Source organism: Misgurnus anguillicaudatus, chromosome 13, assembly GCF_027580225.2.
Source record: "Misgurnus anguillicaudatus chromosome 13, ASM2758022v2, whole genome shotgun sequence".
NCBI classification, from domain to species: domain Eukaryota; kingdom Metazoa; phylum Chordata; class Actinopteri; order Cypriniformes; family Cobitidae; genus Misgurnus; species Misgurnus anguillicaudatus.
Window position 1 is genome coordinate 29,851,877 of NC_073349.2, and position 288,358 is coordinate 30,140,234.

The 288,358-nt window shown below is 37.4% G+C and overlaps 9 protein-coding genes and 2 long non-coding RNA genes across 13 annotated transcripts; 8 read left to right on the forward strand and 3 right to left on the reverse strand.

Annotated features, from left to right (window-relative positions):
* Positions 1 to 2,917: 2,917 nt before the first annotated feature.
* Positions 2,918 to 52,552, forward strand: ctnnbl1 (catenin, beta like 1). Its single transcript, XM_055188531.2, has 16 exons — positions 2,918 to 3,081; positions 4,838 to 5,023; positions 5,189 to 5,295; positions 5,381 to 5,520; positions 5,788 to 5,885; positions 7,516 to 7,609; positions 10,622 to 10,713; positions 12,354 to 12,426; positions 16,074 to 16,132; positions 17,183 to 17,331; positions 18,116 to 18,297; positions 29,830 to 29,927; positions 32,903 to 32,983; positions 41,750 to 41,887; positions 41,967 to 42,039; positions 52,164 to 52,552. Exons 1-16 carry the CDS (start codon positions 3,052 to 3,054, stop codon positions 52,250 to 52,252), a joined length of 1,689 nt encoding a protein of 562 aa, XP_055044506.1. The 5' UTR covers positions 2,918 to 3,051; the 3' UTR covers positions 52,253 to 52,552.
* Positions 52,553 to 59,633: 7,081 nt separating this feature from the next.
* On the forward strand, positions 59,634 to 104,506 carry vstm2la (V-set and transmembrane domain containing 2 like a). The gene is made up of 4 exons (XM_055187971.2): positions 59,634 to 59,929; positions 92,125 to 92,294; positions 99,108 to 99,152; positions 102,801 to 104,506. The coding sequence occupies exons 1-4, from the start codon at positions 59,812 to 59,814 to the stop codon at positions 103,134 to 103,136; spliced, it is 669 nt and encodes a 222-aa protein (XP_055043946.2). The 5' UTR covers positions 59,634 to 59,811; the 3' UTR covers positions 103,137 to 104,506.
* Positions 104,507 to 107,134: 2,628 nt separating this feature from the next.
* On the reverse strand, positions 107,135 to 123,103 carry tti1 (TELO2 interacting protein 1). Its single transcript, XM_055187972.2, has 8 exons — positions 122,964 to 123,103; positions 119,363 to 121,658; positions 119,097 to 119,249; positions 116,208 to 116,356; positions 115,931 to 116,071; positions 115,649 to 115,853; positions 108,214 to 108,301; positions 107,135 to 107,650 (listed from the first exon to the last, which is right to left on the reverse strand). Exons 2-8 carry the CDS (start codon positions 121,632 to 121,634, stop codon positions 107,449 to 107,451), a joined length of 3,210 nt encoding a protein of 1,069 aa, XP_055043947.2. The 5' UTR covers positions 121,635 to 121,658; positions 122,964 to 123,103; the 3' UTR covers positions 107,135 to 107,448.
* A 71-nt stretch (positions 123,104 to 123,174) lies between these two features.
* On the forward strand, positions 123,175 to 129,129 carry rprd1b (regulation of nuclear pre-mRNA domain containing 1B). The gene is made up of 8 exons (XM_055187973.2): positions 123,175 to 123,404; positions 124,525 to 124,688; positions 124,863 to 124,992; positions 125,075 to 125,214; positions 125,443 to 125,567; positions 126,373 to 126,499; positions 128,336 to 128,511; positions 128,597 to 129,129. The coding sequence occupies exons 2-8, from the start codon at positions 124,538 to 124,540 to the stop codon at positions 128,744 to 128,746; spliced, it is 999 nt and encodes a 332-aa protein (XP_055043948.2). The 5' UTR covers positions 123,175 to 123,404; positions 124,525 to 124,537; the 3' UTR covers positions 128,747 to 129,129.
* Positions 129,130 to 181,846: 52,717 nt separating this feature from the next.
* On the reverse strand, positions 181,847 to 205,830 carry LOC141369340 (CD48 antigen). Its single transcript, XM_073875564.1, has 4 exons — positions 205,714 to 205,830; positions 182,798 to 183,115; positions 182,597 to 182,653; positions 181,847 to 182,332 (listed from the first exon to the last, which is right to left on the reverse strand). Exons 1-4 carry the CDS (start codon positions 205,760 to 205,762, stop codon positions 181,965 to 181,967), a joined length of 792 nt encoding a protein of 263 aa, XP_073731665.1. The 5' UTR covers positions 205,763 to 205,830; the 3' UTR covers positions 181,847 to 181,964.
* On the reverse strand, positions 194,992 to 197,663 carry LOC141369342 (uncharacterized). Its single transcript, XR_012372997.1, has 5 exons — positions 197,526 to 197,663; positions 197,059 to 197,101; positions 196,103 to 196,173; positions 195,939 to 196,037; positions 194,992 to 195,147 (listed from the first exon to the last, which is right to left on the reverse strand). It is a non-coding gene; the product is annotated as an uncharacterized lncRNA (long non-coding RNA).
* LOC129441465 (uncharacterized) lies at positions 200,090 to 202,046 on the forward strand. Its single transcript, XR_012372998.1, has 3 exons — positions 200,090 to 200,175; positions 200,753 to 200,891; positions 201,563 to 202,046. It is a non-coding gene; the product is annotated as an uncharacterized lncRNA (long non-coding RNA).
* Positions 205,831 to 206,984: 1,154 nt separating the features above from the next.
* Positions 206,985 to 225,635, forward strand: LOC129435372 (interferon-induced very large GTPase 1-like). Its single transcript, XM_073874842.1, has 5 exons — positions 206,985 to 207,189; positions 210,666 to 210,704; positions 211,130 to 211,744; positions 217,507 to 219,107; positions 219,508 to 225,635. The coding sequence occupies exons 1-5, from the start codon at positions 207,174 to 207,176 to the stop codon at positions 224,140 to 224,142; spliced, it is 6,906 nt and encodes a 2,301-aa protein (XP_073730943.1). The 5' UTR covers positions 206,985 to 207,173; the 3' UTR covers positions 224,143 to 225,635.
* A 3,452-nt stretch (positions 225,636 to 229,087) lies between these two features.
* On the forward strand, positions 229,088 to 242,515 carry LOC129435373 (uncharacterized). Its single transcript, XM_055193697.2, has 4 exons — positions 229,088 to 229,356; positions 234,961 to 235,332; positions 237,173 to 237,267; positions 239,218 to 242,515. The coding sequence occupies exons 1-4, from the start codon at positions 229,308 to 229,310 to the stop codon at positions 239,308 to 239,310; spliced, it is 609 nt and encodes a 202-aa protein (XP_055049672.2). The 5' UTR covers positions 229,088 to 229,307; the 3' UTR covers positions 239,311 to 242,515.
* Positions 242,516 to 245,956: 3,441 nt separating this feature from the next.
* Positions 245,957 to 269,657, forward strand: LOC129430549 (interferon-induced very large GTPase 1-like). Of its 2 annotated transcripts, none has more exons than XR_012372996.1 (3): positions 245,957 to 246,049; positions 249,369 to 249,449; positions 249,605 to 249,681. XR_012372996.1 is itself a non-coding variant. In XM_055187862.2 (3 exons), the coding sequence occupies exons 1-3, from the start codon at positions 246,034 to 246,036 to the stop codon at positions 269,650 to 269,652; spliced, it is 6,732 nt and encodes a 2,243-aa protein (XP_055043837.2). In that variant the 5' UTR covers positions 245,975 to 246,033; the 3' UTR covers positions 269,653 to 269,657. The 2 variants fall into 2 exon arrangements, 1 of the variants encoding a protein (XP_055043837.2); XM_055187862.2 differs by lacking the exons at positions 249,369 to 249,449; positions 249,605 to 249,681 and adding exons at positions 259,252 to 261,320; positions 265,006 to 269,657 and having other exon boundaries at positions 245,975 to 246,049.
* A 3,920-nt stretch (positions 269,658 to 273,577) lies between these two features.
* LOC141369339 (uncharacterized) lies at positions 273,578 to 277,322 on the forward strand. 2 transcript variants are annotated; one of them, XM_073875561.1, is made up of 8 exons: positions 273,581 to 274,090; positions 274,262 to 274,418; positions 275,060 to 275,161; positions 275,270 to 275,347; positions 275,454 to 275,810; positions 275,975 to 276,036; positions 276,897 to 276,940; positions 277,217 to 277,322. In XM_073875561.1, exons 1-8 carry the CDS (start codon positions 273,887 to 273,889, stop codon positions 277,263 to 277,265), a joined length of 1,053 nt encoding a protein of 350 aa, XP_073731662.1. In that variant the 5' UTR covers positions 273,581 to 273,886; the 3' UTR covers positions 277,266 to 277,322. The 2 variants fall into 2 exon arrangements, with proteins under 2 accessions (XP_073731663.1, XP_073731662.1); XM_073875562.1 differs by lacking the exon at positions 275,975 to 276,036 and having other exon boundaries at positions 273,578 to 274,090.
* Positions 277,323 to 288,358: the final 11,036 nt, after the last annotated feature.

Consider the following 288,358-nt stretch of genomic DNA (forward strand, 5'->3'; position numbering starts at 1 on the left):
GCTATGACAAACTCGTGCATGCAACCTCAGGTCATGACTGTGTTACTTGTAGCTAGTATCACGGCTATTCAGTTTAGTATAGTGAAGAAACAGTTGTATGACCATTGGGCTCACTCAATGTCAAAGATTTTGTTCAATTATGACGCCAACTAGTGGTGCAGGCATACAATTTTTTTTGTATTGCCTCAGACTCTGCTCAGACATCACCGTATCAAATTTGGTGAAAAAATGTTATTTCGTTGCAGACTTATAACCATTTATGTGTAAAAAACACCAAATTTGGAGGTAATTTTTCGTTTTTTGCAATTTTCGGCCATTTCTGATGAAAATTTTAACATAACGCCAATAGAGTTTTTTGTTCAGAAGGTAAAGTTAATTTCTTCCTATGGTTGTTTCGAGTCGATCGGAATAACCCTCGCAGAGTTATTCGCGCATGTTTTTTAAGCGCTATTTTGCTGTGCAGGGCTAACCGTTTGGCAAAAACTGACATGTTTGGTATCGTTGGACTCGGCAACAATTCAAAACTCTAAGGAAAAAAGTCCCATGAAAATACGTTAAACTCAGCCTTAGTTATAAGCATTATTAGATTCGTCTGACCACTAGGTGGCGCTGTGACGAAACGATGCATGAAACCTCAGGCTGTGACTCTCATCACGAGTACCAAGTGTCGTGTTGATACTTCATTCCTGTTCCCAGTTATAGCCAATAAAGTCCAAATGGCTGCGCACACTACAGACGTTTGGGCGTGGCATGTTGACCGTGAGTCGAAAGTTCAACTTTTTTTTAATAATTATTGATATTCAAACTCCAAGGAACATTTTAGCACTGGAATGATTCCGATCGGGCGAAAAACCTAGGACTAGTTCGTTTTTATTTTTTTAGACAAAATCGAAAATAGCGGAAAATTTTTCATGACGGAAATGAAATCGGAGATATACATTTTGTTCGTCTTGATGCAAGGAATCCAGGGATATAGGACACTTGACATTTGGACAAGAATTGTGGGAGTTATGAGCATAAACGTGTTTGCCATCGCTGTAGCGCCCCCCATAGGCCGATTGGGTTCATACTCTGTCAAGTTCGCGCACGAGTGAGACCTATCATTTGGCCAAGTCTCAAGTCTCTAGGCCTTACGGTTTGGTCTGCACGATCCGTTTTACGGCAGAAGAAAAATAATAAAAAGAATAAAAATCCATACAAATACAATAGGGTTTCAGCCCTTCGGGCTTGAACCCCTAATAAAACAGACAAATACAATAGGTTTTCAGCACTTCGTGCTCGAAACCCTAATTAACATATTTAATGAGAATTTACATATTTATATGCACACATACATATTTATGTGGCACATTTAAAATCTTTTGCAATTCTGTACGGATATAACCGCAGTGCATGGTGCCCAAAATATTGTATTGTCTTCAATGTATGATTATTTGTACTAGTTAGATACTTCTGTAAGATGATCTAGACGTGCTTGCGTGAGATTCACTTAAATTTATATATCATAATGTACAAATATTATGCATTATAACAGCAGACTAATCAATAATTGATAACTGAGCTGGTTTGAGAGGGCTTTAGCAGATTGAAATATGAGTAGATCGAGGTGATGTACTCAAACACATCACTGATCTGCCCTTCAGCATACATTCATAACACAATGAATATTCCATACAGGTCAGCTGGCGAGGCAGGCGGAAAATCACCTGTTCACACAGCAACATTCTGGATTTATGAGTGCTGTCCCCATTCAACTTGTCTTGTCAAGTCTCAACAGACCCAGTCAAGTGTGACTCGCAAAACAGACGACAGGACAGAGGAGGCCAACGCTGAGTGACAGAAAGAGAGAGAGCGAGAGAAAGAGAGACAGAGAGAGAGAGAGAGAGAGAGAGAGAGGATGTCAAAGGTGTAGATCATTTGCCTTAAAAATGTAATTTATTTTATTAAAAGAGAAACATTTATATCTGATATGGAAGCTGAATTCCAGTCACTAAACATGAACATAGTAAGATCATAGCATATTGCATACTTTTTTTATATTCTCATATTTATTTTGCATTTATATTATATATAAATACTACACGTATTTAAAAAAAAATATATATATATATATATTTATATTTTGTGTAGTGCATGTATTCCATTTTAAACACTAGTTTTATATTCTAATACAGAATGGGAAAAATAGTATGCATATAAAGAGAAATGGAAAGAAATGGTGCTGGTGCTTTAATCTCTAGCTGTCTGAATAATTAAAGCTGTCTTCTTTTTCTTATCTTGTAGAGTAACAGATAAAAAACCTGCAGTGAGTTCTGCATAAGGCAAACAGGTCAGGACAGAATGACAGAACAGACAACTGATACAGCTGTAGATTAAGAGTACGGGTGATAGTGGACTCAAGGTAGCAGATTTAAAAAAATATGAGAAAAGTCTGCTTCCAATAAATGCAACATTGCTTTACATTTTTAAATCCCAGAAGGCATTTTAGCTATTACTTATTCAATCTTTCTCTCCTTATTTTATGCTCAGAGGCAGGTATATCTTTCTTTAAAGCTCTCTCTATTCTCCAAGTCTCTTTGGAAACAAGTGTTAAGTAAATGAAAAAAAGCTCAAATACTGTGGTTTTATTGTCTTTTGTTTATCTGACCAATGGCAGACATTGAGAGGTTTGGGAAAACTTGGTTTAAATGGGTTTACAGTCTGCAATCACTCCGAAATGCAAAGAGGTCTTGACAATAACAATGTAAGATACCATGACAATGGGATCTATACGTGTTCTCAAGAGCTTTACAGATAAAAAAAACAAATTACCGTTTCCTTCCGATGTGGATCCTTAACTGTAGTTTTTAGCAGTGAATAAACCGAGAAGAGAAACCCATTATCACGTCCTCCGCAGCTGCAGGTGTCGCTGTCGTGTCTCTGTGAGCAGCGTGATGCGCGCGAGACGAGCGCGTGAAGAACAGAGCGGAAGTCCTCGCAAGCGTGTTTTTTGTTTACACGCTTTATTAGAATAATTTAGTTTTTAAGGATTAAACACACACACGAATCATAATGGACGTGGGAGAGCTGCTGAGTTATCAGGTACTGCTGGATGTTAATGTGTCTGTGTGCTACTGCCGCTTTATTTCAGTGTTATAAATGATTCAATAATGCATTTGTTTTTAACTAACTTATTCAGATCATTTACTTGCCATTAACTTAGCTTTATTTTTAAGAGAGTAGCGTGTTTAATGCATGTTTTACTGAAATGAATGATTGCTAAGTCTTTTTTTGTTTTGTATAAAGGTAAGTATGCTTTATTTTGAAATATGCAAAGTTTATGTATCTCAATGTAAATGCTTAAATTCTCGTGCGTATTTTACGAAAGAGTACAGTGATGACATTTGATGGTAACACTGTGATACTTTCATACATAGCATGGTATTTACATAGCATAATAGAAGTGGTGGATGCCTAAAAAGTCATTGTATATAGTACCATGTCCAAATACCACGGTGCTGTTAGTTTACCATTGACTTTTGAATTGGCGAAAGCTTTGCTTATAAAAGCATATTGGCAAATATTGTATTGTAGAAGACAAAATCGCACTATAAATATATGACTAATAGGGCCGCGAGATATACAGGGATACCGAGGAAACCGACGCGTGCATCGCGATACACATAAGCTTACCACGATAGTTTACGGTAACTTGATGTCACACTTAGGTCAATGCAGATAGTAGAGAGACTGGGGAAACAGTTTTACGTTAAATATATTTTTATTTTATAGCATCATTGTATTGCATATTAGTCCAGTTTGATTCACTTTTTTCTGATGTGAACAATACAGTCAACATAAAATGTATATCAAATTAAATTGTATTTAAAAATGATACTCTATATACATAGATATGTAAATGCTAGATGTCTTACGGTGGAGTCTCTAACGTCATCACCTGGCGGCCATCTTACCACAGGCAGCTCGCTCACTCGTAGCATTGAGTTTTAATGGTGCAGGTACTTTTAAATGACCATAACTTGCTCAATTTTCAAACAGTTTGGTTTCTTACAAACGTTATTAACGCGGCTATAATTCTGGATGCTTTAACATGTTTCATGAAAAATTTTTTTGTATAAGTATGCAGTGTCATTGGCACATCTCTGACGTTTATAACAAACCAAACCGTTGGAAAATCGGTAGAAAATTAAGCAATTTATGGTCATTTAAAAGTACCTGCACCATTAAAACTCAATGCTACGAGTGAGCGAGCGCCCTGTGGTAAGATGGCCGCCAAATGCAGACGTTCCACTCAATTGGCCAGCAGCGCTTGCGAGACATTTAGCCTTTTTAAATATCTATGACTATATACACATGCAAGCTAAAAATTTAGGGAAACACTGCATGTGAGAATATCTAGAGGAATCTAGTCTTACATAGCTAAGCCTTTAAACTGACGGCAGAAGATCTTGATTTCATTGGCCATTGATCGGCCAAGAGACCATCTGACTGATATGTGAATCAACCGATTACAGCTCATGTTCATTTGTTCAGCGTGATGTTTAGGGTCATGAAAATGTAAATTCAATGTCCATATGTCTTCTGGCTATAATTTAGCCACAAATGAGGTTGAGATTAAGAGTAGTCTAGATCAGAACGGCTAACTTTATGTCATGTAGTGTACAAACACTAGGGCTGTGCAAAGAATCACAGGTGATTTTTGCACAGCCCTAACAAACACACAAACTTCAAACCATTACCCTAACGAAAACTTACAAAATCGAGTCTGGTACTGTCTAACTCACAGCTGACCAGATGACATGCAGATTTGTCTCACATGTGGTCTCTTCCCTTTTAGCCCGATAAGGGTGCAAAGAGAGCCAGAGATGAAGACAGCAAAGATGAGTCCAGAGCCAAACAGAAGATGGCACGAGACGCTGGACGATTTTCAGTCAAGGGAGAATTTGACAGTGAAGAGCAGGGAGGAGGAGACCGGGAGAAGATTCTGGAGAACCTGATGGATCAGGATGGCGAAGATCCTGAGGTGAGATCATACGGACGCTGGCTTAATTCACTCACATGTGGTGAGGTGTTTAAAGCCCTATGCGTTTAGGGAGAAACATAGCCCAAAGATAGTCAACATAAATGTGGTTGATATCACTCTGATAAAACTCAACTTTGACCCTTATGTCCTGCCATGTGTTGACAGGGAGAGCCAGTGGATGAGAGCACAGTGAAGAAAATGATCTTGACTTTTGAGAAAAGATCATACAAAAACCAAGAGCTGAGGATCAAGTTTCCAGACAACCCAGAGAAGTAAGTAATATCACCTTAACAATTTAACAATCAATGTGCCCTCGTACTGAGTCCATATATGTCACTCACTTCCTGTCATTGGCAGGTTCATGGAGGCGGAGCTTGATCTGAATGACATCATCCAAGAGATGCACGTCATCGCCACAATACCAGAGCTGTATCATCTGCTGGTGGAGCTGAATGCGGTGAATTCACTGCTGGGTCTCCTCAGTCACGACAACACTGATATCCTAAGCGGCAGATTAAAGAAATAATTTCAGTGATTTTACCGTGGATAAGAGCATGACATTTACTATGGTAAAATCACTGTAATGCATGCTTTTTGTGGCTTATAAATTTATTTGAAGATAAGTCAGATTTTTTTTTTATAAAGGACACTAATAGTTTCTTCAGCTATTAGTAGTCTTGTTGTTTTTTACTATCTGGATTTATGTTTATTATTATATATTTAACTCTCTTCCATTCGGTCAGTAAGACCTTAACATAAGTCACATATCAGTATTGCCGTAGTGGATCTTCTGCAAGAACTGACCGACATCGACACACTTCATGAGAGCGAGGAAAGCGCAGAGACCCTCATCGATGCTCTGGTGCGTATTTATATGGAAGATATTTTTCATAATTGGAGAATAAACATCATAATCTGTGATGTTGGAGAAGCTACAGGCTGATTCACAAGTGTTAGCGGGTCACACATCAGCAGCAGCATTATGAGTAAATGATATGATTCACAGTGTGTGAGATTCAGCGGTTTATTAGTTTGACATTTTCAGATTGGAGAGAGAGAAACGATGTAACATCAGACTCTTATTAGACTGCTTATGGATTCAGACGGTTTGTGTCAGACGGAAAGAGAAAGAGGTTGATTGAGAATTGTGCGTCTGATTGCTGCCGGCTTCACTTCCTGTGCATTCACTTCTCAAATGCAGAATTATGGGTAACCGAGAGACATATTGCAATACAAATGAATGCTGAACAAGTCTGCTTCATTGTGGCAAACATTCATCGATTTATGTCTGCGCTCCAAAGTTTTCCCAAATGCTCCTTTGTGGCATTTGAGAGTTTTTTTATTTTGTTTATATAACTGTTTTTTGTGTTTGCTGTTTATCAATGTTTTTTTATATCAAAATGTTTTGACAGTCAAAAGATCAGCAATGTGGGCTGTAGGGCTGCATGATGTTGAAAAAATGTGCGATATGCAATTCTATTCTGTATTTCTTAAGAAATGCTATTTTTATTAGCTTTTATCATTTAGATTTGTAATTATCATACTGAAATTTAGATATGTAATTATTAAACTGAAATAAACAGGTAATACATATTCTTTTGATTTATTTAAATATAATTCTGGCTTAAAAAATACTTTCAGACGTAAAGTTCTTGTTAGGCACAAGTTCGTAGCTGTAGTTTTCCTCGCTTGTCTCTTCTTATGCCGTATTTTTTTTCCGCGCTCTGCTTTGCGCCTGTGGTCTAGCCAATAGTATAACAGTATAAGACTGCTTGGTGGGAATTTAGTAAGGCCTCTTCTGATTGGTCTAATTTGGACAATCTATGCATGCAACACACAAATGATAGACATGAAAAATGTATTTAAGTTATCCCAACTCGATAAGGATAACCCAGGGTTCCCACGGGTCCTTGAAGTTTGTGAATCTGGAGGGGGGATTCAAGGCCCTGGGAAGTGTTTGAAAATATACATACATAGATACAGATCATTGAAAGTGCTTGAATCTATTTTATGCAAGTTTTCTGGGAAAAATTAATATTATTTGCTGTGTAGTGTAGGATAATATCATAAAATTCGAGACTTTTTATGCACACGTGCTAAACTGTTTGCTTTAAATGCTTATATCTTCTGTATGTGAATGTTGATTCATACCAAAATGCTTTTTTGCATAGTTGTGTTTGACAAATAAAAATGTCTCGGGTTACGTATGTAACAAATGTTCCCTGAGAAGGGAACCAGACGCTGTGTTGAAATGTGTCCCCACATTTAGTCCTTGAATTTGAGGGTATTGGACCTGGAAAGTCCTTGAAAGGTCCTTGAATTTAAAGTTAACTAAGGTGTTAAACCCTGTATACTGTTATCACGAGAACGATCATTGGTGCAGCCCTAGTGGACAGAATCATTACAGAGATACAAAAAACAATTTTCAAAGAACAATACATTGAAATGTAAGAAGTGAACGTGTTTTTTATGTGTTTGTTTGTGTGTTATAGTTGGAGGGTCAGGTCGTAGCTCTCATGGTACAGAACATGGAGCGTCTGGATGAGACGGTAAAGGAGGAGGCTGATGGAGTTTACAACACTTTAGGTAATACACACATATCACAGGCTTGTGTCTTTACAGAATCATGTCATTAAATGTCAAACTTATTTCTAATGGACTGTTGCCGTGCACATTTTGTGCACTGGTTGAACTGAGTTTGCTGTTGTTTTTGTTCTGGAGAGATTCGGCTCTGCTGCAGTGAGAGATAAACGCTCCTCTCTGAGGAAAAGTGTCACTTAAATCCGTTCAGTCAAAGTCGTCTTCTGTGTGTCTCATTCTCTGATTCATCTATAAACACTTAAACATCACATTGCAGTGCAGTGCTGTTTGAAGACTGTGCATAACATTAGGAAGCAATTCTTAAAAGGGGTACACAGATACCAAATTTTCCATTACAGATCTGATTTTGATTCTTGAATATTTTTGCTCTGCAATGGAAAGTAAAGCATAAAGAGAATAAATATTTTATATGTATTGCATCCTTCCAATGGTCGTTTTTTTTATCAGATGCTTAAAATTTAGTTTGCTTCTCCAGTGTGTGAGTCCCACATTATTCAGAGTTTTCGTGAACTTCAATATCTTTACGTATGCGTTTGTTCTTCACATAAAGCTATTTGTATCAATCCCGTTAATCCAACACCCAGAGTTGGGAAGCTACTTTGAAACTGTACTTAGATAAGCCACAAGCTACTTATCAGTAAAAGTAGTTCAACTACAGTCAAGCTAACCATCTGAAAAAGTAGTTAGCTACACTACAAGTACCTATTAAAAAGTAGCTATCTACGTTAAAACTACTTAGATTTTTTTTACAATGACATTATATTAAAAATAAGTGGAAATCGGATACTTCATTACGATGCGATACAATGTCGATTTTTCCTCTGCCAGCGATGCGATTTTTGCAGATACGTTAAACGCTTCTTAGATGCGATTGCAATTCAATCTGATTACTTTATCAATATTTTTATATTATGTGCAATCTTTGTCCTAATTAGAACATTTACAAAAACAAACGACCAAAAGTACACTTTTTAAAATAAAGAAAAATGTATTATGAGGGGCAAAATGTCACATAAAATCAAGCTTATGATGGCAACAGTTAAAGACTTTCAGTATTTTATACCAAAATGTGCAATAGTGACAATCACTGAGGTAGTTTTAGAAAAAAATATTTAAATAAAAAATTAATTAATATAAAAAATAAAGCTGTTAAAGGAACAGTATGTAAGAATTTATATCAATTAATCATAAAATGGCCCTGATATGTCCCTAGACATTAAGAAATCATTTTCATTTCAAATACTTATATCACTGACAACAGTGGTCTGGCCAGAATATTGTCATTTAAAAAGTGGAGTTGCAGCCCTCAACTGATGTTTATGTTGTCATTTTGTATTGGCCACCAGTTTTGTGATTGCAGTACCAGTTTTGGCCACAATCCTACATACTGTTCCTTTAAACGTATGGATTTGATTTGTCACACAAGATAAATAGCAGATGAAAAAAAAATGCTCGCTTTGGCGGAAATGCTTAGATGGACGCTATGCATCGATGCATCGGATCGTTAGAAATAAAATCCATGTCAATGTATTGTTACACCCCTATAAATAACTGAAAATAATTTTTAATGAAGAATGTTTCAAGAAAAGTATTTGGAAGTTTGTGAACTACACAATACACAAATATTTATCGCAAACTGCAGTCTTTAAAATTGACAATGAATGGGCATAAAAAAATAAAAGAGCATAATTTTTTTTTAAATGACTTAGAAATTATTATTTTTTACATTTATCTTTATGATAAAAATCATAATCATGATTTGTTAATAATAATTATTATAAACAAACTAGGTATTTATTTGACGGGGACATTTCACAAGACTTTTTTAAAGATGTCAAATAAATCGTTGTGTCCCCAGAGTATGTATGTGAAGATCTATCTCAAAATACCCCACAGATAATTTATGATAGCATGTTAAAATTGCCACATTGTATGTGTTAGCAAAAATGTGCTGTTTTTGGGTTTGTCCCTTTAAATGCAAATGAGTTGATCTCGGCACTAAACGGCAGTGCTGTGGTTGGATAATGCAGATTAAGGGGTGGTATTATCCTCTTATGACATCACAAAGGGAGCCAAATTTCAATTACCTATTTTTTTTTACATGCTTGCAGAGAATGGTTCACCAAAACTAAGTTACTTTGTTGATCTTTTTCTCATTTTCTGGACCCAATTATACCATTTAAACATGGAAAAAGTCATATTTTCATGATATGAAGAGTTTCGTTGCAAAACGAGATAAATCCATTTTTTTACATTTTTGTCAAAAAATGTTTATTATTATTTTATAATTTTATTATTTTGTTTTATGGTGCTACTTATCTGTATTTTTTAAGTTATGAAGGTTTAAATCAAAACAAACCAACTGCAGTTGCATTGAAATGAATTTGAATGCAGAACCAAAAAACGCGATTTCTGAACAATTAACAAAACTGTGGTTATCTCGTTTTGCAACAAAACTCTTCATATGTGTTCTTTAAATCACGTGGTTGGATAAATGCACTTCTGTAAGTATTTAAGTATAATATAAGTTATATCTTTTTCTGTTTGATTGTCAGATACTAAAACGGTGGCATTTCTATGCTAATATGTATAACTGTAGTACTGTGCTGGTAAAAACTCCAGTATGCACCCTGTGTTCATGTCCTCCGTTTTTTCCTGTTTGCTTGCATGTACACATCCGCTCACTGAACTAATGGCATAAATGCAACGCTGGCACGAACCGTTAGACCATCAGATGACCTTTGTTATTGTGACGGCAACATCAAACCTCTCACAAGACCGAATTGCACGCAGATCTGTGCTTTCTGTCTTCACACATTAATGTGTTGAGTTAGACATGATGTGGATGTTTTCTGAGGTCTGATCTCACTGCAGTTTGTCTGCATCAGTTATCATGGCAACTAGGTGAAGCAGACATTTCAAAAACTGGGTCACAGTGCAGCACAATTCATATGACAAGCATGGTGTAAACTCTCGCTCTCTCTCCCTCCCTGCCAGCGATGATCGAGAACATGGCCGAGTTTCGCCCCGGTCTATGCACAGAAGCGGCCCAGCAGGGTTTAATGCAGTGGCTGTTAAAGAGAATCAAGGTAAGACGTCCATCACACCTGCTCAGGTCAAATATGTTAAAGGCACACACACACGCTTTAAAATATCCAAAAACTACAAGCACACACAAATATTTTTACTTGGATCATCTCAGATGTTTTCAACATTGTTTTAAACCAAAGAAGCACTTTTGAAGCACTCCGAAGAAGCTTGATTTACACTAAACAGTCTTCCCACGGGTCCTTGAAAGTTTGTAAATCAGGGGAAAAATTGCAAGGCCCTTGGAAGTTTTTGATAATATACATAGATACAGGGCATTGAAAGTGCTTGAATCTATTTTATGCAATAAGTTTGCTAAAAAAAAAATCCATATTATTCCCTGTGTAGTGTAGGATAATATCATAAAACTTCTAGACATTTTAAGCACATGTGCTAAACTTTAAATGCTTATATCTTCTGTATGCAAATGTTGATTCATACCAAAATGCTTTTTTGCATAGTTGTGTTTGACACATGCAAACGTCTAGGGTTATGTATGTAATTGTTGTTCTCTGAGAAGGGAACGAGACGCTGCGTCTGCCTTGCCATACTTCCTGCGTCCCTGTAACGCCGTTTTCAGATAGCGATATATTTCCTGGCTCCTGTGTCACCCTGTCTTTGTCGTGAAGCCTCACCATTGGTTGAATTTGATATACACATTCAGACGCACTTACCCCTGGAGGGCGTCCCCAAAGTGTCACCGCAGTGACGCAGCGCAAGTTCTCTCAAAAGAGAACTTTAACAATGTATCTTAAAATGTAACACGATGTAACTTAAAATGTGTGCCCAGATTTAGTCCTTGAATTTGAGGGTATTGGACCTGGAAAGTCCTTGAAAGGTCCTTGAATTTGAATTTAACTATTCAGGAACCCTGAATAAAACACGGCTATGACGGCTGCACCCAATGAGTCTTTGTCAATGAAAGTCAAACAATTTGAGTGGGAACCCTGGCATATTTTAATGTTCCGGTAAGATTTCTGTCAAAGGTTTAATAGACAGAAGAGTCGTATAAGTTAGGAATGAGATTGTGCGTGTGCTTGATTCGTGATCGTGATCTTTTTATGATTAATCGTGCAGCCCTATTGTGTGGTAACCATTTTATAAAATCAATATTGTGCTCAAGTCTTGTGCTGTATCGTGAATAAGTCATGGCTGAAGGGGTTGCATTGATTCCTCTTCACGTTGTGCCTAACAACACCTTTCAGCCGTGACTTATTCATGATACAGCGTAGCCCTCGTACCTTATTCCTTACAAGGGTCATCTTTTCAGTGTCTAACGTATGTAGGTGCTTTAAATTCAGTGAAGTAGAGTTTTAGCTTGCAGTGTACAGACATTAACGTCGGCTTGTGTGAGGTTGGGTGTACGTTATGACGGGTTTAATTCGATCAGTTGAATATGAGATTTTATAAGAGCTGTAGGCATGCTGCCATAATTCTCAGTTTTGCTCTACGTGAGGTGAAATTCTCCTCGGATTTAAACTTTAGCTGCTGGATTAAGAGCTTCACGCTGTTGTGCTTTGAGTCTTAATGTTCCCTGAAGACCTTATGAATCCAGCGCCCCAACAATAGAAACACAGCACACAGATTGAATGGGACACTGCTGCCAAACCAATTGAAATCATCTTATTGTTTTTCCAAACAGGCAAAGATGCCTTTTGATGCCAATAAGCTTTACTGCAGTGAAATACTGGCCATCCTGCTGCAAAACAATGAAAGTAAGTGTAAAACATTTGAAGAGCTCTGATGCAAAACCGTCTTAAGTGTGTCTGACATCTTTTAGATTGAAATTTTAATGGATTTTGCCAACAAACCGGTATTTCTGAATGACCCGAGGCCGGGATTAAGCAGATTTGAAATGAAAAAATTAACGTGTAATACGAGCATTTGGTTAATATCACCATCTCATTTTTGACGGAGGTGGCATTTAGCGGCTTTTGCATCTGAGCTTCTCTTTTAATAAATACAGGCTTCATTAACTGGGTTTCCTTCGAAACGTGAAGTAAATCTTTTCGAAATTCGCAAAAACAAGAAAAACAATCAAATGCTAATTAGGTGCGTCTCCAAGTTGTTTGAGTGAATAATGGTGGTATTGGTAACCTATTAACCAGTAGTAAATAAAACAAGGCATGCTTGGAAAATGGAGACAGGACTGCTTTTAGTTACAATTAGGCAAGTTATAAATTTACTAGCAGTGCAGCTTGTAATTGCCAAACTGAATGCTGTGTACAGAAGAAGGAATGCAGCATTATTGATGCAGGCACTAGCAGCAAGGGCATTACAATGACGTTTAGCCCCATATATGGTAAAGATAAAGTCGGATGATACAGCTTGACAATCAGTCACGTGGGTTTAATGTTCGCTACGTCAGAATTTATTCACCAAATGCATTTTCAACACCATTATTCACATTTACTAAAAAAATGGCAAAAAACCTTTTTTTATTCGAAATTTGGCATTTCCATCACTTGTTTCTTATGCGATACATCAAAATGCACATAAAATCAGTGTGATGGAAACCCAGCTGATGTTTTTTGTGCGTATTTATTAAAAACTGCATTAATTTCTTTAAAATATTACAAATTACATGTTGAGTTACAAGCTTTTTACACCAACTGTGAATCTTTTTAGCATTAACAAGACTCGCACACTGCAGTTAACATCTTTATGGGTCTGTATGAAGTTATTTGTGACCCTGGACCACAGAACCAGTCATAAGGGACTATTTTTTTGAAATTAAGATTTATACACAAAGATGTTTCCAGCAACACATACAGTATTACTAATGATAATACATTTTTGATATATTTACCGTAGGAATTTTACCAAATATTTTCATGGAACATGATCTTTACTTAATATCCTAATGATTTTTGAAAAATGGCTAATTTTGACCCATGCAATATATTGTTGGCTATTGCTACAAATGAAGAGTTTGGTTCCAAAACGCATAAATCCATTTAGACTAATTTCGGTAAAAATGTGTTTTTAATACCATGAACGTGACGAGATGAAAACCAATATTTTCTGTAACAAACGTTCACATAGCATCTTTAGGTTATAATAACATTAAAAATTCAAATCCATCATTTGATTTTCAAAGATGTATTATAAAAACTGATTATTTTTTTGCGGGAACAAAAAAGTTCTATAAATCTTTTGAATCAATATAAATACGCATTCATCTTTGCCATGTTATATTCATTTAGTTGACTAGTAGGGATGCACGATATATCGGCTGACATATCGTTATCGGCCGATAACTGCTTATTTCTAATATTATCAGTTATCGGTCTGATAGCAAAATTAGGCCGATAAATGAAAGCCGATAAATGATGGATTATTTTGGTTTGTTGAACCACTTCACTTGCTCATTGCTGGCCATGTGGAGTTTTGATTGGTGCTTTCTATGACATAGCACGAAGATGACACGTGTTGTGGGCTTAAGAAGAGTATGCTAGTCTAGCGCAAAGACAAGATGTCCGCGGTCTGCGAGTTTTTCATTGTGAAAATAATATGAATATTTATCGGCCTATAGATATTGGTTATCGGCCCCCAAATATAAAGAGTTATCGGTATCGGCCAAAATTTCCGTATCGGTGCATACCTATTGACTAGTGGTATACACTGATTAAAACAATAAACATTCGTGGCTTTAATCAAAACACTTTTTCATATTAAGAATACTGTCATTGCGGCTGTCATCCTTGTATTGTTGCTGAACTTTTTTGACAGCGATCAGCTGCAAAATGTTTTGGTCCTGCTCAATTTTAGTTGACTTTGCATAAAAAAAGTAAAGTTTTTCATAAGATCCTCTGGGGTCAATGTGTTAGCATGACAGAAGCTTGATGCTGTCGTGTGAAAATAACCAACAGCCAGCATTTTTCCTTCCCCCGAGTGCCTCTCACGTAAATTATTTGATTTTGATGGCTTACGTTTTTCCCCGTCACAGAAAACCACCACAGGTTTATCAATGCCATCAAAATTAGGGATGCACCGAAATGAAATTATTAGTACAATTGCATTTATGGCTATCACTGTGTACTGACTTTGCTAGGGGTGTGTGACGGATAAAAAACTCACAGTTCGGATCACATTACAGTTTTTGAGGCACAGATCAGATTATTTTTCGGATCAGCAAAAAGCAGGTGGGAAAAATCTAATAAACAATAAAGAAATTGCAAACATTTATAAAAGAGAACAAAGTTGTACATTAATAAGGTCTGAAATTAGCATTAGGTACAGAAATCAAATGTAATGAATCATAACACAATAAATTAAATATATTATTATTTTTTAGAGCTATTTGTCTCTTTGTCATGGGTTGTTTTATCAACATTAATGACACAGACTTAAGTAGGTTAATCTGACTGTAATCTATACATAGACTTAAGACATAAACAAATGTTTTTATTAGAAAAATAATACTGTGGAGAGAATTTTGTTTATATGTGCCCTGTCAATAACAAAGAGTTTTTATGTTTGCTTGTTTTTTTAAACGCGTTTCTCTCGTATGTGCACTACCGAGGGCACTTAAACGCGTGCACATACAGAGACCGAGGGTGAATTCCAAACAGCGCAACAGTCGCTCCACATAAAAACGTAACGATGTTTTTCATTGCTTTATACACCAAATGTATGTCAATGGATTACAGTATGAGACACATTAGCACGACTCTCTCTAAAGTTTACACATCAAGACATGCTTAATCTTTGCAGACGCGTGCAAACAGCTCGACCGTGAGTGAAACCTGCTTGAGCACGGAGGGGAGGGGTGGGAGACGACTGATCACCATGAGTGAAACCCAAGCGCTAGCGCACAGATGGGAGGGGCGCGGTTGAAATTTCGGTGCACCCCTAATCAAAATTACTAAAGTACAAAGTAGATGAGGAAAACTAGGATTCTGTGTGTATTCCGCGCCGCCATTGTTGCATGGAATTGTGTGCTGTGATTTGTTTAGCGGATTTATTGCATTCTGCAGAGAAGGAGGACTGGCGTCGCGTTTTAAGAAAAAATAATATGGCGGATATCGGATTTGGAACCAAATTCTTCAAATATACCTGTGTGTAGTGTGACATTTGTCCAATGACAGACATTTTTTTTATCTATGGAAAAAGTCTTCACTGGGTTTTGGTGCTCTGGTCTCAAAAGTAGATTTTTTTCCTTTTTCTCTCTCTGTCTCTCTTTCTCCCATTATTAGCACACTGAGCTCTAACATTTGTTTTCTCTCTCTTCTGTCTGTCTCTCTCTCTCTCTCTCTCTCTCTCTCTCTCTCTCTCTCTCTCTCTCTCGTGCTCTTCCCCCATTATTAGTGCACCAAGCTCACACATTTATCATTTTTCTCTCTCTCTGTCTCTCTCACAGAAACCAGGGAGCTGTTGGGAGAAATGGACGGTATTGACGTTCTACTGCAGCAGCTTTCAGTAAGACGTTGTCTCCGTTTTACACTCAAACTGTCTTAGGGCTCCCTCACATTAACCCAACCAAACCACGCTCGAACACGTTTGACCACCAAAGCCTTGTTTGCTTGACTAGTGTGATCGCTCCCGTGCCTGGGTGAGGTGTGGTTAATCTCCCCCGGTCAGCTTGCAAAGGTGGTCTCGGGCACGGTTTACTTGGGCTTTAGGCGCAGTGTGATCGCAAATCGTGCCAGAGCGGTTCAAAAGGAGAAACGTCAATTATGCGACCACTCACCTTCATCTAACTTTGTAAAAACCTTCTGACGCGTGCAGCAGGGTTACGTGAATGTCTGAGCTGCACACACTACAGATCAACTGGGCAATATGATAGGCACGTGAGAGGGCTGTGTGTCATCGTGCACCAAACGACTTAAACTAAATTTGATCAGTTTTTAGTGATGTTAAACAACTTTTATCCATACTTTTCATATATGGGTATTTAATTAAATATTTAGTATTTCGAAAGCCTTGGTATACTCAACTTTTAAGGCATACGCTATGGTCAGAATACAGTGAATGCGATGCACATTTCATCAAATTTTGCATTTCAAAGCGATATGCATCTTATCATTAAGTGTGCACCTCTGGAGCTCAGTTTTTATTGGAGCTTTGACCTGAGAGATGAGAAAAGGGAGTCAGACTTACCTGTCCAGTAATATAAAAAATTGAGGTTGCACACATAATGTGCGTACAGTAATATATCGGACAGGAAAGGTATTGCAGTTTATCACAATGCACATTTTTTTAAATGCTACTAGTGTATGCATATGAGACAAATGTAGTATACTTTGCAAGGCTATGCGTTTGACTGTGCGGGTATGCATAAAAACGAAACATACTAGGGCCTTAAGCTTGTTGGAATGCATTCTGGGATTGCAGTCAAAATACATGTAAAGCAGCCTTATAATATGGTCTTAATAGATTCGATTGATGCAGTATGATTTTGCTGACTACCTTTTGGTGCAATCAGTATTCATTTCATGAGATTTGACTTTAATGACATTTTCATCGCAGGTGTTTAAACGTCATAATCCATCCACACCGGAAGAGCAGGAAATGATGGAGAACTTGTTTGATGCCCTCTGTTCCTGTCTCATGCTTCCAGCCAATCGCGATCGTTTCCTGAAGGGAGAGGGGCTTCAGCTTATGAACCTCATGCTCAGGTTTGTCTCTGATTGGTGAAGGGAGTTGTTGTTAGTTTTTGGGCATTCACGTGCATGTAGTGTAAAACATGTTTCAGTGTGATGTCATGGCACACGATTGCAGCGCTAATCATGGTGCTAAAGGCTAAATCAATATCTCATTACAGACATGTAAAAGCCTCTTGTAAGTCCTGAATAACCAAACAAAATCTTGCACACCTCAGGTGGACCTTAATTCTTCATTTTAAAGATGCACAAGGAAGATTGATCATATCAATGTAGTGTAAAACAATGTTTTTTGGGGGGGTTTCAGTGTTCGGTGTGTATAAGATTGAATCATTTAACTTTATGATATAATAGTCTGTTCTGAAGAGAGTCTTCTCAAAAAGTTACATTTAAACCTTTATTGTATTTACCCCATCTCTCTTTTCTATCTTCTTTTAGTTTACACATAAACAGTGTTGTTGTTTTTGATGAGTCTGTCATTGTGACGGACGGATGTGTTTTTTCTGAGTGTGTTTATGATCGTCACCTGCTGTCTGTGTGCCATTCTCTCGAGAAACTCTTTTTACTATAAACTTGTGTATACAGCAGAAAACAGAAGTTTATTTATTGTAACACCTCATAGACTTCAGGCTAAATCCATTTTATGTGTCTAAGAAAAAGAAAAATGGAGGCTTTGTGTGTGATTATTGGTTTGAACTGTATGTGAATTGAGAATAAAAACAAAGGGTCATGAATTGTTGTGCTAAATCGTTTCAGTGATATTTTCCACGTTTGATTGGTTATCATTGTCTCTTACCAGGGAGAAGAAGATGTCTCGGGTCAGCGCGTTAAAGGTTCTGGACTATGGAATGATCGGTCCAGAAGGTGCTGATAACTGTCACAAATTTGTGGATATCCTGGGTCTCAGAACCATATTCCCTTTGTTTATGAAGACACCCAAGAAAATGAAAAAAGTCGGAGTATCGGACAAGGAGCATGAAGGTTTGCGTTAACCTATTAACTTAATTATTAACTTAAATATTCACTTTCTGCATATCATTATACTAGCCCTATGTGCATCTTTGTTCGCCACCTGCACATTTTGTGTACCCCACATTTAAACTTTATTGAATTCCGCAAGCGCATGTCATGTGACAAGAACCAACAGACGGTCGCGTTTTCCGCGCAGATTTAGACACGAAATGTCAACCGTCTCTTACACATATTTTTTATTAACTCTGTGCATTTTTTTGGTAATGATCTACTCATCTTTGTTAACCTTTTGTGCAGCTTTGTTAACTATCTTCGCATTAATTTTGTTGGCCGTCTGCGCATCTTTACATTAACCCTCGGCGCACCTTTACATTAACCTTTAATTACATTTAGCCCTCAGCGAACCTTTACATTAACCCTCGACACACCTTTACATTAACCCTTCATTACATTAACCGTAATTGCACCTTTTTTTTTCTTTCTGAAATCTCGTTTTTTGGTTGTGCATTCCAATTAATATCAATTCAACTGCAGTTGGTTTGTTTTGATTTAAACCTTCATAACTTAAAAAATACAGCTAAGTAGCACCATAAGTAAGGGATAATGTAGAGGCAGCCGGTAGTTATTGGGAAATAAGCCCCGACAGTGTGATCAGGACCCGACGTGAAGCGGAGGGTCTTGTATCACACTGAAGGGGCTTATTTCCCAATAACTACCGGCTGCCTCTACATTATCCCGCTTATTACACGGCTACTTGCCACATAAGAAAAAAAACTGGACATGAATATGAATTTGAAACATTTTATTGGCATATTTGTTTTAAATTAACATTTTTATCCTTCCGCGAAACTTTGCACAGATGCATAAAATGATCGCAATACCTTATTAAGATCCTCTGCTTCATACTTGTCTCCATTTTTTCTCTTTTAGCCACTCTTTGAGAAGTTTTAATGCCCATTCTGTATTTTTTTGTGTGTCAAGTAGTCTCAGTAAGCTGTCTGTGTCTTGTCGTGGTTGTCCATAGTGTTTGTCACAAGATGGCGCCAAACAAACAGTAATCTTTATTGATCTTTATTGGCGCGGAGCGATTTTACTCGTGCAAGTAGTACCGGCTATGCGTTATTATTTTGGAGCGGTTATTATTCGAAAAGAACGAACCTGCAAATGTCTCAACTGACCAATCAGAATCAAGCATTCCAGAGAGCCGTGTAATAAAACAAAATAATAACATGATAACATAATAATAAACATGTTTTGACAAAAATGTTAAAAACGGAGTTATCTCGTTTTGCAACAAAACTCTTCATTTATTTAGCACATCCAGTTTCAGTTTGCCAGCAAGAAGTTACATTTTGGTGAAATATTTCTTTACAATAAAATCCATTTAATGAGTTTCGCACAATAAGACCAGAGAGATTTTATGAATGCAGTGAATATGGTGAAATTAAATAAAAATTTTATGTTAACGGTCTGTGCATCTCTTTTGCTAAGCCTCTGCACATCTTTGTTAACCTTTGTGCAGTTTTATTAACTATCTGCGCATTCATTTTGTTAACCCTCAGCGCACCTTTGCAGTAATCCTCCATTACATTAACCCTCAGCGCACCTTTGCAGTAACCCTTGACACACCTTTGCATTAACCCTCCATTACACTAACTCTCGGCGCACCTTTACATTAACCCTCAGCGCACCTTTACATTAACCCTCCATTACATTAACACTCCTTTACATTAACCCTCGGCCCTCCTTTACATTAACCCTCCTTTACATTAACCCTCCATTACATTAACTCTCCTTTACATTAACCCTCGGCGCACCTTTACATTAACCCTCCATTACATGAACCCTCCTTTACACTAACCCTCGGCACACCTTTACATTAACCCTCGGCGCACCTTTACATTAACCCTCCATTACATGAACCCTCCTTTACACTAACCCTCGGCACACCTTTACATTAACCCTCGGCGCACCTTTACATTAACCCTCCATTACATTTAACTCTCCTTTGAAAGTGTTAAAATATATTTGTTTAGCACATGCAGTCTCAATTTGCCAGCAAAAAGTTACATTTTGGTGAAAGATTTCTTTAAAATAAAGTCCATTTAATGAGTTTTGCACAATAAGACCAGAGAGATTTTATGAGTGCAGTAAATATGGTGAAATTTAATTTCATGTTGCCTTTAATCTTAGATGAAGTGCTTTTTTCTCGAGAAACCAGCAGCTTTTATGGCCAACACAAACATTTTGTTCGGTTTCAGGCACATCCAGAAATTTCGCTGCAATTTACTGTTTTCCCAGCACTTTTATTCTCTTCAAAATGGCTTTAGTTTGACAGAGTTGCTCAATTAGCAGGAAATAAACACACATACACACACAGGCCTTGTAATATCACCGCAATATCTTTCTCTCAACCATTATTTACGGTTTATTCCACAGTGAGAAAAAATCTCAGCTGCTGGTGTTGTATTGCCACTACGTCTCCTCACACCATCCTTAATTCTTAATGGTCGAGAGAGAAAGAGAAATGGAGAGAGAGAGAGGCTGAATCCTAGTTTATTTCTTCTGCACATTAGGCCTCTTATACACAGCTGGGACTGCTTTCATACATTCATTTTTATACAGCATGCATACTGGTGTATTGTTTGTATAATGTTATAGAGAGAGAGAAAGATGCTGTGGTGTCAGTTCACCTGTGCTGTGGTTTTGTGTTCAGCACAGACTGTTGAACGCTCAGATGTCACTGTTCAGTCAAGTGTGGGAAAATGGGATGTGACATCTGTACGTTCATCTGGGAGGCAGAATTAATTAACCCGCTGTCTCACACTGGAGATATAAAAATCAGTCTCATAAAGTACTTACAGACAGACTTTTATGAATAAAAGTGTGAAAAAGCCTGTCATTGTATTATATTATCTGTTAAACTTTGCAAAGGTAGTGCATTTGTTCAACTTCAGCAAATTGATCCTCCACAGCAACTATTAAATACAAAAAGTTCCTATTTGTTTTTTTATACAGGATTGTTTGTCGTCTTAAAAAGTCTCAAGATTATGCAAGCGTACCCTCTTTGTTATTGTTTTCAGCTTCTTAATTCTGGAGTAAATGGTCTTTATGAAGATGTCATTAAAGAGATTAATTCATTATCAGCTTTTACAACATAGAGTTTGAGTAATTAAACCGATCGGCTCTTATGGACCATTGTAAAAATTCATTTGATCACGTTAAATCCCCTCTGAAATTTACTCGACTGCATCACGGGCGACCGCACGCTTACATTTGCATTTGTAATGAGTTCATTAGGTAAAGCTCTTTCTGTTTACAGACCTAACACAGAAGATTTACCGAGCTAAGAGATAGTGTGTTTGTCTTTGTATTGTGCTCAGAGTCTTTTGTTGAGGATTAATAGCTACAAAAGCAGCGAAGAACAAAAGAAAACTTTGTTAGTACTTATGAAAGAGTTCTGCGAGCAAATACACAACACACTCCACATTTATTGCATTTTAGTTTGTGTGACGCAGACGTGTTTTAAACTTGAGCACCACAACAGTGTTGTTTTAACCCCCCCCCCCCCAAAAAAAGTATAGTTAGTTAGAGAATCTCCTGTGGTGTATCTGAAGGTTTTGGTCCAGCTGAAGGCATCAAGGTCTTGGTTAAAAGCTCCTGGTTCTGGTGTTCCTCAGGCTAGAGGAGATGAATGTCCTCAGGACCAAATATATTCTGATGGAGACCTAACAGGGTCTGTCATGCTTTTTCCCTGGCTGCATATTTCCATATTTCATCTTTTCCTTTTTATAGAAACTTTAAGAAACAGTTCACCCAAAAACAAAATGCATTTGTCTCATTGCTCACATCTGTGACACATGTCAAACTTGTCAGCACATGACAATTAATGCAATTTGAAATATTATCTGCAGATGCTTGTATTCAAAAAATGTAATCATTGATTTACTACTAATTAGTTAAGCACTATGTATAGTTAACATTTTTAATAAAGGTTGTGCCCAAGGAAGTGGCAGGATTTTGGGTGCACGATCAACAAATGCAGACCGCCTCCGCCTGTGCTATTGCTCGTATACTGGATAAGTGCTCCGGCGGTGACTGCCTACGCTGCAAAAACTAAATTTTTTACTTAGCATTTTTGTCTTGTTTTCAGTAAAAATATCAAAAAATTCTTAAAATAAGATGTATTTTTTTGATGAGCAAAATGATCTAAGAAAATAAGTTTAGTTTTTAGACAAAATATACAAAATTTAAGTGAATTTGTGCTTAAAACAAGCAAAAATATCTGCCAATGGCGTGAGAAAAAAAATCTAAAAAAAGCTTAATTCAAGAAAAAAAAAATGCTCACCCCATTGGCAAATGTTTTTGCTTGTTTTAAGCACAAATTCACTTAAATTGTATGTTTTTTTTTTGTCTAAAAACTAGACTTATATTCTTAGGTCATTTTGCTCATCAAGAAAAGGCACCTTGGTTTGAGAATTTTTGGATATTTTTTACTGAAAACAAGACAAAAATACTAAGAATTTTTTTTCTTGAAAATCATTTTTTGCAGTGTATAAAAAGACTTTGCAATGTTTTATTTTCAATCGATTATTCTTGATAAACTTTACAACTGTAAAAACGAAACAAATTACAGCTTTTGCTGGCTTATATTGGCATCAGCTATTGGCTAAAATTTGTTGAAAATTATCAGCATATTTAATACTGAGAAAAATATTGTACACTGCAAAAAATGGCTTTCTTATCTAGTATTTTTGTCTTGTTTTCAGTACAAATATCTAAAAATTCTTAAATTAAGATATTTTTTCTTGATGAGCAAAATGACCTAAGAAAATAAGTCTAGTTTTTAGACAAAATGTATCAAATTTAAGTGAATTTGTGGATTAACCTAGCAAAAAATCTGCCAATGGGGTAAGCAAAAAAAAATGCATTTTTTTTTTAAATAAATACTTAATTCAAGAAAAATTTGCTTACACCATTGGCAGACTTTTTTCCTAGTTTTATCCACAAATTCACTTAAATTTGATAAATTTTATCAAAAAACTGGACTTATTTTATACGGTCATTTTGCTCATCAAGAAAAAACATCTTGATTTAAGAATTTTTTGATATTTTTACTAAAAACAAGACAAAAATACTAAGTTAGAAAGTCATTTTTTGTTAATGTTTGTGATATTAATAATATATAAAAAGACTTTGCAATGTTTTATTTTCAATATATTATTCTTGTTTAGTTTTTACAGTTGTAAAATGTATCAAGTTACAGTTGTTGCTGGCTTATATTGGCATCAACTATTGGCTAAAATTAGTTAATGGCAATCTAATACTGAGAAAAAATATTGTACACTCCAAAAAGTGACTTTCTTAGTTATTATTTTTGTCTTGTTTTAAGCACAAATATCTAAAAATTGTCAAGTCAAGATGCATTTTCTTGATGAGCAAAATAACCTAAGAAAATAAGTCTAGTTTTAAGATAAAAAATTATACTAATAATTTAAGTAAATTTGTGGATTAAACAAGCAAAAAAATGTGCCAATAGGGTAAGCAAAAAATCTTGAACTTTTTTCTTAAACACTTAATTCAAGAAAAAATTACTTGCCCCATTGGCAGATTTTTTGCTAGTTTTATCCACAAATTCACTTAAATTTGATATATTTTGTTTCTATGAATTAAAAAAGATGCTTGTATTCAATTAATTATTCATAATTGATGTACTACTGATTAGTTAAGCGTTATTTTAGGTTAAAATTAGTTATAAAGTGTTACCACAAGAGTCTTTATACTCCGTTGTGGATATTGGCACAGATGTCAGTTAAACGTCTGTCGTTCTGTTTGGCTGATCTCTGATCAGTCAGCACAGGGGATTCTGGGCTGTTTTAGACTAAATGACTCCTGTGGTTTAACCAAATGTCTTCTGTAACAAAAGCTAATATAAGTTTTGTCGAGGGATGGGCGTCTATCGAGACTATTTGCGTTGTCGTCTCGATCGGCAAAATGTGATTTGAAGCGACCGCGGAGGGGAGCGCAGAGGTTCATTTATTTCTAATGATTGTCTTTAAACCGCTTTTTAATCTTTACCGGACACGTAATAATTGCGTTAAGTGCTTCAATTGCTTTGTTAAATTGGATCAGAAGCACTGGCGTAATTGCGCTGATCTCCAGAGCTCTGTTCGAAATGAAACTTGGAATCGGGTCATTGTTCTCCTTGTCTCAACGGTTTTGCTAATGGATTCATTATTGAAAATTAGCACTTCCTGTTCTGTAGATTTTGTGTTGATAATATAATAATCCGCTTTTCTTAAACAATTTGTAACAGAAATCCTTCGTCACTGCGGATGAACTAGTGCACATGCATCCCTGCAAAAATTCAGACTCCTAGCTAATACCACAGAGATTACACACACCCCCCCAATCGGCAGCCCAGCTGCATTTACGGCCCGCAGCCGATGGACTTTCTTCCCGTTGCCTTGGCGACCTGGAGTAATGGTGTCGGATAGTCGACTCTTTTCTGCGTATAATGATGACAAAAGCTTTCCTGGGGCAGAGCTGGGAGATAAGGCACTTATCTCAGACCTCTAGCCTCTTCCCTCTCTTCTGTCCCTGCGGCTGTATTCCTCACCTTAGACAGTTTATACCGCCGCTAATAACGTTTCACTTTTCTTCTGCTAGTGGCCGTGCTCCCCGGAGTCGCCTTGAAGACCCGCGATGTGCCTGTGCTGACCGAGCTCTTCCTGTTGGAGCGTGTTGATTAATGCGCCCCGCCGCACTGCTGCTGAATTAGAATGCCTAATGTGTTTGTTAAGAGATGTGAGCGTGTACGTGCGTGGACCGATGTTTAAACTCAAGGCGTCTCATTGATATTCAGTGCCGGCGAGAGCCAAGGCCAAATTAAATTGTTTTATCAAGGCCGACTGATTATAGCGTGTGAGAGCTTGTATGAGATAGAGCAGTTAAATATTTATTTATCGCTGCGTATGGATGTGCAGTTATAGGTGTCACGTACTTAAGTACAGAAGAGACCGTCTTAAACACTCGCAATTCAGTGATTAGCAATGATTTTGAAGTGTGTTCAGACTTACAGTATAAGTGTGTTCGCTTGTAGACTGGAATGGAAACAGGTGAAGGAGTTCAGTCGACAGGTTATGCAAATGCTATTTTATCAAGTCAGAGGAGTGATTGTCAACTAAAGTTAACTTATTTAAATAATACTCTTCTACTAAAGTTTTCTGTATGTTTTTCAATCACTTTTTTTGACTCTATTCATTTTTTTCTTGTTTTACACTGTAAAAAGTTGAATCAACTTAAAAAATGACTTCAATTGGTAACGCCTAAAACATTTTTTTTTTTTTTACTTTAACTTATTTGTTTTCTTAGGTGTTACTAATTAAAGTAAGTTGTTAAATGTACGCAGTATGTAAGTCCCCTTGCGCAATTCAAAATTGAATGTTGTATATATGTGATGGTTTCCTGTACAAGCCTTAAGCCCAGGCTAAAAAGCATGTTGTAACTGATATCGTCAATGTATTGACCTTGCGGATCTAGGGGTGGGCGATATGGGGTAAATATCATATCACGATTGGTTTTATCGAGGTTCTTTTCATGTTGTTTTTAAAGACTATTTTGCCATTACTGAGCCTTAATACAGCCATACTAATGCCCCCATTTAAAAATGCAGTCCTGCAAGGTAACAAATATATGCACGGAAAGTGCACGGACAGTATGTGTACAACAGCGCATGCACGAGAAAATATTGAGACAGCATTTGCACAAACATCGTTTTCTCTTCTTTTATTTTCAATTCTTCCAAGAACAGAAAGCTGTGGAGCACTTTCGTCACCATAATGTTTGATTCCTGTTCTTGGTTTTCTTGATGTTTGTTCAAATTTTTTTGCAATGGTGGATCAGCTACTTTTCTTTACTTATCGTAAATTTTTTATGTACTGTAAATGTTGCAAATCAGTGCTGCCCTGACAGCCTGGTAAAGTAATAATTTGAATAAGAAATCATTTGTATTGCGTATGTGTCGGTACACGGCCATCCGCGCGTAGTCGCGGTCAGTATACTTTGAAAGCTCAGTCTTGAGCTGGTGTAATTGAGTGGATTTGGGGAGTAATTTGCATATTCATGTTTCCACATATATTTAATGAAGCAAGTGCTTTGTTAGATTCAAAATATTTTAAGGCATGAAGAAATAATTTTCTCAAGAAAATACGTATAGGCATGGGCATTTTTTTGTAATATAATATTAAAATATTAAGGGCCAGATTTACTAAACGGGGCAATTTAGCATGAGAGCGCAATTCCAAAAAAGCGCAGAGCAGAGTGGTAATATCTGCGGGTTATTTACAAAAAAAGTGCAAATAAAATAACACGGGCGCAACAGCTGATTTTCCAAATGACCAACACAATATACTAAGAGCAGCGCAAATTAGTTCAGAGTCACAAATAAGCAAAGCTGATTTTGAGTTCAGCACCACGGACATCGCAGGGGAAAATTCGGGCTGTGTAATCCCAGCTAACGAAACCATAGTACACTGAAAAGTTGTACACATAAAGTTGGCTATTTTACAGGAAGCTAACAAATCACTCATGATGCGCTAATGTGTTGGAGATAAAACGTGACGGTGTTAAAACTCTAAATACTTAAATTAGTCTGAGATCTAAATTGCCTAAACAATCAGAAATGCATACAAATTCATTTTCATATAAATTTTACATTTAAAGTCTATAAAAGACAATACAGGTGAAGTGAAAAAGCATTAAAAACAAACATTTGAATAGCATTTTGTCAATTCGAGATTATTATTATTATTATTGCAGATCTAATATTCAACCATTTATGCATATCCCTATTAAATATATGCCATATGGTTTCAAAGACAGTTTAAATGTATGAAATGATTAATTTTAATATAATAAATTATTTTGAGCACCCAGCACTGCACATTTTAGTTTTACTTGTCTCCCTTATTAAACACACCATTCAGGTTTTTATGAGTAAGATGATGAGTTGAATCAGATATGTTTGATTAGGCCTGTCGTGATAATTACTATATTGACTTATCGCACACAGTTTTTGGAGAGGCAAAATATTTCCATAGTATTTACTTGTGTGTTTGTTTGCATATAAATGAATGTCATCAGCATTTAGTCGATCATGATTGCTTCTGTCATTTCCAGTGTTGGGGGTAACGCATTAAAAGTAACGTGCATTACGTAATTATATTACTTTTCTGAAGTAACAAGTAAAGTAACGCATTACTTTTTAAATGAACAAATTAATATTTGAATACTTTTTTAAAAAGTAATGAAAGTTACCTTTTTTGTTTAATTAATTACATTTAAAAAAATGTAGTGAATTAAACTAAAGTAGTCACATTATGCACTTTATGTGTACACGCCTGTGTGGGAACAGTTTGAGTCAGAAACTGAGATGACAGGCCAGGGCTCGACAGTTTTGTGATAAAATATGCAATTTCTGAATGCAGAACTTTTCAGTCATAAAAAACAAAAAATAGATCAAGCCTCAGCCAAGAAAAAGTAACTAAAAGGTAACGTAAGCATTACTTTCCATGAAAAGTAACTAAGTAATGCGATTAGTTACTTTTTTGAAGAGCAACTTTATATTGTAATGCATTACTTTTAAAAGTAACTTTCCCCAACACTGGTCATTTCTGTTTTGTCTGTCTTGGTAGTGTGGCATGCACCAGCGTTGCAACTGTTTTCAATGGAAAGTAGCTAAAGCTTGCTTGGAAAGTCGCTAAATGTTGCTAGATTGCGTAATGGCACATACAGATGCGTTCAAAGTAACACTCATCTAAAGCAATAAGCCCGTGAAGCTGGGAATTACACTAAAATATGAATATTAGCTGTTTAAAATTGAACTGCATATTTTATTATATTTATTTGTTTGAACTATTAAGACATTTTTTATTATATTAAATTTCATATAAATATTTCATATTTTTTGAGAGATGCCCACTATTAGGGCTGGGCAAAAAATCGTTTTTTCGATTAATCTTTTTTTTGGCTATCGATTCTCAAAGGCCACTAATCGTTTTTTTTTTTTCATATTTTTTTCCGCAAACATTGAACGTAAGATTAACGTTAATCTAATTACTAGTCTTCTCCACAAGATGTTACCCTCTTTTTTTTGCCTTGCGCGATGTTACCAAGGAGCGAAAGGCAAGCCTGTTATTCATCCAGTGCTTAAAATAGCTGTTTCAGGTGCTTTGTCAAGATTGATGCTGGAAGCATTTTAGATTTCGCAAGCAAGACGACGACGATAGTGTTGTGGCTTTTAATTTCTTTTTTTTAATTACCTACTTGTAAACTTCTGTTCACTGTTCTTTTTTATAAATATTTATTATTTATTATTTATTTATTGCCAAAGATTTATTCCTTGGAATATTTGTATTAAATCTAAATGAGTTGAATCGAGTATAAAAATCGAGTCGAGATTCGGAATTCAACCGAGAATCGAATCGAAAAGCTTGTGAATGGAAATTGAATCGATCTGAAACATCTGAATCGATACCCAGCCCTATACACTATACTTGGCTATTTATAATAAACCCACAATCAAATTGTACAGACATGGGACAATTCCAACAGGTATACATTTCTTAACCTTCTCGGATGCATTTTAACATTTTTCTCATACCTGTGTGGAAAGCAAAGTCGTGAGATTTCCAGTTCATGGTTATTGTGTGTTCTGCTCTAATGCTTCTTCATTAATGTGTTTGTGTAGCAGACGAATACTTTCATGCACTCCACATTCATTAAAGCTTTCAGAACGACAGCACATTTTCCATCTCAAGCGCTTATCTAACACAATCACAGCCTTTCAGCTGCTTCTCTGCACATTTAACTTCTTTTTGTGTTTAATCTTTTAGTGAATTATCAGTTTTTCTCTTTCTTGACGTTCTTTTAATTCAGTTTTGAATTCTGATCAGACGAGCTGTCTGCTTTGACTTTTTTATAGTATGCATTAGCAGGTAAAGCCAATGTTCTTGATAAATAATATTTTAGGATTGCAATGATTTATTAATATAGTTATTTTTTAAACATTGGTATTTTTATTAAATTCTGTTGCGTTACAAAAGCGATAATCTACTTGTAATCTTGTTACAGTGTTTTTACAATAACTTCTTGTCTATATTGGTCACTTTAAGATGCATTACAATAACTGTCAGACTTATTCTGATGTTTTTGCACTCGTTCAAAGTCTCTGAGGCATTTAAACGCAGGATTCTGCCATCGCTGTGGCAAGTTTTGATCAAGAGTGACAAAAATCTCTCTGACAGCTACAAGTTTGAAATTGTTTCGAGGAACGAGGGAGAACTTGAACAAGGGCAGACGTGTAATCTCGAAGGTGTCTGCTTTCAGACTTCATTGTTTTGCGCGTTTGGTCTAGAAAATCGCATCGCTGTTTCTTTGTCACCTCCCACTCAGAGCTGCAGTTTTTCCTTAATTTAACGTGAACGGGGAACACGAGGGTGTAAAATGAGGTCACTAAACCCTTTGTGTTGTTTCTTTCAGAGCATGTTTGTTCCATCATCGCCTCGATGCTGAGGAACCTCAAAGGGCAGCAGAGAAGTCGTCTTCTGAGCAAGTTCACAGAGAACGACTGTGAGAAGGTAAAATAAAGACGGCTGACGCGGTACTTCATTATTCTGTGCTGTTAAAAACATGAAGTCGGCTGACAGAAGAGCATTGAGAGAGTCTGGAGGTTAATGGGTTTAATAGAGAGTTATTATAAAGATCATAGCTTCTCTTCACAGTGTTAGTTTTTATTATTACTGAGCATGAAGTCATTGTGTTTTACAGACAGTGACGGTTCTGGATAAAATGAATTATTGTTTATGTTTAAAGCTGTTTGCATATCCAATATGATGCTCTATTATAATAAAGTATTCCTGCTTTGTTTAGTGACACATGTTATCTACATTATTTTCAGCAAATTAAACTTATTTGGAAAGAACGCTCGCCTCTTTCTATTACTCTTTCTATCTCTGTTACTCACCTTTTTCTTTCCCTCCCTACTTCCTTCCTTCTTTCTTTCTTTGTTACTTTCGTTCATTCCTTCCCTCCGTTCATCCTTGCCTCCCTCCTCTTGTCCTTCATTCCTTTTTTACTTCCTTCCTTCCATTCCTTCCTTCCACCCTCCCTCCTTTCTTTCTTCCTTTTATCATTTCTTCCTCTTCTCATTTTCTTCCTTGATTCTTTATTTCTTTCTTCTGTAAATCTCTCCCTTTATCTCTGACTCCATCCTCTTGGCCTTTCATTTTTCCTTCAACCTTCCTTCCTTCACTTCTCCCTCCTTTCTTCATTCTGACCTTTCTTCCTCTTCTCTTTTTCTTCCTTCCTTCTTTCGTCCTCTTTTTTGCCCTTCCCGCCATTTTTGCCTCGCTGTCCATCTTTCCTTCTCTCCCTTCCTTCATCTCTGCCTCCTTCCTCTTGGGCTTTCTCCCTCCCTCCTTCATTTCTTACTCTTCTCCTTCCTTACTTTCCTTCTTCCTTCCTTCATCTCTGCCTCCCTGGCCTTTCTGTCCTTTCATCCATCCTTCCTTCCTTCTTTCATTCTTTCTTTCTTCCTTTAATCCTTCCTTCCTTACATTTTTCCTCTTCTCCTTACCTTCCTTTCTTCTTTTATTCATTTGTTCCTTTCTTTCTTTCTTCATTCCTTCCTCCATCTTTACTTTCTTCTTCTTTCCTTCTTCTTTTTGTCCTTTCTTTCTCTTCTCTTTTCCTTCCTTCCTATTTCCCTTCCCTTCATCTCTACCTCCCTGGCTTTCTGTCCTTTCATTCTTTATTAATTTCTTCCTTCATTCCTCCCCCTCCTTATTTCTTCCTCTTCTTCCTCCTTTCCTTTCCTCCTCCCTTCATTTCTGCTTCCCTTCTCTTGGCCTTCCTTTCTTCCTTTTCCTCTTTCATCTCTGCCTTCCTGTCCTTTCATTTCTCCTTCTTTCCTTCCTCCTTCCCTCCTTGCATTCTTCCATTTCTCCTTACCTTTCTTTCTTTCTCTCTCCCTCCTTCTTTCCCTCACTCCTTTCTTTCATCCTTTCTTCCAACTTTCCTCTTTCCTTCCTCTCTTCGTTTCCTTCCTTCCCTCCTTTCTTTCTTCCCTTTGTCCTTTCTTCCTCTTCTCTTTTCTATCCTTTCTTCTTTCGTCCTTCCTTTTTCCTCCCCTTCATCTCTACATCTCTGGCTTCCTGTCCTTTTATTCTTCAATCATTTCTTCCTTCATTCCTCCCACCTCCTTATTTTTTCCTCTTCTTCCTTCTTTCCTTCCCTCCCTCTCTTCATGTCTGCCTCCCTCCTCTTGGCCTTCCTTTATTCCTCTTCTCCTTTCTTCCTTTCCTCCTTCATCTCTGCTTCCCTGTCCTTTCATTTTCCCTTCTTTCCTCCCTCCCTATCTCCTTACATTCTTCCTTTTCTCCTTACCTTTCTTTCTTCCTCTTTCCTTCCTTCCTCTCCCTCCCTCCTTTCTTTCTCTTCTCCTTTCTTCCTTCCTTCCACCTTCCCTCTTTCCATCCTTCCTTTCCTTCTCTTCTTTCATCCCTCCCTCTTTTCTTTTCTTTCCTTTCTTACTTCCTTCTGTCCTGCTTTCCTTCTTTCCTCTCTCTTCCTTCTCATCATCAGTAATTAGTATTATAGTTAGACATTTAGTTTTATAACGCCTTTCAGCTGTTTTGTCGTGTAGGTTTCTCCATCTGTTTTGATGCCGTACGCACCGTGTCTTATGTTCAATGTCTCCTTTGGTCTCTGTTAGGGTTCTCCATACATCACCTGAATGAACACGCATGTCGTTCTTCAGCGCTGCTATCGCTCAGCAGTCACTACTCTTAAAATAACTCTCACAGTCCTGCTGGGCCTTGTTTTATCACTCTGACAGGAGCTGTGCATTATGGGTAGTTTTATGAACTGAAGGATATCGGCCATATGGCCATCATACGACACTTCTGCGTATCTTTAGATAGAAGTGTTAGAAAGATGACACATGTTTCTGTTCATCTTTAAATAACACAAACCCTTTATTGTGTGAAACATAAAAGAGACGATTTTTTCAGGTATATGTGAAAAATTGTAGGGGTATTAATGAATTACTGATTTATAGAATAATTCATTCCATTAAATGCATGTAAATCAACACTTTCCATTTTAAAGAGTATTTTCCAATTAAATACCATTTCTAGACGTGGGTTTGTAAAGTCGACTCATGAAGTCATTTACTGTGATCCGGCCTTAAGGATGTGCTCTTGCATTCTGCGATTTATAGTTTTAATAGTCAGTGCGCATGCAGATGGATGTTTGGCTCTTGCATCACGTCAGACTTTTTTCATCTTTCAGCACCGACGCAGTGTTTTTAAGACAGGTGTGAAAGTAAATGTGTGTTGCGTTTAGTAACAGATGGGTCGTGCTGACTGCGTGTTAAATTGAAAACCTCTGGAAAATAATCTGAATTAGTGTCCTAGAGCACAACCGTGTGTGTGTATTTGCGTGTTATCCGTGTGTGGCATGTGTAGTGTTTGTATGTGTGGCGTGTATCTACGTGGAGTTCTCATTGCATGTGTAAGACACTCATCCACTTTCGTTCTCTCTCCCGCTGCAGGTCGACAGACTCATGGAGCTGCATTTTAAGTACCTGGAAGCTGTGCAGCACGCAGACAAGAGAATCGAGGGGGAGAAACACGTAAGACCCCACACTTGCATGCACATGAGTGTATTTGATTGACAGTATCTCCTCTTAGGGCAGATGTGTGTAAAAAGATTAAACCTCACCATGAAACCCGCAGGTTTATTGTTGGCCAGCTCACCTTTAACAGTTAAATACACTGGAGATGTCAATGATGTCCGTATCCCATCAACCCTGGCAAACACTGCAGTTCGTGACTCTGTAACCCAACAGAACCTCAACACCATATGATTAATCCAAGTCATCGTGACAGTTTTTTGTGCATCGGGCGATACATTTTATCTGTTCAGCCTTCTGTTAGCCTGGAGGTCTCGCGGCGCGAATTAGGCGTTTGGCGCGGAAGACGCGATTCAGCCTCATTCGCTCGTCTTGCGCGAAAGACGCGATTCAGCCTCATTCGCTCGTCTTGCGCGAATTGAGCTCCTGGCGCGGTACATGCGAATTGTGCTTTTTGTGCATTTTTTGTTTGACGCGAATTTGCGGCTGACGCCCGAGTTGAAAAATTTTAACTTTGACGGAATTTCGCGCCGTGTTAACCAATCAGCAGCCTGCTTGTTGCTGTGGCGGCAGCCCCGCCCGGAGTCACTAATTCAACGTGGAGGAGCGCTTGATATTGTCGTAAGCAGTCACCCAGATCTATACGACACAAGTTGTTATTTCTATAGAGACAGGAATAAAAAGGACCTCGCTTGGGAGAGTGTCAGTGAAGACATTGGGCAACCTGGTAAGTTGTAATACACATTTCACTTTTGAGTCAAGTGAGGTTTATCGACCCGCGGCGTTTATTTTGCCCCTTTAGTAAGGTGACCAAATACAAACTGGTCACTCTCTCAATAAATGCACAATCAACATCAGCCATCTTGCAAACAAACAACCGCATAGCACTTGCCCCTCCCACAAGAAGCGGATTTTGCCTCTGAAGCGCGTCAAATGCTTGCTTTTTCCGCGCATCTACTTCGCTCTAGACGTGCGAATGCATTCAAACTGTTCAAGCGGCAAACTAGGCGCGGTAGACACGATTTTGACACCTCAAACGCGGTTGGTGTAAACGCAGCATAAGAATATGGCTGGGTGATTCTCACGAAAACTTGGTTTTAAAAATGTCAAGCATGAAAATGTAAAAATTGCTTAAATTTACTTTTTTTCCCACCAGACATTGAAAAACAAAGTCTGGAGTAAATGGGAACATTAATTTAAAAACTTTTACTTATCATTTAACACTTTTTGTAACATAATTTAAAAAATTAGTCCTAAAAAAATCTCATTACCGCAACAGTCAGAAAACATCAACACTGACATATTTTCAAAATGACATGACAAACCTGAAAGAACATAATTTGGAGATTCTGCACATGCATTTAAAATCAAAGTATTATGCTTCTATTAATTAAATTAACATTTAATAAGCATCTGTTGCGGTAATGATAATCAAAATGTCGTGTAAGCATTCTGACAAGACAATATTTCAAATTAACTGTAAAAAAAAATGATCTTACCTGGTAGCCATCTTGAAGTAACTGGTCCATGTGCTTGGTCACTCAAAATCAAACTTTGTTAAAATTTTGTATGTGTGCTTAAACTGTTCTCAAAAAGTGTTGCAGAGGATGAGAACATCAGGCATGGACACATCATTTTCAAAATTTTTCTTCATTATTATTATACATGAATATTCAGTAAATATTTTTTCTGTCATCTAAAGTATTCTAGCAAAACATCCATTTATTTTTTTTTTCTTAATATTTTTGTGTTAATTTGATTAAATTACAACATAACGCATGTTCTAAAACAGCCGGACACATTGCGGTAATGAGAATTTCAGCAGAAAAGGAGATAAAATTTCCAATTATAAATTCTTATGTTGAAATCACACATTGTGCAAGGTAGAACACAGTATTGTGTTAATTCTGATGCTTTTTAATGTTACTATATTACACATTTTAAAGCTAAAATCATTAGTGCCGTGGTGTTTCAATGGTTTTGTGAGAATCACCCGGCTATGCTCGACCCTACGTAGCGCCACACATTTACTCCTGTTTTGACATGACGTTGCATTGTGCATTAACTCTTTCCCCACCCTTGACAAGTATTTCCGTCAGTCCGCAATACCGCTATTATCCACCGGGTGCTCTTCCGCAACTTATAAAACCCAGATGTATCGCCCTAGGGCAAACATTTGTATGTCCGTTTATGTTTTGATGATCGCTCTGAATCTCTTTGAAGAAACCTACCCATATTTGAGAGGTGATAAAAAGAGAACTAATGAAGGTAGGATAAAACTTTTTTTTTTTTTTAAACAGAGGGTCTGTTCCTTTATTTTCTGGATTTTCTGGGATGCATTAAACTTTTGTGAAAATCATGAAAAATGCTGGCGGTGAAAGAGTTAACACTCTATGCAGCAAATTCTGCAGCTCATCGGTAACTTCAAATATAATTTAAACAATACCAAACTAAAAACGTGACGTTATGATATGGTCCTCAGGAAACTTAATGGCCTAACTAAAAAGTCGCAATATAAACTAATTTTAGATCGTCAACAGTTCTCAACAGTTCTGCATTTGTACCATTTTTCCTCAGTTTTATGTGTCTCTATGCGCACATCCACCCAATCGTGTTTTTGTGTCTTGTGCGGTCTGTAAATCTTTTCTCAGAAGCAGTGACGGGATTATGAGTCGGGAAATGTCTCCTCTTGTTTGCAGGCCGCCAGCTGAACGCACCAGCGCTCCCAGTACCGAGCCTTCTGCGCGCGCGTGTGTACTATAAAACTATATCACCCGTAGCGGCGCCCTCGGAGTGCGCGTGCAAACCCATCCAGACTGATTTTACCAGTTAACAACAGCTACAAATCCTCACCGAATTGCATTTCCCAAACACAGACCCCCATAAAACCCCCATCACATTGAGTCACTGGTCTGTGCTTTATTTTTTTTTCAGTTTTTCTGTAGCACACGTGCACACTTCGTGACATCTTGTGCTGGAAGCGTTGGCAGGGCGCACTCGGATTAATTTACCTCCGTGCGTCCCATGAGACTGAATCACAGGTCTCGCTCTGCTTTCTTCTGGCTGTCATATTAGCACCTGTGCCAGACTGCAGTTTTCCAACAGGAAGTGACAAAAAAATCACTGTGTGTCCCGCAGGTGAATTCGCGTGTTATTTGCACTGATGTAATTGACTCGCCGACGGCTGTTCCTTTGTTTTGAGAATGAAATGATGTGTGCATAAGATTGAAGCGTCCTCATCTGACATCTTGATTTTATGTTGTCAGGATTAAAGTGTGCAAAAGATAAAAATCTAAGTGCAATCCTAATCAACATTTAAATTCACTGTGACCTGAATATACAGAGTCTAATTTATATAAATAAGAAAAATGGTTTGTGAATAATGTTTTATGTAGACTGTATACATGCTTTGACAATGAATCTCAAAGTAAGCATCTGTCAGCCTGCTTTTTCTGCACATCTCTTTGTGTTGGACTCTATTGTGCACAGAGCTCACACATGTGTGCTTGGCAATGTTTTACGCTTGAAAAGATTCAGATCCCCGGAGAGATTCGACTGTCAATGACTGCAATTATAGTGCACAACAAATGTCGAGCTTCGCCATCCCTTTTGATTTGGCACAAAAAAGCTGAAAGCTCTGGGTACAACTTACTACCCTTTTACCACCCTTTCATACTGATCTCAGATCAGCTTAACAGATGAGGATTAGCTTGTTATTAAGTGTAGGTTAAGGGTCAGTGTATGAGCTGGTGTGTGCATATCGGTGTTGGGCGATTGTGTGCCCCATTGTGAGAGAGTCTTATCGTCAGCCTGTGAAATTGCCGATACCCGATAGTATTGGTGAGCGGTGCAATAGTTTACTCTATTTATTTATTTTTACTCATTTATGACAAGTCACATGATTGGTGGACATTAAAGAAGCTGGTTTACTTTAAAGCCAACACTGTCACGACCGCAACCTTCTTAAACCTGATGCCATTAATCCTGTGTGAAATTTCATGCATGCCAGGGAGCGGAAACAACACACTTGCTACTTTTAAACCCCTACATGCCTAACAACCTCTCTAGTGCAAGAAAATGACAGGGCCCCACGTATTAAAAGCACATGTGTAAGGAGGAGTTCATGCCTCGCCGGTTCATTTAAATTCCAGGTGCGCGCGAGGAATCTGCGCACATTATCTTGCGCAAAGTGAAGCCCACAAACCCTCTCATGCAAGGAAAAGTACAGAATAATGTGCATGTTAAAGTCGCCATAAAATAAAAAGCTGTCACTTGTTTTGTAATATTGTGGTATTTTTACAAATGATTTATCTGTGAGCTTCATTATTATTTTAATTTTTTGTCTGCCCTCATAATCTTTAATCAAAAATGCAAATCTCCTCCCCTCCTCGAAACGATCTCTCTGTACTTCTGGTCATATGTTATTGAAGGTGGGTGTGTCCGGGAGAAGATTGCTGCGATTAGCAATTAGCAACGCGACCCAACTTCAAACGATCCAATCAGTTATCGATGGACAAATTTAAATCCAGCCCTGCCTTATTTCCAGTGGTGGACAGTAACGAAGTAAATGTAATTCGTTACTGTACTTAAGTAGTTTTTCCGCGTATCTGTACTTTACTCAAGTACTTTTATTTTGGGAGACTTTTACTTTTACTTTACTACATTTTAAAGTCAAATATCTTACTTTTTACTCCACTACATTTAAAAAAATCGGTCGTTCCTTTTTATTTATCAGTGGATAAAAAACGTAACTGGGCAAACTTAAAGCTGCACAAAAAAAACTAAGATGCACACGTGATGCGTCAAACCACCAATCAGGGTACAGCATGCGCTTAGTTTCGAACTTGTTTTGGTTGCCGCGCTGTTTCACGTAAGCTACGCGAGTCACGCGAGTGCAGCAGACAGCCGATGCATCGTTTGGAGAATGAAACTGCATTCAAAAACAACGGAGGAGATAGCTGACCCGTCACAACAACAATGGCCTTATTTACGCGCGTTTTTTTAAGTCCTTGAATAAAAGAACGAGTCCTTCGTGTCTTCTCTGCCTGCCTTGAAACTGTGCTATTTCGTTTTAAAAGAATACTCTTTCAAAACGCGTAGAGGTAAGCCATTTTTATTCTGGTTATATTTTTAAATGAGCAATCTTAACAGTAGCTTGCAGAAAACTGTTAATTGTGTTGCTAAAATATATCCGACGTTATCATGAATGAACTTTAAGCTATGCAGGCTGAAGCTATTTTTAGCCGTATAGTTAGCTGTTTCACTTAAGTTCATTGTATTTGAAGCTCAGTGCTCTGTTATTTTGAAATGACAATTAATCACTATCAACACTGTTGTAAAATATAAATGACATTTTGACTAGCCATGCAGTGTATGATGCCTAAACAGGCAGGTGGATTGGAGTGCTCCCTATTAACTGAGATTGTTATTAATATTTTCAAAAGTTTTGCTTCCAAAATATATAAATACATTTAATTATGTATTACAATATACATATGACATGCTAAAGCACATGAAACATTTCTGAAATTATATTCTGTAAGGCTTGTTTTATTTGTCAAAGAAAGGGAGACTGATTTCTAGATAACGTTATGTATTTAATGTTTTGAAAACTATTGTGAACCTGTGCTTAAGTCAAGTTTTTATTACACTTAAACTGTTAAATTATTTAACACATAAATCTTGAAATGAGACTTACTGCTCTCAAATCCTGTTATTTCATTTGATGCTAAAGGAAATTTTTTGTTTTTAAAGTTTTAGGATTATGATAATTTTAATAGACATCAGTGTCTGATTTATTAATGTCCTTCTATTAATTCATTGGTTAGCCAAGAGAGTTATTTCACATAATTTGAGTTTTGTGACAAAAATGATACGGCCAAAATAAATCACAGTACTTTTGTACTTAAGTACATTTTGAGGCAGATACTTTTGTACTTTTACTCAAGTAAACATTTTAAGCAAGTACTTCTACTTTCACTTGAGTAATATTTTACCCTGGGTATCTTTACTTTTACTCAAGTACAGGATTTGTGTAATTCGTCCACCACTGCTTATTTCATTTCAGAAGCTGGTTTTACTCGGATATTCATTACCAGAAGGACAATTGGGCAATCGATACTTCTGTTTCATGGCAACTTTAAAGGGATAGTTCGGCCAAAAATGATACCAAACCCATGATTTACTCACCCCCAAGCTGTCCGAGATGCATATGTCCATCTTTTTTCAGACAAACACATTTTCAGTTATTTTAGAAAATGTTTTAGATCTTTCAGTTAATTAAATGTGAAGTTACGGGGTCAATGACCTTCAAGTCCAAAAAATGTGCATCCATCCTTCACAAAATAAATCCAAACGGCTCCAGGATGATAAATAAAGGTCTTCTGAGGGATTTTGTTGTTGTAGAAAATCCATATTTAAAACTTTAAAAACGAAAATAACTTCCGGTAGCGCCGCCATCTTAGACTCCTCTGTATTCAGGAGAGACTATTAGCGTAGTGTACGCAGTTTTCTTAGTGACGTATGACAAATTCGGAGGGCGGGGAGAGCAGCAGCAGAGTAACCTCTGTACGCTGCGTAAAGCTCTGATCTTGAATGCGGATGCGACTAAAGGGCGATTTATAGTCGTGTGTAGGTTCGTAGCCTATTCGTAGCCTATTCGCAGCCTGTGCGTAGCTCTGCGTAGCCTGACGCGCACCTCGCAAAAAAAAGCGCGTCAGATCTACGCGTACCGCAAGCGCTGTGATTGGTCCACCAGAACCCCTCCTGTCACGTAAAAAAACTGTGTCATAGGTATTTCCGTTTGTGACGGTGAAAACAAAGATGAGCCAAGTTGAGGAGTGATTTAACTCAAACTGCATCTCAAGTCGCTGTTTATTTACTTCCATCATTGCTGGTCTTCTCAAATAATACACAACAAGTTGCTGTTTCTTCTTCGTTTGTGGGTTAACTTGCCAAACTTCTTCTTTGACGGTCGTGCTGCTACTGTGGTTACACGCGTGGATACTGCCCACCAGCGGTCGCGCGTGTGTTTGCACGTCGACGCAAAAGTATAAATGAAAACCGGCGCGGAACCTACGCCGTTGCTGCTACGCCGTAGGACCTACGCACGACTATAACGAGCCCTTAAGATGGCAGCATTACCGGATGCGAGTTATTTTCTTTTATGAAGTTTTAAATGTGGATATTTCTACAACGAAACTGCGTGGATTACCCTTAGAAGGCCTTTGTTTGTCATCGTGGAGCCGTGTGGATTTGTTTTGTGATGGATTGATTCACAATTTTTTGACTTGAAGGTCTCGGACCCCATAACTTCACATTTAATTAACTGAAAGATCTAAAACATTTTCTAAAATAACTGAAAATGTCATTGTCTGAAATATGATGGACATATGCATCTCGGATGGCTTCGGGGTGAGTAAGTCATGGGTTTAGTGTCATTTTTGGACGAACTATCCCTTTAATGTGAAACTAAAAATAACTATCGCCAGCTATTATCATGAAAGCCCGCTATCAGCCACATGTCTTACAATTGGCATTACATGATACTATTGTCTATCGCTACAACCCTATATCGCTCGGTGTTTACGTTTACAGTGCTTTTGAATGTGACTCGTAAAAAATATAAAAATAGAAATTGTATAAAAATAGTCATAATCACATGGGTATATTTGTAGCAGTAACCAACAATAAATTGTATGGGTCAAAATTATTGTTTTTTTTTTTAATGCCTAGGATATTAAGTAATGATCATGTTACATTAATATATTTTGTCAGTTTCCGGAACTATATCATAAATGGATTGATCATTAGTAATATGTGTTGCTACGGACTTCATTTGGACAACTTTTAAAGCGATTTTCTTTTGCGTCCTTAAATTCCAGATTTTCTAATAGTTGTATCTCGGCCAAATATTGTCCAATCCTAACAAACCATACCTTAATGGAAAGCTCATTTGTTGAATAAATGTACAAATCTCAATTTAAAAAATTTTTACCATATTATAACCATTATTTTTGACTCCAATGGTATATAAAATGATGCTGCTTGTCTACTGATGCCAGAAAATAATACATTTATAATAATATCAACATTAGGTTTGCAAAAAAAAACGCATAAAAAGAGATTTAATAAAGTAACTTTTACATTACAACATGTCTATTTAACATATAAACAAAGTATCGTATGAAAAGCCTTTTTTTTTGTCATTTCAAAGAAGCTTAAAACCAGCATTCTCATCCCCTCCTTTGGCAAAATCTGCTCCACGTTACAGTTTTTCTGGTAAAGAACTGTGTATTTGTACAAAGTCTGATGTAAAATGTTCAATTCTTTGCCAGGTGAATTTTAAATGACAGGCCTGTGTGTGGTGATTCTGATGTCACACTTCAAATAGTCTGGGTTGTGAATCATCGCTGGTCCCACAATTCGCTTAGTTTTACGATTATGTCGTCATAACCCGTTTTCGATCTGTTTACGATTCGATCCAGTATCTCGATGCTTCCTTAATTTTTTATAACTGCAGTGTTAAGTCCGTCTCCTCACACTTTTACTGTTGCAGCTCCAAATTTAAACTCTGCTCAAGACGTGCAGAGGTGCATTTCGCTTTAAGATGGGCTTCTTAATAATTGGTTATTTGTTTTATGCATCGATGCAGTAGTTGTTTACATTAGCATTGCGATTTAAGAGCCCTATATACAACTGAATGTACTTGAGTTATTTGCCTAATGATCACTATGTTTATTATAACCTTTCTCTACTGTGTTTCAGGATATGGTGCGTCGGGGTGAGATTATCGATGATGCTATGGATGATGAGTTTTATCTCCGCAGGCTGGACGCTGGACTCTTTGTTCTTCAGCTCCTCTGTTACATCATGGTGGAGATCTGCAGCGCGGGCATTCCTCAGGTAAATACACGGCCTTCACACAAATACACTTGTGATTAAAAATGAAACATGCTGAATGATGTGAATGTTTACTCCTCAGTTACACCAGAGAATTCATCAGATTCTTAATCTAAGAGGAGGATCTGTCAAAGCAGTCCGTCATATTATGAGAGGTGAGATAAACAGACACCGAGAGACACGCCTACTCAATAACTCTGTGTGTGTGTGTGTGTGTGTGTGTGTGTGTGTGTGTGTGTGTGTGTGTGTGTGTATGAAGAGTTTGGTTCCAAAATGCGATAAACACCATTTAAAAAAAATTGTTACGGCCGAAATCAGTGTTGTATTTGGTCAGTATTAAAGTGTCAATTGTTCATTTTATGCAAAATCCAATATCCCCGTGTTATTCTGTCATCTTTTCTCCTTTTTTTTCCAAATCGTGACAAACGCCAGTCCTTCTTCTCTGCAGAATGCAATGAATCTGCCCAACAAATCACAGCGCACCATTCCACGCACTGTAAACAATAATGGTGGCGCATTGAATAGACGCCTAGTTTTTCTCATCTACTTTGTACTTCGTGATCCACAAACAAAAACAAAATAGTAATTTTGATGGCATTGATAAACCTGTTGTGGTTTTCTGTGACGGGCAAGAAACAAATAATTTACGTGAGAGGCACCCGGGAGACGGAAAAATGCCGGCTGTTGCTTGTTCTCAAAAAACAGCATCACTTCTGTCTGTCATGCTAACACATTGACCTCAGGGGATCTTATGAAAAACTTTCCATTATTTTACTCAAAGTCAATGAAAATCGTGCAGGACCAAAACATTTTACAGCTGATCGCTGTCAAAAAAGTTCAGCCACGACGTCTCAAGGATGACCGCAGCAATGACAGTGTTGTTAATATGACAAAGTAGTGTTTTGATTAATGCCATTAATGTTTATTTTTTTATCAGTTTATACCACTAGTCAACTAAATGAATATAATATGGCAAAGATGAATGCACATTTATACATTGATTGAATAGATATATAACATTTTGGAAAAAAACTTGTAATGGATTTATAGCATTTTGCGGGGAAAAAAGTTTTTATAATAAAAAAACGAAAATCAAAATTTTGAATTTGATTTTTTTATGTTATTATAACCTAAAGATGCTATGTGAAAGTTTGTAACAGAAAAAAGTGGTTTTTATTTTGTCACTTTCTTGGTATAGAAAACACGGTTTTACCGAAATTAGTCAAAATGGATTTATTGCGTTTTGGAACCAAACTTCATATATTCACTATGGGGTATTTATACATTCATCCTGAATATATTTCATATTTAGACAGTACCGCTTTGAAAACGCTCATTCTTTATATTTTTCCAGCAAACTAACTAGAACTATGGAATAACGCAAATGTAACTATAGGAAATATCTTAATTAAAAGCATCCAAACTAAATTAAAACTCTGAAGTGTTTGCATTATCTTAAGTCTATATTTTATCGTCAGAAATGTAGTCACCCTTTGCCTAGAATTTGCTAAACTGTGGCATTTTATTACTTAGCTTCTTCAGGTTTTACCCTAAGATGCATTTGAAACGATATTGAAGGAGTTCACATCTATTCTAAGCTCTCATTGGCTGTTTTTCTTTAATATTTAGTCATCTATCTCAAAAATATTTTTTAAAATAAAATTATAGTATACTTATAAAATAAATGTATATGTTTGGCACAGCTATATTTTGTCTTTTAGAAGTAAATTTAAACATTTGAACATACACTGGATTATTTTCAACCCAGCGCTGCGTCAAAAAGAGACAAACCCAGCCATTGGTTTACATTAAAAAAGAAAATGTTTATATTTGACCCAACAATGGGTTAAAACAACCCAGCATTAGTTAAATTACAACCCAATGTGTTGGGTTTACTCGTTTTTGACCCAATGCTGGGTTGAAAATAACCCATCTTTTTTTTTAGATTAAACGATTTTTACATTGTGGAAACTAAATTTTTGTCCTAACATTTGACCGGCACCGTGTGTGCTCAGGATTTATAAATATAGATACACAAAAAATGCTGAATAAATGTATTATAGACTCAAAATTTACTCAAACATTCAGGCACAAAAATGCTGATGCCAATTTCTCTGGACGATTGATCGGTCTGTCAATAATAACAAACCACAGTTCTTTTATTTTCTGTCTTTAGAAGTTGAAATATTTACTAACCGTTTCCCTGACAGCACAATCTAAAGCTAAAAACATTACAGGCCAGATAAACATCACGACAGTATCAGGTGATCAGGTGTAAAGCTGTTCCTCACACATCTCATACACCACTGAGCTTGGAGGCAGATTCACTCGTCCTGTGTTTTCTGTGTGCCGGCAGAATTATTCACTCTTTCCTTCATCCATCCATTCTCTCTCCTGACCAATATTGCCTGTTCGGCTTCACCCGCTCTTCTGCCCGGAGCACTTTGATTAAGTCTTGACAGCTCTTTCTCTCCTCTCTGGTTTACGCAGACTTTCCTCTCATTCTTTCATACTTCAGCCCATATTTCTCACGGGAAGAACGCTGTTGATCATTTTTATTAAAGTCTAGTGAACAGTGTGCTATGTGGAGGGAGTTTTCGAGCGGTCTCATCCTCTTTATGAGTGGACCGATGGTAAGACTGACCCATGTATGTTATATTTAACAAATAATCATAATGAATGGGATATGAGCCAATGTAATCATGTTTTAAGTGTAATTTTTCTAATAAAATTAACCTCTCCAGGCTGCGGTTATCCCTATTGCTTGTACACTTTTTTCTACCACATCTTTTCCTTCCCTTCGCCTCTCTATTTATGTGCTTGGACACAGAGCCCTGTGAACAGCAAGTCTCTTTTGCAATGATCTTTTGTGTCTTGCCCTCCTTGTGTCTATCAAAATTAAAGAAATAAACATTATGCAATATACAAGTTTCACTTTTTGAATGGAATTAGTGAAATAAATCAACTTTTTGATGATATTCTATTATATAATATGACCAGCGCATGTATGTGCTGATCCTGTCTGGGTTTATTTTTTGATAGTGTAGCTATATCATCCATAACTATGTACTGTTTTGTGGAGCAAGTAAATTATACTGATTAAATATTTTTTATTATATAAATTTATATGAAAGCAATTGATTATTTATTTAACCAATTTTACCTATTGGCCAGTTTAGTTGAAATAATGCAGTACCATAGAGCAAATTCATAATAATAATTCAAGACAAGATATACTTGATTTTTAGCTGTGTTGTCCAGCTGTAGTTTCAACGAGATGCCATCTGATTGGTGAAGGTTTCGTGCTGCGTGTGTCCTTTCTTTCCTAGACATCTTATGGAAAACACAAAAGGCTGTTCTTTCAGGTCTTTGTCCTCACAAATGGCCGGCTTGTTAAATGTTTCGCCCGCTCAATTGTGTTCAGTGATCATAAATGATTCATAAGCAGGAGGATGTTCTCCTGAACTGTGCTGTCGCCGCTGTTGGAGATGAAAACGGTGGGCTGGAAAGGTTAAGAACGCTCGCGGTGTTGCTCATTTTGAGAGGTCGACCGAGGGTGTTGAAAGACGCAAGCCTTGCTCTTTACAAGAGCGTTATTAACGTAAGATAATAGTGGCTTAGGACGAAGTGCTATGCATGAGATTTCTGTTTCATTTTTGTTCGATGTACATCAGACCCCAGATGCTACTGAAGTGCTTGCTGGCTTGGTTGCTTGTTTGCTTGCTTTTTAAATTAAACAAAACTTCAGATCAAATGTTAAAATCTATTATGTAGTATTTTGTTATATGCAAAGGTCCACAGACTTTTTAAATAGCTGCTTTCGTCTGCACAAACTACATGTATTCTAGTGTAAGCAGTATCTGATGTGGTTTTAGAGCGTTAGTGTGTGTTAGGTGTTTATATAGCTTCTGTCAAGTGCATCATAGTTTGTGGCAAAATGACTTTAATTGGACGCACAGCTTTTAGTTTCAACAACAAAAGGTGTGGAAAGATTTTTCTTCTTTTAAAAGCTGATTGATTGAGTATTATGTTTTACTTCAATGTTCTTGACTCAATCAGAACAAACCTGAGATGTTTGTTTGATTTTTGGATCTTGACTCACCAGTATATAATCTGGTTGAACATCTGTCAACGTTTAGTCTTCCAGATTACTCAGATTTATTCTAAATCCTGTTCTAATAAGTGATTTAAAAAATGTGAAAATAACATCAAATGATCATCAATTTATTTTGTTGGAAACAGCTGCTTCCCATGAAATCAAAAATATTTTTTTATGGAATATTGCAGTGTTCGTTATGAACAATTGATCCAAGTTGGACATTTTTTGTATTAATTTGCACTCATAACCTTTAATCAAAATCAGAAAATGTACTTCTGCCCTCTTTTCATGATCCTCCTCTGATGATGTCAGCTAGAAGGCTTGGGCCAGAGTCGTATAATAATAGAGTTACGGCACTCACATAGACGTCCGTTGTAAGAATGGAATGCGGAAGTAACAGCGTTTCATGTAGTGACCGGTAGTGACGCATAGTTCCAAACGCAGCACTGAAGCCCATTCATTTCAATGGCACCTGCTGGTAAATCGATGAAATTACCGTTTCTCTTTAGATTTTCGGACATTTCATTAATATAGTCAACAGTGATATTTTATGAACTCTGCTAGGTAATGATTATCATTAATAATAACTAGTAAAATTTTTATATTTTAATGAGTTGTGTATAATGTGTGAATAATATAGATTTAATGGTTTAATATTTTATTACTGGTGGCCATCTACTTTATACTTATCTTTTTTTTATATATATTACGAGTAACACTATAGGGGGCAACAGCGACAAGCTAAATGCCTTATAAGAAAGTCCCACTGCTTCACAATGCTGCTATGTGTTTCATTGTGTTTGGTAAGTAATACAAGTGATGTATCCTCGAAAATCATGTATGATTATATTAACATTTAATGTGTACTATAAATACAAATAAATATGAATTTAGTGTGTTTCTGTTATGCTTCACTGTTACAAATAACCGCGTTGGCGATCTTTTTTGTGATTTTAATATAGTAAAAGTGTAGGAATTATGTTTTTAGCAGATTGATAGCCATTTATATAGCCATATTTTGCTACAAAAATAAAAGATAAACTGTGTTGCTGTAGTTGGTATAGATAACCACAGTTATCTTTGGGTCACAATTAACTGTTTATCTTTATTAACTGATTTACTGTATTTCCATCACTCCCTAGTAAAAATAAACGCTATAAACATAGTAAGTATAGTGATCAATTCCCATTACAAAGTAATATTTACCTAAAATAGCTGAAAACCTATGCAAACAGATTGACAGCCCTGCTTGGTTTGGAACTGTAGAACGTTACATGAATCACGTGACCGCGCAGCGGCGAGATCAAAGCGTTTCGTAACTCTGTTATTATACGACTCTGGCTTGGGCGGGAGCATCCCTTAACCCCACCCCCTCCAACTGTCAGTATGTTGCGAGTTCCATTTCTGAATGAAACACCTACTTTTATATATACAATCAATTCACTGTGTAAAACACAAGCCACGCCCAGGAATTCTCTTGTGTGATATTCTGTTTAACTCGGAAATATGTTAGAATACGGAGGTATATCGTGACTTCCTGTTCATGTGGACTTTCATGTTTTTATAACTTTTTTTGGTTCCAGGATCAAAAGTCTTTTTAGGGCCCTTTTATTTTGTAGATTAATTTGCAGTTGAAAGTGGGCCTGCGCGGTATTTACTTGGAGTGATATTGCGATATTTTTTCCCCTTGTTTGGCTGGTTATTTCACCAGTGCATATTGCGATATTATAAATGCTGGATGGCTTTCCCACATCTGCTTTGTCTGAGAGGAATTTTCTTCTGCCTGCATTTCTTGTGTAGCTCTGGCAACTTGAGGACGCTAGTTACATGATGGTTTTACATGCAACTTATCAAGTGACGAGGCCGTAGTAAAAACACCTCCTTTGGAACTGTATTCATTGTTAGCACCATGTCTTTCACAAGGTGAAATGTTCCTGAATCTGTGATTTTTCTCTTTTGAAACCGTTCTCATACAGTGTAACACTGACAAAGGCTTCTGAAATAGTTTTCTATTTGAAAAAATGCTTGCATGATCTGCAGTGAGACTATAGCAGTTCTGCACATTGCAAAGTTGATGCCGTAACTATATATTTCACGGCCAAAGTTGAAAGCACTTGATGAGAAGAAGGTGCGAATTGATTAGACAACACTGTAGACATGTCAAACATAATTTTAGGGAAATATTATTAAAGGGGACATATCATGAAAATCTGATGTTTAACTCTTTCGCCGCCAGCGTTTTTTTTTTTAAGTTGCCAGCCAGCGCCAGCGTTTTTCATGATTATCACAAAAGTTTAATGCCTTCCAGAAAATGTTCTTCTTCAAATATATAAACATGCAATATACCAAATAAAAGGACAGACCCTCTGCTTTCAAAAAAAAAAAAAAACCGTTTCATCCTACCTTCAGTAGTTCTTTTGTAATCAGCTTTTGAAAATGGTTAGGTTTCTGCAAAAACACCACATTTTGAGCAATAAGCTAGATAATTAAATTTTTGTGATGGACTTTTCATAGAGATCCTATTCAGAGCGATCTTTAAAACAGACACGGACATGCAGCCGCCTGCCATAAGGCAATACTTCCGGGTTTAAAAACCTAGTGGATAATAGCGGTATTGCGGAAAGCCGGAAATACTCGTCATTGGCAGGGAAGCGTTTTCTCTTGATTGACGAGATATCTCGTCAATGGCGGCGAAAGAGTTAAGTGCTATAGTTGGGTCCCCATTGCTTGTATCAACCTAGACAATGGGACAAAGATCAACCCAGTAACTTAGTTTTGGTAAACCATTCCCTGCAAGCATGCGAAACAATAGCTCATTGAAATTTGCCTCCCCTTGTGATGTCAGAAGGGTATAATAACACCCCTAATGTGCTCTATCCAACCACGGCACTGCCATTTAGTGCAGAGATCAGCTCATTTGCATTTTAAAGGACACACCCAAATATGACACCTACAAAGTGATAATTTTAACATGTTATAATAAATTATTTATATGGTATTTTGAGCTAAAACTTCACATATGTACTCTGGGACACCAAAGATTTATTTGAAATCTTGAAAAAAATCTTGTGAAATGTCCCCTTTAAATTATTTAAAATTTGTCTCTTCCTCTGGTGTAGATGGCCCAGACACATAGCGTTTAGAGGACATGTGATTTGATCTAATGTGAGCTTTAGAGCCGCCAGATCTGTCTGTTGTTGTTTTGTAAGATCTCACTTCCAGCAGCTGGTATGTGGAAGACCTCTACCTCCTGCAGCGCCATGGCGACTCGGGTGAGAAATTGAAATTTTCACCTGGCCTCAGCAGCAGCTGTGACCGCGCCGTTGTGCCCGCAAGTCTCACACACGTCTGTAAATGTGCTGGCGCAGTAGAACATGCAATCATAGGAAAGATGAACGTAAACGTTGCATAAGAAATGAAGAAGTTTGCTGCTTGGTTTGACCGTTGGAATTCATTTATTGTATTTTCTTCTGCTTACAAAACAGTTTATGGATTGTGTGTGCATCCAGTCAAAGTAACCAGAACATCTAAAAAGTGTGACAAACTTCTTTAAAAAAAAAAAAAAAAAAATCAAAAGCTGCATATTTTTGTTCCCCACTGTTTTGTCTTCATGTTGGGAAAGCAACTGTGATGGTAGACAGCTTTCTATGTTTTGAAACAAAGCTAATGCCTCGCACTGAAATCACCACCGAAACAAGGATTCGGTTGCTGTGTTTGGTAGTGGTGATATTTCACTGCAGAAATTCAGAAATAAAACGCCTACAGAACCCTCGGCGCTCCAAGGCTTCGGTCTGTGAGTCACACGTACAATAGCGTGTCATTCTGTTATGTGTGTGACCTTGAGCTCTGTGTACTCGGAGCAGTGGGAAGTTTTTAGCATCTTGGAGCTCATAACGGATAATCTCTTTCAAATTACCCAGCATGCCAACACCCACAATTCCTCCTGTGTCACCACAGTCACTTTTCCAGCCCGCAGGCTTGTGTTTCGATGTGGCGCTTTGGTTCTTTTTCTTAACCATCTTATTGATTTATTTATTTATTTGCCGTTGGGTTTGATCCTCAGTCCCTGGGCTTCAGCGGGGCTTAGAAAGTAATCCGAGGCCGTGTTCACCTTTCTACGCCTGCCACATGCTGGCACACTTGTATGCACACAATCTTAAAATGTACCGTACACAAACAAAACAAAACGGATTTCCTTCTCAAAGAAAATATGCAATACTGTTGCAAGTACTTCAGTGGCATTTTTTTTTTTTGTGGTGGTGTTTATTGTTTCTGCTTTTTGTGATGATCTGTTTAGGCTCAATTTGCATGCAGTGCACATTCGGGCTAACATTGCAGCTTCACACTTTGCTTTTTATGTGAAATCATAGTCTTAGACTTAGAAAGTTATTGTAACAATTAAAATGTTGACTGTTGTAACATGCCGAAATATCTTGCAACAATATATCCGGCTCATTTTGCCTTAAATGCCTGATGTTATGAGTACATTTAATCCATGCTTGTCTTATTTAGGATTATGTTATCTGTATTGCAAAAGCCTGTAGCTCTGAGTATTACTTGAGGTTACTGGAAACCAAAGTGTCCTCCCCAGACCTCAATCAAAATGACCAATCTGATCTGAGTCAGGGACGAGATCTCAAAGGCACACATCACACACAAACTGCTTAACCCTAATAAGAGCCTTGGGGTCAATCCTACTCCCAAGCCACTTTTCTTTAGTTTAAAAACATGGATTCCTTCATCACAGTGGAATAAGATTTTGTGACTTTTCCAAATTATCTGTCAAGATTCATATAAAAAACTTGATTTGGTCGTTCTCAAGAGGGGTAATAATTGCTACTTAATTAGTCCCTTTGGGGGTAAAAATGACCCCAATTGAAATGAATGGGAAATGCAAAAAAAAAAAATTTGTCAAAAAATCAATGCATCCAGAAAAAATCTAAAAATTTCAACACAGAAAGGTAGGCCTGGTACTAGAGCACACATTTTACTTTGAAAAGACATGCTCAATTACACACACACACACACACACACACACAAACAGACACACACAAACACACAAAGGTGTGACTGTCACAGAGAGCATTTCTTACAGAATTTGGCAAAAAACAGCCACAGATGCAAAACAAAGATGTAAAATACTCACACAGGTGTGCGCACACACATACACGCACACATGCGTGCACATACACACACGCACAAACACACACAGACTCGCACACAAAGACACCGTAAAACTTACACACACATAAAGACACACACACACAGAGAAAGACAAAGTCTCACACAAACACACAAATGGACACACACATTGTAAAAAATTTTGTGGCATTTTGTAAAAACAAACATTTCAAAATGCATCAAAAACTACAAAAAGTTTACTATTTGAAATAATATTTATTTTAATGTCCTTTCTAATGTTTATATAAACATAAATTCACAAAATGTTTCACTAAAGTAGTGATGTTGAGCAGTTGGACACATCCAGTGAAATGAATGGTTCTCTATGGGCCTCAACATCAAATGGCTGAATTCAACACATAACATCTAGATCAATATCTAAAAACAATTTAAATCAAATTTGGATCATCATTTATGTGAATTTTTCATAAAAAAATGATATTTTTTAGGCACGCTAATGGTTTAGTTGAGGAGTTGAGTGGTAAACGGGTATAAAAGTACTTCATATCTCCCAAAACAAAGCATTATGTATAGATGGGAAGTAAATGAAAAAGAATTATATAGTATTTGTATCATTAAAAATTTATATATTTTTTGTAATCACTCTTTAAATCTTTGGGGTAATTTTTACCCCCGCAGGACTATAACGTATACAAGAAAATTGGGTCTTATGAGGGTTAAAAAGCTTTTTAGGCTGTTTAAGGGAATGTTCTTCTTAAATTCCAGTACCTCAACCCAAACCGTTTCAACTGCAGACTGTAGCTTTTTTCTGAATCAGGCCAGCTTATACATGAAGAAGGGATTGAAAATAAACTCTGGTGGGCAGTCCAGGGATGTGTGACTAATTTTTTAAATACTTTCAGGAATACAAATTCTCACTTTGATTTTTTTTCTTTGGGATTAAAGTTTGCTTGCTGTCCGTTGAGATGGCATTAGGAAGGTTTTTTGGCAGGGCTTCTGGTGCACGTGAAATTCATTTAAATTACTCTCGTTTTTCAGAGTATGCTGAAAATATTGGTGATGGCAAGAGTGAAGAATTTAAAGAAAGTGAGCAGAAGAGGATTATGGAACTGCTGGAGAACTTCTGAACATCCAGCTGGAGCTCAGGGAAACATCTACCACAATGTCCTCTGTAAATAGAGTTTGTGATTCATTTGATGTCTAGGTGATCCTGCATGGACTTTGATCTTCCTGCTGTCTGAAGAAAGAAAAAAATCTGATATTTAACTACAATATTTGTCTGACTGGTTATCTCCCAACAGATGAAGAATGAACTTGGATATTCGATCCAGATATTGTATTTGGAGAAAAAAATTATTTTGTATTGTGTTTTTTTTTGATAGATACTTTGTTGTCAGAACAACTCCTATTAAAGATTTGTGCTTTTATTTTGGTTGTGGTCTACTTCATTAATAATATCTTTCATATTGCACCAATGTCTTATTATATACTTCTATTCTAAAACATAATTTTTCTCCTCTCCAGCTTTTCTCAGACAGCTCCTAGTGTGTGTAGTTCCTCATTCAGGTTCCTTTATGTGCATTGAGGGTGAGTTAAGGAAACGTACCGTGAAACTGTACTTTAAGCTTTAAAATATATTTATCATTTTTGACAGCTGTTTCCCCCTTAGATTTTTTGTGCCAGTGGCAATTTTTGTTTCGTACATCAGCCCTTTGCTTGGTAAAAGGTAACCTGGCCATAAAAACATCAAGACAGATCATAATGTTTTCTTTATTATATTTTAGTTTTTATATCTTAAAGGTGCCATAGAATGTAAAACTGTATAGCATAGATAAATAAATAAGTCTACTGAGAAACAGGCCAATCTCAACAATAAGAGAATTATTTTTTGTTTGTGCTTTTTTGTTGGCTGTTAAATAAGTGTAATGTGTTAAAATTAAATACAAATATAATAGGTCTATTCTATATTTGTTGTTTTTAACATGTGCAACCTTAATAAATATGGCACCTAAGATTAATATAATGACATTATTTACGTCCCAACCAATGTCAAAATCAAAGTTACACCCTTTGTGACATTACAGTCGAGATGTACTCCCAAAACATTATATTACACATTAAATGAATTACAATGTTGTTAAGTTGTGACTGCAAGGTTAGCGCTATATGCTAGTTAATGCTATATGCTAGCATTTACTATTAATGTTAAGGTTACGTTTTTAAGTCCATACTGAAAAAACACAAACTTACCACTGAGAAACGTCCATTAACGATCTCCAAACAATTGTTTATAAAATGATCTTTGTCTGATACTGGCTCAAACATACACTCACCTAAAGGATTATTAGGAACACCATACTAATACTGTGTTTGACCCCCTTTCGCCTTCAGAACTGCCTCAATTCAACGTGGCATTGATTCAACAAGGTGCTGAAAGCATTCTTTAGAAATGTTGGCCCATATTGATAGGATAGCATCTTGCAGTTGATGGAGATTTGTGGGATGCACATCCAGGGCACGAAGCTCCTGATCCACCACATCCCAAAGATGCTCTATTGGGTTGAGATCTGGTGAGTGTGGGGGCCATTTTAGTACAGTGAACTTATTGTCATGTTCAAGAAATCAATTTGAAATGATTTGAGCTTGGTGACATGGTGCATTATCCTGCTGGAAGTAGCCATCAGAGGATGGGTACATGGTGGTCATAAAGGGATGGACATGGTCAGAAACAATGCTCAGGTAGGCTGTGGCATTTAAACGATGCCCAATTGGCACTAAGGGGCCTAAAGTGTGCCAAGAAAACATCCCCCACACCATTACACCACCAGCAGCAGCCTGCACAGTGGTAACAAGGCATGATAGATCCATGTACTCATTCTGTTTACGCCAAATTCTGACTCTACCATCTGAATGTCTCAACAGAAATCAAGACTCTTTAGACCAGGCAACATTTTTCCAGTCTTCAACTGTCCAATTTTGGTGAGATCATGCAAATTGTAGCCTCTTTTTCCTATTTGTAGTGGAGATGAGTGGTACCCGCTGGGGTCTTCTGCTGTTGTATCCCATCCTCCTCAAGGTTGTGCGTGTTGTGGCTTCACAAATGCTTTGCTGCATACCTCGGTTGTAAGAGTGGTTATTTCAGTCAAAGTTGCTCTTCTATCAGCTTGAATCAGTGGACCCATTCTCCTCTGACCTCTAGTATCAACAAGACATTTTTGCCCACAGGACTGCCGCATACTGGATCTTTTTCCCTTTTCACACCATTCTTTGTAAACCCTAGAAATGGATGTGCATGAAAATCCCAGTAACTGAGCAGATTGTGAAATACTCAGCCTGGCCTGCCTGGCACCAACAACCATCCCACCCTAAAAATTGCTTAAATCACCTTTCTTTCCCATTTTGGCATTCAGTTTGGGGTTCAGGAGATTGTCTTGACCAGGACCACACCCCTAAATGCATTGAAGCAACTGCCATGTGATTGGTTGATTAGATGATTGCATTAATGAGAAATTGAACAGGTGTTTCTAATAATCCTTTAGGTGAGTGTATAAGGTCTGTTTGTTTTGAGAGCTACCAGCTACTTAGTGACTGACAGCCAAATAAGGTAATAATAGACCATTTTATTCTGAAGAGTAAATTAACATGTAAAACCGTTTTAATATTATTTTTGCACTTAATAAAGCCACCTTCTATGTAGATATCAGAGAACTATTTAACATTTTTTCATCGCATTCTTTGGCACCTTTAAATATCCATAAAGTGTAAATGGAGCCCATGCGCTGTAATACATATGCCTGGTCTTATTGTGCAAAATGTGCATTGCATTGTTTCCGCCAAATAAAAAGTGTTGCCTAGTGTTAATCTTTTATCCAAATGTTTTGAAAGCGCCTTCACGTTGATTGTAATTACACTGATGAACGTCACTGCACTGTTGGTTGCTTTAGATTACATTCTATATTTGTTTACTCACCAAAGGCAATTTCTTGTATTTGGAGCTTGCCGCGTGTTAATTTTAAACTCGCTCTATTTCTTTAAATTGCCATATCTGCTGTGGTTCTAATTTCCATTAATTCGATGTTTGTCCATTGTCAATGAGCCAGAGATATGCAATTCCTTTCTAATGGCAGACCTGCTGAGCTACGCTACAGCTCTCTCCGTCTCCTCTCTCTACATTTCTGCACTCTTTCCCCATCTCCGACCGTTTCTCTCTCCCATGGGCTTAGCGCATATATCGGCACAGCCATGGAACGATCTGGTGTATAGATAGACAGTTTGCTTACTAAGCTCTCTTTCCTTATGTACTTTAAGCTGAAGTCTTTAGCTGAAGGTGAGAATGATTTTTTTTAAAGCTCTAGAGCCAAATTGAATCAATCCAGTGGAATTCTTCAGCAGGGGCAGCCGGGTCATTACGGGGGATTTATACTCACTGGAGGGCCATAGCTTTAAAAACGGACATTATGTAAGGAAATTATTATTGTAACAAAAACATCGCTGTGTGGCTCCCGGTCTTGATGAAGTGACTTGGTTTGACGAGAAGAGAAAGGCGGTTTCACAAACTAATTAAGTGCTGCAGTCTCATTACGGCTGGCACTTTATCACACATTGACAGCTCATGGCCCCTGTGGTCATTGTGTGCTTTCGAGCGGCCCGTAGTCCTGGCCTCCGACAGCACAATAGTTGACTGGCTGCAGTAAAGTTGCTCACCATCATACTGCACTCAATAGTGACTATGAGAGTCGCCAGTTTTTAATGTGGTCATGAGGATTTGTGAACAGGTTAATTTGACAAGTGACTCGTGTAAAAGGGGTCATATAATAAGATTTAAAAAATATATAAAATAAGACTACGTTTACACGTGGGCGGCTATTTTCACAAACGAACATTTCAACCTCCCCGGTTTCAAAAATAACTTTGTGTACACATGTCAGTTTTCAGAAAAGTGTTCATTGACATGTACCTGTGAATATATGCCATCAAGAGCATGCCAAACCTCTAGGTGGCGGTGTAACGAGAAGCTCAAGCCCACGTAAGCCAATCAGAATCCCGAAAACAGCAACGCATCACTTCCTGTTCCTCTTTTGAACAAGGTGAGCTCTGTCGCATACTGTGACGTTGGCTGCCTAAACATGTTTGTCTCAGTTTACATGCAACCAAAGATTTTTACAATCTCCACTTTGGCTGGAGTTTTTAGAAAGAATCGGTTTCAGAGGCCAGTTCTCTGTTTGCATGTAAACGAAGGGAAATGTCTCAGTTTTTCGAAATAAACATGTACGTGTAAACAGGGCCTAAGTCTTTGGTGTCCCCAGAGTGCGTATGTGAAGTTTTAGCTCAAAATACCCACAGATAATTTATTATAGCATGGAAAATTTCCACTTTGTTGGTGAAAGAAGTGCCATTTTTGGGTGTCCTTTAAACTGCAAATGAGCGAATTAAATGCAAACACTGATCGCCATAATGGTGGTTTGTTGAAAATGAAACTCAATTGTTCCGTCAATTATTCTCTCTCTCGTATTTGAATGTGTATATCAAATTCAACCAATGGGTGAGGCTTAACGACAAAGACAGGGTGACGCAGGAGCCATGAAGTATATCGCTATCTGAAATATTGCCAAAGACGGCGTTACAGGGACGCAAGAAGTATGGAAAGAGAGACGCAGCGTCTTGTTCCGTTCTCAGGGAACAACAGTTACATACGTAACCCGAGACGTTTTCATGTGTCAAACACAACTATGCAAAAAAGCATTTTGGTATGAATCAACATTCACATACAGAAGATATAAGCATTTAAAGCGAACAGTTTAGCATGTGTGCTTAAAAAGTCTAGAATTTTAATATTATCCTAATAATTAAAATTTTAATTTTTTTCCCTGAAAACGTTTTGCATAAAATAGATTCAAGCACATTCAATGACCTGTATGTATGTACATTTTCAAAAACTTCCCAGGGCCTTAAATTTTCGAGGACCCGTGGGAACCCTGTAAATGGCAGTGCCATGGTTGGATAGTTGCAGATTAAGGGGCGTAATTGTTATAATAAGACCCCCTTCTGACATCACAAGGGGAGACAAATTTTTTCGCATGCTTGCAGAGTAAGGTTTACCAAAACTAAGTTACTGTTTTTCTTTCATATTTTCTAGGTTGATAGAAGCCATTATAGCACTTAAACATGAAAAAAGTCAGATTTTCATGATATGTCCCCTTTAATGTGGTCATCTGGGTTTGTGAACAGGTGTTAAATGTCATTTGAAAATGTTTCTAAGGTTAATTTGACCAGTGACTCGTGTTAACTATTATTTTAGACCATTGACACAGCTGATACTACGGGATAATAGTATTGATGTGACTATTATAACATAATGACTGGGGTTTAGTTTCCCGGACACCGCAGGTTGGCTCGCTGTATATGTGACTTTTACAGACAGGGTTTTTTCCTTACTTGTGATACAGTGATCCCTTCTGAGAAATAACTAATCAATAGATTTGATTTGAGTTTTTATTCTGGCTGACTAAGTGTTATTTATATTTTAAATGAAATGAACTGCACTTAGTTGGTACATGTCTATCAGTCTTCCTCTCTAAGTGCGCAGTTTTGGTCAGAATATTCTGCGATAAAAACCAGACATCTTGCCCCAAGTCAAATGTCTGGTTAGGCCGCTTTGATGCACCAGGAGAACCCAAAATCTCCTTTGCGTCCATAGTCTCTGAGCGATAACTTTCTGTCCTGTAGCCCGGGGACAAGTGCTTGAGAGTCATTATCTTCCTGACACTTTCTCGGCACGTTCTCTGTTGTTTATCCACCCGGCCTGTCCTCCGAGGAGCTCCACTCTCATGCTCACGGCTGACGCTTCTGGCATATTAAATATTCTCTGGCTGTCCTTTCCGTGCTTCTGTTGGCAAAGCACGGCTTTATTTTGTGAGATCTCTGTATTTCCCCTCCGTCTCTGGAGTTCAGTGATTGCCGCCAGTTCTCGTTGTTACCAGGGAGATGCTTTGCAGAAAGAAGGGAGGTGTAAATACTGTAGAGGAATGCCGACAATTGGAGGAGGAGGGGATTTGCGACAGTTACCCATCTGTTGAATTGTACAATATGATGAATTGTGTGTGTGTGTCGAGAGCGTTATTGATGCCCCTCTGCCAACGCATTAAACTTGAAATGCAAATGAGTGGTGACTACAGACCGGGGCGAGCGCCTGGCGCACTTCAAGGACACGCTCATTACCGTGGCGATGCTTGTCGGTGGCGCATGCCAATCACTTGTGTCTCGCCGGTTTGCCGTGGCTGATGGAGGCCGCAGCAGCTCACGCGGAGCAACATCTGCTTCCCTCCCCCCTCCCGACCTCCCAATCCAAAATCACTGAGTTATAAAGCGGCATCGTTATTTGCATTTTGAATTGACGGGAAGGGCAGGTATCCCAGCACGCATCTCTTATCAGTGATTATGACACCGGCGCGCTAATGGTGATTCAACAGCAATTTCACAGCCCAGAGAGCTCAGAATAATTGTCTTTCTCCGAGTGATTGAGTTGAGCTTTGTGACTGTGAAGGTTTTTTCCTCCTCACAGAAGATAAACAGTTACAAACCTGTGGTGAGATTTGCGTTTCACCTACCTTACCATCAAAGTATCATGCTGGTTGCGGTAACAGGTGGAAACCGTCGTGTTCATTCTGTTGCATGGTGAAATCCTTTTTCTGCACATGAAACATAAAAGAAACATGAATAAAAGCTAGTTTGCAGTATCATATTTCAGTTTTATGATATGGACTTAATAATATTTCTCCTAAATGGTACAAAATGCTTATTTATTGTTTGTTTTAGGCCTTATATTGTAGGCTATAATTTTGTGGTAGAATCAGTATGTCTCTATAGTAAGACATTAAAACCATTAAAAGTTTCATTTTGCCAGATTACGATGAACTGTTTTAAGTTTATTGTAAACTAATTTTTAACACAATTAAATAATGCATGACGCAATTGTACCATTTTTTTATTAAGATTCACGGTTAATAAATAACAACTGAATATTCTGGTATTGCTAAATATTAAAGAGGGGCCGATTTTGTACTTTTTAGTAGTAGCCTAAGCATTACGTTGGGATGCGCTACTGTACCACTTTCAGTAAATAAAATAAAATAATAATAATAATAAACTTTATTTTGTATAGTACCTTTAAAAGTAGCATCTCAAAGCGCTTGACATAAAAGGTGAAATTAAAAGATATACACATAACATTGAAGGCACTAAAACAAACCATAAAAAAATAAAAACCAATAAATAACAAAGTATTTTTTTACAAATTACTTAACTGTTTATTGCGATTACATTCACCTCAGAAACGTCGTTTCCATCCAACCCCACAAACAAAGACGAGTGACGGCAGTTTACTTCACTCATAGTTTGTGCAAAAACCCCGTGAGATTACTCCGCGCTTAATTGAAATTCCCTAATGTAAGCCGTGGCGCTCCCCACTACGAGCGTCGCTTCCTTCCGCCGCGTCGGTTAGATCCGGGCAGTTTTACCTCACGGAGAATCAAAGCGCGCGTCAGTGGGCGACTGCAAACACACGCAGCCGCTTTCAGTCTCTCCTGCCGGGACAAAACCCGCCAGTAAACCCTCAGCACACCTGGATTTATCTCTCCAAGCCGTTTATTTTCACCTGATGTGAAAGAGTGTTTTAAAGAGAGCAGTGATGGGCGCGTTTGGAGTGATTCTGAGGAGTTTACATTGTGTGGGACTCTACATCCAACTTAGTGCCAGTCTCAGACAAACTGGAAGCGACGACGTGGAAAACCACATATCCAGCAACGGTAAGATTTGCGGAATTGTTCCGGTGCTCTACACGTTTAGGTTTCGGGTGGTGTAATTTTGGAGCCGAACTGTGCGCAGACGGAACAGTGATGGTGATGCAGAGCAGGTGCATCTTCATCACATCCAGTCTCTCAAAACTGTGCCATTATAATTGACAGGTGGTACCGTTGTACTGTGATGGTAAGACTATAAAACTGTAACACTGATTGATGTAGTATTCAAATACCTGGTAAATAATACGATACTATTATTATATCATAATAGCCATGTACAATTAAACATGTGTTTCCTTTGTTTAAATCTGTTGTTAGCATTACATGGCATTTTAAGTCTTACAAAACATGCTGATTTATAGTACTAAATCAAGACCATACTTATACCGTGGTATTTATTGTAATAGTATTACCATCATAGTAGATGACAAAACTGTTATAAAATATAGTCTTACTGTTACTTCATGATTCTTTAAAAAGAGGGAAAGAAATTCAAATATATTATCAAAGCCATAATTCATTAGAGTCATAATTACACTGGATTATTCTTAAAATTAAAAGCACTGGAAAATATAGAGATTGGTTCTTTTCTTACATGCATATTTTGTATTTATATGTAAAGTTTGACAATTGCATGAACAATACATGAGTAATGCACTGAATAAAGCAGTGCTGATGAGCCCAGGCAGGCATCCTACCGATGAAAGCCTTCACACTGTGGATTGTGGGTCGCTCACCATGAAATTAAAGGGCAGGATGTGATCGGGGCACATATTCATGAGGAATATTAAGAAGGGATTTTGAATCTCAATACAGAAGCTTTGGGAAAAAGTTTTGATTTAAAGATGATTCTCTAAATTAGATGACATGCAGGTCTGGATATTATTTTCATCCAACTGCACTTGATCTAACTCAGTTTTGTATTAAAATAGTATTGCGAATTTAAGAAAGGATCCACAGCACTTGCATGTATATGCATGAAAGCCTAAAAAAAGTAATAAATACTGTTCATAATAATAATAGTCTTATAATACACTGAAAAAAATTATTCATTCAATTTAGCATTTAGCATAACTGCAGATTTTATAGGTAAATGAACTAAATTATCTTTTAAAATTAATTTCACAATGCATCTTGACAAGCCAAGAAGTACATTGAAAAACATTTATTCATTCAATTTACTCAATTTTTTAAGGTAAGTGGTTGCTATCAATTTATTTAAGCTACATTTAAACAACAACAACAAAAATTAGAAATACAAAACAAAAAACTTTTGTTTAAATGTAGCTTAAATAAATTGATAGCAACCACTTACCTTAAAAAATTGAGTAAATTGAATGAATAAATGTTTTTCAATGTACTTCTTGGCTTGTCAAGATGCATTGTGAAATAAATTTTAAAAGATGATTTAGTTAATTTACCTATAAAATCTGCAGTGAAAAACTCAGTACTAATTCCCCACTGTATTCTTATATTATTAATATATTGTGTATCATTTATTATTTATTGCTACAGCAATATGCTTTTGGGGAATTTGTTGCAAAAATGATATGCGTTAAGTTTTCTTTTTTTATGAGATTTGCCCCCTGTCAAGCCACCCCGTGTTCATTTTTCTGGGTGTCGTCGTCTGAAACAGAAGTGCTTTCTTTGTCGAAGTCTCTGGAGTGATCAACAGCTTAATGTCGCCATGTTCGATACCTTTATTTAAAGTCTGCTGGGAAAACTGTGGTCCGCAGTTACATGTCTTAATTAATGTCAACAACAACTTTAAACCTGTGTTTTTTCCTCTGACCTCATAGTAATGAAACAAAGAGGGAAGACCCATTAGACCTCTCTCGCTAACACCGGCACACATCACATGAATAGCAATAGCTGGAGAGGAATTTCATTTTCTGCACCTCAGAGTGTTTTAATTTGCATTGATAGAGGAAGTGCATCTTAATGCATCAGCGCTCAAAATATCAGATTTCTTTGTCTCCTTTTTATTTATTTATTTATTTTTGATAGAGGCAGATCAATTAGACTTAGACCTAGACTAACAATGTTCAGAGGAGAATCCCTTTGTGTCAATTATAGCTGCTTAAGGTCATGTCTGGGAATTGTTGTTAGTCTGATCTCAGGTCTCTGATCTCTCCTAATGATCAGAGGGTTGTGTGTTTTTCTTCTCTGTGTGTTGTGGTTGGTCATGGCTTGAAGGGAAGATCAGAAAACAGAGCAGAAAGCATTAAACAAGCTTTCATTAGAAGCAATTTAATGTTAAATAAACATTTTATTACTGTCCCTTAAAGCTGTAACGCTAAAAAATGAAGTCACTTGTAAAGGGGAGAGCGGGGCCCAAATTAATGCTTTTTGGCTTTATCATTCAAAAAATATTTAAGTTAGATGAAACATTTTTACACTATCAACACAGCTCTGCTACAAATGGACACTTAAAAAGACAGTAAGTAGGATTTTGAGTGCTTTATTAATCAAAATCAATGTCTTTATTCATAAATATGTCCTCATTGGTGTCAAATGACCTCTGCCGATCATCTGAATTTTCTTTGTAAGCTTAGAATTTCTTCTCTTTAATTACATTGAACGGGTAAGTTCAAGTAGGCTTCCATGTCGTTCAGCAATATTGATAAACTATAATAGCAGAAAGGGACAAAAAGCACTAGCCTACCAACGCGTTTTTCGTTCATAGCGCGTGAACCAGCTAAAACGGACAAGGAGATCAATAAGTACATAAACGGCTACCGTAGTTGCAACACGCATTTGGAAAAGCGAGGCGCTAGAGAGCACTATTCGTTTGAATGCAAAATACAATTTCACCACTAGATGGGGGTAAATCCTACTTATTTTCCGTTTAAAGTTTGTTTGTGGGACCAACCGATATCGTACAATTACACCGAAAGTGACAGTAGAGTACAAACGTTACCACTTACCCCATAGGTGGGTTCATTGTAACAAAAAGAGGGTTGGTTGTAACACCCACTTTAGCTTAAACACAAATATTTCAATAAAATTCTGTCTATATACTAAAAGTGGATTTTTTTTATATTTTTGCCTATAATCGATAGATATTTACACATTCATCAATCCACGATCCTTCATCTAACCATCCTTGTATTATGCAGCAATGCACATAATAGAGCCTCACAATTAAAGGTGCAGTGTGTAAATTTAGGCATCATCTAGTGGTGAGGTTGCGAATTGCAACCAATGGCTCAGTCCACTGCTCACCCCTCACTTTTGAAATGCATAGAGAAGCTACAATAGCCGCCACCGAAAAAACATGTCATCGTCGGAGACAACTTAGTAAAAAAAGTTTGTCCGTAAGGGCTTCTGTAGAAACATGGCGGCACAAAATGGCGACTTCCACGTAAGGGACCCTCAGTGTATGTAGATAAAAAAGTATCATTCTAAGGTAATAAAAACATAACCGTTCATTATAAAAAGGTCTTTATACACCCGTAATGATATAGTTTTAAATATTATTTTGCATTTCTGTCAAGAGATCCTTCTTAAAATTACACACTGCACCTTTAAGACAAAAAAATTGTGAGTAATTGTGAGTTATTTGCCCTAAAATTGTATTAACAGTTATTATTTTGATGAATAGTATTTACATTGTTTTCATTTCATTATTATTGTATACCTGAGGCTGTGTAACAACTAACCCCGCTGTGTAAAAATGTTTTCAATCCCAGTTATCAGTTACAAGGAGTTGCTGACATGTTTCAAAATGCTGTTATGTTTTAGTTGAACACTCTTTGTTCAATATCTTAACCAAACTTTTCACAAATTTACTTCTGACAGTAAGAGAAAAAGACCAAAAACACAGCTTGCTCGGCCCTGTATAAATATGTAAAGTAGCCGTATTACAATTAACCCCATGTTAGTTTGTGCCCCGCTCACCCCTATCCATGCATGTCCGGGTCATACTTTATCCCAAAATATATTTTGCACGAAGAACATTTAATCTAAGATCTTCCCTTAAATGTTGCATACTTGAATGTCATTAGTACAAATTATTTTGTCTGATTTTTTATATACAATGTAAAAAACAACGTGGGTTCCTTCAAATTTTAACACGTTTGTTACACGTTGGTTTATTTACACTGAATAGACAGCTACAGTCAGCTCAGGATAATACCTATTGTCATTATTGTCAAACACACACATCTGACACTTGGTCACAAACACACTCATTTTACCGCCTGTCACTCACAACAGTGACCACTGACATTTGTCCACGATGTGCTGATTTTTTTCTTCATGTATGGAGCTTGCGCTTGTGAACTTTAATTCGTTGCTTGTTTAATCTTTCCTGTGCGTTTTCATGTCTTTAAATAACAGGAAAACTGAAGGTGTGAGTTACAGAGGTGTCTCGCAGCCCACATTCAAACAGTCACGATTCACCAGTTGACTGATGTAAGCCTTACATAAAGAAACTGCGTACGTGTTTATTCTTATTCAGAAGCTACATTTATTGACAAAATCAGAGTAATTTATTTTTTTGCCAGTTTTCAGTTGAGGTGTATTATAGAGTCATAATAGTTTATGATAGTGAAGTTGTTACTCAATCTGATCATGATGAATGTGTTCGTGTGGGTAACACACAAGTCATTTAAGGCCACTGGGCTGTGAAATGAGATTGTTTAAAGTTTTCTGGAGGTCAGCCAGAAATCAGAGTCAAGTTCTGAGTCTTGTGATCGCAGCAATAAAACTTTTTAGGGATAATCTTGTATCTTACTGAGAATTAACTTTGTGTGTTTTGTCAGTAGAGGATAAACACTGTTTAAGACAGCATGTCATAGACAGCATTGTAACTGAAATGTCATTTTTATAAGTAATTAGTAAATTAAATCTTTATTGGAAAAACCTGTCACCAGGTGATCCATTCACGTTTTTATAAGACGAGCAGTGATTTAAAGTAATCTACTGTATGTAAGACGTTAACAGTGCTCCTCTTGTAATGTGCGCAGAAACCTCAAGCCACAATCCAGTAAATTGCTAACCGTGCAATACTTAAATAAGCCCATAAAGCTCGCAAGGCTTTAAAACAAAGCTTTACTGAAAGAATTATGTTTCTTTCCAAAGCATTTGCATTCTTATTTTCCACTCTTCACTTCAGAAATGCTCGGTGTCTTCAAAGAGTGACACAGAATATAAGCTTTAAAGCAAAGTGCGTTTATTGTGGGTCAGTTTTGTTTTTTCAAGAATTTAATACTTTAGCCTAAATATTCTGTAAGGATTTAAAACTGGTTTGTTATAACGTGTTTTTAAAGCATTAATTATCACTGAGTGCATTTACATGCACAGAATAAGCGGATAACTATCAAAAATCTGCTTATTATTATAGAAACCAGTTTTTATGCTTTTACATGGAAATCAATATACCAGATATGGGGATTTGGAGATTTGTCAGGTTTCTCGCAGGCAGTGACGTCACCGCCTATAGTACATTATTCTCATTCAAAAAACTGAAAATCTGTTGTATCTCTTCTCATGTCTGCAGAACCTGGAAATGTAACACGAGCAGTTTCTCTGCCGACTTGCTTTAGTCCAGCAGAGACTTTTATGCGTTACTTTGAGCTTACATTTATTGAAAGATAAACGTCACGCGCGGAGACATGCACACATGAACAAAACTGCAAGAAAGCTGGTTAAGGTGTTTACATGCCACCCGAATTCAGGGAAATTAGCAAAAAACTGCCTATGCCAATCGGTTTTTGCTTACACAGTTTATAGGCTTTCCCCGAAAAATGAAAACTGTTTTACATGTTTACATGACCCCATACATTATCAGTTTATTAAGCATAATCAGCGTAAGACTGTGCATGTAAACGCACTCATTGTTTATTCACACTTATTGAGTTCCAAACCTGTATTACATGTAAGAGAAAGAGAAACAAAAACCTCATTCACACAGCACTTTGGTTGCAGAAAATGTTCGTAAAATTGGCAGAGGCTTCTGTGTGAACACAAACACGTCCTGTAAATGTTCTGGGATTGCTTGCGTAAAGAGGACCTAGTAACATGGCTGTAACCCCCCAGTCACATTAGCTACAAGAGATAGAGACAGAGCGACAGGCTACCATTCATTTTCAATTGGAGTGGCCGTTTTCCAACAACAAGTGACAAGCTTGCCAAAAATAGACAAGAAGGTTATTTTATGCAAATGCTGAGCGATGCGACAAAGCGACTGCCAATCGGAGTGAAGGGACAGCGTGACGTAGGTCAGTGGCTGGAGTCAAAGAAAATAATACAAGATGGCGGAAAATTTTTATTTCTGTATATATCTAATAAGTTTGGGATCGTTCTTGTAACTTAACAACACCTCTGAAGTGACTTTTGATACCGCTTTTAGATACTAGCCAAGGGACGCCCATCAAGCGAGTGCATGTCGCTCGGTGTTATTTATATATATATATATATGACAAAACTGCAATGGAAACTGACAAGTGCATGACATCAAAATACAGAAAAAGCGATTCGGGATCCGCTGCTCTGTATGCTGTTGATTTGCTCTTACCGTCGGTTCACACCAGCCGTGTTTTGAGGCATCAAATTCACATATAACGAGCCTAGTTTGCCGCTTAGTTTGAGTTAACTAACTTCATTCACGTGTGAAATTCTAGTCATCGAGACATTCACATAGAAATTCGCATCATGGGAGGGGCTTCTGCGACTCTGCTCGCTTCCTGTAATTACGTCACTAGTAGAGCAAGCTCCTGATTGGTTAACGCGGCATGTTTTTCCGCCAAAGTTAACATTTTTCAACTGGCGCATTTGCCGCGGCAATGCTCAATTCGCGCAATTTCGCACAAACTAGACTTGCGAATGAGGCGGAATCGCGTCTACCGCGCTGCGCTAAACGCCTCATTTGTGCCGCGAGACCCCCAGATGCGCGTCAACACGTCTTCACATTGACTTAACAATGAAATCACTCGCGCTTGACGCCCCTAACGTGGCTGATGTGAACGCAGCATTACGTTATCGAGACGTTGTCTTTTCGCAATAGTTTGTCGACAAAATAAAGTTTAAAAATACATTTTCTCTTTCTCTCTCTCTCTCTCTCTCTCTCTCAGTGTGTGGTTTTCATCTGGCGTTGTTTGCTCATCTGTGATTCCCTATTCAGCATTAAAATACAATTCAGTAGATAATTTTTATTTATAATTATGGGATAAAATTTATTAGATATTCAGCACAGGTTTGCGATGGTTAAAATTTACATCAGGTGATACTCTTTTTGTTCGGTTTGTCTTTTGCTCTCTCTCTCTTTGTGTGTTCTTAGGCAGCTCATGGTCTTGTCTTTCCTCTCTTTGTGACGGCCATCTTTACCTCCTGCCTTGATGTGAAGAGCACACACACCGAGAGATAGAGAAAGAGAGAGAGAGGCTGAATTATCCTCAGAAGGGTGCCACCTTATCTCACATTAGACAGATTTTTGCCAGGCCGGCCGTTACACAGCTCCTGGGCAGCCGTTGGCAGGAGTCGTCTGCTGGCACAGAGAGAGAGAGAAAGAGAGAAAGAGATGAGTGATTCGACTCCATGTCATCTCCAAACAGAGCTTTAGCTTCACACACTCTCTCAAATACCCGCTGCTGGTCTTTTGTTTGCCCGTGAATACTGAATCCACAGGAAACGGCAGTGAAGTGAGGATGATCGGTGGTATTCGAGCTCTCGGGTTAATTGAGGCGCATGTGTTGAGTGTTGGGATTACACAGAGTTGATACAGAACAGGACAAATGAGGACGTGTGATGTTAAATAACCCTGTTTAATTGGTTTTGTTTACAACCCAACATTCACTTATTCAGACCGTTTACCTGAGCTCTGTCCAAACATACATACACACACTCGCTTGTACAGCCACCTGCTCTCATCCTGTAGCTGTTTTATGGCTACTCACGGACGTCCCACGGACCATTTACAAAGCGTCTGATATGTAGTGCACCCAAAAGTGGTGGAAATTGCATGCTGTAATCTGATTGGCTGGTTTAACACAACTTTCAGGATGCGTACTGTATGTGTACGTCCTTGTTAAATGCAGATTCATGACGTTTATATTTATTTAGACCAACACATTGTATGTCTGCAGTGCTGTGTTATACTGAATGTGTGGATGTACACAGCTTTGATGGTTATGTTGTTATGTTTGTGTTCCTGTAGCTGAAATCTTGTGGTGTGTATGTGTGTATGTTTGCTGTCAGGTTGTGGTGTAGTGGGGCCACTTCATCTGTTTGTTTATTCATTTCATTGCTGTTGCATTAAATAATTCATCCATCTTTCAGTGGTCCTCCCATCTCTCCACATTTAATGAATCACCAACGACCTTTGTGTGTTTCTCTCTGTGTCTGTGTGCAAGAGTGAAGCTGTGTGGTTCTTTATCTTTGTATGTGTGTGTGTGTGTGTGTGTGTGTGTGTGTGTGTGTGTGTGTCTGTCTGTCTGTCTGTCTGTCTGTATGTTTCTCTCTGTGTTTGTGTGCAAGAGTGAAACTGTGTGGTTCTTTATCTGTGTGTTTTTGTCTGTGTGTTACTCTCTGTGTTTGTGTGTTCTCTTTGTCTGTTTCTATGGGATTAGGTTTCTGTGTGCATATTTGTGTGTTGTGTGTGTATTTTTTGTGTGTCTGTCTATGTGTATGTCTTTGTGTTTATGTGTGTATTTCTTTGTCATTGCATGTATTTCTAAGTGTGTATTTCTACGTGTGTATTTCTACCGTATGTGTGTATTTCTGTGTGTGTATTTCTATGTGTGTATTTCTGCATGTACATCTTTCTGTGTGTGTATTTCTACGTGTGTATTTCTACCGTATGTGTGTATTTCTGTGTGTGTATTCTATGTGTCTATTTCTGTGCGTCTATGTGTGTATTTCTGCGTGTGTGTATTTTTTATGTCTATGTGTGTATTTCTGCTTGTGCGTTTGTGTCTATGTGTGTATTTCTATGTGTGTATTGTTTGTGTCTATGTGTATTTCTGTGTGTGTATTCTTTAGGTCTATGTGTGTATTTCTGTGTGTGCGTGTATTTCTATGTGTGTATTTCTTTGTGTCTATGTGTGTTTCTGTGTGTGTATTTCTTTATGTCTATGTGTGTATTTTTGCGTGTGCGTGTGTGTCTTTATTTCTGTGTGTGTATTATTTATGTCTATGTTTGTATTTCTGCGTGTGCATGTGTGTCTATGTGTGTATTTCTATGTTTGTTTTTCTTTGTGTCTATGTGTGTTTCTATGTGTGTATTTCTTTGTGTCTATGTGTGTATTCTTTTGTCTATGTGTGTATTTCTATATGTGTATTTCTAAGTGTGTATTTCTACCAGATGTGTGTATTTCTGTGTGTCTGTATTTGTGTATATCTGTGTGTGTATTGCTGTGTGTATTTCTGCGTGTGTATTTATATGTGTCTATGTGTTTATTTCTGCGTGTGTGTGTGTGTGTGTCTGTCTATGTGTGTATTTCTGTGTGTGTGCGTGCGTGCGTGTGTTTCTGTGTGTGTTTCTGTGTGTTTTTGTGTCTGCATGCTTTTGATTGCATGCACTGTAAAAAATACTTTGCTGCCTTTACATTTTTTGTTGAATCAACTCAGATTTATAAGTCATTTCAACTTCTTCTTATCTTGACTAGAGATGAGTTGTTATAACTACAGGTGAGTTGTTATAACTTATAAAATTAAGTTGACTTTTCTCAACTATATTTTATAAGTTGAGACAACTCATCTCTGTTGACATGACTTGAGTTGAAAATCTGAGTTGATTTAACAAAATAATTTAAGGCAGCAAAGTATTTTTTACAGTGTGTGTGACTGCTTCCCTCATATATGTAAGCGTGTGTGAGTGAGACAGACAATGATAATATCCGTTTATCTTAAGTATGAAGCAAAGAAAAATGCCACTCAGAATTGTTATTTTTTGGTAAATTATCCTTTAAAAACAATATGAGATTATCAATGGAGACATAACCATAATGTTCAGATGCTTTAGCAATAAATAATCATATAGAGTATCCACATGAACCATTAAGCCCATGATGAAATGTTTTGTTATTTCTTTGACTCATTGATTTTCTGAGCTGCACATTTAAGAGGTGTTTTGCTTGTGAAACATGACAGGCATTGTGTGGCCGGAGGCCTCTGAGATGAGCTGCTTTCTGCCACTGCGGCATCTCTTTATCTTGATCGTCGTCCCATGACATTATACTGTAGATTGAGGTTGATGAGGCAGTGCTGGGGAGAAATGCAAGGCGATGGGAGCCGCCCGAGGGCTAACGCGGTTGCTTGTGGATATGTCGACCGGTGAATGAGGCGAGCGGTCAATGACAGGCCTGACACCGCGGCAGAGATGCATTTACACTGACGCTGTCACCTGCGACAAGATGTGTTTACAATCTGAGATGACATGAAGCGTTTGTGACACACAATTGAACAAATGATTCAGGCATTCGTAGTATTTTGAAAATACGCCAAGTTCTCTCATCAGTCCACATAGACAACATATGAAAACAAAGCAATTCCATCATTATGGATGTCAAAAAATTTAATATAATTTCTCAGAAATCATGTTTATATTTTACTAAACTCCTGAAGATGTCCAGACATCAAAATAATATTAACCTATACTTTTTCTGTAAGTGAAATATACAGGATATGACTATAGGACACAAGTTTTTGGGAGACAGCATACTTTGTAGGAAATCTGTGCATTAAAATGCACAAACCTGAAGCAATAATACCCAACAAATGGAGAATGGACGACGAACAAATAATATTTATTTAAATTTTCTTGTGCGCATTTATGAGGAAGAAACAACGTTATGGATGTGACATTTCTCTGAAATGAATGTGATTATCCTGAAAGCTGCACTTACCAAACTATAAAAAATTATTTGAAAAAATCTTTTAAACTTAAGCAGAGACCTCACATTGGTATTTAAACCACCAAATATTGACATCTGAAATATCAGTATTGTTAAAAACTTTTGGAAAAACAATTTTTTCATGGTAAGGTTGACATTTGCATTGAATTGCTCTGACAATTTACATAATTGTTATAGAAATCTTGATGTAAAATAAACTTGACTAGTTTTCATGTTGGATAGTTAAATAGCTAATTCAAGTTTAGGTAAAGTTGTATTTGTCTTTGGACTTTGATTTCTTTGCATTAGTTCTGCCAAAGTTTGATTGGCTGTTTCCAGGCAATGTTTCCAGCGATGGCTCGTTCATGAACAATAAGCAGTCGGTCACACGTGTTATATGGTGTGTTAGTTCAGTCATCTCTTATGAAACGCTCATCTGTTGATGCTGTCTGTCTGTGCAAAGTTATTGCGAGAAAGTTTTACATCAGGTCGATGTGACCATGTGTCACACATTACTGATGTGTCTGAATATTAAAAGTGACGTGCTGTATTCCTCGGTTCTTTGTCTTAATACGACGTAGCAAATTCATCTTCGTCTCTTGGTTTTTGCCATTTGTGCAGAGTGCTTTAAAAAAATAACAGCGTCTCTAATGCTTTATCTTTGTGTCAGTCTGACAGTGTGAAGATTTGAAATAATGAAGTGTAATTTACACACCACTTCTGAAGGATATGTCAATTTATAAGCATCTCTCGAAGGTGTTATCCATCGGCCACTGCTTTTAAATTTGAATATTAATCACTTAGATAAAAATAATTTATTTTTATTCATTGACCACGTTTACATGCACCCTCATAATGCGATTTACACTTTACTTCATGTAAACATACTACTTCGATAAAATTGTGGCAAGTATAATCATATTAAAACAGGTGGCGTATGCCATTTTTAATTGCACAAAATTCCCTCATCAGTCCAGGTAGACAACATACAGTATGGAAACAAAGTGGCTCTTTTTTGTCAAAAATTTGAATATAATTTTTTTAGAGAATGCATTTATTACCTATAGATTGAACTGTTTATATTTAACAATACTTAATATTAAAATAAAAATATCAATCTATATTCATATTTTCTGTTTTAGATGAGGGAAACACACATGCGTTATGGATGTGACAAAACAGGACGCGGGTTTTTGGGAGACAGCATACTTTGTAGTTATTATTTGAATTAAGATGCACAAACCAGAAGCAATAATACCCAACAAATAGAGAAGGGACGGCTCTTCAAAGAACAAATAATATTTATTTTATTAAAATTTTTCTGTGCATTTATGAGGAAGAAACCGCGTTATGTATGTGACATTTCTCTGTTATGTAATCGGATGTGACAATCCTGAAAGCTGCATTGATTACCAAAATATGAAAAATAGTTTGATAAAATGTTTAAAAACTTAAACAGAGACCATATAAACACACTAATCACATCTATAGACGGTTTCAGCAGTAACAACATAAACACACCGCTTTCATGGTCATCACGTAACTTCCGGTAAACTCTGCGGAGAATAAATAACAACAAAGTTCTTTTAAAGTAGTTTATTTATATAACAAGCAACATAAACAACACGTAGATTACACAGGAACCCAAAACATTTGTTATTCTCGACGAGGTATTTTTTTAAGAGTTCAGTTTCAGCAACTAGTCAGACCATTAAACAAACACAAACCGGAAGTAAAGTTTGGACTAGACGATAAAACGGTCTGTACTACACTAACTGAAGTATGCGTGTGTTTTTGTCCTGCTAAGTGCAAATTTGTTTTAAACTTGACATTAGGAAGTTTTCCCTGAACTCTGTCAACATGACTCCTTCATCCAGAAACAGTTCAAATAACGTGACAGCATCGTATAAAATTGTTACAGGCATTATATTTGTGTCGGCACCGAAAAATGAAATACGTCCATAAGTGTTTGTCATTTTAACTAGTAAATTAAAACGACGGTATATGTGAGTTCCTCATATATGCTATGTGTGAATAATATGCACAATACGAATAATCAGAAAATATTAACAGGAGTGAAGAGGTTATAGCTTCAGTTATGTACTTTAAACATCCTGCGATTAAATCCTTTGATTATTGGAAATAATCGCATTATCAGTGTACATGTAAACATAGTCAATGTTGCACTATATGCATGTGACAGATTTAAGGGAATTGAAGATTTCCCATAAAAAAAACAACATTAATAAGAGTCTGTCAGAAAACAAAGCAGTATCATAAAAGTATCATAAAATATCATGAAATGTCTTCACAGTTTGTTTGCATATGATAAGTTTAAGAACGTTTGATATAGGTCATACAGTAGGACTGTAGCTTTTATATGTAGCACATGAATTGTGCTGTATATATATGCAAAATAGTCTTTGAATTCAATTTTATTTATATAGCGCTTTTCACAATTGGTAAATGTTTCAAAGCAGCTTTACATTAAAAGAAGCAGGGAAAACACAGAAAAATCTACAGACAATATAAGTAGCTAAATACAGCGGCTAAACTTTACAAGCAAGCGTATTAATAATGTTGTATTAATATATTGACGTTATTTATATATTTATATGGGATGTAAACTGATAATGAGATTTAACGGGTTCCGTCGGTGGTCGTTGGTCTCTCTCTCTCTCTCTCTCTCTCTCTCTCTCTCTCTCTCTCTCTCTCTCTCTCTCTCTCTCTCTCTCTCTCTCTTTTCTCATCCTGTGGTTATTGGAGCATCCGTGTGCAGCTGTCTTCTTTGGTTGCATTGAGAGAAGGCTGCACATGTCTGCCTGCGTGTGTCGTTTGTCAATGTCAGACTGAATGAGGTGAGAGTTGGCCAGGAAACTCTTGCAGCTTTGTTCAACTCCCTGGACTGCATGTTTTCCAAAAAGCTTGTGTTGATCTTCAGGTGCTGGTGCAGAAAGCCGCCTGTTAACTAATCCCTGCGGGACGCTGTTCAGAGGACAAATCAGCTGGAATGATGTCCAAAGAGCTGTTCCTACCCCCTGATCTGAGACCAGCTGTAGCTTTCCAGGTTAAGGAAATGATACAGGATTTTTCGAGTAGTTTAACACAGAGAATTTATCTAAAGCAATAATAGAAACTTTTAGAAATTAGACATTTTAATTAGAAATAGAAATTTTAGATTATAATAAGTATGAATTAAACTGTGCTTCTAAAATATAATCCTTTTTTTTAAGTGCTGGTTCTGTTGAATAAAGAAAACCACAGGAGGTTTAAACAACATGAGTAAATAAATCTAGCTGTTAAAAGTGCATTAAAAAAACTAAGTACACTTAGTTTCTCACAACATTTTTCGTTGTGAATGTTGTAAATCCCAACTTCATGTTGCCATGAGTTGAATCAACTTCATGTTGCCATGACACACACGTCCTCACTACATGCGCGTTGTTTATGCGTCTCATTTATCATTTCCTGATAACTGCTTTAATCTAGTTTGCGACATTTCTAGTTGTGAATGTTGATCTCTCGTTTTAAAGAGCTGAACCAGAAAATAACTTTTGTTGTGATGGCGCGAGTGTTCACACAGACGCTTGTCTGGCAATTTTACAGGTATTTTCTCGGACCAAATGTCTTTGTGAATGGGGTATTAGTAAATGTACTATGCACAGATGTTTTACTTATTATACAGAAATAATAAAATAAATAAACTTAAGAACATTTTGTGCTGTAAGACACCATTTATTTCAGTGCACTAAAAATCAGTATTTTTCTTATAGACTTTTTTTCACTAAATTACTCTTAAAGTTAAACTATACTTTGAATATTGTTGTTGCGCAGACACTCTACATTTATGATATTTCTTATATGATGTGGCTTGAGTCTATCATTGAAAATGGTTGGGATTTCATCTGCTTTATCATATGGCAAAATAAGTCTAATATTTGAAAAGTAAAAGCACAACCGCTCTAAAAAAAGTCACTTCATCTTGGCATGATTTGTCAGGCACAGGTGGTACAGTGCGAGTTTAACACTATAATATAATACAAGATGTGACCCAGCCTGTGGAAACCCAGCTAAAGTCATTTTTGTGATTTGCCGTTTCTTTATAAAATCAAGAACATTGAAACTATAATCTTGATATCTTTAATACTGACTAAGTAGGTCATGTCAAAGATTGAAATCAAACTTTAATGCTCCTCATCTCATCATTAGATGGAGACTTTAACCTGGATTTCACAGACAGCATCATATATTTGTTCAGTATAAGTAGAAAAAGTAATGCTCATCTTACCAAACAATCTCGCTCTGTCGAAGTTCAGTTTGAATAATTTTTGCACAATAAAGGTGTTTTGTATCTTGTGAACGTCCTGGGGTTGGATCTTCACACTATGATCTCAAGATAAAAATCTATTACAGATAAATCTGAACACAACTTGTTCTGTGATGATTATCGCTCCTCTATCTGCGCTCTATATCTGTCTATGGGTGGTCTGGTGGTTTTGGGTGGGTTTACAGCAATGGACTCAGAGATGTTCGTCTGTCAGACAAAAAATCTGCCCTTACTTTAATTAAATGAAAATTAATTTAAAGTAGAAAATATATTCAGATTTTTATGCAAACAATTTGCATTCATTAGGGTTGCAAAGTTCTGGAAATTTTCTGGAAACTTTCCATGGGAATTAATTGGAATAAATGGTGAATTAAAGGTAAACAAAATCTTGCAGCATTTTTATGCAATTTCAGTTGAATTTCTATCCTTCACAGTTTTCAGTCACATGCACACAATGAAGGGCCATTGAGGCCACACACCATTTATGTACTTGCATTTTTCCATTACATGCACAGATGATTTATTGAATCCTGCATACAAAATAGTGCCAAAATTTCTATCTTTTCCTGTATTCATGTAAATTACATACATTTGTTTAAAACTTAAATGTGCTGTGTGTTCATAAGAATGATCTCTGAAGGATTTTTGATCAAATACATCCAGGCTTGATGACTGTAAGTATCAGCATAATTCAAAATTTGTATTACCTTGCATGCATGTCTGCTTATGATCAAACAAAATGTTTATTCATGTTTGTATATGATATAGTTTATATACATTTCTCTTAATTTCAAAATATTTCCCATAAATTCATGTTATGTTTCCAATTTGGAATATTTCCAAAATTCCAGATTAAGCTCCTTTGGAAAGTTTTTGGAAATTTCTGCCTTTTTGCAACCATGCATGCAGCTTGAAGCTCCGACTGTTTGTAACTTGACAGGTGTTCACATTAAGTGTCATTCATTGTAATTGTCAAGTGTGAAAGTGATAATTCAGTCCGTAACCTCATACTGTATTCAGTCTATTATAAAGTCATGTTATCCCCAGCTCTGTATTCAAAAAATATCTGAACGTTTAACAACTTCTGCCGTTAATTCACATGAGTTGTGTTCAACATTACCTTTATCTCCGCTGAAAAACACAGATGTTCTTCATATGAATCCAGTTTCCCTGTTCTTTTACTTGAATTAGCTCCATATATGCTTCAATCGGTTTTGCTGTTGTCATGGATACATTCAATAAAATCCCAGCGGAGAGGATGAAATCATGAAGTTCTTGAACGCTGTCCTCCTTTAGCTAAAGATTTTCTCTCTTATAAGTGATGTTCTGCAGTCCTCATAAAACACAGCTCTCCTGCAGTAAAAATGTGACATTTAAACAGCTCATCTTTAAACCAGCTGAGGTAAACCATAACAGCATTGTAAAGATGAGCAGGTTTATAGTGTAACCAGATTAAAGCCAAAAACTAAACCTCACTTTGAAGACATCTCACAGGGTTTGTTTAGGAATCAGCTCTGGGGAGTTTAGCTTTGCTTTATATAATATTATTGGTTATAATGGTATGTTTTTAATACCATACTTGTCATTTGTTTAAAATATTGTACGTAGTCACTCCTGATGTTTTCTGTTGTATTTTGGACCGTAAAAATTATGTGTTTGCCCATGAAAAGCATGATGTAGTGGTTGTTAAATGTGACCATGGAGCACAAAACCAGTCATAAGGGTAAAGTTTTTGAAATTGAGATTCATAAATCATCTGAAAGCTGAATAAATAAACTTAAACTTTTTTGATGTATGGTTTGTTTGAATAGGACAATACTGCATGTGACCAAGATACAACTATTTGAAATCTGGAATCTGAGGGTGCAAAAAGTCGAAATATTTAGAAATTTGCCTTTAAAGTTGTCCAAATGAAGTCTTTAGCCACACATATTACTAATAATAAATACATTTTGATATATTTAAGGTAGGAAATTTACAAAATATATTTGCTTAAAGGTGGAGTCCATGATGTTTGAAAGCCAATGTTTATATTTCAAATCACCTAAACAAACACGCCCCTACCCCAATAGAATCTGGACCTTCTGTTGATAGACCCGCCCCACACATACGCAACTTGGCATTTGATTTGATTGGCTATAAGTGTGTTTTGGTAGTCGGCCCGTCTCCTTTTCCAAAGCGTTTTTCAAACATCGTGGACTCCGCCTTTAACTCTTTCTCCGGAATTGACGAGTTATCTTGTCAATTAAGAGAAAACATTTGCATAAAAAACGTGTTACCCAATTTATGAGAAAAAAAACTGAAGCCAAAACGTTATTTACTAATTTTAAACTCTGTGTATGTTTTGATAATCGTTCTGAATCTGATCTCTAACAAAACAAAAATGCAATTATTTCAGCTTTTTGCTACTTTTTTTTTTTTAAGAAAAATACCCATATTTAAGAGTTTATAAGCAATGAAAAAAATATAAATTGGATGAAATGTTTTTTTTCCCGTTTTGTTTGTTTGTTTATTGTTTGTTTGAAAGCAGATGGTCTGTTATTTAATTTGATATATTTGTATGTTTATATATTTTTAGAAGAATTTCCTGGAAGGCATTTTGTGAAACTTTTGTGAAAATCACAAAAAAAATGCTGGCGGGCAACTTAAAAAAAAAAAACAGCTGACAGGGAATGAGTTAATATACTAAGTTTTAATATCCTGATTTTTGGCATAAAAGAAAAATCTATCATTTTGATCAATACAATGCATTCTTGGCTAATGCTACAAATATACCCGAGCAGGTGTTGACTGGTTTTATGGTCCAGGGTCACAAATCATTGCTTTGTGGTTGCTAAGGTGTGTTGATGCCAGGTTGTAATTGATGGTTTTTAGGGCTTGCTTCACTACATCCTCCATACGTCTATGATATTCTTTAATCCTCCTTAATGTTTGTCTGTAGAGATTTACACACTCGTTTTATTGCCAGGCATTTGGGTTTAATTGCTCAGAAAAGTAAATAGCTCATCTCTACCTCTTCTCAACAAACACAATGATTTAATGTTCAGGAATATTTGTGTCCTTGTGATGCGGTGCAGGAGTTATTTGACACGAAGTAGGAATAACAGTAATGGGGATTATTGCCTTAGCAAACACCACTAATGAACAGATTTACTGTTTGTATAAACACATTTTATGTCAAAAATTAGCTACTGAGTGTTTTTATATTCCTGTGTGTGTATGTGTATGTGAGGTCCATCAGTGGATAATTGAAGAGCACAGAAGCAAAGCCCTCTAAGTGCACCTGACATGTTTTCTTGTAAACAAGCATTTTTTCATCAGACTCTTAAAGGATCCAATTTCATGAAACAAATCTGATAATTTACTCGCCCCCATGTCGTTCAACGTGTTTGTCTTTCTTTGTTCAGATCAGAAGGAAGGATTTTTCTCCATATAGTGGACTTTAGTGGACCTCAACAGTTTATTCAATTTAATATTTTTTTTTATTTATATAGTGCTTTTCACAATTGTTAGTTGTTTCAAAGCAGCTTTACATTAATAGATGCAGGAGAAAACACAGAAAAAATTATGGACAACATAAGCTGCAGAATACAGCGGCAGAGATTAAACTGTATGAGCGAGCGTAGTAATAATGTAACGTACAGATGAGGGTGCTAAATTAAGCCAATGTCAGCTGACTCCCCAGGGGTTGAAAAAACTACTAGGATATACTTTATATTAGATACTATTTTATTAAATTTTATGGGAAATAAAAAATTTAAAATTGGGGCAGCCGGTGGTCGTTGGTCAGACGTAAGCTGGGCATCACCTTGAAGGAAGTCCAGTAAATTAGTGGTGTGATGATCTTCACGGCAGCAGAAACTGGGTCCGTTAGTCTCATTGTCCTCGGGTTCGAGGACGAGACAGGGCGAGAGAGAAACAAAATCCTATTAGCGTGGGGGCCGTTCGCATGTAATGAAATACAGTATTGTGGTTTAATATCCGCTCGGTTTCAGACAGGCTAACTATTGCGGCATAAGTATATTACTCATATGAGTTATGTGAATGTTTTTTTCCGGACAAGCTAACTATAACGTGATAAGTACATTTACTAGACAAATTATGTGAATGCTTTGTTAAAGAAAAATGTCTTTAGTTTAGACTAAAATTTATCGACTGTGTTAGTTTCTTGAACGTTTTTTGGTAAACTATTTACAGTCTCAATGCAGCTTCAAAGAGCTCTAAAAGATCCCAATCAAGGCATAAGGGTCTTATTTAGGGAAACCATTTTTATTTTCTTTTAAGAAATGATGCACTTTTAAACCACAACTTCTCGTCTTGCACTAGCTGTGTAAGCATGACATATGCAAAACTACCTCTCCAGTGTTTACAAGTGCGGAGAAAGAGGAGCGTTCAGACGTTGTTATATGTGTAATGATACAAATTAATGTCTTTGTGTCAGTTTATTGTTTAAAATGGACCGCAAGTGTGTGTTTCACATAGTATGTAACGCGTGATCTTTAAAGATACAATTTGTAAAATGCGCCGAAAGATGGCGCCAGATCAAACAAAAACAATGATGTTGTTTACTGACGCTCTGAAGCAGCGTGGAATTATGGGATTTGTAGTCTTTAACTTTAGCCATATCAGACGAGAACGAGAAATCACGTTGATGGATAAGGTAATCAAGTCTTATAAATGTTGCGTTTGATGACATCGTTTATTTCATTATGTAAGTTTATATGTGATGTTCAAAACGAAATTGTTAGTCATATTGATATTACAGTATTAGTCCAAATTCGATGGTAAACACAGCTCAGAATTAAGTTTTCAACTTACAATCTACAATGATTTTTCACATAATGTATTGACAGTACAAATCTTATTGTGAAGTGTCTTAAAATGACTATTTATATTGCTGTACAATACCTTTTGATGTGCATATCGTCCGCGGGAAGACGCGCTGATTACACTAATGTTGTGATCAATATAATAGCATACGTTTTTTGAAGGGTTACGAATCAAAACAACTCACCCATCGCGTAAAACACAAGCAGGATCAGAATCTCACAATACCTTTGATGTGCATATCGTCCGCGGGAAGACGCGCTGAATACAATCTACACACTAATGTTGTCATCAATATAATAGCATACGTTTTTTGAAGGGTTACGAATCAAAACAACTCACCCATCGCGTAAAACACAAGCAGGATCAGAATCTCGGTCTAGTTAAATGTTGTCGTGAAGCTCTCTCTATCCAGATAATGCAACACCAAATTGATCCTCCCTCGTTTGTTCCAAACTCTTCTTGGGTCGTTTGGTTGGCCCGTACGCTTACAGGAGCTGACACAACCAGCGGCAGACGGTACAGAGATATCCATAAGTCCATAAGCAAGCGCATAGTTCCGCATTTGTCCACAACAATGGCTGCGTCCGAAAACTCAAGACTGTGAGGACTTGTTGCCTCGCTGCCTCATGAGGACATGACTTCGGACTCGGAGGCCTGAAGGCCGCTCAGAGAAAGGCTCTCTGACGCACTTCAAAGGCAGCGTGTTTGAAATATGAACAGAGAGCGCCTTTGTGATAACTAATCACATATTTGAAAACTACAATACTAATTTCTCGCTAGAAATGAAATTAAAATGCTTAAAAAGTGAAAATATACGTTTATTTTCACTAAATTTGTGCTCCAGCCGCTTCCTTGGCCGCCATTTTATTTTTTCGAGCTCGACCAGTGTTCTCATGTGGGTTACGTCAGTAAAGGCGGTGACAAAGGGTCACATGGATATTAACGTCATTGACAGGAGACTGCACTGCCCCGTGTCAATGTTTTGAATGGAAATTTTCTCACGATTTACAAGTAGTTGAAAACATTACAGATATTGATAGTAATCAGCTGGACAAAATATATAACACTGGCCTAGTGGTTTTTGGAGATTTTACTGCAAATATCTTACAAATTGCACCTTTAAACGTGATTACGTACATATTTAAATGTGTTTACTCCAGTTTTCTCCCACAATACAAATTAGAGATGCCAAATTGTCCTTCCTCAACTTGTGTACAGATGAACCTGTGTGTAGATTAGCTATGTCTTGCCATGAATGTAGCCATAGATTTTGGAATGGCATTAAGTTAATAAACAAACAAACCTAATCTTGGTTACAGTTTAGCAAACATTTTTCATAAATAAGAGAGTGAAGTTAGAGGAGGAGAGACTGTGTGATTTATATGAGAAGATTCAGCAGTGATAATATAAAAAAGCCACATCACATTCATCATTCTCATACCAACGTCTCCTGTCCTCCCACTGATATAAAGAAAACTAACACACTGTCCTGTAATAGAGAGAGACAGTCAGCTTGAGCCCTCTGACACACACATGTACATACACACATACACACACACACACACACAATGATGAAAATTACGCAGTGTGATGATGTAACTACATGTGTGTTACCTGCTTGTTGATATATGTACTATGTTCAGAATAGAATACTAGTGCACTGCACACTTCAGAGTATACACTTTATACTGCATGCTCTCTATTTATAATATGGCTCTGCCCCAGTTTCATGCTCCTTTTTCTGCAGTATGCATGATGGTTCCTGTAAGGTTCTTTGTCAGGTTCTATGGTTCCATAAGAACGCGTCACACGGCTAGTGCAAGCTGAGAAGTTATGGTTAAAAAATACATATTTTTCATTTTTTGGCAAAAATTAAGATTTTTTGCTAGATAAGACCATTATGCCTTGGTTGGGATTGTTTAGAGCCCTTTGAAATTGCACTGAAACTGCAATTTTAAACTACCTTGAAACTGTAAAGTGTCCAATAAAGTCTCCACTATATGAAGAAAAATCCTGGAATAATTTCCTCAGTTTGACTGAAGAAAGAAAGACAAACATCTTGAATGACATGACATTATCGGGATTTTTTATGAAAGTGGAATAATCATTTTAAGATACTTACTGATGCACATAAAGTTTGTTGTCGTGGAACAGGTTAAGAAGGAAAATGTTTCTATTACAGTACACTGAAATAAAATAAACCATAATTTTGTGCATAATTTTAGCATAATTTTTTTAAAGTTTCACGTGGAATTCCAAGCAATTTATGTAATTGCCCAAAATTTCAAGCAAAACTTACTTAAAAAATGGATGCAAAAATGATGCACTATATTAAGTAAATTCAGTGTATTATTTTTTACAGTAGGTACAGTATGGGTTTTTTAGCAGATTGCGAATTGCAACCAACCTCAATTTCGAAACGCAATGATTAGCTATGGTAGCCGGCACAGGACAAACATGCCATCATCTGAGACAATGTAGGGACTAAACGCACTTTGTAGAGCAGGACTACTGTAGAAACATGACGGCGACTTCCATGTAAGGGGACCTACGGTGTAAAACGGCTCATGCTAAGGTAGTAAAAACTGTATAGAAGGCCTGTCACGATAGCTACTTTTTATAAGTCAGTTAATTGCCCCATAAATAACGGTGATAGTCGATATTATTGTCTTTTTAAGACAATTTTATGTCACTGATTATATATGATAATAAAACTTATTGGAATGCTTGATTCTGATTGGTCAGTTGAGACATTTGCAGGTTCGTTCTTTTCAAATAATAACTGCTCCAAAGTAATAACGCATAGCCAGTACTACTTGTATGTTTTAAATCCCTCCGCGCCAATAAAGATTACTGTTTGGCGCCATCTTGTGACAAACACTGGACAACCACAATTAAGAATGGAAAATTTTGACATTCATTTTAACATGTACGGAAAAATCAAAACATTTAAACAGTGGATAGAAGAACGAACAACGACAAGACACAGAGAGCTTACTGAGACTGAACTTGACAAAATAGAGCATGACAGCTACGAAGCCAACACTCAAAAAAATACACAATGGGCATTAAAACTTCTCAAAGACTGGCTAACTTAAAAGAGAAAAAAATGGAGACAGACAAGTATGAAGCAGAGGATCTTAATAAGGTATTACGATCATTTTATGCATCTGTGCAAAGTTTCGCAGAAGGATAAAAATGTTAATTTAAAACAAATATGCCATTAAAATGTTTCAAATTCATATTCATGTCCATTTTTTTTTCTTATGTGGCAAGTAGCCGTGTAATAAGCGGGATAATGTAGAGGCAGCCGGTAGTTATCGGGTAAATAAGCCCCTTCAGTGTGATACAAGACCCTCCGCTTCGCGTCGGGGTCCTGATCACATTGTCGGGGCTTATTTCCCGATAACTACCGGCTGCCTCTACATTATCCCTTACATAACAATGCAAGTACATCCTTCTAAGTCGATTTAGTCATTATCGCGACAGGCATACAATATAGTTCATAATGTAAGGTCTTTATACACCACTGAAAATATAGTTATGTATATTATATTGCATGTCTGTCAAGAGATTCTTCTAAGTTACACAATTATTATGCTACGTACACACTAAACGCGGGGCATCGCATTACTTGCTCCAGATTACTCGCGGGATTTAACTTCGTGTCATGCAAATTTTTAGTTTAAGTTGAATATTTTCAACTTGGGCGAAGACGCGTTTGAGGCGAATAGCGTGTGTTTTTGCGACAAACGCGCCCCCATATCGCGTCATTCGCATCGCACCACACGAAGACGCGTCTTATCGTGTCTTTGCATTGACTTTGTATGTAATCTACTAGCGCAAATCGTTGAACTCACATCTGGTGTGAACCCACAGTTAGGGAACCAGTGTTTTTTTTATGGCATTGCTGATTAAATCTTTTAGCGCTTACATTTTTAATTATAACCCTACTGACTTGAGTATGCAGGGAACAAGCACAAACTACTGTGTGTACAATATTAAGTACAATACTATGCTTACTGTAGTGTAAAAGTTTGGTTTTATTTGTAATGTTTAACACCAAAATGTATAGTAGTAGGAAAATACTGTATTAACTCAGGTATTTTGGTGGAAGCTGTGGTTACCATGGGGATTTTCATAGGATCTTATTACTGTATTGAGTTTCAAAAGTCACAGTGCTGAGTTCAGGTCTCCGTTCTGCATCTGAGTCTCAGTCACTTTTCCAAGTTGTTCCCTCTTGAAATAGCGATCATACGTGTGGCACCGGCTCCGGTTTCCAGGGGCAACAGGAGCACTTGACTGCCGTGAGAGCTCATGTGTGTGTATGAGGGGGTGTAAGTGTTTGCAGGCTCGAGATTAAACGGCGCGTTTGCTTTGAAGTAAAGCTCTTAGCCTCGCGTTTGACACGCCACTGTCAAGAATTGCAAACACCCAATTTTAAGGATTTCAAAGATTCATTCTTTCATCTTTGAAGATGCACTGAGTGACCCGCCCGAGAAATGCAGCAGACTCATATGACATAATTCACTGCTGGATGTGAAGTGTTTAATGAAATAAGTTTCTACATGTTGCAGAGAAGGTTTTAAAACATCATAAAAGTGGCCTGTATGAATTATACACAGTGTGTCTCTTCCAGTGAAACTGAATGAATGTTTTAATGCAAACCCTCAAAGCACAAAACACAACAAACAGAAGAAAAGATTGGAAATATCCACACGGCCATCGACAGAAACCTGCAGAGAGTATTTAAAATCGTATTGGTGACTGTCGCTGCTGTCTTTCTGTCCTGTTGTCTCTGTATAGATTGTTTGACTTGTCAATTGCTCCATTTTTCTTAGCTTTGGTTCTCTTAAAGCGTTGTGTTAAATCAAAGGGTTGTTTCTCAGACACATGGCCCATCTGCCAGCAGGGCTCTCTCTATTTGTCCAGGTATTGATGAAGTTTGAGGAGGAATCTCACATTTTTGCTTTTTGTGAAGATTGCTGGAAGAAAAATGTTCCCAAGCGACAGGGCCACGAGTGAATCACAGTCTGTTTTCAATGCTCCGAGCTGTTTTTTCACAGTATCTTCCTCAGGACGGCTTGAGGTTAGTTTCACATAGCTGGATGAAATCTAATCAACATCGAAGCTACGTTTACACGACGTTTACACAATTTGGCAAATAACAGAAAGTCTAGCCTTTGGATCTGTGAAAACGATTTAAAATGCTGTATTTTGTGTGCCAGGCCAGTAGATGGCGATGTTACTTTGTAAAGAAACGCCACGTGCCTGTGCACATATGTATGCTACACAAAGCGTCAAATATGAACAATGAAGTTGTTGAACTTTGTTTAGATGGACAATAAACTAAAAGTGACTAAAGCAGCAAAATTTTGTTGGAAAAGTGTTAATAAACTCAATATCTTGAGCAGTACATACACAGTCCAGTAGGCTGCTTTTGTTGTTATGGTGGTCAAGTACTTGCACATGCCTGTAGACTTATGCTGCTTTCCAGACAACTTGGATTTTGGATATTCCCCACCCAACGCCTGGAATGGCAAACAAAGTTGTATATCCGACCTCTGAACTCAGATTTTAACGATACGCATCATTTGACATCATGGACTAGATGGTGGCTGGCTTTTTGCAACCTTATATGAACGATAAACAAACTTTAAACTATTTGTGTAGCACATAATAAGTATGAACATGAATGTTAAAGTATCCAGTAACTGTTTTTCAATTTTATTTATATAGCGCTTCTCACAATTGTTTTATTCTTTCAAAGCAGCTTTACATTAATAGATGCAGGAGAAAACACAGAAAAATTGTAAACATAAGCAGCCGAATAGAGCGGCTAAGATTAACCATACTAGTGAGCATATATATTATAATGTAACATATATAAGAGGGTGCTAAGTTAAGCCAATGTCAGCAGACACCTCAGGGAGTTAAAAAAACCCTAGGGGAAAAACGTTGCAGGAAAAGTCCTAGGAGGGAAAAAAACTTGGGAGAGAGCTAGACATAACTGATTTTATTTAGGATATATTATATAATAGGTAAAATTGTATAAAATTTTATGGAAATTGGCAGGTGATCTACTGCGGCATAAGTATATTACCCAGACGAGTTATGTAAATGCTTTGTTCCGGATACCTTACTATTGCGGGATAAGTATATTTGCTGGACAAAATTTTCTGAATGCTATGTTAAAGAGAAATGGTTTTAGACTTAAATTGATCGACTGCCATAAACAAAATTTTCTTAGCGTCTTGTGTGGTAAACATGCGATTGTGATTGACTGGAATGCCTTGAGGTCGGAAGTGGGACATTTAAACTGGGATGTTCCAACTTTCGGCTTGGTCTTGAACGCGGTGACCGTTTTCACAGATTTTTGTCATTTACAAGGAAATGATGATGCTGTCAACTTGCACTTTGAAACGGTTATCGAATGTTCAGGAACCAAAAACACTGCTGTGTAAACCAACATCAAAAATGCATAAAACTTTCCCATTTCTTAAACTTTCTTAAAACTCAAGAGATGTTGTGTAAATGGCGTCCAAGGCTTATTTTGGACAGGAAACGCCCATGTAGAAAGAAGCAGTCTAATCAATGTGGCAACCAATGTAGATAGGGTGACCATACGTGCCAATTTTCCCCAGACCCATCTTGGCCCGGATTTTGGGTGTGTCCTCCGGAAGTCCTATTTGTCGACCGTATACGTCATTGAGGTTTAATATATGATTTCCTGAAAAGTTTAATGCCTTCCAGAAAATGTTCTTCTTTAAATATATAAACATACAATACATCAAATGAAAGAACAGACCCTCTGCTTTCAAGCAAAAATGTTTCATCCTACCTTCTTTGTTCTCTTTTTATCACCTCAAATACGGGTAGGTTTTCTGCAAAAATACCATATTTGGAAAAAAAAAGCTTAGAAAATTCAATTTTTAAGGACTTTTGATAGAGATCAGATTCAGAGCAATCCTCAAAACATACACAGAGTTTGAACTGTTTTCCCTAAGGGAATACTTCTGGGTTTTATAAGTTGGCCCCCTGGTGGATAATAGCATTATTACGGATTGCCGGAAAACTTGTCATTGGCAGGGCAGCGTTTTCTCTTAAAATAAATCTTAATTTTATAATGTTTTACCTGAATTGAGAGTACCTGGATGACTTCTGGTGGACAAACCCAAAATCCTGGCAGGCATGTGTTTGCGGAAAATGGCACATATTGGCACCCTAAATGTAAATAGACTGTAAACTTAAAATGGCAACTTTGTTTCCCATTATACTGATATAAGCCTTTGTACCTTGCTTCACATTTGATGTTTAGCCATATCTGGTTAATTTTGCGAACAGTATGCTTTATACAGTTTCATTTACTCTCTGTACTGTACGTTGTGTTGAGTTCCTCTTGCATAAATTAGAATAAAATGAGGCCAGAATCAGTCAACAACATCCATACAGAAACCAAATCATCTTCTCTACAGGTCAGAAGGCCACAGTGAACCTTTTTCAGCAACCTCATTTATATGCAAATAAAAATTCAGATTACAAATGTGAATCGGCAGTATTACAGAAAGAATGAGATGGCTGGGTAAGGTTGTATTATTTAAAATATGCACTGTAACCAAAATACATTTACTGTATGTGTGCATGTCAACTATAAATGAAAGAAGCATATTTCTGCTGCGAGGATGAAACTTATTTAATAAACATTAGATGAAATAAATTTGAATCGTTATACATATGAATGAAAACACTGTTGTGTTATGACCTACATTTTAAAATTCTTTATAGTCATGTTTTCTGCATATGAATTAGTATTAATGAGTTCAGATTGAATGAAGTGAGGAGCGTTTCCAGTGCTTTCATAAAATTGGCAAGAAATAAATGTGCAGGTCTTTCGTTTATTTACAATAGTCAGAGCATTTAAACATCAGACAAACAGTAATGGTCATGCATTCAGTGGTGCTTTCTCATGTATTGTACAGTAAATGGTTAAATTTGTGGTTGATTGTGAAAGCATCTCTGATGTTTTAGCGTATGGATTGTGTTTCACAGCAGCATGAGACTCAAAGAAAAACCTCCCGCGCGACGCTTTGATCTAAACTCAATCAACCGCAGATTCAGATTTCAAAGGCTTGGGACGAGAAACCTGCCGCCTGCTTCTTCAAATGAGCATCTCCACGAAATGAACCTGTTCTCCACCTCTGCCTCGCTTTCCTTTTGTGATATTTAGGGCGTTTATGTTCATCTCAGCGAGATAGACTGCAGCTGATGGGTCGGGTCGATCAGGTTTTCACTGAAAGCAGACTGTCGGTCCTTGATAGAGACGGTGATTACGCCGATGTCTCTCTCGTATCTGATCTCCCTTTCTTCTGTTCCCTCTGAAATAATGATGCCCCAGGACCCCAATTATAATATGCAGATCGGGTAGCAGTAATTACAGCAAGTGCTTTCCTGTCATCTCCGTCCCAGAGCGGCTGCGGCACACACATTATGAGTTTTTGTGGAGATAAAAACGGCCTTCCACATAGTGTCGCAGATATTCAGCTATTTTATTGTCCAGCAGATGACAGTTTTAGTTGTTGAACAGTGCACCTGTCCTGACCTGCATGCTTAAAGATATTGAAAGGCTTCACGTTACTGTGCAGACATCTTACAAATCAACAATGAAATGACTGTGCAGCTGTTTCACACATTGCAAACTTATTTTACAACACTATATCTGTAACAGATGGAGAATTGTTTTAAGACATTATTTTAAGAAACACTACCGTGTGAAAGCAACACAACATTTTAGCATTTAAAATGCTCTTTATAGCTCAGATGCCGCATTTCAGACGCTGATGTTAAAACACTTCCCAGAGTCTTGTGAAGCATTTTCACTTTTGTAAGCAGGGTGTTAAAATATCTCTCGCTGTGAAAACACAAAAGTTGGTTCACTTTAAATACTCACTTTTTATTGAATTAAAGAGTCATGCATTGATCTCTTTCCTAATTTATTCATCATTTAAAATGCACGTTTTATAGTTCATGATATTGTTGTACTCTGTGCGTAAAGTCTTATCAGTTTTATCTGAGCGACGATGGATTTCCCAGCATGACTTTATGTCTGGACAGAAGTCTCGGGAACCCCCGTGGGTTTGACTGTGGACCCCACTGCGTCCGAGCATGTTTGAATGGGATTATGGGTAAATTAAGAGCCGCTCTGGTAGAAGCAGTTAAGAGGATTTGGGTGTGTTAATAGCCATATGTGGATGGATTGTGTTCGACACGCCTTCATTTCACACATAACCCTACCGCAAACTGTGAGAGACCTGAGTATCCGACACATCATCCATACTTCATCACATGTGTGTTTGACTGTAAAACTGCTGAGAGATTTTTATGGTTACAACTAGAGATGCCCCAAGTATCGCCCAATAATCGGTCGATAATAGCCATTTTTACACTATCGGACGATAGTTTAAAAACAGCCGATAGTCATGGCCGATATATCCTGTCATTCCAAAGAGAACAAGAAAATGCAATGAATTTGAACTCTGTGTATAATGAAATGTGAAGAAACAATACTAGTTTAACTCTTTCATCGCCATTGACAAGTTATCTTGTCAATTAAGAGAAAATGCTTTCCTGCCAATGACAAGTTTTTACGGCAATCCATATTTCCGCTATTATCCACCACTTGACGTTCTTACACAAGTTATATAGACCATTTCAAATGATGTAAACAACACTGGTCCAGAAACACTTCCTGTTTCAGTTTGTGACTGGTTTTTTTATTATTTCAAATATATCATTATCTTTAAAATGTTTTTTTAACTTCAGTTAATTCAGTTCTATATGTTTTGTTGGTTTATTTTATCCCAACGTTTACCCAGTGTTAAAAAACTTAAACAGGAAGTGCTTCTGGACCAGTGTTGTTTACATCTTTTGAAATGGTCTATAGCACTGAAGCATCCACCAGTGGTGGGCAGTGACTTTTTTCGAGGGTGCTCGATGCAAAGTTTGTCATAACATGTATGTAGCCCATTATGTGTTTGGTTCATAATTTCAAAATATGTGCGTGTAGTGAACCTTTGTGTATCACGTGTCTTGTCAAAATAAGTGCTAAAAGAGACGCACGCTCGCGTTTGCCAGATACTCGCATAATCTCATACGTAATCAGAGTTTACTGTTAAGTGAGTCTCTTCTTGTGTGTATTTTGTAAATGTGAGCGTCTCTTTTATCATAAACAGTTTTGACGCGTGTGCAGCAGGCACTTATTTTGACAAAACACGTGATGCACATGGTTCACATGACGTAACAAACACACATTTTAAAAACACAAGCAACACACGACACTTATTTTGAATTTGCGCCCCTCGGATGAGCAGTCATGAGCCGCCTCTGGCATCCACTGATACAAAAACTGTAAAAACTCTGTGTATGTTTTGATCATCCTTCTGAATCTGATCTCTAACAAAAGTCCTTTACGCATTTGGTTTAAAGTTTGGAATTTTTGAAAAAGCCTACCCATATTTGAGAGGTGATAAAAAGAGAACAATGAAGATAGGATGAAAAAGGGTTATTTTAAGCAGATGGTCTGTTTTTTCATTTGATATATTTTATGTTTATATTTTTAAAGAAGAAAGGCATTAAACTTTTGTAAAAATCATAAAAAATGTTTGTGCTGGCTGGCAACTTAAAGGAAAATACTGGCAGGGAAAGAGTTCATGTTCGTTTGTGTAATTTATATAATATGAACGCACCTATTTCCAACAAAAGACAGAAGTTTTACTTATCGCATACAACTCATGACCCGGTTGGGACTTTTCAATGAAATCCAGTGCATCAAACACACAATCAAATCTCCCTGCTACCTCGGATAATAAACTATATCCATTGTTTCATAAGGCTGGCTTTCTTCTCCTTACATTCAAAAACACACTTCTTCTTTCGTGCCATTGTTGAGTTTTGAAATTAAACAAAGCTGTTGAAACGTCAGCTGGAGCTTTAATCGAAAAAACTTTCCAGAACTCGTACGCACCCTGGCGAAGTGCATTCGGCACAGAAATACTCTTTAACACGCCCAACTGCTTTTTTGACACTTTGCCTACGTTTAGCATGAGGAAACAACTCTATAACTGTGTTAATAAGTCAGAATGCATGAAATACCATTTAACCACCCCTTTAATGGTCATTATATGAATAAATAACCTTTAGAAAATGTAATCTTCATAATTCTGTTAATTCAACCACCAATCGGTATCGGCAGATATCAGTCTGAATAATCAGCTGTTTGAATCGGTGAAAAAAATTCTCTAGTTACGACCCTTACAAATGATGTTAGTATTTTGTCCTGATATATACAGTGTTGTTAATTGATTTCCATAGGCATTGAAAATAGTGTTTACATGGCACACTATGGTACCACAAGGAATATTTGAACATACTCTGTGTTTAAATACATAAAGCCATTATGTTGTCAACACATGTTTGTTTAAAATCCTTAATCCTCAAGCAACGGTAACCTGTGTTTGCCGAGTCAAAGCTTTGAGCTCTTGAATTAACTGTACAATCTTCCCGTACGTCTTCCAGGAATTCTCTTCCGTTCCGAATGGATCCGCCTCCTCCTCAGTTTGATGGTTTGACAGTCAGGTGTGAGACGCTGAGTTCTTTCTCTTTGAACTGTGTGCAACACATCCTGCAGGGTCTGTAAGGAAAGATAAGACAGACTCCCACTGGTGGAAGAAATTATACTTTCACGCTGATTTCAGCTCTTTCTGATGGCGTCTCTCCTCTGGTTTAGGTTGAGAAAGCTGGTTTCAGGCCAACCGAGGGGTGCTCGTATCTTTCTGCCTTTGACATGAAGGATAATTGAATTGTGTTTGTCTCAAGTTGCCGATAAGCTTGTTTTGCTCACAGCTTTTGTCACAGCAAACAAAACGCTGAAATGTATAGCATGTAAACTTATGAGAACAACTTTATTCACCGATGTCCTGATAACTCAAGATCTTACTTGGTTGCTCTAATGGTCCTGTAGCTCAAATCTTCAAATCTCAGGAAAGACACATACTAATAAAAAAGAAAATGTACTGTAAGACACTGATGCATTTATTAGATGCTTTAATCCAAAACCCAGATGTTTTTAATCTAAGTACAGTGCTGTGAATAATAGAGATGTTAATGATGTCGTCGTACACTTGCTTCATCGTGTCTCTCTATCTGTTCCTCAGCTCTCTTCACAGAGGTCCCTCATGACATCACAGCACAGAGAGGACAGGATGTGGAGATGGCCTGCTCGTTCAGGGGGGCGGGGTCACCGTCCTATTCGCTGGAGATTCAGTGGTGGTACATCAGGAACCACAGAGAATGGACGGACAAGCAGACGTGGACCACCAATCAGGTACAGGCATAAAATACTTAGATATAGATTTTCACTTTGATTTCTCACTAGGGCTGTCGTATTGAAAAAATAATGCAATATACGATGTGCAATACGACGCTTTTGCAGAATTGGTTTGAATAATATGTATAAACACTGAAAATTATAAAGCAACATAAGTTTATAATTCTTTCTAAGAAAAGAAAGCATCAGTCTTTGCCTCGCCAGTCACTCTGCTATCTACATCGGCCTACAACTTTAATATTATTAAAGTATTACAGTTATTCAGTTATTGCAAAACAATGTGATATGCATTTTGCGATACGTTCGGTATATTTTGCAGCCTTATTTCTTACACTAATATTGGAGCAAAAACTCACTTTAAAGGAAGATTTTAAAGTCGCAATAAAATTGAAATGAAAAACTAAATTTTTTTGTGGAATTTTTTTAATATATTTTGTGGTCATTTTTACAAATGACTTCTCTGTGAGCCTTATTATTTTTAAAAAAATGAATGTGTCATAATCTTTAATCAAAAACGCAAATCTCCTCCTCAAAACGATCTCTCTTTACTTCCGGTCATATGTTATGGCAAGTGGGCGGGGCCTGGGAAAAGATTGCAGCGATTAGCAAATAGCAACATGACCCAACTTCCAATGATCCAATCAATTCTCGAAGGACGAATTCAAGTCCAGCCCTACCTTTTTTCATTCCAGAAGCTGTTTCACTTGGATATACATCACCGCAGGGAAAATAAAACAATCGCTACTTCCGTTTCATGTCAACTTTAGAGTTAGTGTAAAGTCAGATATTAAATGTGTTAAATGTGTTATTAATTACCCAGTCAAATTTGAATGATTAAAAAAAACAAATAAATAAAAAATTTAACAAAATCTTGTAGAAACAGGCAGGATTCTCTGCTCTTAAATGCTGGGGGCGTGTCCCCTCTTAGCGGTGAAACCACGCCCACTCATGGCAAAGTTGCCGGTCTCTGTCAACTTTCAAATACTGCTACAACCTGAATGGATTAAATATAGGTCTCTGCGTAACAAAAAGGGGCGTTTCCCAATTTTGGGGCATTTTAAACTGGGATCAGGCGTTTTTAATCATCTAATCAAAAAAGTACGGAAGCCGTGAAAAGCCATATATCATTATTTTTAATCAACTATTTGAAAAACGCCCCAAAATCGGGAAACGCCTTTTTTGATCCGCAGAGACCTCCTTCTCAAAAATGCATTTGGGAATCGCCCACTCAATTTGAGCCAATCAGACAACAAGGAGGAAAAACACCAATTTCAGTTTGAAAACGCCCCAAAATTGGGAAACGCCTCTTTTTGTTCTGCAGAGACCTCCCTCTCGAATGGATGGTTGTGTTATTGATGTGTTAGGGGTGGTGCCATGCTCAGTGGCTTCAGTGTGTCATTGAGCCACCGTTTTAGCCCCACCCAAATAATCCTAAACATAGAAAAGCTGTAAAACAGCCAATTCAGTACTTCATAGTTCACTTTGTATCGTGTTTCAGCAATTCTTGTTTTAACATTTATAATATGTTTAGAAACAAATCTCTAAAATGACTTTACACAGACTTTAAAGGAATATTTTAATCAGTTTGTATCTTTATTGAATATAATAATCTGTAAGTGAATGATTAATTTTTAAAAATTTTGGTTGCGCTTCTTCTTAACAACCACCCACCCAGAACACTGTAGAAAAGGCAATGCAAAAGAAAACGCATCGCAGCAGTGTGATTGTGATTTATGCATGGCCTCTAATATGATGCGGCAGACATTATAACATTCACAGTATCATGAGCTGAAACGTTCTGGTTTGTTGACAATTTAATTTGAGCCAGAAGCCAAAGACCATGATGGCAATCTTACAGATCTGTCAGTGTTGTACCTTGAGTTCAGCCCTTAACCTCTCACGATGCTCTAACTGAGATCTGTCTCCAATTACAGCACTAACTATAACTTAACAATATACAAAACAATATGATCCACAGTGGGCACGCTGTCAGCATCTTGCAATTATGTGCCCATTTACTTCTCATTCTGTGTGTCTGCGCCAGTCAAACAGAGTCTCTTATTTTAAGACAATAGTAGAACTGTCCTATTCAGAACATAAACACACAAAGACACACACGCACAAATAACCAGCTGTCAATCAAAGACTTCAGCACCATGGAGAGCTCATGCCACCTTTATGAATGCAGTCAGATAATAATCACAGATTTACTTAGAAATTAAATGTGATGTGACCCTGGACCACAAAATAAGGGCCAATCTTTGAATAAATAAGCTTTCCGTTGATGTATGGTCTTTAAGTGCAATATTTGGCAGAGATACAACTAGATAATCTGTACTCTGAGTGTGCAAAAAAAAGAAAATATTGAGACACATACTACACACATACTACTAATGATTAATAAATTTTGGTGTTTACAAATATACTCGTGCGGTTTTGTGGTTCAGGGTCACAAATATATATGTTAGGGTTATTACAGACAATGCCTTCACAGCTCAAGGCCGTAAATTCAGATATTATGACATGTTGCTAACTTTGAAAGTTATATGTCGACACTTTTAAATTTAGCTTTGGTAATGCAGTCATATTCAGACGAATTTAAGTGTCCAAATTAGGGCTGTTAAAAGATTAGGTGCGATTAATTGCATACATAATAAAAGTTGATTTTGCATAATATATGTTTGTGCACTGTGTGTAATTCTTTTGTATATATAAATATAGACACATGCATGTATGTATTTAAAAAACATTTACATGTAAACTCTGAAAATGTTTGGGTTATTTTTGACCCATGTTTGGTAAATATTGGACAGAACACACCGCTGGGTTGACATTTGCTGGGTTGTTTTAACCCAACTGCTGGGTTATTATACCTATGGTTGCATAACAACTTATTATATATATATAGTACTGTGCAAAAGTCATATACTACGTACACACCAAACGCATAGCATTGTGTTGCTCGCTCTAGATTACTCGCAGGATTAAACTTTGTGTCATGCACATTTTTTACTTGTTGAAATTATATATATTGGTATATTGAGTTGAATATTTTTAACTTTGCGAAGGCGCGTTTCAGGCGAATAGCGAATGTTTTCATGGCTATCGCTCCACTAATTCGTGTCATTCACATCCCCTCCGCGAGGATGCGTCTGATCGTGTCTTTGCATAGACTTTGTATGTATCTACTCGCGTAAATCATTGAACTCGCGTCTGGTGTGAACCCACAATTATGCTACATACACACCAAACGCGGGGCATTGCATTATTCGCTCTAGATTACTCGCGGGATTTAACTTCATATCATGTGAATTTTTCGCTCAAGTTCAATATTTTTAACTGAAGGCACGTTTGAGGCAAACAGAGCATGTTTTGTGGCAATTGCGCCACCCAATTTGCGTCACTCATTCACATCACCCCACGCGAGGACGCGTCTGATCACGTCTTTGCATTGACTTTGTATGTAATCTACTTGCGCAAATTGTTGAACTCGCATCTGGTGTGAACCCACAGTTATTCTACGTACAAACCAATCTTGGGGCATTGCGTTATTCGCTCTAGATTACTCGCGGGATTTAACTTCGTATCACATGAATTTTTCACTCAAGTTGAATATTTTTAACTTGCATGAAGGCGCATTTGAAGCAAACAGAGCATTTTTTGTGGCAATCGCGCCACCCAATTTGCGTCACTCATTCGCATCACCCCACGCGAGGACGCGTCTGATCACGTCTTTGCATTGACTTTGTATGTAATCTACTTGCGCAAATTGTTGAACTCGCATCTGGTGTGAACCCACAGTTATTCTACGTACAAACCAGTCTTGGGGCATTGCGTTATTCGCTGTAGATTACTCGCGGGATTTAACTTCATATCATGTGAATTTTTCACTCAAGTTGAATATTTGTAACTTGCATGAAGGCGCATTTGAGGCAAACAGAGCATTTTTTGTGGCAATCGCGCCACCCAATTTGCGTCACTCATTCGCATCACCCCACGCGAGGACGCGTCTGATCACGTCTTTGCATTGACTTTGTATGTATCTACTTGCGCAAGTTCTTGAACTCGCGTCTGGTGTGAACCCACAGTTATTCTACGTAAAAACCAATCTTAGGGCATTGCGTTATTCGCTCTAGATTACTCGCAGGATTTAACTGCGTATCATGTGAACTTTTCGCTCAAGTTCAATATTTTTAACTGAAGGCACGTTTGAGGCAAACAGAGCATGTTTTGTGGCAATTGCGCCACCCAATTTGCGTCACTCATTCGCATCACCCCACGCGAGGACGCGTCTGATCACGTCTTTGCATTGACTTTGTATGTAACTACTTGCGCAAGTTCTTGAACTCGCGTCTGGTGTGAACCCACAGTTATTCTACGTAAAAACCAATCTTAGGGCATTGCGTTATTCGCTCTAGATTACTCGCGGGATTTAACTTCGTATCATGTGAATTTTTCGCTCAATTTGAATATTTTTAACTTGCATGAAGGCGTGTTTAAGGCAAACAGAGCATGTTTTTGTGGCAATCGTGCCACCCAATTTGCGTCACTCATTCGCATCATCCCACGCGAGGACGCGTCTGATCACGTCTTTGCATTGACTTTGTATGTAACTACTTGCGCAAGTTCTTGAACTCGCGTCTGGTGTGAACCCACAGTTATTCTACGTAAAAACCAATCTTAGGGCATTGCGTTATTCGCTCTAGATTACTCGCGGGATTTAACTTCATATCATGTGAATTTTTCACTCAAGTTGAATATTTTTAACTGAAGGCGCGTTTGAGGCAAACAGAGCATGTTTTGTGGCAATTGCGTCACCTAATTTGCGTCACTCATTCGCATCACCCCACGCGAGGACGCGTCTGATCACGTCTTTGCATTGACTTTGTATGTAATCTACTTGCGCAAATTGTTGAACTCGTATCTGGTGTGAACCCGCGTTATTCTACGTAAAAACCAACCGTGGGGCATTGCGTTATTCGCTGTAGATTACTCGCGGGATTTAACTTCGTATCATGCGAATTTTTCGCTCGAGTTGAATATTTTCAACTTGCATGAAAGTGCGTTTGAGGCAAACAGAGCATGTTTTTGTGGCAATTGAGCCACCAATTTGCGTCACTCATTCGCATCACCCCACCCGAGGACGCATCTGATCACGTTTTTGCATTGACTTTGTATGTAATCTACTTGCGCAAATTGTTGAACTCGCATCTGGTGTGAACCCACAGTTATTCTACGTACAAACCAATCTTGGGGCATTGCGTTATTCGCTCTAGATTACTCGTGTGATTTAACTTCATATCATGTGAATTTTTCGCTCAAGTTGAATATTTTTAACTGAAGGCGCGTTTGAGGCAAACAGAGCATGTTTTTGTGTCAATTGCGCCACCCAATTTGCGTCACTCATTCACATCACCCCACGCGAGGACGCGTCTGATCACGTCTTTGCATTGACTTTGTATGTAATCTACTTGCGCATATCATTGAACTCGCATCTGGTGTGAACCCACAATTATGCTACGTACACACCAAACGTGGGGCATTGCGTTATTCGCTCTAGATTACATGTGGGATTTAACTTCGTATCACGTGAATTTTTTGCTCAAGTTGAATATTTTTAACTTGCATGAAGGCGCATTTGAAGCAAACAGAGCATGTTTTTGTGGCAATTGCGTCACCCAATTTGCGTCACTCATTCGCATCACCCCACGCGAGGACGCGTCTGATCGCGTCTTTGCATTGACTTTGTATGTAATCTACTCACGCAATCGTTGAACTCGCGTCTGGTGTGAACCCACAGTTAGGGAACCATGCCAGAATTAGATTCGTTGTTTTTGCAATGTTATAGTGATCATATATAATTGTTTCTCAGTCTCTTTAATAGAATACATCCTGAAAATACAAGAAATGTGTATATAGTAATAAAAACTGTATAAAAATGTGAAATGTTGTGTCAAGTTTTTAGGGTAAACTCCGGTTTCATTTGAGCAATAGCAGGAAACTGCAGGATCTCTTAAACCTAAATGAAATGAAATCCTAATTCCTAATTTTAAAGAAATTTGTCTTTTTACTTCATTCTGCTCAAAACGCTCAAGATGTGTTTAGTGCCAAGTAAGGTATTCATATTTCCTGTATTTTCTGTTTGTGTCTTAATAAAATAGATACTCATAAACAAACCTTTATTTTGTATGTGTTTAACGCGATTAATCTTTTGACAGCCCTAGTCCAAATGCTTTGGGACACGGTATTACAACTAAAAGATATTTTGTAAATATGTAGGCCTGCTAACAGAAAGGGGAGGAGATGAAAAGAGAGAGGAATACACTAAAATTAATGGACCTGTGGGTTTGCAGCAGGTAACAGTCTACACATTAATCACAACGGTAGAAATAGCTGCAGCTTCCCGAGAGAGAAAGAGAGAGAGAGAGAGATTTCCTGCTGTGAACTCAAGATGCTTTTTAATTGGATGGAGGGATGAAAAGAAAGAAACAAGGAAACTCTCGCTCACCTTTGCGTCATGTTTTATTCATAAAAGGCTCTTGAGAATCAGCCGAACAGAACACAGAGTTATTATACTGCACCTCCTTACTGGAACAACTCATTTGAGAGGAACGGACCTGAGCTTCATTGTGTCCGTGTGTGTTTGTGTGCGTTTAATGATTTTCCTGCAGTAACTGTTTGTTAAAATAACAGCTGGATCTTTTCTAACTATGGGCCACAGTTAAAGCAATACTTTATGATATACATCATTTATCATTTGCATAAACAAAATGTTTTTTCGCTTTGTGTTTCTTTTCTAATTTAATGCAGGTTGTGCCACAGAATGAGATGTCCAAGGACGCCACCAAAATCAGCGTAAGTTTGTTTTCAGCTGTCGCATTCATAGATTTCATCGGTTGTTACATTCTGCTGTCACTAATGGAATGTAAAAATACATTCAGTGTCTTTGTAAGGGCAAATAACTGGAGCATGCAAACACAACATCATGGTTGGTCGGGCTGAAGGTGATTTGTTAGCAACTTGCTCGGCTCGTGCTGGTTGTGTCGCTCCAGGCTCTTTGTGTGTGTGTGTGTGTGTGTGTGTGTGTGTACAGCAGTAGGTTGTGTGAATCTTAACTCCCTACGGCAGCAACAACACAGGGAACCTTCTTACATTAAAGCGATACAGCCACACACAGCTGTCTGCAAACAGACACAGTCATGAGGTATCTTGTGGTTTTTGTGTTTTAGAAGTCAACTGTGTGCTGGCACTGTTAGTTGTGTGTGCATGTTTCTCCCAATGTGTGTGTGTATGTCAGAAAGAGAGAGCGAGAAATCAAAGCATCTTCTCCCCGTTACTTTATAAAATATTCAGAATGGCATTTGCTTTCAATGAAATGCTGAAGGCTGTGGTCCTGCGCTTGCGAAGACTGCAAGGTTGAGAGTTTACTCAGAATCTCGTCATTACGAGATCTGGATTTGACGTTTAACGTTGCCATTGTTTGGATCTCTTTAACTGCATTAGAAACTGACTTTATCTGTTTGGTGGCATCAGTTATTTGCAGACGGATATTACAGTGATTTTGTTGACTTGCAGATTTAATACGATTATAAGGCTATATGCAAGTGTTGCGACAGCAGCTCAGAAATAATCGTAAAGTAAGCAATGTTTGTTTGCTATCACATCCCAAATATTAAAAAATGTGGGAGCGGCGCCAGTAAATGAAGTTGAGTTAATGCGTATTAACGTTTGTGAATGTGTGTTTGTGAATGCATGTTTATTTATCCACCTAAGTCTACATACAATCTGTTTCATTGGCAGACAGATTTATTGAGCGTCTGGACTCGTGCTTAAAAGCCTCTGGGAATGCTGACCATGCTAGAGAGAGATTGTCTTATTGTTTTTGTTTTCAGAGATAGAATGAAAGGCAAAGTGAGAGAGAGCAAGAGAGACAGACAGACAGCAGTATATGTCTCGCTCTCTCTGCTTTTCACAGCTCCATCTTATTACTGTTCACTGTTGTCTCCTCTGCTGTCCTGCACATCTAATGCTGCATGTCACTTCCTTCATTACATGTACTAGTAACTAGTGTATGTCAATGTATCCACTACATCTACTGCTGCATGCCACGGTGTCCAATACTTCTGCTGCCTGTCACTGTGTCCAATGCATCTGCTGCATGCCGCCGCCTCCACTGCATCTACTGCTGCATGTCAATGTGTCCAATGCATCTGCTGCATGTCACTGTGTATATTCACTGTGTATATTGCATCTGCTGCATGTCACTGTGTATATTCACTGTGTCCAATGCATCTGCTGCATGTCACTGTGTCCAATGCATCTGCTGCATGCCACGGTGTCCAATACTTCTGCTGCATGCTGCCACCTCCACTGCATCTACTGCTGCATGTCACTGTGTATATTCACTGTGTATATTGCATCTGTTGCATGTCAATGTGTCCAATGCATCTGCTGCATGTCACTGTGTATATTCACTGTGTATATTGCATCTGTTGCATGTCAATGTCTCCAATGCATCTGCTGCATGCCGCCACCTCCATGGCATCTACTGCTGCATGTCACTGTGTCCAATGCATCAGCTGCACGCCACCGCCTCACTGGAATCTACTGCTGCATGTTGCTGCCTCCGCTACATCTACTGTTGCATAACACTGCATCTACTGCTGCATGTCTCTGCCTTCCCGCCATCTGCTGCAGGTCACTGCATCTACTGCTGCATGTCACTGTGTCCAATGCATCTGCTGCATGTCACTGTGTATATTCACTGTGTATATTGCATCTGTTGCATGTTGCTGCCTCCACTACATCTACTGCTGTATGTCACTGCATCTACTGCTGCATGTCACTGTGTCCAATGCATCTGCTGCATGTCACTGTGTCCAATGCATCTGCTGCATGTTGCTGCCTCCGCTACATCTACTGCTGCATGTCACTGCATCTACTGCTGCATGTCACTGTGTCCAATGCATCTGCTGTAGGCCACCGCCTCAACAGCATCTACTGCTGCATGTTGCTGCCTCCACTGCATCTACTACTGTATTTCACTGCATCTACTGCTGCATGTCACTGTGTCCAATGTATCTGCTGCATTCCACTGCCCCCACGGCATCTACTGCTGCATGTTGTTGCCTTTGCTACCTTTACTGCTGCATGTAACTCATCTACTGTTGCATGTCTCTGCATCTACTGCTGCTTGTTGCTGCCTCCACTACATCTACTGCTGCATGTCACTGCATATACTGTTGCAGGTAACTGCCTCGACTGCTGCATGTTGCTGCCTCTACTACATCTACTGCTGCATGTCACTGTTGTCACGGCATCTACTGCTGCATGTCACTGCATCTACTGTTGCATGTGAATGCCTGTACTGCATCTACTGCTGCATGTTGCTGCCTCTGCTACATCTACTGCTGCATGTCACTGTTTTCACTGAATCTTCTGCCGCATGTCACTCCATCTTCTGCATCTGCATTTTGCTGCCACCAGTACCTCTACTGCTGCATGTTGCTGCCTCCACCACATCTACTGTTGCATGTTACTGCATCTACTGCTGCATGTCTCTGCTTTCATACCATCTACTGCTGCTGCATGTCACCACATCTACTGCTGTATGTTGCTGCCTTCACTACATCTACTGTTGCATGTCACTGCATATATTGTTGCTGGCCACTGCCTCTACTGCATCTACTGCTGCATGTCACTGTTTTCACGGCATCTACTGCTGCATGTCACTGCATTTACTTTTGCATGTCAATGCCTGTACTGCATCTACTGCTGCATGCATGTCGCCATTTTAATGGCATCTTCTGCTGCATGTCACTACATCTACTGTTGCATGGCACTGCCTCCCCTGCATCTGCTGCTGCATGTCACCATTTTCATGGCATCTTTTGCTGCATTTCACTACATCTACTGTTGCATGACACTGCCTCCCCTGCATCTGCTGCTCCATTGGATTACTGTTGCATGTCATTGCCTCTGCTGCATCCGTCGCTGCATACCTCTGATTCATATCTCCACTGCTGCATATCTCTGCTTCTGATACTGCCTTGCACTGCTATTTTTCACTGGCCACCGGTACATCTCCCTCCCATAAGGAGACACAATGGGGCCTCCATTTCCCTCAAGGTCTCATTTCAGCCCACAGCACATGAATATATGGAATAGTTCAAAAAAGAACAGAAAGTCCTCCTGCTGTTGCGGGGGTTTATTTGTTGATAAGATGCGACTCTTGCAAATTGCTTTGACCAAAATATTCCCATATATTCTGTAGTTAATGTTCTTCAAAGGCTGTTCTTAATCTGATGTATGCTTGTAAAAGCAGCATATTTTTACATACAGACATCTGATAACTTCAGCTTCTGCGCAAAGCAGCTGGAGTCCAGTTTAACTCTGCATATTCAGTGGGTGAAATCAACACATGAGGCCTATTCATCTAATGCACTGACTGATCGTTTTTAACGTCTCCCCGCAATTGATGAATCTCCTCTGCATTCTCTGTAGGTGGTGAAGGTCGCGGGTAGCAACATCTCCCACAAGCTGCGTTTGTCCAACGTGAAGCCGTCGGACGAGGGCACGTACGAATGCCGCGTCATCGACTTCAGTGACAGCAAGCTGCGTCACCATCGCGTGCGGGCGTACCTACAGGTGGAGCAGGAGGAGGAGGAGAACGCCGCACGTCCATCCCAGCAGGTGGCAGCGTCTCCGGACGAAATTCTGGCGTCCGAGCACCACAAGCACCAGTCTGCCCATCACGGCCACCACAAATCCGGTCGAGAGCTCAGGAAGAGGTCCGCTGATGACAATAATACTGACACCAAGGAGAGCTGTGCACTTTAAAATCCAGTTCTTAGTTTCACTCACACTTTACCCCAAATCCCCACCGTCCCTTATTCCTTCAAACCCTAAACCTTAACACAAGATGTATATTTGTGTATAAAACAAAGTTCGATGTCTGTTCAGAACAGCGAGTGCATGTCACAAATGTTTCTAATAAGATTTGCCTAAAGAGCAAAGCAACCAAATCAGGCTGTTCATTTAAACTCTTTGGTCATTTTAGCAGATTTATGGTTTTGATACAGTAGACAGATCCCAGACAACAGACAACTGCAGGCCGGATCTGCCACCTTCGTCACAGATCCGGCCTGTTTGATGTCTGGGATGGAGCTCACTGAAAACTGTCAGTGCCATATAGATATATAACAATGAAATAAAATTACATTTTGCATAAAGACAATGATGCCTATTTTTAGAAGTAAGATTTATTTTATATTGTGACTATATTATTTTTGACAGCTAAGCACGCTGCCCCCCCCAAAATTCTTATTATTGTAATTCATTATTTACCATTTATAGATTGCTGTAATGAGTTGGTTTTTTTTTTTGCTTTACAATAATAAAATATTGCGAGGGAATTGTGCTTTAAATGTCATTAATGTCACAATGTAAATAAAATCATCAACTAGACTTCTTTATTTATGTAATTTCAGGTGAAATATGACCTACAGTAGACATTTATTGATAGTTTGAATTCATCAATATGAAAAATGACAAAACACGTTATGTTATAATGTAAAATGTTATTCATAAAGTCAAAACGATTACATTACATGTTGTAATTAATCTCATTGTTTACATGTATAATGTAGAAGGCACTAAACTAAGTTTTTTTTTGTTGAGGAGGACTGACTCACAGATGGCACAGGGTTTATCTCTGCAAATATTTCATTATGCTTTAGTCTTATCAACACACGACACACACAATATTACAAAGTTTTGTGGTTTTATGCAGCTTTTAAAAGATCTTCAATACAATCACCACTCTCAGAAATAAAGCTGTAAGAGCTGTCACTGGGTTAAAAAAAATACATCTTTGTACCTAAAGAGTGCATATTATTACCTTAAAATTACATAATAATACTGAATGTATACATATCTGTACCTAAATGATACATATTAGGACCTTTGTGAAGATTACTGCCCCAATGACAGCTTTTGTACAATTTCTTCTGAGAGTGTTCAGTATGTTTAATAGTATTAATAACAACCGCATTTCTGGTTTATTTTATTTTATTTGTTTGATTCAGTAGTTTTTGTTTTTGGAAGTGATCTATGTACATATTGTGTATATTACTGTAATCCTACAGGACTGAATTCACCTTCAATGTATGCCTTTATCAAAGAAATAAAAACATTTTACATTAATCATATATCAAGGTGTACGATAAATAAAAGGTTTCTTTGTCTTTCTAGTAAATCACATCATAACCTAATCGCAAGAGGCCATATACACTGCAAAAAAATGATATCAAGAAAAAAATTGTCTTGTTTTCAGTAAAACTATCTAAAAATTCTTAAATTAAGATACTTTTTCTTGATGAGCAAAACAACGCAAGAAAATAAGTCTATTTTTAGACCAAAAATATTAAATTTAATTGATTTTGTGCATAAAACAAGCAAAAAATATGCCAATGGGGTAAGCAAAAAAATATTGAACATTTTTCTTAAACACTAAATCCAAGAAAAATTTGCTTACCCCATTGGCATAATCTTTGGCTGGTTTTATGCACAAAATCACTTGAATTTGATATTTTTGGTCTAAAAACTAGAGTTATTTTTTGGGTCGTTTTGCCCATAAAGAAAAAGGATCTTAATTTAAGAATTTTTAGATATTTTTAACTGAAAACAAGACAAAAATAAAAAAAAAATTCTTGAAAATATTTTTTTTTGCAGTGTACATCATAAACCTTTATTGGTACAACAGCAAAAAAGTAGTGATGTTTTTAGTGTTAAGAAATTGCAAAGTATCTGTTATTTTTTAGGTTAAATCAGTAGTTTTAGCTCAAACTAACACTAATATGATAACCAAGTCACATTTTTACCTTCACACGTTCTGTTCTAACAAAGTGGCATCACACTTCTCAGCCTTGAAAATGACCTCAATTCTTCATCATTTCTTCACTGCCGTTCGCTTTGTTATCCTAAACGGCAGTGAATCTCAAACAAAGCTCATGTCAAGTGCTTTGACTCTATAATGACGCTGGCGCACTTATCAGACGCGACTGAGGGGAAATTGCATTAACTGGCTGCTCGTGCCACTCGGGCCCGGTGAATAATAGCGTCCGTGTCCTTGCTGGCAGGAGGATAAATAGCCGAATACAGTGAAGATAACACGGCACGCTAACACAAAGCATATGAGGCAGCTTTAATGCGACACTCACGGGCCAATACATTTATTAGACTGCCAGAGAAACCACGGCCACACAACCGCAGCTCAGAACCAGCAGGTCAGCCAAATGTAGAACCACCAGATCTGATCCACATGTGCCACCAGACCTGATGCAAATGTAGAGCCACCAGAACTGATCCAAGTCAAAAATCACCAGCTCTGAACCAAGACATCTAAACCACCAGATCTGATCCAGATGCAAAACCACCAGATCTGATCCAAGACTTCTAAACCATTAGATGCAGAACCACCAGCTCTGAACCAAGACATCTAAACCACCAGAACCACCAGATCTGATCCAAGACATCTAAACCACCAAATCTGAACCAAATGCAGAACCACCAGATCTGATCCAGATGCAAAACCGCCAGATATGATCCAAGACATCTAAACCACCAGATGCAGAACCACCATCTCTAAACCAATACATCTAAACCACCAGATGCAGAACCACCAGCTCTAAACCAAGACATCTAAACCACCAGATGCAGAACCACCAAATCTGATCCAAGACATCTAAACCACCAGACCTGAATGAAGACATCTAAACCACCAGATCTGAACCACATGCAGAACCACCAGATCTGAACTAGCAGCAGAACCAGCAGGTCTGATCTATGAAATCTAAACCACCAGATTTTTAACCACTTGCAGAACCACCAGGTCTGATCCAAGACATCTAAACCACCAGATCTGAACCAAATGCAGAACCACATGCAGAACCACCATATCTGATCCAGATTCAGAACCACCAGCTCCGAACCAAGACATCTAAACCACCAGATCTGAACCAGATGCAGAACCACCAGATCTGAAATAGCAGCAGAACTACCAGATCTGATCCAAGACATCTAAACCACCAAATCTGAACTAGCAGCAGAACCAGAAGGTCTGATCCAAGACATCTAAACCACCAGATTTGAACCAAATGCAGAGCCACCAGCTCTAAACCAAGACATCTAAACCACCAGATCTGAACCACATGCAGACCCACCAGATCTGAACTAGCAGCAGAACCACCAGATCTGATCAAAGACATCTAAAACACCAGATCTGATCCAAGACATCTACACCATCAGATCTGATCCAAGACATCTAAAACACCAGGTCTGATCCAAGACATCTAAACCACCAGGTCTGATCCAAGATACCTAAACCATCAGATGCAGAACCACCAGGTCTGATCCAGCAGGTCTGATGCAGCCTGTCTGAACCAGCAGCTCCAAACCAGTTGCAGAACCATCACGTCTGATCCAAGACATTTAAAACACCAGCTCTGATCCAAGACATCTACACTATCAGGTCTGAACCAAGATATCTAAACCACCGGGTCTGATCCAAGACATTTAAACCATCACATTTGAACCAAATGCAGCACAACCAGGTCTGATCCAGCAACCATGAATTAGCATGTCTGAACAGCAGGAAGCAATGAACCAGCAGGTCAACCAGCTGCAGAACCTTCAATGCTGTAACCAAAGTTCTGAATTGTGCTTTACAAAGAGGTAAAGTCATTAAAAAACCTTAATAAAGATTATTTTACTAAAATATTTACATAATATAACTGACAATAGTTTCATTACATTGTACAAACAAATCAAATTTATCAACAGTTTCTTCCTAAATACCAGTTACCCTCCTGTAGTTTTTTTACAAGTTTGGTATCATTAAACCATGATGACATTATAATGAAATAAGAGACCTTCTACATGAATGTATTATTTTAAAACAAGCAGTGCTATAATAATGATGTTGGTATTTTGTCAGAAAATATTATAAACATTTTAAATGTCTGTATAAGACAAAGCAAGACATGCGTCTATCACACACGTACGGTCTGATCAAATCTATCATCAATCTGTTTCCTCTGCGTTACAGTTCACACATATGGTCCATAAATCCCTGTGATTTGTCCTTCTCATCTCATCTCGTCCCTTGCGGGGAATCAAACCCCTTCAGTAATTTGAGGATGTTGTCTGTGAATTCGTTTCTCGGCTTGTCTGATCCACTCAGCATCACGGGCAGCAGGTGTGGATGAGGAGGCTCATAAGATACAGGACAGAAGATCTCATTCAGAGTAAACCAACACGAATCTGAATCCACATCCATCAGGTGACGGAAAACACTGAGGAATTAACAGAGAAATAAACTATTAGTCTAATCCTTACTAATGAAGACCTGGTTATAGATATAAAAAACAAGCATGAAATGCATTAGCTGTGCAAAGGTCAGGGTTCAAGTTATATTTAAAGCTAAAAATGTTGTGGTTTATAGATTATATAATGCAGGTTGTTGGTAGTTGACATCCTGTATTACATCAAATAAACTATTTTAAACAGCACTGTGCTGCTAATTCTTGTATAATTGTTATTCATGTAGCTTTTATGAGCTCATAATAATTAAGAGATGATGTGGAATATTTGTATTATTAAACGGTCCTGCGGTGCGACAATTAATTCAATCAACTAGGGACAAAAGTGATTAAAAATCGTACAAATTGTGCAAATACGAAACCTCAGATACACTAATGAATATTTTAACATCAAATCTAAATCCTGATAAATAAATGTATACTGAATCACGCTTTACTTCTTTCATAAATGAAAATTATTCGTGTGAAGACATTTTAGTAATAGACCATTTTAAAAAATGAGTAGGTTTATGTTTGTGGGATGGATGGGGCGTTACCTGAGACACGCCTCCTGCAGTTTGATTGGTTGTCGGCAGCTCAGGTACGGAAGACAGGCGTCAGAGATTCGATCCAGGTCGGCCTCCGCTGGAAAACAAATATTCAAATTAGAAAATTAACTTTGAAGTATTTGTAAATCAAAGCAAATATTTAGCATCTTTTTGTCTAAATGATATGATGTTTTAATTGTGTAACAATTCACAAACGCAATGTTTCTGAATAAGTATATGCACTCTTTTAGCTAATATTAACCACAATTTTAATGTAATAACTAAATTTATTAAAATTGTATGCAATTGTTTACTAAACTTACAAGGAATTAATTTATTTGTTTTTTATTAATCACCATACTGTCCTATCAGCAGTGAAGTACACACTTTTAATGTTTAAGTGAAGTATGCAAATTGAAATAAAGCCATAAAGTTGTGTCTGTGAATAGCACTTTTATAGACTTTTATCTTAAAAAAAATATTTTTGCATTGATTTTTACTCATTTAAATCAATGACTTTACACGCTTTTTAAATGCCGATCTAGGTACGGCCTAGATTTCTTTTTCATAAATTTCACAGAACCTGCGAATCCAAATTTGCTGTAAAAGTGCAAACAATGTACATCTGTATTATAATGAGCACAGATGCTGTAATATAGTCTAATAGTCTCTATGGTGGCATTATCCTAATTAATTAATTAAACAGCATGATGAAGAGCCTCATTACTCAAGAAAAATGAAGGAGGGTGGCGAGAGAGAGAGAGAGAATAGAAAAGGTGGCTATAGTGAGAGATCCAACACTACGGCCAGCTGGAGAAAATAAAGCACAACCTGTCTGTTAGCAGTCATGACTTTAGACACTGAATTTGTCAAACTTTTTGATCTAAAAGCTCATCTTTCAGATATTGATATTTGTACGCAAAAATGAATTTGTGTATCGATATCTGTACGTAACAATTTGCGTGGTGGACAGTAAAGTAAAAGGAGGTGTCAAGCACACATGGGAACTCCCTTAAAACTGCTTTAAATCATCATAATTATCATCTCATGATAAACCTCATGAAGTCTGAGATAATGAAAGATCTGTGATCTAAATCAGGGGTCCGGGGACTCCTGAGGGCCTCCAGAAAATTAGTGCGTGAAAATAGAGCACTTTAAGTACATTATGACAGTGTACTACTTTTTCACCTTGGTCTGGACCACAAAACCAGTCATAAGAGTCAAAATGATACCTGAAAGCTGATTAATAAGCTTTTTATTGATCTGAATCATTTGATCATTGAATCTAAGGGTGCAAAAACTTTAAATAGTAAGAAAATCTCATTTAAAGTACAAAGACATTAGCAACTGCATACACTTGATATATATTTATTTATGGTAGGAAATTTACCTTCTTCAAGGAGCATGATCTTTATAATGATTTTTGGCAAAATAAATCAGTAATTTTGACCTATACAATGTATTGTTGGCTATTGTTACAAATATAGCTGCAAGCAGCGATACCGGGGTCAAGCCAAACATGGCAAATAATGATTCATACGTGATGACTGTCATGATTTAAGATCTAAGTTTGCATTAGTTTTATGAAAAAAATAGCAAATTTTTCGTATCTTGAGACCACTAGGTGGCGCTGTGCCGAAACAATAGATGGTGCCTCAGGGCATGATTGTGATGACACATACCAAATTTAGTGTAAATACAATAAAGCGATATGGAGATATAGCCTTAAATGACTTGACCACTAGGGGGCACTGACCCAACAATAAATTGTGACTCAGGTCTTGATTGTGATGACACCCACCAAATTTGGTGTAAATACAATAAAGCGATACAGAGATATAGCTTCAAATCTCTTGACCACTAGGGGGCACCGAAAAGTTTACAATTCCTCCCAGAACATGTTGCTGATAAACCATACCAAGTTTCCTAACAATATGCAATTGCGTTTCTGAAATACTTGAACTTAAAGAAAAAATTCAAAATGGCCGACACACAAAATGGCCGACCAAAAACAAATTTGGTATCGTTTGACTCGGCATGCCTCAAGAAATCTAACAAGACCAGTCTCATAATTTTACATTCAAGTTTGCAGTAGTTATAAGCAAAAATAGACATTTTTTATATCTCGTGACCAGTAGGGGGCAGTGTGACGAAATGGTGCATGCACCCTCAGGTCATCACTGTTATGACATATACCAACTCTCATATTAATACGCAAAAGTTTTGCGAAGATACAGGCTCAAACACATTTTGGCGTGCTCGCCCTCGCATTCTTTGATGCGTTATACGACAACGGATAGGTCTACCGAAAAGCTTTTGATAACTTTTTGTCTAGAGTGTCTCTAGACGATGCGTACCAAAAATCAAGCCAATCACACGAGTGCTCTAGGAGGAGTTCGAAAAAGTAGGTGTTCAATATAATTCAAAATGGCCGACAGGAAGTAGGTTTGACTCATACATATTTGGTACAGTCAGACTCAGCATGAGCCAAGGAATCAATAGAGTGAAGTCTTATGTCACTGTGGCAATTTAATCAAAAGATATAAAGATTTTAAACAATTTATTTACATATCCTGACCACTAGGTGGCGCTGTCTTAAAGATTTATAGGTGAGCTCAGAACATGTCACTGATGAACCATGCCAAATTTCGTAGCGATACGCCATTCTGTTTGTGAAATACTGAACTTAATGAGAAAATTCAAAATGGCCGAAACCCAAAATGGCCGACCGAAAACCGTTTGGTATCGTTTGACTCGGCATGCCTCAAGGAATCTAACAAGACCACCTTCATGATTTTAGACTCAAGTTTGAAGTAGTTATAAGCAAAAATAGGCATTTTTCGAATTTCGTGACCACTAGGTGGCGCTGTGACGAAACGTTGCAGGCACCCTCAGGTCATGACTGTAATGACATATACCAAGTTTCGTGTCGATACAATAAAGTTTTGCGAAGATACGGCCTCACGTCCGTTTTGGCGTGCTCGCCGCCGTATATGTTGTCACGGTATACGAGAACGCATTGGTCTATCAAAAAGCTTTTGATAACTTTTTGTCTGGGGTGTCTTTAGATGCTACATACCAAAGGACATGCAAATCGGACAAACGGTCTAGGAGGAGTTCGAAAAAGTAGGTTTTACGGAAAATTCAAAATGGCGGAAAGATGTGCATGACACAAATTACATCCATGTGTGCAATTGAATCATCATGAGCAAAGGATTCAGAGGAAACAGGAATTTAGTTTCTAGGACTCACGGGTCAGAAGTTATGAGCATGAACATAAGTGGATTTTTGGTCTGTTGGTGGCGCTAGAGGGTTTGAGTCAGACACACCAATGTTGCTATAGTAACTTCTGAGGCTGTCCTCTACATGTGTGCCAAATTTCATAACTTTCCTACGTACGGTTCTATGGGCTGCCATTGACTTCAATGGCGGAAGAACAAGAAACTGAATAATAATAATAAGAAAACTAACAGAAACAATAGGTGTCTACGCCACTTCGTGGCTTGACCCCTAAATATACCCGTGTGACTTATGACATATATTTTGTGTGTGTCTAGTCTGACATCTAGTGTTCACAGTGACATACTGCACTTCAGTTATTGTGCACTATGCACTTAGTGTGCTGTTTAACTAGTTGATCAAAAAACAGTATGTGAAACTGTACACAATATCCAATGATAAACATTTCAAATATATGCTATATTGTTGTCACATGACCTGATCATGGCAGGGGTGAGCGGGGTACAAACTAACATGGGGTTAATTGTAACACGACTAGAAGATCTCCTGTGAATTTGTGAAAAGTTTTGATGTGTTTTGTTTAGGATATTGAACAATGAGTGTTTTGGAGGCATGAAAGTAAATTTCTTCATCTGATGTTTTTTTTTTTCGATTTTTGAGTTGGGCGTGTAAGTAACAAAATCCAAACTTATATTATTTGAATCACTGTCTTGTTACTTAAAACATAACACTATTTTGAAACATGTCAGCAACTACTAATAACTGATAGCTGGGATTGAAAACATTTTTACACAGCGGGGTTAGTTGTCACACAGCGTTACAATGAAGCCTCAGCTATACAATGATAATGAAATGAAAACAATGTAAATACTATTCATCAAAATGATAACTGTTAATACAATATCAGGGGAAACAGGGCTCCAGACTAACTTTTTCACTAGGAGGACAGTGGCCCCCAACTGAAAATTTTAGGGGCACAACCAGAAAATTTAGGGGCACATACCGTAAATCAACATGCTAACCAAATATTCACATTTTTACTAAGTAATACACTGTATTACTAATAAATACTTTGATGATATAGATGCAGAAAGTACAATGTGCTGTTTTAAATTCAGTGTCACATCAAACACACAAATTTACTGGTCGCACATGTGCAACTGGATGTAAAATTCAGTGGTACACTCTCAAATTTTGGTGGCAAAATGCTACCATTTGGTGACAGTCTGGAGCCCTGGGAAATAACTCACACTTATGATTTTTATCTTAATTGTGCAGCCCTTTTAAAAATAATAATACGAGGATGGTTAGATGAAGGATGAATGTGTGGATATCTATCAATTATAGGCAGATATATAAACAATATCCACCTTTAGTATATAGACAGAATTTGATTGAATTATTTGTGTTTAAACTAAAGCAGGTGTTACAACAAACCCTCTGTTTTTTTTTACAATTTACCACACCTTTGGGTTAATTTGTAACATTTGCACTCCTGTCACTTTCGGTGTAATTGTACGATAACGGTACGTCCCGCAAACAAACTTTAAAGATGCAATTTGTAGAATCCGCCGCTAGAGGGCGCACAATCAAAATAATAACAATGACGTAGACGCTCTGAAGCAGCGTGAAGTGATGGGATTTGTTGTCTTTAACTCAACCGCTGATGGCCATCCATAAGACGAGAACGAGAACTCATGTTAACAGATAAGGTAAAGTAATCAAATGTTATAATGTTGCGTTTGATGACATTGTTTGATTTCATTATTTAAGGTTTTATGTAATGTTCAAAACAAAATTGTTAGTCATAGATTTTACAGTATCCAAGTCTAGGGTGGCCATTCGTGCCAGTTCCGCCGGACACGTCCTGAACATGTTTTCGGGTTCGTTCTCCAGAAGTCGCGTTGGTCGATCGCATACGTCATCAAGGTTTAATATTTCGGATTTAATTTCAGAAAAGCAACCGTTACATTTCAATGTAAGAATGAAACTACAATGATTGTATGTCTTAAAAGAAATAAATCTTAATTTTCTAATGTATTTTAACTAAAATGTGAGAACCTCGATGACATATGCGGTCGAGCAACGCGACTTCCGGAGAACGAACCTGAAAACATGTTCGGGACGTGTACGGCGGAACTGGCACGAATGGCCACCCTATCCAAGTCCAATTCGATGGTGTGTTTACACAGCACATAATTAAGTGTTCAGATTACAATCCTACACCTTAGTTAACTTTAAATTCAAGGACCTTTCAAGGACTTTCCAGGTCCAATACCCTCAAATTCAAGGACTAAATGTGGGAACACATTTCAAGTTACATTGTGTTACCTTTTAAGATACATTGTTACAGTTCCCTTTCGAGGGAACTCGCGCTGCGTCACTGCGGTGACACTTTGGGGACCCCTTCAGGGATAAGTGCGTCTGAATGTGTATATCAAATTTAACCAATGGTAAAGCTTAATGACAAAGACAGGGTGAAGCGGTAGACAGGAAGTATATCACTATCTAAAATATTGCCAAAGACGGCGTTACAGGGACGCAGGAAGTATGGCAAGAGAGATGCAGCGTCTCGTTCCCTTCTGAGGGAACAACAGTTACATACGTAACCCGAGACATTTTCATGTCAAACACAACTATGCAAAAAAGCATTTTGGTATAAATCAACATTCGCATACAGACAATATAAGCATTTAAAGTGAACAGTTTAGCACGTGTGCCTAAAAAGTCTAGAATTTTTATGATATTATCCTACACAGGGAATAATATGTTTTTTTTCAGAAAACTTCTTGCATAAAATAGATTCAAGCACTTTCAATGACCTGTATCTATATTTTCAAAAACGTCCCAGGGCCTTGAATTTTCCCCCCAGATTCACTAACTTTCAAGGATTACAAGGACCAGTCGGAGGAACCCTGTACAATAAACAAGCAAGTGGCCCGACAGACGCTATTACTTCTGCATTTGTCCATGACACTGTTGTCATGTGTTTTCTTCGTCAGTAAAGGCGGTAACAAAGGGTAATATGGATATTAACGTCATTGACAGGCGACTGCACTGCTCCGTGTCACTATTTAGAATGGCAATTTTCTCATCATTTACAAGTAGTTGAAAACAGTAGAGATATTGTTAGTAATCAACTTAAAAAATATATAACACTGGCCTAGTGGTTTTTGGATATTTTACTGCAAATATCTTACAAACTATTCTAAAGTAATTTCTAACTAGTCTACTCATTTTCAATATTAAAATATGTTATTACCTTAACTAAGAATTGTTGATACATCCCTCTATCATCTGTGTGTGTGCACGTAAGCGATGGAGCGCGCTGCGACACTTCGATAGCATTTAGCTTAGCCCCATTCATTCAATGGTACCATTTAGAGATAAAGTTAGAAGTGACCAAACACATCAACGTTTTTCCTATTTAAGACGAGTAGTTATACAAGCAAGTTTGGTGGTACAAAATAAAACGTAGCGCTTTTCTATGCGGATTTAAAAGAGGAACTATATTTTATGGCGTAATAGCACTTTTGGGAGTACTTCGACTCGGCGCAGTAACATCCCCCCTCTCCCATTATGAGAGTGAGAAGGGGAGCGGACTTTTCAGGCGAGTCCAAGTACTCACAAAAGTGCTATTACGACATAAAATATAGTTCCTCTTTTAAATCCGCTTAGAAAAGCGCTACGATTTATTTTGTACCACCAAACTTGCTCGTATAACTACTCGTCTTAAATAGGAAAACGTTGATGTGTTTGGTCACTTCTAACTTTATCTCTAAATGGTACAATTGAATGAATGGGGCTAAGCTAAATGCTATCGAAGCGTCGCAGCGCGCTCCAGCGCTTACGTGCACGCACACAGATGATAGAGGGATGTATCAACAATTCTTAGTTAAGGTAATAACATATTTTAATATTGAAAATGAGTAGACTATTCCTTTAAGTGTTCATTTGTAGCAGAGATGTGTGTGTTGATTGTGTTCAAAAATGATTCATCTAACTTAAATATTTTTTGAATGATTGAGCCAAAAAGCATTACTTTGTTCCTCGCTCTCCCCTAATAATCCGGTGAGCTACAACCCACAACAAACGTGCATTATGTGATGCTTGATGAGTCTATAAAACATATAACACAGAACTGAGTTCAGATTATTAAATGTAAATTCACACATTTCTATCAGATTGAGATGTTCAGACTCACTCAGGTTCAGTTTGACACACAGCGGCCCGAGACCCTGCAGCACAGCCAGCTGTAGTTTATAAGCCAGTGTGTGTGTGTAGACGGGTCCAGAACGAGCGCTGACCTCCGCCTGCTTCATCAGACTGGAGGTGAGACGGGGCAGGACCTCCTGAGAAACACACTTCCTGAGGAAATCTCCACACCAATCGCCAAGTACACACAACACCTGGAGAGAGAGAGGAAAGAGACTGTTTAAGAAGACTGAAGAAACAGTTGTAGATGTTGTGGTCGCAGTCATCTCACCCTAAAGGCTCGCGGGACGACGAGAGGATCGTCACTGATCAGACGGTGGAGGAGAGCAGGCCAGCACTGATGCACCATGGGAAGAAGTTCATTCTCTTTCTCACACAAAACACACAAACACAACTCCAGAATATCTAACACCTGCAACCAGAAAACACACACGTTTAATTTCAGACACACATTTCCTGCGATTATTCTCGCATACTTCAAAGATAACGATTAAACAACATCTCAGGTGTGGACTTTTTTAATTGTTAAATGATTAAAGAGTGAAGACCTTGAGTCGTATCCTCAGGCTGGGGTCGGAGAGCAGGTGGACGCATCGCTTCATGACGTCTTTTGCAATTTGGACATGCAGAGGAAGTTCCTCTTTCACATCAGGACCGTCCATGTCTTCATCAGGTGTTGATGTTGAAGGAGGAACATCTGTGGATACGTACAAGAGAAAAATCTTACGTTTAATCTATTTGTTAGCTGCTTTACAGGATGGTCAGGTGGTATCTGCATGTGTGAATGTTATGAATGTGAACCAGATTTTATGCAGACAGAAGTCTGGCTCAGTAAGACTATTAGGATGCAAACAGAACAAAACAGGTAAATTTATCTTTTAAATCAGCATCAGTATAATGGGAAAGCACGAACGGGGATTGCTCAGGGATTTTTGATGTTGGTTTAATGATGTGAAACTCGAGCTGAAGGTCCAGCGTGTTGAGGATTAAACACAGTGCTGCTGGATCATAATTTTACTCTATTACCTCTTTAAAAACACAAACTGCTCTAGGAAAAAAACAACATTTCATTTAAGAACTACAGCTTCATCGGCACTTAGGAGAAAAATAGCAGGAACAATCGCTTCACACATTTAATATGCTGTTATTTTATGTTAACCTGGTTTATTACTATAAATAAAGAAAATAAATAAAAGGTAAGTGGTGTTTGCCGAAGTAAAGCTCACTGTGCTGCTGCTAGTGTGTTTCTAGGTAATCGCTATGGCGCTCTGGATGGTTGATAGCATGTTTCGAAGTGGTTGCTATGGCATTCTGTATGGTTGTATGAAAGCATGTTTCTAGGTGGTTGCTATGGGGCTCTGGATGGTTGATAGCATGTTTCTAAGTGATTGCTATGGCATTCTGAAAGGTTAGTATGTTTCTAGGTGGTCGCTATGGCATTCTGTATGGTTGTATGAAAGCGTGTTTCTAGGTGGTTGCTATGGCGCTCTGGATGGTTGATAGCATGTTTCGAAGTGGTTGCTATGGCATTCTGTAAGGTTGTATGAAAGCGTGTTTCTAGGTGTTGCTATGGCCCTCTGGATGGTAGATAGCATGTTTCTAAGTGATTGCTATGGCATTCTGTAAGGTTGTTAGTATGTTTCTAGGTGGTCGCTGTGGCATTCTGTATGGTTGTTTGAAAGCGTGTTTCTAGGTGGTTGCTATGGCATTCTGTATGGTTGTATGAAAGCGTGTTTCTAGGTGGTTGCTATGGCACTCTGTATGGTTGTATGAAAGAGTGTATCTATGTGGTTGCTATGGCACTCTGGATGGTTGAATGAATGTTTCTAGGTGGTCGCTATGGCATTCTGTATGGTTGTATGAAAGCGTGTTTCTAGGTGGTTGCTATGGCACTCTGGATGGTTGATAGCATGTTTCTTAGTGGTTGCTATGGCGTTCTGTAAGGTTGTTAGCATGTTTCTAGGTGGTCGCTATGGCAATCTGTGTGGTTGTATGCAAGCGTGTTTCTAATGGTTGCAAGCTGTGTTTCTAGGTGGTTGCCATGGCGTTCTGCATTGTTGTTAGTATGTTTTTAGGTGGTTGCCCTGGGATTCTGCATGGTTGTTAGCGTGTTTCTAGGAGGTTGCTATGCAGTTCTATGGTTGTTAGAGTTTTTTTCTAGGTGGTTGCTATAGCATTCTGTGTGGTTGTATGCAGGCATGTTTCTAAGTGGTTGCTATGGCGTTCTGTATGGTTGGTAGCATGTTTCTAGGTGATCGCTATGGCAATCTGTGTGGTTGTATGACAGCGTGTTTCTATTGGTTGCTATGGTGTTCTGGATGGTTGTTAGCTGTGTTTCTAAGTGGTTGCCATGGCGTTCTGCATGGTTGTTAGCATGTTTTTAGGTTGTTGCCATTGCATTCTGCGTGGTTGTTGGCGTGTTTCTATCAGGTTGCCATGCGGTTCTGTGGTTATTAGAGGGGTTTTTTCTAGGTGGTTGCTATGGCATTTTGTGTGGTTGTATGCAAGCGAGTTTCTAGGTGGTTGCTATGGTGCTCTGGATAGTTGATACCATGTTTCTATGTGGTTGCAATGACGTTCTGTGTGGTTGTTAGCATGTTTCTAGGTGGTCGATGTGGCATTCTGTGTGGTTGAATGCAAGTGTGTTGCTATGGTGTTCAGGATGGTTGCTAGCTGTGTTTCTAAGTGGTTGTCGTGTCGTTCTGCATGGTTGTTAGCATGTTTTTAAGGTGGTTGCCATGGCATTATGCGTGGTTGTTGGCGTGTTTCTAGGAGGTTGCCATGTGGTTCAGTGGTTATTAGAGGGAGGTTTTCTAGGTGGTTGCTATGGCATTCTGTGTGGTTGTATGCAAGCCTGTTTTTAAGTGGTTGCTATGGTGCTCTGGATGGTTGCTAGCATGTTTCTAGGTGGTCGGTGTTGTGTATATGTGGTAGTTAGCATGTTTGTATGTAGTCAGTGTGGTGTTTGTGTGCTTTTTAGCATGTTTCTATGTGGTTGCTATGGTGTTTTGTGTGGTTGTTAGCGTGTTTCTATGTGGTTGACATGCCATTCTGTGTGTTTTGGCATGTTTCTAGTGGTTCCTATGGTGTTCTGGACGGTTGCTAGGTGTGTAGTTGCTGGGTTGTTCATGGCAGTTGTTCATGGCTAGGGCACTGTTAGTTAGCTGTTACAGTGTTGTGGTTGCTTGCTTAGTGATTGCTAGGTTAAGGCCTAAGGTTAGGTAATGTCTGAGATAAAAGAGTCTATTGATGAAAGTCTCCCTAGAAAAGAACTTGCACACTTTAATCAATAATAATATTGTCAATAACACAAATGATGCAGAACACATTAACGCTTCAAACTAACTACAGTATAAAAATAACAATGATGCTTGCCTTTAAGCAAACTGTAAAAAACTGTACAAATCAAAACAAGAATCAAATCTAGAAAAACAAACCTTGATCATCCGAATCTTCCTCTTCTACTCCAATGCCTTCTGCAAGCTCCTTCTGTTTCTTATAGTCCAAAAGAAACGTCTTCAGATTCACACAATCTTCACTCATTATGTCGTTGGGTTTCTGGTGTTCAGTACTGATAGGGAACCACCTAACTGCGATTAAACACACAACTGTGACTAATAGGAACACTGTTTGGATGACAATTATAAGATAAAACGCAGGATATGCATCATTATAAATACTAACAGTGCAGAGTATTGCTCACCAAGTGCCTTCATGAGCGAATGAAGCACAGCGCAGAACTGTGGCGTCTGCTGATCATAATTGAGATCAAGAGCCGTTAATACGTCCTGCACCACATCGGCCACTAGAGGCAGCAGATCTGCATCTGACTGAGCGAACATGACCGCCAGAACCCTGGGAGTGTGTGGGTGAGCGCTGGATCGAGCCAAGTTCAGAGAAACATCGTTCAGAAGATAATCTGAGTTTTTAATCACCAGCTCCTTTGGCGAACTGTAATCACAAGCCTTGCATATATCACACATGGCGCTGAAAGCCGATTGGCTGATGAGAAGCGACTCATCCCCGGCCTTCTCCAGCACAGGGTAGAGCGATGTCATAAGAAGCAGACGGAAATCAATGCCTAACGCCAAGGCGAAACCACCGATGCCCTCCAGCTGAATGGAGATCTGCCAGATGTTACTGTTTAGATGATGAAGTGTGGGACTTCCGGAGTCTGGAAGCATTTGGAGATGGTTTTTATCTGGATTAGTGAGCAATGAGGAGGATGGAGGGTCAAGTGTCCCATGAACCTCAGACACTGTAGGAAGATGCCAGTTATTAAAACTGATGTATTCCTCGATGATGGACACGACTGATGATTTGAGTTCATCTCGATTTGAACAGTTTGTGCTACAACTGTTTATCTCCACGCCAATGCCTGCTGCACCAACAATGATCTCATTGAGAACCAAAGCAGCCTGTTTTCGGTAAAAAGATGACTCCTTATACAGCTCCATGAAGGCGTCGACAAGAAGGTAGAGGTTCCCGTAGTACCCCAACATTCGACAGATCTTTCTAAGCGCAAAGAATATCTTGTCATCTGTAAAATAAAGAAAATATCTCCTCTGGGGTTGCAACTGATGCACATCAGGTCCGAGATCCATCGAAGGTGTTAAAGCTCTGTCCTCGATGATCTTCACATCCGTTACATCCAGCTCCAACACCTGCATCAGAGCTTTGGAGATGCGCTCTAGATGGACCGCCGATGTAAGCACCACATCCACTTTAGGCCCGAGAATCTCAAGGTAACCCAGGAACACATTAAGGGTGAAAAGTTTGCGTTGATCATCAGTAGTCCTCATGAGGCGGGGTAGAGACGACACCAAGCTATGAAGGTTTTCAGATAGGACATCAGTAAAGTCCTGACCACCGGTGGATTGGCTCCTTTGTGCAACTTCACCCAACACAACTTTGCATCTGTTTTTAACATCTGACTCCTCATCGTTGATGGCACCTACCAGAGCTTCGAGTAAAACCCCAACACATTCACCCATAGACTGACTGCATTGTGAGATGAGGACATGGGACAGATTGACTAACTCCAATCTGACCCTCCAGTGTGAATGCGCCGAGGTGAACGAAATAATCTTTTGGAGGATCACTAAAAGACGTTGCGATGTGGTCTTGCGCCAAGATGGAGTCCTCTTAACAATCAGTTCCTGAACCCTCTCCAGCTCACCGGCTACAGTGTTGTCGCCATCTTTTTTCTCAAACTGTTCATCAGCCATCACCAAAGCTACCGAGCTGTACCAAACCCTCATGGCCTTCACCGTAACCGCATGCCCCTGTCTGACGTCTCCACCAATCACATGACTCAGCGCACGAGAGACGCCGGGGAGAAATGTGCCAAGGGTACGGCCCAGCAGAAACCTCTCGTTCAGATCCATCCTAACATGATCCTGCACGCAGTCGCACTGCTGAAACAGAGCCAGGAGACATTTAAGGGAAGCCGTCTGGACTCCTCTGGCTTTTTCTTGTTCAACGATCGCAAGAAGCAATGACACGGCCGCTCCAAGTCCAGGTAACATGCTCGACTCGTAAAGTTTGAAAACAATATCTCCATATGCAGAATGCAAGAGGGCATCTATGCATCTGAGGACGGAGAGCTTCAGTTCCTCTGAGCTTGGGGAGGGCTTTCCTGGATCCTTTGGGGAACAGAGACAAAGGCACAACTCTGAGAACAACTCCCGAAGAGATTCCCATCTCCGAAGGCATGTGTTCTCCAGGATGTAAGAGATGGTTTCCATGACCGCCTGGACGAGTGCCTCCTGCTTGGATCCAGGGGTTTTGAGGACAAATCTGAGAGGGAACAGAACGTAGTCCTGGAGTTGCTGAAGAGTTCCATCGTTAACACTGCGGAGATGAACGCTGAGAGCCTTCACGTTATCGACTGTAGGTTCTTTGGTCAGAAGCACACAGGATGGGCGGAGATATGCAAATGCAATCTTTGGGTCATCGATCTGATGTTCAGCCATTCTCCATGTATAGAGTTATGAGACCTGAGGAGGAGATTATAACAGGTGTTAGTGACTAAGTGTGTGAAAAACATTTTAGAGCAATGGCCCTCACAAAACCTTGCTTTTGACCCTGTTCAAAATGACATCATAATTCAGCACTATTATTATCAAAGTGTCATTGGATTTATGAATGGTACACTGCAAAAAAATATTTTCAAGAACAAAATTTCTCAGTATTTTTGTCTTGTTTTCAGTAAAAATATCTAAAATTCTTTTAATTAAGATGCTTTTTCTTGATGAAAAAATAAGGTTTTAGACCAAAAATATAAAATTTAAGTGATTTTGTGCATAAAACAAGCAAAAAAATCTGCCATGGGGTAAGCAGAAAAATTTTAAAAATTTTTCTTAAACACTAAATTCAAGAAACATTCAGGTTTTTTGCTTGTTTTATGCACAAAATCACTTAAATTTCATATTTTTTGTCTGGGCATCTTAATTTAAGAATTTTTAGATATTTATACTGAAAACAGGACAAAAATACTAAGAACATTTTTTATTGAAAAAAAAAACATGCCCTTCTGACAAAAACAGTATAAACCATCAGAGAAATTCTAATGGATTCAATAGTTATAATGGGAGTTGTATAAGCTTTAAAGGGGGCATTTCACCTTTTTAAGATGTCAAATAAATCGTTGGTGTCCCCAGAGTACATATAAAGTTCTAGCTGATAATACCACATAGACAATTTATTATAACATGTTAAAATGTGCCATTTTGTGTGTGTCCTTTAAAATGCAAATGAGCTGATCTCTGCACTAAATGGCAGTGCTGTGATTGGACAGTGCAGATTAGGGGGTGGTATTATCCCCTTCTGACATCACGAGGGGAGACAAATTTCATGACCTATTTTTTCCACATGTTTGCAGAGAATGGTTTACCAAAACTAAGTTACTGTGTTGATCTTTTTAACATTTTCTAGGTTGATAGAAGCACTTGGGACCCAATTATAGCACTTAAACATAGAAAAAGTTAGATTTTCATGATATGTCCCCTTTAGTGGACACTATGACGGTCTGTACTAGTAATGTGTTGTTGGATTTTACTTTTGGGATGTTATCTGGTGGATGGGAACCAATATTGTACCATCAAATCTTACTGAAATAAGACACAAAACACACTACATATAGACATTTTGTAATGGTTTGTAAGCTGTTCATAATGGTATTTGTAATAGAAGTAATTATTGTTTGTATAGTTTATTAAGCATGGTTGTTCCTTTCATTATAATTCAGCGAGATATAATTGATCAATATATGATAAATATGTTTATGATACAACAACACTTACTGTGATTGGTTCAATCCGACAACAGCGTCATCGTCAGCGGCAGATCCGAACTCATAACGCCACTAAACTTTATTTTAATTCATTAAAGTTTCAATGACAATTCTTCTTAAAAGAACAGAAATCACTTAACATGATGCAGTGTAGCAGACACTTCACTTCTGTGTGATGAGAGGGCGCACGCTTCCTTCCGCGCGCCTCGATGACGTCACTCCGCGCGACGCACGTTTGTTTATCAGCTTAGCAGATTCTCGTCTCGTTTATTTCACACAACGTGTAAAAGTTTCGAGGAAAACACGCGAATTTATAATACATTGGTCCTATTCGTTCACTTCTCGAGCTGCACTGCACTTCTGGTCAGCCGTGACATCACAACTGCTTGTTTGCGCGTGTGTTGTGTTACAGTGAGTTAACCCGGATTAAAGCGTCTCAAACTGCTGACAGGTAACTCTTAGTTTATCTCTAACATGATTTATTTATTTGTATTAGCGAGCTTTTGGTTAGTTTGTGCATTGCAGGATGCAGAGATGATGCATTATTGAAATGTAAACAAAGTGTTGAAAAAAGTGTTAACTTCAGAGTATGACTGTAATATAATCAAGCATAAAGTTATGTTATCGTGCAATAAACTCATGTGCAGTACACATTACACACTGTGGACCATATATTTGTAGGTTTGCACATATTTAAGCATATATCACACTTGATTCACTGTTGTCTGTCTAAAACTTTTGATTGGAAAAAAATCGTATTTTACATAGATTTGTATTTAGTTTATTTTTGTGATCTATTTTACTGTGTTAGGGAAGCTAACAAAGAAACAAATTGTGTACATGAGCATACCGGGTTTATTCGTTTGACATTAGTTAGTAACTTTCTTAACATCAATACATACATAAAAGAAGCCAAGCTAATATAAAAATGTATAATAAATAAATAAATATTCAAATTGAGGCTATTAGAATGTGCTTTGGGCAACCTTGTGCCAGTGGGCCGGGCACCATGTTGGAGACCACTGATCTATAATGTCACATTACCTATTAATCTAACACAGTTTAACGTTTTTTTTTTTTATTCCTAATCTTAGGTTGTGACATTTTTACAGTCATAACAGATGTACATTTGTAGATAATGGTGCAGTTTCCCGTACAGGGCTTATCCTAGTCCCAGACTAAAATGCATGTTTGAGCTGCTTTAATTTAAAAATACGTTGTTCTGACAAATTTTAACATATACCTGTGACATTGTTTTGTCTCAAGATGCACATGTAGTGTTTTTTGTAAGGTATGTTTGTAAAAACGTCTTAAATGTCCAAATAAATAAATAAGGCCTAGTCCTGGATTACCCTAAACCCTGTCCGGGAAACCGCCCCAATATTAATTAGTTTGAAGTATGGCTTGTCACATTGCAGGACACTGTTTGAAATGTTACTGTATGTGAACTGCTCAAATGCTTATAGTTAACGTATACTATATGATTATAAATATGTTCACTCTTAAAGTTTCTCAGATAAGATTATCACGTCACACTGACTGTGTTTTGCACCTGTTGTGTTTTTCTTCAGGGGTTTTGGGGAGATGTCGTCTTTCTCAGAGTCTGCTCTGGAGAAGAAACTCTCAGAGTTGAGTAACTCACAGCAGAGCGTTCAGACTCTCTCGCTGTGGATCATTCATCATCGAAAACACTCATCGCTTATAGTGCGAGTCTGGCACAGAGAGTTAAAGAAAGGTGTGAGACACGTTAACTTTAAAGCACATTAATACTCAATACTAGTGCTATTGTCCAAAACATGGTATATACATGCAAATACCTTTTTAACAGTTTGCTTGTGTTTGAACATGATAATGTATGATATGTTTCTTTAATCATGAGATGATACATGTCTGTGTGTTTGTTATTCAGCCAAGACCAGCAGGAAGTTGACGTTTTTGTATTTGGCTAATGATGTGATTCAGAACAGTAAGAAAAAAGGCCCAGAGTTCACCAAAGACTTCGAAGGCGTCTTGGTTGATGCTTGTTCACATGTGGCAAGGTAAAATCACCTTTGCATTAATATTTTAGTAAAATTAAATTTTCTGTTACTGATATTCCTTCTGGTTCTGGTTCTCCGATAGGGATGGGGATGATGGTTGTAAGAAATCCATGGAAAGACTTCTGAATATCTGGCAGGAACGAAACCTCTACCGTGCTGACTTCATACAGCAGCTTAAACTGGCCATCGAGGACTCAGACAGCCCTAAACACAAAACTCCAGGTCAGCATACTAGAGTACTGTCTGTTGTATACTATATACTTTAAAAAAACAGTTACATTTAACATTAAACATTTCAAACAGTAATGTTACATTGTTTCCACAAGTGTGCCACAGACAATATGTTTTTATTACATGTAAGGACTGTAGTATGTGTTAATTGTGTTTGTCATCAGTTTTGTGCAGTAGAGTCTTGTGCTCTGAAATAAGTGTTGTGTTATCTTGTGTTAGATGAGAGGAAAAGCTTAAAGAGAAGCTATCAGAAGGTCCAGGTCCAGGAGGAAGAGGAGGAGGAAGATGATGATTACAGGGGTCATTACTCCCCTCGAGAGACAGATGCAGGTGCTCCACAACTGGTACGAATGACTCGCACCTTAAGTTATATAAGGTGAAGTGTGTTTAGGATGAGTGTGGAATAGTGCATGATGATCTGGGGTGGTGACCATAAGGTTGCAGGTTTGATCCCACTAAAGGATAAACACAAATGTGATCTTGAATAAGTTACTTTAAACATGGCTTCATACATGGATCATTCACATCTGATTTTAAAGCCATGATTACCTGTTACAATCTGGCTGCGTCTCAATCAGTAGTTCAGTAAAAATTCCCAGAATGCAATGCAAAAACCAGTGAGCATAGATGGTCCCTATGTTCCCTTACCAGTAAACACGTGACCTTTTGTGAAGCTCTCTGAATCGAAATTGTGCAAACTCAATAAACTTAATGAAATGCAAACTTTTATAAAGACAAACATTTGTTTTAGTTTTAATATTTACAAACATTCCTAGAAAGGAAGGGACCACAATCTACTTAATATTTTAAATGTAATATTCCTTCAAATTTATGCATAAAATATGTATGAGAGTGTTTTTCATAATATACTTTAATAAGTGTTTAAAAATTAATTCAGAGAGGTGTTGGTTTTGCTGGTTGTTGATGAATAAAAGCTTTGAATGATCACAACGTGCTTAAGCTGCCATGTCTCAGGAGAATAAGTGAACAGTGTCCCAATGTGAAGTGAGCTAGGGTCCTTACAAGTGACCAAACTGTTGATATGTTGATTTACAACCTCGGGAGCTAGGGACCAGATTGAGACACAGCGTCTGAGTGATTTTGTGATGTGTTGATGTAAGTAGTGAGTGTATCTGAATCTCTTTACAGACGGAGGAACTGGTGAAAGCTCTTCAGGATCTTGAGAACGCTGCGTCTGGTGATGCAGCTGTGAGACAGAAGATCGCCTCACTACCACAGGAAGTGCAAGATGTTTCTTTACTCGAGAAGATTACAGGTATGATTAAAAATCTATAGTTCCAATTCTGAACCAGTTCCATTGCAAAAGAGAAAATTAAAATATTTTCAGTATTTTGTTTCTATTTTTCTGTTAACATCCTGATGTGAAACACTAGAAGTATGCTACTGTGTAGGGGAGAGCGGGACACAAACTAATGCTTTTTGGCCTTGGCTCTATCATTCAAAAATATTTAAGTTAGATGAATAATTTTTTACACAATCATCACACACATCTCTGCTACAAATGAACACTTAAAGTTTGTTTGTGGGACCTACCGTTATCATACAATTACACTGAAAGTGACAGGAGTGCAAAGTTACACCATAGGTGGGGTTTGTTGTAACACATGCTAGAAAATTAAGTTTAAACACAAATAATTCAATCTAATTCTGTCTATATATTAAAGGTGGATATTGTTTATATATCTGCCTATAATAGATAGATATCCACACATTCATCCATCCATGATCCTTCATCTAACCATCCTTGTGTTGAGCATCAATGCATATAAATATTTTTTGAAAGGGCTGCACAATGAAGACAAAAAAAAATGATAAAAGTTAGTTATTTCCCCTGATATTGTATTAACAGTTATCATTTTGATGAATAGTATTTACATTGTTTTCATTTTATTATCATTGTCTGAGGCTTCATTGTAATGCTGTGTGACAACTAACCTCGCTGTGTATAAATGTTTTCAATCCCAGCTATCAGTTACTAAGAGTTGCTGACATGTTTCAAAATGCGGTTATGTTTTAGGTAACAAGACAGTGATTCAAATAATATAAGGTTGGATTTGGTGACACCCAACTCAGAAATCGAAAAAAAAAAACATAAGATGAAAAAATTTACTTTCATGCCACCAAAACACTCTTTGTTCAACATCTAAACCAAAACACATCAAAACTTTTCACAAATTCACAGGAGATCTTCTGACAGTAAGAGAAAAAGTCCAAAAGTTGCACTTAACCCCGCATTAGTTTGTGCCCCACCCATCCCTACTCATCAATGGCGCTTTTCCATTAGATATTATGGCCCCGAACCACGCAGCTGGGCTCAGCGCACTTTACTTTCGCTCGTTTTGTTTTTCCATTAAAGTTTAGTGCCGCTTCAGAGTAAGTAGGATTATGGACTTATCGTTACAGTTGCGCCGCCTCTACCGCCGTGACATCATCTTAACGTGATACAAACAAACGCTCAACACAGGAGCAACATATAGATTACCGATATGTTAATGTTTTCACTGCTAAAAGAGAGTTTGGAACTTTAACAACAAAGCACAGATGATGACATCACTTGGTTTGCTCGATGGCACACAAGGCTAAGCTAATCTTGCATTAGCAGTGATGCTGGTAATGACGATTCTCTTTGACCAATCAGTGATCTGCAGTGTTTAATGTTTTCGTATCAGTACTGCTCACTTGGAACCAAACAAGGTGGTACTAAAAAAGTATTGGGTACTAGGTACTGAACGCAGTGAAAAACCCCTCAATTGTGAGCTGCATTGAACCGTACCAGGCCGTACCATCCAATAGAAAAGCGACAAAAATGGGAGACCCTCACTTAGCAGATCTTGATCAAATCCAATCAAAAGTCTTCATTTGAGATGCATTACACCAGGTCTAGCTTTGTCAAGTTCATGTGACATTTAAGTTTACTTTCATTTTGCATGTGGGTGATATAGACTAGAATGACCTTAAATAGAAATCCATGATTAGATTGGGGACAGTAGTGTTGTGGTTAAAGGTCTGTGTTAATGTTTAAACACCACAATAAGCCGTCACCATTTAAAAAATAAGAGCTTCTTTGACTAAACTCTCCTTTATTTGTCAGATAAACAGGGCGCAGATAAACTTTCAAAGACGGTGGATGAAGCGTGTCTGCTGCTGGCCGAATATAATGGACGACTGGCAGCCGAGTTGGAAGATAGACGGCAGCTCGCACGTATGCTGACAGAATACATTCAAAGTCAGAAAGACGCGCTGACTGAGAGAGAGAAGAAACTGGAGGTATGAAAGTCTACAATTTACTATTGTTATATTTATTTTCTTTAACATAATTTTTTTTTTTAATTCATGTGTTAATTATTTGCAGGAATACAAGCAGAAACTTGCTCGAGTCACACAAGTGCGAAAGGAACTCAAATCTCACATCCAAAGTCTTCCTGATTTGTCTCTCTTACCCAATGTAACCGGTGGTCTCGCTCCTCTCCCGTCTGCTGGAGATCTTTTTTCCACTGACTGAACATCTGACAAACCTTCCCACCACCCGGTCCTTTAAGACTCAACGTCCTTATAAGATCAGAGACTATAGAAATATCAGAACAACCAGGAGTGAAGACAGATTCTGATCCCACCAGCCGAGCTCTCGCCATCATTTGTCTTTTCATTTGGTTTAAGGGCATCCAATGCGAAACATTAATGTGTTCAAACTCATCAGTCAATTTGAATGAAATCTGATTCAAAGTTTGAAAGTTTTGCTTTGAGTGAAGTTGTTGTGAAAAAGAAACATATTTTGCTTTGTGTTATACCAGTAGATATTTAGTTTTTATTGCTTTAATGATGATTCATTTTGTGTTTGTGATTGGAAGAGACTGAATGTGAGAGATTAAATTTTAAACAAAATCACTGCTACAGACTGAGTTCATGATATCACGCAGACATGCTCACCATCAAACAGTTTATTAGCTGGTATATATTTTGAGAAATGTTTGTAACCAAACCATTTGTGGATAGGGCTGGGATTTTTTCTTACATCGGTCAGTAATCATCAAATTCCTGCGGTTTATTGGCAAGACAACGAGTTAAATAACATGTTCCCGAGGGTGATATCACTGAAGGGATTTGCGATCCGGTTGGCTGTGCATTATCCCACTTATTACACGGCTATTCCTATACGAGTAAATATAAAAACACATTTATTTGTTATCTTTTATTAGCACTTTTTTTAAGTAAACCATCTATGAGGGGAAACCACTGATCTATATAAATGACTGGATTGCGCATAGAACGCTTGACGTAACTGCATGAGGTGAAACCAGCGCAGAGTTCGAGCCGCCATCTTGGTATACCCAACCGGCAGAGAGCGTCATTGACTTCCATTCAAAATCATGATCAAAATTTACCCCCTTTACAGCATATCAGTTACACACGGTTAATTTTTAGGACATGTGTACGTTAATTATTTGTTAATTCTGGTGTTATTTGCAATGTTTATGTTTTAATCGGGCAGGATAATGGATTTATAAAAAACCGTTAAGGTGAGTGTGTCTGTTGCATTTGTTGATGACACGGGTATAAATAAAGTTTTTTTGACATTCAGCTACACTGTGACGGTCAGCGTTATTTCTCTAAATAAGTTTAGGTAACTTGTAAGTTTACAACATAATTACAAAACTAGCAAATTATTGCATGCACATACGGTACAAAGTATTATTATTTATTTAGATTTCAGAATAAGCACGTTTATTGTCATTAATACTAAATATGCTGCGGTCTGTCTTGATCTGATACTGTAATAAAGATGAATGTATAATAACTGATTAAAACGCAAAATGTACAACTTTCAGTAAATAACTATTTACATGCTTTGGACGTTTGTGTTGTAATAATGTACAGGGTAACTTCACATATAAAAACGAAGACGAGTAAAGTGATGTTTTATCATTAAAATCTGATAACGTCCATTGATTTAATAGAACGTTTGGGTATACCAACATGGCGGCGCGGTGGCTTCACAAGTGTGACGTCATGCGCAATCCAGTCATTTATATAGATCAGTGGGGGAAACCTGTTTCCTAAGCAAAGACGCGTTAAAACAAGTTCAAAGTCCATACAAGATAAACATTCAATTTATTAATTTCTAAATAACATGCCATATATATATATATATATATGTGTGTGTTAATAATTAGTATGCATATTTATAAACTGCGCGTGGTAAGATTACTCGTAGAACCCGAAATGTTTTACTTTCACCTTAAAGGCACTATTTTTATTGTAGTCATAATTTTTCTGTCAAAATAATAACTTAAAAGAACAGTATGTAGGATTGTGGTCAAAACTGGTACTGCAATCACAAAACTTGTGGCTAAAACTGGTACTGCAATCACTCAACTGGTGACCAATACACAAATGACAACGTAAACATCAGTTGAGGCCTGCAACTCCACAATATCCTGGCCGGACCACTGTTGTCAGTGATATAAGTATTTGAAATGAACATGATTTCTTAATGTCTATAGTGATACATCAAGACCATTTTATGATTAATTGATATAAATTTCTTACATACTGTTCCTTTAACTTATCCTGCGTTCCAGGCAACCAGTAACCCGTGAATCACGACTTCAAAACCACGACTCACGATTCTGAACTGGGAGTACATCCATAGATATAAAGGCTAGATGGCTCGTCCGCACTGCTGGCCAATTGAGTGAACGTCCGCATTTTGGCGGCCATCTTAGGACAGGGCGCTCGCTCACTCGTGGCATTGAGTTTTGGTGATGCGGGTGCTTTTGGGTGACCGTGACTTGCTTAATTTTTTACCGATTTTCAGACGGTTTGGTTTGTTATAAACGTCAAAGATGTACCTATGACACTGCATACCTATACTAAAAATAAAAAATATATTCATGAAACATGTTAAAGCATCCAGAATTATAGCCACGTTAATAACGTTTGTAAAAACCCGGACCGTTTGAAAATCGGTAGAAAATTGAGCAAGTTATGGTCATTTAAAAGTACCTGCACCATTAAACTCAATGCTACGAGTGAGCGAGCGCCCTGTCCTAAGATGGCCGCCAGGTGATGCCGTTAGGGACTCCGCCTTGAGCCATCTAGCCTTTATACATATCTATGAGTACATCGATCTAGTACGAGTTCACGGATGGGAAGTCACGAGTGTGACTGCCGTTCCTTTATGACTGGCTTCACCAAAAAATACCTCATCTTGAAAGATTTTCCTCACAGGACATCATATATGGACTGATTTTGGACAATAAGATTAATGAATACTTGATTAATAATTTACTCATGCTGGTAAAATTTTATATACACAAATCAAAATATATGAACGTTAAACCTACATTTCAGGCATTTCACAATGATTTTGTTTTCTTAACCAAAGCCCTTACTATTATGCAGAATAAAAATGCCACTAAACTTTTCTCCATAATTAAGAAATATGACTTAGATCAAAAGCCCTAGCTCTCAATTTTGATGTTGTTTATTTACTAGTTGTTTTATTTTTGTTTTGTTCTATTTTGTTTTCCTTTTACTTGAAGTATGCGCCCGTTTCCTACCATGTAAAGTGAAGATATATTGTACATTGAACCTTGGTGCCTTGTTGTTTGTACATGTATATTTTGAATAAAAAAAAGACTGCCGTTCCAGTGCACTTTCACAGGTAGAAGGTTGTAAAAACACGGGTTACAGGTTGCGCATACTCCCAGTTCAGAGTCGTAAGTCGTGGTTTTGAAGTCGTAATTCATGGGCTCAAAACCCTGCCTGGAACGCAGCAAGTTACGACTCAATGCGGAAATGGTAACGCAACAACATCAAATGTGTGTCTTGTAGTAAAACTGCCGACCAATCAAAATCTGGATTCAACCCCGCCCACTTGCCCCCTGTATCACAATCCACACCCCCCCCGGATCATGTCGTGTTCTGCAATGAATGAGGCGAGTTTCCAGGTGGTGGTGACGGTGTGACGATACTATTGGACTCGGCTGCTACATCGATAATGCACGGGTTCGTGGTTTTGCAGTTTCTTCTCGTCGTTAGAGGTAAGGGTCTTTGTTTGTTCATAATTTGCTCGCATGTATTAAAAACAAGTTGTTAACAAGGGAGAACTGAGTTTGTGTCACTAGTTAAAAGTAGCGTGAATTCGGGTTCTTTTGGTAAGGGATTTCTTTAAGAGCGTTGCAACAAAGGTCTTAACTGTCACCCTTACCTAAGTGTTTTTGAATAATTACTAAGTATTTTATGGTAGTTTTTGCCAAAACAAAGCAACGGTGAACAATTCAACGCACGCAGCTCAACAGACGGGTGCGGATTTGTGTACAATGAAACGTCGCAAGTAACAGACTGTAAAGTACCGCATGCAGGGCTCTCAAGTTTTACCCAAATTTTGGAGTGACATTACATGTGTTAGGAGTGGGGGCCACTCGGGTATATTGCAACCACACCCAATTCTCTCAAGATTTTAGAGGTTTAATTTGACCTATAGTTTATACTTAACAAACACACATAGAAAATGCATTTAGTCACCACTTGTAGTAAACTTTTCACATTTACAACAAGTGATACCTAAATACATTTTTTAAATAAATATTTTTTTGCACATTTTAGTCATGGTGTTTCAAAATAGCACAGATTAATACATTTAGATGCGCTTAAGATAAGAAAAGAATTGTTAGTATATTAAGTACAAATTAAAAGTAGTATGTGAAAAGAAAGCATGTGAAGTAGGATTGGCCAGCCCTGGCCCCACACCACATTACAGCCAATCTTTTGGCCAAAAATCTGTAATGTTATACTATATTAACAGATGTTAGAATAATTCTTAAGAAAAAACAGCATTTCAGATAAAATCCACATTTTAGTTTGTAACAAGTTTGTTAGTTGATGTAAATAGTTATTTTAAAAGAACTGCCCTTTTTTAACAAAACATTACAAGAATAAACCCAATTCTTACTGTTCATGTTTCACTCAAGTAACTAAATTACTTAAGTTACTAAATAGTTCCAAAATATGAAAAAAAATATAAAAATTAAGAAAACAACAATAACAAACAACCCTAACAATTGTCTTAAATATATGATAACAAAATTATAGACATGTGAGATTAAAGCATTAAAGAACCCCCCAATCCGACCGGCCCACCTTTCATCTCATATCTGGACTCGGGCCTGGATAAAATTAAGCAATATCGCTCGAGTAGGAGTGTATACTGCCCTACAAAGCGAAAGCGCAGTAACTACGCATTTGGTCAAAATTGAGTTAAGGGTTAAAATGGGCTTTGTGAGATCTGTTGTGTCTTGTGACAAAGTCTCCTGGTTAAATTTTGTCCCATTTCAGAGAAATGTGTGTGCCAAAATTGCAGTAACATGTTTGACTGGCTGGTGTAAAAAAACTTTAAAGCCATTTTTCTCAGTTTCAGTGTTTGCGTAGATACTGCACTTAGCCTTTGGAGGGCAGTACAGCTCTGTCATCACGAGGCCGTAGAACATTACGTCGCAGTAAAACATTACTAATGTTTTACTTTAAAGAGCCACTAAAATTACCACAAAAAAAGTTTATATATTTATTGTTGGGGCCTGCCACAATACTGTTGTTTGAATTAAACTTCAAAAAACACAAAAACATTTCTCATAATATAGATATTTGCAACATCTCTCTCTAAAACGCTTGATTGCAGGGCGTCTCTTCAAAGCCCCACCCCCACAAACGCCAAGTATACTCTGATTGGTCAGGGATTCAAAACGATTGTGATTGGTCAATCCTTGTAGCGTTCGAAATGCCCATTACCATAATCGGGTTTCGGCTTCTCATGCGTGTACAGATAATCAAACAAAATGGTCTCTGTAAACTGCCTCTAGTAGGCTATTGCATCGGTATTACCTTGCAGTTTGAGCCTGAATCAGATTCAGAGAGTTTGCAGAAAGAAACAAATCTAACAGAAACTACTTCCCAAGGACGAATCGAGCAGGATGCTTCACAATTTGTAACCACCTTACACTTCAGATGTGTTGTGGCTGCAACAACAGGGTCACGAAAATTCAGACTTCTGTAATTTTTCCATATTCAGAAATTTTCAGCGCAGACTCTTTCGTGTAAACACACTACATTTATCTGAGTGTTGCGCATGGGATTTTACACAACGTGCAGATAGTTTCGCGCCTACTGTTGTTGTACAATGTCAAGTTTATTATGAAAGTAGCCAAATACTTTCTTGCCAAAAAGGCGCAGTGAATACAAAATATTTTTTACTCTCTTTGAATAGACAATCTATCTATAAATAAGTATGAATATATGTATAAACATGCCTGTTTGTAATATGGATCCAGAAAGATCGCTGTCTGACAATTCAGCACCATTCCCATGGACAGCAGCCGCTAACATCGTAAGTAAGAAACGTTTTAAAGTCTTCATAGCACGCTATGTTTCATTAAAAACAACGTTATTGAGAAACACAGCACTGAGTATAAATTTAAGAGGTGTTATGAGGTTTATAGAAGCTCCGTCTCTCTCCACACTTACTACTCACACTTTTACCGCGGCACGGATCTTGTCAAATGAGTTTCTATGAGCAAGAACTGCTTCATTCGTTTTATACACCAACAATAGTGTTGTCGTTGTTTATGCATTTGGTTGTGGATTTAGAGCTACACAGGCTTAAACAGTGGTTGAGTTTAGACATACAGCAGGCTACAGTACGTGAACAGGCTTCATTTAACGTGCACGCACAAGAGATGATCTATTTAACATTCATCTGAAAAGACAAAGTTTAAAATGTACCCCTATACTGCGTGATTTGAAACGATTACATTGTAACATTGGTTTTGTATGATTTACTGAATTCTCCATACAACATGGCGGAAAATATGCGCGAAAAACTCACATATATGATGTCAGTTTATTTTTTTAACTATTTGTTATGTTTCCCACAGCATCACGATTGTACACACACTCTTAAAACGAATGTGTTAAATGAACACATCTTGTGTCTAGTTAAGGACAACACATCTAGTGTGTTGTCCTTAATTTAACACATCTCTGTGTTATTTTTGGAACAACACACTTTGTGTTGTTTTAACACATCTTGTGTTGTCCCTTTTATTTTTTTGGAACTTAAATGACACATAATGTGTTACACTGTAAAAAATCCAACTTTAAAATGTTCATTCAACAAAGAACATTAAGTAACTTGAACAAAGATTTCTTTGTTGAAGTGCGTCAATTGATTATTTTGTGTTCACTGAATGAAAAGAGCATAATCATTTAGCTAACAAATATTATTTTGTGGACTGGACTTAGATGTATAAGTTTTTGTCCAATTCGTTCACCCAACTTGCCAAACTGAGTAATCTGAACAAGCAATTTAAAAAAAAACAATGGTCGGAATGGTTCCCAGCATGCATTGCGACATGTTCACTTCTTTGGTTAATATTTACAAAAAAAGATGACTGTTTTAATGTTTGCTGGGTTTATTTATGTTTATATGTTGTTAATGTTAGTTATATGTTGTATTTAGAGTAATTTTTAAAGAATTATGTTTGTTCATTACCATGATTGAGAAGTGTGTGTTCAGTGTAGAGGGCAGCACAATGAGTTAGCGCACATCATTGTTGACTCACAGCAAAAAGGTATCTGGTTTAAGCAAGGGTTAAGTCAGACAAAGACTTTGTTTATGAGACCTTTCTGTGTACACTCCCACAGTCCAAAACATTTAGATTAGTTTAATTTGATTATACTAAATTACTCTTTACCCAACTTAGCCACTAGTTGAGTAAACATAGGAATTTGCTTATTACCTAATCAGTTTAAGTTGGTTCAACTTTTTTGGTGTAAGTTGACATTACTCAGTAAATTGAGTTAGGTGAACTACATCATCCAAGAGTTGAGTAAACCCAAAAAAGCTGTGCAGGAAGTTGCCTTGAAAATTTAAGTTAAGTCAACTTTTTATTTTTTACAGTGTAAAAACAACACATAATGTGTTAAATAGTTTAACACAAAGCAATGTGTTAAAATTAACACATCCCAGGGTGCTGATTTAGAGTTCATATAAATAAAAGGGACAACACAAGATGTGTTAAAACAACACAAAGTGTGTTGTTCTAAAAATAACACAAGATGTGTTAATTTAACACATTCGTTTTAAGAGTGCAACTAATATACACATAATAATGTAAACTGGTTGTGATCCTAAAGCACTAAGTAACAAATTAGGAACAGATTAATCCTTTAGGTGCAAACGTTGCACAAATCCAGCCTTGACCTCTACATGTTTAAGGAAGCAGTGATCACAAAAATGACGAGAGGAGAAATATAGTTTCTGGTTTAAGTGTGAAGGCATTGCATTGCAACTGTTTATTGCATAAACTGTAACCACTATTTAACTTCCTCTTCATACTGTACAATATTATTTTAGCCTCACTTAAAAAAACAGCTTCTTTTAGACATACTGAAATCAATAACTCCGCAATACCATTAGCAAACAGACTTGGGCTATTTAACAAATCAGGTCTCTTTGACAACAGCAAGTGGGCAGGTATAAGCAGCTAGTGGGCGGGCATTATTCAAATGCACACGTCCACGTCATCAGGTCACGGAAATAACTGTAGAACTACATCTCAGGCGTTTACTGTAGTATATTAAAAATGCCTTCGGTTAAAGGGAATATCTTTCTTTAAAGCTCCCGTTCTGTCTGTGATTTTTAAGCTTTGATTGTGTTTATAGTGGGCAATATAACATGTGTTCATGTTTACGTGTAAAAAAACGCGGTATTTTTCACACAATTTACTTATTTGTATAGCTCTGTTTTCACTGTCCTCAAAACAGGCTGATGTCTTCCTTGTTATGTGAAGTCCCTCCTTCAGAAATACGTTTCGAGTTCTGATTGTGTAGTTTGTTTAGTGTGCTGTGATTCGATAGCAGCTTAGCTTAGCAGAGCCGTTTGAGCCAAAGCTGGTGACTGACGTATTCCTGTGGGCAGAGTTTAGTCAACGAACTGTTTTACTGACGTCATTAAAGCAGGAAATATAGAAGGCTGTAGTCCAAACCGGCCATTCGTTGTAGGCTTTTAAAGAGGAATTCTATTGAAGAAAATATATCGCCTGGCAGTGAACTTTGAGCTTTATCATTTTAAATGTATTATTTATGCTATTATAGCAATATTACACACTAACTAGGGTTTAAAAAATTGGATCAGGAAGAACGTGACCTTTAAATTGGACTGTGAGCTTTGTAACTCTGCAAATCCCTTTTATGCTCAAAACTGCTACATTATACTGTAACTAGATTTAAAAAGTTGAAATCCATGAAAGGGGCTCTTTAAATAAATTTAAAATTTACGATGTGTGTTGTCAAATGTTGACCTTCCACGTGTGCAAAAAACTATTTAAATGTTATAAAATTCTGCCTCAAGTTTTAAAAGTTAAGAGGGTGTATGTTATGTAAATGTTATGATGTAATCAAATTATCCACTTCAAAACAGTTATTCACTCAAAACGATGACCTACGGTGACCCTTACAAAAGTGATGTCATGTGTTTTTTGTTACAAGCCTGAAGTGAACACAAAACTATTTTATTACAAACCTATATATACCAGCCATGGTACAGAGAGAGGCAAGCTGATCTTGCAGGATCTTCTCAGGACCTCATATGGTTCTGAGATGATTCACCAGGACAGACTCAGCTTTTATTTGTCCCAATAATGTTGTGGTTTCCCTTTTCTTCGAATGAAACAGTCTTCAGTCTTAGGTTTTGATTTCAAAGATGGACTTTATTGTTAGTGGGATAAAGCCATGAGGAGATCTTGCAAGACCTGCTAAAGTCTACTGTACTAGTACTGGTATATGGTAGGGATGCACCGGTTGACCGACCATAAATTGGAACTGGCTTTTTGTATTTTCGGACGATTTTTCCTGAAGTGGGCTCGCGTGCACAGACTACATTTTTAATAATTCGCAAACATGTCTTTTGTTTGAAAGTATTTCGAAATGTGTGCGCAGGACGATAAGATTGCAATCTGCAATGTCTGCAAGGGACAAGTTTTTTTTTTTTTTTTTGAAAAATATAAAGAATATACATAAATTCAGGGAAATAGAACTTATTTATAATTATAACTTAAGTTAGAAGAATTTAACTTGCAGACAATTGAATAATAATACAAGGGGAAAAAAAGCAAAACAAACAAACAAACAAATCAATAATTGGTTTGCATAAGGTAAAACTGTATTACAGTTATAAACTCAACATCGGAGTAAGAAAAGTGCATAATTTAAATTAAATCTTTGAATAAATCATCATAACATTTCAAAAAAAGTGTACATTTTTTGTTTTTTATAAGTCTAAGAGATGTAACAATGGATCTTATTTCAGTAAGAAAAAGTGGAAAATACAAAGGGGATTTAAGCCATTTTTCGTTTGTGAATGAAGAATTTACCATATAAAATAAAAAAGTTAACAGTGTTTTCAAGGGATATTCATAATAGAAGATAATATCTTTGATAGTGAAGCTATGGGTCATATTTATTTACAGGGTTGAAAAGATGGACACTTAAATCAATCCAAAATTGACTGGTTAAATTACACTCAAAAAATAGATGGGGAATAGTTTCATTCTAAGAACCACAAAAGGAACAGATTTCTTCAATGTCAGAGTACTTGGAGATGAGAGAATTAACAGGGTAAATTTTATGAAGAATTTTAAAATGGGTTTCTTTGACTTTATTGGATATACAAAATTTACTAGGCAAGAGCCAGGCTTTCCTCCAATTTACATTTGAAATAATTGAGCCCCAGTAGAATTTACCTCTAGGAGTAATTTTCCTTTTTGATTGAAAAATTTTACGAATGTGTCCATTGTTGCATTTCCTGTCCAAAAAGTCAATTCCATCTAGATATAGGGAGGGGTAAACACAATTACCTGTGTTATATTTTAAATGATTACTAACTAAGTGTAGCAAAGGACAAGTTAATCGCGGAGAAACAACAGAACATTCGCAGGGCTCTCAAGTCTTACGTATTCACTGTGAGATACACGCATTTCAGTCAGTTTACACACTCACACCTTGTATTTCTAAGAGACTGATAACTTTTCCTGCTATATAAAATTAATGGATGAGGCGCAGGGAAGTTCTCTATTGAGTTTAGCTGTCTCAAGTTTTTCTCACGCTTCTCTGATGTCAATAACTATAGCCAAATTCGTGTCGTGCTAAATTATGATTGATTTATTCAAAAACTCTCCAATGGCTTTGCAATCAGAAGCTTTAGCTTACCTGAAACTAACGTAGAGGCTTCCTGAAATTAATGAAAGGACTGGAGAGGTATTTCATTATTATTGCCATGTTGTGAACATGTAACCTTATCTCTCTCTTAAACACAGCTTAAAATACATGCTGATGGCAAGTTCTGTGATCCTACTGTATATAATACAGATTTCATTTAAATTTTTATACATTTGTATTTGTAAGTTCTTTTATCAGACTTACAAATTGTTATAATTTATATTTGTGCTGGTCAGTTATGAATAATAGGTAACATTGAACTGCTAGCAAAAACAGAGGGGCCTCTCCCCTAGATGTTATCTCACTCCAAACTTTTAAATAAAACCTGAGAGCCCTGCATTCGCCACAACAAACTTTGTCAGACATTTACGTTCATCACCTGATAGAACACAATAAGTATCAAAAGTCTGTTGATAATACAAAACAGGCAAGACATTCAACCCTCACTCAACCATCATGTCATGGTCTCATTTAACCACTTATGTTCGTATTGAATGTAGCCTACTGCACAGTTACTGCTGTTAATTTCAGATGGTTACAGTTATTGTTTTCAATAGCCAAACCAAGTTTAGCCTGTTAAATACCAAATAAACATATTGTTATGTATACTTTCATTCTTTCTTGTTTGATGCCATGAAAAATCAAGACTGTGCATCCCTAATATATTGTGGCTACCCCACCCCCATGAACTCCATACAGTAGTCTTTTGTTCAGATTTGTGATGTACAGTAACTAGGGCTGTCAATAGATTAAAATATTTAATCGCGATTAATTGCATGATTTCATGAGTTAACTGGCGATTAATCGCAAATTAATCGCACATTTTTATCTGTTCTAAATTTACCTAAATGTAACACTTTTCAAGTTTTTAATGCTCTAATCAGCATGGATTTGGATAATATATGCTATATGCAAATGTATGTCTACAACAGCCTGTTTCAATTTTCAACAGAACCATCAGCCATAGTTTTATAAATGTTTTTGCCTTTAGAAGATCTTTCTCCATTTCTGTTTGCTGCTGCATCATTTGTGACCTGTGCTGGCAAATTGAGTTGGGATGAGCAAATTTTCAAAAATTTGTCATTTATATTTTAACATTCTTTATTAAAAAAACTTCAAAACAATTGGATCAATTGTTGGAATCTGACAAAGCATGACAGAACTATACCTGTTAATGCAGAGCAAAAACAATATCAATATACATATATGTTTTTCTTTTATTGTTTAGTTTTTGACATTGAGACAGACCACTTTAAGACTGTAGGATAATGCAGGGTTTAATATAATGACACAACAGATACTTTTCCTTAACAGTTAATCAAACATTCACTTCAGATATAACAGATTATAGGTCATACCTGCGTGAATTCTTGTCAAAACAGATATTTTTAAACCTGTAATTTTGTGTTAGATGTCTATATATATCAGGGTCACGCACTCGCGCGTTTGTGTGCATGCGCTTCAGACGTCTGCGTCAGACATCGCTTTTGAGCCTTGTCACCCTTAATAACATCAATCAGATCCCGAACTTTATCTCTCTTAATAATTATTTTAACATCCAGAAAGTCCTGCAGTATATTTTCTATCATTTCTGAATGCTTTAAAAACGAAACTAAAAAGTGAAAGAAGACGCATCTTTGCTTTATATGGATTTGGGACGGTACACCTCACAAAAACGTGCATATAAAGAAAACTGCACGTGCAGAAAACGTGCATTTTAGATGTTTAATGACCATTTAGAGCATTGGATTCGCTAGACGAGAGCTTAATGTTCTTATTTTCATGGAAAGCTCCGACTCATCTAGGCAGCGCCGGTCACTTGCTGCGTCTCAATTCATCCAGCTGTGGGTCAAACAGAAATTGCGCGTTGCGTTAATCGCGCGTTAATAAATTTAGTGCAGTTAAAATGAATTTGCGTTAACGCGTTATTAACGCGTTTATTTTGACAGCCCTAACAGTAACACATGATTTGTATCATACAGAAACATATGGCATCACTTTATAAAGAGATCATATTCCTGGGACTGTACGTCTTTTGTTCCGACCCTAAGCATTGTAGACAAGGCTTGGGCGGTATCCAAATTTTGTATCAAATATCAAATAAAAAAGTGCAAATAGACCCATTCGCGGTCAACTTTTTGTTGCACAACTTGCAAATTGCCTCGTCCGCATTTACCGCCTCTCCCTTCTCTTTCGGTCCAAAACCGAAACCCTGCCAAACTGCAAAAGTTGTGTTCTTTTTCCAAAACCAGGGGCCTCATTTTTAAAACTGTGCGTAGGATCCTAACACCAAAAAATATGAAGACTTAAACAAAGCAATATTCCTTTTATCCTTTTTCCTCCTTTTTGCTATCTGTCGTTTTTCTGTGCTTTTACTGCTTCTATTAATGTAAAGCTGCTTTGAAACAATTAACTATTGTGAAAAGCGCTATATAAATAAAATTGAATTGAATTGAATTATAAGTCACACATCACCTGCAAGTGTGCGTATGAATCATCCTCAGATCCCACCCTGCAAGCCCATTCTCCCATTAAGTTAGTTTGCTTTTTATAAATCACAACCTTTGCGTGGGAAGCGTACACACGCTTTATAAATGAGACCCCAAGTGTGCGACTGGCCACCCACCCCCCACTTTCTCCTCCATGCTGTCACGTGATAACAACCATGCATACGCATTTTAAGGCATTAAATAAATGATATTTAATATTTGGTCCTTGTCTGCTATATAAGTGTATTGTTTTTTATGACTGTATTAAAACTATTACCTTTGCTATTTTTAGATCCCGCGGTATACCATATTACTGTATTATTACCCAAGCCTAATGTAGACCCTTACCATGTACTTTTTGAACAGACTGCAATACATGCTTGTAATTTTCCTACACACACAATGGTAAACTAATTGATACATATAACTGGTTATGTTCATATAGAAAATACATAATGGTAAACTGATTGATACACACATTCATGTAGATTATACTTAAATCCTTTATATTTGGATTAATAAAGCCTTCTTCAATAATAAGTCTATCTTTTAAAAATGAAACTTACTGCTTTAGTATTTTATTCTTAAAGAACCCAAAGGAAAACCAAATAAATAACATTATAAAACGGTTAGTTCCAATCCTTGATTCTGATCGGACAATAGCTGTGCTTTATTTACAATAAAGCACTGCTAAGACCATTTTACCCAAATTTTTTATCTTTAATATATTGTGTGGTAAACGTTTTATAAAAGCATTGTGCCTAACAACGCCCTTCAGCCGTTACTTATTCACGATACAGCACAGCCTCTCGTACGTTATTGCTTACGTATAGTATGTAAGAAACTGTTCTTACCCTACTCCTTGCTACTGGTTTACACACGGCCATGTTCTGTAGCTTTAAGTGCAATTACCTGTAATAAAAAAATGAATAAACAATTAGTTGACAAACAATATCAAGTCTAACAAATATCAATATCTGACCTATGTTCTAAGATGGTGCATAACAGAGCCCGGTTGAATAGTAAACGGTCTGAAACCACATTGCTAACACATGACAAGCCTGTCACTTCTGCAAAACACAACATTAATAAAACTCATACAAAGTGCTCTCAAAAAAGGCAAAAATACCCTGCATTGTTTCAGGATGGAGGATCTGTGACTTCATGTGAAAAGGGCCTATTCTCTTAATAAATGCCCATCACTTTTCTCTAAGGCAGTGGTTCTCAACTCCAGTCCTCGGGCCCCCTCCCAGAACATTTTAAAAATAGGTACTAACGACTTTGTAGCAACGCATAGCAGAACTTAAGGCAATACTATAAAACCAGGGTTCTTCAAATCTTACCCTGGGCCTGGAGGTCCAGAGCACTGCGCAGTTTAGCTCCTACCCTAATTAAATTTACCCACCTGTAATTTTCTAGTGACCATGAAGACCTTGATTAGCTTGCTCAGGTGTGTTTGATAAGGGCTGGAGCTAATGCTGCGTTCCAGAGCCCATCCAAACCAGTGGGATGTAGGACTTATCCTACCTCCAACTACGAAAAGTGCACTGGAATGCCTGTCGAAAACAACCAATGAAAAGAAGGAAACAAAGATAGAAAGCGACTGTGACCGTATTAAAACTAGGATCAATATCGGACCGGCATTTGATTCAATTCAATTCAATTCAATTTTATTTATATAGCGCTTTTCACAATACTCAATTGTTTCAAAGCAGCTTTACATTAATAGAAGCAGTAAAAGCACAGAAAAACGACAGATAGCATAACATAATACACAATAGCATAAGCAGTCAAATTTGCTGCGGCTATGACGCGACATTATGAGCAAGCATATTACTAATGTAACGTCGAGAAGAAGAAGCTAAGTTAAGCCCAAGCAGGCTACCTCCCCGGGGTAAAAAACCCCCTAGGAGAAAAAAAACAAAACCCCCGGGTTGTTTAGCCGAGGAAATAAAAATAAAAGTCCTAGGAGGGAAAAACCCTTGGGAGATATACATGTATATACACACATATTCACGGAGAAGGAGCTTAAGCGGAGATTAAGCAGAGATTCAGCGGATATTAAGCGGGTCCTGCCGGTGGTCGTTGGTCAGGCATCAGCTGGGCATCACATTGAAGGACGACCAGTCGATCAGAGGTGTGGCGACTTCCACATCCACCGGAACTGGGTCTGTTTGTCCCATTGTCCTCAGGGTCAATGGGACCCAGGGACGAGACAGGGAGAGAAAAACAAAATCATATTAGCGTAGGGGCCGTTCACATGTAATGCAAGTGTCACACAGTGATGTGGTTGAATAAGCTTAGTTTCAGACAGACTAACTATTGCGGCATAATTATATTATCCACAGTTGAGGATTTTGCAAATTGGGGGCCCACTGCGACGGTATATATGGTAACTAAGGGTCACCTTCCGATTTTTAAGAGAAAATGAAAACTGTCGACCCGATTGACTAAGGCCTGTAACCCCACTGTCGTGGTTAATGCAGGTTCCGTGGCAAACGGGTCTATATTGCTTACTATTTACAAGATCAGGAAAAAACGCCAACATCGCAACCTGACCATACGTGTCAACCCGTTTGACTAAGGCTGGAGGCCCCACTGTCGTCGTTAATGCAGGTTCAGTGGCAAACGGGTCTGTATGGCATACTATTCACAAGACACAAGAAAGCGCCAAAATCGCAACCCGACCATACGTGCCAACCCGTTTGACTAAGGCCGGAAGCCCCACTGTCGTCGTTAATGCAGGTTCAGTGGCAAACGGGTCTGTATGGCATACTATTCGCAATAGAAAGAAAGCGCCAAAATCACAACCCAACCATACGTGCCAACCCGTTTGACTAAGGCCAAAAGCCCCACTGTCGTCGTTAATGCAGGTTCAGTGGCAAACGGGTTTGTATGGCATGCTATTCACAAGAACACGAAAGTTCCAAAATCGCAATCCGACTATAGGTTAAGATAAGATTTTTATTTATTTATTTGGTTGATCTGTGTTATGACCGCGAGTGCTTTGTTCCGTACAGATAACTATTTCGAGTTAAGTACTTTTACTAGACAAATTATGCGAATGCTTTGTTGAAGAGAAAAGTTTTAAGTCTAGATTTAAAATTATCGACTGTGTCTGATTCTCGGACATCGGTTGGTAAATCATTCCAGAGTTTAGGGGCTAAGTAGGAAAATGACCTTCCACTTTTAGACACTTTTGAAAGTCTGGTGATAATCAAGAGACCAGAATTTTGCGACCGTAGTGTGCGTGATGGATTGTATTCTGATAGTAATTCTCTAAGATATGAGGGTGCTAGGCCATTTAAAGCTTTGTAGGTGATTAGTGATATTTTAAATTGTATGCGATATTTAACTGGTAGCCAGTGTAAAGATGCCAGAATTGGGCTTATGTGGTCATACTTTTTAGATCGAGTAAGTACCCTTGCGGAAGCGTTTTGAACTAGCTGAAGCTTGTTTACTTGATTTGCATGGCATCCCCCGAGTAGCGAGTTACAATAGTCTATTCTAGAGGTCATAAAAGCATGGATAAGCTTCTCTGCGTCAGATGTAGACAGTATATGGCGTATTTTCGAGATATTTCTAAGATGGAAGAATGCTGTGCGGCAGACGTTGGCGATATGACTATCGAAGGATAAGTTGCTGTCGAACATCACACCTAAGTTCCTAACCGTGGAAGATGGCACCACAGTGCAGCCATCTATGTGCAACTTGTAATCTGACATATTATGTTTGTAGCGATTCGGTTCAATAATAAGTATCTCTGTCTTATTGGAGTTCAGCTTAAGAAAGTTATGTGCCATCCAGTCACTAACATCGCTAAGGCAGTCTGTTAGCTTAGAAAACGTGTGTGTTTCGCTGGGATGTGAGGAGATGTAAAGCTGGGTATCATCCGCATAGCAGTGAAAACTTATTTTATGTTTCCTGATAATGTCTCCTAGAGGTAACATGTATAACGAGAACAGGATAGGACCTAAAACCGATCCCTGCGGTACACCGTATTTAACCAGGGAGTGATATGACTCTTCCTCGTTTACATAAACAAAGTGATAGCGATTGGTTAGATACGACCTAAACCAGGCTAGCGCCTGACCACTGATACCAACATAGTTTTCTAGTCTATTGAGTAAGATTGTATGATCTATTGTGTCAAAGGCTGCACTAAGGTCTAATAATATAAGAATTGAGATTTCACCACGATCGGATGTTAATAGGAGGTCGTTTGTAACTCTAAGCAACGCTGTCTCTGTGCTATGGTGGGGCCTGAATCCTGATTGGAACTTTGCATCGGTACTATTATTTGTCAAGAATGTGCGTAACTGGCTTGCCACTACCTTTTCTAATATTTTCGAAAGAAAAGGGAGATTTGAGATTGGTCTAAAGTTATTAAGCTCTCCCTGATCAAGCTGCGGTTTTTTAATCAGCGGTTTAATAACTGCTAGTTTGAAAGCTGTTGGAACGTATCCTATTTCTAGCGATGAGTTAAAGATATTTAGAACCGGGGTTGACACTACAGGGAATACCTCTTTAAGCAGTTTTGTGGGAACGGGGTCTAATATACAGGATGATGATTTGGATGATGTAACTAGTCTAGAGAGCTCATCTATTGTAGTAGGTTTAAATGAATCAAGATGTTCGTATGGTAGTCTAGTGTTAAGTGAACTAACGGGTTGAGTGGTGGCTGCCTGGGTAGCTACGATGTTTTCCCTTATAGCCGTAATTTTGTTAGAAAAGAAGTTCATGAAGTCGTTACTATTGTGTTGAAGTTTACTATTGGTTTCTGTTTGTTCTTTATTTCTAGTCAGTTTTGCAACCGTGCTGAAGAGGAAACGAGGGTTATTATGATTCTCATTTATAAGCTTGCTAAGATAGGTAGATCTGGCGGTTTTAATAGCCTGTCTGTATTGTTTAACACTCTCTTTCCATGCTGCACGCCATACCTCTAACTTTGTGCTTCTATAATTTCTTTCCATTTTCCTAGTTGCCTTTTTGAGTGCTGCGGCGTGATGATCATACCATGGAGCTGGCGGTTTTTCTTTGATTCTCTTTTTTCGAATGGGAGCAACGGCATCCAATGTGTTAGAACAGACATTGTTTAGGTTTTCTATTACAATATCTAGATCGTCAGAGTTATCTGCTACATGTTTAATTTGGGACAGGTCTGGAAGAGTGCTAATAAATCTATCTTTAGTGGTGGAAATTATTGTTCTGGCTAATCTGTAGCATGTTGTGGATTGACTGATCCTATCTAGAAGTACAGTGTATGACACAAGGTAATGGTCAGAAACTGCATCACTCTGAGGTGATATTTTGATGTCATTAATATTGAGCCCGTGTGCTTACGAGTATGCGTTGGCCCTGTCACGTTTTGTCTAATATTGAGAGAATTTAGAACATCCATAAATGCACGTCCTAGTGCATCTTTTGGGTTATCCACATGAATATTAAAATCACCAACGATAAGAGCTTTATCTACAGTGACTACAAGCTCAGACAGGAAATCTGCTATTTCTTTAAGGAAATCTGCATGGTGGCCCGGAGGTCTATAGATTGTAGCTAAGGCAAAAGAGAGCTGTTTGTGGTTACGATCGGTTATTTCCATATTTAACAACATTAGTTCGAATTATTTAAATTTTACTTCAGATTTTTGGTTTACTTTAAAAATTTTGTTGTATATTGTAGCTACACCACCCCCTCTCCCCTTTAATCGAGGTTCGTGTTTATAATAATAGTCTTGTGGGGTGGATTCGTTTAAACTAATGTAGTCGTCTGCTTTAAGCCAGGTTTCTGTTAAACAGAGTGCATCTAAGTTTTGGTCTGTAACTATTTCATTGACAATAGGTTCTTTATTGGTAAGCGATCTAATGTTAAGAAGGCCGAATTTTAACATTCGAGGTTCATCTGTTAAAGTATTGTTTTCTAATTTTATATTAATCAGATTTGTACCAGATGTGGCAAGCGGTGCTCTGTATTTATTTGTTCGGGGAACAGATACAGTTGAAATGTGTTGATATTCTGGTAAGATTGATTCGAAGTGCTGGGATATAAGTGATCTTGACATATCACGGCAGCTAACAGATGGACGGTTAAGCCGATCCGTCTGTTGTCTGACTTGTACCCTGGATAGTCAGACTGTATTCGAAGTAAGACTATTGGTCAGATTTATAGAGAGAATCGCACTTCCTTCACTTTAAGTTTTGATCTAATGTCTGAAGACCTGGCTCCCGGTATACAATCGACTATGGTGGCTGGTGCCTCAATGTTTGCGTTCCTAAGTATCGAATCTCCAATGACCAAGGCACTTTTAACAGACGTCTCAGTCGCTGTGTTGCTTAGAATATCGAACCTGTTTGAAATTACCAGGGGGATCTTGGGTGGGCACCGGAAACAACTTTGCCGCCTGACAGTCACCCAGTTAGTCGGCCCCCTTGACTCAGATGATGGAACCGAGCTATGTGTATTACGTTTAACACTAGGCGCACCCGAAACAGTGTTTGTAGCATTAGCGGTATTAGTGTTTGTAGCATTAGCGGTATTAGCGTTTGTAGCATTAGCGGTATTAGCGTTTGTAGCATTAGCGGTATTAGCGTTTGTAGCATTAGCGGTATTAGCGTTTGTAGCATTAGCGGTATTGCTGTCATCAACTAGCGTTTGGATGCGCGCTTCTAGTTCTGCAATCTTCTCCGTCAGCCTTACTACTTCAATACACTTAGCACAAGTAAACCCCTCTGTGCTGATGGAAGAAGCTAAACTGTACATGTGGCAAGTAATGCAGGTTACAATAACAAGCGGAGTCTTACCGCTTTCATGTTGGGTGATGGCGTCTTCGGTCACCTGGACGCGGTCCGTGAAGCTACATTGCGAGGGAAGCTCACTCGCAGCACGCCCCGATCGCCTGCGGACGTCTGTAGCCAGTGTGATGTGAGGCAAGCTGAATCTGCGACGGCCGGGCAGCGGCTCCTCCACGGCTTCCCGATCGCTTTCATTCTGGGCGATGGCGTCTCCGTTCCCTCGAGCGCGGTCCGTGAAGCTGCACCGCGTAGGGTGTTCGCTTTTTGCACTTCTCGGTCGCTTGTGGATGTCTGGAGCCTGGGTGAACTGGGCGCTGTACTTCGCGTAGGATCTGCGATAACCGGGTATCAACTGCTCCACAGCTTCCCGCTCAGGTGAGGACAGGTCTGAATAGCATACAGTGGATGAGTCCGCCATTAGATCGGCAAAATGGTAATTTGAAAGGAATCTACGAGATTTCAAGCTGGATGCAGAGCTTGCCACATTTCTTCTCAACAGGTAATTGTGCTTTATCAACCATTGATTGTATTTCGGAGTGTTATGTAAGTAATCTAAGTATTCTTGCTAAGTATGCGTTCACAATAATACTTTTGCACACGCGCTGACGAGAACGTGCTCTGAGGGAGGTTGCTCGGAGGTAGTGGGGGAGGGACATGAAATTGTAAACATTTGGAAACTGCTCAATCCTCCAGAGTTGCAGACGGCAGCTTTAAGAAGACCGGTCGGTCGTCCATGTTTTTTGTTTACGTTCCACTTCAAATGCCTGGAACGCTTTGAAGTAGGAGCTAGGACACTTCAAGAAGGATAAGTCCCACGTCCCACTGGTTTGGATGGGCTCTGGAACGCAGCATAAACTCTGGCTGTTTCTCAATTCTAAGAACGCAAAAAACGAACTTGCGTTCTCGTGGAGACTGGTCTTGCCAGGCGACCTTGGAAGAACGAACTCAGAAGGTCGTGAGAACACAGAACGCACTTTTGAGAATTGAGATGTGTGCGATCTTCCTGCTGGTCACGTGACCTCCCCAGATTTCAACGCGCAAGTCTGCACTCGATGCATCCTCGATATCAAGAACTCATCCGGGTATTTTCACGCGTCCTCTGTACTTGCGTATATTGAGAAACAGCCTGTGTTGTGCTTTGGACCTCCAGGGTAAGATCTGAGGAACCCTGCCATAAACCAATGATTTTAGGCAAAGTTAACGTTTTAGGATCAACTTAAAATGGTTACAAAATAGATTTAATTAATTAATTAATTAATTAATTAATACAAACCCATTTTACCCCATTTGATCAAGATCAATATTACATGTCTCAACGAGAATACATATACTTAAAAGCCTGTAAAAATAATAATAGATTTTATATTTGATTTTAAATATGTACTCATTATAAATATCTTTTGTGGCACATAAAATGCATACATTTGTCATAAGGCTTATTTACAGTTTTTTTTTAAGTATGAAACAGTTTTTTGTTAGAAATTGTTAAGTTAGAATGAGGATGTTAACACAGGATGGAACGCCATCCAGAATCGCAGCCTTATGATCATGTGAGATTTTTGACATACAAGCTAATAATATGATAACACAAGGGGAGTCATCCTGTTAGCTGTTTGAGCTCTTCAGATCGCATAATTCAGGAAAATTAATAGAAATGTTATTCTGTATGACAAAATATTTTAAACAAATGATAATTCATAATTTTTTCTCCAAATGGACTAAAAGCCCTGGCAAATGCTGGATATTGTATGTAGCCGTATGAACACAAATAAAAAGAATGATTTATGAGTGATGATTAACCCTTTGTCCAGATCAAGTAAGATTGTGTCTAGTCTGTGTGTTACGAGGTTTTAAGTAATTAATTTTAAACAACAAAATTCTGGGGCAATAATGTTAATGCATTTATTTTATTACATTTACGGTCGCAAATATTTATGCTTTCTATTTCTGTCTTATAAAATTGATGTTTTCTTTTTAATAAAATGGAGTGATATTTCTGATTGGACTAGTAAATACTATGTTGCACGTGACCAAATAAGACGCCAGAGAGTCGCTCATGCTTTTCAATCACCTGGTTCTCTTTACTAATGAAAAGGTGCAACTGGAAATACTTTTCACCATCATCATGACGTACGTCATTTACAAACACTTCCGGTGATCACAATACATAATTAAATCACATATCATAACATCCTTCTTTTATTAATACACTGATTCTTTAGAGTCGGGACAAAACAGGTTTTAAAAAACTGTTTTTTAAAATACACACTATATCAATTAAAGTTATATGTTTCTGCAGAGAAAGGTCTTTGCTATTTAATCATGTAAGGAACAGGTTCTTAACTCATTCACCGCCAGCCTTTTTGAGAAAAGTTGGCCACCTGCATTTTTGTGATTTTAACAAAATTTTCACAAAATTCCTTGCAGGAAAAATTATTTTCTATAAATATATAAACATAGAAATTATATCAAATTAAAGAACACACCCTCTGCTTTCAAACAAGCAATAAACAAACAAACAAACAAACAAAATGGGGAAAAAACGTTTCATTATATATTTACTTTTTCTACTTAATTTAACCACTGAAATATGGATATTTCTCTTCAAAAATACAACATTTTGAGCAAAAAGCTTAAAAAATTGCGTTTTTGTAAAGAAATTTATGTTAGAGATCAGACTCAGAATGACTATCAAACATAAAGAGAGTTAAAATAAAACGTTATATTTTTTTACTTCCGTTTTTGATCAATTCGTTTTATCTGGTGGATAAAAGCGGTATTACACTTTCACTTTGAAATTCGTCCAGAAAGGCATACTTATTAGTTAAATATGAACTCATAAATGACGAGATAGCTCGTCAATGGCGGTGAATGAGTTAATAAAAACACATTTTTAAAAAATAAACATGTTTCCCTTCAGAACTGGATTTGTGTCAACTCAATCAGACACACTAAAAAGTATAAAATTTAAATTCTTTCAATCCAACCAGAATCTAATGTTCTCAAGTATATTGTAATAGTGTTTAGTTACTCTGATATGTAAAAAAATACAATATATAAACTTAGGTTGTGATTCCACACTATTCTAGAAACTCATTTCTAAATATTAGCATTTTCAAACATTGATTTTAACTTCAATATTGTAAAAACAATTTCCTTAAATAAATAAAGCATAAGAGATGGTAGATCAGATGGTCCTTTATTACAAAAACAACATAAACTGAAGAAAGAATATATTTTTCCCCAAAAGATTAACAAAAAAAACAGTCTTGTTCAAAATAATAGCAGTACAATGTGACTAACCAGAATAATCAAGGTTTTTAGTATATTTTTTATTGCTACGTGGCAAACAAGTTACCAGTAGGTTCAGTAGATTCTCAGAAAACAAACAAGACCCAGCATTCATGATATGCACGCTCTTAAGGCTGTGCAATTGGGCAATTAGTTGAAAGGGGTGTGTTCAAAAAAATAGCAGTGTCTACCTTTGACTGTACAAAGTACAAACTCAAAACTATTTTGTACAAACATTTTTTTTCTGGGATTTAGCAATCCTGTGAATCACTAAACTAATATTTAGTTGTATGACCACAGTTTTTTAAAATTGCTTGACATCTGTGTGGCATGGAGTCAACCAACTTGTGGCACCTCTCAGCTGTTATTCCACTCCATGATTCCTTAACAACATTCCACAATTCATTCACATTTCTTGGTTTTGCTTCAGAAACAGCATTTTTATATCACCCCACAAGTTCTCAATTGGATTAAGGTCTGGAGATTGGGCTGGCCACTCCATAACATTAATTTTGTTGGTTTGGAACCAAGACTTTGCCCGTTTACTAGTGTGTTTTGGGTCATTGTTTTGTTGAAACAACCATTTCAAGGGCATTTCCTCTTTAGCATAGGGCAACATGACCTCTTCAAGTATTTTAACATATGCAAACTGATCCATGATCCCTGGTATGCGATAAATAGGCCCAACACCAAAGTAGGAGAAACCTGCCCATATCATGATGCATGCTTCACTGTCTTCACTGTGTACTGTGGCTTGAATTCAGAGTTTGGGGGTCGTCTCACAAACTGCCTGTGGCCCTTGGACCCAAAAAGAACAATTTTACTCTCACACGTCCACAAAATGTTCCTCCATTTCTCTTTAGGCCAGTTGATGTGTTCTTTGGCAAATTGTAACCTCTTCTGCACATGCCTTTTTTTTAACAGAGGGACTTTGCGGGGGATTCTTGAAAATAGATTAGCTTCACACAGACGTCTTCTAACTGTCACAGTACTTACAGGTAACTCCAGACTGTCTTTGATCATCCTGGAGGTGATCATTGGCTGAGCCTTTGCCATTCTGGTTATTCTTCTATCCATTTTGATGGTTGTCTTCCATTTTCTTCCACGTCTCTCTGGTTTTGCTCTCCATTTTAAAGCATAGGAGATCATTTTAGCTGAACAGCCTATCATTTTTTTGCACCTCTTTATAGGTTTTCCCCTCTCCAATCAACTTTTTAATCAAAGTACGCTGTTCTTCTGAACAATGTCTTGAACGACCCATTTTCCTCAGCTTTCAAATGCATGTTCAACAAGTGTTGGCTTCATACTTAAATAGGGGCCACCTGATTCACACCTGTTTCTTCACAAAATTGATGACCTCAGTGATTGAATGCCACACTGCTATTTTTTTGAACACACCCCTTTCAACTAATTCAACTAATTGCCCAATTGCACAGCCTTAAGAGCGTGCATATCATGAATGCTGGGTCTCATTTGTTTTCTGAGAATCTACTGAACCTACTGGTAACTTGTTTGCCACGTAGCAATAAAAAATATACTAAAAACCTTGATTATTCTGGTTAGTCACATTGTACTGCTATTATTTTGAACAAGACTGTACATCCAACGCTGTTGGAAGATCTGACGGTGTTGACAAAAAACTGATGGTGTTGACAAAAAATATGTGTGCATTGCTGGTTATTAAACAGATGTGCTCTTCAAACACTACTACTAAAACTACTCATTGTTATTAGAGTACTGAACTTACTGTAAAGCAAACTATAATAAAGATATTGCGCACACACCGTTTCCTACTATCAAAAAAAGAACAATAAGGGAAACCAGGGGCCCTCCTCCGCCTCTGTTTTCATTTCACATGTGTGTGTTTGGGTGTGTTGGATGTATGATTGCCCTGCATCATATACATATACATATACATATACATATATATATATATATATATATATATATATATATATATATATATATATATATATATATATATATATATATATATATATATATATATATATACACACTCACCGGCCACTTTATTAGGTTCACCTGTCCAACTGCGCGTTAATGCAAATTTCTAATCAGCCAATCACATGGCAGCAGCAACTCAATGCATTTAGGCGTGTAGACATGGTCAAGACGATCTGCTGCAGTTCAAACCGAGCGTCAGAATGGGGAAGAAAGGTAATTTAAGTGACTTTGAATGTGGCATGGTTGTTGGTGCCAGACGGGCTGGTCTGAGTATTTCAGAAACTGCTGATCTACTGGGAATTTCACACACAACCATCTCAAGGGTTTACAGAGAATGGTCCAAAAAAGAGAAAATATCCAGTGAGTGGCAGTTTTGTGGGCGCAAATGCCTTGTTGATGCCAAAGGTCAGAAAAGAATGCCCAGCAGGGTTCGAGCTGATAGAAAGGAAACAGTAACTCAAATAACCACTTGCTACAACCAAGGTATGCAGAGGAGCGAGCATCTCTGAACGCACAACACGTCGAACCTTGAGGCGGATGGGCTGCAGCAGCAGAAGACCACACTGAGTGCCACTCCTGACAGCTAAGAACAGGAAACTAAGGCTATAATTCACACAAGCTCACCAAAATTGGACAATAGAAGATTGGAAAAACGTTGCCTGGTCTGATGAGTCTTGATTTCTGCTGCAACATTCAGATGGTAGAGTCAGAATTTGGCGTCAACAACATGAAAGCATGTATCCATCCTGCCTTGTATCAATGGTTCAGGCTGGTAGTGGTGGTGTAATGGTGTGGGGGATATTTTCTTTGCACACTTTGGGCCCATTAGTACCTATTGAGCATCGTGTATTGTTTCTGAACATGTTCATCCCTTTATGACCACAGTGTACCCATCCTCTGATGGCTACTTCCAGCAGGAAAATGCACCATGTCATAAAGCGCAAATCATCTGAGACTGGTTTCTTAAACATGACAATGAGTTCACTGTACTCAAATGGCCTCCACAGTCACCAGATCTCAAACCAATGGAGTATCTTTGGGATGTGGTGGAACGGGAGCTTTGTGCCCTGGATGTGCAGCTGACAAATATGCAACAACTGCGTGATGTTATCATGTCAATATGGACCAAAAACTCTGAGGAATGTTTCTAGTACCTTGTTGAATATGTGCCACAAAGGATTAAGGCAGTTCTGAAAGCAAAAAGGGGTCCAACCCGGTACTAGTAAGGTGTACCTAATTAAGTGGACGGTGAGTGTGTGTGTGTGTATATATATATATATATATATAATGTTACATGTTACACAATAACAAGCAGACCACTGCCTGCCCATTCTTTACAAGTCAGATGCGTATGGTTGAATAATGTAATGCATGCTATATATATGTGCATTTATGTGTAAATAAAACCCTGAAATAACGGTTTAATCCTTCACTATATTCACAAATAATATAATCGCACATTAAGAGGTTATTGGTGGATTTGTCAACTCCATCAGCTTACAGGTCAACTCCGTCAGACATAGAACCTGACGGAGTTGACGTCTGACGGAGTTGACATAAGGGCATGTATTTTCCTTCCAAAACATTTATTGTACACTGCAGCTAGGTACTTTTTCCTCAGTTGCTAGCTGTCCCAATAACCTCACTAAAATGCTTAAAGGGGACATATTATGAGATTTTTTTTAAGATGTAAACTAAGTCTAAAATAGGTCTGAGCAAAAGTGTGCCATTTTGGGTGTGTCATTTAAAATGCAAATGAGCGGATGAAGTGCAACCACTGATCACAATGATGGTGGTTTGTTGCAATTGAAACTCAATTGTGCTGTGAAATATTTTATCTCTCTCTTTCTCTCCATACTAAATGGTTGTGCTGTGGTTGGATAGTGCAGATAAAGGGGGCGGTATTACCTTATTCTGACATCACAATAAGGGCCAAATTACAATGACCTATTTTTTCACATGCTTGCAGAAAATGGTTTACCAAAAATAAGTTATTGGGTTGATCTTTTTAACATTTTCTAGGTTGATAGAAGCACTGGGGACACAATTATAGCACTTAAACATGGAAAAAGTCAGATTTTCATAATATGTCCCCTTTAAATTCAATCCACTATGGTTTAAAAAAAGTATCTTAACAGAAAGATAGTGTTGACATGGTGCAGCTGTGACCATAGGAATATTCACATTGTTTGTCTTAAATATATAACAAATGTAAACATAACAGAGAATGTGTGGTAGTGCTGCATTCACCACAGGCAGGGAGATGAAAATGGATCCTCAAGGATATAGCTGAATTTCCTGATTTAAATAGCTTTATTAAAAAAATCTGACGGAGTTGACAGAAACTGAGGACACAACTTTAATAGGTAGATTTTTATGGAAAATATTGTTTGATGTTCACTTCATGCATTGTTTTTTATATTTATACCCCTTATTTTTTATTGGATATATATGCTTTCACAATTGTAGAGCTTTTTTAAAGTTTTTTTGATGATTAATATTGTGACCTCTTGCTGAGGACAAGTGCAATAACATGGACCTTCTAACCACAGACCACACATTTAAAAAAAAAATCCCCCCAAAAATAAAAAAGTTTATTCTAAAAATCAGATATGTATATATAATTCCTTTAGATTTAACTTTGTAATTATGTCAATCATGATGAATTTCTTATTTTTTGCTATAAATTAGACTTTTCTAAATGGGACATGTTTTGTCCCGACTCTCAAGAATCAGTGAATATTTAACACTCATATTATGAAACTTCAAGTATTTAACATCATAAAATCACAACATTTTAAGCAATCCGGTGTCATTAATCAATCTCCAATATACGAATGTGCAAAACTACATTTCGGCAATAAGTCTTTGTGGCTTTGCAACAATTCTGCCACTCCATGTTTTGAATTGACTGGTACATGAAATTGCACTCTCTTTATCATTCAACACAGCCCTTGGCTCGTGGCAATCATTAACTAAACTCTGATCCACTTCCTCATTCTTTGCTTTGTATTCTACTGTTTGGGACATTAAATATTTCCTTGTCCTTCTGTACAACTCCTTCACTGAAGCAGGATTAAGCTAATACAGTTGATGGTGGTAACCTTGTTCTCACTCTCCGACCCATTAGCAATTGTGCAGGGGAGACTCCTGTGGTTTCCAAATGTGTATTTCTCAGATTTAACAATGAAATGTATGGATCTCTTTCATCCACTTCAGTCTTTTTTGTAACATATATTTTCACAGTTTGTACAGCGCTTTCAACCATTTGTCAGAATCCTGCCGGATCCTGTTGGTATTTAGATCTAGTTTAGCATGGCAGGGTTCTGACAGTACATATGTTCTATGTGGGAAATGTGTGGTTGTAGTATTGGTTTATTCTGACCACGCATTTCCCGGGTCTCGTCACTTTTTCCCCGCTCCCTTACTTGTCATTGATTTCAGCTGTGTCGCTCATTAGTTCTCCCTATTTAATGTCCCTCTGCTCTTTGTTCTGTGCTTGTGCGTTTGTCTTTCTTGTTGTGAGTATCGTGTGCTGAAAGTATCCTGTCTAGTTTATTGTTAGTTTTTGTCAAGTTTAGTATTAGTTTAGTGTCGTGTTTTCCTAGTCTTGTTTTGCCCCCTCGTGGGTTTTTGTTTTTTCTGTTTTTGTGTCTTAAATTAAAATCATCAGTGTTTTTTTGTATACTTCCGTCTGCGCCTGGGTTCTTGCATTGCCATTTTCTGTCAGGAAATGGCAATGCAAGAACCCAGGCGCAGACGGAAGTATACAAAAAAAAAACACTGATTTTAATTTAAGACACAAAAACAGAAAAAACAAAAACCCACGAGGGGGCAAAACAAGACTAGGAAAACACGACACTAAACTAATACTAAACTTGACAAAAACTAACAATAAACTAGACAGGATACTTTCATGACAGGATACTTTCAGCACACGATACTCACAACAAGAAAGACAAATGCACAAGCACAGAACAAAGAGCAGAGGGACATTAAATAGGGAGAACTAATGAGCGACACAGCTGAAATCAATGACAAGTAAGGGAGAGGGGAAAAAGTGACGAGACCCGGGAAATGCGTGGTCAGAATAAACCAATACTACAACCACACATTTCCCACATAGAACATATGTACTGTCAGAACCCTGCCATGCTAAACTAGATCTAAATACCAACAGGATCCGGCAGGATTCTGACACCATTCCATTTGATTGAGAATGGTAGAGGCTTGTTGTTTTATGATGAAATCCCATTCATTAGAGAACATGCAAAATTCTTGTGAAGCTAATTGAAATCTCCAATATGTAGTAGGGAAGAGTCACAGAAAAAAAACACAATGACATTCTTCATTCCCAAGGAAAGAGTCATTTGTTCTCTACCTCCACAAAGTCTGGCTGTAACATCTTTATATTCCACCCACTTGTAGTAAGATTGCTGGGGCTACTCTAGCTAACATTCCTTCCTTGCACAGGAATAGAGTAATCAATATTGCCCCCCCCCCCCCAGATTTTCCTTCTGCCCCCCCAAAAATGTCCAGCCAACCATAAAATAACGGAGTCTATTTAAACAAAAAAACATCTTCTGTTGGCAAACGCTAGTGTCTACGGCTTCCGCCCACTATTGTCTGATTAGCTTATTCAACCTTTAGAGGTCTTTTCAGCGGTATTTAACTCACAGCAAAAGTACTACTGTTCTCTGTGACAGTAACTAAAAAACGCATCTTTAAAATATATATCAGAAACAATGCAATTTAGTATTACATAAACGTAATAACACCAGCCATATTAAAATGAAACTTTTTTATAGTAAAACATGCCCAAAATAGCCCCTTATCCTTTCTTAGACTCGCCTATTTAAATACAACAGCCAATGGCAAGTCTCCAGCAGCATTTAATGTGTTTTAGATGTAGTTCTGTTTATTCAAATTGGAATATGCAGTTTGGCATACTAGATATAAATGATATAAGATGGTTATACAGTAAATATACAGTATTGTAACAGCTAAGCATCGTGTGCAGTTTTAAAATAAAATTTTAGCGGTTTTGTCATCGTCATTCATCAGCTCATTCAGTTCGCGTTTGAGAAAAATTCACACAAAAAAAATCTACAGACTTTTAAGTTCAGGAGGAGCTGTCACTCCGCAAGGTCATCGTATGTAAAACGTTGTATTTTATAATGTTGCGTTGTGTTAGTAGTAGTTGTCTAACTTGCTGTGTTATGAACAAAGCAGTGTGATTTATCTTTGGTCTCATCGCAAATCACACTTACAGTATTTTAGGGCTTGTGCTTTTGTCTGGTGCTGTTAGGCAAACATTATTTTAGATGAAGAAAATGTTTGAGAAGTGGAAATAAAGTTCCTATCAAGTGTTTATTTAGAATAAAGGCATATGTTGGGTAGGGTAAGTATAAGAATGGCTTTAATTTATCTAAAAGTGAAATAATAGATTAAATGCAGTGTAAACATTAATAAAAATAGCTATATGTACAGCTTTGAATTCATATCACCTGCTTGCCTGATTTCATTAACTGTGACTTAATGTGTAAAACTACATTAAGTGTAATCATTATAACATGAATCTAATCGCATCTAAGGACATATAAATGTCCCTTTATTATAAGACATATGCAAAATAATATTGGATTGAAACATCAATAATTTTAGTGTATGAATCATTTTAGTCGAGAAATTTCTGCCCACCCAAAAATCCTGACTGCCCCCCCAGTCCAGCAAGCCTAGTACCGGGCCTGCTTACCATGTTGTTTTTATGTTTTTTTGTTCTTATGTTTACTGTTTGGTGTGCTTTTATGGTGTTTGTTATGTCTACGTATTGTCTTTTTACTCTATCTGCTGGCTGCGTAAAAAATTGCCCCTCGGGGATAATAAAGAATACCTTGAACCTTGAACCTTGTACCAGAATGTACATATTTTTCTGTAGACGGAGGGAAAAAGTATTTCTTTCCATAACATGTATATCATTTACTATGCCCATCCATCATCTCATATTGTGGGGGGTTCAGGAAGCAACCAACTTTTTTAGTGCTTCCTCTGTTGAAAGCTGTATTGTTTTGATTTTTTGTAAGTGCTTTTTTACCAGCAGATGTTAAAATGCCATCCTGCCGTCTGCCCGTAAATCCACATTTCCTAAAAACATTGTAGAAAAATGCCAGGGAAGAGTAGTTTTAAGGATGTTTTTCAATGCTTTATGAAGCTCTGCCCAGAAAGGTTTTATCACTGGGCACTCCCAGAATATGTGCCAGTGTTTGGCTTCCTGAAACCCACACTGTCTCCAACAATTGTTGTGTCCCCCTTCAATATGTGCTTTCTGTTTCAGAGTAATAAAAAATCAGACAAGACACTTCCACCCGAACTCCCACCATATATGTGAATTTCCTGGGGAATTTACATATCTCAAGCCATTCCTCCTTTGATTTTGAAAAATGACCTTCTTTTTCCCATTTTTCTTTAATGTACTCTGTGGAGTTATTAATTTTTGTTCTGAGGCCTTTATAAAATCTAGATATGACACCCTTATTTAAATTGTTTTGGTAGGCACCCCTGAATATCCTCAATATTAGGTCATCTAGGCCTGTTTTATTTAAATATTATGTTCAAAATGATTACTTATTTGGAGATATCTATAAAAATCTAATTTCTCAAAGCCATTTTCTTCAAGTTTTCAAAATCTTTTAGGTCTCCTAAATAGAATGTTGTTATTCCTTTTGAATCACTCAAAAAAATGAAATGTTGGATTTACTTAAAAATATTTTGTCAACAGGTTCCACATAATTTGTTAAGTAAACTCAACGAACAATAATTAAGTTCATTTAACAAAAGAAGATTAAGTAAACTTAACAAACAACAGTTGAGTTGATTGTACATAAAAAATTAATTAATGACGACAAAAATTTGAATAATGCCATTTTATAAACTCCGCCCCTTTTATCTAATAACTCCTTAACACTGAATCAATCAATCAATCAATCAATCAATCAATCAATCATAGTGCAGCTGCTTAATACAACTAATCATATAAGCCTCTTAATTATAACTTATCAAGTACATCACAAAAATATTTGAAATGAAATGTTACATTTTAAACCATTAATTTGTTTGTTTTTGTTCTAATAATATATCAGAACAAGTTAATTCACTCATAGTTGGCCACAGGTAACTATCTAATGGTGCTACACTTCTGCAAAAGGGTGGCAGAACAACAACAATTACCCATAATACACTGCAACATCATTAGCCAATGAGATGCCAGTATGTATTGGTTTTATTAATCTGTTAATTTTACACTGTTATGTTGGCTGAACAAAAATTTTTTAAGTAAAGCTGACAAGACACCTGTTTGTTGAATAAACTCAATTAAATTAAGTTCACGTTGTTAAATTATTTTTTTTAAGTAATCACAATATGAAAGGATTAAGTAAAACTGACAAAGGCGAAAGTTCATTTTTTTGAGTGCAAGACTTGAATCTATGATCCATTCTATAAGGTTTGAATTCAGAATCATAGGCACACCATTTAATTATTTGTAGTTTGTTGGTCAGTTTATATTTTTCTCTTATCATATTCCAAATTTTTAACTGCGTTTTAATCCATGGATTTTGCACCTTATCTATAAATCTTCCCAAGTGTTTATGTGCTAATAGTGCCTGAATTTGGGGGGTCATTTATTATTGAAAGTTGAATATCTTTCCACCTAGAGCTACTTCTGCTACCTTGCCTCATTCCAGAGTCATTTTCGATCACGTTCATCGTTGTTCTACTTCTAGTGGTAACTAGAGCTGTAATTGGGCCTTAAAAGTTAGGCCTGAAATGACCGAAGCCCAACAGAATTCGGCCCGAACCCGAAAGTGCATTTTAATTGACAGCTTTTTAAAAGCCCGAACCTGTTTACAGCCCGACATTATTTAAATGTGCGCACGTACACAGCTTTTGTCAAGAATGAGTAATTTACACAGGTTTTAACATTATTTATTTATGACTAACTAGGCTACATGCCACTTGGAAGTTGAAACAAAGAAATAAAATAAGTAATCTGTAACATCTCACTCTAAATCGGCCTATGCAATACACTATAAATAAGCCAACATGCCAATAAAAATAATTATTTCTTAACGAATTAAATAAAGATAATACATTCTGAATTAAGATGGGTATTTGGCAATAATGAAATATAAGATAAAGGCTCTGCGGGATTTGCTTCAGCACTTCTCTCCATTAATGCCAACATTAGTCTATATCCTCTGTCTAAATTATGTATTTAAGACTCAATTAATATTTAGTTATACATTAAAAAACCTTTACTTACCAAGATTAGGCTACATGTTTTTGTTGAGGAAAATTATTAAATCCACTGTAAATGGCTTCAGAGCGGTCCTGCGCTTACTGATAGTGGATCCAGCAGCATTGAGCTTGACCGTTCATTTACTGCGCAAAGCCGGAGCGCAAGCCCGAGCCCGGCCCGAGCCCGTGTAAAATGTTAGAAATTAAGCCCGAACCCGTCGGGTCCCGACAGGTCCCGTCGGGTCCATGCAAAGATCTTCAGCTCTAGTGGTAACCCCTTTCTCCATTATTACGCGAAGTATACCCCAGGGTTTGCAAAGCTACGCTTTTTTTCACAAAACCATCAAGAGGCTAAAAAATTAGGCTGTCATCCTCGTGGTGGCGTAAGCGGAAACCCCTGAGTGGCTTTCTCATTATTATCTCAAGTGGCTTATGATCTGTCTGAACTTCAATCTCTCGACCTTTAACAAATTGATGAAAGTGTTCTACACCAAAACACTATTGCAAGCATTTCTTTTTCAATTTGAGCATAGCACTGTTCTGTCACAGTCAATGCAAAAGAAGCATATGCTACAGGCCTTATCCTCTTGAAGCAAAACTGCTCCTAGACCACTTTTATGGCACTTTTCCATTGCATAGTACCCCACGGTTTAGGTTAGTTTGGGTCGGGTCAGCTCACCTCACTTTGGCGTGGTTAGCTTTTCCATCGAGTTTGGTATAACTTCACAGTGGGAGGGATTATAGGCGTGTCGTTATATTTGCGCTGCCTACAGCTGTGACATCATACAAGTGAGAGCATCTTTGTACATTCCCATACATTTATTTATTTCTCAGTCCGCCACAAAATTAAAATTGGCCGTCACAAAAAAATATTTGCACATCGCGTTTATTACTAACGTTACCTCTGTCTCACATGACAGTTTCTGTTCAAACACCCGTGGCGTCAGAAGCTGACGCACTCTGCTGAGCCTCATTGAAGTTGCATTTAAGCATATAATGCTGACGTGCTCGTCGCGAATGTTCCCCCACAAACTGCAAGTTTGGAAAAAACTGTTATGATGTTCCTGATTCTCAACCTGTGGATGTTTTTCAATGCTAAAAGGGAGTTTGGAAACTTTTTATAGCAGAGCACAGATGACAACATGTTTGCTCGAGACAGCGCAAGCTAGCATGAAGGTAAAGCTAATCTCACATTATAGCGATGACGCTGTAGTGACGATTCTCTCAGACCAATCAGTTATCTACAGTGTTTTCACATCACGTTTGGTATCAGCTCGGGTCGCTTGGAACCCCAACCGAGGTGGTATGAAAAAAAGTATCGGGTACTACGTACTGCACCCAATGGAAAAGCTTCCAAAAGTAAGCTGACCCGACTCAAACTAAACCAAACCGTGGAGTACTATGCAATGGAAAAGCGCCATTAGAGGCATCTACAGAGACTCTTTTGTCTCAGCCCATACACATAACTGCTGTACCTTCTTTTTGGAACACTTCTGAAGCGGAATTAATTCCAAAAGGAAGACGAAGGAAACAATAACATCCATATGGTGTCTTAAAAGTACAAAGACGAGAGCTAGCATCATCCAGTTTAATCTGCCAAAAGCCAGAGCTTGAATCAAGCACTGAAAAATATTTAGCTTTGAGCAACATGTGATTTTAACAACAGTTGGCAATTGATAATGCTCTCGCACTGCTGCATTAAGGGTCTAAACAGATCCGCAGACTGCCATTAGGCTTCTCCACTATCACAAAATGATTCACCCATTTTGTGGGCTCTTCAACTTTCTTTATTACTTTTATTCTTTACAGCTCGGCTTTAAGCCTTTCTCTTATAGCGACTTGTATTTTTCCTGGTGGGTGTAACATTTTCATCCACTATGAAAGAATGTTCTCCTTCTAAACATCACATGCCTTCAAACACATCTGCATACTCTGTAAATATGTCAATAATCATCATTACTCTTCCCCAACACTGGTTTTATTCTCTTGGTCACAACAAATCTGACAACCAGTAGTCTTATATTTCAAAGCCAAGTCACACTGACCTTTCACCGAGATCTTTTGAAAATACTTGATCATACCCTTAAACAGACTCTATATGAGTCATACTAACAAAAACAATGCATTAGGCCTATATCTTTCTGAATTTTTTATTTTAGGAGCAGACCAAATACATATGTGCATATTTTAAAGTACCTTAAATCATAAAACCCAAACCATGGGTTATATAATAAGAGATAATAATAAGAGAATAAAAACTGCATGTAAACAGGAGTGGTTACTGTAGCTCCAGTTATGTAAACATCTTGCAATAAAGTCCTTACTCTGATTACTAGAAGTAATCGCATTATTGTTATACATTACATTAATTATAATGTTGTTGCAGTGCTAAAAAACTATGAATGTTGCTAGTTAGCGTTTATGCTGAATTTCTACCATTGGTGTTACAGATAACTTACGTTTTGCATGTGCATACTGAAAAAAAAAACTTACCACTCAGAAACTTCCATTGCCAATCTCCTAACAATAGTTTTTTGTTCAAAATCTGTATCTTCATCTGAGACAGGCTCAAACAACATATAAAGTTGGATGCCTAAACTTAATCATAATTCATGCCGCAATCTATTTACTATGAGAGCTGGTGATGTGACCCTCGTTAGGAAACAATCAGAGCACAGCTCATTATTATTACTCATGACCCTTTCAAATTAGGTAATAATAGACCATTTCATTCTCAGGGCAAATCCTAAGGTTGTAAATGGACATGTAAAACTCTCTCTGGATAATTTGTTCACCTAAAATAGCCACATATCTTAATTTAGATATCAAAGAACATATTATTTCAATGCATTCTTGATCACCTTTAAACTAACTCATTTCAGCTGTTCTGAAACCGAAAACTCAAGAGTTTCCAGTCTCAGGAAAAATCAATTTCAAGTTTTAACTCCTTATTAAAACAGGCCCCAGGTGTTCTGTCGAAGTCTGTTCCCCCAATGTTTCCTTTTAGTATAATGTTTCTTATAGCATTTCCATCATGTTATGTTTATTTTTTAGATAGATTAAAAGTTAATATAAAATATAAGTTTAAATTGCTTAGCTACTGAGATGTGTAATGTACGTAATGTATATGTATTGTTCTTTATTGGTAAATCAATTATTTTTACAGTATGAATCGCTAAAGTACATATAAAAGCAATACTATCCTGTATTCTATATAATACCATTTATTACATATTTCATAATGTTCCTGTTTTCTATTATTTTTTTCTTATATTTATATCCTAGTATGTATTTTTTCTAAAACTATGATAAAACTTATTTTTATATACAAATTAATATGCATAGGCCTGTTTATTAGGGCTGGGCAAAAAAAAAGTTTTTTTTGATTCATAGTTTTTTTTAAACGTGGTCAATTCAGAATCGATTCTCAAAGAGCAGAATCAATTTTTTTTCATATTTTTCTGCAAACATTGAACGTAAGATTAATGTTAATCAAATTACTAGTCTTCCTCACTAGATTTCACCCTCTTTTTTGCCTTGCGCGATGTTACCAAGGAGCCTGTCATTCTTTCATTAAGTGCTTCAAATGGCGGTTTTAGGTGCTTCATCAACGTTGATGCCACCTTCACATAAAAAGTAAGATGTATGGAAGCATTTTAGATTTCGCAAGCAAGACGACAACGTTAGTGCTGTGGCTTTTAATTTATTTTTATTAATTACCCACTTTAAACTGCTGTTCACTGTTTTTTATTAATATAGTATTTGTATTAAATCTGTATTCATTGAGTTGAATCGAGAATCGAGTATCAACCGACCCGAGAATCGGAAGTTGAATCGAGAATCGAAATCGAATCGATAGCTCGTGAATCGAAATTGAATCGCTCTGGAACATCTGAATCAATACCCAGCCCTACTGTTTGTATATTAATAACACTTCACATCATGTGTGTGAATGTGTGCTATATTTATATATTTAATAAGCATGTAAACATAATTTTAGAACAAACAGTAGGGACAAAAAAAAAGAAGATAGGCTATAAGATATAAGGTAAAAAGAAATAATAGAAAACAGAATGAAACGCGATAAAACGCTATGGGCTCTATCTTACACCCGGCGCAATGCAGCGCAAAGCGTGACACAAGTGTCTTTTGCTAGTTTTCACCCTGCGCAATTAACATTTTCACGTTTAGTGCCACGTTGTTTAAATAGCAAATGCATTTGCACCACCTTTTGCGTCTTTGGGCGTTCTGGTCTGAAAACGAGGTGTGTTCAGGCACCTTGTTGGCGCGTTGCTATTTTAAGGCAACTAAAATAGACTACGCCATTGATCAACAAAAACCTGGTCTAAAGTCAATGGCGCAATATGTTTTTTGTTATTTAAAGAGCGCATTAGTAATATGCGCCTATAAACGGGAGGACAACACGGGTTTGCTTATCACATACATGAATGCGCAGCAGCACAAAACGCTTTTAAATATGAAAGATTAAAGGATTGAATGTAAAAGATTATTATTGAGTCTCTTGGACATAAATGAGGACTAATTATGAGACGTTAGAAGGCACAAAAAGCTGCTTCACCAGCAGCCTGGTAGGTAAATAAATGCTTTGCTTTAAACAAATGCATCTGTTTTTAAATGTTTTTTTTTAATGCTACCTCACAGATTTATTGTATATGATGACTCTGTACCTGTGGATATGGTGAGATGAGAAACATTTTTAAGTAAGCTGTCCAAGTGCTGAAACATGCGGAGAGCCGTTTGTAAATTCTTTATCTTCTGTTTGTTACAAATAAAGTATTTTTACAGTACAAACCTTTTCTTAAATACTTGTAAATTATTTTTTTATGATATTGGATAGCCATACATTTAAAGCAATTAAAAGCCTGCTTTTTTACTTTCATGACTAAATGAAAACGGGTTTTAAAGGTTTTAAAGAGCCAGTAAGATGACAATTTTAAGGATCCTATCACTGTTTATAAGTCCCGGACAACAGGTTTAAATGCATGCAAGGTCAAAAAACACTGTAATTTTCTCAAAATATAAATTTAAAATTACCCCATTTCTCAGAGATCCCCAAACGATTCGTGTGAAGCCGTTTAACGTCTCAGTCTGCCTAAACCCCACCTTTCAGTAGCCTACTCTGCTCTGATTGGTCAACTGACAGAGTGTCTTTGCACAGATCACAGATCAGTCCCGCAGACCAACAATAGTGCTACATGTATTGACCTCGTGCTAACATGATTTACTGACATTGTCAACATCAATACACATCATTCATCATTAATACAAGCAATAAAAACGACGATTGAAACTAACATTTTACACTCATTTAAGCATTTATGTAAACTAACCGGGTCATAACAAAACCGTAAGTGAGCATGTGCTAGCCGTTTGCTAACGTGACTCTCTGACAGTAACGTTAAATGAACAGTTTAAACAAAGACATCATTCATCATTAATCCAAGCAATTAGGGCTGAACGATTCATCAAATTTTCATCGTCATCGCGATATAAACTCACGGGATGAACTCATCGCAACAGACAGCCTTGACGCGATGAATGAAGGGAAAACAGTAAGCGCATGTAATAAACGTTTGACCTATCACGTTTAGTCCTGAAGACATGTGCTGCATCCGAAATCGCCTACTACCATACTATATAGTATGCAAAAAGCACTACTTTGCCTACTATATAGTATGGAAGTAGGCGGTTTCGGACGCAGCGATGGTCTGCGCGTTCATGCTATTAGGCCAATCAGGGGAACCCCCAAGTCAGCTACGCAGTCAGCTACGCTCAGATTGATTTGTGATTGTGAGGTGTCAGATGCGACGCTGTGCCTGTTAGCAAAAACGATGGCAGAGGAAGGAGAGAAGAGGAAAATGTGTTGTCAGACGAAGACCTTGTGGTGAAAATGAACAGCACTTAAGCTATATCATGGAATTATTTTGGATTCAGGAGAGATGACGCCGCAAACACAGGTACTGTGGAAGCGGTGATTCACATATTGGGTCTATTGTGCCCTCAAGTTCATTATTTCAAATGTATGTGCGCTCTGGAAGCGCCGCGGTCGCGACTCGCACTCGGTGCGACGCGCTCGTTTTTTTCCAGGTATTTCAAAAACATTTTAACTTTTCAGAATGACAAGTGCAGCGTGCAGGTTATGTGACAATAACCTACGTGTCTAGTGTTTTCCACGTGTTTTTAGGTGCGACATGTGAATGGCCCCTAAAACGTGAAAAAATATTTATCGCAACTCAAATCGTCATCGCAACATTAAACAATGTCATCGCACATCGCAACTTTTCCTCACATCGTTCAGCCCTACAAGCAATATACAAACGACGATCGAAACTAACAATTTTACACTCATTAAAGCATTTATGTAAACTAACCAGGTCATAGCAAAACCGCTTGCTATCGTGACTCTGACAGTATATAAGTTAGAGTTTAAACAAAGATATCATTCATCATTAATCCAAGCAATGAAAACGACTATAGACATTTTACACTCATTTAAGCAAGTATGTAGCTATAATCATACTTACAGGTTGTGGTTAGGAGACGCATGTTGTTCCAAATAAAGTGGGTACTGAACCATCTTTCATTGCCAAACGTCTAAATCCCTCCGTTAAAAATGAATTTTAAGCACTGATTCTTCACAGCAAGACACGTTTAGTATATCCCTCCTTGAAAAAGTCTCCTTTGGTAGTGAAAACTACACAAACTGAAAACACAGCTGAGCTGATGTTTACACTCACACACTAGCTAGCTGTGGGCGGGTCATAGTTTTCGTTTCTCCCGCGAGCAAGGCTGTAGGCGGAGATTAGTATCTCATGTGACGTGGATGTGTTCATGTGACGTAGCAAATATCAGGAAGAAGACTCACTCCCTATAACGACTCGTTTCAGCGATTCAGAGTCGACTCCCTGCTTTATAAGCCAATAACTTTATTAATCGTGCACTTTTTGGTTCAACTACTTTACACGTTGTTTACATTGATGGACAGCTACATGACACACTGCAATAAAAGTTAGTTTCGATTTTGGATCTGTGTGGCTCTTTAATAAAAAATAACAATTTCAATACAAGTGAAAAACAACACAATTTTTTAACACTAATCTTAAACTGGGGATCTTCTTCCTCCGCTTATTTTTTCAGTTTACAAAGTCCGTCATCTAAATAGGGATTAGACATAGCGCCAACGCAACAGGCTGTTAAAGGGGATGAGAGCTGAGACTCTCCTTGGTTTATTGCACGTTACTGCCAAAATACTCCCATTACTTATTAAAAAAAGGACCAACCCTCTTCGACCATGCGCTCGGCGCACAAACCATTTTTCCCGTCATTAAATAAGCAAAGGTCGATTCAGACACGCCCATTTAGACGTTGCGCTGTACGCTTTAGACACTGCGCTTAGATCGTTAAAATATGGCCCTATAAGGTTAAACGGTATAAATCTGTTATTACTTAGGGTGTACTTACTTTTGTTGCCAGCTACTTTGACCATAATGACTGTATGTTAAGTTATTTTTAAGGGGCAGTAAATCTATACTCCTATACAAGTAGCACATCTGAAATATATCCATATTTAATTTCTATAGTATTGTCCTTTGTGAAAATATACTTTATACTTAATATAAAATGGTTTCTGAAATGTGAGGGCTGTAGTTTTGTGAGATAATGTAAATTGAAATAAATTGCTAAAGTCAGAGTAGCAAAAATGTCCCACATTACCTGAATTTACCATGAAATTGTTTAATTCTCAACAGGTGCTCTGGCAATTAATTCTATAAAGGTTAAAGAAGGATCAGTCACTGAACTTCACATAGCCCAACTGAAGCCTGGCCATACGGTGACCTTAGAAAAAAACTGTGAAAGTGGGAATTTTGTCATCCGCAACTGCGCCACTGATGAGAAGAAGAAGGGCTGTTCAAACATCAAAACACCTCGGTTCTCTCTCTACTTTGACTACGAGATTGTCTTTGTAACCCTTTATAATGTTACACCCAGTGATGCTGGATGTTATGTTTTTCAATTTGCTGGTAGCAAGGAAGAACGTTTCAATGTTATTGTAGGTGGGTATCAGTTTACCGTACTGCTGTAAAGTTGATTTGATGTTTGTTGTTTATATTTAATCACAAATCCATTGGCTGCGAGGTGATCCTAGATTTCTGGGGGCCCTGAGAATTTTGTGAGGGGGCCCTGTCAGTGCGATCACTGGGGCTGCATGATTCTTGCTAAATGTCAATCACATTTTTTTCCCCATGGCAATGAGATCACGATTCTCTCAAATGATTCTCTTTTTTTCAGCAAAAACATTTATTGCATTCAAGTAAAAAAAGTGCTACATAGGAGTTTCAGTTATATTAAAGTGTCTTAAAAGTCTCTTTTTCTTATTTTAGACCCCTTAAGATGAGTAACTTAAAATAAGTTAGCTGTTAAACATAAACGATACAATGTTGACACTGATAAATAAAATATTTGTACAAAAAAGCACAGATGCTATTTATTTTAATCAAACTGGTCAACCTAAAACTTAAAAACATGAAACCTTTAAAATGCTTAACGATGATACAGAGGCCGTTTCTCAATTTGAAGGCTGCAGCCTTCCGGAGGTCGCATTTCTAAGATGCACAAGTCATCATTCTGACTTATTTCGTAAATTGTTCTAATATGTTTTTATATGTATATATGACTTGCGAATATAATGCTTAGTTAAAGAGCAACTAAACCCTAAACCAACTTTTTTTAGTTAATGAACTGTAAGAATGGGGCTTTATTAGTGCTGTTCATTGATTTTAGTAACTTTTTTGACATTTGGATATAAAGTGTTTCAAAACTACAATATATGGTGTAAAAACGTCTGAGTGCTGCCCTCTTCAGGTTGAACGGTGGCTACTGCAGTTGAATTTTCCTATTGAATGTTGGGTCCAAAAAATACCTTGTGATGTAAGCAGGTTCAAGCTCACCACGCCCTTGTTTCGATTTCACCACCCACTTGGTACGAGCTCAGTTCATCCCCTATATCTCCGTTGGGATCTGCCCACTTTTCCTGCATTTCTCAAATATTGCCAGTGGGTGGAGTCAGGCTCTGACCAGGGGTTTAGTTACTCTTTAAGTTAAAAAAGGCTTGTGTGTTGATAAGCAGTGAATCATCTGTGATACCTAATGTGACCAGCAGATGGAACTACTGAGTTATATGACTTAGAGGTGTAACTGTTCAAATTACTTGGTTCGGTGTGCGCCACGGTTTTAGAGTCAAGGTTTAGTATGTTTTGTTGTGTGTGTGTGTGTGTGTGTGTGTGTGTGTGTGTGTGTGTGTGTGTGTGTGTGTGTGTGTGTGTGTGTGTGTGTGTGTGTGTGTGTGTGTGTGTGTGTGTGTGTATGTTTATGGGGACAAAAAGGCTACTGTCAAATTCAAAGATAAAAAAAATATTTATTGGGTTACAAACACCTAACACTTTGGTAACAACAGGCTTCTTTACCAAAAATAAAAACCTAAGCCATTTTTAACCAAAATTATTTATACTACATGTACCAACTTTACTGTGCACTTTAAAATGAAATTTTTTTCACCAAACTATTTTAGAATGGTCGAATCAAACACGGTGCTCTGCGGTGCATGTGCGTGCCGAACTGTGGGAGGATAACGGGACGATTCAATTCTTTACTGAGAAACGTTACACCCCTAATGACTATGGTGTATGGTAAAAATAGAGTAAGAGTTAGTTCAGAGGATGTTTTGCTGGTAAATATTGGTTCGTACATTAAAATTTGAGCACAAGCTAAAAATATAATATATAACTACGGTCAAAATCTCAACGCGTCATTTGAAGGATTCACCTTTAAAATTGGGACACAGCTTTTAGTTGTGGTCAATTTAATGCTGTGCTGCAAGAAATTTGGTTAGAAAATTTGTAATAATAGGTGTTTGACTTCATGTGGCTCTGGAAGAACCGACAGGCGGATGATGTCAAAGTACCGTCAGACTGATTCGAAATGAGATATACAAGATGGATCCAACGATTTAAATAAACAAAACATAAATACAAAAAATATATAAAATAAAAATTAAATATATTAAGGTACAAACAAAAAAGCTGTTAAAACTGTGTATTTGTTTAATACATTTAAATTATTGTGATCTAGCACGGACTTTCTTTTATTTTAATTATTATTTTATTATTATAATATTACATTACATTACACAACACATTATTATTATAATATTGACTGCAAAATAATAAAGAAAATAAAAGAAAGTCTGTGCTAGATCACAATAATTTAAATGTATTAAACAAATACACAGTTTTAACAGCTTTTTTGTTTGTACCTTAATAGTGCTTTTTATAAATATCTAATTCTTTAAAGGTTTTGCGGAGGATTTTCTTTTTCCGGGTGGATCGTCAAGACTATTGGTCCTCCTAGTTGTCAATCAGAAGTGTTGCCCATTTGCATTTTTAAAAAAAGTGGAGAAGGCGGTTATTTTCTAAAATTCGAGAAAATCCTCCACTACACCTTTAAGTACCACAGAGAAAAGCGGTTTTGCAACAATGAATGTGGTACTTAACAAGTATAATTAACAGATTGATAGTGTGTAAGCCTCATTTCCAACTTCTTTTCATAATTCAAAAAGCCAAATATTACATTTTTATATAATAAAAGAAAGTTGGACAGTTTTACAAAGTTGTACAAACCTTCCACCAAAGCCTCTTTCTATACTGACAATGCCAGAAAATATACGGTGCTGTTTTTGGTTGTAATGAAGAGAATATACAATTTACATTGATATCTTCAAGAAATCTGGTTAAAAAAATGCTTTGTGGGGTAAAATTTGTGTAGTATCCTAAATTCAATTTCTTTAACTTTATTTGTAATGAACAATTTATTCGGTAATAACCAAACTTTCGTCCAATCAATATTTTGAATGAATTTAAACCAATAGAAAATAACATATGGTTTACTAACAATTTCTTCTTCTAATAAACTTATAGCCTTTTTTTTAACAAATTTGATCAAAAACAAATTCTGACACAGAAACTGAAGTAAAGAAGCATGTTTAGAGTATGTTATCCCTACATAAAGATACAATACTAGAAGAGACAGCTCCTATTACAGAGGCATATTCTTTTGGGGTTACAGGAAGTTACATACAAAATATGATAGAAGTTTGTCATAAGTCATCAAGTTTCCTTGAGAGTTCAACAGCTGACTCACCAAAAGAATCCCGTTTTCAAGACAGGTTTTCATGAATATACTCTTTTGCTTATCCACAAGTTTCCAGGGGGCGTTACTGTAAAAAAGAAAGTGGGTAAAACTTCTGGTGAAGCGGCGGAAGGGAAGTAGTATATCAATGGTATTTTGTGTGGTTTATAGCGAACAGGTTATGTGTTTTTCTGATTTTTTTACTATTTAAAGTCGCAAACCTTTATGAGAGATGTCGTTACGGAGCCCAGGGACATCATGTGCTGTTCGTGGTTGTACATAAAACCGGAATAAACTTAGTCAGTGGTTGGTGCTTCTTTGTGCGATAGACCACAGACTCTGTACTACATTTAACAATTATTTATTAAATACTAAATATAAATCATATTAACAAAAAAGTAAAGTAAAGCCATTTCATTACATGTGATAACAGTTCTGGCCTCTCATATTCTTCCATTCTTATTTAATTTACAAAACTTAAAATTCTTGCTCAGTCATGTTATTCGATTGGCTGGGAGTCGTTCACGCGGCTTCTGTGAACAGAAACTTTCATTTTGATTTATCAACATTTTGACACTGTAACGTCTTTGTAATTGTCAAGAAGTTACGTTTGGAATTGATTTTGCTTTTTTTACAGAACCACTGGGGAAAAAACAGCAAAAGAAAACAACCAAAGGTCCCTAACACTCATGTATGGATAATTGTTGGTGTGATGGTCATGCCGGCCCTGCTGATTATATTTTATTACTCACGTTTAGCCAGTTAAGAGGTTAGTTCATTCAAGCATTAATTGCTCGCCTTCATGTTGTTCCACACCCCATAAGACCTTTGTTCATAAACAGATATTTTTTAATTAGATTTTTTTGATAAAATCTGAGAGGTTTCTGAGCCCCTACAGACTGCAACATAGCAGGCAACTTTCAAAGCCCAGAAAGGCAGTAAAGATATATTGTTTTATCAGATGCACACGTGTTATTGTGGTTACAGGCTTGGCCTGAAGTTAACTTCCGGTGTGTGTGTGTGTGTACCTGGACCAATTGTCCCAACAAAGATAGGAATAGCAGTATTTTTGTGACTTTGTGGGGACATTTTGATGTCCCCATGAGGAAACAAGCTTATAAATCAAACAGAATGATTTTTCTTGAAAATGGGAAGTTTTCTGTGATGGTTATGGTTTGGGTTAGGGTAGGTAAGGGGAATAGAATATACAGTTTGTATGGTATAAAAACCATTACGTCTTTGGAATGTCAGAATGTGTGGAACATGGAAAAAAACATGGAAACCAGAATGTGTGTGTGTGTGTGTGTGTGTATATCTCACAGGAAGGGGAGTTTAAAGGAAGTGTATGTATATATATCTGCATGGTTTGTAATTCGGATGTATCTCTCTCTCTCTCTCTCTCTCTCTCTCTCTCTCTTCTCACACTCTCAGCAGAGTCGAGATGGGAGTTTTAAAGCACAGAATCGTACGTCTTAACCGTCTGAGGGTAACAACGCCAGCCTAACAGTCTGGGGGCAGAAGTGAATGAAAATTTTTAACAAATCAACAGTTCTTCAAATAACTCAAGTTCTCTCATTGCCAGAAGAACGCCTCCCTTATTGAGCCATTTATGCCTTAATATCAAACTCCACCAAAAAAAAAAAAACTTTCCTTAAGACACTTACCATAAAGCCATGCAAAGTGTCTCCTCTGTGACAGAGTATACGCTGTTACAAACTCAGAACCAATGGCAAACCTGCACACTGTGTTATGTCCTATATCCTGTGTATTAACTATAACCTGTATTAACCCGCTTAACCTCCGCCTAATCTCCTTAATCTCCTTAATCGTTTCAATGTATATATAAATATATCCTTAATCGTTTCAATGTATATATAAATATATCTCCCAAGGGTTTTTCCCTCCTATGACTTTTTTTACTTCCCCGGCTGAGCCTGGGGTTTTTTTCTCCTAGGGGGTTTTTCAACCCGGGGAGGCAGCCTTCTTGGGCTTAACTTAGCACCCTCTTCTTTACGTTACATTAGCAATACGCACGCTTATAATGTTGATTCATAGCCGCATCAAATTTAGCTGCTTGTGCTATCGTGTATTATGTTGTGCTATCTGTCATTTTTCTGTGCTTTCCACTGCTTCTATTAATGTAAAGCTGCTTTGAAACAATCACCAATTGTGAAAAGCGCCATATAAATAAAATTGAATTGAATTGAATTGAATTGAATATTTATACACATTTTGTTTACATATGGTCCTGTATTGAGTCCATTGAGCATTAATGAAATCAAATGTTGTGTGAAATGCAAATTATCCAACCTTTACAAGCCAAATAATAAACCTAATTAGTGGTGCTTGCATTTATACAGAGCATCACTATTATTATTGTTTAATGATATTATATATTTATTCTTATGTCTGCACAAAATTTCGGAGTGTGAAATGTGCTTATTTTCCAGCTCCCCTAGAGTTAAACATTTGATTCTTACCGTTTTGGAATCCATTCAGCTGATCTCTGGGTTTGGCGTTAGCACTTTTAGCATAGCTTAGCACAATCCATTGAATCTGATTTGACCATTAGCATTGTGCTAAAAAATAACCAAAGAGTTTCAATATTTGTCCTATTTAAAACCTGACGCTTCTGTTGTTACATCGTGTACTAAGACTGATGGAAAATTAAAAGTTGTGATTTTCTAGGCAGATATGGCTAAGGACTATACTCTCATTCTGGCGTAATAATCAAGGACTTTGCTGCTTTGACGTGACTCCAGCAGGTGTAGATATTACACACTGCCCGAATATAGTCACCTTGGTTACTTTCAATAGCAGGGGACTTTTTTCAGGCAGTGCGTAATATCACAGCCTCAAATCCGTTTTTTCGCACTCTACTTAAAATTCATTGACGCGGTATATGACAACAAATTGGTGTATTGAAATTCTTTTGACAACTTTTTGCCTCCAGTGTCTCTAGATGCTACATATTGATTTTCGTGGCAGTTGGCCAAAAGCTCTAGGACGAGTTCGAAAAAGTAGGTTTTACAAACAATTCAAGATGGCAGACAAATTTTCATGACGGAAAATTAGGTCATATAGGGTCCAATCGAATCGTCTTGAGCCAAGGAATCAGAGGAAACAAGAATTAGTTTCTAGGACTTCCGAGTCAGAAGCAAAAACGTAAGTGCAACTTTGGACTGTTGGTGGCGCTAATGGGTTTGATATGGAGACACCAAATTTACTGTGGAAACTTTTTGGACTGTCCTCAATAAAGGGTCCCAAATTTCATAACTTTCTTATGTACGCTGCTATGGGTTGTCATAGACAAAAAATTTAATTCTGTAGATATTACAGTAAGTTACTGGTTGCCAGTAACTTACTGTAGATTATGTTATTTAGGCCTACTGGCAACAGTGTGTTCAAAGTTAATAAAAAAATAAAACATTTCAAGCCTTTATCCTCCATTCCTTTATCTTCTACAGGAAGTTACTGGCAACCAGCTGCATAATTACAGCAAATTTTAGCAGTCGCATGGAAATTTGCATATGAGCAGCAGTGCAGATGAGATCTCCTTTATTATAATTTTTTGTTTCCAAAACCATGGATAAGCAAATGTTACAGTAGTTTAACCTTATATGTTAAAGGAACAGTATGTAAGAAATTTATATTAATTAATCATAAAATGGCCCTGATATGTCACTAGACTTTAAGAATTCATTTTCATTTCAAATATTTATATCACTGACATCAGTGGTCTGGCCAGGATATTGTCATTTAAAAAGTAGAGTTGCAGCCCTCAACTGATGTTTATGTTGTCATTTTGCGTATTGGCCACTACACTGTAAAAAATAATATGCCCCATCTACTCAATAAAATTGTGGCAACAGATTACAAGCAATATCATTAATTACATTTAACAAATCAAAATGGATTTAGATTTACTCTATAAACTCCTTAATATTAACATATTCAAAAAGCCAAATTACAATTAAAAATTTTATTAAAATTTAAACAAAAATATGGGGTATACTAGACAAATATCTAGCACTATACAATAAAAAATATTATGCCATATCTACTCAATAAAAGTGTGACAACAGATTACAAGCAATATCATTAATTAAATTCAACAAATAAAAATTGAGTTAGAATCACTCCATAAACTCTTTAATAGTTATCCATTCAAAAAGGTAATCTGCAATTTGCAATTAGAAATTTATTTAAATTTAAACAAAATATTGGGTATACAGGACAAAGACCTAGCACTATACAATACATACTATTCAATTATACTATTTTAATTTAACATCATCCATTAATATTTTTATTAGTAATGAGTATTATATCTGATTTCAGAATGACAAACAAAGATGAATCAATTCTTATTTTATTGCAGTCAAAAGAACAGTAAAGCATCTCATTTTAATGATGTATTTGCAACAGTGTACACTTCAAAAAGTATTTTACAGTCTTTAAAGAAAACCGTCCACATTTCCCGACGAAAGGTTCCATGTTGTGTTCTGTTACATTGATTCACACCCAGAACATCAGACAGCAGTTTAGACTTACTGTACTGTAATCAGTTCATAAACTTTGAAGAATCCAGCTCCAAGAAAAGTTTCTGAAACACCTGAAAAGATGCCTGGGATACTGGAGATTCAATGCATAGATCCAATCCAATCCAGTGAGGACAAAGCCCTGGGAACACCTTTAAGGCCTTGATAACAATTCCAGCATCCTTTGGGCTTCCACTCCTAGAAGATCCATTCTTTACAATTACAGCCATCACAAGCTGCTCAAGTCCCGCCTCTTCATCTTTATTCTGCAACATTAAACAGCAATTATGTCTTAAAACCTCTATAAATGTATACAGCTTGAATATTGAAATAATCCACACATTAAACTTGTATATTAAAATGTTTTAAAGAAAACTGGAAGATATGTGCAATGGAGTTCATCTGAGTTTGTGGCTTATTAGGTGTGTTTGAAATGTGCAGTAATATTGAAAACTGATAATAAATTCTCATTGGAATTACAAATAATATCAAAAAATGTTTGAAAAGATATATAATCTATATTTATAATTAGGGCAAATCTTTTCCCTACATTTTTTTCTGTCACACGATAGGATACAGTCACATATTGATTTGTTAACCAAGTTACTCACATGTGTATATACACACACACATACACTATGTACACAATATAATATGTACAATATATTTATTTAATAATATTCCTCACCTTTTGTTGTGAATAAAGTTCTCCCTCAGCAATGTTTCATGTTGCCTGCAGGAAGCTGCAGTACGTTACAGGCCTTCATGAACACACAATTTAGATAATAGGTCGCGAAATTAATAATAATAATAAGTGTTCAATTTACATTATGTAGAAAGCTTAAACATTTTAAAAAGACAAGTTATACATTTACAGTTTTTCTCAATTGCTAAAACAAAATTTCTGAAACCTTGCTCCATTTTCTGAAAACATTCAACACAAAACCTCATCTTCAAGCACTATTTGCAAAACCTCTGACTTCTCTTGCAAAATGAAACTTTCGCCCTAAAACAGTTTTACTTGTGTGCAAAATTAAACACTGTTCTCAAAACAGTTTTACCTGTGTGTAAAATCAAACACTGCTCTCAAATCATAAACAAAGTGATCAAAATGATATACACTATCAAACAGAGAGTAAACACTACACAAAAAAATAGAAAACACATGGTTCAAAACATATAGTTCTCAGGGAGTCAATTTTTACATATTTACAGTGTAACTTTCATTGTTTTGGACAAATTTGATACAATCAAGCAGATGATTATGTACAAATGTCTGCTGTTTGCATTTTCAATTTAATTTTCATGAAAATACATTATTCTGGTTTCTGTTGAATAGTCTTACACCTCAAAACATTTAGGAATTAGTTCATCGTGCATAGCATGAAATTGTTGACCATATGTGTCATAATCTGTTACTGTAAGCATGAAGCATGTTTTTTATGGTTTTGTTTTTTTGTAAATGTGAACTGAATCGATAAATTCCTGTCAAGTGAATCTTGAAATTTTGAGTCATTTTTTGAATTTTTTTTTTTACTGTAATTTTTTTTCAAAATCACAATTTGTGTTATTTGTTTACAGAAAAAAAGGTGAACATGTAAATTCATCCACAGTTTACATAAAAATACTGACACATATAATTGTGTACACTTGGTATATTGACAACATGGCAACATTTTGACTGTCTTGTTCATGAACAATGACACACAGACTTGCCATTTTGATGGAACTGACATGTTGATTGATGTAAAAATGTACTTTTGAGAGATGAACTCAGACTTTTCACCCCTAGTTTTACAGTACTGTACCCTGCATTTCACAAACTTGTCCTTTGTTTCTGTGATACTGTAAAACTGTAAAGCAGTCAGTACTGTTAACAAAAGGAAAGCACAATGTTCAGGGCCATACAATTTTTTCATTGTACAGTATACAGCCTAAAATGCACTGTACTTCTGTATACAACAGTGAACTGGCTTATATTGGTTCTGTCACATCATTTGAAACAGGTTAAATCCATTTTGAGTGGTTGTGTTTAATCAATGACATGTGTGATGACATTTGTATTTGATTGTTGCTGCTTGTGTTTAGCAATATGCATGACATGTGCATTTGAGTGCAGGTTGTGTTTTGAGAATGAGTATGTGTTTGGAGTTTTGCTAAAAAGTCTAAGTGAGATCTGCAAATTGTGTTTTATGATGTGAAATGGTTTAAGGTTTTGACAACAGACTGCACAATTAGATAAATGAGTTCAGGCAACTGAGAACTTTGTTCAGCCAATGGGTTTTAGTGTTTTAGCAATTGAGAAAAACTGTAATATCTTACTCACCTTTTGTGGAATTAAATGAATAATGTTATATTTCCCCTCAGTAATGATACTGTACTCCAGTAAGACGCCTTTGTCAAACAATTCAGTCAGCAATGGTTCATGTTTTCCGCGGGACAATTCAACACAGGGCGTCGCAATTGAGCACACAATTAATTTACAGCAGAGAATAGTTTTACATTACCAATTTATTCGAATACTTTGTGGATATAATTAGCACAAAACTAAATAAAGCGAAAAAGACCGCAGTAAAGTCACATTTATCTTTTAAACACGAACCAAGCGAGCGAGCAGAATTTGTCATAATAGATACATACATGATACATATCTATGAGAGTTAGTGATAAGAGAACCCACCCATTCAGAGGAACAGTATGATTGGTCAGTTTTTCTGTCACTCAAAATGAGTTGCATCTGGACCACCAATCGCAGCATGCGAATCGACGAATGCATCCTAGATATGCGACCTCCTGGGTCCCAAAGCTGAAGTTACGTCCAAACCCAGTTCATATTAATCCTTATTGTAATTAATATTTACAAATTACAAACAAATTATACAAATAAACACTGCTTATAGACTTATAAGTCTAAATGAATTTTATCCACAGTTTAAACACTACATTGACGTCACAGCCAGCAGAGATTTTCAGAGAGACTGGCCGAGGTGAGGCGCCGTTGTCCGGTATATATAAGCACGGAGCACCCGCTGATTATCTGGAGCTCCCATCGCCAAAAACTCTACAGAAATGTTTGAATAGGCGATATCTTTATGAACCTACTGCAGATTTTTGTTTAAAAAGCATACATTCTCGACTGAAATGCTTTCAAAACTTTGAATTTTGGCACAATAACAGAAATATTTCCTAAATCTGTCTGCTCAGCGCTCAAGACCTGCATATCAACCCGGAATGGTTTTTGATTTAAAACAGCTGATTTGTATTACATTGGATTTATTCAGTATTCGCTACATTCGCAGATACACAATAAGAATAGCTAAATCCTTCACAAAAACAATAAGTTGTTTTTATTCCAGTCATTTTTAAAGAATTTTAACACAAAAAATACCAAACTACATGAAATTAATTTTATTAAATAAAGTTTACATATTCAATTTCATCAAATCTACAAGCCTGCAGAATGACTTTTTACAGTGTAGTTGTGTGATTGCAGTACCAGTTTTAGCCACAAGTTTTGTGATTGCAATACCAGTTTTGGCCACAATCCTACATACTGTTCCTTTAATATCATGGTATACCGCCACAACCCTAGTTACTGCACTTGTGAACAACATGGAATGTATAATACATGGACAAAAGAGAACATACATCCTACACAATGCTGCAGTTTATTAAGCTGTGACATTTATTAGTCAAGTACACTGAAGAAGAAAGGGATTACACTTTATAATAATGAACTGATCAGAACCTCATATGATCAACCACAAAGACAACAGTAGCAATTCCCACCAGACCAGACAGAACAAGCCGGATCAGAACCTCAACATCTCCACAATACTCCTGACAGTCTGTATGTGTAGACAGAGATTCTTCTAGAATAATAAACACATACACACTGTCAGTAAATGATTTGTCAATTTGAAGATTGAAGTTGTACAGAGATTACTGTGGTACGAAAAAAAAAAACGTACTGAGGTACGGTTGTTACCTTCAAAATGTGGACAGAGGTCTTTCATTTGAAGATTGATGCTTTTATTGCTCACTGGATTTGCGGCAGTGCATCTGTATGTTTCTGTATCATTATAATAAAGCTTTAGAGGTAAAGTGAGATTAAATCTAAGATCGGAACTGCTGGTCTGGTTCACCATTTCACTTCCTTTATACCACGAGATGGAGATGTTGTGGTCGTTTTTTACAGAACAGAGAACCGAGCAAAACTCCTGCATCTTCTGTGATGTATCTGGTAAACATATATTTTGTAAGGTTAATTTTCAACCAAATGTCAATAGATTTGAATCTATTGCAGTAACCACGATTTTTATCCAAAATATTAAACATTCCTTTGAGGAAACTTTGTAAACTCCTTTCATTCAGCTACATTTTGAAGTGCACTATTCTACTTGGACAGATAATAAAGTTGTACGGCAGCATTTTTTGTATGAATCATTTGTGTTGTGTTATTCACTTGAAATTCAAAGCTAATAAATTGAAGGGGCAGACTCACCTTGAGATTGGTTTGAAATAGGAAATGAGTTGCTAATCGCAGGTGTAGAAACTTGTGCTTTAAAACAAAAACCAACACAGACATCAGTTATTCAGAAGACTCAGAGTAACAATACAATCCCAGCCGGACTCGAGTGCTATAATACTATCCCAGGCAAACCTGGGAAATCTGAGTGTGAAATGTGGCAATGCTAAATTTTACCATAAACATCAACTTTAATCTTTCTTCTTGAGATTAATCCCTTAATGGTGAGTTTTGCTGTGTAAAGTCCTGATTCATTGGTGCTGATGTTATAGATGGTCAAAGATCCAGTCAGTTCATCCATCTTCACTCGTCCTGTTAATCTCTCATCATAAAAGGGTTGAAATCCTTGATACATCTGTGCTATACGGAAGGTTTGATCGATACTTTCAAACTGCCACATCACTTCATCAAGACTCTTAGGTTCAGTGTTTCTTATAGGTAGATTGAGATCTTCTCCCTCCATCACAGTCTTCACCTCATGCCAGTCACAACTCACTGTATAATAAGAAAATAATACAGTAAAGAAATAAAGAAACAAAACTCCTAAACACACCTGTTACTTGCATTCAGTTACTGAGGCATTTTTTCCCCAAACATACTATTTTTATCTAGCATTTATGCTCTTGCCAGTATACTTGATGTTACAGTAACTGCACTTGCCATCCAGAATGAAAGAGAAAAATAAACATGAACCCATTGTGCAAGCTGTCTCTTTAGTACCGCATGATTTTTTTACTAATTGCTGCTGATTGGACTGCAGTTCTGACACACCCACCAAACAAGAGAAAACGTATCTCAAACCCTGTTGCACATCGGTGCACACCGTTTCCTGGAAACATGTTGTTCAACCCGGAAACCGTAGCTAAACGTTGCGCACCGTTTTGAACTTGAACGTGCCCCAGCACATCCAAATGTGTGAGTTCGTATCGGCTGGCTGGCACGCCTCCTTATCCTCCACCAATCCCAGAGAAGGGATCTTGTTTTATTGGTGGGTGTTTTGTGGGAGTGATATGTTAGATACTGCCGCCTGCTTTACCGGAGGTGAATGTAGCAAACATCAAATATGGCCAGTGGGATTTTTTATAGAGAGACTAGAAATACAGGAAATTATTTAAATGGGATGATGGTGGGAATGAACGGTTAAATACGGGAGAAACGGTAGGGTTGACGATGATAACATTCCACCTATGGCAAGCGCAGAGACAGCATGTGATGTCCAAGCGTGCCGCACAAGCCCTGAAAAGTGAAGCCAAAACGTCTCGATCGCCCCCCAGTGACTGGTCCCAGGTCATAAAGCCCGCCTCCCCATGTTATTCAATGGGACTTGAGACCAACTAAAAAAATTAATTACACTTCAATTATCTTTTTTCCAAAGCTGGTTTCTGTCATTTACTGTAGTTTTTATCACGCTGATGTAAATTCAAATGTTTGTTTTTAAAATAGGTTTGTGTTTAGTTAGTTATTTAATGATATAAAAACGGTGGTGTCACGTCATGATTGACAGCTGTGATATCGTGTGATATGCGCATTCTACGAGAGCGAGAGCGGGGTTTAGACTTCGCGCCTTCCCTTCCTGCTCACTACTGCGCATGACTGGTCCCGAAATCGCTATTGCGCAGACTCAAGACCCAATATATCAGCGCCATATCGGGACATTGGCCCTGTCCCAAATGGCGCACTTCATGTGGACTTTCGGTCTCGTGGCCTTAAATTGCGCGTGCTCGCTAGTCCACGAGTCCGTAGGGTGTCCCATCTGTCATTTTTACGCTTTGAAGTGTGCTCATCAGCGCCTCCTTTGCCCCCTTGATGCGGTCTTCAGCGAAGCCCGCACTGCAGCAGGCTTCGCGCACTTTACCAACCCATAAGTCCTTGCGAAAGAGCAATAAAACGACGGAAGGGAGGAGTTCACACTATTGGGCAACTTCTCTACCTATTTCCGGTTTGACGCTCGAGTCTGTCCCAAAATACGACTCCGGTGCACCCACGTGGACTTGTATTAAGGGTCCCTAAAGTCTGGACTACTTGATGTTATCAAAGTGTGGACTCTGAGGAGGACCACAAGTCCGGAGTGTGCCATTTGGGACAGGACCATAGGCGGCTTCACTTTTCACCAATGGAAGAGAGTGAACAGGCGTCGTCCATCTTTTTTTACAGTCTATGGTGATGTCATACATACAGTCATAGATATATACCCTAGATGCCGCCTTGGAGTTCTAAGCATGCATCAAAACCGCCGCCATCTTGGAACAGGGGTCTTGTCAGGAAGTATCTAGGTAAAGCTGCTATCTCCGCCTATACTTCAAATTCATGGACAATGATGGACTTTTGTGCTGCGTATTGATGTTAGGTCTACTAGCATTATGCATTATATTTGGAAAACGTATATTTTTATAATATCAAAACTTAAATTTTTTACTGGACTCAATGCAAAATACATGTCTGACTGTTGAAACGAACCAAAAGAAAACCAAGAAAATCGCATTCATGGCGATTTATGGTGATTTTATTTCCGTTACACCATTGTCTACAATGACGCTGATGCGGGGTTCCCCTGTTTCAAGATGGCGACTCTATTTGATGCATTCGGTCCAATGACCTGCCGTAGCCAAGGCGACATCTAGTGTACATATCTATAACACACAGTCATAACAAAATTGCAAACACAGCAACCAAACGCCTTTATTGCCATATCGGGAAACTTCAACCATCTGTCTCTAAATTAAACTTTTTACTAGTTTGTGAAATGTTCAACCAGAAATGACACTGGATCTATATGCCAATGTCAAGGAGGCCTATAACTCCACATCACCTTACCTCCATCATCCATGCGCCAATGATCCATACTCCCACAGCTATTTTCTGGAAGTACCAACAACAGCCCTCAGCATACCCCACCACCAAACCCACCTAAAGCTGATACCCACACATACATCTTCAGATAACTACACCCCCTTACTGGACTGACAATTGAAAAAAGCTTTATTAATCCAAATACAAAGAATTAAGTATAATCTACATAAATATGTGCATCAATAAGTTTACCATTATGTATTTTCTATATCAGTGGTTCTCAAACCTTTTTGGCTGAAGTACCCCTTTTTATGATTTTTTTCAAGCCGAGTACCCCTTAACCAGACAACAACATTTAGCTTTAAAAAATTAAATGAGAGTGAGAGAGTTATTATATCTGATGCCCCAGAGCAGGTTTATTGCTTATTGGTATTCATCACAAAACTGCTGGTATTTTTGAGGCTCTGGTTTGGTTTCTCTTTTTAGCATCCTCTTTTAAGAAGCCACCTCTCCTAACTTAAATTATTTCGCGCAATTATAAAGCTGCTGAACTGAAACCTTAGCGCATGCGCCAGACAAGATCAACAGGTTGAACTCGCACATGCATTTTGTACAATGTGCTTCAAATTTATGATTTTTTAAATGCATCTTTGTGTAGTCCTAATGTCATATAAAAATACTATCATCATGATTTACTGATTTTATTGATTTAATCCTAAATGTCAGTTTCCACTTTCTCTCACGTACCCCCTGCAGTACCCCTAGGCAGGGACGTGCACAGACATTTTAAGGGGCAGGGGCTCAAGTGAAATAAAGGGCACCTTTCATAATTATGTATTTTTTTTCTTTTTTTTAAACAAAAAGTATATATATATTAACACAATTCTGAGTTCCTTTTTAAAAAAAAATATTTAAAAAAGTTAATTAATTTTATCTTCCTCAAACTCACGCAATTGTTTAATTTTCAAAAGATGTCTACGAAATAATCAGTTCACACAGACACCATGGTCTCCTTAGTAGTCTAGGTTTATAGAGCAGCAAAGGAAGCCATTACACAATGTGCAGGTTTTGAAAACATTAAATTACATATTAATTACAAATTTGTTAAAATGCTAATAACAGAGTTGTAACTGCTGAGTTAGCGCTACATGCCAATAAATGCTATATCATATGCTAGCGTTTAACTGATTAGTTGTTAGTTGTTACTCAAAATGTATTTTTGTCTGATAAGGGCTCAAAATAAAAGGTCTGTTTACTAATATGAGCTTCTGGCATGAGCCTCAGAGCAGAGCTCAACATTATTATTCATGACCCTTTCAAATAGGTCAAAAATAGACCATTTAATTAAAATGACAAATTCTAGGGTTGTAAATAGACATGTAAAACGTTTCTGGATACTTTTTGCACTTAATAAAGCAACATACCTTCTATGTAATTGTCAAAGAACAATTTAACATATTATGACAACACATCCTATGGCACCTTTAATCTTAGGTTTCATATTTATTAGGGTTACACATGTCAGAAACAACAAATATAGATTAGGCCTACTTTATTTGTATTTTATATTTTACTTTTTTGTGATGTCAGTGAAAATTCTGACTGGGCAAGTAAAATACTGAACCATCAGATTTCTTCCCAATCTACTCCAGCACTCCAGTATAACACATTATACTTATTTAACAGCCATTACAAAAAACGCAAACAAAAAAGCTTACTACTGCAGTTAGCAATTATTTTATTGTTTGTGCTTTATTATTTTATGAACAGTCTGTTTAAACTACATACACTACACTGTTACAAGTTTGCAACTCTTCAGGTTAATATGGGATTGCCATGAAAAACAATGTCCCTGAATCGTTATGTGTAACAACGTGTCCCATATTTTGTGCATAAAACTGTTAATATAAGAATGCTTTCTTCCTCACACACTTACCGGTAGCTGCCTGCAAATTATGGACATCGCGTCTCGTTCAGGCTCAGCTTTGGCGCTTGAAGCGCGAATGATGCAGTACGAGTGTAGGCAAGCCAATCATAAAGCGAAATAAGTTAGAGAGGCGGGACTAAGGAAAGGTAAAGCCAATCATATTAGCGATGTGAATTTTGGAGGCGGGACTCATCTGTTAACCGCTTGTGTGCCACAAATAGCGCTATTTTTCTTTATATAAGAGTTTAAATCTCATTTAAATGATTCCTGAATAAATTCATGTTAAATTAAATAAGCAACAAGTAAAAAACACAAGAAACAGACAGACATCAGTTGTTATATGAATAAAGATCATAATATATATTTTTTTAAAAAGCACCCCGGAAAAAAGGGCACTTTCTCTCCAGGAATAAAAAGGGCAGGTGCTCAAGCCCCCTTTGATGTCTATGTGTGCACGTGCCTGCCCCTAGGGGTACGCGTACCCCCATTTGAGAACCACTGTTCTATATGAATATAACAAGTTATGTGTATCAATTAGTTTACCATTATGTATGTAGGAAAATTACCAGCAGTCTGTTCAAAGATTATATGTTAAGGGTCGGGACAAAAGACAGTCCCAGTGTTATAAAGTGATTTAATGTAGTGTTCCTTTAAGAGTTCCTGTGAGTTAATGTGAACATTTCCCCTTTAAGAGGAAAAGCCTGTACTGTGTGTGACGTCAGTGCATTGCAAAGTACAAGTAAAGTTGTGTGTTGTTTACGCTGCTCAGTTTTTCAGTTTATTACATATTTGGTGACGAGGATGCAAAGTAAAACCCTCACTGTATTGTTTCAACTGCCGAATTGAAGAGGTCTGCATCCGTGATAGTATATTGCTGGAAAATGGCGACGTTTGGAACAGTCTGAGAGTTTGTGGAGGAAAATGGTGACTGGCTGGAATATACGGAGCGCTTGGAGCATTTCTTCGACGCAAATGAGATTGTGTACGCAGATAAGAAGCGCTCTATCTTGTTAAGTGTTTGTGGAGCAAAGACTTACAAACTTATGAGGAATTTGGCGACGCCGCGGAAGCCGGGTGAGCTGCCATACAAAGATTTAATTACACTCGTCCAGAATCACCACAACCCCAAACCTTCAGTGATAGTGCAACGTTTTAATTCCACAGTCATTTTCGTAAGCCTGGTGATTCCATTTCTAAGTTTGTGGCTGAACTCCGCCAGCTGTCGGAGCATTGTGAGTTCGGGTTGACACTCGAGGATATGCTACGTGATCGCTTGGTGTGTGGAGTTAATAATGACGTAATTCAACGTAGATTGCTCAGCGAAGCAACGCTTTCGTTTGGGAAAGCTCTGGAAATTGCGCAAGGAATGGAGTCTGCAGCAAACAATGCAAAAGACATTCAGAAAGCGAATGGCAGTGCAGGTGCTGGTGCAAGTGATGTGTTACATGTCAGTAAGCCTGTAAAGGAAAAGACAGTAGAATGTTACAGGTGCGGAGGAGCACATTATGCAAATGTGTGCAAATTTAAAGAGACAGTCTGCCATAATTGTGGCAAGAAAGGGCACTTAGCGAAGAAGTGTAGAGGGAATAAAGTCCAAAAAAATCCATCAAAGGCTGCGAGAAAATTTAAGCCAGCTGCACATCACCTGATAGACATGGAACAGGAGGAGTCCTGTACTTATTCGATGTTTAATCTGCAAGACGCCCGTATAGAACCCCTTTTTGCTACTATTCAAATAAACGGAGCAAGTCTTAGAATGGAAATAGACACTGGGGCTTCAGCATCACTTATCAGTGAGGAGACCTATGAAAAGCTTTGGTCTACAGCTCAGTAGACTTGCATTATCAGATTTGCATTATCCAAATCTTCCATAAAACTGAGAACATACACTGGTGAGATTATTCCAGTAGTGGGGGCTATGGCAGTAAATATTGCATATGGCAGTCAAGAGGCTGGGGCTCGGTTGCTTGTAGTAAAGGGGGCGGGTCCGAGTTTACTTGGGCGGGATTGGCTGAGTAAACTTCAGTTAAATTGGGGTGAAATCAAGCTAATACGTCAGAGAAGTGCAGATGAGGTGATTGCAAAGTACTCAGACATTTTTAAGGACGAACTGGGAACCTTGAAGGGCACCACAGTAAAACTTTCTGTGGACCCAAATGCTACTCCTCGGTTTTTCAAACCCCGAACTGTCCCATATGCAATGAGGCATAAAGTGGAGAAAGAACTAGAGAGACTACAACAACTTGGAGTCATTGAACCAATTCAGTTTTCTGATTGGGCGGCCCCAATCGTGCCTGTATTGAAGGAGGATGGCACAGTACGCATCTGTGGGGACTATAAATTAACATTTAACCAGGCATCAAAAGCAGAGGCCTACCCTATTCCACGGGTAGATGACCTGTTTTCAAAAATGGCTGGGGGAAAAACTTTTACGAAGCTTGACATGAGCCACGCTTACCAGCAGTTGTTGCTGGAGGAGGAGTCTAAACAGTACGTCACTATTAATACCCACAAAGGCTTGTTTAAATACAACAGGCTGGTTTTCGGAGTGTCATCCAGCCCGGCCATATTCCAAAGAACTATGGATAACTTGTTGCAGGGAAGTCCTCACGTGGTTGTGTACCTGGATGACATTTTGGTCACAGGGAAAACAGAAGATGAGCATCTCAGTAATTTGGAACAGGTGCTAAAGAGGATGTCGGAAGCAGGCCTTCGACTGAAACAGAGTAAATGCACATTTCAGGCAGAAAGTGTAACCTACTTGGGACATCAAATATCAGCCCAAGGCCTTTGTCCAGTGCCAGAGAAAGTCAGGGCAATCAGAGATGCCCCCAAGCCAACAAATGTATCCGAGCTCAAATCATTCCTGGGCATGGTTACTTACTATGGCAAGTTTTTGCCTGTTGGGAGCTGAGCAGACGGCAGCATTTAATAAAGTTAAAGACCTGCTGCAGTCAGCCAGAGTTTTAGTACACTTTGATCCAGAGAAAGAGCTCGCTGTGTCCTGTGATGCCTCGCCGTATGGCATAGGAGCGGTGCTATCACACATTATGGAGGATGGTTCAGAGAAGCCCATTGCATTTGCATCGAGGACGTTGACAAAGGCAGAAAAGGGTTACTCCCAACTGGACAAGGAGGGTCTGGCCATAGTATTTGCAGTGAAACGATTTCACCAGTACCTTTATGGTCGTCGGTTCTCCATTTATACAGACCATAAGCCATTGATGAGTTTGTTCAGTGAGAATAAGAGCATTCCTTCCATGGCATCTGCTCGCATCCAGAGGTGGGCGTTGACTTTATCTGCTTACCAGTACCACATTATATACAGGGCAGGAAAAAAAATGCCAATGCTGATGCACTGAGTCGTTTGCCTCTCCCAGACACTCCATCGTCCACCCCTCTGCCTCCTGAGACAGTTTTTTTGTTTAAAACGCTAGCTGATTCACCAGTAAGCTCAAGACAGATAAAAGCTTGGACCGAGCAAGACAAAACCTTGTCTAAAGTTAAAAGATTTGTAATGCAGAGCTGGTCAGCCGCAACTCAAGATGGGGACATGGCACCCTATGAGAAAAGAAAAGAGGAACTGTCTGTACAGGATGGTTGCATTCTGTGGGGTTCGAGAGTGGTAGTACCGCCTCAGGGCCGGGCTAGAGTACTAGAAGAGGTCCACTTAGCCCATCCAGGTATTTCACGCATGAAAAGCTTGGCTAGGTCATTCGTCTGGTGGCCGAATATGGATCAGGATCTTGAGGAAAAAGTAAAGAACTGTATTGACTGCCAAAGTAATCAGAAAATGCCCTCACCAGTCTTGCTTCAACCATGGGAATGGCCTGACAAACCATGGTCCAGGATCCATGTGGATTTTGCAAATCCTTTCATGGGATGGATGTTTCTTGTTTTGGTGGACGCCCACTCGAAGTGGATTGAAGCACATGTGCTTAAGAACATTACAGCCATAGTGACGATTGACGTTTTGCGTCAGGTGTTTTCAGTGCACGGACTGCCAGATATGCTGGTCACGGATAATGGGCCAACATTTACTGGAGAGCTGTTTCAAACATTTATGAAGGGGAATGGCATTCGTCATGTACGCACAGCGCCTTTCCATCCTGCTTCAAATGGATTGGCAGAAAGAGCCGTACAAACACTGAAACAGGGCCTAAAAAGAATGTCAGGTGACAGTGTCGAAACTATCCTTTGTCGTTTTCTTTTTCAGTATCGGGTTACGCCACAAACGACAACGGGGCAGACATCGGCCGAAATGCTTGTTGGGTCGAAAACCAAAATCTCATTTAGACTTGCTGCATCCTGATGTTCGGGGAAGAGTAAGAGCTCAGCAGGAAAAGCCGAAATTTCGGCATGACCAGCATGCAAAAGACCGGCGTTTTCAGGAAGGTGAAGCTGTCTTCATCAAGAACTTTGGTCGTGGTCAGAAATGGCTATCAGGAGTCGTTTTGGAGAACAGTGGGCCGCACTCTGTGATCGTGAAAGTGTCCGATGGTTGTCGTATGCGTCGGCATAAGGACCATGTAAGGTTACGTCAAACTACTGAGACGGGGCCACGAGCACCATATCAAGTGACAAGTTCAGAGGAAAGCTCTGTGCTGGGGGAAGTTGAGTTTCCTCAACAGCAGACAAGCACGCAGAATGCTGAGGGCGCAAGTGTTTCAGCACAATCAGAAGCTGCTCTGCCTCAGGACAGTGTACCAGAGTGTTCAGGACAAACATTAGAGACATTTAGGAGATCTGAACGCCAAAGAAAAGCACCTAGTAGACTAAATTTATAGGTCTTAAGCAAAGAACATTCAAGTTCCTGGTGTTTAAAAAAAAAAAATGATGGGAAATTGAGTAACATGTTAATGTGAGTTTGGAATTTAAGAGGGAAGAGATGTTATAAAGTGATTTAATGTAGTGTTCCTTTAAGAGTTCCTGTGAGTTAATGTGAACATTTCCCCTTTAAGAGGAAAAGCCTGTACTGTGTGTGACGTCAGTGCATTGCAAAGTACAAGTAAAGTTGTGTGTTGTTTACGCTGCTCAGTTTGACTTTATTACACCCAGGAATGTGACCTACGGGGACCTTTAAAAAGTGACGCCATGTGCTTCTGTATGATACAAACCATGTGTTTCTTCATGTTAGTGCACCCAGTGGAAAAGCTCTGAAAACTGAGTTGACCCAACCCGTGGGGTACTATGTAAAAGTGCCATTATTAACAGGTTTGTGGAGTGATGTGAAGCTAATCAACAACAGCTCAATGTGACAAAAACTAAGGAAATTGTAATCGACTTCAGGAGAAAAAAGGCCCACCCCTGTCTATATGAGTGACTGTGATGTGGAAATTGTTGACTCATACAAATACGTATGAGTTTACAATGACAATAAGAATCAGAACACAGAGGCAATATACAGGAAGGGACAAAGTCGACTGTACTTCTTGAGGTGGCATGCAACAAAATGATCTACCACTCTGTGGTAACCAGCTCCTTGTTCTATGCCGTGTTGTGAACCACATAATGTGGTTTCACAATCTGAAATGAACTGTTTAACTGACAGACAGCTGTGATGTCAATGAAATTTGTTTGATATTTTTTGTGGGACTTCTTCAGGCATTTTTAAAGCAGTTTAATGTTTTTAACTGAGGTCCTAAACATCAGGAAGTTATTAGTAACCCACATCCAGGGGCGTCGTTAGGGGGGTGCAGAGTATGCCAGGCATATGGGCCCATGAGTACGCTAGGGGGCCTCACCGTCATCACTTTTCCGTTTTTTATTTTTTTATTATTGTACACGTTTAATTATTAACACTGTAGTAAAGTGCAAAGTAAATTGATATAAAACTACTGTAAATTACTTTGTGTTAAGTAAAATTGACAATAACTTAATAGGGTAATTAAAAATATGATTTTCTGCAATTGTGGACTCTATATCACTCCTCTCCAGAAAACACGCAAACCAAAGTTCTTCGTTTACTGATGGATTTATTTGTTTATTTAATTCATCCTTAATCCACCGTCGAACTATTTAAAACAGTAGAAAACATAATATAAACAATCTAACAACACAATCAAAAGAGCAAATAAATCAAGAAATAAAGCATCAAAAATACACAAACCTACCTCGCTGGCTGCATACAAACTGAGAGGGAAATGAGTCCAAAACGCAACTTTAAAAGGCACTAATTACTTCAGACTCAGCGGTGTACCGGCATAACCGCGAGTCAGCGTCTTGAGTCTCTCTCTCTCAGGTGCATCATAGGCTACAACAATAAATGTGCGCATGTAACCCTTGACCAGCATGACCTCACTTCCTCTTAGATGAATCAATCATCATCTTCATAATCACCATAATAAATAATAATAATGACAGACATGTGATGCAATCGGTATGCAAAAAATGGTAAAACAAATATAAGAAAAGGTAAAACAAACATATCAAAAGGGAAAACAAATATATCAAAAGGGAAGACAAACAAACAAAACCAAAACACCTAAACAACAGCTAAACTCTATTTTAAATAAACAAGAAATAGGAGAATTGTCTAAGCCATTGTAATTGAGTTAAATTTTAAATGACTAAGAGCTGGCTTTAATGTCCCTGCTGAAAAAACCAGCTAAAACCAGCTTAAGCTGGTCAAGCTGGTTTTAGCTGGTCTCCCAGCCTGGTCATAGCTGGTCTCCCAGCCTGGTCATAGCTGGTGTATCATGCTGGTTTAAGAGGGGTTTTGGCGACAATTTTTAGCTGGTCAGGCTGGTTTTAGCTGGTCAGGCTGGTCTTAGCTGGTCAGGATGGCTGGTCTTAGCTGGTCAGGCTGGTTTAGGCTGGTCTTAGCTGGTCAGGCTGGTTTAAGATGGCCAGGCTGGTTTAAGCTGGTCAGGCTGGTCTTAGCTGGCCAGGCTGGTTTTAGCTGGTCAGGATGGCTGGTCTTAGCTGACCAGGCTGGTTTTAGCTGGTTTAAGCTGGTCAGGTGGCTGGTCTTAGCTGGTCAGGCTGGTTTAAGATGGCCAGGCTGGTTTAAACTGGTCAGGCTGGTCTTAGCTGGCCAGGCTGGTTTTAGCTGGTCAGGATGGCTGGTCTTAGCTGGCCAGGCTGGTTTTAGCTGGTTTAGGTTGGTCTTAGCTTCTCAGCCGGCATTTCAACGTTGAATCAACGTCAGGGACCAAAGTTGCATCAACGTTGAATTACCTTTTGGTTTTGCAAAGTGAATCAAAGTTGACTTCACGTTGTTTCAATGTTGATTTCACAACATATCAATGTTGTTTCAACGTCACACTTTCAACATAGGTGAATCAAGGTTGATATCGCAAAGCAGTTTTAACACACTTTTTAACACTAAATAAAGATTTTTACTTTAAATTTCAATACTCACCAAATGATTTGCTGTACAAATCATGTTTTTAGTGTAATTATTACAAGAATGCAACTTGCTGCTCATTACCTACAGTACAACCCCATCCATAAAACTAAACACCTAAAGTAGGTAAAGTTTGAATGTGAACGATGGCATGTGCCTACCCTTTCTAAATAAACATGAAAGCAGCTGTTAAAATTGATCTTTTATAGATAAAACAAATTCTTTCAAACAGTTAGGTTTCCAGTTAGTAGTGCGGAAGTGGAATATTCCAAATACAGAATAAAAACATAAAATATGAAAACAAAATAATATTTAAAAGTCATTTTATTCATCTGAATAGAAAAAAATTTATAGGAAAACTGCAAATATGAATTTTGTTGTAGGTTTAGCTCACAGTCTTCTTATGGCCACCAACACCCTTCCATTCTGGCTCATACTGTACTTAAAACCCAATGAAAGCATCTAAAGAGAAAACAAAAGTTATTTCATTTTCAAAAATGATGCATTTTTAGCCCATGTATAAAAAAATCTGGTTATTGCACATCAGGGTGTGTGTTCTTTAATGGTCTGTCTAGAAACATAGCATAGCCATCTGATGAAGGAAGAAAGCTGTTGTGTTTACGGTGACAATAAGCTTCAACCAAGATCACCTACAGTGCATTCAGAAAGTATTCAGGGTAGACCCCTTTCACATTTAAATTTTAAGGTAGTTGCATGATACTGTAATTGTTTAGATATTTTCCTCATAAATCTACAATACATACCCCATGACAAAGTAAAAACTGAATTTTAGAAACTTCTGCAAATGTATGAAAAATAAATATTATATTTACATTATACAGATCATGCATCAATATCTGCAATTTAGCTCAGCTGCCTCCAATTTCTCTTGATGGTTGCTGATGGGTTCTAATGAACACATGTAGATATTTTGAGGAATGTCTGTAACCAAACTGACCGGAAGCACCATTGACTCCATAGTAGGATAACAGAATACTAAAGAAGTGAATGGTGCTTCTGATCGCTTTGGTAAAAAAATAAATCCAGGAGTTGCAAAGATTGCTGTGTCATACCCAAAAAGACCTGAGGCTGGATCTGCTACTTCAAAAGGTGCTTCAACTAAGTACTGAGTAAAGGGTCGGAATACTTAGGTCATATCAACTTTAACCCCCCCCCCAAGAGATGCTGAACAGAGCAAACATTGAGTGGTTGCTTTACGTGTGGGTCAAACAGCCTTTTGTGCAGTCCCTTACCAATAAAAGCTAAGATGGACTCCAGACCTTCTGGACTGTCTGTGAGAGACTTCAAACTCGTCCAGACCAACAAGGGATCTTGTTAGCAGACATCTCGACCTGATCAAAAAATTTGATTAGATGATGGTCTGGTGCTATTTTTAATATATGTTTTACAAACTTACCACAGGTGATCTGGCAAAGCAAAGACTTATAAACAGCATCTTCCCAAATCTCCTCTTCAGGCTCATCTTAGCTATCATTGCGTTTGATAAAGTTCAGAAAAAGAAAAACATATTTCATTAGTATACAATCATAAATGTAATGTTTTGGTTAGAAATACAAAAAACTGTGGCCCAAGTACAACTTTGAAAGAAATAAAGAATGTTTAAATTTTTTGTCATGGTACACTGTCACTTCCATTACTTTTTGAGTGGTACAGATTGGGCATCTGGAAAGACACATGACTTCACCTCTGTGTATTTTATCACACTTCTTCAAATTGCATGGTAATCTGCCTACAATATAAAACACATAATAAAATAAAAAACAAATAATGGCCCCTTTTCAAAAGAAATATAAATTGTGAAATACAAAACATTGTATCTTAGTTATTATGATTAGTAGAATTTGACCTGAATACAAAACAAATACTAAATGCATTGTAATGTTGTAGGGGAGATGCTTCAAAAATAAATTGTAAATGATTGATTTCTATTACAACATGCTAGCTTGGTGGTGCGTTACAATGGTGGGTGGTAGCTCATGGACATAGCCATCATTTAAAAAATTATGATTAAAACCATAATACATAAAGATAGAAAATAATGCTGTTATGTACACCACCACAAAGACCAATTTTATATGTCAATATGAAGCCTCTCTAAAACTTGTGTCAACATCCACTCTGAACTATGAATTCACTTCTGGCTCTGTCTATTGAAAACAAAGGGTTTGAAATATGTAAGCCTACATACTAGGAATAGTGACATACAAAAGAAATGAATTGCTGTGCTGAACAATAACCATTGTATCCTAAATTATTTTCTTATATTTTCCTAATGACAATGATAAACCAGATATGCACTTTTTGAGCACTTGTGTTTTGGATGCAAATATAAACATACATAGTAATACTTACTCTTCAGTCAATGGAAAACATCAAAACACAACAAGAAAATGACCTGTAAAGAAAAGTGAACATAAATATACAATAGTTATTAATCCAGAATTGATGGCTTCTGTTTAAATTCTTAACAGTTTTAACAGGCTACTGTAAACTGTGTGCCCGTACTGTAAGTTAAATAACCTTACATTTACGCGTCAAACCCTACATTTAAATAACTTGCGTTATAATTAACTAAACAATGTCAAATACATTTGAAGAACGAGGATAACACATTTTTATAGAAGGTAAGTTAAAGACAAATAAAAGAGCTTTACTACATTAGCTCAGATGCGTCACGAGCTCAGTCAAACCACTGCATCAACATTCAACATTAAAATTCAGAATATTTGAGTCATATCGAATTAACTGTTACTAAAAACAAAACAAACATAACTGTGAACTTATTTTAATGACGTAACCAGGAATTAATAAAAACTTACCTTAGAATTTGCCATAGAAATGAAAACTGTCGTCTGAGGTAAACGGTTAAAATCCACTTTGAACTCACGAGGACGGAGGCGCGTGCCCGCAAATACGTGTGTTCGACTTCTTGCTGCGCTGACAGGTTGATAACGTCAATGTACCGCGAGAGTGTAATTTGTTGACTCGCTCTCGCGATACATTGACGTCATCAACGTATGATGTCGGTTCTCGCAGCGCAGCATAAAGTCGAACATGACTAATAACCATAGCTAATAAAACATAACAAAAGACAAAATGTTAAAAAAACAATAAAGATGGTAAAAGAGATGTCCCACGTCCAGAAGAACTGAACATTAGAACTTGTTTAACAATAAATATTTCTTCTATTAAAATAAACAGAAATATTGTGCTTTTAAAACATAGCTTTTTAGATCTTCATCCGGGGGTGGGTTCAATTATTTCATAAACATGCATGCACATTTTGTTCTAAATGGACAGAGCTTTATAAAAAAATAAAAGAAATGTTTTTATTATAATAAAAGTGTAGTAACTGGTTTTTGATTTAACAACAACAATAAACATAAAAAATTATCTGCTAAGATAATAACAACCAATGATAATTATTTTAATAATTTAATAATAATACTTATTTTAAAAATAAAATATTTAAAAAAATTATTAGGCCCTACTATGGCAAACTAATGGAGGCAAGCTAAAAAAAATATGGGGCATGTGTGGGTTTTCTGTGGGCATGCCCACTAAAAACCCCCATGGGGCTCAAAAGGGAAAAGTCATAAGGAGCCTGCTCGCCCTGCCCATATGGGCCCTGTGTGGGGCGCATTTGGGATGTGGTGTGAGTTTGCCCTGTCCACACTGTCCCACAGTAAACCCCACAGTAAACCCCACAGTGGGCCCGCATGGGCATGTTTTGCTTACAAAAGGCTGAGGGAGCTGTCTGTGGCACCGTAAAGAAAGCCGAGAAAAGGTTGGATGTTATTACATTATTAATGGTATTCTTAAAATTTATATTTCAAACGTTATATTTTAGACATTGTGATGAAAATATACTAAAAATAAAACAATCATAATAATGCTTACAAAAATAGCCTAATCCATCTCCTGAATTCATCATATGGAAATCACATGCCCCACCAATGTTAAAATCAATGTAATAGTAAACATAAAATATTTGTAGCTTCTTAAACTTTATATAATATGAGCAACCTAGAAAAATATTTACCAAAAAGGCACTTGTTTTGAAAGGGAAAAATAAAGATACAAAGATGATTTATTTGCATGTGTCTAATATATTTTTAACTTGATCAATTACTTTTGTTAAATTTTAAAAATATAAGTATTTTCATAAAATGAGTTTTTACATTTTTATCTAAAGGATTCACAAATTAAAATGTCATAAAACAACCATTTACCATTCACCGTACTGACATTATTTCAACCAAATTTCAACGTTGATTTTTAAGCATTGCATTAACCTTTTGCAACCGTTTACCATTCACCGTCGTTTCAACATTGTATCAATGTCAACGTTGAAGGTTGGTCATGCCTGCTTGGTGGTCAGGCTGGCTTGTCTTAGCTGGTTTAAGCTGGCCAGGCTGGGAGACCAGCTTGACCAGCCTGGCCAGGCTGGGAGATCAGCTTGACCAGCATGGCCAGGCTGGAGACCAGCCTGGCCAGCCTGGGAGACCAGCTTGACCAGCCTGGCCAGCCTGGGAGACCACCTTGACCAGGCTGGGAGACCAGCTTGACCAGCCTGGCCAGGCTGGGAGATCAGCTTGACCAGCATGGCCAGGCTGGGAGACCAGCCTGGCCAGCCTGGGAGACCAGCTTGACCAGCCTGGCCAGCCTGGGAGACCACCTTGACCAGGCTGGGAGACCAGCTTGACCAGCCTGGCCAGGCTGGGAGATCAGCTTGACCAGCATGGCCAGGCTGGGAGACCAGCTTGACCAACCTGGCCCGGCTGGGAGACCAGCTTGACCAGCATGGCCAACCTGGGAGACCAGCTTGACCAGCCTGGGAGACCAGCTTGACCAGCCTGGCCAGGCTGGGAGACCAGCTAAAACCAGCTATTTCCATCTTAAACCAGCTAAAACCAGCTTGACCAGCTTAAGCTGGTTTTAGCTGTTTTTTTCAGCAGGGGTGACAGCGCATCATTTTCTTCAGGTTTGTAACGGAGGTTTTGCCCAAAATAGTAAACTTAGTGCAACTATTATAAACGCTATATCAGATTGTTTTCAACATGTATCCAAATAGAGACTGTCTGTTTTATATTCATGTTTGAGTATTGTTGTGTTTAAATATTGTCGTAATGTTTGGTTTCAATTTAATTCGATTATTACAAGACAGACTGTAATTTTAAACGCCATATTGGGTGTTGTAATTGGTTGAAGCCTATATGACGATAATTTCAATCGATGTTTTGTTAATAAGTTTTGTGAGTATTAAAGAAAAAGAACATTAAAAGAACACCTTGCATCTAATTGCGTAACAAATATAAGTAAGTGTAGCAGGATTAGGTGAGCTGTGACTGACAGCTGGTATCGCCTATCAGAGAGTGGCAGTCCCCTTTTAAGCGGTGATTGATTGGCTGCTGCTCTGAATGCGTCATGTCCGACTTCCCCCCTGGGGGTTTGCAACGTTAGCGGCAGGTGAGTTCTTGCTAAAATGCTATGGTTAGCAGTTTTAATCTGTTTGTCATTTAAAAGTAATGTTGTGTTGTAGTGATGCAAAGTCCGATTCATTTTCGCGAACCGGCTCTTTTCGGACAGTTCGGCTCATTGAACCGGTTCAAAAAGCCGATTCACCGGTTCCTGACGTCATCATGAAATGACATTACTATACGCATTTATTGTATCAATGAAACATTCAAATAAAGTCGTTTGTGTCAACACATTAAAACATTTAAATAAAAAGTTGTTTTTGTGAAGGCATAGCTGATTTATTGCCTTGCATTCACAAGTTAGTAATGTTTGTGGTCACAGTTTAAGTCGCAGATCATAAATAATTAATAAATCGTAAAAAAAATTTGACAAACCTACAACTTGAATAAGATTCCTAAAAGACACTGATGCACAATTACGGATATGTGTAAGTATAAATAATAAATAAACTTGTGTGTTAAACTCATTGGTCTTTTGCGAACCGGCTCGACCGGTTACTTCCTGAGAACCGGCTCAAAAGAACGATTCGTTCAAGAACCTAACATCACTATTGTGTTGGTTTTAGTGTGTTGTCTGTCGTGCTGGTGCCCTTGTGCTGTCCGTGGTGTACGTGATGGTGTACCCTCAGTTGGCTTATGGTTTTCCTGCTGTTGGTTAACCTGTGCCTCAAAACAGTAAATTGTCTGGGGTGATGCCACTTTTCGGTAAGTGTCTAGCATGAAGTCTTAATGTTCGTGTTGTGTGTAGTTTTAACGTTATATTTGTTTCGCTGTAGGAGTCTCCCTTTCGTTCTATGCCGTGTCTCCCCTTGCGGTGTGTCTTTGCTTCTCGCACTACGGTGTTGCACCGTTGCTAACAACGTCATTAGCTGCACTGCTACACGCGGAACTGTACCATGTCTGGTTCTGCTGAGCGGCTAGAACTAACGCTCCACTTTTAATGTGACCATCACAGAGCCGTGGTGTGCTCTGTGTGAGAACGAGTACCTCTCCAGTGGCGGTTTTAAATGCATCATCATCATTGTGTTTCTTTTTGTTTATTTTCCCTTATTGGTGACGAACAACCCCTGTGTCTTTGAAAATTCGCTCAGATAACCCAATGATGCTAGTATATAGGATTGTTCATGTAGTTGGTTCCTGAGAACTGTGTTCTGCCTATAATTGACTCCTTGTTAATGGTACATGTTTATATTATATACTTGCCTCCTGTTACATACAGGTGGTTTGGACTGGTATAATTAATTTAACTAATTATCAAATTATTTGTTTATTTTCTTCTACTGTCTGTGGTGGTGGTCGGCCTTGTGAAATAAGGCTGATCGTCACCATTTTGTTTTGTGTGAATAAATTATTTATATCATTTTGGTTTGTTGCAGGAGCTGGGGTCCCACGGGTGATGGAGCTTTTCCGGTGGTGGTGCTTCCTCCTCAGGGCGTGCTGTGTAACACTTGACGTGTGTGATTGTGTAGTCTGAGTGCACAGTGGGGTGTGTGTGTGTGTGTGCCTTTTGTAAACACGAGTCGTGATAAAGTAATTTCTCCTGTTGGGAACCTCAGCCCTGCTGGTTTGTATGTTTTGTTTTGTTTCTATTAATTTCTCATTTTGAGATTTGATTGTGCATTGAAGTGGAGTGATTTTGTATGTCTTGGGAGGGCTAATTTTAAGGAATTCTGTCTAAATAAAATCTATTTTTGTACTATACCTATGTCTTTTGCACTCTTCTTTTTAAAGGGGAACGAACTTGTGTGCCTTACCACCCTTTTGGGTGTAAGGAATATTTCCCTGGGTGTAAGTCCCGGGGTGGCGTAGTCGGAATTTTATGTAAAATCTTTGTTTTCGTCATGAAACTAACCTCTCACCCCCTCGTCATGCCACATAAGTAAATTTTATTTATATAGCACATTAAAACATAGCAGAGCTATCCAAAGTGCTGTACAGGGTAAAAACAAAATCGAACGACGGTCACAATGTGAAGTCACGGTACACTCACTGTGTGCTCATATTATGGTCATAATTTTAGGGGAACGGCACAGTCATTCTGTTATAGCAGGACAGCACACATGTCTGGAAAAAGAGTAGAATGTCACCCTTCTTACCTATAATTTCTAAGAAATATTATAGGAATGATCATAGGATCAAATTTGGTACACTTTCTACACAGCATTTTATACAGCCATACACATGGTGTGTAATGTATCATATAAAATATCAACAACAACGTTATGGCATCAAGAAGCCTAAATAAAGGTTTTAGAAAGCTCACACAGATTGGAGGTAAAAGTAACCGGGATTCACAGATTTGTTTTGTCCAAGCATTGTGGCCTAGTGGTTAGAGAGTCAGACTTGTGTGTGCAACCTGGTTCGATTCCCACAGCTGGCAGGAAGTGATTGATTGTTGGGGTGTTGCATGCAGTGATAGTGTGCGTGTATGTATGTATGTGCATTTGTGTGTGTTCATGACTTGCAATGGATGGCTTCACTACTCAGTGGAAGGGTTAAAGGAATAGTCTACTCATTTTCAATATTAAAATATGTTATCACCCCAACCAAGAATTGTTGATACATCCCTCTATCATCTGTGTGCGTGCACGCAAGCGCTGGAGCGCGCTGCGACGCTTCGACAGCACCCAGCTTAGCCCCATTCATTCAATGCTGCCATTTGGAGATGGAGTTGGAGGTGACCAAACGCATCAACGTTTTTCTTATTTAAGACGAGTAGTTATACGAGCAAGTTTGGTGGTACAAAATAAAATGTAGTGCTTTTCTAAGCGGATTTAAAAGAGGAACTATATTTTATGGCGTAATAGCACTTATGGGAGTACTTCGACTCGGCGCAGTAACACCCTCCCTCTCCCATTATGAGAGTGAGAAGGGGAGCGGACTTTTCAGGCGAGTCGAAGTGCTCCCAAGGGTGCTGTTGCGCCATAAAGTATAGTTCCTCTTTTGAATCCGCTTGGAAAAGCGCTATGTTTTATTTTGTGCCGCCGGGCTTGCTCGTATAGCTACTCGTCTTGGGTAGGAGGAACGTTGATGTGTTTGGTCACTTCTAACTTTGTCTCTGATTGGTACCATTGAATGAATGGGGCTAAGCTAAATGTTATCGAAGCGTGGCAGCGCGCTCCAGCGCTTACTAGTGATGGGAGAAACGAAGCTTTTCGAAGCTTCGAATCAATTGAACCAATTGCTTCGAAAATTGGTTCAGTTTTTCGAAGCAGTTCGAAACACCACACACGCTGACGACCCCTGCTGGTCAAAATAGTGTAAAGCAGATATGGCCAAACATTTTACACTTTTTTTTTTACAAAATAATAGCAAGATTTTTATTAAAATATGTTAAAAAAATTATTTAACTTAATTAAGACATAGTTAAACGTGTATTATGTGTTTTTAGTTTTATTTAGGGCAAACAAATCATTAAAACTAACTACCCTTTTAATTATGCACATTTTTGTCATTAAATCTGTCTATAAATAATAAATAGACAAAATGGCAGCGTTATTAGTCAGAAGGATAAATGTTTTATGAACTTTTATAATAAAACTGACCTGAGTTCACCAAAACATGTTAGACACTGGTCATGTGATCAACTCTCCCTAGTGGTGAACCATCGGATTTTCGAAACGTTTTGAAACAGTTATGACGTAATGAAGCCTCGTTTGCTAAAATCACGTGACTTTGGCCAGTTTGAAACACGCTCCGAACCACTGATTCGAAACAAAAGATTCGTAAATGTTTCGAAGCCTCATGAAGCAGTGCTTCGAAAACGACCATCACTAGCGCTTACGTGCATGCACACAGATGATAGAGGGATGTATCAACAATTCTTAGTTAAGGTAATAACATATTTTAATATTAAAAATGAGTAGACTATTCCTTTAAATGCAGAGACAATCATGTTTCTTTCACTTTTTTATTGTCTGTATAATATTTGCAATTAAATGCTGACGTCTCTGCGACATGTTTCCGATTAGCAAACGCTAGAATATTCGTTCTCTAAAGCGATATCTGGTAGTTTTCATCCCATGTGCTTTATGGGTATTGTTAGCGCCCAGTGAGTGTGTGGTGACCTCATATGGTGACCTTAATATATGAGCAAACCGTGAGTGCGCTATGTGGTTACAATTTTCGATCACTGTGATGCACATATTGTGACAACATTTTGAGGATCATGTAAGCTCATAGTGACTTCACTGAGAGATCAAAGTGTTGACTGGGCTATTCGTTTTTCGAATAAATCTTTTTTTGCATCATGCATTTATTTTTAATTACAAATGCGACCTGTAAAATTAAATAAACGCACTCAACTGAGTAATTTCATATAGCTACACGTTATATGAAAGTCAAAAAATAATCTAAAGGAAGGGGCTCAAAATTCTGTCTCGCTTATCCCCTTTGAAACTGTTCATTGCGCCCCTGCCCACATCCTGCAGCAAGAGCCAGAGGTGCTGAGGTAAAAACCACTGAGAGCACGGACAATCATGCATGAGGTAAAAGATCAGTGTTATGACCATGTGGTTTTGTTAGAAAGGCCAAAAAAGCTAAACAGCTAACTAAAGCACTGTTTCCGCCTACCACCATTGTACTGCTGAACTAATCTAAAAGAATAATTGACGATGGGCTGTTGAATTATTTGATAATAATAATAATTAGCAAACAATAAAAAGGACCAAAGTCAATTATTCCACTTATACCATTGTTACCCCAGACACTGGTCTAGTTATTTTGATTTCATAGGTTAGTTGTGCATTTATCGAAAAATAATGCATACCCGTAGAACATTTCTCAACCGATCAGAATTAACTAGGCCTATTCAATTTCATAAACAATGTGAATATGTAAAGAAATCTTTCATTGTTTAAAAATATTAAACAGTATTGAGTAATGATTTATGATTTACATGACAGCATTTATTGACCAACTTAAAAATGTTCAGCAAGCCAGTCCCATACGGCAAAAAAATAAATAAATAATACTTTCAAATATAATAAAAAAATGGCCAAAAATATATGTGCTGAAATATTTTGAAATCTTTGTACAAAAATGTATTTCTCAACAATATATTTTTGGCCATTTTTTGTATATTTTAAAATATATTTTATAAATTAGTATAATTTTAAAGCATTTATATATACATCACATTGGAAAAAAACTTTGTTTTCAGGTTTGAAAAGGTTCAAATTAAATATATTTATATAATACACTTATAGTATTATATACTTTATGCATTTTATACAAATATTTTGGCCAGGAAAATATAATAAATGTATGAAGGTAAGGGTTAAAACTAAATATATTTTCAAATTTAGCATTTATTTTATCATCATTCATCATCAAATCATTTGATGATGAATTTTGATAAAATATATGCTAAATACATTTCTTAATACATTTCTTTGGCAAAAATATGTTCTCATTTGATTCAAATGAGAACATATTTTTGCCAAAGAAATGTATTTTTTGCCATATGGGGTCAACCACAACTAAAACAATATTCGGCTACAGAAAGAAAGTGTTTTAAATGTCTTACCCTTCACCCTGATGAACATCACAATGAAAACCCAGGAGTTGGAAATCATTTTTAATAATTATTTGTCGTTAGCTTTAGGAGCTCATGTCGTGTGAACAGTGAGAACCATCAGTGAATGTCTGTCTGTCTAATTCTCATGAGGAAGAAACCCTTGTGATAAATCAGTTTTACTCCAGCAGATGGAGCCAAATACCTTCTAACAATGAACATTTAAGGAGACTCAGGGTTTTATTTATAAATTACAGCCATTTAAGTTAAATTGACCACAACCCTTCCAATGTTTAGTGGTTCTGCAGGCAAAGTTGTTCAAAATTTAATTTATGTCTAGACATTTAGTTTCACGTAAACTAAGCTTCGGTTGCAAAGCTGGAGAGTTTTTGACTGTAAATAATTTTGCACGAGTTTGGCTATGTTACCCTAGCCTGGTCCAACCAGACTCTCGTACATTCATTTCATTTGTACAGAGAGTCTGGCCACTCTCCATTGCAAAGCGTTACTTCCGTTAAGGAGGGTCCATTGCTGAAGTTTAAAACTATTGGATCTGCCCAGAGTCACTCAGGATCTGCCAAAGCCAATCGCTAACGTGTGGTCGTGACGTATATCATGCACCGAAACCGTCTGGAAACAACAAGTCAGAATAATCAGACAAACAAAACTTAGCAAACCTAGTTCTTGCTCCGGCTTTAACTTCTGTATATTCGGCAGTTTTGCAACAACGGAGCGAATAGTTTTTCTCACGTCTTTCTCCGCTGCCATTACTGAACTACAACTCAAACTGACGCACGACCTCAACGTCATCGTTCTTAGCCACCCCCATCTGTTTGCTGATTGGTCCTGCAGATTTTTGCAGGCCAAAACGAAACTCTACAGAGCAATCCCAAACGTACTGCTGAAGCGAAATGAAAATTAAGCGGAAGCACGTCGGAGGGCGGAGCCAGGCTAATGTTACCCAACATCAGCTCCCATTGACTTTGATCAAAGGCGAGTCCAGGAACCGTAAAATCAAAATGATGAAAAATAAAGAGATTTTTACCGCATTCCTTGGATCTTGCTATTCCAACACAATCCGTGTGCGCGCGAGCAGCGGCGCGCATCTATGACAGGTGAATGACATCAGAGTACCGCGAGAGCAATTTGAAATCAGACTCATTCGTATGATTTCCCGAATTTTTCTCGCGGTACTTGGATGTCATTTGCGTGTCGGATTTTGCAGCGCTGCGGGAAGTTGAGCACATCTAAAAATTAGAGCCATGAACTCCAGTCACGCGCCTCATCTACTGTTTTATATGAAAATAAGGCTGAAAATAAAATATTCATCCTGAGAAATACAAGTTGTGGCCGCCCTAAATCCGAGTGTCTCTCGGAGAATGTGTGAGATTTGAGGGCCCTGTCTCAGGACACGCCCATCCCGAAAACTTTACTCTTTCGCTTTCACATCGAGTCAATGAGACAAAGATGAAATGGCGTCGAGTTCAGGTAAGAATAAAAATCAAATTCCAAACAAAAACAAGTTCATCTTCGCTTTTAAGGACATTTCACTGCATAAACGTTGATTTACTTGGTTTTACTTTTATTTACTTTGTACACGTTTAACATTTAACGTTTAACACGTTTAGCCCTCATTCCATTTTCCGAACCCCCCCACAAAAACTGTCATAGCCAAACTAAAATAGATACAGTTTATAAAGTCTTTGCACTAAAAGCATAAGTTTGGTCTCATTTGAAAGCAGACACTTGGAAGTTTATTAAGAGGTGAACATTAGTTACTTTCATAATGAAAAAAGTTGTTATAGAGAGCTTAAATTATTCTTTTTTATAAACTCCACCAAACATGTATGAAATATTGTTATGAAAATCTAAATGAAATTGGCCTTGGAGCAATCTAGAAATGCTCTGCAGTTAAAGCCACATGTCTGACCATGTTCTGTTTTAAATCTGAAGATGATACCTCTAAAACTCTGTATTTTATGAAATGTTTTTTAGACCCATGTCATGTAAATTTATTTATAGAAAACAGAAAAAATGCTAAGCTAATGTTTGTTTATTTATATCTCACAACATCCTTTCAGTTTATTGTCCTATTGCTCCGTGTTTTAAACAGACTCATTAAATAAGCATCCGGATGAGTCATTAACAACTTTTAATCCGGGATATGGCTGTCTAAATGTTTATTTTATTATTATAAACAATATAATAATTGCTCATAATTTCTATTTAGTGTTTTATTTCCTCCTTTTGTCTCAATTCACTTTCTTTTTATTAAAGTCCTTTCTTACAAAAAGAAAATTACCTTAAAGAAGCTTTACCAGTCAAAATTATTCCTAGAAACATATATCTCATATCTCCAGACAGCAGATGTTTACAGAACAGCTAGTACGTTAGCTTAGCATACCATCAAAACACTACAAATAAAAGCATTTATAATAAAACTCACATTATAACATCAAAAGTCGAGTGCTTAAACAATCATGCGTGATCTGATGTGGCTTTGGATCATAAAATAAGACCGAAAATAAACAATTTTATGTTATTTATGCTGTTAGCTTAGCATAGCATTATAATATACAGTACTGTTATGAAAATAACAGACATAGCGTTAAAAATACAGACAAACCATATATAATCTTAATCGTGTTTATTGTCTCCATGGTTTTAAAACATCAAAACATCTTTATTTACATGTTATTATAAAAACAGCGATCGCTCGTTGCAGGTCACTGTTCAAGTTCACGTCTGACTGACAGCTGCTGCTGAGCTGACTGACGTCTTATTCTTTCTATGAAAGTTTCATATGAGACTTTCAGACTTTAGCGCCCTCCGGCTTCACGTATGAATGAAACCAACTGAGTGTGAATGACTGCAGACTCCGAGAGACTCCAGCTTGCTCATATCGCCATGTTTTGAATAAAAATGGGTGAAATATTACCCCCACTGCAGAAATTTGAAGTAAACATATAAAATTGAAGTAATATTTCTCCAAATATGCATACTTTGAATTAAAAGCCCCGATAGATGTTATTTTATCGAGTGCTTTCATGACGATCACGGAGGAGTATTTTTTATCAATGAGTACGGCTGAGGGTTATATTTCAAATTAAAGGTATGTACCGTTTTTCATTTTCATAACGCCTGACAAAAATGAAGAAATTACTGTTACTAGGATTCTCAGATTAAAATATAGGTCAAAAACTAAATCTTAAATCAAAACACTTTTTAATGATGTATAGTTGTTTAATGTAAGTACATTTAAACTAACAGTAATTTAAATTATGTAAATAAATAGCTCTTCAGTACATCCACGTCCTCGCGCAGGTTATCAAGGTTATTTAACACTTGGCTTCTAGACCACACAGATCTCCTGCAGTCCTGCTGTTTGTTTATCACAACAAAATAAGTTATAAATAAAAAAAAATTTCAAGTATCATTTACATTTAAGCACTCGACAGAAACTTTTTTCCAAAGCAGCTCACAGTCCATTTAACTTGTTGCCCGCTAAGTATTGTTGAGCCTGGTCAGTATTTGGATGGGAGACCTCCTGGGAAAACCAGGTTGCTGCTGGAAGAGGTGTTAGTGAGACCAGCAGGGGGTACTCACCCTGTGGTCTGTGTGGGTCCTAGCACCCCAGTATATTGATGGGGACACTATACTGTCAAAAACCACCATCCTTTAGATGAGATATTAAACCGAGGTCCTCTCTCTCTGTGGTCATTAAAAATCCCAGGATGTCTTTTGAAAAAGAGTACGGGCTTGGGCTCTGGCATCCTGGCCAAATTTGTCCGTTGGCCTACTAATCATCCCCTGATATTAATTGGTGATATTACTCTGTCTTCTCTCCACTAAAAAGCTGGTGTGTGGTGGGCGTTCTGGCACAATGGCTGTCGTCGCATCATGGTGGTGGTTGAGAAGAATCCCCCCTTTAATGCGGTTTGAGTGCTGCAGAAAAGCTGCTATATAATGTAACAAATTATTACTATTATTATTATTATTATTAGTAGTAGTAGTATTAGTAGTAGTAGTAGTAGTAGTATTAGTAGTAGTAGTACATTTTATCCATCAACCCCACAACTAATATAATAATACAATGCTCTACACATTGAGCTACAAGAACAACAGCAGAAGTGAAACTAGTCCATGTGATAATCTTTTAAAGCACACATACGCATCTAAAATCCATAACGGGGACAGAGTAGCCTAAAAGCCTTTAGTTTTAATACCAAGGCCACACACCACAGAAAAGACCCTGATCATGAATCTTCTAACAAAAAATCCTGTATCTCAGTCATTTTCTAATCCACAACCCTAAAACATTTAGATCTTACAAGCACTGTTAAAAGTTTAAAAGCTGCATGACATAAAAGTAAACCCATTAAGTTAAGTGTGCTTTCTGTTTTGTATTGGTTTTACTAAACACTTACTGACTAAAATGCATGTTTGAGATGCCTTAATTTAAAAACACATTGTACTGATATAAAATATTGTTTTGTCTCAAGATGTACACCAGTTTTTTTTGTAAGGTATCAGTGGTGTTTATTAGATGCCATGGAGTATACAAACTTCTACTTAAAAAAATGGAGGCATAAATTAAGAGTATACCCACTTCTACTTAAAAAACATTTAAAAAATGGGGGCATAAATTAAGAGTATACCCACTTCTACTTAAAAAAAATTTTTAAAAATGGGGGCATAAATTAAGAGTATACCCACTTCTACTTAAAAAAAAATTTAAAAAATGGGGGCATAAATTAAGAGTATACCCACTTCTACAGGCACCAATACACCAATGTAAGGTATGCTTGTAAAAACTACTTCACCTAGTGTGCTAATATAAGTAATTTCTAGTCCTTGATTCATCTAAACCATGTCTGGGAAACCACCTGAAAGAAATGTTTTATGTTTGTTTGTTGTTATCATAAAATATTAAAAAACAGTTTTGTGTTTTGTTTTATATGCAGATACCATGCGGCATAGTCCACCTATTGATCGCCCTAACAGTAAGTCAATAAAATGCTTTGTTGTACCATATTTTTTTATAAAAATATTTATTTTATTTATTTACATTTTCAATTTCAACAAAAAACAAACAAACAAACAAAACAGGGCTCAGATGCAGTAATTGCCAGTTATTACAGTCACATTTGGTACAGCAGTAGAAGGAAAAGTTATTGATAGAAGAACACAATTAGTTGCTACAGTTTATAAAACTATTTATAAAGAAGGAAAAAAGATAAATTTTTAGTAATTGTCACTTACTTTAAATAGTTAGAATTGTCCTTTCTTGTTGATGTTTTTATATAAAATATATTCAGGTTTGTTACTTCTTATTTAGAGATTTATGAATAAAATGAATAGTTTCACTGATATGTACGTATGTAAATTATAACTTTTATATAGCAGTAAACAAATGTTTGTGTTTCAGTGAATGTTGTTCTGTGTGGAAGTGACAGCAGATTAAAATCTTCAGTATTAAACCTGATCCTGAATCAGAGTGAGAGAAGATCAGAGCCAGAAGATGAAGAGATGAGAAGCTCAGATTGTGTGAGGTTGAATGGTGAAGTGTGTGGACATCTGATGACTCTGGTGAAGCTTCCAGCTCTGTTTAACCCTCGACTCTCAGATGAAGAAATAATGCGTCAGGCTCTCAGCTGTGTGTCTCTCTGTGATCCTGGAGTTCATGTGTTTCTCTTCATTATTGATGATGGTCCACTGACTGATGAAGATAAAGCAGAAACAGAGAAGATTCAGAGAATATTCAGCTCAAGAATAAACAAATACACCATGATCCTCATAATCCAGGAATCAGAGAACAGAACAGCAGAACTAAATGAAGAAATGAAGTCTGTGGTTGAGAGTTTTGGAGGAAGACATGAGTTTCTCTGTATTAACACACAAGTGTTCATGTTGATGGAGAAACTGATGCAGATGATGGAAGAAAACAGCAGAAGTTTTTACTCCACAGAAACATTTTGGGATGCACAGCTGGAGAAACTTCTGAAACTTGAAGGGATGAAAAGGAAACAGATTCAGACACAAGGTGATTATCAGAAAATGTTTACATTATTCACAATAGATGACTGTACACTTTGCCTTATATTTGCCATAAAATGTATATGTATACACTAGGTAAAGCTGAAGTCTGTATAAAAACATTTATGATAAAGCAGTCACTTAGGTTGGGTCCGAGGGCACATTTACACCTGGTATTATGATGCGTTTTTGGTCACATAGATCACAAATGGACAAAACTATGGGTGCGTTCAGACCAAGGGTGTACTGCGGAGGATAAAATATTTGATTTTGAAATCTTTAACTCGCATACTTTTATTTTGAAAGCGCAACACAGCGTCTTGTCACCGGGCCGCCCCGCCCACTCAACGCCTAGTGGGGTCTGAAGCTGGCGACAGGTCGTCAGAGGTTAATGAAAAGACAACAGAAGCTCAGTTTAAGTGATTTCTTTCTCATGGGAAAGAAGAAAGGAATGTGAGTTGGTAATAATTTTGTACAGGAGGATAATTATATTTTCTGTCTAACATTAGACCATGGATTAAAGTTCTCCGTCGCATTAACCTCAATTGCAAAATACTTAAATTCACTTTTCATAAAGACGACTTGTATTCAAAGCCTGGAGTGGAGCCAAAGCAAGTGCATCTCTACTGTAAGCGTTCTGTAATCACTTCGCTCAGGATCCGCTCCGGGTTTTCTGACTGTGTTAAGCTGAGGTAAAACTTTAAGCATGGACATACTTTTAATGCAGGAAAGCTCATATCGGAGGTCAATAAAGGTGTAAAAGACAAATGGAGATTCATATGGCTTAGGGAAATGGTGAAGATTGGCAAGCCTTTTAGTTCGTGGGATAAAAAATCAAACAGCTAGCCGAGCCAGGTACGTGTCTTTGCAGTGTATGTCTAGGGCAGTATTTTGGGGGTAATTGATTTGTCCCGTACATGATCACTCGCGTCCCGGTTTTTGACTGATACGCTGATCTCACCAGTGACTGAAACAGGTTTGTTAAAGTTCATGTGGCGCCACGGAGGCAGATGACATCAAAATCCTGTGAGAGCGATTCAATAAAACATACAGAGGAGCCTGCTATCGAAATGCTATCGAAATGCTCTCACGGTACTTTGATGTCATCCGCCTGTCGGTTCCAGCACCACTGCACGAAGTCGAACCAGCAGCAATGCTGATCACAACACATGAGAATGATCACCTTCAATCACAGACCACCTCAAAGTGTACATTAAAGGGGATGATATAATACGATTTCATATTTTCTTTTTTAAAAGTGGGTTATTTAGCCTTTTCGCCTCAATCTAATATCAGGGCTCGAAATTGCGACCATTTAATCTGTGCGACCTTAAAATATATTTGGGAGCATTTGTGCGACTGCCCATTTTGTTGTGTAGCGAGTTGTGATCCTGCGTGCTGGCGCTGTCCCAGGTTCAGTGTTCTCTCCAACGATACATAACCAATCAAATTTCACCATTAAGTTCTTGCGTTTAATGAAGACCGCAGATTGGCTAATATGAGCGTCAGTCATTCCTTGTTGCCGTGAAGCACGGAAATGTGCTTTCGGGAGTGACAACCGTATTTACTTACAGGTGTGAGTCTGGAAGTGTCCTGTTCACACAGCAAATTAAAGACACAAATAGAACACTGCCTGTATGAACGAGCAACCGACCTCAAACCCGTATTCTAGTTACACGCGGCGCCTGTAACCATAGTGACGGACGAAAATATTTTAAAAAGTATTATTTATATTTTTATGTAACGCTTACCATTGTGCAGAAATAATAAACAAGGGTGGTCCCTAATTAGAGTTTTTCCAAAATGAATGAATATAAAATCAGTTTCAGCAACTGCACGTTTTACCAATGCAGATATATCCAATACAAAAGTAATCATAATGACTTGTGAAGCAAATCGATCCGTTTTGAACTTTATTTAAAGCATTAACACAGCCAAATAGGAAGTGCGCTTACGCTCCTGCTCTGTAGGTGGCGCAAAGAGTATGGTTTACCAACCGCAGGCAAAACCAGCCTCTTAGCGCCACCTAGAGAGCGGGAGTGTAAAAAAGTGCACTTTATATGTTGACACAGTTCTGTATGGACGCTAATAATGTTGTAAATAACGTTCAATATTCTGCAAAATCCGACCGATTTGCTTCACAAGCAGCAAAAAATGTCACCAGGAGTCATGGAGATTACTTTTGTATTGGATACATCTGCTTTTTGACTTCTCAAAGTGACGCATCTTTTGCCTTGGATTATATGAATCACAGATGGGTTTTTTATTAAAATATCTTCTTTATTGCTTCACTGAAGATAAAAGGTGAGTAAATAAACAGCTAATTTGTATATCCCTTTTATTATACACTTAACATTATATTAAAGGTATAGCGAAAGATTTCCGTTTTCCGGGTGGATCATCAAGACTATTGGTCATCCCAGATGTCAATCATTCTGATTATATGTTGACGTATAACCGTCGTACGTGCTCGCCTCTAGGTTCGCTTGCTGCACATGCGCACTTTCACGTGTATGTGTGTTGTGCTACGGTTTCAACCATTCATTGAAGCTCGCATTCTCGCTGTGTTTTTTTTCAAAATGGCTGAGGGTCGCAAGAAAAAAAAGTGTCTACGAATTGTATGACAAGAAGAGAAAGGACTATAAAGAAAGAAACAAGACCAAAATGTTTATGGGAGACTATTACATGGCGTGAGCTAAAAGGACAGGTTGGGCTTCCCACGCGAAGTTTCTACTGGAAAGGTACATTTTGTCATGCTATTTGGAGAAATCCATTTAAAATCACTGCTAGTAAAAGTTAATGTAAGCTATGATTAGCGATGCTAGCCCTGGCACAAGTCACGAACGGCACAGACACGGTAAACATGCCGACAGAAACTTGAAAACAGAGCGAAGAGAAGAACTGAGCTCCTGCATGCTCTCTCTCTCTCTCTGTCTCGTGCACGCGTTTAACAGCGTTCCCTCTCGGGAGTGTTGCGTGTGCATTTTTTAAAAAATATCGAGGGGCGGTTCTTTTAAATAATTCGGGAAAATCTTCCGCTATACCTTTTAATCGTCCACTTTTAAGGTTTAAACTTTATATTTCACTTACTGGGTTGCACGCAATTTTATGTGTAATGTAATATGTTCTGTGGTGTCTATGAAGGTAATATAATATCACATTAACCTTATGGAGCAATTCTGCTGCGTAGTTTGCAGTCATTTCATGCACTGTAACATTATCTTAACACAATAAAGAGCAACGAATGACGTGACAGACAACTGGTTGTCCAGTGCGATTCCGTTCACACCGCACAGCTTGTCTGTAAATACGGTTGTGAAACCCGAAAAGTTATGGGTGTGAGGTCGGTTATAGAATGCGGTTGTCAAACCCGTAAATAACTGAACTGCGTGTGAACGGAACCGTCTTAAGGACTCAAATACGGGTTTGACAACCGTATTATGGTACCATGTGAACGCAGCCTAAATACAGATGTTAAATGGGGTGTAAGTCATTTTAAGCCTGTCCACTTTCGAGCACATTCAGAGGCAGTCGAAAACACATTTTACCGGATTGCTAGTGAAGACACTCCTGTGGTGCGGTCTTTATAAGCTATCATTGGTAAAAAGTGATTGCGAGCATGTAAATGTTTTGCAACCTTTTTTCAACAACTGCTCTGAAATATCAGAGAAAGCTATTATATATTCATGTTCAAAGCGCTGTGCAGCATGTTTACTAACAGCACAAGCAGTGGTACTCTGACATTAGTTATAATATTGGTGTGCGTCAACTTTAACTCGTCTTTTCTCAGATAATTGCATTTTTGTAAAGGACTTTTGTTAGAGATTAGATTCAGAGTGATGATCAAAACATACACAGTTTGTAATGGTTTTTTGATGCTTTAGTGTTTTATAAGTTAGGTAAGAGCGCCACCTGCCAGATAATAGCGGAAATATGGATTGCCATAAAAACTTGTCATTGGCAGTGAAGTGTTTCTCTTAATTGACAAGATAACTTGTCAATGACGAGGAAAGAGTTAAAGATACAATTTGTAGTATTCGCCCGCTAGAGGGCACATGATCAAAACAATAACAATAATGACGTAGATTAATGATGCTCTGAAGAAGCGTGGAATGATGGGATTTGTTGTCTTTAACTCAACCGTTGATGGCCACCAATCAGACGGTAACGAGAAATCATGTTAATGGATGGAGGTTATCAAATTTTATAAATGTTACGTTTGATAACATCGTTTTATTTTATTATGTAACTAAATTGTTAGTCATATATTGTTACAGTATTAGTCCAATTCGATGGTGTGTTAACACAGCACAGAATTAAGTGTTCCATAAACAAGCGAGTATCCCGACAGACACATACTTCCGCAATTGTCGACGACACTGTTGTCATGTGGTTTCTACATCAGTAAAGGCGGTAACAAAGGGTAACGTGGATATTAACGTTATTGACAGGCGTAATGTCAATTTTCTCATGATTTACAAGTAGTTGAAAACATTGGAGATATTGTTAGTAATCAGCTGGACAAAATACACTCACCTAAAGGATTATTAGGAACACCATACTAATACTGTGTTTGACCCCCTTTTGCCTTCAGAACTGCCTTAATTTTACGTGGCTTTGATTTAACAAGGTGCTGAAAGCATTCTTTAGAAATGTTAGGCCATATTGATAGGATAGCATCTTGCAGTTGATGGAGATTTGTGGGATGCACATCCAGAGCATGAAGCTCCCGTTCCACCACATCCCAAAGATGCTCTATTGATTGAGATCTGATGACTGTGGGGGCCATTTTAGTACAGTGAACGCATTGTCATGTTCAAGAAACCAATTTGAAATGATTCAAGCTTTGTGACATGGTGCATTATCCTGCTGGAAGTAGCCATCAGAGGATGGGTACATGGTGGTCATAAAGGGATGGACATGGTCAGAAACAATGCTCAGGTAGGCCGTGGCATTTAAACGATGTCCAGTTGGCACTTAGAAAACATCCTCCACACCATTACACCACCACCACCAGCCTGCACAGTGGTAACAAGGCATGATGGATCCATGTTCTCATTCTGTTTACACCAAATTCTGACTCAACAGAATCTGAATGTCTCAACAGAAGTAGAGACTCATCAGACCAGGCAACATTTTTCCAGTCTTCAACTGTCTAATTTTGGTGAGCTCATGCAAATTGTAGCCTCTTTTTCCTATTTGTAATAGAAATGAGTGGTACCCGGTGGGGACTTCTGCTGTTGTAGCTCATCCGCCTCAAGGTTGTGCGTGTTGTGGCTTCACAAATGCTTTGCTGCATACCTTGGTTGTAACGAGTTGTTATTTCAGTCGGAGTTGCTCTTCTATCAGCTTGAATCAGTCGGTCAGTGGGAGTTGGCCATTTTAAGGACTGACTCACTCAATTGCAGAATCCTTCCACTGCACTGGAACATTTGTTCCCTAAAACTTACCATACATCCTATAGTTCAGACATGACTATAGATGTATAAACTTCAAATCTGCAGTCGATTAGTAAAAATAACACCTATTACAAACGTTGCTCAGACTTTTTCGTAGATGGAAACAAACACAGCTGCAAATGTGAACAGAACAAACCCTTTTAATATCAGGCTTTGTCTGCAGAGAAATTTTCATATAGGCATGTATCACCGAAATAGAATGTGATGTTTTCATGTAATTCTATGTAATTTTTGTATTATACAATCAAAAATCAAGTTTGTTGTCTTGTATTGTTAAACTTTATATCTAATGCGATTTTGTTTTCTGCAGATGTTAGAGATGGTTCAGATGATGTGAGGATTGTCCTGCTGGGAAAAACTGGAGTTGGGAAAAGTACAACAGGAAACACAATCTTAGGGAGAAATGCATTTATAGCATATGTATCTCACGAGTCCATTACTAAAGAGTGTCAGAGAGAAACAGCTGAAGTTAACAGCAGAAGCATCACTGTGATTGATACTCCAGAACTGTTTGATACTGAACATGAAGAGATTCAGAGAGAAATGACCAACTGTATCTCAATGATACTGCCAGGACCTCATGTGTTTATTATTGTACTGAGTTTAGCTCAACGATTCACAAAAGAAGAAGCAGACTCAGTGAAGATCATTCAAGAATCATTTGGTGAAAACTTTTTAATGTACACCATGATACTCTTCACCAGAGGAGATCATTTGAAGAATAAAACTATTGAACAGTTTTTAGGAAAGCCTGGATCTCCTTTAATGAATCTAATTGAACAGTGTGGAAACAGATATCATGTGTTTGATAATACTGAGACTGAAGATCACACACAAGTTTCTGCTTTACTGGAGAAAATAGACGACATGGTGAAAGCAAATGGAGGGAGTTATTACTCATCTAAAATATTCAGAGAGATGGAGCGAAAAAAACATGAGAAAGAAATAAAGATGCTGATGGAGAGAATTGAACAACTGAGTGAAGAGAAAGAAGAGGAGATAAAGACAATGAAGAAGATGATGGAGGAAGAAAGACACAATCATGAGAAAGAGAGGAAGAAAAGAAAAGAGGAATCTATAGAGATAGAAGAAAGATATAAAAGAGAAATGATAGAGCAAAAAAAACAGATGAAAAATGAGATGAAAAGAGAACGAGAGACATTAAAAAATGAAATAAAGGAAACAAACAAAGAAAATAAAGATCTCCAGAACAAATATATGACACAAATAGACAAACTAATGAATACAATAGAGAATGAACGACAGAATCATGAGACAGAGAGAAAGAGAAGAGAAGATGAGTTTAGAAAGACAGAAGAAAGATATAAAAGAGAAATGATGGAACAAAGGCGAGAGACGCGAGAAGAGATGAGAAGAGAACGAGAGACATCAAAAATTGAAATTGAGGAAATAAAAAAAGAAAACAAAGATCTCCAGATAACATTTAAAAAAGAAAAAGAGAAAACAGATAGAGAAAGAGAAGATCTTGTGTTTAAACATGATACAATAATGAAGATGATGGAGGAAGAAAGACAGAAACATGAGGTTGAGAAGAAAAACAGAGACGAACAATACAGAGAAAAGATGAAAGAAATCGAGATGACAAAAACCCAAGAACAAGAGCAACTTAAGAGAAAACTTGAGGAAACACAGAAACAGATGCAAGATGATGAAAGAAAGAGGGAGGAAGAGAAACAAAACTGGAGTGCAAATCAGAAGATGCTTCAAGAAAAAATCCAGAATGAGAAACATCTGAGAGAAAAAGAAAGTAAAATTCATGAAGATAAAATTCAGCTGATTGAAAAACAGTCTCAAGATGAACTCATGAGAGTAAAATCAGAGTATGAAGAAGACAGAAGAAGAGAAATAGAAAGAATTAAAATCTGCTCTCAAACAGACTCGTATCATCTGGTAAGTCATCAATAAAAATCATCACATGAGTCAGATTTATACTGCAGATTCTGATATATTCTGTGTTTTAGTGATGTCTCTATTATTAACTGTGAATGACCTGCTGTTTAAACAACACACTGTATTCTTTCACTGTTCATCTGTGTATATTATTTATGCCTTCATTTATCTTTCTGATTCCTCAGTTTCTCTCCAATGGTGACATTTCAATTTAAACAGCAAAATATATTTAATCAAATCAATTGTTTATAATCTAGTTTTATCTCAATATTTCACATATACATAATCGTTTATAGAAATGTTTATTTCTAATTTTATTGTGTATTTGAATATTTAGTGCCAACACAAAACAGCTGTTTAATATATTGTTTAATATTTATATTAATGTATCTATTTACAGATAATTGAACCAAAGATCAGCAAACATCTAGAAAAACTCTTCAGTAGATTAGATTTAACAAACAGACATCAAGATGAACTGAGAACCGAAGATTTTCTTAAAATCACAAAGTCTTCACTTCAGTCTCTGGAGCCACAGAAAGAAACTGAACTTGTGAACTCATTCCTACAAAAACTGTTTAACATGAACTACAGAGCAAGAGAAACTCACATAAAACACAGAGAAGATCAACAAACACCTGCAAACTACAACCCTGAAGTTGACTTTGATATTCATGTGATGGATGTTCAGATGGCTGTGTTTCATTGTGCTGATAGTTTCCTAAAGCAGCTGATGGTCACTAAACTCTCACAGTGTCAGTTTGCTCTTCCTCTGCTTGTTCCTCATCCATTCACACAACAGATTGAGTTTCCTCTCTGGACATTCAGACAAATCAACAAGAGCTGGAAGATGAGAAATAATCACAATGAGATCATCAGTAAAGTCCAGCCTGTGTACAAAGCAGAAACTCCAATGGTGTCGTTCTTCAGGTTTGGCTCTTTGTCTTCATCAAAGTCTCAGCTGATAAACAGTTTGATCAATGAGAAACACAACACGTTCTTCCACAGAAACTGCTCAGGAAGCAGCAGAACCAGACTACTGATGGATGGAGTGGTGGAGATCGCCTGGTACTGTCCATCTGGAAAAAACACTGATCAATTTACTGACTGTGTTGCCTTCTGTAATCTTCATGGTGATGCAGGAGACAATGAGAAACAATATGAGATTTTAACCAGTATGTCTTCAGTCAATGTCCTCTTCTTATCTGATTTTGGACAGAAGAACCAGTATAAGGGTTTGGTGAAGTCACTCTTCAGATCTCCTCAACCTCTTATTTGTCTGCTTACAGACAATGATTGTAATAAAACTAAACTGAGGGATGGAAAAGTCATCTTTGGTCTTTTGAACAAAAATCAATCTGATCTATATAATGAGATAAGAGAGACTATCAAATTGAGTTTGAAAGATCACATAAAGATCTTTAAACTGGAAGATGTGGCCAAACACACAGGAATTCAAGTAGATGAGAATAATGAAGTGTGTCAAAGAGGAAAACAGGCGGCACTTCAGATGATGAGATCACTGGATGATGAAGATCCATCAACAGTTAAAGAAACAAATCTGCCCCGTCAGGGAAAACTGTGGCACGACTGGTGTAAAATAAACAAAGAGCTTCGTCATCTAGGAGGAGAAAATCTAGAAGAAGATAAAAGCACCAAACTGAAACTCATGAAAGAAATAAGAGAAAAACAAGTGGCACAAGGATCAACTGAGTTTATGAGGATGTTTTTTGAAGCACTGCGATCACTGATAACCAATGAGAAAAAGTATTTTCTGACATGGATGATAAATCTGTTGGATGACTTCACTTCTAAAAAGCTTTGTGAACTTCATAAGGAATATGATCTGAAATGGAATAAAGTTTCTGCTTTGAAACAAATGCCAGATAAACAAGACCAATTGCAGATTAAACAAACAGAGCTTGAGGAAATATCTGAACAAATCAACAAAACAACCTTTGGTTTGGAGGACATTGTGAGAGAGGTTGGTCAGATCTATGAATCATGGTCATCTGTAAAGAATGAGAGTCTTGGTTTCTCTTCTCTCCCAAGTCTTGCAGCAGAGATGATGATCTCTGGATTTCCACTGGAGCTGATGGATGGAGATGCTGCTCATGTTCCTCTCATCTGGATTAAAGCTGTTTTAGATCAACTCATCCAGAATCTGGGAGATCAGAGAGTTTTTGTGCTGTCAGTTTTAGGGATTCAGAGCTCTGGTAAATCCACTTTACTCAATGCTATGTTTGGTCTTCAGCTTTCTGTCAGTGCTGGTCAATGCACCAGAGGAGCTTTCATGCAGCTGATCAGAGTATCAGAGGAGATGAAACAACAGCTGAAGTTTGATTATATTCTGGTTGTTGATACTGAGGGTCTTCGTGCACCAGAACTGGATGGAAGATCAACAAGAAATCATGATAATGAATTGGCCACATTTGTTGTTGGTCTTGGAAATCTGACATTGATCAACATCTTTGGAGAAAACCCATCTGAGATGCAGGAAATTCTCCAGATTGTTGTCCAGGCCTTCATGAGAATGAAGAATGTGAGACTGAATCCCAGCTGTATGTTTGTACATCAGAACGTTTCAGATTTAACAGCTGGAGAAAAAAACATGGAGGGAAGAAGACGACTGCAGGAGACACTGGATGAGATGACAAAACTCGCTGCTAAAGAAGAAGTCTGTGATGCAGAATATTTCAGTGATGTCATTGCATTTGATGTACAGAAAGATGTGAAATATTTTCCTCAGCTGTGGGAGGGAAGCCCACCAATGGCGCCACCAAACCCAAACTACTGTGAGAATGTTCTGGATCTGAAAGAATCTATTTTAAAACATGCTTCAGAATCAAATGGTATAATGTTGACACACATAAGAGGACGTATTGAAGATCTCTGGGAGGCTTTGCTGAATGAACAGTTTGTGTTCAGCTTCAGAAATACTTTGGAAATCACAACTTACAGGAAAATAGAGACAGAATACAGCAAGTGGAGCTGGAGCCTTCGAAGTGCAATGCTGGACATTGAAAACAAACTACACAACAGAATAGAAAATGAAGCAGTTCATGAAGTTGAGGATTCTGATCTTCAAAGAGAACTTCATGAAAAAAGTGAAGAAGTGAAAAAGTCAATGTCAGATTTCTTTGAGAAAGACAGAGATGCAGGAATACTGAATCAGTGGAAAGCTTCATTTGAAATAAAAATCAAAGAGCTTCAGGAAAACATTGTGAGGGAGACAAAGAAGAAATTAAATCAGGTTCTTCAGCACCGAGAGATTAAGAAAAAGATTGATGCTCAGAGGACACAACATGAAAACAGTCAGTTTGAAAAGAGCAAAGAACTTGCCATGAAACTAAAAGACAAAGCAAATGATGAAAATATCATGAAAAAAGAGTTTGATTCCTTTTGGAAAGAGCAGATGGATGAGATCATCAGAAACACTCCTCCAGTTACGAATATCAACATATTAAAGGATGTGACAGATCTCCTCAGAAACACATATGAAAGTCTCCCTGTAGACTATAAGAAAATCAGCAGTGAGTACATTGATATGCTCTCTGTGCCAAGCTATTCAGATTATGTACAGTTAAAGAGATCCAGTGTAGCTATTGGAACTTTAAGAAATGTCTACAAAGGAGCTAAAGAGAGACTTGGCTTTGTTTTATCTCCAGAGGATGAAGTTCAGATAAGAAGCTTAATCAATGAAGTTGCCAATCACACAGACAAAATTATTCAGTCATATAACATTGCAAAGATGGGCTACAACATCAGCTGCATTCAACAACTCATGGATTACATAAAGACAAAAATAACAGATCATGAAAAAGAGCCAAAAGTGAAATATGTGTTCAAGAGAGAATTCTTCAGGGATTTGGTAGTTTGCATTTTTCACAGAGCAAACAAGACATTGACTGATCAACACAGATTATTCAGAGAAGCAAATGATCCTGTTCTGTATTTTAACATGAAAAGAGAAGAGTACTACAGGATTTTCCAGAAATACTGTCAAGGAGCAACATCAGCTGCCATTACTGCTGAATTTATTTGTAATAAACTTAAAGAGACAATTGAGCAGAATGTCTACAAGAAAACTGCCAGAGATTTAGCAGATGAAATGAAGACAAACTGTGAATCACTGAATGGAAACAGATCAAATCTGGAGAAACACATCCTGAAGACACTGGCAAATAAAGAGGATTTTAAAGCATACATGAACTACATTCAGAATCCCAGAGATCACTTTAAAAGTTTCATCAGAGGTGAAGTCAGTCAGTACATCACTGAAAGATTTAATGATAGTGTTCAACCTAAGATGAAAAATAACATTACACAACTGCAGAAGAAGATCATAAATGCAGCTCAAGAGTCCACCAAACACATTCAAGAGATCAATGGAGATCTTCATTCATGGTTGACTCATTTCACACATCTGCTGTCTGATGTTCTGGTTTTCTCTGTAAGTGACCTCACTGGAGTGAATTTTACTGATGTTGATATCATCATCTTAAAAGATGTGATAATGAAAGAGATTCCTGCTGTAATATCTGATATCGGGAGTAGATTCACTAAAGAAACATTTTTATTGAAGCTGGGCAACACAGACAGACCAGATGAGATTCTGATTGATAATTTCTGTCACTGCTGTTGGGTTCAATGTCCTTTCTGTGCTGCCATCTGCACCAACACCATAGAAAACCATGATGGAGATCACAGTGTCCCTTTTCATCGTAATATTGGACTGAATGGGTGGTATTACAGAGACACAACAAACCTGTCTATCAACATCTGTACATCAGCAGTAGCCAGTGATCGATCATTTTATGGAGACTCAGATGTTAAGTGCCTGTGGAAGGAATACAGAAAAGGAGGTCCTAAATATGCTCAGTGGAGCATCACCCCTGATCTCTCTGAGCTGCCGTACTGGAAATGGTTTGTGTGCAAATTTCAGAAGAATGTAGAAGAGTACAACAAGAATACCTATGAGGGGAGAAAATACTCTAAAGAGGAAGCTATTGAGAGTTTGGATAAATACATTTAATGAAACACACAAAAGACTTAAGGATATTGATTTGAAATAAGTTCATGTGAAATGTACAAAATTATTAAATATAGCCACAAAACAATTAGTATAGAAGCAGTTCACAGAACAGATCGAAAGGTGCAAAGATAAGATGTAGGCTACAGTAAAAGGATGTTAAATGAATATTTCAGAGTTTAAAGTGCCTCATGTGGTCGTTCTTTATTTTCAAAACAGTAATGAATTCATATGAAGAGAACAATGATAAGCAATAATGTTATATATAGTAAATTGTGCCTAAAGAGTAGGGATAAAAAATGAAAAGTATTGTTTTCCCTATTGCAGCAATAAATTAAGGGAAGGATACAGAGTTATAGTTGTAAATGAAGGTTTAGTATTACTGTAGTTTGTCAATCCCAATACAAGGAAAAATCTACAGTACAGAAACAACCAACTGCTCATTTCAATGCTCAGTTTATCTGGCATCAGGCTCCAGTTTCTCATCTGTTTTCAGTGGACTACTACTCTGTTCATATGACCTCCTCAACATCCTTCTGTTCTAAATTTAGTAGCAGGGGCGTGGGATGGCACCGGCCCCAGGGCTGTTTCTAGGCATAGGCAAACTAGGTGGTCGCCTAGGGCGCTACCAGCTGTAGGGGTGCCAAAGAGCACATATACATTTTGACTGCTGCCTCACTGACTTAAGTGAAAAATGAGTACTGCAATTAAATTAAAGATAAACTTTGAATGTCGTGTGTTTAACACAGAATATACAGCAAAATGTTTTAGCAGCATCAGACAGAAGTGGTATGTGTAATTTGCCAAAATGTATTGTTTTTTAAGACCACAACCAGCTTTTCTCTGTTTTTGCCATATTTTTTATGATAATTGATATGTAATAATTATCAAGCAATATACTTGTGATGATTTACCCTTAAGAAAATTAAGCATGATTAAACTACTGTGTAGTAAACATAGTTTTATTTGTAGTAACCACAAATTTACTATGATCTCACAATAATAACAATGGTATTTTTTTGTAGTAAAACTACAGTAATATAAATGGTAATTAATCTGCTAAATCATGGTTACTACCAAAATAAAGCCATGGTTAATTTTCCTTATGATGTAAATATGTCTCACAACGAGAGTTGCGTCCTACTATGCTAAATATATTACTTTGATTGTTATGTTTACTTTAGAACTGTAAATATGATATGCATAAGAGGAGTAGTAGTTTTTTTTTTCAAAATATGAAACTGTGTTTTTAAAAGCAGGGTAAAGAAGAAATGTTCATGTCTAACTTTAGTAAAGTATTACGGGAGTGTTGATTTGTAATAAATAAAGCTAAATGTGTCTTGGCTCTTCGAATCTATTTCAAAAGCCTACCTCAGTGGTTCTCAAACTGGGGGCCACGAGATGGTGCCAGGGGGGGCCCAGTTTTATGACATTTTATAAAATACATTAATTTATCATGAATTCTGTGTAATTAAACCTAAAAAAATAAGGCACTAATGTTTTTTATTAAAATGCACCATTCATAAGGGGGAATGCACGCTGAAAAAGTTTGAGAAGCACTGGCCTACCTGATGTGGCCCTTGAGTCAAAAATATTTGCCTGCCCCTGGTCCAACGGATAGCCCAACCTGGGCATGACCACCCTATAATGTGAATGCTGCCTAATAAACCATTGGATCACAGGGCTATCAGTTACTGCCTGATCATTAATTACATGTAAAGTTTGAAATTTCATTGCTCAACGCCACCATTAGTTCAAAGGGAAATTAAAAAATTGGTTCAGTAAAAAGCACACACAATTATTTTTCTCTTGTAAAACTTTACTAGACAATGAAAAAATTTTTTTTCACCTGTTTTGTTGAATTTAATGCATTTGAGAATTGAGTGTTAGATGATCCCATGAATTGTGTTCTTATTGCATGTACAATTGTATGATCTTGTTTGGAGGGGATACTAATAGGGGTTTCGCCTATTGTCAATATGTCTAGAAACGGCCCTGGCAGCCCTGCTAAAAAAACAATAGACACCATCACAGAAATTCTGTTGGTTTTAATGGGAATTTTATTGAATGTATTGGAAACTATAATGGTCTCTGTTGGTCTCTACTGGTATGTGTTGGGTTCTATTGGTGGGGCCATTAAATCCTAATGGAATATGTTCCAAAACACACTACAAAAAGGAATTTTGTAGTGGTTTTAATGGTGAAAGCTAATGGCTCCTGTTGGTGTTTTAATGGAGACCATTAGGAATTTCTGTAATGGTTTTATTGTTTTTTTTTCAGCACGGAGGCCCCCTAAAAATATGTTTTGCCCCCCCCCCCAAACAGCACAGACTGATCAGAGGAGTAGCATATCTCTGCGTGCCGTGCTTGAACACGCCTACTCACTAGCCGTTTCTCAATCTGAAGGCTGCAGCCTCTGGAGGTCACATTTCTAGGCTGCATAGTCTTATTTCAGACTATTAACAATTATTAAGTTGACTATTATTCTTAGTTAATCGTAAATTGTTGTAATATGCTTATAACTTACGAATGTAATGTTTAGTTAACTTAAATAAACCAGGCTTGATGACGTATATGAGGCTATCATGCACTGTAAGCCCATACAGGTTGATTGAACCTAAAAAATTTATGGAAACTCGTTGCCCTAAAAAAGTTGATTTTGCCTGGTTGAAATAACAATTAATTTTAAGTTTAATGTACTTAATGTTTTAATTTCTTCCAATGCACTCTTAACCCAGATTAGATGACATTACTAGAAATGTGTAAGGAAACCTGTTGCATATAACTTTAGTTTTTATCACTTTATATTACTTTTGATGTTATAAATGGTATTATAACAAAAATTAATGACTGACTTTAAGTCAATCATTGAATAAACGTGATTCTCCACAGAAACACAAAAAAAAGTGTTTTGACATACATTGCAAGTACAGTGGAGAGAAATACAATAAAATGTTTTGAACAGGGTTCATGTACGGAAACAGTGATCACCTGAACGGTGACTTCACAAATTTATCATTTACAACAAAACAACATCAATAATATAAGAGCTTGAACCTATATGACATTTTATTAACAAATATTTGAATAGAGAAAGTTCTTATCAGTTTTTAATTTGTGAAAAAGCAAAAAATAATCTAAATAGTCAGGCGCAAAGGATTATGGGTATTCCTCATAACATGAACTAATAATTTTAAGTTCATTTTACTTGAATGTTTTAGTTTAATAGATTTTGTAAGGTTAACAGTTAAATCAACTAAACTTTTTAAGCTTTGGCTTCAAAACAGAAAATATTAATGATTTTTCCTTGATTGTTTGAGTAAAGACAATTTCTGGGTTAACAGTGTGGAGGCTGCAGCCTTTGGATTGAGAAACAGCCATTTGGTGGCGCTGATGACGACGATCTGATATGTTAAAGGTGCACATATTAAATTATTAGAAATAAGTCACATTGAGATATGAATTGTGCCTAGCTGCCTGCGTCCCAAATGGCGCACTTCATGTAGACGCGGACGTCTACGTGTGTCTATTAGGTCCACAAGACCGCAGGATGTCCCACTCCCATTTATCTAAAATGATGTGCTCATGGGCGTTACGCCCACTGAGGCAACAAACAGAGCGGCAGCATTTGTGTACCGTGTGAAATCAGTGAAAACAGGTGAACACGCGTCTAAATGGGAAACAGCTGTTGTGCGATAGACTGTACTAACAGATTAAACAAGAATTCTGAGCTATCGTTTTACAAACTGCCAAAAAACACCGAAAGGAGAAGTAAATACATCGTTCATGCCAATGTCCACAGACCACAGGTGAGTTGATAAGTTGCTAGGGTCACTATCAAGGAGAGGTTTTACTTTCTACCTAAGTATTTTTCCAAGAATTTGTATTTTATCTGTGTTTTTCTTTGGAAAACATACATTCCAAAGCATATCATATTACATTTCATAAAACAAGTTTTTATTTTACAATTAATAGTAACGTATTTTTACTCAAGTAAAATGACACAATTTTAATGTAATTAGGTATTAAATAAATTTTAATGTGCAATATTAAAGACTACACAGTAGTGAAGTAAAAATTTTCCCATTAAAAACACCCTAATATAAAGCACAGTTGCTTGGAAAATGTAACTAATGTAACTAAGTATTGTCCACTTCTGCTATCAAGTCCAACTAAATTCAGTTTTAGCTGATATAAGTCAGTTTTACTGGCATTTTCGCAGCAGTCGCTATGAAAATCAGCCATTCTGTTGAACGTTTGCCACTCAACAGGGCGAGTTCCGCCGTGGTCACGTGGAAAAGTGACGTCAATGCATACCCTCTTTTGCCCGGACCATAATGGCGGACCGTTGACGTATCACATCAATGGACGGAAGGACATCAAGGTAGTGATGGGAGAAACGAAGCTTTTCGAAGCTTCGAATCAATTGAACCAATTGTTTCGAAAATAGATTCAGTTTTTCGAAGCAATTCGAAACGCCACGCACGCTGGCGACCCCTGCTGGTCAAAATAGTGTAAATGCAGATATGTCCAAACATTTTTTATAAAATAATAGCAAGATTTTTATATATGTTTAAAAAAGTATTTAACTTAATTAAGACATAATTAAAAGTGTATTATGTGTTTTTAGTTTTATTTAGGGCAAACAAATCATTAAAACTAATTACCCTTTTAATTATGCAAATTTTTTGTCATTAAATCTGTCTATAAACAAACAGTAGACAAAATATTAGTGCTATTAGTCAGAAGGATAAATGTTTTATGAACTTGCATAATAAAACTGACCCGAGTTCACCTTAACATATTAGACACTGGTCATTTGTGATCCACTCCCCCTAGTACGTTTCGAAACAGTTATGACGTAATGAAGCCTCGTTTGCTAAAATCACGTGACTTGGGCCAGTTTGAAACACGCTCCGAACCACTGATTCGAAACAAAAGATTCGTAAATGTTTCGTAGCTTCATGAAGCAGTGCTTCGAACACGACCGTCATTCATTACATCAAGGTCATTCACTAGTTCGCCGTTAAAAGAAGAAGAAGCAAACCTCATTGCCGATGTTAACTTGAGATGAGTGAATAACACTGACCGGGTCATTTAACTGAAAAGAAGCATTTGACATTTCGTGACAGGGTTAATTCTGTGTTGTCGGTTTTCGTGTGAATGACATGCTGCGAAGGGGATCGGGTGACATCTTGCGCATTTACACCGCAGCAGGTAAGTTAACGCCTTATTAAATAAGCAATGCAATAGCTGTAGTATTGCCCAGTGATAAAAGAGTATTTTAAAACCCTTATACCACCTGCACGGCGTACAATATAAAAAACAAAACCACTACAAAAATACATAATCAAATGTTAAAAGTGACAAGAGACTGTGAATGTTTTGTATCACGTTTACGTTAGGGACTTTAACCTAAATACAGTGTTGTGCCTGAACGAGTTCATTGAACGAAAGTTCATGAACTCGTTCATATTTTGGGGGAATGTGAACTGAACGTAACTTTACTGTATTACTGCCTGATGAACGTATGGTGAACTCGTTCATTCAGGTGCTTGTGAACATAGACATTATTATATACGTAGACACATAGATATGTATATAAAGAACCCTATATATAAAGGCCTTTATATACATATCTATGCGTAGACACCTCGTAGACTGAGCTGCCTATTGGAGCTGACGTATCGCGCGGCCGCCATCTTGGATGGGTCTCCAGTGCGCTCCCTTGCATTCATTTCTAATGAGGAATAATCATAACTCCCCTAATTATTTACTGGATTTTCACACGGTTTGAGTTGTTATTAGCGGCAGATATTTAGTTATGATACAGGACGCTGTCACACATTGAAAAATACTGCTTTTATCCTAAAATACTTTGTATTATGCTCATTAAGTATGGCATATTGACAGAGGCAGAAACTACTTAAGTATTTTACTTTCTACATAAAAGTAAATTTTCAAGTATCTGTATTTTATCAGTGTTTTTCTTTGGGAAACTTATATTCCAAAGCATATTATCATGATTTTTACTCCACAACATTTCATGATTTCAAGTTTTTAGTTTATATTTAATATTTAATTACATTACACAGCTACTTTTTTACTTTTACTGAAGTAAAAAGTACTTTAGTACACAATTTTTACAGTTTTTATGTAATTTTTACGTAATTAAGTATTTTATGTAATTAGGTATTCAATTAATTTTAATATGAATGAATTGAGAATGAATTGGCTGTGAGAATTGTCATTCCTAAATGGCGGCCGCGCTACTGAAGCGCCATCTAGTGGCTGTTGTCAAAAACAAAACCTCCCGTTTTATAGCAACTTCCCATTGCCTCCTCATGCCTGTATCACTGGGAAACCTTCAAATGTGAAGAAAAAACAGCGAGAGATCATGAGAGAGAGTACAAGTTCCTGCTGAACATTGACATAATATTATAAATAATAACGTAAAATAACCAAAATGATTGTTCAATCTTTCTTGTGAAATGTAATCCCAGGTGATCTGGAATCAGTACTGCGCCGGTTATTGCAATCGTAAGCTGCACAAAATACGGGCATAGTTGCTTTCTTTCCATTAACTCCGATTGACTCTGGTGCTAGCGTACAGTGAGGAGACCCATCCAATATGGCGCCGACGCTTGATGCGTTCCAGCACGTCATGAGGTGTCTACGTATTAGGGATGCTCCGATCGATCGGCCGCGGATCGGTATCGGCCGATAACGGCATTAAATGACTCGATCGGTCCTCGTTAAATTTACCGATCTCGTGAACCGATCTTTCTGTTTACTTTTGTCATCATATGGCTCCTCAATGCGGCTGCAGTTAGAGACCATTTTTACACAGTGAGAGCATTTTTATAACCTGTGGCTCATGAGCGACGTGCATATTTGCATTTCTCTCTTTGCCTTTACAGAGATATGTGTATTTTCTATGAGGACGCGGTCCGGTCCTAACAGCGCGACCCGTCTTCACATCCCCATCAAACAGCGTATACAACACATATCTATCGCGGACAATTGCATCCTCATGTCAAAAGTTTATTATTTGCATGCGTTTTAAAGTTTTGAGCGTTTAAACTTTAATTTTCCTCACAGCTGCTCTCGTCTGCATACACCCACCGCGCGCACACACAGCAGCCTGTCATCAGTGCACGTGAACAGAGCGATCTCTCCCACTTCTTAAAGCTACAGTAACCTAATTAATCTCTCAATAAAATCATTCTCTGCTCTTCACTAAAGAACTGTTGTACTTCATACGAATGCGTGTATATTTAATTCATACAGTAAAGACTGTGAAGTGTTTTATTTTCATTATTTTTTACAGACATAAGCCTTTTTAAAGCATATTACATTTCTCTTTGCAAGAAGAAATATTTGTTGTGCTTATTTATTTGATTCTCTATTAAAACAATAAAACTGCAATTAATATAACAAAGGCAACATCTGTGGTATTACTTTATCTAGAAAAAATGTTAAAAGTTACAGTCATCAAAGAGCTTGGATATCAGCTTGAAAAATCGGTATCGGCATTGGTATCGGCCGATCACGAAGACAACAAATCGGTGATCGGTATCGGCCTGCAAAAATCCTGATCGGAGCATCCCTACTACGTATGTAATGTCTATGCTTGTGAACGGCACGCTCTCTCAGTTTAAGGTCGTTCAATAGGGTGCCAGATTTCAAAAAAGTCTTCCAGGCGAAAACCTGGCTAAAACACACTGTAAACAGGCCTTAATGTGTAGCGGAAAAAACACCCAATCTGGCAACACCGCCACCAGGCTGCATGCGTCATCAAAACAACACTGACTGGACGCTACTGAAATCCAAATCCCTGCCACGCCACTCGCATAGTTTAACATTAAATAACATCATATTTGTCCTAAATCGTTAACGATTAACATAGGCTGCTAACGCGTATTCTGGATCTTGAAATAGACTTTGACTAAGCTCACGCTATTTAACGGGCACATGCGGTGTGCAATACCTGGGAGTTGTACATGCAACGCCTCGCAGCGCTTCTCGCCCGGAAAACCCTCTTGAAGCACCCGGCTAGCCTTTCAGGGTGCAAGCAAATACAATAATTAAAAGACAGTCAATGCTAATGTAAACCCTGGTTGGATAAGGATTTAAAGTTGGATGAAGATGAAATTTGACTCATTTAGCTTCACTGTTAAAACTAATAACATTATTGCTGTCTGTGGATCTATATGGGCTATAATGGCAATCATTTTTTTAAAATAATATGGGGAAAAAAGAACTATAAATTAGTTCATTTTTGGAACTGTGAACTAGTGATGGGAGAAACTAAGCTTTTCGAAGCTTCGAATCAAATTGGACCAATTGGTTCGAAAATTGATTCAGTTTTTCGAAGCAGTTCGAAACACCATACACGCTGGCGGCCCCTGCTGGTCAAAATAGTGTAAAAGCAGATATGTCCAAACATTTTACACTTTTTAAAAAAAATTAGAGCAAGATTTTGATTAAAATATGTAAAAAAATATATTTAACTTAATTATGACATAATTTAAAGTGTATTATGTGTTTAGTTTTATTTAGGGCAAAAAAATCATTAAAACTAACTACCCTTTTAATTATGCACATTTTTTGTCATTAAATCTGTCTATAAACAAAAAGTAGACAAAATGGAAGTGCTATTAGTCAGAAGGATAAATGTTTTGATGAACTTGCATAATAAAACTGACCGAGTTCACCTAAACATATGGTCATTTGTGATCAACTCCCCCTAGTGGTGAACCATCGGATTTTCAAAACGTTTCAAAACAGTTGTGACGTAATGAAGCCTCGTTTGCTAAAATCACGTGACTTGGGCCAGTTTGAAACGCGCTCCGAACCACTAAATCGAAGCAAAAGATTCGTAAATGTTTTTAAGCCTCATGAAGCAGTGCTTCGAAATCGACCATTACTACTGTGAACTAATATGAACTGAACTTGTTCATTTAAAAATTTGTGAACTGTGAACTGAACTAGTTCATGTAGAAAGTGAACTTTCTCAACACTGCCTAAATATAGCATGAAAATAGCAGAACATATTCAGAGTGTATTGGGTTTAGGAGGTTAGGGAAGTGGAAAGTCCCGTGTGCCTGCGTGTGTAAAACCTGACATATTTAGATTTGTATTATTTAGCCATTTAATTAAAAATTTAAAGTAGACAGGAATTTGATTTAAGTTATATGATTTTTGCCATTTGAATATAATTTAATTTGATTGCGAATAAAGTGTTGGATAATGATTTATCCTCTGGGGCCAGTTGTTCAAAAGTAATCCATTTGGATTTCGGCTATCGGATTAGAATCTAAGGATAAATCATTATTAGATCAAAATTTCAAAATGGGTTGTACAAAAAAAAAATCGTTTCCTGAATTTGGATTGGATCACAAAATCCAATCTAGGTTTAGATCTGAATCAAAACTTTACTTTGTGTTGTTCAAAACTTTTAATAAGATTGGGATTTGTTTGATCCCAAAATGATTATACTGATCCCAGCAGAAGAGTGGATTTCAGGAACAAAAATGTAACACTTAATAACACTTAAAATATTTTTTTACTAAAACTTATAAACCTACAGTTATATATATTTACACATGTATCATTTTGTGTAAGTTCAATCCTTATAATGATAAAGTATTAAAAGTATAAAATTGGGCTAACTTTACCATTTAAACCTTACAATCAATTAACCCTTTTATGCTTTGGGTCAAATTGACCCCAAACATTAAAAGTGCTTGGGGTCAACTTGACCCCAAACTTTAAAAGTGTTGCTAAAATTTAAACATAACAGGAGGGTTAACAAAGAAAATCCCTCAAACAGCAGTCAATAGCAAACAAAAAATGATTTAACATTTAATTTTAACAAAAGTAATCTTTAACTTTAACTGTAATTTTGCATATTCAGGATCATTACAATCACAATTATCAGAGACCAAACAGTCAAAAGTAGTTTTAACAACTGGTATCTCTATGAATGTAAACTACCGGACATTAAGCATCTTCATGACTTAAAATGAATGTGTTTGTGTATTTAGTTTGTTTGTTAGTGCAGAATAAATTTGAGTGAAAAAATGTTCCTCATAGGAGAGATGTTGTATGCTATTCATGAAATGTGAAGTTCAGATGCCAAACCCAGTGCGACGGACGTGTTTTCTTGTAAATATGCATTTTTATTAGGCTCCTTTGTTTATGTTGAGTAATTTCACTTTAATGGCAATGAAAATGTTACTCACCAATGTCATTTAATTGCTACAAATTTGACAGTATTTAGCTACAAAACCCTCAAAGTGCAAGCAAGTTTTTCATCAAAAACCTCCACTTATACAATAAAATCCACTTTTTACAAAACAAAAGTATACAATTGCAAAATCACTTAAGATGCAACCACAAACATTGCGAATGATGAGTTAGAATGTAAGCTGAGGCACACATTAGGGGAGATCCATGTAACTTTTTTAGGTCCAAGAACCCACAAGGAACCCACAAGGGACCCAAGTTTGAGTGTGATTCATCCATGGCCATTTCGCACATCATTGTTCATCTAATTCTTGTTTATTGCACTTAGACTAGGACAAAAACACAGTTGACGTGGCATTTATTTGGAATCTGACAATAAAGTGGTATTTCTAAATAGCATGAGGATTAAGCAGATTTAAAGTTATGTGATGAACATATAGATCATGCATTTTTGATTCATGTGATGTTCATAGCGACTTTTGCATCTGAGCTCCCCAAATGTTTCAGTGTATTTTAATGTATTTTTTAAATGCTTTTATAATTAATACACAGTATTTTTCTTCTTTGTAGTGCTCATGCGGTTCTGTTGTGGATATGCAAAGATAAATGTGAAGACTGTTTTCAAAGGACAAACAGTGATGGAACCGGTCTTGAAAAAATCTGCACTTGAAATCGACGATCAACTGTTTACATTTTTCCAAGGAAACTCTACCTCCAAACTGTTGTTTGCAGAATACTTCTGTGAAAATGGAATATGTGACAACTTACAAACAGGAGGCCAGTTCAAGGTACAAGGAGAAGATATTGTACTGGTCATAAAGAATGTCAACATTACCAACTCAGGCGAGTACTGTGTGTCTCTCAATAATCTTCAAGTCGTGTGCACTTTCACTCTTGAAGTCCAAGAATCAACAGACCAAAAGAAGAACACCACTGAGAAAGGTATGTCTTAATAAAATTTTCTTTAATGTCACAATCTTTTATTTACTCTACATTTCACACAAAAAAAAATTATTTACCCATGTGGTTCTAAAGTTTTATCGTGTCTGTAAAATGCAAAGGCATCCATTTTAAAGGATTTGTTCATCCAAATATGAAAATTCTGACAATTTATGTCATTTTCAGACCACATGATTACAGTCAAATTTTGGCACAATTTATTAAAGGGGCCATGGCACAAGACTTTTTTAAGGTGTCAAATAAATCTTTGGTATCCCCAGAGCACATATGTGAAGTTTTAGCTCAAAATATCATATAAATAATTTATTATAGCATGTTCAAATTGCCACTTTGTAGGTGTATGCAAAAATGTGCCGTTTTGGGTGTGTCCTTTAAAATGCAAATGAGCTGATGAAATTCAAACACTAATCACAATGATGGTGGTTTGTTGCAATTAAAACTCAATTGTGCTTTTCTCTGCACTAAATGGGAGTGATGTGGTTGTATAGTGCAGATTAAGGGGTGGTATTATTATAATAATAAGAGCTCCATATGACATCATAAGGAGAGCCAAATTTCAACAACCTATTTTTGATGTGCTTGTAGAGAATGGTTTACGAAAACAAAGTTACTGGGTTGATCTTTTTCATATTTTCTAGGTTGATAGAAGCACTGGGGACCCAACCATAGCACTTAAACATGGAAAAAGTCAGATTTTCATGCCATGGCCCCTTTAAACTCTAAACACTCACCCAAGCACTCTTATGTTTGTTCGTACCAATTTTAATGGATGAAAAGCCAATATTCCGTTAAATGGATCGCCTACAATGTTCCAGTAACTTAAAGGAAAACACCACCGTTTTTCAATATTTTTCTATGTTCTTCCCTTAACTTAAACAAATAAATACATGTATCTTTTTGCACCGTGTACACTTAATCTTTGTACAGTGCGTTGTGAATGTGTTAGCATTTAGCCTAGCCCCATTCATTCCTTAGGATCCAAACAGGGATGAATTTAGAAGCCACCAAACACTTCCATGTTTTCCCTATTTAAAGACTCTTACATGAGTAGTTACACGAGTAAGTATGGTGGCACAAAATAAAACGTATGGATTTTTTATGCAGATAAAAAATGAGAACTATATTATATGGCATCAGTAACTTAAGGCAAAACATGCACGTAACAACTGTAGTCCTGAAATGAGGGAGAGCAATTTAAAAAGTAAATTTGAGTAAATTCAAATGAAATTTTTGTGTTGAGCTTAAGAAGGGAATTTAGAAACATTTGGGATGGCATAAGATTGGCTAAATTATGAGAAAACTTCCACTTTTCAGTGAAGTATTATTTTAAATTGACTGACTGGTCTCTTCCATGGTATTATGTGAATAGGGTTTACTACAACTTTCAAGCCTCAGGAAGAACACAATCACAGGAATCATTAAAGTAATCTGTGTGACTCAAATGTGATATCTCTTAGAGAATGCAATAGCTTCCCGTGAGGATAAAAACTAAATTGAAACCTTAAAAACCTTTACCAAATAATATTTGGTGCCTTTTTTGTTAAAAAAAAAAACTATTGTGTTCACCATAAAATATTTATTCATAGATCCTAATAGATCTTTCCATTGAAATCTCTTATGAGAGTGAGTAGAAAATGACAGAAGTTAATTTCTAGGTGAACCTAATTCTTTGATCTCTGCTTTAAAAAAAACACATGTTTGTAATTTCTAAATGGAGGCTTATAAGCAATGACTAACTGGTTTTGTAAATGTGGCTGTATCTGAACAGTGTCAGATGTGTAATGTATGTAAACAGCTGTTTTTTTTTTGTTCTTGTTTATAGAGATCTTTCTGTCTTCTGTTTTAACCTGGTTGATTGCTGTTATCATAATCACTGTCGTTCTTCTGGCCATTATTGGTGTCATCTGCTTGAAGAAGGCAAGTATTAGCACAAGAAAATATATAGTGAACAAAATCTTCAAGCTAATTTTCATTTAACAGTTGTATTGTTAAATACGCCTTTGACTGAACGAGTCTCTGATTTGAGTCTCTAATGCAGACAAACTAAATGACCTGGGGCCTCATGTATAAAACTGTGCATAGGATCCTTACTAAAAGTCTACGTATGCACAAAAGCCAAATATGGCATACACCAAAAATAATGAAGACTTCTAAAACAAAGCAATGTTCCCTTTATAAATAACAGATCACCTGCAAGTGTGCGTACATGAATCATCCTAATATCCCACCCTGCAAGCCCATTCTCCCATCAAGTTTGTTTTTTTATAAATCACAACCTTTGCTGGCGTACACACATTTCCAGCCCCATTTTGTGCGTATGCACGCTTTATACATAAGGCCCCTGGTATGTCTAAGTGAATTAGTGATCTCAGTTTTCTTTGGTCACCGTGTTGAGGCAGAGAGAGCAGAATTACTTTATAATGCACAAGCAATCCTAGAAACATTAAACGAGTGAATAACACAAGTTAACAGCAACTCTTGTATGTAAACACATTGCTTGACACATCAAGAGTGTTGCATTGGCTAATGTTGGAGATTTGTGTGTCACACATCCAACAATGATCAAAAAATACTTGTAGATTTTCACCACTTGAGGTCGCTATAACACAATAACAATAGCAAAGGTGAAGCTTAAAGCGATAATCCAGGCAAATATCAAAAATTACCCCATGATTTACTCATTCTTAAACCATTTGAGATATATATGTCCATCATATTTCAGACAAACACATTTGGAGTTATTTTAGTTATTCCAAGCTTATGATGGTAGAAAACAGGTATCAGGAAACAACTTCTGACTTTAAATCCCCAAAAATGCAACCTTGCTTCACACAAGTAATCCACATGGCTTCAAGAGATTAATAAAGGTCTTTTGTGGGTAATTGATGCTATTTCGTAAGAAAAATATCCATATTTTAAACTTTATAAAGGATAATAACTAGCTTTTGGTAGCCTCTAGATCCAGATTTTCACATTCCTTATGTGGGCTGAAGTCAAACTGATATTAGTTTACATAATTGTACCCAAAATCTCAAATTATACATTAATATTAAAGAGTCTATAATGTTATTTTGTGTATTTGGTGTAATACAATGTTTGCGTGGTTTATGGTTGAAAAACACATTATTTTACAAAGCCAATTGTTCTGAAATTCGCGGTGTGCTCCGAGCCAGCTGTTTAATAAATGTCTAATAAAAAACCTGGACATATCGATGACCCGACCAATTCAGGGCTCGCAAAATCGCTAGCCCGACGTCCCGAGGCTATTGTGAATTTCTGTCGGGCTATACTTCTTCTCCCGGCTTTGCTCTTCACGAGCACCTGCTTGCTTTTGTGCTTAGCAAAAAAGCGTGAACTCAAGTCATTTCATAAAATAACGTCATTTCATTTTTACCTCATAGGCTAACATTGTTTTAGCGTTTATTTTTTCTTTCTTCAGTTAACTTAAATATGTGAGAAGGAAATATATTGAGAGTATATGATGTTACAAGCTGATAGGTGACTAAACAACAGTGCGTTGAATTTATTGTAGTCCAAAGAAAAAGATTTCAGTTGTAGACAATAATTCGCGTCATTATATACTTTGCGATTTTAACTATGCAGATCATTAACATGTACTTGTACAATTACACACCAAAGCAAATGTAAAATGCTGAATCAGATAATAGGTGCTCTTTAAAAGCGTGCTGTTGTGAATCAGGATAAGATGAGGATGATGGTTATCAACACTGATTTGTTATGTACTTGCTTTAACCGATTGTCGTCATTTTGAAACAGACAAGTTATGGTGTGTTTAGTAATCATTTCTAAATGTAACACCATTACATTAATCAGACATTACATTTGATTTTTTATATTGATTTGCAGAAAATGTATCCTGGAAGAGAACCTCCTGCAAATCAACATGAGCTAACGAATCCGTCTGAGCCCGTTGAGCCCAAATGCTGCCTGGTGGTGTAAGAAAAAGACACAGCCTTAAAAATGCATACACTACTGATGTTTTACAACATAAATCTTACTCTGAAGGCCCCTTCACACTAAATATTTGCCAAATATTGATCAACAGTCCAAAAGCAAACATGTATAGGAAAATAGGAGTTTTTATTCACTAAGGATGGGTTGGACCAACAAGGATTAGTCTTAAATCTGTTTTAAATTGAGGCATATTTAATAATTTTGTTGCACCAAACTTGAAATCTTGTTTAAAAATAATCAGGGTAACATTTAGACCATAATTTTGATCCAGGTTTAAATTTGACAGTAAACCTAGATTATCTTTAATCATGTTGCTCCATTACTTTAAACTCTGATTTAAATCTCAGTTAGGGATTAAATTTAAATGTGCATTTGAGGAGGTTTAAATAAAAAACCTACAATTAAATGTGTAGCTAAATGATTCGAAACAGACAGCACGAGCATGGTGGTGCTATTCAAAGATGTGTTTATTATAACAAACAGACACGGCGGCGCTTCATGACAAGTGAACACATCTTGTTCATTACATCATTACATTGTTTTAATAAATTGTGAATGTTTTTTATTTCGAATCAGCCCTTTAGATTACCGATGTATTTCCTATGCCTGCATAAACTTTATTTCCTTTTTGAATGACAACGTCAACATTGTTGCTGTTTAATTAGACCAGCAAATTAATTGTGGCGGGCAAAATAAATCACAGATGAAGGTTTTAATACAGGTTTAAGTTTAGATTTGGTAATTAGTGTTTACATTTAAGTGGTGCAACACAACTCGAATTAAAATTAAACTGAGATCAACAAACCCTAGATTAGCTCTAAACTTTGCTTTATTTAATCCTTGTTGGTGTAACCCATGCACCCTTTATCAGTGGTAGCCAGATCACCTCCTAAAGGGTTGCCAGAGTTAAACTCTTAACCCTGCACTGCAAAAAAATACTTTCTAACTAAGTATTTTTGTCTTGTTTTCAGTATAAATATCTAAAAATCCGTTTCCTTGCTGAGCAAAATGACCTAAGAAAATAAGTCTAGTTTTAAAGCAAAAAATATCAAATTTAAGTGAATTTGTGCTTAAAACAACAAAAACAAATACCAATGGGGTGAAAAAAAAAGTTTACCTTTATTCAACCCCACTGGCAGATTTTTTTTAAATATTTTTTTTGCTTGTATTAAGCATAAATTGACATACATTTTTTATTTTTTATATATATTTTTATGAAAATACATCTTGATTTTAAGAATTTTTAGATATTTGTAATAAAATCAAGACAAAAATACTACGTAAGGAAGTCATCAACTAACTGACTTGAATGGTCTAGTAGTCCAAGTGCTCAGCATTGGGCAGCCCATTTAAATGTGAACATGGTCATGATATTAGCCAGTTGGCCATTACAAAGGATAAGGCCAAATGTTTTGCTTTTGAAAATGGGAGAACCCAGTTAAGCTATTTCTCAGGTAGCATTAATATCAACACTGCAAAAATGACTCAAAACATTTCAATTTCTACCCCTTCATTATTAGAACCAGCAAGTATTCCTCTCTAAACAGAACCCCTTTGGTTAAACCACTGCTGCTGTCTCATATACAGGTCAATATTTAGCACTGTGTAACATTTTTGCATTAATCTGATGTTTATATCCAAAATTAATTGTGAATGTTTTTAAGCTATGCATGTTTTTATATGTGGGTGTGTTCTATGGGTATCATCCTTCGCTGCTATTGCAATGCTTTATTGCTTAAGCTATCTGCTAGTGTTTTTTCTGTATGGTGCCTTTTATAGAGTTTAAACAAGTGATTTGCTTTGTCAGTATTTATGCCTAAAGGGAACCTTATTGTTATTTGAGTGTTGTATGCTTGTTGCGTAACTTATTTCTTAATCTAACTTTTGCTGCTATTTGCAACCATAAAGCCTCAGGGTCACTTGTGCCCTTTCTAAGTTTCCTTTAGATTTTCATCAACTGCTGTAATTGAGACTACTTGTCACAATATTGCACAACATAATTTGCACAAGAAAAAAGCCAAGTAGATTTTTGTTTATTTAGCCATTCAAGTTGTTCTTATGCTGTGACGATCTTAAACGTTTACTCGGTACTTCGTTTACAATTGTGGAACAAACCAAATTACAAAGTGTTTCTTAATCCATATTTATATTTGCATTAGTGAAAGATTTGCTTTTTGTTGTTGGTGTTGTTATTCCCCCAACTTTTTTTTTACCAGAAGTACCTCAATTTTAACTAGTTGCACATGTCTTCCATTTGAATGTAGTTATTTTCGATTGAAGTGTATCCTATATGTATTTACAAATAGTTTAAATATTGTGATTTGCATTGACCAATTAGCACACATTTTAACACAAACTCATATAAGTATATACAAAGATTGCAATAACATGTTTTATAGACCAATTTCTAAAACTTCCAGATTTTTTAAAGTATTCACCAGAAAAGCCAGCATATATTAAATGCCATAAACTGATACATCACTGAGTGTCTTAAGATCTTCCAGTTAGTCTACTAAATAGTTTATGTTGTTCACCTACAGATGGATTTTTTTCTCTAGCATTAAATAAAGTGATACTTCTCTCAGCACATTTCTCAGGTGACCATTTATTTAAACGGTTCTTTAAGCATAGTTTTTTTGTTTCCAGTTGCGCACGCATTAAGGTCACTTAAACAGTTTACCACTGGCTGCTTCGCACTTTAACTCCAGTCATTTTTATTATTTTTAACACATTTTAATTGTTTATATAAAATCACACTTATTGTCTTTTAATTGTTATTTGTAAATACTCACGTATCTTTGTTTTTTTATTGTGATTTTTTTCCTCATATTGTTTTCTCATTTCTATGTAAATACTTGGAATTAACACTTTGCTATACAAATAAACTTGCCTTGCATTGCTTTACCAACATTGGAGTTTTGGAGTTACGATTTTGTAGCCCATTGCACATTGGATTGTGAGGTAGTAATTGAATGTTACAGTATTTGCATTTAATGTTGATTTAAAAACCTCTTACACTCTGAGGCTATTTTGGGGATTTCCGCCTGGATTTGGCCTACCCAATTTCAAAAGCTTCTCATACCCACAAGCAGAGGTGCACATACAATATCATTTTACAGGAAACCCTTTGAAATTACATAAAACACTGTTAAAAGTGCTCAACATGGTTGTATGTGTTGTCAGTCCTCTAATAAACACAAAAATAAATAGGCGCTTTTTGATGTTTTTTCTGTTTTTAAAAGTGTATAATTCTGGCCCTGAGTATCTCATATGTGGTACTGGGTCCATGACAAACCATTAAAAATTAAAGGAATATTTTATATTAAGTCAAAATAAGATAATTCTGGACCCGGTACAGGGTCCACAGAGTCAAACAAGTTAAAAACATTGTGTTGTACAGTGTTGCACATTATGAATTGTTTCGTGCATTTATTGCTTTAGGGCAGTTTTTAATCTGTTTGTTTCTTCAACTTCAAAATGTACAATTATTTTACTAAAACAATAACTTATAATATCACACAAACTAGTATAAATGGGTCTTCGAAATTGAAAATATTAATATTTTCTTCATATTTCTTTATATTAGATCGACTTTATATTTTAGGAATTTGGTCCCTCACAAACGAATAAACTCAAACTGAACTATTTTGTTATGTTGCTTGCAAGTACTTTGTTCTTGCCCATGTTGTGGGGTAAAAAAGTTGTTGCACTGTACACTTTTAAAACAACTGTGTTAAAATAACACATTTTGTGTATAGTTAAGGACTACACATTTAATGGGTTGTCCTTAACTTAACACATCTCTGTGTTATTTTTGGAACAACACACTTTGTGTTGTTTTAACACATCCTGTGGTGTCCCTTTTATTTATTTGAACATAAAATCAACACGAAGAGACATAATGTGTTAAATAGGATAACACACAAAAATGTGTTAAAATGAACACATCCTTTCTTAGAGTGTACATTTACTTTAAAACTAGATTATCCTCAATTATGAACAGGTGTCAAAATTAACAGAAAGTGAGGTGTTTTAAATTCACTAAAACATGTAAGTTACACAAGCACTAAAATAATAACGTGATGCTGAAAAATTATTCAGTTGTATATATATCTTTTACATTGTGAACAACACAATAAAAACCCAAGATCTGTATATTTTGATGAAGCAGTTTTATTCCAGCAGGTGGAGCTAAAGACCTTATTAAAACCAGAATGGGTTTCTTCTGTTGAACACAAAAGAAGATATTTTGATAAATGATAGATGTAGACTCACAGCTGGCGATACCCACTGACTTGTATTTGATTCCCTATAAGATAATGGGACTGTGAGCTGTCTGTTTACCATCATTTATCAAAATATCTTCTAAAATAGAAGAAAAAACTCATACAGGTTTATTACAATGTGAGGGTGAGTAATGCCCTGCTAAAAAAACAGCATACCAGCGAGACCAGCATATGTTGTGTTTTGGTGCTGGTTTGCTAGTGAACACCAGCTAAACCAGCATCAGCACCAGCACTAGTCCCAGCATCCCAAGCTGGTCACACCAGCATCCCATGCTGGTCATACCAGCAAGACCAGCATATGTTGTGTTTTGGTGCTGGTATGCTGGTGTCCACCAGCTAAACCAGCATAATTCCCATGCTGGTTTGATGCTGTTTTTTTCAGCAGGGTGATGACAGAATCTTTCATTTTTTTGATAAACTATGTTTGTGGAATATATTTAAATGACACAGAAATGATTGACAGGAACTGTAAAACTTGATGGCACACATAGCAAAAAACCTGGGGTGTACCCAATTGTGCACAGAGCTACTGTAGTGTCGGAGTCAAACCATAAGCCTTACTGAACAACAGATTGAAAAAGCATGTGAACTACAAACACTAAGTGACTGGTGTTCCTACAGGTGTGCATCTTAAGACAAAACATGTCAATGAAATGTGTCAAAATTAAACAGGACAAGGTGTTTTTAAATTAAAGCAGCTCAAAAATGCATAAACTCTGTTCGGGAAACTGCCCCTAAATGTTTTGTGATTTATTTTGCATTCATTTACAAATAAATGCATAATACTTTATTATTTAAAAGAAGAAGAATACTTTATAGTTTATAAAAAAAAATAATGGTACTTACCAAACCTTGGCTATGTAAACTGTGTTGGACTTGATGAGACTATTTCCAGTGCATTAATGTATTGCTGTTCTTGTGTTGCTGTATTTGCTTGTATTGTTTACCTCATTTGTAAGTCACTTTGGCCAAAAGCGTCTGCTAAATTTAAATGTTTTACATGGTACAGTGCCAAACTGGTTTTATAGGTGCAAACAGGGGGCGTCATGCACCAATTTTTTTTAAGGGGGCACGGTGTGCACAGCTCACAGAAATTTGTGCATACACAGACATCAAACGAAATATATAATAGAGCTTTCAGTCTTTTCCATGGCATCTACATTTCTAACAATCTGAGCACCCCTCGTGCAACAACCTCCAAAATAAAAGTCTTGACTAACTTTTATATCAAATACTATTCAATCGGACATATTGGCATCATGTTTACATCTAAAATGTCATGTTTTGTTTATTTACGTTTTGTTTAATGACTTGTTTAGTTGTGTCATTAATGCATTTTGCACAACAACTGCATTATCCTATTAAATTAATGTAATTTTAAATCCTTAAAGTATATAAACAACAAAAATGACATAAGCTATAGCCACGTGATTGATTTTAATATTTAATAATGATTTAAAAAAATATGTTTAGATAAAATTATTAGAGGAATGGATTTTTGCATTCAATGTTACCTCATATGTGAGCATGTGGGATTCCGCGGCCCCGTGAACTCTGGTGAACTTCGGCGTTGTACCAAGATGAGTCTAGAAATCTCTACTATGAGACGGTCACATTTTAAACCATACATTTTCTACACAGAGGAGGTTAACTGCACATTACCGTACTGGGGTTTGGAAATGTTATGAGCGTTTCTTGCACGTTTTAATTCCTCAGATAGCCAAATGCAGCAGCAACTAGAAAGCTCGTGAGCGCACCCAGACGCTGGTGTCTGCCGCCAGAATAAAGTAATGTAACATTATCAAAACGGCAAAAATCTCTGAAAAGTGACAAAGATGCAGCACAGAATTGATAATATTGTTGATTTTAAACAGATTAAAAAAAGTAAAAGATTAATGGACGCTTCTTTGATTTTAAGGCATGCAAAATCCATTTGGCTCAAAAAAACGAGGGGGCACGTGCCCCCTCAGTTTCAATGGGCATGACGCCTCTGGGTGCAAATAATTCTGCTTCTGATTTTTTCAGATCAGGGGGTTTCAAACTGGGCTCCGGGCACCCTCAGGGGTCCCCCAGAAGGTTCTAAGTGGGCCCCACAAAAATACAAAAGAAAATAGACAAATGCAAAAAATGTTAAAGGGTATTGAGTAGCCAATTATTTAAATTTAAAAGTGATATTTGGGATGTTCACACCCACTATAACACTTGGGCCAAATACAGGAAAATGTAAGTAGTCAACATTTGTAAGTGTAAATACAGCAAGTTTATGCGTTTGGACAAAGCCAGAATCACTAAGCCCACTTAAGCGTATATCCCCTCCCTGCTCAGGAAGTAGAGAGCAGTGAACACTGTGTGAGAGTCAGTTTCTCTTTTAGAGGTTCACCTCAACAAGATAACGGTTCAAGGTTACTTTATTGAAGATGAAATGGCGTCAAGTTTGGGTAAATATAAATATATGTTTCATTTTGCTGTATATTCATTGGTTTACTTGGTTTAGTTTAAGTTATATTTCTTTATCCGTGTTTAACATGTTTAACCATATTTAGCATGTATTTAAAAAATATTTTTGGCTAGAGAAATGTATTTTTTGCCGTATGGGTCTCTCAAGCCTCTTTACTACAGGAAGTGTATATTTATTAGCACAACATGTTAATGATTGCAGTTAAAACATATGCAAGCAGCTGTGATATCTTTCATAACGTAATAATTTTACCCTGATAGCAGATACATCTCAGAGACGTCTTTTTGATGTCTGCGTTTACATCTGCAAGATGTATTTTTGATTGTTTCTCATCTGCAATACATATTTGAGACGTTTCTAAAAAATGTAGGCATATTGAAGACATCTGCAAGACATTTTTTGATTTAGAATGTATGTAAAACAGATTTTAAGACCTTTATCCAATGTTTTTACACTGATCTTTAGCAAACATCTACATGTGACATGTGCTATAATAAATTTGAGGGAAAACAGTCAGCCATTTTGTGATTGTTTGAAGTACGAGTTTCAGTCTCAGGCGCTTAGACAGGACAGATATTTGTAACTTACATTACTAACACATTTACAGTTGAGTGGTGTACAGTAAAACATTGCAAAACAATTACAGTGCAGAAGAATGTAGATTACACAAATAATAACGCATACTGTTACTATTTTAAGTAAAATTATTCCAAGTTGGGATTACTTAAAAAGTGTGATGCAAAAATAATGCATATATATTTTAAGTAAATCCAACACATCATTTTTTAGAGTGAAGTTGGAGCAATTTAGTATACCCAATTCAGCTAACCTGCATGTTTTGGACTGTGGGAGTGTACACAGAAAGGTCTCCTGAACAAAGTCTTTGTCTGACTTAGCTCTTGCTTGAATCAGAGACCTTTTAGCTGTGAGGAAACAATGATGCGCGCTAACCCACTGTGTTGCCATCTACACTGAGCACACACTTCTCAATCATGGTAACAATGAACAAACATATTTTTTTCAAAATAACTCTAAATACAACATATAACAAACATCATATCAACATGAATAAAGCCAACAAACATTAAAACAGTCATCTTTTTGAGTAAATATTAACCAAAGAAGAGGACATGTCGCAATCCATGCTGGGAACTATTCAGACCATTGTTTTTTTTTAATTGCTTGTTTAGATTACTCAGTTTGGCAAGTTGGGTAAACAAATTGGACAAAAACTTAAAACTCCAGTCAACAAATGATATTATGCTTATTTCATTCAGTGAACACAAATTAATGAATTGATGCCCTTCAACAAGAAAAACTTTGTTTTTTGTTAAAAGGACATTTTGAAGTTGGATTTTTTACAGGGCATGTGCTTCACAAAATGGCTACGACAGATGTCATAATTTTTGGCTGGAAAGGCATCATGGGAAATCACGTGGCTCTATAGTTACTTAAAATGTTATGCTAGATTTACTTAATTTTGATGCAATTGTTATAGTAGTTTTCATTACTTATGTTTTTTCATTTTATTTTTGTATACATTTAAGTTCACCTAGTAACTTAAATTTTTGTGTTACACATACTAAATATGTTAAGTAGAGGTTGAAAAGTTATAAATAGTAAGTTTTTCATGTTTAAAGGCGGAGTCCACGATGTTTGAAAGCCAATGTTGATATTTGAAATCACCTAAACAAACACGCCCCTACCCCAATAGAATCTAGACCTTCTGTTGATGGACCCGCCCCACACATACGCAACCCAGCAAGGATGTCGGTTAGTAGACAAGCTCCTTACTGCTGATTGGCTATAAGTGTGTTTTGGTAGTCGGCCCGTCTCCTTTTCCAAAGCATTTTTCAAACATCGTGGACTCCGCCTTTAATCTAATTACTTTAATAAGTTATGGTTGTTCAGCCAACAAATCGTTTTTTTAGAGGGCCAGATAGCATTGCAATTTCATCTGCTGTTGTGGTTTGGTTTCTCAGCAAGTGATGATAATGATGTTTAATATTTGTTCAAATTTGGTAAAATCTAACTAGTTTGACAGTCCAGGGGTGCGTTTCCCAAAAGTATTATTAATCAACTATACAGTATGTTCACAAATGTCATCATTACAGCATAGTTCAATGATTTGTGTTTCCTGAAACCATTGTTCCAACGGAAGTTAAGCTTATTGCAAGCTTATGTAGTCTGAACAGCTCTCGTGTGGTTTGTTAATCTGACATGTATAGACCACAAAGACCATGCATTTGAGAAAAATAAGCATGCAACATGCAGCGAATTGTAAATTGAAGCACTGCTTTTGAAGAGTGTGACAACACTAAAGTGGCATAAGAGAGAATTTGTGATTGAATAAAACTTTGGAAATGAAGTGAAACAATTGAGAAAAAATGTAAAAGAAACGTTTTTAGATGTCATGTTCGTTATTTGCAGAACATTATTTAGATCTTGAATATATTAATTAGGCATATATTAATTAATTACAATATATTAATTACTTCCTGTAATGTTTATTTAAAATAATCTGAATAATCATATATAGTGTCATATATAGTCATATGCTTGTGTGATATTATTGTGCTGAGTTTAATGATTTATACTGTAGGAAACATAAACAAGTCCTTTCTATACTGAACAATACCATTGATTAATTTTGAGCTTAAACAATTTGCATAATACTTTAAAGACATACGTTAAAGACATTTATTATTTTAAAGAAATATATTAGGACATAGACTTGAAATAGGCATTAGTACTTATGACTATATAAATACATTGCGTTGTGCATGTTGAACAGCACCCTGCTGGAAAAAACAGCATGACCACCAGCTAAACCAGCACCAAACCAGCATGGACCAGCATAGGAATAATGTTGGTCTATGATGTTTTTCAGCAGGGCACCCCAAAAATAAGACAATTCTCCTCAGTTTACTGTGCTTGAGTGCCACCCCTCCTGGAAAAACCAGCATATCAGCAAGACCAGCATATGTTGTGTTTTGGTGCTGGTTTGCTAGTGAACACCAGCTAAAGCAGCACCAAACCAGCATCAGCCTCAGCTAAACGAGCACCAAACCAGCACTAGCACCAGCATCCCATGCTTGGTCATACCAGCAAGACCAGCATATGTTGTGTTTTGGTGCCGGTATGCTGGTGACCACCAGCTAAACCAGCATCAAACCAGCATAGACCAGCATAATTCCCATGCTGGTCCATGCTGGTTTGATAGTGGTTTGCTGCCATTTTGTGAAACAGCAGCAGCTCCAGGAACATAACTGTACTTCTGACTTGTGTTTTGATCACAGATTGTGAAGACGATCCTTCTTCATGGGTCTGCCTATCTCTAAATGAGGGCGTGTCTACTGAGTCTGGACCTTGTCAAACAGGTTCTCATTTTTACCTGTCTATAGACTCTATATACAGATAACACAATAGTATAGTCTGCTGTGAGTGCGGTCTTTCTAGGGCCAGATATTATAGCATTTTCCCCTGCTCTATCTTGGAAAATAGTAAGTAATAAGTAATGTTTGCTTTATTTTAGATGCAGTTAGCACACAAAGGCAGACTCCATTTGGTGATCGCCCTGACAGTAAGTCTAATAAATGATTTGTTGTATAACAACAAACTTTTTAAAGTAAGTGGTATGAAAACCCATTATAACCTGGCAAATATACAAAAAACAAACTTTATAAAGACACAAGAATTAATTTTCAAATTATTTCTAGACTTAAATGATGTGTTCTCTGCTCCAGTGAGTGATTTGAGGATTATTCTTCTGGGGAAGAGTGCATCAGAAAACAGCAGAGTTGGAAACGTCATTTTGAGAAGATCAGCATTTGAGAATGAAGATCCTCCAGATGATGTTGAGCAGCACACTGAGAGAGTCAGAGGAAAACTGGAGGACAAAGACATCACAGTCATCAATAATACTCACCTGTTTCAGCTAAACCTCACAGACCATCAGATCAGTCATGAAGTGAAAGAGTGTTTGTCTCTGTCTGCTCCTGGACCTCATGTCATCATCCTCATACTACAACATCATGACTTCAGTGAAGAGGACAGAAACAGAGTGAAATATGTGCTGGAGAAATTCAGTGAACAAGCGAGTAAACGCACCATAGTGCTGACAGATGAAGAGAGAGAGAGTGAAGAACACAGAAGTAACTCTTTTCATCAGTTAATACAGGAATGTGGAGGTGGACATCTTCAGTTTGATGAAAGAAAATCAGAATGCCACTCTGAGATATTTCAAAGGATTGAGGAGATACTTGAGGATGAAGAGGACACATTTCTTATCTGTGACTTGTATGAGGCATCAGTGAATAAAGGAAGATTAGCGGACGAAAGAACATCAGTGGATGAAGGAATGTCAGTGAATGAAGGAATATCTTTGGATGAGAAAATGTCAATAGAGGAAAGAACGTCTGTGGATGAAAAAACGTCAGGGGACAAAAAAACGTCAGTGGTCGAAACAACGTCAGGGAATGAAAAAACATCAGTGGACGAAAAAACGTCAGTGAACGAAAAAACATCAGTGGATAACAAAACGTCAGTGGACAAAAAAACGTCAGTGAATGAAGAAACCTCGGTGGAGGAAAGAACGTCAGTGGAGGAAAGAATGTCAGTGGACGAAAAAACGTCAGTGGACGAAAAAACGTCAGTGGAGGAAAGAACCTCAGTGGACGAAAAAACGTCAGTGGAAGATAAAATGTCAGTGCACGAAAAAACGTCAGTGGACAAAAAACTGCCCGGGGAAGAAAAAACATCAGTGGACAAAACAATGTCAGGGGACGAAACAACGTCAGGGGACGAAAAAACATCAGTGGACAAAACAACGTCAGTGGATGAAAAAACGTCAGTGGACAAAAAAACGTCAGTGGAGGAAAGAATGTCAGTGGACGAAGGAACGTCAGAAATTGTTGTTCAAAGGAACATCTTGGGTAAGTTTTATTTACATTTGTCAAAACCACTCAGCAATCACTACTATTAAATCATAACATTGGATTTTGTCTTTAGTCAGGTTACATTTAAAATGTCCAGGAACTACAATAACAGTAAGACATTATGCAACCAAAACATGACACTGATTCAGTTTGCATATTTGAATTACGCTGTAGCTAAGCTGTAGGTTATCCATAATTTCTGCCTGACGTGTACCTCGCCAAATTTTTAACAGTGCATCAGTTCAAGGCAGACGCAAGCACTGTGATTGGTCCACTAAAACCCCTCCCATCAGGTTAAAAACTGCATCATAGGTATTTCGGGTTTGCGACCAAGTTGATTACCGCTGTTTATTTACTTCAATAACTGCTGGTCTTCCCAAACATACACAACAATCTGCTGTTTCTTCTTCTTGTGAGTTAAACTTGCCAAGCTGCTTCTTCATTGACGGTTGCGCTGCACCTGTGGTTACACGCATGGATACTGCATATGTGTTTGCACGTCGACGCAAATTAGCAGAAGTGGATTTGGACACGCCCGTTTAGACGGTGCGCTGTGCGCTTTAAACAATGTGCTTAGATCATTAAAATAGGGCACTTCATGTTAAAAAATACCTTTATACAATGTCCTTTTATGGTAATTGCAGTGGCGGTGGTGACACCTCCGAGGGGTGCAAATTTAAAATACGTGTTCAGAATGTCATATGTGTTGCTTGTGTTTTAAAAATATGTGTTTGTTGCATCATGTAAACCATGTGCATCACGTGTTTTGTCAATATAAGTCCCTGCTGCACACGCCTCTATTTTACATTTCTTTTGATATGTGTGTTAGAACATGTCACTGATCTGCAAAGTAAGGATTGTAGACAACAGTTTTCTTCCATAATGAGTCGACGTGGACTTGATGCACATTTTCATAATTCCGATCGCTCTGTTCTTTAGTTCACTCTCAAAAATGCCCTGGCGTCTGAAGGGAATGAAAGTGGCTGGCTGAGGTTGGCTTGAGTCATACAGTAACAAATTGTCTCAAGTGTGTTTGCAAACTGATGTTGAGCCTTTAAAGAATTTGCTACTGAGTATTCAGAATGCAAGGTTTGAGCAGTGTAGAGCAACGCTTGTTGTTTGTCGTTTTTGCAATCACAAATGCAGACATGGTTTTATGTTTTCATAGTATCCTAAAATCGTAAACAAGTCGTGCTGGCAAAGTTAATCGATCAGCTTGGTCATCTGCATTTTCTGCATCAGATTGAGGCTCGAATAGGTAAGATTCGAATATTCGAATATTCAAATATTCGAATATTCGTTCCGTGGGTTGACATTCGATTTTCAGTTTTGAGATTCAAATATATATATATATATATATATATATATATATATAAATATTTTTCAGCGTTAATGCAGAGCTTTTGCCAAGCAGGAAGTGCGCTTCACGCTCCCGCTCTGTAGGTGGCGCAGAGAGACCAACATCCATAGTTAACAGCCACCAAACCCCACACCAGTAGAAGAATAGATCGCCTCAAACGGAAAGCACGCTTCCTGCTTTGGCATTCACGCTAATAGTGTTGTAAATAATGTTCAGTTTCTTGCAAAAACTGATGATTTGCTTCACAAGACGTCAATATGTCACACGGAGTTATGGGGGATTACTTTTGTATTGGATATATATGCTTTAGCTCTTAAAGTGTGCGGGTCGGTTGACTTACATGATAAGGTGACCAGACGTCCCTGTTTTCCGGGGACAGTCCCGTTTTTTGGTGTTCTGTCTCCGACTGAAGCTGTCCCCGGAAATGTCCCCGTTTAACCCCATACGGAAATGTAACATATGACATATATGTCCCTATATCAAAACCGATCTTGGCATATATGTTACATATATATGCAGTATATTAATATCACATATATAGATCCTCTGGATATATGAATATATAGGTTTAAAACATATATGAAATACTCATATTAAAATGTACATAAATACATATATTAATATCACATATATAGATACTCTTGATATAGGTTTAAAACATATATCTTCATATATGAAATACTCATATTAAAATGTATATAAATACATATATTAATATCACATATATAAATACTCTTGATATATGAGATATATGTTTTAAACCTATATGAAATACTCATATTAAAATGTATATAAATACATATAATAATATAACATATATAGATACTCTTGATATATGAAGATATATGTTTTAAACCTATATGGAATACTCATATTAAAATGTATTTAAATACATATATTTAAAATATGTATATGTTTGAATTCTTTTGGGTTTGTATTTTACAACCATATAAGATGGATTTTTACATGATACTGTATGCTCCAACCATATGATATCAATATGTTTTATGTCTAGATTTCTAAAACAACATAGCCTATATAGGTCTGTAAATATATTGTTTAAAAATTAGGGTCATAACATTATAACCCTGCCTAGTTTCAAACTGCATGCATTTGGCACCGCAATGCAGGGTTAATCCCACAAAAACAGGGCTAACCGTGCTTCCGAGGAGTATTTCATAACCCTGGGTTAATTTCAGGGATAACCCTGCTTCTAAATTACAAGTGTGAAAGTGAAATGCTCCTTAACCTAGGGTTAAAAGTGGGGTTTAGAGAGAACCATGGTTTTAATACAGGAACCATGGTTTTTGGTTTTAACTATAGTAAAACCATGGTTAGTGATCGTAGGGGTAGGGTTTAGGAATGCACAGTGTGAAATGTCAGATTATGAATACCCAGGGTTATCTCTTAACCCCTGACTAAGTATTAATAGTGTGAAGCGAAGATAACCCAGGAATCCGTTAACCCGGTGTTTAGAATAACACGGCGTTAACTATTTCCAGAGTGAAAAGCTCTTCTGTGTCATTCATTTTTCTATTGCAAGCTTAAAAAAAACTCACCAACATTATCTAGCTTTCATAACAATTAACTATGGTTTTGTAGTTAAACCATATTAACCACAAATGTATCATTGTCTCACTATAATCAAAATATAATAAACCATGTGAAAAAATACTAGTTATTTTAGTAAACTGCAGTCTCAGAAGAAAAGCTGTCACTAGGTACAGATATGAATACATGTTGGTTCATGTGGTATAGTACTAATATGTACATTTAATTATACTAATACCACACACAAATAGGGTGTAAGTTACTTTTTTAAAAACCACCTCAGTAGCATTTGTACTTTTTTCTGAGTGTGTACATTCCACTGACAATCCCCACTATATGCTTTATACTATAGTATGCTAAACTTTTCAAACTTATTTTTAACCATACTATATACTACATTGGCCTACTATTGTGCACTATAGTTTTAGTTATAATATTTAGGCTAAATCAACCTGCAGAAAACATGGTTATTATAAGGTTATATTCATTAGAGATGAAAGCAGTCTCTTATCTGTCTCAATATGCGATAAACACTGCAAAAATTCATGTGATTGTGTCAATTTACCAGATCATAAAGTCATAAAGTAGCCTATTACTGGATCAGGATGATTTTAAAACACACTCGCACACATGTATGCACACAAATACACACACAATACTATACTTTTATTATGGAGTTATACTCCATGGGGCGGTTTCCCAGACAGGGATTAGACTAGTCCTAGACTAAAACATTTTTAAGAGCTGTCCAAACTGAAAACAACTTGCACTGACATATCTTAAAATACATCAGGGCCCTTTGTTTTGCCTCAAAATGCATACAGGTAATGTTTTTAGTAAGGCATGTTTGTTAAAACTAGTTATATTTCCTAATTAAACTAAGGCCTAGTCCTGGATTAAGATAATCCCTGTCCGGAAAACCGCCCCCATATTACTCAATGTACAAGCTAGAAATTAAGCTCTGCACAGCACAGGTCTACTAAAGGGTTAATGGTGCCACATGGTGATCAACAGTAAAAATGACAAATTTGACCTCTTTGCAAAAGTAAAAACCACCAACATTCAAAAATGCATGATAACAAGGTGTCATTGCTCTGCAATCAAAAAATGTGGTTATAATGGAAGTCAATGGGGCAAAAATAGCCACTAACAATAAATGAGGAAGAAAACAATAATCAAAAGCCAATGTTTTTACTTTATATTTGACACGCCCAAGACTACAAAAAGGTTAAAAAAAATCCAGTCTACAATCACTTTTTGTATTGAAAATTTGTCATTTAGATTTTCCCCAAATCCACTTATGAACCTGGCAATTAAAGAGTTAAACTTAAAATCATGGAATTTTTGTAAAAATGTGGTAGTTTTGATCAGTACTGACTAACAAATTTATGCAAAAAAAGTAAAAAAAATAATCTGATACATTTTTACAGATGTTTAATTTAGTGGATGTATTAAATTTGAACAATGCACAAAGGGTTAAATTTGCACTGTGTACCCCTGCATAAAATAAAAACAGGAGGAATAATAAAACGAACACTGTAAAATACAAGCTAAACAGCACCTACTTCAGTAACACACAAATAGCTTAAGTTGTTAGCCCCTCCCATCCAACGGCTGGGTGGATCAGTGGATAGTGGAGGTGACTTTCAGCGCGAGGACCCGGGTTTGAGGCCCGACTGGATTCATCAGGTACATTACAAATAATAAATTGTGTTTCTGTGTTAAGTTGTGTGAATGGGTTGTACATCCTACCTGTGGTCTGAAACATGCAAAAAGTAGATAAAAACCACGGTTCAAATTTAATTATTTTATGATGCATGATAAGTATATGTATGCAACATATATTAGCCATATATGTGAAGTCATGTATGTCACATATATAAATAATTATATAGATGACATATATGTCTATGTATGTTTTTTGCACACATAGACATATATTTGTATGGGATAGATATATATGTCAATATATGAAATTGTTCCATTTTCGAATAGGTGTCATATATATGGTTGTACATATATGTACATATATGTTTCTACTTTATATTACCATATATTTCATATAGGGATATTTAATATATTCACATATATTACATTTCCGTATGGGACAGCATGTCCAAAACAACCAGCAAATACACTAAAACCCGATCAACATAGCGTTTGTAGTCCCAGACCGGAGCAATACACAAAATAATCATATGACCCCTTTTACTCAACGTAAAGGTTTCGTGTTTGTTGTTAACATGCAAAAACTCTAAAAATAGTATGTGCGCATGTTTTTAACAAAAGCATGCAGTAAAATGAAGTCTATCTGGTCATCACCCTAGCTGCGCTCGCATTGAGGCAACAGAAGTGGTGTTATTCCCCATTCCCCAAGTTTATTAAAACGGTTTCCTAGCATCAAAATGGCTGGTTGTTGCGTTTGGTTGCACTAATATAATATACTAATATACGTATATATGTTTCTGGAAAACTTAATTTTTGGCCATCTGCTAACGTCTTCTATCCACTCCACAATAGTACACAGATCTGGTAGCTGTGTTGAAAAAGTTGATAAAGTCAACTTTTTAAAATAACTTTTTCTTTCTGTGTTGCTTCATTGCTGATTCTTGCCATACTTCCGTTGCCTAAATGTGCGCGCATATGCTGCCACGTCATTATTGTGAACAAACAGTAAAAGGGTCTATAGAAACTAATATATAACTTGGTACAGTTACACACAAGCACATCTAAGACACACCAGTCACTTTTCAAATGATTTTTAAACTTAATAAGGGTAGATTGTAGATTTTTCGGAATTGTTTAATATCTGATCACTCAGGGAATTTAAGCAAGTAGAATTAATATATGTAAATGTTACAACCTTTTATGAAAATGTCTATGGTAAAGGAGCAACATTTATTGGCTTGTGGTTATTCAGTAATTGAAGTGCAGGCAGAAGAAGAAATTCAGGCAGCTGGCACCAGAAGCGGATCTTCACCCATCAGTGCCTCCCTATTCAACACTAATATTCCCATAAATCATCCACTCAAAGACCTTCTGCCATCACAAATCCCCACCATGCTTTTAAAAGGCATTGAAAAAACCCAACCCAAGAGCTCGGACCCTAGACTACCCATAACCCTAGAAATTCTGTCAAAATTTCTAGCTAAAGGCTACTACTCAGTATATACTGCCCAAACCCTAGACGTCATGTTCGTGTTAGCCTTTTTTGGTTTCGTTCCTTGTTCAGAATTCACCGCTTCAACCTGTCTCTTCACATCACTTTGTACCAATGCCCGCTCTCTAGAGCTGCCTTTTCAAATGTCTACCCACTTTTCCCTGGACAGGGCCAGCACCTCGCTTCTCAAGCCAGCCTTCTTTGGGGAATTGTTGATCAGGCAGTTGTCCTGCACCACCTGCTTATTTTGGGGATAACCCGGGTCAGGACACGCCCCAGGCCCGGGGCTCCTTTCCAGGTCAAGGGATGAACATTCCAAACTCTTTTTTTTTTCCGAGCTTGGAACCCTCGCACCGGGACAGCACGCCACTCACGCATATCAGCAGGCCCACTTAATTGTCAGTGAGGCGAACTCATTAAATTATGTTTTATAAACAAGGTTTGGGAAGAGCCGATCAGTCAATGAACACGGCTGGCTCTCGAGCACTAATCAATGAGCACGGCTGGCTCTCGATCATTAATCAATGAACACGGCTGGTTATCAATCACTAATCAACACAACAACTTAGTACCAGCTCTATAAATAATTAAGACTCCTTACCATCATTCTCCGGAATTATCGCAAACCCACCTCCACCCCTTAGCCTCACTATGTACATTCAGCTCAGCTCCGGGAATAACCCGGGTCAGGGCACGCCCCAGGCCCAGGGCTTCTTCCCCGGTCAAGGGACGAGCGACATCAATTCAAACGTAAACGACTTTTATGGGTTTGTTTGGACACAACTGAAAGCTATATGCAACTAAACCGGTAGCTGTATATTGTATTGAAAAGCAACACATTTAAGTGGCACTGTGACAACCACAGTACAGGCATAATGACAAATATGGTATTAATAAATACCATTTATAAGTTAATTGTACTTCGTCGACGACAATGCCTATAGCAGGTTGTTCCTATAAAACTCTGTGGTTATCATGTCTTGCCATATACAAACATCCTTCTTGAATATGAAATTGTTTAATGCCAAAAGTTGCTCTTTTTTAAATAAACTTGCGTTCAAAACTACTTAGAACACTGTCTAAGGCTGCATTAACTCTTTCACCACCAGCATTTTTCATGATTTTCACAAAAGTTTAATGCCTTCCAGAAAATGCTCCTTTTTAAATATATAATACAATATATGAATTAAAAGACCAGACCCTCTGCTTTCAAACAAAAAGATCCGTTTCATTCTACCTTCATGTGTTCTGTTTTTATCACCTCTCAAATATGTGTAGGTTTCATCAAAAACATCAAATTTTGAGCAAAAAGCAGAGATAATTCCATTTTTGTGAAGGACTTTTGATAGAGATCAGATGCAGAGCGATCTTTAAAACATACACGGACATACAGCTGTTTGCCCTAGGGCAATACTTCCGGGCTTTATAAGTTGCGGAATAGCAAAACCTGGTGGATAATAGCGGTATTGCAGATTGACGAGATAACTCGTCAATGGCGGGGAAAGAGTTAAAAAGTAACTTCACATCTGTTGTAACAAACAACAAAACGGCTTCGGTGTGTCGCAAAGACATTGTCATCGTCTTGCTGCCCCCTCCTCGTTCTGTGATTGGTTCCCTATTTCAGGGGCAAAAAAACGGCTGTAGTTTCCATGCTAGACTTGCAGCGTGAATAAATGTGCGCGCAAGGCAGCATGGGGAAACCCTGGGTATGAGCGAACACCACTTGATAGTTTAGTCAATATTGATGCTTTTACAAGATGTCAATGTCACCTAGCACATTTAAAATCAGGCCTAGCCTACAAAGATTTTTTTTTTTTTTTGAGAAATTTTCTATAATATTATGTTTTACTGTAAATATTTTCTTTGTGCTATACCAGAGGTTCTCAACTCTGGCCCTTGAGATCCACTTTCCTGCAGAGTTTAGCTCTAACCCTGATCAAACTCACCTGCTTGCAATTTTCTGGTAATCCTGAAGATCTTGATTACCTTGCTCAGGTGTGTTTGATCAGGGCTAAAGCTAAACTCTGCAGGAAAGTGGATCTCGAGGGCCAGAGTTGAGAACCTCTGTGCTATACAATTAAACATTTAAGTTGGATTCAATTTGCATTATAACTGATGCAGTTTGTTGTCTTATTGGTATATTTTATATATAATGCAGTTTTTTTATTTTGCAGATATAAGAGATGGTTCAGATGATGTGAGGATTGTCCTGCTGGGAAAAACTGGAGTTGGGAAAAGTGCAACAGGAAACACAATCTTAGGGAGAAAAGCATTTAAATCAGCCGCATCACAGTGGTCCATTACTAAAGAGTGTCAGAGAGAAACAGCTGAAGTTAACAGCAGAAGCATCACTGTGATTGATACTCCAGGACTGTTTGATACTGAACTGAGTCATGAAGAGATTCAGAGAGAAATGACCAACTGTATCTCAATGACACTGCCAGGACCTCATGTGTTTATTATTGTACTGAGTTTAGCTCAACGCTTCACAAAAGAGGAGGAAGAATCAGTGAAGATCATTCAAGAGACTTTTGGTAAAAACTCTTTAATGTACACCATTGTGCTCTTCACCAGAGGAGATGATCTTAAAAATGAAACCATTGAAGAGTACTTGGGAAACTCAAAATCTGCCTTAAAGAATCTTATTGAACAGTGTGGAAACAGATATCATGTGTTTAATAATAAAAATAAAGATCACACACAAGTTTCTGCTTTACTGGAGAAAATAGACGACATGGTGAAAGCAAATGGAGGGAGTTATTACTCATCTAAAATATTCAGAGAGATGGAGCGAGAAAAACAAGAACAACAAATAAAGATACTGATGGAGAAAATTGAACAACTGAGCAGAGAGAAAGAAGAGGAGATAAAGAGAGTGAAGGTGATGATGGAGGAAGAAAAACAAAAACATGAGCAAGAGAGACAGAAAAGAGATGATGAATTTACAGAGACAGAAGAAAGATATAAAAGAGAAATGAAGGAGCAAGAAAAACAGCTGCGAGACGAGATGAGAAGAGAACGAGAGACATTAAACAATGAAATTAAGGAAATAAAGAAAGAAAACAAAGATCTGCAAAACAAATATATGACACAAGTAGACAATTTGAATTGTACAAGAGAAAATGAACGACAGAATCATGAAAGAGAGAGAAAGAGAAGAGAAGATGAGTTTAGGGAAACAGAAGAAAGATATAAAAGAGAAATGATGGAGCAAGAAAAACAGCTGCGAGACGAGATGAGAAGAGAACGAGAGACATTAAAAAATGAAATTGAGGAAATAAAGAAAGAAAATAAAGATCTCCAGATCAAATATACAACACAAATAGACAAACTGATGAATACAATAGAGACTGAACGACAGAATCATGAGACAGAGAGAAAGAGAAGAGAAGATGAGTTTAGAGAGACAGAAGAAAGATATAAAAGAGAAATAATGGAGCAAAAGAGACAGATGGAAGATGAGATGAGAAGAGAAAGAGAGACATTAAAGAATGAAATTGAGGAAATAAAGAAAGAAAAGAAAGATCTCCAGATAACATATGACAAACAACTCATGAATACACGAGAGAATGAACGACAGAATCATGAGAGAGAGAGAAAGAGAAGAGAAGATGAGTTTAGGGAGAAAGAAGAAAGATATAAAAGAGAAATAAAGAAGCAAAAAACACAAATGGAAGATGAGATGAGAAGAGACCGGGAAAGATATGAGAAAGAAAAACAAGATGAAAAACTAAGAAAAGAAGAAGAAGATCAGAAAAGAAAAGATAAAGAAGAAATGTTGTTGGACCAGTATGAAAAAAGAGAAAAAGAAAGGACCGAAAGAGAAAGAGAAGAACACCAGTTAATTGTTAGTAAATATAGCACAGAGATAGAGAGGATGAAGAAGATGGTGGAGGAAGAAAGACAGAAACATGAAGTTAAGAAGAAAAACAGAGAAGAAAAATACAGAGAAAAGATTAAAGAAATAGAGAGAAAAACACAGAAACAGATGCAAGATGATGAAAGGAGGAGAGAGGAAGAAAAACAAAACTGGAGAGAAAAACAGAAGATGCTTGAAGAAAAAATCCAGAATGAGAAACATCTGAGAGAAGAAGAAAGAAAGATTTATGAAGATAAAATTCATCTGATTGAACAACAGTGTGAAGATAAACTCATGAGAGTAAAATCAGAGGAGTATGAAGAAGACAAAAGAAGAGAAATAGAGAGAATTAAAATCTGCTCTCAAACAGACTCATGTCATCTGGTAAGTAGGGCTGTGTAAATTAATTGTTTTTGATTTTCAATTTTTTATTTAAACAATCACAAAAACAAAATAATTGAGGAAAAGCAATTATCGTGTAATAAAAAAATTAATAAATTGCGTGCTGCTGGAGGGTTGCCACTCTCCAAAATACAGAATTGTCTCGAATTTACAGGCAAAATGTCTATTGATTTGATAGGAGACGCGATTTGTCCCGTATTGTACATAGGTCAACATTATTCAGCATCCCATGCAAATCACCCCACCCGCACTGTGTGAAAACAAAAAAAAGATGGACGACGCCGTTCACCTCTTCCATTGGTGAAAAATGAAGCTGCCAGTATCTTGATACGGCGCTGACATCCTGGGTCTTGAGTCTGCGCAGTAGCTATTTTGGGACCAGTCCTGCTCAAGTAATTGAAGTGATAATTGAAGTGTAATTAAATTTTTAGTTGATCTCAAGTCCCATTGAATAACATGGGGGAGACGGGGTTTATAATCTTTACTGGGACCAGTCACTGGGGGGCGATCAAGAAGTTTTGGCTTCACTTTTCAGGGCTTGTGCGGCACGCTTGGTGAAGGCACGTCCTATTCTGCCCTGTCCTATCGTTGGTTTGATTGGTTTGTTTCAGGTTTCATTTATCGGATCTTGCTCTTCTTTCTCTCAGTGTGTAGCATCCAAGTGAATGACATCAGAGGAGCACAAGAAAAACTCGAGACAGCTATGAACTTGAAAGAGAACTTCCCTGCTCCTCAGTCATTAATTGTATATAACAGGAAAAGTTATAAGTCTCTCCTCAGCGTGAGAAATACAAGATCTGTTTCGCCCTCACTCTGACCATCACTACGGTCTAAAAAGGAATGATCACCTTCTTCTGCCCATCACCGAGAACCATATGTCAACAAAATCATGTCCATGACCTCTGGAAGCAGAACGACCTGCGTTTATAAATAGCAGAGAATGCTCCCAGTTCAGTCTCTCACCTTGATCCACTCCTATGAGATCGTAAGTAAGAGACTACGTATTCATGTAAAACTTCCTGATTATTTCCTTATTGCATTCCACTAATTCGTTACCTAAACGGTGCGGGTGCCTTGTGCCCCCGAGAATTGTTGTGGTTTGTGTATTTGACTTGTTATTTTCAGGTTATATAGCCCTTTAGTTTAAACTTTATATGTGATAGATTTCCGGGTAATTTGAGTTGTTTTTCGTGTGCCTATACCGCTGTTTGCAGCCGTGGGCTTTGTGCGAGCCCACTAAGTGTGTCTGCGCGCTAGTGTGGGCCACTGTCATACCTGTGTTGGTATTTACTGCTGTTCGCAGCCGGAAATCTTGTGTGCCTGTCTGCCGCTAGCGCTAATCTTTTTTCAAATTATTTAATTTGTGGTACTGTTTTGTCCCACATTACATTGTAGCAGCCTTGTTGTTTATTGTGTTTTTTCCTGTTCACTATATCAGCCTGCTAGGTGCGTTTACACGCTGGTGCAGGCTGTGGCATTGTTCCCGTGCCACGCCCTATACCTCTGTTCGCAGCTGGTGGGGCTAGTGTGTGACCGCTAAGTGCATTTGTGCGCTGGTGCGGGCCACCGTAACACCTATCAGATTGCTCAAGGAGGGCCCCAGAGATTAAACTTAAGCTTCTGTGTTGCTGCAATGGCTTCCCACTACTGCAGGATCTGAAGCGCCTCCATGAGTTCCAGGAAGGGGCATTTAGTCCCATTTAGGCACCTACACCTACCTCAGCTCCTGCTGGAGGTGTTTGGGAGGGCATTTCTTGGCCTGACCCACCACCTTCTATGCCTGTGGTGGATGACTATGCTGCAATGCTGAGGTCATCATGGGGTATGATGTCGAAACGCCCCCAAGTTAATGCAGGTTGCCGCCAGCTGGCAACAGCCAGTTACCCAGTTGAGACTGGACTGGGGAACATGCCACCAGTTGAGTCATCAATGGCTGCATTGACATCCCTGGGCTTTTCCTGTGTATCCTCTGATCCAAGGTGCCCTTGTAAAGAGTGTGCCAAGACGGACCGTCCGGCCACTCATTTTTTTAATGCATCAGCTCGAGCGGACTGTACGGGTAACGCTCTAGCCATCACCCTGGCGGCTCCACAGAAGACACTGAGCCCAGATGATCATGATTCCAGGGGCCAGGTGGATGCAGCTCTTTCTTCCCACTCCCAGCTGCCCACATGCTGGAGGACATGGACAATCCCTGCAGTGCGGCCTGCGACCTCTCCAGGGATGAGCGACGGCGCAGGGCCAGCCAGGTGTGTGAAGATTGGAGCGGGAGGCGGCGCTCCCCTGACCAGCTGTCCCTCTCAAGTTGGCATGCACGTAAGCACAAGCGTTCATGTGACCAGCAGCTGTTTTGCTGCACTCACAACTGTTTGTCCGTTATGGGGCGGCAAGGCAGGGACTGCCACTTTCCAAACAGAGGGTGTCTCATTGGCTGGTGGAGGTTATTTCCCACGCTTTTAGGGCTCAGGTGATACCGGTCCCTCCAGGTACAAGGGCCCACTCTACCAGGAGTGTGGCTACGTCTTGGGCTGCCCTCAAGGTTGTGACACCAGCTGATATCTGTGCAGCAGCTTCAAGGTATACGCCATGCACTTTTACTAAATTGTACAGGATGGACGCGACTCGCCCAGCTTCGGTCGGCAACGCTGCCTTCATGTCCATGACCGAGCGAGGTATTAATTGATCCTGGGTTCCTCGTGACTCTGTTGGTATGTGTCATCCATTTTAGACCGTAGTGATGGTCAGAGTGAGGTCGAAACAGATTGTAAGTTACGCATGTAACTGGATCTGTGAGACCAAGAGATGACCGTCCCTATCCTTGTTGCTCTGACCATTCTGAGGCGCTCAAGGTAGGAGACTGAGACAGGAGCATTCTCTGTTATTTAAAAACGCGGGTCATTCTGCTTCTGGAGGTCATAGACATGACCTTGTTGACGTATGGTCTCATTGATAGGCAGAACGAAGCCTAATCATTAATTTTTAGACCGTAGTGATCCCTCGATCTCACAGATCCACAGTTACATGCGTAACTTATGGTGTGGTGTGTGAGCTGACTGAAATGCGTTAGTGAATGCGTGAGACTTGAGAGTCCTTGTTATGGTTAAGAAAAGTTATGGATTTGTTATTTTAATAAGTTAATAAAATATGGTTCACATCTCACAAGTTCCTCCAAAAACTTATTTTTTGTGGTCTCAGTCACACTTTGTTGGCCTATGTTAATTATTGTCATAGCTGTGTATTCAATATGACCACCAGTTGTGATATTGAGAGACTGAGTGCATCTGTTCACACTGATTTTCATTCGTATTATAATGTCCATTGGTATCAATCTTAATATTTTTATGAAAACATGTTTTAAGTTATAATATACCACCACTAGCACGCCATCGGGACTGTGGTCATTGTGGCCCTAAGGTGTGTGGACCTGCTGCGGCAGGCGTCCCTTATTTATTTGTAATTAACAGCAAAATAAAACAAATTAAATAAATTCTTTATAATTTACTTAAAACTCAAAACTCACTTATTCTAGATAAGAAATGTTTCTTCCTACTTTTATTGTGTATTTGAATATTCAGTGCCAAAACAAAACAAATATAATAATATATTAATAATATATGTTTAATATATTGTTTAATATATATTTATATATTCATGTATCTATTTACAGATAATTGAACCAAAGATCAGCAAACTCTTCAGAAGATTAAATTTAACAAACAGACATCAAGATAAACTGAGAACAGAAGATTTTCTCAAAATCACAAAGTCTTCACTTCAGTCTCAGGAGCCACAGAAAGAAACTGAACTTGTGAACTCATTCCTACATAAACTGTTGAACATGAACTACAGAGCAAGAGAAACTCACATAAAACACAGAGAAGATCAACAAACACCTGCAAACTACAACCCTGAAGTTGACTTTGATATTCATGTGATGGATGTTCAGATGGCTGTGTTTCATTGTGCTGATAGTTTCCTAAAGCAGCTGATGGTCACTAAACTCTCACAGTGTCAGTTTGCTCTTCCTCTGCTTGTTCCTCATCCATTCACACAACAGATTGAGTTTCCTCTCTGGACATTCAGACAAATCAACAAGAGCTGGAAGATGAGAAATAATCACAATGAGATCATCAGTAAAGTCCAGCCTGTGTACAAAGCAGAAACTCCAATGGTGTCGTTCTTCAGGTTTGGCTCTTTGTCTTCATCAAAGTCTCAGCTGATAAACAGTTTGATCAATGAGAAACACAACACGTTCTTCCACAGAAACTGCTCAGGAAGCAGCAGAACCAGACTACTGATGGATGGAGTGGTGGAGATCGCCTGGTACTGTCCATCTGGAAGAAACACAGATACATTTACTGACTGTGTTGCCTTCTGTAATCTTCATGGTGATGCAGGAGACCATGAGAAACAATATGAGATTTTAACCAGTATGTCTTCAGTCAATGTCCTCTTCTTATCTGATTTTGGACAGAAGAACCAGTATAAGAGTTTGGTGAAGTCACTCTTCAGATCTCCTCAGCCTCTTATTTGTCTGCTTACAGACAATGACTGTGATAAAACTAAACTGACTGATGGAAAATTCATCTTTGGTCTTTTGAACAAAAATCAATCTGATCTATCTAATGAGATAAGAGAGACAATCAGATTAAGTCTGAAACAGCACAAGAAGACTTTTAAACTGGAAGATGTGGCCAAACACACAGGAATTCAAGTAGATGAGAATAATGAAGAGTGTCAGAGAGGAAAAGAGGCGGCGCTCCAGATGATGAGATTACTGCATGATAAAGATCCATCAACAGTTAAAGAAACAAATCTGCCCTGTCAGGGGAAACTGTGGCACGACTGGTGTAAAATAAACAAAGAGCTTCATCATCTAAGAGGAGAAAATCTAGAAGAAGATAAAAGCACCAAACTGAAACTGATGAGAGAAATAAGAGAAAAACAAATGGCACAAGGATCGAGTGAGTTTATGAAAATACATTTTGAAGCACTGCGATCACTTAAAATCAGTGACAAAAAGTATTTTCTGACATTCATAATAAATCTGTTGGATGACTTTACTTCTAAAAAGCTTTGTGAACTTCGCAAGAAGTATGATGTGACATGGAATAAAGTTTCTGCTTTGCAAAAAATGCAAGATAAACAAGACCAACTACAGATTAAGCAAACAGAGCTTGAGAAAATATCAGAACAAATCAATAAAACAATGTTTGGTTTGGATGACATTGTGAGAGAGATCGGTCAGATCTATGAATCATGGTCATCTGTGAAGATAAACAATTTCTCTGATCTCCCGAGTCTTGCAGCAGAGATGATGATCTCTGGATTTCCACTGGAGCTGATGGATGGAGATGCTGCTCATGTTCCTCTCATCTGGATTAAAGCTGTTTTAGATCAAATCATCCAGAATCTGGGAGATCAGAGAGTTTTTGTGCTGTCAGTTTTAGGGATTCAGAGCTCTGGTAAATCCACTTTACTCAATGCCATGTTTGGTCTTCAGTTTTCTGTCAGTGCTGGTCGATGTACCAGAGGAGCTTTCATGCAGCTGATCAGAGTATCAGAGGAGATGAAACAACAGCTGAAGTTTGATTATATTCTGGTTGTTGATACTGAGGGTCTTCGTGCACCAGAACTGGGTGGAAGATCTACAAGAAATCATGATAATGAATTGGCCACATTTGTTGTTGGTCTTGGAAATCTGACATTGATCAACATCTTTGGAGAAAACCCATCTGAGATGCAAGATATTCTCCAGATTGTTGTCCAGGCCTTCATGAGGATGAAGGAGGTGAGACTGAATCCCAGCTGTATGTTTGTACATCAGAACGTTTCAGACGTCACAGCTGGAGATAAAAACATGGAGGGAAGAAGACGACTGCAGGAGACACTGGATGAGATGACAAAACTCGCTGCTAAAGTAGAAGTCAGTGATGCAGGATATTTCAGTGATGTCATTGCATTTGATGTACAGAAAGATGTGAAATATTTTTCACAGCTGTGGGAGGGAAGCCCACCGATGGCGCCACCAAACCCAAACTACTGTGAGAATGTTCTGGATCTGAAAAAATCTATTTTAACACATGCTTCAAAATCAAATGGTATAATGCTGACAGACCTAAAAGGACATATTGAAGATCTCTGGGAGGCTTTGCTGAATGAACAGTTTGTGTTCAGCTTCAGAAATTCACTGGAAATTGCAACTTACAGAAGAATAGAGACAGAATACAGCAAGTGGAGCTGGAGTCTTCGAAGTGCAATGCTGGAAATTGAAAACAAACTACACAACAGAATTGAAAATGAAGCAGTTCATGAAGTTAAAGAAACTGATCTTCAAAGAGAACTTCAGGTAAAAAGTGAAGAAGTGAAAAAGTCAATGTCAGAATTCTTTGAGAAAGACAGAGATGCAGGAATACTGAATCAGTGGAAAACTTCATTTGAAATAAAAATCAAAGAGCTTCAGGAAAACATTGTGAGGGAGACAAAGAAGAAATTAAGTCAGGTTCTTCAGCAGCGAGAGATGAAGAAAAAGATTGATGCTCAGAGGACACAACATGAAAACAGTCTGTTTGAAAAGAGCAAAGAACTTGCCATGAAACTAAAAGACAAAGCAAATGATGAAAATATCATGAAAAAAGAGTTTGATTCCTTTTGGAAAGAGCAGGTTGATAAAATCATCAGAGACACTCCTCCAGTTAAAAACATTGACATATTAAATGATGTGACAGATCTCATCAGAATCACATATGGAAGTCTCCCTGTAGACCATAAGAAAATAAGCAGTGAGTACATTAATATGCTCTCTGTGCCGAGTTATTCAGATTATGTACAGTTAAAGAGATCCAGTGGAGTTATGGGACCTTTAAAAAATGCCTACAAAGGAGCTAAAAATATACTTGGTCTTGTTGTTTTATTACCAGAAGATGAAGTTCAGATAAGAAGCTTAATCAATGAAATTGCTGATGACACAGATAAAATGATTCAGTCATATAACATTGCAAAGATGGGCTACAACATCAGCTGCATTCAACAACTCATGTATTACATAAAGACAAAAATAACAGATCATGAAAGAAAGCCAAAAGTGAAATATGTGTTCAAGAGAGAATTCTTCAGGGATTTGGTAGTTTGCATTTGTCAGAGAGCAAACAAGACATTTACTGATCAACACAGATTATTCAGAGAAGCAAATGATCCTGTTCTGTATTCCAAAAGGAAGAAAGAAGAGTATTACAAGATTTTCCAGAAATACTGTCAAGGAGCAACATCAGCTGCCATTACTGCTGAATTTATTTGTAATAAACTTAAAGAGACCATTGAGCAGAATGTCTACAAGAAAACTGCCAGAGATTTAGCAGATGAAATGAAGACAAACTGTGAATCACTGAATGGAAACAGATCAAATCTGGAGAAACACATCCTGAAGACACTGGCAAATAAAGGGAATTTTACAACCTACATAATCTACATTCAGAATCCCAGAGATCACTTTAAAAGTTTCATCAGAGGTGAAGTCAGTCAGTACATCACTGAAAGGTTTCATGATAGTCTTCAACCTAAGATGAAAACTAACATTACACAACTGCAGAAGAAGATCACAAACGCAGCACAAGAGTCCACCAAACACATTCAAGAGATCAATGGAGATCTTCATTCATGGTTGACTCATTTCACACATCTGCTCTCTGATGTTCTGGTTTTCTCTGTAAGTGACCTCACTGGAGTGAATTTTAGTGATGTTGATACCACTGTCCTAGAAGATGTGATAATAAAAGAGATTCCAGATGTAATATTTTACATCCGCAGTAAATTCATTAAAGAAACATTTCTACTGAAGCTGAACAACACAGACAGACCAGATGAGATTCTGATTGATCATTTCTGTCGGTGTTGTTGGGTTCAGTGTCCTTTCTGTGCTGCCATCTGCACCAACACCATAGAAAACCATGATGGAGATCACAGTGTCCCTTTCCACCGTAATGTTGGACTGAATGGGTGGCATTACAGAAACACAACAAACCTATCTATCAACATCTGTACATCAGCAGTAGCCAGTGATCTATCATTTTATCCAGATGAATCAGATGTTAAGTGTCTGTGGAAGGAATACAGAAAAGGAGGTCCTAAATATGCTCAGTGGAGCATCACTCCTGATCTCTCTGAGCTGCCGTACTGGAAATGGTTTGTGTGCAAATTTCAGAAGAATCTGGAAGAGTACTACAAGAAAACCTATGAGGGGAGCGGAAAGATTCCAGATGAATGGAGAAAATACTCTAAAGAGGAAGCCATTGAGAGTTTGGATAAATACATTTAATGAAACACACAAAGACTTCAGGATATTGATTTGAAATAAGTTCATGTGAAATGTACAAAATTAAATATAGCCACAAAACAATAAGTAAGCAGTTCAAGGATACTGGTTGTAAATGAAGGTTCAGTATTACTGTAGTTTATCAATCACAATACAAGGAAAAATCTATAGTACAGAAACAAACAACTGCTCATTTCAATGCTCAGTTTATCTGGCATCAGGCTCCAGTTTCTCATCTGTTTTCAGTGGACTACTACTCTGTTCATGTGACCTCCTCAACATGCTTCAGTTCTAAATTTAGTAGCAGGGTTGTGTCTAGGGGTGGTATAGATTGGCACCGGCCCCAGGGCTGTTTCTAGTCATAGACAAACTAGCTGGTCGCCTAGGGCGCTACCAGCTGTAGGGGTGACAAAGAGCGCATATACATTTTGACTGCTGCCTCACTGACTTAAGTGAAAAATGAGTACTGTCACATTCCAAGTGAAATGCTCTCAGACAGCAAATGTAGTGAGTTTGCTAACTTCTTCTCTGAGAAAATCAATAATATCAGAAAGGTGATCAGCACATCCTTGAGCAACGGAGGGGTCAGACAAGTCAGACCACAACACAGTTACGTTGTCTGATTTCGAAGCAGTTGATGGTAAAATTTTGGAAGAAACAGTTAAGCATCTTAAAACATCAACCTGCGCCCTTGACACACTCCCAACATCTTTTTTCAAAAGTGTCTTTAACTGTTTAGAAGCAGATCTCCTAGAGGTGGTAAATTCATCATTTAACTCTGGGACTTTTCCAAAGTCCCTTAAAACTGCAGTTGTTAAGCCCCTCCTTAAAAAGAGCAACTTGGATTACACTGTATTGAGCAACTACAGACTAATCTCAAATCTTCCTTTCATAGGCAAGATCATTGAAAAAGTTGTTTTCATTCAGCTGAACAAATTCTTAATTTCTAGGGCCGGTGACACACTGGATGCGTGGCGTAAGCGTCTCAGCTGCGTGGCGTGTCCGTTTTTAATTCGGCTTCCATGTTAACAGGTTAGAGCTTGCAGACTGCCTGCATGAGACGTGCGTCTCAGGCGCGGCTCGAGCCGTGCGGAAAACGCGTGCTTGCTAGAAATAGAACCGACGCCTATTTTTCACGCGAGACGCAAGCGTGTTGGAAGCTTTTCCAGGCAAAATAGAATAGCAAAATGTACACAAATACATTTAAATGAATGACATTTTGATGTTTGAAAGTCTATAGGTTGACATACATTCAGATATAAATGTAATTTAAAATATACACAAATAAATAATGATCGATTTTCAAATATGCACCTGTCAAACATAGTCCATTTTGGCATCAATACTGTTGAATGTCTCCTTTATTAGCTTTATATTTATGCTTAACATGAAGTTGAAATTGTTGTTGTGAAGACAAAAGCCTGGTCTGTCGGCGAGTTCCCTCTATGTCACCTATAGCAACAGCAGCGCGTCAGCGCCGAGTCAGGTATGCTTCTGGTATGTACAGACACAGAAAACGTGCCGCAGCCGCCACGCAACTGACACGCAACAGATACGCTACGCATCCAGTGTGTCACCGGCCTAATGGTTACTTTGACATTTTTCAATCTGGTTTCCGACCACACCACAGTACAGAGACAGCGCTCATAAAGATAATAAATTATATTTGCCTCAATACAGACACAGGCAAACTATCAGTGCTGCTTTTGACACTGTTGATCACAACATACTTCTTGACAGGCTGGAAAACTGGGTCGAGCTTTCTGGAATGGTCCTAAAATGGTTCAGGTCATACTTAGAAGGGAGAGGTTATTATGTAAGTATATGTGGCCATAAATCTGAGTGGACATCCTTGACATGCGGAGTCCCGCAAGGCTTAATTCTAGCACCACTCCTGTTCAACCTGTATAAGCTCCCACTAAGCCAAATAATGAGAGAGAACCAAATTGCCTATCACAGTTATGCAGACGACACTCAGATCTACTTAGCTCTATCCCTTAACGACTACAGCCCCTTCGACTCCCTCTGCAAATGCATTGATGAAGTTAACAGTTGGATGTGCCAAAACTTTCTTCAGTTAAACAAAGAGAAAACTGAAATCATTGCGTTTGGAAACAAAGATGAAGTTCTCAAGGTGAATGCATACCTTGAAGCTAGGGGTCAAACAACTAAAAATCAAGTCAGGAATCTTGGTTTGATTCTGGAGTCTGACCTTAGTTTCAGTAGTCATGTCAAAGCAATAACTAAATCAGCATATTATCATCTCAAAAATATCGCAAGAATTAGATGCTTTGTTTCCAGACAAGACTTAGAGAAACTTGTGCATGCTTTCATCACCAGCAGGGTGGATTATTGTAATGGTCTCCTCACTGGCCTTCATAAAAAAGACCATTAGACAGCTCCAGCTCATTCAGAACGCTGCTGCCAGGATTCTGAGCAGAACCAGAAAATATGAACATATCACACCAGTCCTCAGGTCGCTACACTGGCTACCAGTTACATTTAGGATTGACTTTAAAGTATTATTAATGGTATATAAATCACTCAGTGGACTAGGACCTCAATACATTGCTGATATGCTCGTTGAATATAAACCCATCAGATCACTGAGATCATTAGGATCACATCAGCTAGAAATACCAAGGGTTCACTCAAAGCAAGGAGAGTCAGCTTTTAGCGCGAATTCGTAATAATTCAAACGATTTAACCAAGTGGCTAAATCGTATGAAATCATACGAGCTGGCTCGTACGAAATCGTACGATTAGTTCATCGCATTTAACATAGCCCTGTGTTGCAGGGATTTCGTGCTAATTCATACGAATAGGTTAAATCGTACTATACCATACGATTTTGTTCATCATCGCATTCAAGAAGCGTGACCCGGTCCGGTAGCCAAAAAGTGACTCTGGTTGTGCATCTGAACATCTGTGTGTGCCCAGCAGGCATGATTACCAGAAACGCTGGGGAATTCAGGTGGTGTAAATCCGGTGGACGGGACCCACATCGTTAAAGATCAAGATCATTTATTAAGATCTTTAAACGAAGGATCGGAATATTAGATGGTTGACATGGTAAGCAAGTTAGTTAATATGTTTAATAAATAAAGGAACAACGAAATAAAACGAAAAGCATACATTATTGTTGTTGCGGTGTGTCACGTGACAATCATGACCCGTCGCCATGGACACAAGGGGTCAGATAAAATATTTTTAACTTACGCGTAAAATGGTTTATTTAAAATATATATATATTCTAAGTAAACAACAATAGCCCAAGTAAAGTAAAACAATTTTTTATTGAAACTATAAATAAATATTCTGCATCCATTTTAGGTGTGCCACTGTGAGTGACCCAAATCTCGTTCGCACATCATCGCGATATTTATCATCTATTTGCAAACGCGCCACATCTTTGTGAGTATACCATAAAGTGTCTTGTTGTTCGATATTAAATTCTTTATATGTTTTTTATTAATCCAGATCGGCTTCTAAATGTTCACTGAATTGTATTAGTCATCTATATTAACGTTACATTATTTTTGTTCAAAATAAGTTAAAAGCAACACATAATCCAGTGGTGGGTGATTAGCGCGTGATTAAAAGCTAGTCACGTGACAGATCTTCGATCATTTTATTATATTCATATTTTTGGAATTAACTACCAATGTACTTCTACTGTGGTATTTTGTGTTTATAGTAAACAAATCGTACCATGTTTTTACCACAGTTAGTTTACTTTTATACATAGTAAAAAAACAGTAACAACAACACTATGCTTTTAATATATTTGATGTACAATTCAGAAATCTTTAGACATTCAGATCTTTCTTTTTTTTGGTCAGTTTTATTCTATAACCGTTTTATTCATTTATTTATCTTATTATATAGACTTATGATAGTGGGCGGATCTTGTGGTTTGTTGTAAATAGTTATACACATACAATGTTTAGTAAATAAAGAATTTAAAAAAATATCCAAAAGTTGTAATTCGCAATTTTTTTTGTCTTGCAGTTTCTTCACATACATCTCATACTCCTCCATTTACACACTCCACAACAATTAAACCAACGGCTCTTTTAAGAGCCATCACTTGCGAAAGCTCTCCTACTTACTCACTCACTCTCTCTCTCTCACACTCACTCACTCACTCACTCACTCACTCACCTACTCTCACTCACTCACTCACTCACTCACTCACTCACCCTCCTACTCTCTCTCTCACTCACTCACTGACACAATGGCACCTGGATCCAGAACACTCCAGTGTAGTGCTTGCTCAAAAGAAATCGGCAGTGCCTCCAAAACCTGCAAATACTGTGGAGTAAAGATACTACAAAAGAAAAACTTGAAAGCCCAAAAAGAAAAATTTGATGATCAGTGGGCAGCCAAATTAAAAAAACATGGCAATTCTAACAAAATTATGAACTGTGTGGACTTGCTTGTAAGTTTAATTTATAAAATATATATATTTTTTATTTATTATAATTATTACAACTATAATTCAGTTCAGTAAACAAAAGACAAATATTTATTTGAGTAGATAGTGGATAAGAGCATAGTTTTTCATTTGACTGTGTACTCTTGTTTAAAACATTTTGTTTTCTCTTCTCAGCTTCATAAGATGGAATTACTGGGCTTCTCTCCAATGCTTTTTATTACATCACAGAGAGGCCAGCATCGTTCCACAAAAGTTTTTGTCAAAAACGTCAACATTCAGAGGCATCACTCAGTACCAGTCATGCAGAGATTATATGAGGCTGTTGTAAGAGGTATTTATATGTACACATTTATATACCAATTGAAAAGCTCTTTGTATTATTATGGTGGTCTTTTTTCACAGACTGTATTCATCGTACATACATGCAGTCATCATACATACATGCATACATACATACATAAATACACGCACAAGCAGATCAGGCATAACATTACTACCACCTTCCTAGTATTGTGTTGGTCCCCCTTTTGCTATCAAATCCGCCATGACCCGTTTGTGCATGGACACTAGACATCTGAGACCTCTTAGCAGAACATTGCCCAAAGCATCACACTCCCTGTAGCTCAAATTACAAAATAAACAAAAAAATAACTTACTGTGAAAAATTATTCAAAATTCTCATTATACATTAATTCAGGTTTATTTGTATAGCACTTTTCACAATACATATTTTAAATTATGTTGCAAAAAGGAAGTATTACATTATCAGCCATGGGTGCTTGTGCCGAAGTAACGTATGGCATATGGCAGGAATATTCAGCTATAGTATAATAAGTTTGTGGTTAGTAAATATTGTGTATTCAGTTAAGCCGACACCATGCTAAAGGTGCATGAAACGATTAAATCACCGCTAGGATAACAATCTTATAATGAATAACGCTAAGAATGTATTTTTTCCCTGGAACAAAACAGCCTCTACTGCCAATAACGACTCTCCTGTGGTCTTGGACCCTGCACTGGCCAAAAACTCTCCTTCTACGACCAATGACTCTTCCGCAGCCCCCAGCTTGGACTGTACATTTTTTTGTTAAATGTCTAATTGTAATAAATTAATATATAATATTTTTAATTATAAATGTAACCATTTTTTCCTAAGAATGTTTTTTTCCTAAACCTCTACAGCCAATGTGTCTACCTCTGTGTTTGTGGAGCCCATCTCTGCAGCCAATGACGACTCCTCTGCTGCCACCAACCTGAACTGTAAATATTTTTGTAATATGTACAATTATGATACATTGAAATATAATAGGTTTAATTATAAATGAAACAGTATTTTTCTAAGAATGTTTTTCCCTAAACTCTACAGCCAACAGCTCCGCCTCTGCTACCAATGACGCCACCTCTGCTACCAATGACGCCACCTCTGCTGCAAATGACCCCGCCTCAGCTGTCAATGACTCCACCGATGCCACCAATGACTCCGCCCCTGCCACCAATGATTCCGCTGATGCCGCCACCAATGACTCCGCCCCTGCCGCCAACGACGCCACCAGTGACTCCGCCCCTGACGCCAATGACTCCGCCGATGATGCCAATAACTCCGCCCCTGCCACCAATAACTCGGCCAATGACTCCGCCCCTGCCACCAATGACCCCGCCACTGCTGCCAATGCCAATGTGTTCTACATGCCAACACAAAGGAAACGTAAACAAAAAAATAATGGTATGGTAATTATTTTTCCATCTTTATATTGCTGATAATTGTTAAATAAACTACCATATCCCATTTTTTAGATTGTTTAAAGTTGTTTCAATGTTATTTGTTAGTTTCTTTTTGTTATTTTATTTACTTAATTGTAATTACAGATGTGTATTGTTGCATTTCAGAATGCTCACACAACAGCCAGGATGTGTACCATGGAGAAGTTGTGAGGGAGAGAGTTAGGGAGGTTGGTCAGAATCAAGAAAGAAAAAAGCCACTTCATTACAACAGATTATTCCTCTTTATATTAGGGGCTGTTGAATGCTTTATTCTGATTGCTTTAGAAATGTTCCATGGGTATTGATTATTTTTCAATAACTGCACACCTTACCTTTAAATGTCTTTAAAATAGGCACCATATTTTTGGTAATTGTGGTATAAGCTGAATAATTGACTCCAGTCCTTTGAATTATAAGAAAATAATGCACTCCCGCGGTGTATCGCGCGCTTCGCATCGTGCCGCATAACCACCTTGGGTGTGCATTATTTTCTTATAATTCAATGGCCCGTCGTCAATTATTCCTTACTTATTACATGGCTTGGTTGAATTCCAATGTAGAATGCTGTCTTATTTTTTGCTATGGACGCAGTTCTGTTTAGCAGAAGCAATACAATAATTTTTAAATAAATATTTTGTTAAATTTATTATTTATTTGGTAGGTAGCCATGTAATAAGCTGGATAATGTATAGCGAGGCGGTAGTTACAGCGAATACAACCCCTTCAGAGTCCCAATGCAGCCTGTCAGGGTTGTATTCACTATAACAACCGCCTTGTTATACATTATCCCATACTTAGAACCCTCAAAATAATGAGATTATTACACGTGCCTTTTCCTACTGAAGCAGTTTTAGTAAATAATTATAATTAGGAATCCAACCCAGGATAGTACCATTGTTTTTGTATTATTATTAGGTAAACAAGTACATGAAAATATAAGTAGCATAAATCAGTTCCTTTATTCCTTATGCTGTACAGCCTGAAAATGGTTGAAATTTGATTGTATAACAGATATTGATAACATTTTTGTCTTATATGTTCTTTACAGGGAAGAAAAGAATTTCTTTTCCGATGGCAGCCTTGTACATCTTGGTCAGTATACACATATATTTAGTAGCTTAATTTAATAATTAAAACTATATTATTCACCTAAGAAACTATCCTTCCATGATCCTTAGGGTAATTGTGATCTAAATGTTTATCACATTTTCTCTTTTAAAAATGAGAAAGTCATTTTCAAATTGTAAAAAAACAAAGCATAAACAAAACATCTTTTCAACATGTCGAAGCATACACACACTTTGTGGACACACATTTTGTCAAAGGGTGATTTCATAATATCACTTCGGTCTGTTTATTTTTCCATAGTGGCAAGAAGTGGAGGAGTACCTGGGTCTCAGAGGAAGCCATGCAGTAGTACCTGTAGGGCAATATTGTCTGTGTTGATTGATAAATAAATATGGAAATAAACAAAGTATGTGTAATTAGTGTGCTTCTATACATGTTTGCACAACTTGGAATGGTACTTAAAATGACACTTTTGACACTCTAGAGCAGTGGTTCTCAAACTGGGGGCTGCAAGATGGTGCCAGGGGGGCCCCAGTTTTATGACAATTTATAAAACACATTAATTTATCATGAATTCTGTGAAATTAAACCTAAAAAAAATAAATTATACACTACTTTGTATCATTTAATGTTTTGTTTAATTAAAATGTGAAGTTTTCAAACTGTTTTTGTCATCAATTTTCTTTGGGGGGGCCGCGAAGGAATGCACCGTACACAAAGTGGGCCGGATGCTGAAAAAGTTTGAGTACCACTGCTCTAGACAATCCCTTTGACATGCATAAATACATACAGTTAGGTTTTTTCTCTTTTATTTGTCTAAGATACCCCTGGTCATAAATGTAAAACAGATCTAAATATTAATTCTGCAAAGTTAAGGAAATGTTAGTTTTGATTCTTTTTATATCATTCAGATGTTCTCAAACTACACATAAAAAACCGAAACATAACCATTATGCAACTATACAAAAATGGTTTAAATATAAAATTCTTTAATATAAATGTGATTTAACAAAGTTGAGTAGAATACATGTCGGTTTTAGGGCCCAGTAGCGCCCCATGGAAGCACTTGTTAACTGACTGTAAATAAAAGTCTGATTGGTGTATTAAAAAAAAACTTGGTAGGACAAGTACTAATACTATGCCTGCTAAATAATGTTATACACAGTTGCTAGACATGTATGGATAGCACCCGCTTCAAATCTTATCACTCTATTGAGTCAGCGTTATAAGTGGTTATCAGTCCATAGATATAGTCCAGGGGGCATGTTGCGCAGAAGGCGAGATGGCTGCTATCATAAACTACAATAGAAGACTCCAGATCCACTCAGAGGAATCCAGTTCACCGATGACTGGACGTTGGCTGGATAACGCAGCAACGTTGGGGTATTTCCTGGTTAATATTTTCAGGTAAGACAATTTAAATGTTAAAACAGCAATAAATAGTAAACTGTTATTAATAGTCAATAAGCGAAAACAATGCAGAAAACATACATTTTTAGGTGGCGTGGCATGAGTGTTGACATGAGAAAACCGTGTTGAAATTGTGTTTGTAAACGGTATTACGTTATTATCCCTTTACATACGTGCGCATTATAGGTATTAACTTATAAGTATGTTTTTACGTGCATGTGGTCTGGTATTAAAGAACCGTGTCGAAATGGTGTTTGTAAATTGTATATATTAAGTTATTAGCCTATCTTTACGGTACATACGTTAGCATTAACGTTACTAGTATGTTTTTATGTGCATTTGGCCTGGTATGAAATAAAAATCATGGTTTGTAAACTGTATTTAGCCTAACTTTACACTACACACGTGAGCATTAACGTTACTAGTATGTTTTTACGTGCCTGAACAAAAAAATGTGTCTATCTATCTGAGGCACCAAATACATACATCACCTGCATCGCTTTTAGGCTATGATAAAAAAAAGTACAGTATGGGTTGCACTTTGCTTTATCTTATAATTGCCAAATATTTAGATTTCAGATATGGGAAAAGTTGTTAAGCGCACACACTTCAGGGATATTAAGATTAAGGTGGTAAGGAGGTCTATGAAAGTTCTTTCCTTAGTCAAGCTCCAAGTTCATGTCCTGAGACGGCATACAGTAAGGCAAAGAAGAGGGAGTTCATGCCTGGGATGCAGTCAAGGATGACATGGTAGTCCTCTGAATGTTCAGCACCAATCACTACCCAGTGTGTTGTCTGCCTAGAAAAACATGCTGAGCATTGAGTGCAGCACCACTGCAGTGTTTAGTGAGGCTTGTCTGAAGAGGACTCACAGAAATGCACTGCTTCTTCCTGATATGTGGAATGTAAGTACAATAGCATACGTTCATACATACAGACAGCAAAGTTACAGTAATTTCAACAGATTCATTAGATTCTTTCTAAAAAATGTTGTTAGTGCACTTAATACTATCCTGCAGAGTTTTGCTCCAACCCTGATTAAACACACCTAATTAAGGTTATCAGGAATACCAGAGCCGTTTCTCAATACCAAGTACGCCAAACTCGAACTTGTGTCCTTCGTAGTTCGAACTTGCAAGTTCAGACTCGGAAGAACGAACTCCTGACGCAAAATGCATTCTGGGAAACTTCGCTGTCATAAGTCCACACAAGTCTCCTCTGATGCATCCTCGATAAAATGGGCGGATCAAGAACACATCCGGGGATTTTATGTGAACTTGGGCTTGATGCGAACTTTGAATTGGAACAGTACTTGGGCAGCGACTGATGACGTTTCACAAGTCCACAAGAACGCAAGTACAGACAAGAACGCATATTGAGAAACGGCTCAGATAATTCCAGGCAGGTGATTTTAATCAGGGCTGGAGCTAAAGGGCCAGAGTTGAGAACCTATGTGTTAATCACTGCGTCCCAAACCGCCTACTTCCATACAATATAGTAGGCAAAGAGTACGAGAAGTAGTGCTTTTCGCCTACTATATAGTATTGAAGTATGCTGTTTGGGACGCAGCGTGCGTCTTGAGTTTTAAAATCTTTCTTACAGAATGCCTACTATGAGCCATCCTCCCTGGGGTTAATCGTATATTTATCTGAAGGCCATAACACCCATGCGGTGTACACAGAGGACATGAAGGTCATTGTCAGCACAGGTTTGTCATTTTACAAAATCCTGTTTGCTTTAAATCCTGATTCTAATAAAATCAATATTTAAGGTATAGGTGACACTCAAGTGATTTAGTCTATGTTGATATGATTGTCTCAATAGTAGTAATTGGTTGTGTTTATTTCCCTCTTTTTATTCAGCAGGACTACTCGGGACTGTCACAGTCAATATGTGTGCGTGTGAAACAGAAACGTGCACCTTGCTAAGGTATGCGGGCTCTGGCCAACAACAGACGATCAGACAGTCTGCTCCATTCCTCTGCTTGAGCTTTTTGTTTGTCTGTCACTGTAGTGTCAGGTTTCTGTTGAGTGTTTTTGCAACACCCTGCACTGGGAAAATAACCTCACACTTGCCAAGGTAAGTCAGTTTACAGAGATAATTTTTAAAGCTTGTCTTCAAAATATGACTCCGATACTTTTAGGGAAGACTAACAAGTCCATATTGTAGGGCTGTGCAATTAAACAGCATGGTGTTTAACCTGGTGGTACCCATATATACATCAGCAGTGTACATTTAACACTGGTATTTTTTGCTGTTAATTGTTTTTGATTTTCAATTTCAATGTTGATTCAAACAAATACAAGATAATTGAGGTAAAACTATTGTGCATCAGTTATTGTGCAATTATAAATTGCATGCTGCTGGATTGATGTGTTTGTAAGGCACTTTGAAGGCACCACATGTGTGAGCCTACTGCAATACTTACTTGATAGAAAGGTTAAACAAAATACATGTTTTCAAAGTCACTGAACAATTGTGTTAAATAATTGTTATCATGATTTTTACCAAAATAATCATGATTATGATTTTGCTCATTGAGCAGCCCTACCACATAGATGTAAATTACACTGTCTTCCTTGATTGTACTACATTATTATATCACAACTACAAGTAAACATTTATGGAACCATCTAGGATTGTACAGTTGCATGCAAAAGTATTATTGAAATCTTTCTATAAAATGACAACAACTGAGTGAATCACCATCACCAGATATAATATCTGAAACTGTAATGTTTTCACTGACTGCTGCTTATACCCTAGGTCAACACCCTTTACAGATCCCTGGTGGGAGAATCCATATCGCATTTTAGGTATCACCACTTCAGACAAAGAAGTTTGGTAGATGTTTGCCCACAATTAGATGATGGGACCACATGCCCAGCATGTCCAAAGGTTGGTTCTAGTGTGTTTCTTTTTTTATTATACAAAATTAAGTGATTTGCAGTTATCAATTGAATGCTATCAGGTCATGGAAAATGCAATTATGGTTAAAGTATTATACTAAAACAGTAACAGCATAAGTGTATAAACCTGGTGCAGATTCAAAAGCAGGATTACTTTAACTGTTTGTTTTCTAGGTGGATGAAGGTATGATAGTGACATTGGATGTCAACTTTGGCCTTGTGAGAAAGCAAAGCTCATGGGCAAGTGCAGTTGAGCCATTACATGGAACCTGCATGTTTGTTGATGAAAAGGATATAGAGGACTACCTGCTCACATCTTGACAGCTCAAAGCCTCGCGAAGTTAGTCATAGTTGCACAATACTTTATTAGGACTATAAAATCTATAAAATATTTGATTTAACTTGTGGAAAAAAGACCATTATTCCTCCCATAAATTCAATGTATTCATAAAATCTTTAGGACTGCAGTAACTTTAAGGCTGGCAACATGTTGAGGTCACAGCAACAAGCCCTTATGAAATGCCCCTAATGTTTGTTAACATGAGTCAAGGAGAACAGCAAGTGCATGCCATTGTAGTGTTATCTCTTACTATTTAGCCATGTGTTCCGGTATTCATAAAATGCCTAAAATAGCATGACCCTAACATAAGCCATATTTTATTACATTTTTTTAGTCACCACATATAATTGTGAGTTTACCGGAAGTTACGTGCGGACCGCGACAGCCGCTTGTTTATGTTGTTACTGCTGAAACCGTCAATAATATTCACTTGTATAAGAAAACATGAAATTTTTTTAGAATTATTCTGAGTGCCCTTATTGAGTATTTAGGTATTGAATGTGATGCTGGAGATTGTATAATTATCTTTCACTTTTCCTCAGTATAAAGTGTTTTATCATTCTCATTTTTGTGTTGAAATAGATTCGCCTATCCCCTGTATGTCACTGATGCACTACTTCAAAGATGTGAGGAAAAGAACATACACCTGCGAGTAGTCTATGACATTGCCTGTGTTGTTGCCTCACATTTGCAGGTAAGGACCCTTTTTTCTGTGTAAAACTGAATTATTGTTTTGAGAAAAGACCTTTAACTCAAAATTATGTCATATTGTGTTCAATCAGAAATCATGGGAGGGCATACCACACAACATCTCCTTGGCCGTACCAGCATTTCATGTTTATGGACACAAATTGCCCTGCCAGGTAATTCATTGACTTTATAGGGATATCAGGACATGTAACGCACATCATTCACTCCCTGTTTGGCCTGAATTTTCCATTTTGTCTATGCACTGCAAAGCTGAAATTAGCCAGAAATTCCTACAAATAATCTTTAATCTAACATTTTTCCAACCTGACGTTTGTCTAATCTTGTTTCAGAGATGCAATGTGTAAGACAATCCAGTGGAAACCATTTATCTAAAATCTGTCTGGGTCAAACTAATCTCTATAAGCAGAGGATTGTTATAACCAAATTGGTTTCCTTTGTTTATTTTTATGCAGATTACCTAATTTGTATAAAAATTACATTAATATAAAGTAATAAAAAGAACAGCTTTGCTATTTTTACAAATTAAAAGATAAAATAACATAAGCTGACCCCTAAGGCCCTCTCCTGCTCTGGGCCTTGTCTAAACGGTCAGGGTGAAAGTATTACACTCCACTTACATTACATACAGTATACCTACCTGCTGCTGTGAGAGTGCGGAGATGTTTATTATGCACCGTAAAAGTCCCATAACACCAGCAGCGCAGCAGTGTGAGTGAAGGAAAACATCACATGACACACAACGGCGCACAGCAGGCATATGTACACACACAAATATACACACCAAACACACCCAATATGAACATCATAAGCAGACTACTTTATTATTTACACATAATTTCAATAGGAATGATTCTGTCCCAAGCATTTTGATTCTTATACTGTAAGTGGTTGATCACTGTAACTGTGATCAATATAAGCAGTAGGATAATGCTTCCTGTCAGGGTATAGTATGTGATATTTTACCACTTTGCTTTAATCATAGATCAAGATCATTACCAGATGGCTAGATGGGTTTGGGCTCACAGACGGGGAAGGAATGGAAAGGCTGTGATCTTTCCTCCAAAGATTTGCCAGAGTCACAAAGGAGATGACTCCATCTCATCGCCTTGACCTACTGACTGATGACCTTTCGCATTATGGACGGAGGAAATCAACTGACCTAGGTGTGTCTACTGCTGGATAACCTTTCAAAATTCTGTGCTGGTGGTTCACTGTTTATACATTTTATATTTTCTGGAGTGAAGTCAATCACACACAAAATGGTAAGCATACTATAAGTAGATTAAACTGTCTTTTCAGAGGTGCAGCTCCTGCAAAGAGTAGACAAAGCAGAGAAAATATTGATTCTCGCTCCTCAAGAAGATATCTCATGTCATCAGAGAGGCACCAGGTAAACAATGCACATAAGAAGCAGGTAACAATTAACACATTTTGCACAAGAGTATTTAGGATTGATGTGTGTCTTGTTTTCTGTTATTGTTGTTGTATAGTGTTGATTTCTGAAGGAGACATGGAGAGATGGAAAAAAGCTAGCCCAACAGAAACCAATAAGTAAGGAACTGGAGTTAAAGTCTTAAATACTGTAAGAATTACTGTCATGAATACAATTAACCAAAAATATTGCAAATGTTATACTTACCTTCTGTGTACAGTAATAAAAGAAGTAATGTTAAGAAGTAACATGAAATTACTGACTTTATTAGAGTGGTAGTAATGTCATCTTTTCTTCAGACACTGTCTGTAGATGGAAAAGGGACTACATCATCAGACTGATTCAGCTCTACAAGTTCAAGTAAGAGTTTAATGTTTTTATGTAAGACTTTGATAATTACAGACGTCTTTAAAGGAAATCACCACCGTTTTTCAATATTTTACTATGTTCTTAGCTCAACTTAGATTAATTAATAAATACCTATCTTTATTCAATGCATGCACTTTTAGTCTTTGTTAAGCGCTTCGTGAATGTGTTAGCATTTAGCCTACCCCATTTATTCTAGGCTAAACGCTAATACATTCACAAGGCGCTGTACAAAGATTAAAAGTGCACGCATTGAAAAAAGATAGGTATTTATTAATTCGTCTAAGTTAAGGTAAGAACATAGTAAAACAGGGCTATTCAAATCTTACCCTGTAGGCCTGGAGCACTACAGAGTTTATGTACCATTAACCACCTGTGATTTTGTAGTGATCATGAAGACCTTGATTAGCTTGCTCAGGTGTGTTTGATCAGGGTTGGAGCTTAACTATGCAGTGCTCTGGCCCTCCAGGGTAAGATCTGAATAGCCCTGTAGTAAAATATTGAAAAACTGTGTTGCTGATGTGCTTCAACGTGTGATTATAGTAATGGCATAGTTTTGAAGGAAACTGTAACCAGTGGTTATAAATTAATTCAATTCAATTTTATTTATATAGCGCTTTTCACAATTGTTAATTGTTGCAAAGCAGCTTTACATGAGAAGATGTAGAGGAGAACACAGAAAATCAATAGGTAATATAAGAAGTAGATATAGTGGCTAAGGTTAAACTGTACAAGTGAGCATATTAATAATATAACGTATACAGTAAAGTGCTAAATTAAGCCAAAGTTGGCTGACTCTCCCTGGGACGAAAAAACCCAATGGGAAAAACTCCTAGAAGGACAAAAACCCTTGGGAGGAATTAATATATATTTATATATATACATAGATATGGTAGGGATAGGAGGCGGGTAAGCGGATTAAACTGGTTTAGCTGCAAATTAAAGTATTGCAGCATTATTGCAAATCTTCATGTGGTGTAATTAGTAATCTATTACCACCAAGGCCTTACTTGTAACATATATTTGGTCAGGTGTACCACGGTAATGCTTTCTGCTTGCTAGCTACTGAACTTTTGTGCTGTACTTTTTGTAATGTGTTGATATGGGACTCGCGAGTCACACAAAAAGGGTGAAACAGAGTAAGCGGTAATCTGTCTGTTACTGTTCTCTGATCAAGTGTGTATATAACGTTTAATACTAACTATTTGCTGACCATTGTAGAATTGAGGACTCTGCTGAACATTGAGGAAAAAATACCGTATTGGGAGAAGATGGCAAGAGTCTGATTCAAACTTCCAGTCTACCCTTAAAGATGTGGCTAGAACTGAATCAAGGGAGAGAGCAGTCCTCCTCCACCCGAGAATAATATATCCAGGTATAGTGCTATAAGTGGATAAGTAGATACAATATGACATTAGGTTTGAACTTAAAAAGGACTATAATACAAACTAATACATTCATTTTTTCTGCATGCGTGTTTCCTAGATTTGCTTCAGATGGGCAGGGCATTGCCATTAGACTCTCCAAGCAGGTAGCCAGCTCCAACAATAGACTGAGACAGGCAACAAAATAATACAACAGCATTCAATAGTCACCGCAGATGAGCTTCTAACCTGCGACAATTGATTTTCAGGAATCATGTGATCCCTCTTGGCATGTCTACTTCTGCTTTGATGACACTGTAAGTATAGTTACTTAACCCTAGTAACCACACAGCACTCACTCTAGTAACCATCTGACAAACTAACTACCTGCAAATCATATTAGAAACCGCCTGGTAACATAACATAGCATTTTGTTCTCTTTTTTCTTCTAGATTGCAGAAGATGATGTTTCGAGGAGTCTAAAAAGGCGAGGGATTGATGCCTTACATATGAAGACTCGGGCAGCTGAGGAAAAGCACATGCTTTACTAAGAAATGAGTAGTGTGTAACTGAACACCCCATCAGCAGCAGGCCTCTAACATTTGTGCTCTAACATCAAAGACACTGAGCAGCCTGGTGCAAAAGCTGCTCTCATTTAACACCTCCAACAGCTGGAAAGAAAACTACATCAAGCCATTGTGATGTTTCACCCACATGTATCAGACTTTGTTCCTGCAGACAACCCCTCTTGTGTCAGGCCCTCCCCATGCCAAGCATACAGACACTGGTATACAATGATAAGAGTGATAATGATGACAATGTGGATGAATATGATTTTTTTTTTAATTTCTAGTCTGATATTGTATTCTGTAAAAAGAATGATGTAAAATGTATAGTATAGACCCCTTCACGGTTCACGTCACAGGCGGTTCCCACTGCGCATGTCAGGGTCAGAAAAGTCATTACAGCAGATTGAGTTGTGTATTATTCTGTGTCGTCAAAAATGCCTACTTGCCTCGTGGGCTGTGAAAATCGCACCAGGTCTTCCATTACGCGATTCATGCAGAATCTCAAAAAAAAAAAAAAAAATACAACATCTACCGCTGCAAGCAATTAACGTGCAGACTGGGACAATGCAAATATCAAAGAGGCTTGTGTTTGTAGTGCTCACTTCATTTGGGGTAAGTCATCATTTTTCAGCCCTGTTATATTAAATGATAAAGCCTGAATGGTATGAACAGTTTGACCCCATGCTGCGCGCGCACCCGATAGTCATTCAATGTTTACAAACCTTGAAGGGGTCTATATGTTGCAGCATATCATAGAAACCTTTATGGTGGTGTAATATATTGTTCGCTTTTACTTGTGCTTACTAGTGTTTTACTAGGTCTGATTTGTTTTAAAGCGTAGGGACTGTTTTAAGCACACATATTCACACTAGTCTGTGTGAGGACAAAATTGTGTGTTTACCATTGTGATGTTACTTATTTACTGTAATGTACAAATGTGGTCAATGTGTATAAGGTGTTTTGTTTTTGTGAGCTAAGTTGAGACAAAGTATTGAATCTTGAATCCTTTGAAACAAATACTGTAAAATTTTGTAAAAAAAATAAAATGTTTTCCACAATGAGTTATAGTCATGTTTTCAGCATTGTCACAGCACACTTTAAAGGTCAATGAATAGTGATTAACTTAATAAACGACTTATACAATGATTTTACAGTCATAATCCACAAGACAGACTGCCACATACAGTAGGTTCTTACATAACCATGATTGACTTGAAATTCTCCCGAACTAAGTTGATGTGGATTAATACTGTTTTCCTCCCATCATATTACATTTAGTATTATATAGTTCGTTGCTATGGTGGTTGCTATGAGGCTGCTATCACTGAAACCACGTAGCTTGCATGACATTCAATAACATTTCCTACAGAAAACAAAAACTTGATAATTCAACAATATAATCATTTTGAACAATTTCTCATTCGATTTTGAGAAATTAGTTTTTTGGTAGCAGAAGGTTACGGAAGTGCATTGTGTTGAAGGCGGGGTTTGCGTGTTCTGCTGTTTCGGCGTTGTGGCTAGAAGGGATAGAGCAACAGCAAAATCTCGCGGATGAGCGCTGTTATTATCCTAATCCTATCCCCAAAACCTAACCCTAAACCAAACATTTCACGTGATTTAAGACAAGTTGTATCACATCTAGACAGATCCGCTGTTTCCATCCGAATTCTACCCCAAACCTAACCCTAAATCGCGTAGCTGTATCCCATCTAGCAAAAAACACTGTTTCGGCTAAATATCTTTTAAAAGAAACTTTTTTTACATTTTCTTAACGTAGATCATCTAGATGCAGCATAATTAATAGTTTGTCTGAACTAGGTGTAGATATATTCAGAAGATATATGTTTTACAGCCCTACTTTGCAAACCAGAAAAACTACAATTTTAGAGCTGATTCGTATCAAGCTGCATTGCGCACCTGTAGGGAATTGTAGTTTTTTAAAACATTTGTGTTTTTCTTATAATTGGAGGTTGTAAATAGTGAGTTGAGAGTACAGTAAGGTGTTTATGGGGATTGTTAACACACTTATGCAATCAGATTTTAAATATTTAATTGTTAAATAGGTTTAAATTAATTTTAACCATATTTGACAGTGTCCCAAGTTGTTGACTATATTGACAATATAACTTAGGTCAAGAGCTCTCATTAAGAGTTTGTCCCATGTCTATAGCCCCTTTTGTTGCCTAATTATAAGCCTTCAAAAATGCACCAAGATGATGTTTCAAAGGTCCGTATTTCAAAGCAGGAGCCATGTAGATTCTTTATACTGACATATGTTATTCTGCAGGTCAAGACCTTTCTAACGATGTATTTGGCTTAGCTCTACAACAAACTTTTCATG

What these genes read in the sequence shown, in the direction of transcription:
- tti1 (XM_055187972.2), bottom strand. Translation starts at nt 121,634, where the DNA reads ATGGCTGAACATCAGATCGATGACCCAAAGATTGCATTTGCATATCTC. An exon ending in TTCGCTCATGAAGGCACTTG is followed by an intron (nt 119,250 to 119,362) that starts GTGAGCAATACT and finishes GTTTAATCGCAG; the next exon opens with TTAGGTGGTTCCCTATCAGT. An exon ending in GGAAGATTCGGATGATCAAG is followed by an intron (nt 116,357 to 119,096) that starts GTTTGTTTTTCT and finishes ACGTATCCACAG; the next exon opens with ATGTTCCTCCTTCAACATCA.
- vstm2la (XM_055187971.2), top strand. Translation starts at nt 59,812, where the DNA reads ATGGGCGCGTTTGGAGTGATTCTGAGGAGTTTACATTGTGTGGGACTC. An exon ending in AGACGTGGACCACCAATCAG is followed by an intron (nt 92,295 to 99,107) that starts GTACAGGCATAA and finishes AATTTAATGCAG; the next exon opens with GTTGTGCCACAGAATGAGAT. An exon ending in AGGACGCCACCAAAATCAGC is followed by an intron (nt 99,153 to 102,800) that starts GTAAGTTTGTTT and finishes CATTCTCTGTAG; the next exon opens with GTGGTGAAGGTCGCGGGTAG.
- ctnnbl1 (XM_055188531.2), top strand. Translation starts at nt 3,052, where the DNA reads ATGGACGTGGGAGAGCTGCTGAGTTATCAG. An exon ending in TGGAGTTTACAACACTTTAG is followed by an intron (nt 7,610 to 10,621) that starts GTAATACACACA and finishes CCTCCCTGCCAG; the next exon opens with CGATGATCGAGAACATGGCC. An exon ending in GCAGCGCGGGCATTCCTCAG is followed by an intron (nt 41,888 to 41,966) that starts GTAAATACACGG and finishes TTTACTCCTCAG; the next exon opens with TTACACCAGAGAATTCATCA.
- LOC141369340 (XM_073875564.1), bottom strand. Translation starts at nt 205,762, where the DNA reads ATGATTTCCAACTCCTGGGTTTTCATTGTGATGTTCATCAGGGTGAAG. An exon ending in GATGTTCATCAGGGTGAAGG is followed by an intron (nt 183,116 to 205,713) that starts GTAAGACATTTA and finishes CTTATTATACAG; the next exon opens with TGAGTTGTGACTGGCATGAG. An exon ending in GATTAAAGTTGATGTTTATG is followed by an intron (nt 182,654 to 182,797) that starts GTAAAATTTAGC and finishes TTTGTTTTAAAG; the next exon opens with CACAAGTTTCTACACCTGCG.
- LOC129435373 (XM_055193697.2), top strand. Translation starts at nt 229,308, where the DNA reads ATGCTGCGAAGGGGATCGGGTGACATCTTGCGCATTTACACCGCAGCA. An exon ending in GCGCATTTACACCGCAGCAG is followed by an intron (nt 229,357 to 234,960) that starts GTAAGTTAACGC and finishes TCTTCTTTGTAG; the next exon opens with TGCTCATGCGGTTCTGTTGT. An exon ending in GTGTCATCTGCTTGAAGAAG is followed by an intron (nt 237,268 to 239,217) that starts GCAAGTATTAGC and finishes ATTGATTTGCAG; the next exon opens with AAAATGTATCCTGGAAGAGA.
- LOC129430549 (XM_055187862.2), top strand. An exon ending in AAACAGACTCATGTCATCTG is followed by an intron (nt 261,321 to 265,005) that starts GTAAGTAGGGCT and finishes ATCTATTTACAG; the next exon opens with ATAATTGAACCAAAGATCAG.
- LOC129435372 (XM_073874842.1), top strand. An exon ending in GAAACAGATTCAGACACAAG is followed by an intron (nt 211,745 to 217,506) that starts GTGATTATCAGA and finishes TGTTTTCTGCAG; the next exon opens with ATGTTAGAGATGGTTCAGAT. An exon ending in AAACAGACTCGTATCATCTG is followed by an intron (nt 219,108 to 219,507) that starts GTAAGTCATCAA and finishes ATCTATTTACAG; the next exon opens with ATAATTGAACCAAAGATCAG.
- LOC141369339 (XM_073875561.1), top strand. Translation starts at nt 273,887, where the DNA reads ATGGCACCTGGATCCAGAACACTCCAGTGTAGTGCTTGCTCAAAAGAA. An exon ending in TGCTGCCACCAACCTGAACT is followed by an intron (nt 275,348 to 275,453) that starts GTAAATATTTTT and finishes TAAACTCTACAG; the next exon opens with CCAACAGCTCCGCCTCTGCT. An exon ending in TGGCAGCCTTGTACATCTTG is followed by an intron (nt 276,941 to 277,216) that starts GTCAGTATACAC and finishes ATTTTTCCATAG; the next exon opens with TGGCAAGAAGTGGAGGAGTA.
- rprd1b (XM_055187973.2), top strand. Translation starts at nt 124,538, where the DNA reads ATGTCGTCTTTCTCAGAGTCTGCTCTGGAGAAGAAACTCTCAGAGTTG. An exon ending in GCACAGAGAGTTAAAGAAAG is followed by an intron (nt 124,689 to 124,862) that starts GTGTGAGACACG and finishes TTTGTTATTCAG; the next exon opens with CCAAGACCAGCAGGAAGTTG. An exon ending in AGAGAGAGAAGAAACTGGAG is followed by an intron (nt 128,512 to 128,596) that starts GTATGAAAGTCT and finishes AATTATTTGCAG; the next exon opens with GAATACAAGCAGAAACTTGC.